Source organism: Carcharhinus amblyrhynchos, chromosome 10 (assembly GCF_965287045.1).
Source record: "Carcharhinus amblyrhynchos chromosome 10, sCarAmb.v2.hapA, whole genome shotgun sequence".
Taxonomy (NCBI): domain Eukaryota; kingdom Metazoa; phylum Chordata; class Chondrichthyes; order Carcharhiniformes; family Carcharhinidae; genus Carcharhinus; species Carcharhinus amblyrhynchos.
The window spans coordinates 89183986-89437322 of record NC_137333.1 but is presented as its reverse complement, the minus strand read 5'-3'; the positions used below and the strand labels follow the sequence as shown (position 1 = coordinate 89437322).

At 42.5% G+C, this 253337-nt stretch overlaps 6 protein-coding genes, 1 long non-coding RNA gene and 1 pseudogene across 11 annotated transcripts; 5 read left to right on the top strand and 3 right to left on the bottom strand.

Annotated features, from left to right (window-relative positions):
* Positions 1-50508: 50508 nt before the first annotated feature.
* tsga10 (testis specific, 10) lies at positions 50509-137008 on the bottom strand. 2 transcript variants are annotated; one of them, XM_080197562.1, is made up of 17 exons: positions 136961-137008; positions 111564-111706; positions 102422-102577; positions 97848-98021; positions 90416-90493; positions 89416-89567; positions 85598-85713; positions 83468-83622; positions 80602-80657; positions 74104-74272; positions 70736-70846; positions 67254-67439; positions 66375-66584; positions 63195-63397; positions 59593-59697; positions 57037-57183; positions 50509-50896 (listed from the first exon to the last, which is right to left on the bottom strand). In XM_080197562.1, the coding sequence occupies exons 2-17, from the start codon at positions 111636-111638 to the stop codon at positions 50872-50874; spliced, it is 2118 nt and encodes a 705-aa protein (XP_080053688.1). In that variant the 5' UTR covers positions 111639-111706; positions 136961-137008; the 3' UTR covers positions 50509-50871. The 2 variants fall into 2 exon arrangements, with proteins under 2 accessions (XP_080053688.1, XP_080053687.1); XM_080197561.1 differs by lacking the exon at positions 136961-137008 and adding an exon at positions 113055-113112 and having other exon boundaries at positions 111564-111784.
* On the top strand, positions 57203-58849 carry LOC145349471 (protein transport protein Sec61 subunit gamma pseudogene; annotated as a pseudogene).
* A 17042-nt stretch (positions 137009-154050) lies between the features above and the next one.
* On the bottom strand, positions 154051-170719 carry LOC145349428 (uncharacterized). Its single transcript, XR_013888075.1, has 3 exons — positions 170582-170719; positions 164146-164467; positions 154051-154522 (listed from the first exon to the last, which is right to left on the bottom strand). It is a non-coding gene; the product is annotated as an uncharacterized LOC145349428 (long non-coding RNA).
* A 6399-nt stretch (positions 170720-177118) lies between these two features.
* lipt1 (lipoyltransferase 1) lies at positions 177119-179569 on the top strand. 2 transcript variants are annotated; one of them, XM_080197559.1, is made up of 2 exons: positions 177119-177183; positions 177310-179569. In XM_080197559.1, exon 2 carries the CDS (start codon positions 177331-177333, stop codon positions 178459-178461), a length of 1131 nt encoding a protein of 376 aa, XP_080053685.1. In that variant the 5' UTR covers positions 177119-177183; positions 177310-177330; the 3' UTR covers positions 178462-179569. The 2 variants fall into 2 exon arrangements, with proteins under 2 accessions (XP_080053685.1, XP_080053686.1); XM_080197560.1 differs by having other exon boundaries at positions 177133-177183; positions 177324-179569.
* A 2636-nt stretch (positions 179570-182205) lies between these two features.
* On the top strand, positions 182206-185304 carry LOC145349159 (BTB/POZ domain-containing protein KCTD21-like). 2 transcript variants are annotated; one of them, XM_080197557.1, is made up of 2 exons: positions 182206-182228; positions 183734-185304. In XM_080197557.1, the coding sequence occupies exon 2, from the start codon at positions 183752-183754 to the stop codon at positions 184481-184483; it is 732 nt and encodes a 243-aa protein (XP_080053683.1). In that variant the 5' UTR covers positions 182206-182228; positions 183734-183751; the 3' UTR covers positions 184484-185304. The 2 variants fall into 2 exon arrangements, with proteins under 2 accessions (XP_080053683.1, XP_080053684.1); XM_080197558.1 differs by lacking the exon at positions 182206-182228 and adding an exon at positions 182654-182716.
* A 2154-nt stretch (positions 185305-187458) lies between these two features.
* Positions 187459-209309, top strand: alg8 (ALG8 alpha-1,3-glucosyltransferase). 2 transcript variants are annotated; one of them, XM_080197555.1, is made up of 13 exons: positions 187459-187562; positions 191076-191154; positions 194098-194291; positions 195190-195299; positions 196028-196095; positions 196272-196398; positions 198249-198352; positions 200426-200546; positions 200941-201080; positions 201332-201471; positions 202361-202458; positions 206095-206167; positions 208026-209309. In XM_080197555.1, the coding sequence occupies exons 1-13, from the start codon at positions 187474-187476 to the stop codon at positions 208258-208260; spliced, it is 1578 nt and encodes a 525-aa protein (XP_080053681.1). In that variant the 5' UTR covers positions 187459-187473; the 3' UTR covers positions 208261-209309. The 2 variants fall into 2 exon arrangements, with proteins under 2 accessions (XP_080053681.1, XP_080053682.1); XM_080197556.1 differs by lacking the exons at positions 198249-198352; positions 200941-201080; positions 201332-201471.
* Positions 209310-212604: 3295 nt separating this feature from the next.
* On the top strand, positions 212605-221786 carry ndufc2 (NADH:ubiquinone oxidoreductase subunit C2). The gene is made up of 3 exons (XM_080197554.1): positions 212605-213039; positions 218870-219013; positions 221584-221786. Exons 1-3 carry the CDS (start codon positions 212901-212903, stop codon positions 221631-221633), a joined length of 333 nt encoding a protein of 110 aa, XP_080053680.1. The 5' UTR covers positions 212605-212900; the 3' UTR covers positions 221634-221786.
* Positions 221787-231784: 9998 nt separating this feature from the next.
* Positions 231785-232838, bottom strand: LOC145349427 (mid1-interacting protein 1-B-like). The gene has a single exon (XM_080197962.1). It carries the CDS (start codon positions 232697-232699, stop codon positions 232289-232291), a length of 411 nt encoding a protein of 136 aa, XP_080054088.1. The 5' UTR covers positions 232700-232838; the 3' UTR covers positions 231785-232288.
* Positions 232839-253337: the final 20499 nt, after the last annotated feature.

Sequence of the window (253337 nt, the reverse complement as noted above, 5' to 3'; positions counted from 1 at the left end):
TCTTTTCCTTTTCCACTATGTACTCTATGAACGGTATGCTTTGTTTGTATAGTACAAAAGAAACAATACTTTCCACTCTGTCCCAAAACATATGAGAATAAGAAATCAAATCAAACCTCCACATCGGACACCTTTTAAAAAATTTTTTAAATTCATTTGTGGGTGGGTGCTGCTGGCTGGCCAGCATTTATTGCCCATCCCTAGTTGCCACTGGGGGGCAGTTGAGAGTCAACCACATTGCTGTGACTCTGGAGTCACAAGTAAGCCAGACCAGATAAGGATGGCAGATTCCCTCCCCTAAAGGGTATTAATGAACCAGATGAGTTTTTTTGGACAATCGACAATGGTTTCATGGTCATCAGTAGATTCTTAATCCCTATTTTTTATACAATTAAAATTCTGCCGTCTACCATGGTGAGTTTCAAACCCAGGTCCTCGGAACATTGGCTGAGTTTCTGGAGTTATAGTCGATAATGCCACTAGGCCATCCCCTCCCCATAGGTTAAGGTCCAGTCGCTCACTCCCTGGACCTTTCCATACTTCCCGATCACAAACAGTTCCCTTTCAGACGAATTTCCGCTTCAACGACAGTTTGTGGCAGCAGTTCCACAATGTAACCACCCACCGTGTCAGGAAATTATTTCCTAGCCTCTTCAATTATTTGCAACGCCTAGTATCAAAGGACAGGCTTCACGCACAGTTGGTGCTGGCAGTAAAACTCTGGGACTGGCACATTTGCCAACTTAGCATTCATTTGCATAGTTCTCAAAAGGTGGAATGAGGCTGGGGCAGAGAATGTGTATGAGCAAGGATCAAAAAGGACACAGCTTCACATGGTGGATTATTGACCAAGAGGCCTAGCTATCACTTGTAGCCCAAGTTCCGAGTCCTGGCTTCCTACTCCGTGATTTGCGTTCTGTCAGCGCTGACTGCAATTATTCCCTCCCTGTGTTTACAAGCCCAAATATAGGGAGGCCTTGAAACCAGGATATGGAGGATATTCAGACGTATATGTTTAATTGCTTCACAAAATGATTGACGCAGAAGCAGGGCATGCGTCCCATTGTCTCTACGCTCCTTGCTACGTTATTCTAAAATTCATCCCATTCTCTCCCTCCCCTATGCCACCCTTTGCTAAAAATGTTAACCCAATTATCCCGGTGGTGAAACATTTCATGGACTCAGACGGAAGTAAGATTCAACAGATTTCTGGCATCTGTAGTAAGTGGTTAACCGGACACGTTAACTTTATTATAAAAGCAAATTACTGCGGATGCTGGAATCTGAAACAAAAACAGAAAATGCTAGAGAATCTCAGCAGGTCTGACAGCATCTGTGGGCAGAGAACAGAGCCAACATTTCGAGTCTGAATGACCCTTCGTCAGAGAATTAACATTATTTCTCTTGTCACAGATGCTGCCTGACCAGCTGAGTATTTCCAGCCTTTTCTGCTGTTTAATTTCACGTTCTCTGAAATGTCTGCGTGAACAGACTTTTTCCAAAATGCATCTCCTCGGCCTCTCGGTAGCCTTTTGAAATTGTTGCTCCCGATCTCCGGCGGAATGTTTCTGAGTTCGCGACTATTAATTAGCAGTGACACAAATTGTGCACGGGTGTTTCAAATTGTCCAAACTGGGTAAAGCTGCATTGTTACAAATCACCCACTAAGGCTGGTCTCAGGACGCACCGTTGGACACAAAAATGTTTGTCGCCACCACAGATGTATCAACTCAATTTTCAAGCTTGCTGATGACACCACTGTATTGGGTTGGACCTCAAACGATGACGAGACAGAGTACAGGAAAGAGATAGAGAATCTGGTGAGCTGGTGCGGCAACAATAATCCCTCCCTCAATGTCAACAAAATGAAGGAAATAGTCATCAACTTCAGGAAACGTAGTGGAGAACATACCCCTGTTTACTTCAATGGAGATGAAGTTGAAAGGGTCAAGAGCTTCAAGTTTCTAGGTGTCCAGATCACTTAACAACCTGTCCTGGTCTCCCCACGCTGACGCTCCATGCCCACCAACCTCTACTTTTCAGGAGGCTAAGGAAATTTGGCATGTCAGCTGCAATTCGCACCAACTTCTACAGATGCACCATCAAAAGCATTCTTTCTTGTTATACCACAGCTTGGTATGGCTCCTGCCCTGTCCAAGATTGCAAAATACTATTAGGGGTCATAGACGAAGCTAAGTCCATCACACAAACCAGCCTCCCATCCATTGGCTCCACCAACACTTCCCACTGCCTCAGAAACACAGCCATCATAATCAAGGACCCCAGACATAATCTCTTCTACCTTCTTCCAGCAGTAAAAAGATGCAAAAGTCTGAGGACACCTACCAACTGACTCAAGAACAGTTTCTTCCATGCCGAAATCAGACTTTTGAATGGACCTACCTCATATTAAGTTGATCTTTCTCTATACCCTAGCTATGACTGTAACACTACATTCTGCACTCTCTCCTTTCCTTCTCTGTGAATGATATGCTTTGTCTGTACAGCACACAAGAAAGAGTACTTTTCACTGTATACTGATACATGTGACAATAACAAATCAAATCAAATTGGCTTAGCCCAGTCAATAAACAACAAAAGGGGTTACTTCCACCTGTGCAACATTTTTACTGCACTGCAACTAATGGAGCAGCACAGTGGTTAGCACGGCTGCCTCACAGCGCCAGGGACCCAGGTTCGATTTCCAGCTTGGATCACTGTCTGCGTGGAGTTTGCAAGTTCTCCTTGTGTCTGTGTCAGTTTCCTCCCACAGTCCGAAAGATGTGCTGGTTAGGTGTATTAGCCATACTAAATTCTCCCCCAGTGTGCCTGAACAGGCATCAGAATGTGACGACTGGAGGATTTTCATTGCAGCGTTAATGTGAGCCTACTTGGGACAATAATAAATGAAAGGGATACAAATCACCTGCTAACAGTGGCCTCAGGGCACACTGCTGGGCACAAAACCGTTTGTCGCTGCCACAGAAGGATCTTGGCTTAACCCAGTCAATGAACAACTAAATGGGTTAATTCTACCTGTACAGTATTTTCACCGCACTCTAACTAATGTCCATATTGATCAGACACAAGTTCACCAAAACACTGTAAACAAGAGCTTCCCTTGACCTTATATCTAATTCTGATGCAAATCAGAAGGAAGCTGTATTATGCACAGGACTCTTACTCATTGCAAAGGTGAAATTAAACCCTTTTGTTGTTTTTTTAACGGGGCTAAGCCTATGTTACTTCTGTGTTAGTGACAGAATAAGAAACCTATTTTTACACCCACGTTAAGAGGCCATTGTTTCCAGGTGATTTATAGAAGAGCAATGTTTACTGAAGTTTCCTGCAGTGAGGTACGATCACGGGGAGTTGGTTAATGATTTTAACCCCAGCAAGCAAAAACAATGAAGCAACACATTTCTTTTCCCTTCCTAATCCAGGCGAGTTATTACAGTGGCTCAAACAAACCATCATTCTGTAGAAATACACTGTGAAGTAATCTTAAGTGCTTTATTTAATTAAATTATGGTGTTGTGATATTTCAGGATCAAGATTTCAGAATGGATTTTGCAACTTCAGGAGAGATTCTCTTAAGTCAGCGACTCAGCTTGTTCAGAGTGTCAACTTTTATCTCTGTTTTCACCCTGGACTTTGAGCTCATGAACCTGCTTGGTGGTGTGAGCCAAGCTTTCATTCACACAATGGCCAGGCTTACCTAGGAATAAACAGACTGGATAAATGTTTTGTGGTAGCTTTACCTCCTCAAGTTTCAGCTTGTTCATTGAATCCTACAGTGCAGGAGGTGGCCATTCAGCCCATTGAATCTGCACAAACCACCCAGGCCCTATGCCCTCAGCCTCATGCATTTACCCTGGCTAGTCCCCCTGACACTAAGGGGCAATTTAACATGACCGATGAACATAACCCGCACGTCTTTGGACTGTGGGAGGAAGCCAGAGCACCCGGAGGAAACCCACGGGGAGAATGGGCAAAGTCCACACAGAAAGTGAGCCAAGCCGCGAATCGAACCCTGGTCCTTGGGGCTGTGAGGCAGCAGTGCTAATCACTGTGCCATCGTGCCACCCCTTGTGTTTTATCAAGTTAAATGATAGGATTTTACATCCACCTAACTGCTTCTAAAGTACTTCACCTCTGGCAATTCATAAAGGTTGGCGCTTTCTTTTTATTTTTATTAAAGATTTTTCATTTTTTTACAAATGATGCGATAAATGCTTAGAGTTTGGTTACAGTACAGCACAACCATTTTCAATAGTTATGTGTAGGAAAAACACCAACACAGTCGGTTCGGATTATTCATTGTACCCAGAGTCTCATATCACACAGATAATGAAAGGATACATCAGAGAATGGGAGGATATCAGGATAAGACAATAAATGGCATAGGAATGCACACCCAAGCTTATAGGATAACAGCAGAGCCACAGAATTTATGGGAAAGCTTACTGGAGTACGTCAGACAATGCAGAACCTAGAACTTTCAGGTAGGGGTCCCATACCTTACTGAATGTATCCAGTTTAGCTCAGAGTAAACAGGTCAGGGAATACTTGGGACATGCTCCATAATAACTTAATGTCAATTCTGAATGGAAGAAGACTGAAGAGGTAGCACGGTGGCACAGTGGTTAGCACTGCTGCCTCGCAGCACTGAGTGACCTGTTGGACTTAAACCTGGTGTTGTCAGACTTCATGCAGCCAGTGACACCCATGTCCCATGAATGAATTTTAAAAATGCATCATGTGACCCATCCCGATGCTTTCCCGATGTCGGAGTCCTGTCTGAATATCATCAGTAACTTGTTATTTGTGGTTAATTTTGTCATTGCGCCTGATAGAAAAAGTGAATCAATGTAATTTGTCCAAGAAAGGCCCAGAGCTCCTAAACTAAGACAGCATTGATACAGCAATTTTCACAATCACTGGGCATTCAGAGTGTTTTACGGCCATTGAAGTACTTTTGAAGTGTAGTCACTGTTGTAAAGACACAGCAGCCGATTAGGACACAGCAAACTCCCACAAATATGACCAAACAACCTGCTTTTGTGCTGTCGATTGTGGAGTGAATATTGGCCAGGACATCAGGGATAACACTCCAATCTTCTCTGAGTAGTGTCATGGGATCTTTTATGTTCACCTAAAGGATGGGGCCTCAGATTAATGTCTCACCTGACAGGCAGCACCTCCAACAGTGCAGCACCCCCACAGAATTGCACTAGAAAGTTAGCCTTAATTGTTGAGATCCATCAAAGACGATACCAGACCAAGCTAGGATCTCAGGCTAACCACACAGACTCCCGTCGACTATGGCAAGGTCTGCAAGACCTAAACAGGCTACAAGATGAAGGCAGGTAAAATCGTCAGCTCCAACGCACCCCTCCTCAATGAGCTCAGTGCAGTCTATGCCTATTTTGAGTAATAATTCAGTGAGAGCACACCCTGCACCCTGGAAGCCTCAGATGAACCTGTATCCGACAGGTTGCCGTCATCAGAGCAGCTTTCCAAAAGTCAACCCATGGAAAGCAACTGGTCCAGATGGGGCACCAAGACGTGCACTCAGATCCTGTGCGGACCAGCTGGCGGGGATATTCGCAGACATCTTCAACCTCTCTTTACAACAACCTGAGGTCCCTAACTACCTCAAGATGACCAGAAAAGCCAGGCAGCGTGCCTTAATGACTACTGTCTAGTGGCCCTGACATCCATCATTATGAAGTACTTCAAAAGATTAGTCATGGCACAAATCAATTCCAGCCTCCCAGATTGCCTGGATCCACAACACTTCATCTACTGCTGCAACAGTTCCATAGCAGATGCCATTTCCCTGGCCCTGCACTCAACCCTGGAACACCTAGAGAACAAGGACATTTATGTCAGAGTCCCATTCATAGACTACAGTTCAGCCTTTTCACACAGGACAGAGTTTTGGAAAATAACTTTGGAAAATTTCTCTCCCTCTATTGGCCGCTCCTCACCTGATGTCACCGACTCATGTTGGGAAATAGTTTAAAAGCCCATGGCGGCACGGTAGCACAGTGGTTAGCACTGCTGCTTCACAGCTCCAGGGTCCTGGGTTCGATTCCCAGCTCGGGTCACTGTCTGTGTGAAGTTTGCACGTTCTCCTCGTGTCTGCGTGGGTTTCCTCCGGGTGCTCGGGTTTCCTCCCACAATCCAAAGATGTGCGGGTTAGGCTAATTGGCCGTGCTAAAATTGCCCCTTAGTGTCCTGAGATGCTTAGGTTGGAGGGATTAGTGGGTAAAATATGTAGGGATATGGGAGTAGGGCCTGGGTGGGATTGTGGTCAGTGCAGACTCGATGGGCTGAAGGGCCTCTTTCTGCACTGTAGGGTTCTATGGTTCAAAGACAGTGGACATGATCTCCATGTAAGAGCCCAGACTGAGAGAGCTGGCAGCCTATTTGAACGCACTGGAGGTGACAGAGTATGTAGCCTCACTGAAGTGGAACATCCTTGTGTATGCGATGTCTGTCTCTTTAAGACAGTACAGCGTAAGAGGGTTGCCTGACTTGAGGGACCAATGGAACTGAGAGTGAGTGATCACATCAGAGGGTGGGGTCCTCTCTCAGGTAGAATCATCTGGCAGCCATGAAGTAAGCATGGGCTCCAGGGCTGCCCAGAGCTGCAAACCTCCTGCACCCGAGTTTCTTTATTAATAAATACCTGGGGTGGGATTTTCCGGCCACACTCGCCCCAAAGCCAGAAAATCCTGCCTGGGGTCAGTGGATCTTTGCATGGTCCGTATCCCACCCGCTACAATTCCCAGAGTGGATGGAACAGGAAAATTCCTCCCCTTGCGTTTCAACAAAGCCTCAAATCTATTGACAACACTACAAAGCCACAACATAACAATCCTTTATTATCAATTAGCAGTTATAAATAGATATTATAAATTGCAGGAAAGGGATGTACCGTGTGGCACTTGCCCTGGATTTGGGGGCTTAGGCTTTCACCTGATAAATCGATGGGTTACAGATGGAGCAGAAAGTTGAATAGTCAAGTTGGCAGATGGTTACAAGGCAAAGTAAATCGTTTCGATTGGAGCAGGATTTAGTAAGGGACAGAGACAGATCAGTGGGCAAAACTATAGCAGATGAAGTTCAAGGTCCCCAGATGTGAGGTTACCCACTTTGAATCTGAGAAAGACAAAGATTTCCAGCGTCCAAAGTATGTTGTTTTCGATTATCTTCTTACTGGTCAGAGATCAGCAACAGTGAACAAGCAAAGTGATGCAAGTGTGATGTGCGCAGATTACTAAAAGCTCAGGCACAGTTACAAAGATTATTTAACATCGGCCGTTATCTCAAAGGGATAGGGGTACAAAAGTGAAAAAATGATGCTTCAATTGAATCATAGAATCCTACAGAAGGAGGCCATTCAGCCCATCGGGTCTGTGCCGACCACCATCCCACCCAGGCCCTATCCCCATAATGCCATGCATTTACCCTTGCTAGTCTCCCTGATACTAAGGGCCAATTCAGCATGGCTAATCCACCTAATGCGCACATCTTTGGTCTGTGGGAGGAAAACAGAGCTCCCGGAGGAAACCTATGCAGACACAGGGAGAATGTGCAAACTCTACATAGACAGTGACCCAAGCCAGGGATTGAACCTGGGTCCCTGACGCTGTGAGGCAGTAGAAATAACCGTTGTACCACCATGGTCTTGGTCCCAATCCATCCGGAGAAATATACCTGACACACAAACCCTGACCCAACTACTTGAGCTCCCCCAGCAACTACCTAACCCCCTTGTCTACAAATCCCCCGCTCCCTGACTGCCCACTTCCCCACCCCAGCATCCAACGCCCCCACTCACACTCCCCACCCCCACGAAAACCACTCAAACCTTTGAGACCTTTAAAAGCTTGCCTGGACATGGGAGCAAGATTGTAGAAAGGCCATAAGATCTAGAAGCAGAATTAGGCCATTTGGCCCATCAAGTCTGCTCCACCATTCGATCATGGCTGATGTGTTTCTCAAGGAGGTGTGGCCTCAGCTACTCTGTGACTGACTGTGCCAAGGGATGGTTACTGAATCCAAGATGGTAAGCTTTCAGAAACAGCTTGTACTTTCTTGAATTAAGAAGAAACTTGTATTTGTCCCTGGCATGCCTCATTCGCTGGCAAGGCCAATATTTATTGACCAATCCAAATTGCCCTTGGGAAGGTGGTAGTGAATTGAGGTGTTGAAATTCAAATCTTTAATATGATGAAGTGATTCAATAGGATGGACATAGAGAGAGACATTCCCTCTGATGAGGAGAGTTCAGAACCAGGAGCCTCTATCTCACATTAAGCCATTTAAGAATAAAAGCAGGAAATATTGATTTGATTTGATTTATTATTGCCACATGTATTAGCATACAAAGTATTGTTTCTTGCACACTATACAGACAGAGCGTACCATTCATAGAGAAAGAAACCAGAGAACGCAGAATGTAGTGTTACAGTCATAGCTGGGGTGCAGTCTGGTTGTGTCACATACCAAGCTGTGATACAACCAGAAAGAATGCTTTCCAAGGTGCATCTGTAAAAGTTGGTGAGAGTCAGAGCTGATGTGCCAAATTTCCTTAGTCTTCTGAGAAAGTAGAGGCATTGGTGGGTTCTCTTAATTATCGTGTCAGCATGGGGGGAACAAGTTGTTGGTGATCTGGACACCTAAAAACTTGAAGCGCTTGACCTTTCTACTTTGTCCCTGAAGACCTTAAGATATAGGGGCAGAATTAGGCCATTTGTCCCATTTCCCTAAAAAGTCAGAAATTCAGGCCCAAAATGAATATTTGTTAAGTTTTTCTTTTAGGTAAGAGCATCAAGGGATATGGAGGCAAATGAAATAAATTCTCCTCACCTCTATTCTGTCGCCAATTATCTTTCTTTAATTCTTTCATGAGATGAGGGTATTACAGACAGGCCCAACACTTATTGTCCCATTCTACTGAATGAGCATTTCAGAGGGCTGTTAAAGGTCAACCATATTGCTTGGGGTTTGGAGTCACCTGTAGGTTAGGTAAAGATGGCAGATTTCCTTCCCTAAAGGACATTAGTGAACCATTAATGGATTTTTGCAACCAAAGATGATAATTGCTATGGTCATCATTACTGATTACTTACCATTACATTAAATTGTCTGTATCTTTAAGACTTGATTACCTGTAAAGACTCGCATTCCAATCATTATTTTATAAATTGAATTTGTGTCTTAATATGCTCCGTTTGTGAATAGAACTCCCACTCACTTGATGAAGGGGCAGCGCTCCGAAAGCTCGTGGATTTTGCTACCAAATAAACCTGTTGGACTTTAACCTGGTGTTGTGAGACTTCTTATACCATCACTGAGGCCAGCTTTCAATTCCAGATTGAGTTCAAATTCCACCATCTACCACAGTGGGATTTGAACTCCAAAGCATTTGCCTGGGTCTCTGAATTCCCCATCGGTGACATTACCACGACACCACTGTGTCCCCCTTAATCTAGGCCCTATGCATATCGACTTTCCTGCTAGTGACCAGGACTATATTTGAGTAGGGAGACACATTAGAAGACTTGGAGACAAGTTTTGGTTGTGGTAACTACAAAGGAGCCTTTCTGCCGTCTGTCACAGGGAAGATTACTGCAGGGATCCTCCTGGACCAGCCTTCCTCAGGGGCCAAGGAATTCCCAGATTCTCTCATCTTTCAGTGTGTAATTCACCTCGGTGGTCTCTCAAGCTAAACGTGAAAGCTTGACATGAAACACAAATTTGTATTGTGGAAAGTATACCAACCAGGAGCAAGGCCGAGATTGTCCCTACAGCAGCTTTCAATCGAAACTCCATAGCATTCCCACAGTGCAAAAAGGTGCCCTTAGGCCCATCAAATCTGCACCAACTCTCTGAACGAGCATCTCATCCAGGGTCTCCCCTCCACTCTATCATTGTAATCCATTCAGCATGGCCAATCCACCAACTGACGCATCTTTGGATATTATGGGACAATTGAGCATGGCCAACCCACCTAACTACACATTTTGGGGTACTATGTGACAATTTAGCATGGCTAATCCACCTAACCTGCACATTTTGGGACACTACATGACAATTTAGCATGGCCAATCCACCTAACCTACACATCTTTGGAGCGTGGGAGGAATCCGGAACACCTGGAGGGAACCCACGCAGACACAGGGAAAACATGAAAACTCCACACAGACGATTACCTAAGGCAAGGTCCCTGGCGCCACTCCTAGCTGCCTCTCACATGATGTGGAGTTTAAATGTCTGAGAGACATAGCTAACTGTTTTTAATTGATAGCACATCCCAATTAATTATAATGTCCAGTGATCCAGCATAATTGGTTTAAAACCGAGAGAAAGCCATGAGAACAATACAACTACATAGCGCATTATTACAGGGTAGATCTTACAAATGAGTACTCTTGGCACAGGGTTGTGTTGACGAGAGCACATAATAGAAATTCATGTATAGAACTCAGTGTACTCTAGATAATTTATTGTTCATAATGGCATGTAATTCAGGCATCTGTGCCTGAATTTCCAATATGCCTGCACATTGCCTGGAGTCTGTGTGGGTGATAGTTCGCAATATTATCAAGCACATGGAATAATCTCGAAACACTCTTGCACGCCTCTGGCAAAATGCTACTCTGGTATTTTGAATTGAACCGATTTTGATCATTCCAATGTTTTACCCAGAGCCAGACTGTGATTACATTGCTGGAAATGAAAATGATAAGAGAGGTATGAGTCCACTGGGAGCAAAATCAACAACGTCAAAGATAATCTCGGATAATAGGCTGGTAAAACGAGGAATTGGCACAGCATACATATCACACAGCATAAATATCACGGCTGAATACTGCCGCCCAAACTACCCCGCTTGCCAAGGGCATGAGGAGTGATAACAGGCATAATATATTATAATTAACTTTAGTAAGGTTCGTACTGCTGATGCTGAAATGAGAAATGAACCCATTTGCAAAGCTTCTACACTGCACTAGTGACAAGTTCCAGCTGCCCATACCTATCGATCATTGCACCTGAGCCAGCACCTTGCTCAGTGCCAGCTTATAGTTATACAGCATCTTTAGTGTAATTAGACGTCCCAAGGCACTTCACAACAACATTAGGAATCATAGAATCCCTACAGTATGGAAGGAGGTTGTTTGCCCACTGAGACTGCACTGACAAAAACTCCACCCTATTCCCGTTACCCCATGTATTTACCCTGCCATCCCCCCCGACATACCTTCTCTACGAACAGTATGCTTTGTCTGTATAGCACACAAGAAACAGTACTGTTCACTGTATGCTAATACATGTGACAATAATAAATCAAATCAAATCAATTGAAATCAAGGATACCCAAGAGGCTGGAATGAGATGAGCATTTGGATGGTTGCGGAAGGAATGAGATGAGCATTTGTGGAATTGAAGGAGATTACAGAGATAAGGAGGAGACAGGCTCCAAAGCAGTTTCAAAACTGGGTGAGAATGTTGAAATCAAGGCATTGTTTGATCAGAGAAAATGCAGATCAGAAAGCACTGGGGTTAGAGGGGAATGGGGCTTGGTGTGAGGTAAGTCTTGGGAAATGGCATTTTGGATAGTCTCAAGTTTACGGAGGGTAGCAGACGGCAGATTAGGTGGGAGTGCTTTGGATTAGATAAGTCGCACAGTAGCACAGTGGTCAACACTGTTGCCTCACAGCGCCAGGAACCCTGGTCTGATTCCCAGCTTGGGTCACTGTCAGTGTGGAGACTCCCTGTGTCTGCGTGGGTTTCCTCCGGGTGCTCCCGTTTCCTCCCATAATCCAAAGTCCAAAGATGTGTGCGTTAGGTGGATTGGCCATGCTGAATTGCCCCTTAGTGTCAGGGGAATAGCTAGAGTAAATGCATGGGGTTATGGGGATAAGGACTGCATGGTCAATGCAGACAAAGTGGGCCGAATGGCCTCCTTCTGCACTGTAGGGTAATATGATCCTATGATTCTATGAAATCAAGAGTTAACAACGGCACAAATGAAGGTTTCAGCAGCAGCTGAGCTGAGACAGGGACAAAATCGGGTAACATCACATAGGTGGAAATAAATGGTTGAGAAAATGTCCAAATCATAGTATCTGTACAGTGCAGAAGAAGGCCAGGAGGCTCATCGAGCCTGCACTGACCACACTCCCACCGAGGCCCTATTCCCGTAACCCCACGTATCTACCCTGCTGATCCCCTGACATTAAGGACCAACTTAGCATGGCCAATCAACCTAACCCACACATCTTTCAGACTGTGGGAGGGAACTGGAGCACCCGGAGGAAACGCTCGCAGGCATGGGGAGAACGTGCAAACTCCACTCCGATGTGACCTGAGGCCGGGTTATGTTTGGAAGCTCACCTTAGAGTCAAATCTGACAGTGAGGTAGCAGACAGACTGGTTTTTAATTTCAGACTATTGCCAGGGAGAGGGATGACCAGTTTGAAGAATAATCTTCAGAGCGATTGGTATTGCAGCCGGTGCTCCACGAGTGCTGAAGCATTATTTTTCAGATTGGAGGGTGTGATTCAGAAAGTGGGGTAGCCCTGGGGCTGCTTTTCTTGATCGAAATGAATGGTCTAGTATCGGGGGCGGAGGGCAGAATTCCAACATTTGCAGATGACATAAAACGTGGAAATATTGTGTGCTGTGAGGAGGACAGTGAGAGACCTGGGCAGCACGGTAGTATAATGGTTAGCACTGCTGCCTCACTGCGCCAGGGACCCGGATACAATGCCCAGCTCGAGTCACTGTGTGGAGTTTGCACTTTCTCCCCGTGTCTCCGGGTGTTTCCTTTGGTTTCCACCCACAGTCTGAAAGATGTGCATCGGCCGTGCTAAATTCTGCCACCGTGTACCCAAGCACAGTGTGTGGACTGTGTGGCAACTGGAGGATTTTCACAATAGCTTCATTGCAGCGATAATGTGAGCCTACTTGTGACTCTAATGAATAAACTTTAGAAATAAAACAAAAGAAGCTGGTGGCATAAGAGTGGACATGTGGCAGGTGGGATTTGATGCAGGGGAGTGTGAGGTGCTACATTCTGGCAGGAAGAACAAGGAGAGGCAATATAAACTACAGGGAATAATTCCGAAGACCTGAGGGTGGGAGGGTATATGTACATCATTCAAGATTTATAAGGGTCAGCAGCTTTTAAACATTCTCCACTAAGCAGCAGCTGCACAAGAAGCTTCACATTTCCATTCCTCCGTGGACTTTCAAGTACAAGATGTCAGTGACTGAGCTGCTTTCATCCCTGTTCCTATCCATGATGCCACATGAATTACATATAGCCTCCTGGGACAGAAAAAAAAAACAGCCACTCAGCCTGCATTTGGTAAATAAATAATAGAAACTTATAAAATACTAACAGGGTTAGACAGGGTAGATTCAGAGAGAATGTTCCCCAGTGTGAGGGAGTCCAGAACTAGGGATCATAGTTTGAGGATAAGAGGTAAATCTATTAGAACTGCAGTGACGAGACATTTCTTCACCCAGAGAGTGGTAAATGTGCGGAATTCACCACCACAGGAAGTATTTGAGACTAAAATGTTGTCTGATTTCAAGAAGAAATTGGATATAGTTCTTGGGGATAAAGGGATCAAGGGATTTGGGGGGTTGGAGGGGGTCAGGATATTGAATTCAATGATCAGCCATGATCAAAATGAATGGCGGAGCAGGCTTGAAGGGCAAATGGCCTACTCCTGCTTCTAGTTTCTATGGTCTGCACCTAGCTACACAGAATTCGTTCAGTCAATGTCAGGTTCCCCTCCCCACCCACAATGAATTTATTTCACCTGAGGCAGATTCAGATTCTAAGGTTGTCATGAAATGGTAGTGTACTAGTAAAATGATTCTTTTTTTGCACAAGTCAAACCAAACTGCCTTGTGTTTTGTAAACCATGTCTGGGCAGCACCTAAGAGAGAGGAAAGAGTAGGGAAACAGGATTTTCTTTGCAAAGAATACAATTAGTAGTCAAGAGTGTTGTGAGCCAGGAAGGATTTTAGATACAGAAGAGGTGTTGAAGAAGCAGCAGCAGGAAAGAGAGAGAGGCAGCCATCTCCAGAGAACGGCTCAGCTGGAGATTAAGTGCTAAAGGCAAGCCAGCTTGGGCAAAAGAAAGTTTTCTTCGCTGAACCAAAGACCACAAAATCCTCGTCACTTAAGCTGTATGGTGTGGTAATCACTGACTAGATTTGAACAATAGGTTTATGGGTGGTTGCTTGGGAAATGGAGGGCAGGATTTTCCAGTTACGCTCACCCCAAGATCAGAAAATCCTGCCCGAGGTCAACGGAGCTTTGCATTAGGCCACTGCCCGCTACAATTCTGTAGCTGGCAGGATGAGAAAATTCCACCCGGAGTTTCAGTAGATTTTGGGATTACAGGCTATGCTTTTGGTCTTTCAGTCTTTGAGGAACTAAGTGCTTACTGTTAATTTGCTGAAGTACAAGGTTACAGTGTTTAATTATCTTCCTTCCACTTCAACAAATACTTTTATTTGTTGGCTTAATGAAAGAGGGGTTTGAGTTCTCACTGTTTATCGCAAACATTTCTCACTAATATCCAAAGAAACCCCTCAGGAAACCAGGGTTTCAGTGTGTGACGCTCTCACACATAACAGCAGCTGGGTTTTGTAACAGGGATAAAAACAGAAAATTATGGAAACACTCAGCTAGTCTGTCAGCCGCATCTGTGCCGAGTGTTTCCAGCACCTACTGCTACTATTTTGCTTCTTTATTTTGATTCTGTGGTTTCGGATGAAAAGTCATCAGCCTAAAACATTAACTCCTTTTCTCTCTCCACAGATGCTGCCCGACCTGCTGAGCATTTCCAGCACTTTCAGTTTTGATTTCAGACTTCCAGCACCCGCAGTATTTCTCACGTCTTACCTGAAGAGCAAGGTGGGGTGGAAGGAAGGTGTCTACGAAAGTAAGCATTCCACCGGAGTCCTGCCAATCGTGGCAATCACAACCAGAACACACGTGTCGAGACAGCGGTGTCAAGGCCATGCGATCCCCAGCATCATTTGCGCAAACATGATTGGTCTCACGAACTTGAGCTTCAGGTGGCTGGACAGGTCACAGGGCACACTCCAGTCTCCCCTTCCCAAAGCTCAATAGGAATATGAAGATAAAAACCCACTTCTGCAGATGCTGGAATCTGAAACAAAGACAGGGAATGCTGGAAAATCTCAGCAGGTCTGACAGCCTCTTGGAGGGACAACAGAGCCAACGTTTGGAGTCAGGATGGCCCCTCGTCAGACTGTGGGACTCGGCGGCCGTTCGTTAACCCCTCACCACCCCCCACCATTCCCACCTGGAACAATTGCAGTGCCAGTAACATGGCGAGACGCGAGTAATCAGGCACGAGGCAGATTTTTCAGCTCTTTCGCGGTCTTACCAGCTCACCCACATAGACATTCAGACATATCGAATATGCCAGCACTGGTAAGTGTTGCCAAAGGACACGCGACTATGACAGGCACTGAGTTAGTGGAAATCTGCTTTCATAAAGGAACATCACCTTGATAAACACTTACTCCTGCAGTGACATCTCTGAAGTTTCGTCCGCCACAAACAGTTGGCGCATACATATTCTCAGGAAGGCCAAGTTATTCTGGTGGAATGTCTTCTACACTCAGTCCACAGTACAGCTCAAATTCCCACCGATTTACTTTGAAAATCCCCTTAGCTGTTCCAATGATGTAGCCAGTCCCAACTGCTGTAAACTCCACACCTATAATGCCTAATGGGTCACCTTCCCCCCGTGGTCAAATGCTGACACAGGGCGAGCCAAATTGTCTCCAGCTAGAAGTGAGCTTGTGCTGCATGCCATTATCTTCTTGGCTTGCTGTTTAATGGCTTTCAACAGCAGCAGTATAATCAGACAAAGTCAGCATGGATTTACAAATCATGCTTGACAATTCTTTGAGGGTGCAGTTTGCAGAGTTGACCAGGGAGAACTGGTGGAAGTGGTTCATTTAGATTCTCGGAAAGCTTTTGACAAGGTCTCACATAGCAGATTACTATGTAAAGTTAAAGCACGTGGGATTGCAGCTGGTGTCTTAAGATGGATAGAAAGCTGGTTAGTAGATAGGAAGCAAAGAGTTAGGATAAGTGGGTCTTTTTCAAATTGGCAGGTAGTGACTAGTGGGGTTCCACAGGGATCTGTGCTAGGACCCAAACTGTTCAAATTACATATTGGTGATTTGGAAGAGAAGAATAAATATATTATCTCCAAATTTTCAGATGATATAAAGTTGGGTGGGAGGGTGAGCTGTGAGAAGGATGCAAAGATGCTTCAACAGGCTGAGTGAGTGGGCATATGCATGGCAGATGCAGTCTAATGTACATGATGGTAAGTTTACACTCTGCAGGCTTGGACAACAATTCCACAAATAAGATTGTAAACTTGTACATATCAACGGCCAGTGCATGAAATGGGCAGTCTGACCTCACGATCCACGCTCATTTCCTGCAATGGGCAGTTTCACAAATTGGGTGTAACACATGCACAAAGATTGGCTCTGGAAAGAAGCCTAATCAGTGGAAGGAGAATGTACTAAAGGAGGTAAAGAGGAATGTACTTTCCAGAGAGCATTCCTGCTCAAATATTTTAACCTTACCATTAGTTTGTGACAGGCAGGAGCTGCTGAAGAATCTGTGACAATTCTCTACGGAGGGTTCCTTCAACATCGATTGCAATGTCCCATTTGCAAGGCAGCTAACACCTAGGCACAGTGGCACAATGGCACAGTGGTTGGCGCTGCTGCCTCACAGTGCCAGGCACCCGGGTTTAGTTCTGGGCTTGGATCTGTGTGGAGTTTGCATGTTCTCCCCATATCTGCATGGGTTTCTTCTGGGTGCTCCGGTTTCCTCCCACAGTTTGAAAGACATGCTGGTTAGGTGCATTGGCCGTACTAAATTCTCCCTCAGTGTACCCAAACAGGTGCCAGAATGTGGAGACTTGGGGATTTTCACAGTAACTTCATTGCAGTGTTATTGTAAGTCTATTTGTGACGCTAATAACTTAAACATTTTAGTCTCCCAGCACAGAATACAACTGAAGTTTGTTCTCATTGGTTTAGAACTGCATTGAATCCAGTGACCGATCAGGGAACAATACAAAACATTTTCATTGTAAATGTTGGGGAAACCCATATTCATGACAAACTGGTGGGTGATCTGTTTTGCTATTTAGATTTGCATCATGTGAGTTTCACACTAAGTCTGCCAGGTCAGTTCATTAAAATTAATTGATTCTGAGCATAAAAAATATGAAATCTGAAATATGGAAGGTTTTGCAAATCTAGAGAAAAGCTTTTTTTCTGTGAATATATTAGTCCCTAAGTTGAAGATGCAAATCCCCAAAACTTAATTTAGGTAATAATGATTCAGAGAGAAACTTGTGTGTTTCTGTGAAAGCCCATTCTTTCACACTCAAGCATCATTGCAACAGGCGCGTGCAACTGTGGACAAGCAAGATTTACAATTACTGAACCCAGTCACATCTCATAATATCCAGAAAGCCTCGCAGCTCAGAATGAACCTTGCAGAGAACTGGCTCACGCTGATGGGCTGTAGCCAAGCAACCTTAATCTTTATTTTTTTTTAACTGCCTGTTTTTCAGAGTTGGGAAGATAAGCTCCCCTCAGAACAACCGCACAATGATCTTGGTCAACAACCAAATACACAGAGCCCTCGTTAAACAGTTTGGTATTGTGCTCCACTTGTCTGAACCAGGGCGGAGTCTTACACTTGTATTTTGGACCTTAACTACAGGTTTTTTTGACTGTTCTTGGTCATTAGCAGAAATCAAGCGATAGGGAAAGCACCATGCCCTTGTATATCCTGCCTGTTTTTTGTTCCCATTGTCCTTTTAACCTGTGCAAAATTTATCCCTGTATGTTACATTTCATTGTATGGTTACAATGCTTTGCAACTACACAAAATGAACCGTTGCCAGTCTCTGACTGGCGGGCAGCTCCTGGGGGCAGGACTTGCATCTCGAAAGTCCTTCATCCCAAGGAAAGATTAATTGGCGTTTAATTCCCCAAATGGGGTGATGCAGGGCTCTCACCAAATCTCCAGCTAGCAGGGAAAACCACCCATTGATTAAATATCAGGCCCTGAAGGAGGCCCTACCCCCCAACACAGGGTCTGGAATCAGCAGATCAATTCTCACAATCTGTGCCTCAGGTGGCTCAGGCTTTCACAGCGGGTCATTGCTGGCATCTGCCACATCCTAGAATAAGACCACCTTCCCTATGGTGCAGGTGGGCACCCACTGCCAGTGGCCATCAAGGTGCGTGTTACAGGAAAGGCCTGTGACCCATGCCTGGGTCCCTTTGATTAGAAATCCTCCCTCTGAAGATCCGGCATGGCGTTCCACCCACCCTGCCTGGTTGGCAGAAAAGCAGGAGCTGGCATCCAATGCCATAATTGAGTTTGAAGAGCCCCGGCAGTGCCCGCTGAATCCATCAATGGATTCCCGACCTATTCTGCCTTTTGGGTATTACCATCTGTTAAAATTCAGCTCCACTGCTCTCTGCAAATATCACAACACAATACCAGTTTGATGCCCCACCATCAAGCTGACAGTCTAACTAATAGCGATGAAGCCATGCCCTGATGCCCGTACTGTTAGAACATAAGAACTAGGAGCAGGAGTAGGCCACCTGACCCCTCGAACCTGCTCCACCATTCAACAAGATCAGGGCTGATCTTTTCTTGGACTCAGCTCCACTTACCCGCCCGCTCACCATAACCCTTAATTCCTTTACTGTTCAAAAATGTATTTATCTTTGCCTTAAAAACATTCAACGAAGTAGCCTCAAGTACTTCACTGGGCAGGGAATTCCACAGATTCACAACACTTTACATGAAGAAGTTCCTCCTCAACTCAGTCCTAAATCTACTCCTCCTTATTTTGAGGCTATGCCCCCTAGTTCTAGTTTCACCCATCAGTGGAAACAATTTCCCTGCTTCTATCTGATCTATTCCCTTTGTAATCTTATATGTTTCTATAAGATCTCCCCTCATTCTTCTGAATTCCAATGCGTATAGCCCCAGTCTACTCAATGTCTCACTGTACTCACTGTTAGTACTGCAGCCATGAGTTCAGATCTGGCAATATATTTATGAGGATTGAAATTGCCAGCACTGATCCTCTCGCTCAGTGGGTTCAAGTCGGAGAATCATGGTTTGCATTCTTCCAAGCTGAACTCAAAACCACCAAGACTCATCACAAGCAGGATGTCAACAACAAACTGTTAACATACATCAGAAAGAATCTAAATTTGGCAACATGAGCATCCCTAATGGCTTTGTTTGTAAATTTCTCTACAGTGCAAAATAGAGCTGAAGAGGATGTGGTCCAAACTATTCAAACTTTCCACGGCATGATGGTGTAGTGGTTATCACTGCTACCTCACAGCACCAGGGACCCCGGTTCGATTCCAGCCTCAGATGACTGTGTGGAGTTTGCACGTTCTCCCTGTGATTACGTGGGTTCTCTCTGGGAGCTCTGGTTTCCTCCCAGAATCCAAAGATGTGTGAGTTAGGTTGTTTGGCCATACTAAATTGCTCCTTAGTGTCAGGGGGATCAGTAAGGTAAATATGTGGAGTCACCGGGATAGGACCTGGGTGAGATTCTTGTTGATACAGACTCGATGGGCTGAATGGCCTCCTTTTGCACTACAGAGATTCCATGACCCTATGAAATCCATGGCCTCTATTATCTAGAAAGACAAGGGCAGCAGATACCTGGGAACACCACCAGCTGGAGGTTCCTTTCCAAGTTATACATCGTCCTGACTTGGAAATCTATCGCCGTTCCCTCACTGTCATTGGATCACAATCCTGGAACTCCCTCCCCAACAGCACGGTGGGGGTATCTACACTTCAGGGACTGCAGCAGCTCAAGAAGGCAGCTCACCACCACCATCTAAAGGGTAATTAGGAATGTACAATAAATGCTGGTCTAGCCATGAAATATCTATCCCATGAAATAGTCTTTAAAAATAAGTCCTGTAATATTCTATAATTCTATTAAGTCGACAGTCACTTTCTATATTTTCGAATATATGTGATTGGGGCGCAGATTAAAGTGGAGTGATATATTTTAAATAAAGCATTTGTTGTAGCTGTAGCATCAAATCTATCTTTAAACTATTGATTTCTACACACAGGGGTATTAGTTTTACTGATTAGTATTGAGTGCTGGATTCAGAGAACAGTGGCTGTTTTAGCTCTGACTGAATTAAATGATAACCTGTTGGATCCTTAAGTCCCACAATCCACTGAGGAATACATCATTTCCTGTTCGAAACAGAAGGTTCAAAACTAATGGCCAAAACAGTCAATCTGCAGGACTGTTAAGGACCTTTATGTAATAACAGCTAAACAAAACACAAATAATCCTTTTGGGAGGCAGTGGCATAGTGGTATTGTAACTAATAATCCAGAGACCCCAGGCAATGCTCTGGGACCTGGGTTCGAATCCCACTATGGCAGAAGGTGAAATTTGAATTCAATTTCACAATCTGCAACTAAAAGTCTAATGATGACCATGAAACTGTTGTTGATTGTCATAAAAACCCATCTGGTTCATTAATGTTCTTTAGGGAAGGAAATCTGCTGTCCTTACCCAGTCTGGCCCACATGTGACTCCAGAGCCACAGCGATGTGGTTGACTCTCAAATGCTCTGAAATGGAGGGCAGTGACGGATGGGCAATAAACGCTGGTCCACAGCCCGTGAATGAATTTTAATAAGAGCGATCCTGTATTAATACATTTATTAGATGGGATAGGTATAGTTGTACCGTACACGTGGAACAGTGTGTGTACTACACCAGATAAAGACTACATTCTCTCAACCATGAAAGTGAGCAATGGTGAAGATTTTATTGAAGACAAAAGCAAAACAGCAGTGAAAATAGCAAACCACGTTCATAAATCAGAATGTATAGTGGTAATTTTCTAATTTATGGGACCATTAGTATCTTCTTTCTCAAATACTATAGCCTTTGTTCACACATAAAATGATCATTAAAGATTCATGACCATTGACTAAGATGCTCTCAGTCTAGCCTATAACATATCACATTGCCTTTCTGCCGCATTGATTGCGAAAAGCCCACAACTCAATTAGGTTTTCCTTGTATTATATTCTTAATATAAAATAGTGCCAATAATTAAATAAAGAAACACAATGAAAAACAGTTGTCGAGTCTCTCAGTATATCCTAGCGTAAATCAACCGCAAACCCCCAAATATTCTTTAGCATTATCAGCGTTTGTTCAGGCTTATTTGTTTGCTTTGTAATATATAACATTAATGGTGTTATCTCCTGTTCTAGCATTTTGATTCCATTGCAAAGCTACCCTTTCCTCAACACTTGAGTGTCTGAACTTGTGCAGAAGGTGAGTGAGTGAGTGAGTGAGTGAGTGAGTGAGTGAGTGAGTGAGTGAGTGAGTGAGTGAGTGAACGATGAAAGCAAAAAGGTCAGAACCATATAGGCAAATAAGACAGAATCTTCATTGTCAAAATTATCATCAATGAAGAAATAATTCATTTTTTTCTGCATCATCCTTACCATTGGGAGGCGCTGGCCTAGTGGTATTGTCGCTAGACTATTAATCCAGAAAGCCACCTAATGTTCTGGGGACCTGGGTTCAAATCACACCATGGCAGGTATCTGGAATTAAGAATCTATTGATGACCATGAAACCATTGTCAGTCTTTGGAAAAAACAGTCTGGTTCACTAATGCACTTTAGGGAAAGGAATCTGCCATCCTTACCTGGTCTGGCCTACATGTGACTCCAGAACTACAACAATGTGGTTGACTCTCAATCCTTAGGCAACTAGAGATGGACGATAAAAGCTGACCAGTCAGCAACACGCAATTCCCATGAATGAATAAAAAATAAATTCTCTGATCTGCGGAGGAAGGGAAACCAGTGGATATGCAACACCCAGAGAGGTTGATAAGCTGGAGATTCAATGGCAGTCTGTCCCTTTAAGATACCACATCTACTGCAGAGTATGCTTGTCTTTCAAGCCAGCCGGGTTCACTGACACTAAGTCAACATCTTTACCATTCGTCGCTGCCATGCTGTTCTGATCTGGGACACATTGCCTGAAAAGGTTCAGTAATTAACTTGAAAAGGGAACTGAGGATTGCTTCTTCCCTGCTGCCATCAGACTTTTGAGTGGGCCTACCTCACACTAAGTTGCTGTTTCCCTACACCCTCACTATGACTGTAACACTACATTCTGCACTCTCTCCTTCCCTTCTCTATGAATAGTAAGCCTTGTCTATATAGCGCACAAGAAACAATACTTTTCACTGTATACTAATACAGATGACAATAATAAATCAAATCAAAATCAAAAGAAATAGCAGGGGAGTGGGAGGATCAATTGGAGAGCTCTTTCCAAAAAGATGGCCCAGGCGTAATGGACCAAATGGTCTCCATCTGTCCCATATTAATCTATGGACAGGATGTTCTGGTCTCATAGACGACAATCCGATGGCAGGTTCCCTGATGGCAGTACGGGCAAGCTGTACAAAATGGCAGACTTCGGCAGGGCTGGATGATCCTGTTGGCAGCCAATGGTGACCCACAGCTCCCATGGGAAAATGGGGGAAGGATCCTGGCCCCTGCTTTTCTGTGGAATGCCTTCCTTGAACTGAAGTGTGCTCAGGTATATCCAAAATGCTTCCTCTAAATGGTCTGTCTTCCCCAGGCATTGTGATCCACTTTCTCCTGGAAGAACATTAACAGCATTCAATGAAAGACGTGCCCCAACTGTTGGCGTAACAGGTAAGACCTATACTAGTACAGGCTTGCCCATATTAGAAGCTGGAGTTGGAAGGGGCTGTAGGCAATAAAGGTTTCTGGCAGATGTTCAAACACAGGTTCCAGGTGAAAGAATTAGAGAGTCATTGACACAAGTGTGCAGCATGAATGATAGTTTATTATTCTGTTCGAGACGTGAGAGCAGTCTGCGCCTGCTGCCAAAATGAAAATAAATAACTACTCCTGAAAATAATGTTAAGTGCTTAAAAATTTGGAGTTAAATACTAGGTCAAGCTAATTGCTTCAAAGTTGGAGATTCATATTGTATTAAGTATACTTTGATAGAATAACCACCCGCAAATTTCCCTCCAAGCCACTCACCACTCTGATTTGGAAATATATCACAGGCGCGGCACAGTGGTTAACACTGCTGCTTTGCAGTGCCAGGGACCAGGATTCAACTCAGGGTTCACACTGTCTGTGTGCACATTCCCCCACGTGTCTTCGTGACTTTCCTCCAGGTGCTCCGATTTCCCCCCACAGAATGTGGGTGTGGGTTAGGTTGATTGGTCATGCTAAATTGACCCTAGTGTCAAGGAATGAACAGAATAAATATGTGGGGTTATGGGGATAGGGCCAGGATGGGGGTGCAGACTGGATGAGCCAAACTGCCTCCTTCTGCACTGTAGGGACTCAGTGATGATTCTATCATATTGCCATTCCTTTGCAGTCGCTGGGTCAAAATCCTAGAATTCTCTCCCTAATGGCACTGTGGTTCAACCCACAGCAGGCAGACTGCAGTGATTCAAGAAGGCAGCTCACCACCACCTTCTCAACAGCAACCAGGGATGGGCAATAAATGCTGGCCAGCCAGCGACGCCCATGTCCCACGAATTAATAATAAAAAAGATTATTGTTTCAAATGACGTATTCCTAGGTCTCTGCCAATATTACTCAGTCTTATGGCATGTATTTTCTTGAGTTCCTGGTTTTATTTGGATAATCAAGCATCCACACCTACATAGTGCTGATAACCTGAAGACTGAGCAACTACATTTAACTGCTGATGGAGTGACATTGGGATATTTTCACCGTGAGTTTAGTATGGTAAGTTTTGAAAGCCAGAATCCTAACTTCTAGTTAGTTTACCTTATGCTACTCCGACACTGAACAAGTGACTGACCTAACATCCCAATGTCACTTTTAGGGATGCATTCTCTCCTTCTGTAATTATATTTCTAGACTCCCTGATACAGACAGCATTTTGTGCATGTCAACAATACTGTGACAGCTTACGGCTCAAAGCAGCCTACAACAACGTGATTATGTTATTAGTTCAATAATCCCGAGGTGTGAGTTCAAATCCTGTCATGGTGGCTGGGAAATTTTAATTTTGTTAATTAAATTTAAAAAATTCTAGAACTTGGGAAAAAAAATAAGGTCAGTAATTTTCACAACCTAACCATTGAGTTAATCTTGAAAACCCATTCTGGTTCACTAATCTCATTCAGGGAAGGAAATCGCCCGTCTTTATCTGGTCTGGCCTACGTGTGACTACAGACCTCTAGCAATGTAGCACACTCTTAACAGTCCAGTGAAGCGGCTCAGAAGGCACTCAATGTCGCAATGGTGCTTTAACACCATCTTGTCAAGGGCAAAAACTGCTAGTGGTGCCAGCGATGCACAGATCCTGTGAGTGACTAAATAAGCTGAAATATGTCTTATCAGGAGCAATAAGCAAGTTACTGTCCGTGCTGCTAGATGGTCCCACTCTCCTGCTCGTAATGTGCAAGCGAAATCTGAAATTGCTATTTGTCTCAGACAATTCCATAGTAAAGTGGAAGTGAGGTACATGTCCCCTTGTCGGCATGTTCTCTTCACCCATTGCCCTGTTAGTATTTAAAAGTTACTTAGAAGTTGAGTTAAGTCACAGACCGGGATTCTCCAGCTGCTCAACTGGTCCAAGTGAGGATGGAGAATTTGGTGGTTGACTAAATCTCCATTCACTGCAGCGGGATCGGAAAATCCCGCTGGCGTGAATGGCTGGAAAATTCTGCTCACAATCTATCTGCAGCTTGACAAATTCTTCCATTGCACCCTCCAAAACCCACAATCCTACCACCTAGATGGACAAGGGCAGCAGCTACATAGGAACACCACTACCTACATGTTTGTTTGCAAGCCATTCACCATCCTGACTTGGAAACGTATCAGCTGTTGCTTCACTGTCACTGGGTCAAAATCCTGGAACACCCTCCCTAACAGCTCTGTGGGTGTAGGATTGCAATGATTCAAGAAGGCAGCTCACCACCGCCTTCTCAAGAGCAATTAGTGTGGGCAATAAATGCTGCCCACATCCCATGAATGAATATAAAACTGAGGATTGCGGTCCACTATCTGTTATCACTTGGTCAGCTGCCAGTGAAATGGCAAATGTGGAATTTTCCTGTGTCATTGTTGTTTGAGCTGTAGTTCGGCTACAGTGCCAGGGACCAGGGTTCAATTCTGGCCTTGGGTCGCTGCCTGTGTGGAGTCTGCACGTTCTCCCCGTGCCTGTGTGGGTTTCCTCTAGGTGCTCTGGTTTCCTCCCACACTCCAAAAGATGTGCTGGTTAGGTGCTTTGGCCATGCTAAATTCTCCCTCAGTGTACCTGAACAGGCACCGGAGTGTGACAACTAGGGGATTTTCACAGTAACTTCATTGTAGTGTTAATCTCAGCCAACTTGTGACTAATGAATAAACCTTTTAATTGTGAAAAATACTCTACACTGGGCAGTTACGTACCTCTTTTCAATTCAAACTGCTCAATTATGACTTTCCACCAAAGGTACTTGGCCAAACAGAAGGAAATGTGTGTTTGGTGTTATTTTTAATCTTGTTTGTGCAGCTGGGACAGTTTCCAGTTATTTGTCGAAAGCATTGCTCAAACCTGGCCACCACGCACTTTGCTTAAATCATTAGCTGTGTGCCTTACACATGAGAATCCTGCACGTAACTCGTTCAGCCTTGTAAACGATATTAACGTCGGAATTGCTAGGCAAGTATCCTTCACTAGTATCCCATCTTTAAGCATGAGTTCCAGTGCTACCAAGTGGTAAACCTTTGATTTAATCAGTGGTTTCTGTGTACATTGTTCTATAATCAGCTGACAGCTCTAACCCTTTGCTCTAGGGAACTGCCTCATGATTGTTCTCCACACTCCCTTCTGGCACCCGAATGTCATCTTTATCGTGTTAGCAACCAGAAACACACAGAATGTTAAGGTGCACTCTGACCAAAGTATTGCACAATTTGATTATGGCTCCTATGATTTATGTCTTACACTTTTGGTTATACAACACAACATTCTTTTGGTTTATTCACTGCTGTTATGCTTGGACATATTTTATATCGAACGGAAGGCTCCTACAACTATCCACCCTTACTTATTTCAAACCCTCAGAGGAATGCCATGTACATATCTTTCCCTCCTGTGCAAGTAACTGGCACAGTGGCTAACACTGCTGCCTTTCAGCGCCAGGAACCCAGTTTCGACTCCCAGCTTGGGTCACTGTCTGTGCAAAGTCTGCACATCCTCCCTGTGTTTGCGTGGGTTTCCTCCGGGTGCTCCAGTTTCCTCCCACAGTCCGAAAGATGTGCTGATTAGGTCCATTGGCCATGCTAAATTCTCTCTCAGTGTACCCGAACAGGCGCCGGAGTGTGGCAACTAGGGGATTTTCACAACAACTTCATTGAAGTGTTCATGTAAGCTGACTTGTGACATAATAAATAAACTTCAAAACTTAAAAAAAATTTTAACTTGACATCTGTCTGCATTACACTTTGTCTGCCATTGTCCTGCACAACTTTATTCTGCACTTTCTGTTTTGTCTCTTTCCCCTTGTCTGCGGTGAGTTTCAGAAATCTCGGGGGTGTGAAAACCTTCGAGTGGCGGTCCCTTCCTTAGGTCCTGAGGCACTGCTCCAATCACTTTGCCTGACCTGACCTGATTTCATTATCTGCTGCCAGTTTGACTAATGGCCTTTTGGGAACTTGGAAACACTCATTTGCAGGGGTTTCCATGGAACATTCGGAATGTAACTTCCTCAAAGGAATTGGTCAGAAAGAATTTTCCCTTCTGAATCCACATCTGGAAAATTCTTTATGGAACTGATATTCTTTATGGAACTGGGAGAATAATACTTCTGTTATTATTCATGTCTATTATATCTTTTTTTAAATTACAAACATCATATTATTTTGATTCCAATCAACTGGTAATTCCCCCGTGTCCAGTGACTCATTCATAATGATAGTTTAATGCTCATAGATTTCCTCCGTGGTTTCTCTTAAGAACACCAAAAACAACAATAAATTGCATCTAAATAACGTGTAACATATCCTTGGGCACTGTAGAGGAGACAATATGGACTGGATTTTTCAACCCAGCTATCAGTCAGTCCATTTTTGTTCATTCAGGGGATGTGGGTGTTGCTGGCATGGTATTTGTTGCCCATCCCTAATTGTCCCTGAACTGAATGGTGTGCTGGGATGTTTGAGGGGGCAGTTTAGTGTCCACCACATTGCTATGGATCTGGACTCATATGTAGGCCAGACCACTCTTTCCTAAAGGACATTAGTGCACCATGTGGGATTTTCAACAAATGATACAATTACCATGGTCACCATCACTGAGATACCCTTCCCTCCCACTCTGGCAGTGTTCCCTCTCGCCCAGTATGGCAGATTTCCCCTTCTCTTCCACCTTGGCAAAGTTCCCTCTCTCCCATCTTGGCAGAGTTCCCCTGCCCTCCCACCCTGGTAAAATTCCATCACTCTCATCCTGGCAGGGTACCCCTTCCCTCCCACCCTGGCAGTGTTCCCTCTCCCATCCTGGCAGAGTTCTCCTTCCCTCCCACCCTGGCAGTGTTCCCTCTCCCATCCTGGCAGGGTACCCCTTCCCTCCCACCCTGGCAGTGTTCCCTCTCCCATCCTGGCAGAGTTCTCCTTCCCTCCCACCCTGGCAGTGTTCCGTCTCTCCGACTCTGGCAGAGTTCTCCTTCTCTCCCACCCTGGCAGTGTTCCCTCTCTCCCACCCTGGCAGAGTTCTCCTTCCCTCCCACCCTGGCAGAGTTCCCTCTTTCCCACCCTGGCAGAGTTCCCTCTCTCCCATCCCTGCAGAGTTCTTGCCTCATCTTCCCCACCTTACCGTCATCATAGCTCCACCTCATTCTGGTTCCATCCTTTAGCATTGCCCCTGGCACAGTTATGCTGCCCAGTGGGCTGTGCCAGGGTGCCAGACAGGCAGTGCCAGGCTGGCAGTGCACTATGGGCACCACCCGGCCCTGCCGCTCCAATTAGGAATGTTGCCCATCCCTAATTGTCCTTGAGGTTTCGATTGTCTTTGATGCTACCGGCGAGGCCATCATGTCTGGTTCCCCTTGGTAGGGACCATACATGATTCGTGCTGGGGAGAAGCTGGACCGGCAAGGTGGGAGAGATAAATGAGCCCACTGGATAGCAACTGGAACTCGTTAATGACATGTAAAACAGGTAATTAATGTTTAATTCGGCTTTGCATCCTTCCTGGTTGAAAAGGCAATTTCGCTGTCAAAATATTGCTGGTACATCGAATCCCTAGAATCCTAGATGGAGGCCATTCAGCCCCTCGAGTCTACATCGAGCACACTCCCATCCAAACCCTATTCTCATAACCCCATACATTCATCCTGCTAATCTACTGACACTAAGAGGAAATTTCACACGGCCAATCAACCTAACCCGCACATCTTTGGACTGTGGGAGGAAACCGGAGCACCCGGAGGAAACCCTCGTAGACACGGGGAAAACATGCAAACTTCACAGTGACCCAAAGCCGGAGTTGAACCTGGGTCCCTAGTGCTGTCAGGCAATTGTACCACCGTGCTGCCCGTACGATCACAGGAGACAAAAATGCCAGGCGTGAACCTGATTTTTCACCTCCTGCCCGAGCTTACCACTTCACCTCGCTGACAATCAGCCAGGATGAGGTGGTAAGGTCACACCCCTAGTGTCTAACTGACTGCACCACTCACTTCCATATCATTGGGTGACTGGCCTGAAATATTACTCCACAGATGTTGATAGACCTGCTGAATTTTTCCAGCGTTTTCTCTTATATCAGATTTTCAGCATTCATAGAAAATCAGAAAGTAGCAGCAGGAGGAGGCCCTTTGGCCCTTTGAGTCTGTTCCACTATTCATTATGATCATGGCTGACCACCCAATTCAATGGCTTGATTCAGGTCATTTGCTCACACTCCAGCCTTGGGGCTTCTTCACTTCTGCTGTTCTTTTGCTGAACTGGGTTCCATCAAGAACTCAGTCTCTATACATCTCAAAATTATTTTTTCCAAATACTCCAGCATAGTTTATCAACATTTTGGTCTAAAACATCATCCAATTAACTAATAAACACATCTTTAATAATATTCATGGATTAGGTTGGTTTTTCTTGAAGGAATTTCTTTTGTAGTTAAATGACCGTGTGGTCAAATTCCCCTCCATTTTCAATTTTGCTGACGACACCACCATAGTGGGTCAGATCTCAAACAATAATGAGACAGAGTACAAGAGTGAGATATAGAGAATTTGGTGAACTGGTGCGGCAACAATAATCCCTCCCTCAATGTCAACAAAATGAAGGAGATTGTCATAGATTTCAGAAAGCATTGTGGAGAACATGTCTACGTCAACGGGGACAAAGTAGAAATGGTCGAAAGCTTCAAGTTTTTAGGTGTCCAGATCACCAACAACTTGTCCTGGTCCCCTCATGTTGACACTATAGTTAGAAAAGCCCACAAACACCTTTACTTTCTCAGAAGACTTCTCACTCTACACCCTAGCTATGACTGTACCACTACATTCTGCACTCTCTCGTTTTCTTCTCTATGAATGGTATTCTTTGTCTGTAGCACGCAAGAAACAATACTTTCACTGTATACTAATACACGAGATAATAATAAATCAAATCAAATCAAACCAAAATAAATGCAACAACAGAATATGAATATTTAATTCGACGTAAAAAGTAGAGCATGGTTATCCAAAGCAACACCCCAGGTGATGTGTGGAACTTTAACACATCAAGCAGAAAAATATGTGCCCTGCATTTCTACAGAGACAATAACAAAATGGCTGGGAGTATCCTTGACGCAGATCTCTCATGAATACAGATAGTTTGAGTTTTGTTGATCGTCACCATATATGTTCATTCGTGGCATCTGACTTGCAACGCAGTTCCTGCTGTGGAAAGGCAATACTTTCTATTTTTAGAAAGAAATTATTCAGAGCACCTCATGGAGCCCACACATTTAGACCAGCAAACATCAGAGAGGGCAGGCTACAGAGATAGCAATATTGAACAGAATCCCACTGGGATACTTTCACTGCACAATATTGTTGTCAGTGGAACCAGTCTCTTTGGAGACTGAGGTCACCTGTATTCTTGAGTTGCTTTTCCAGTTTTCACAGGGTCTCTTAAACAGGAGACCAAAATAAAAAGGACAACTCAATTGTGTTGATACGGGTATAATTCCATAACACTTCTCCAACATTTACTGAATGGAACACATGTCCCAAGGAGACTTTAGCCATAATTCAACATTTGCCACTATGTTCATATTCTCCATTCTGTTGGCAAATCACCACTGCTATTGGCTCCATTGTAATTTATCAATCATTTGTTCATTCACTGTTAAAATATTACTGAATTAAACCATGGTTTAAATGGTAGTCCAGCTCTCCTCCACTATGACACATCTCATGTTTTAGATCCACATACCACATCATATATCAAATATTTTAGCTAATGGTTTGCATTCAGCTCTGACAAACCTTACTTACATCTACAGCAGTTGGGGTAATTCAACCCTCAGACCCGTCACCACAATTTGCAATGAAAAAAAATGTTGGCAAAAGTCAAGCAGTTCAAAATTAGGTAAGCTGTCCCCAGATGCTGTCAGACCTGCTAAGATTTTCCAGCATTTTCTGATTTTGGCCCCACAGGGATCCCCTGTCCCGGTCAAAATGCTGATGTTAAGCGGATAGATAAAGTCGTCTAGAAATTGGTGATGCAAAATGGAAAGTTGTCACTTGAGATTTTGAACGCATGTATGCACAAACTTACTGCAAATAATAAAGCAAACAGTGCATCTGATTCTGCACTTTTTCATGAACACTGACAAGGAAACATTTAAACTATTCACTGCTTCCAAGACCAGTTCTATATATAGGAACAGGAGGCCACAAACAGTTGAATAATAAATACAGCTATTCCGCCACATGTAAATATATTCTGTTCAGTTGCTTCAATTAGTAGCAAAGCTCACAACCGTATCACAGTGGCAACACTAGAAGTGTCAACACAGGTGGCCCAGGTGATTAAGAAGGCATATGGCATGCTTGCCTTCATTGGCTGGGGCATTGAGCACCAAGAGTTGGCAAGTCATGTTGCAGCATACAACGTTGGTTAGGCCACATTTGGAGTATTGCATGCAGTTCTGGTCACCACACTATCAGAAGAACGTGGAAGCTTTGGAGAGAGTACAAAGAAGGTTCGCCACGGTGTTGCCTGGTCTCAAGGGTGTTAGCCATGAGGAGAGATTGAATAAACTAAGATTGTTTTCACTGGAAAGATGAAGGGCTGAGGGTTGCCCTGATAGAGCGCTACAAAATTATGAGAGGCACAGACAAGGTAGATAGTCGGAGGTTTTTTCCCCAGGATGGAAGTGTCAATTACAAGGGGGCACAGGCTCAAGGTGAGAGGGGGAAAGCTTAAGGGAGATGTGTGGAGAAGTTTTTTCCCACAGAGAGTGGTGGGTGCCTGCAATGTGCTGCCAGAGAAGGTGGTGGAAGCAGGCACACTAGCAACATTTAAGAAGCATCTGGATAGGTACAGAAATAGGGAGGGAATAGAGGGATATAGTTTGAGTAAGGCAGAAGATTTTTTTTAGTTTGGTTAGGCCATCATGATCAGCAAGGGCTTTGAGGACTGAAGGACATATTCCTGAGATTTTCTTTGTTCTTTGACTCTGCAGCAAGTACATTCTGCACATGCAAGTGTTGGGTACAAGTCCTCTCCCGTTAGATTCCCTTCCTGCTGATGATGGTTTTGTTGGTGAACACAATCCATGACTTTTCTCCGATAATAAATTTTGAGCATATTTATTTTGTTTAGATATTCTTTTAGAATGAAAAATCTTTTCAGATAAGATTTCATTGTCTCTTTAGAGACCGGAGTCACCTGAATTCTTTAGTTGCTTTTCCAGTTTTCACAGTGCATCTTAAACAGGAAATCAAAAAGGATAAAAGAAGCACATCTTCTGTCCGTCGATACAGGTATAATTCCATGATATCTCTTCAATATGTACTGACCGCAACACATGTTCCCTGGTGTGAAGTTAATATTAAATAACAGTGGGACACAAAGATAAGCCCAACAACTAGAGGCCAGTCAGTTTAACCTAATGATGGGGAAGCTTTCAGAAATGACAGTCTGAGACAAAATTAATAGTCACTTGGGCAACTGTGAGCTAATTATGGAAAGCCAATATGGATTTAATAGGGATAATCATAGAACCCCAACAGGGCAGAAGGAGGTCTTTTGGCCCATTGAGTCTGCACCAACTCTGCACCCACAAGAGAATCTTAACTAACTTGCTGGAATTTCTTTGATGTGGTAATAGAGAGGGTTGATGAGAGTAATGTTATTCATGTGACGTACATGCACTTAAGAACATGAGAACTAGGAGTAGGAGTAGGCCATTTGGCCCCTCGAGCCTGCTTCACCATTCAATGAGATCATGTCTTCCAAAAGACCTTTGATAAAGTGCCGCACAGCAGACTTGCGAGTAAAGTTAGAGATTGTGGAATAAAAGGGACAGTAGTGAGAAGGATAGAACATTGGCGGGTTGACAGGAAGCAGAGAGTAGTGGCTCGATGTTTCTTGGGCTAGAAAATGGTTTGTAGTAGAGTTCCCCAGGAGTTGGTGTTGGGATCCCTGTTATATATTCATGACCTAGACCTTGATGTACAGTGCTCAGCAAATAAAATGCAGATGATACAAAATTTGGAAGTATTGTTACCCATAAAGAGAAGAACTTCAAATGGACATACATGGCTGGTGATAAGTAACAGATGAAATTTAGAATCATAGAGTCCCTACAATGTAGAATGAGACTATTCGGCCTACTGAGTCTGCACCAACAACAATCTCACCCAAGCCTTATCCCCATAACCCCACAAATTTACCCTTGCCAATTCCCCTGGCACTAAGGGTCAATTTGGCATGGTCAATCCACCTAACCCACACATCTTTTGACCATGTGAGGAAACCAGAGCACCTGGAAGAAACCCATGAAGACATGGGGAGAATGGGCAAACTTCACACAGACAGTGACTCAAGTGCTAACCACCGTGCCACCATGCCACAGAGAAGTCCAAAGAGATTCATTTCGGTAGGAAGAACACAGAGAGACAACGGTTGGAATTCTTTGGCTGCTCACACCGGTGGGATTCTCTGGTCCTGCTGTCACCCCTGCCTACAGGTATCGATGGGAATTCCTACTGACAGTGGCGGAACCGGAGAATCCTGTCACTAACAACCAATGCACTGCCTCCCACCAATGGGAAACACACAGCTGGGAGGCTGGAGAATCTCGCTAAATATAAACTAAATAATCCAATTAAAAAAGGGTTGCAGGAGCAAAGGAGCCTGGGTGTATTTATATATAAACTATTGAAGACACCAAGACAGGTTGCAACCACAAGCATTCAAAGCTTTATGAATAGGGGTGTAGAGTATAGGTGCAAAGAAGTTATATTAAATCTGTATAAAACATTGATTCAACCTCCACTGGAGTACTGTGTCGAGTTCAGGGCACTTTACTTTGGGAAGGATGTGAAGACATTAGAGAGGGTGCAGAAAAAATTCACATGAATGAAGTTCCTCATCCTGGGAACCAGTTATGTAGAAAGATTGGAAAAATAGGATTTGTCTCCTTGGAGAAGCTAAGATTTAGAGGAGATTTAATACAGGTATTCAAAATTAGAAAATCGTAATGTGATCAGGTAAAGTCAGATCACAAAGTTGTGGGCAGTATGGTGGCACAGTGGTTAGCACTGCTTCCTCACATTGCCAGGGACCCAGGTTCAATTCCGGCCTTGGGTGACTGTCTGCATGGGTTTCCTCCTGGTGCTCTGGTTTCCTCCCATAATCCAAAGATGTGTGGGTTAAATTGATTGGCCATGCTAAATTTCCCCTCAATCAGGGGATTACGAGGGTAAATAGGTGAGATAACAGGGATGAGACCTGGGTGGGATTGTTTTTGGTGCAGGCTTGATGGGCCAAGTGGAACCTATGAATGTACCAGAATTTCCAAAAGACATTTGATCAGATGTCACATCAAAGATTACTACACAAGATAGAACCTGGTCTAGGGGTAACATATTAGCATGGATAAAGGATTGAGTAGTTAACAAGAAGCAGAGAGTAGGGATAGAGAGAGTAGTCTTTATCAGGTTGTAAATAGTGAAGTGCCACAGGGATCAGTGCTGGGACGTCAACTATTTACAATTTATATCAATGACTTGGATAAAGGGCCCAACCAAATGGTAGCTAAATTTACCAATGACACTGAGATAGGTAGAAAAGTACATCATAGAAAGGAAGTGAAGAATCTGTAAAAGATTATAAACAGGTTAAGTGAGTAAACACAAATTTAGCAGATTGGGTATAAAGTAGAAAAATATGAACTTGTCCAATTTGGCAGGAAGAATAGAGAAACAGTATTCCATTTAACTGGAGAGAGATTGTAGAACTCAGTGGTACAGGGATATTTGGGTGTTCTGGTACATCAACCACAAAAAGTTAGTTTGCAGGAATAGTAAAGTGACTAGGAAGGTGAATGGAATGTTGTTTATTGCAAGCTGAAAGGAATATAAAAGTAGGAAAGTCTTACTGCAGCTGGAGTGGGACCACATCTGGAATATGGTGCACAGTTTTGGTCTCAATTGACAAAAAGCATATTATTGCATTAGCAGTTGAGAGAAGGTTCACTGGATTCATTCCAGGGAACGAGAGCCTAGTTTACGACAAAAGTTGAAACAGGTTGAGTTTATATCCACTGAGTCTAGGAGAATGAGAAGTGATGTTATTGAAACATATTGGACCCAGAGGGGATTTGATAGGTAGATACTAGGAGGATGTTTCCACTTGTGGGAGGGATTAGAACCAGGAGACACAGTTTAAGATTAGGAGAGCTCCCTTTTAAGATGGAGAGGAGAAGAATTTAGTTTCTCTGAAAGGGTTATTAATTTGTAGAATTTTGTTCCCCAGAGAGGTACAGTGACGGCCATTGAATTTATTCAAGGCAGAGTTAAACAGATATTTGAATGACAAGGGTTATGGATTGGCGGAAAGGAAAGTGGAGTTGAGGCCATAACCAGATCAGCCATGATCTTATTGAATGATGGAGTAGTCTCAAGGGGCTGAATAGTCCGCTGATTAGCCCTATGCCGCAATAGAGTCACAGGAGTGGGTGTAGACAGTGTAGATTACGAGAAACTGCTCCCACTGGTGGAAGGATTGGGAACCAGAGGGCACAGATTGAAGGTAATTGATAAAAATGAGCAACTGCAACAGGAGGCAAAACATTTTTAGACAGAGAATGGTTTAAAATCTGAAATTCATGTCCAGGCAGTGTGATGGCAGCAGACTCAACTGAGGATTTCACAAAGGAATTGGATCATTAACTGAAGAGGAAAAATGTACAGGGTGCAGGTGAATTCAGACAGCTGGAACAGACACAATGGGCTGAGTGGCCCCTTTCTGTGCAGTAACCATCCTATGAAAGAAATGCACTGTCCAAAGTCACTTTTACAGTAAACGTCTCCTGTTGCAGCTGCTAATTTTTGCCAATTACCTTCAGTTTGTGCCCTCTAGTTTCCAATCCTCCCACCAATGACAGCAGTCACTTTTACAGTCCAATAGTTTAATGTCTTTTTATAATTAGAGATTAATTTCACTACACTTTGAAAAACAAACTTCACTTTCACCATTAAACCCTGGTGTGGCACACTGCAGGTATAAATTGCAAAGAACAAAAAAAATTACAGCACAGGAACAGGCCCTTTGGCCCTCCAAGCCTGCACTGACCATGCTGCCCGACTTAACGAAAACCTCCTACCCCTCCCTCTATTCCCATCCTATCCATGTATTTGTCAAGGCGCCCCTTTCCCTTGGAAAGCAGCCGGCATAATTAAGGACGCCACGCATCCCAGACATTCTCTCTTCCACAATCTTCCATCAGGAAAAAGATACAAAAGTCTGAGATCACTTACCAGCCGACTTAAGAACAGCTTCTTCCCTGCTGTCATCAGACTTTTGAGTGGACCTACCATATATTAAGCTGATCTTTCTCTTCACCCTATCTGTAACAGTAACACTAAATTCTGCACTCACTCCTTTCCTTCTACCCTATGTACTCTATGAATGGCATGTTTTGTCTGTAAAATGTGCAATAAACAATACTTTTCACGGTATACCAATACATGTCACAATAAATCAAATCGAAGTTGAATATTCTGTCTGACAAAACAGGAAAATGTGACAGTTAATCCACATAATATCAACAGCGCTGTTCCCGCCAGTGTGTTATGCCATGATACAAGCCCTAAGGTACACTCATCCCAATCAACAAACACAGAAGGTTTGCAGGAAACAAAGTTCTCTGATGGAAGCAGAACTTTCGCTGTGAATGAGAATTGTTGGGAAGGGGCTTGAATTCACTTCGTTTTAATTTTCAATCTGATGCTGACTTCAGATCACCAGGATTAAAACAACAATAGACACTTCATGTGAGAGGCTGTTTCCATTCGAGACGAAATATCTGCAAAGTCCCACCTTAAACCCACCAACCCCATCAGAAACAACTCTGCAACTGAGCATGAGACCACAAAACAGCCCGGCTGGCTTTCAAACCCCTTGATGGAAATGTAATTGGAGTCTACAGTCGTAGAGTCCACACGAGAGAGCAGGGCGTACAGTAGTGACATCCCCTAGGATGCATTGATTGCATCCCTCGCAGAGACAGGGATGATTCACTCTTACTGAACGATTGCAAGGAGGTTGGAGTTACCTCCGCAAACTGACATTGAACGAGGAAAATTATAAGGCAAAATAAAGCCAAAACGGTCACCAGACAGCCCCACTCTGGAGAGAAAGATCAGAATTTGCCCCAGTAATCGGCAGAGTTTAATACCAAGCGGTACTCCTGCATGATGCACGCGTGGAATTATTCACCAACCTGGTTATATCAGCAACAAACGGCAGCTGGGGAAAGTTGACGGGGGAGGCTCTCAAACTGGGAGAGGATAAACTCCTGCCAAGTTATTCCGGAGCGTCTTTTACTGTCTCACCTGCGCGGTTGTCGGGGTGTGCGGGAATGTCCATGGGCTGGCTGCTTTGATGCCCTTTCCTGTCTCGCCAGAACGGCCTCTCCAGGTCCCGGGCTGTAAGGCAGAGACGCTCTCTGGCTGCACTGTACACAGTTTTATTCCTGTACTGCACCTGGCATCAAGCGGGGGCGGAGCCAGTCCAGCAGGCAGGACCAGGCATACCAATGTTATCGCCAGCTTGTCTTACCTGTGGGCAGGTGAGTGGACAGGACGGGTGCTGGTGGATGGGGGGTGGGGGTGGCGACGCGGCTGATGGATCCTGAAATTCACTTATTTATACACTATGGAATTTCAAGAATTTCTAAAATGCAAATAAGACCCCCCGCAAAAAAGTACTTTTTTTGCTCATGTATGAGCTTTTTAAAGTTTATTTATTAGTGTCGCGATTAGGTTACATTAACACTGCAATGAAGTTACTGTGAAAATCCCGTAGCCGCCACATTCTGGCTCCTGTTCGGGTACACTGAGGGAGAATTTAGCATGGCCAATGCATCTAACCAGCACATCTGTTGGACTGTGGGAGGAAACTGGAGCCTCCTGGAGGAAACCCACGCAGACATGGGGAGAATGTGCAGACTTTGCACAGACAGCGACCCAAGCTGGGAATTGAACCTTGGCCCCTGGCACTGTGAGGCAGCAGTTGCCAGCCACTGTGCCACCATGCTGCCCTGTGCCCACTGTGCCACCATGTTGCCCTTATTACATTCAAATAGTTACACAATCAAAAACAAAATGAGAATACAGATCCATTTATAAACATAGAAACTAGAAGCAGGAGTAGGCCATTCGGCCCTTCTAGCCTGATCTGCCATTCATTTTAAGCATGGCTTATCATCAAATTCAATATCCTTTACTGCTTTCCCCCCCATAACCCTTTATCCCTTTAGCCCTGACCACATTCAGGGCAGAATTTTCCCAGGACTGGACCTTGCAAAGGTCCACTGACCTCGAGTGGGATTTTCTGGTCTTGGGGTGAGCATGGCCAGAAAATCCTGCCCTCATACCTGATATTAGAAGCTCCCCTAGTGTCAAGGGTAGTAGACTCATCACGAAAGTTGAAGGTGTAAATGTCTGTCACACGGATGCAAAAACAATGTCATTTCCAAGAAGTAACTTGAAATACTTTGAGAACAAAACAAAAAATTGACATAGGAAACACAGATACTAAGACACATTGTAATGTCACGACATATTGACAGTTGAGAAGAGGTCCCAATCAATGCTGACTGTAGGACAGAGGATGGGCAACAAGTGAGATTGGACATAATCATTTAGAGAGAGATATACATGAACTGGAGACCTGGGATAAGGTAGGCATGTTTGATTTGATTTAATTTGATTTATTATTGTCATACGTATTAGTATACAGTGCAAAGCATTGTTTGTTGCACACAATACAGACAAAGCATATTATTCATAGAGAAGGAGAGAGTGTGGAATGTAGTGTTACAGTCATAGCTAGGTGTAAAGAAAGGTCAACTTAATGCGAGGTTGGTCCATTCAAAACTCTGATGGCTGCAGGGAAGAATCTGTTCTTGTGTTGGCTGGTACATGACCTCAGACTTTTGCATCTTTTTCTCAATGGAAGAAGGTGGAAGAGAGAATGTACTAAAGACTATGGATTTTCCTCCTTCCATTCAGGATGTATGGAGGGGAATAGTTTGCCGATGAGGAAAGATGGAAAAAGAGAACCTTATCAAACTATAACAGGGATCTGATAAGCCTGTTTTGCTCTTCCTGATTGGCTGCCACCATTTAGAGTCAGGCAATTTGCTTAAATAAACACCCTGTGAGCTGGAATACGGCAATTAGGGCTTGCTGCCCTTTTCAGAACCCATCACCAGATTGGGTAGAGATATGCTCAGCTTTTCAGAGACCATATAACTTGATTTTACTTACCTTAATGTGGAGTTTTTAAAAGTTTAGTGGGTTGTCATAGAATCCTTACAGAGCAGAAGGAGGCCATATGGCCCATTGAACCTGCACCACCAACAATCCTACAAAGGCCCTCTCCCCATATATTTACCCTGCTAATCCCCCTGACATTAAGGGCAATTTAGCATGGCCAATCAACTTAACCACACATCTTTGAAGTGTGGGAGGAAACCAGAGTACCTGAAGGAAAGCCATGCAGACACAGGGAGAACATGCAAACTCTACACAGACAACAAACTGAGGCTGGAATTGAACCCAGGACCCTGCCGCTGTGAGTTTGACTATAATGAACTTAGAGGCTTCAAAAAGATTGTTCTTAGTGCTTAAGTTTTCTGGTGGATAATTCCAATTCAAAAGCCTTAAACCCATTCATTTTTTTCAACTTGATAGATTTGTTTAAATTAAGTGGGGCCATCAATGACATGGAGCCTTTGATTCTCCATACATAGACCCACATCAGAGCAACCACTTAGACCAAACATTTGGGCTCCCTGACATAGAAAAGACTATTATTCTTTCCTACTGTTTGCTATTCTTAAAGTGGATGGTTCCACTATAACTGTGATCCAACATAAGAATTGTCCACAGTCACAAAACAAAAATATTAACCTACTGTATGAACCCTTGTTTAGTGATCATTCATTAGATTATGAATTAAATATTGACTGTGGGATAGAAATTTGTTGATGTTATTCTACAAGCACTTAAACACTCAAAAGATCCTCTCGATTTATTACTGGAGATATTAATCCATTTAAAATAAATCAGCTTAGCAATTTAAATTCAGTGGATTATTGCCTCTGTTAAATAGGAACACACAGCAAGTTCTATTTATATAGAATGTACATGTATTAGTCTTCCTAAATAACACCAAGCATCATTTCAACTTTTTGTTTTTCATTTTGTTTATGTCACTGCGTAACGGAGAGAAAATGTTGAGACGTGTTGAGCTGTTGAGCTGTGAAAATGTTGAGCTGGAGTACTGTGTGCAGTTTTGGGCGCCGTACTTACGCAAGGATATTTTAGCCTTGGAGGGAGTGCAGAGGAGGTTTACTAGGCTGATACCGGAGTTGAGGGGATTGAGCTATGAGGAGAGGCTGAATAAACTAGGCTTGTACTCGTTAGAGTTTAGAAGAATGAGGGGAGATCTCATTGAGACGTATAAGATGATGAATGGGATGGATAGGATAGAGGTGGAGAGACTCTTCCCGCTCAGAAAGGATAGTAGGACTAGGGGGCATAGCCTCAAGATAAAGGGGGGGCGGTTTAGGACAGAGTTGAGGAGGAACTTCTTCACTCAAAGGGTGGTGAATCTCTGGAATTCTCTGCCCGTTGAAGTGGTGGAGGCTGCCTCGCTAAATATTTTTAAGACGCGAGTTGATGGGTTTTTGATGAGAGAGGGGATTAAGGGTTATGGGGAGAGGGCGGGAATGTGGAACTGAGCCACAACAGATCAGCCATGATCTTATTGAATGGTGGGGCAGGCTCGAAGGGCTAGTTGGCCTACTCCTGCTCCTATTTCTTATGTTCTTATGTTCTTATGTGATCCCAATAGAATAGGTTAGATGTTAGGTCAGCTTACGGTAGATGCTGCTGTATGTTGTGCCACACAGTGATAATATGTGGTTGCCTCACGCAGGGAGTTTCAATTTTGCCTATGGTGTCATTGGGAGATACTTAATTAAGACCAAGTGCTTTTCAATAGGGAAGTCAGAGAAAAAAACATAATTAGCTGACAAATGTTGCTGGAGCGGGACACTATTAGTCCATAGTCTGAATTTATTCCCCATCTATTGCATTAAACGAGATAATGGTAACACTATATAGGAAGGGGAAATACATAAAAATGAAAGAAAAAGGGAAATTTGTACACAGGTTATGCAACTGAATTCATTAAAATGTAAAGTTCAAGTAGTTTGCTTATTACATCTTTCTCTAGTTTCTCTTGGAAGATGACTTGGAATGACTTGGAAGAGAGCGTAGGTGGTGTGATCAGCAAGTTTGCTGATGACACCAAGATGGCAGGGTTGGCGGGTACTGAAGTGGATTGTCAGGTGATACAACAGGATATAGATAGGTTGGTGCATTGGGCAGATGGAATTTAATCCTGACAAATGCGAGGTGATGCATTTTGGAAGGAATAATGTAGAGAGGAGCTATGTGATTAAAGGTAGACAAATTAGGAGTATAGAAACACAGAGGGACCTGGGAGTGCAGGTTCACAAATCCTTGAAGGTTGTGACACAAGTGGAGAATGTTGTCAGGAAGGCTTATGGAATGCTAGCCTTTATAGGAAGAGGTATAGAGTTTAAAAGCTGCCGTCTAATGCTTCAGTTGTATAGAACGTTGGTTAGACCGCATTTGGAGTACTGCGTCCAGTTCTGGTCACCTTACTACCGGAAGGACGTGGAGTCTCTGGAAAGGGTGCAGAGGAGGTTTACCAGGATGTTGCCTGGCATGGAGGGGTTGGGTTACGAGGAAAGGTTGGAGAAACTGGGACTTTTCTCTTTGGAAAGACGGAGATTGAGGGGTGACATGATAGAGGTATATAAGATACTGAAGGGAATAGACAGGGTCAATAGTGAGAGACTGCTCCCTAGATTGGTTACGAATACAAGAGGACATGATTTAAGGGTGAGGAGGGAGAGGTATAATTTGGATATGAGAGGAAGGTTCTTTACGCAGAGAGTAGTGGGGGTATGGAACGCGCTACCGAGTGGGGTGGTGGAGGCGGGAACGTTGGACTCGTTTAAGGTTCAGTTAGATAGGCACATGAGTGAAACGAGGATGGAGGGTTATGGTAGGGGTTATTGAATAAGGGTTAGAACCTCGGGAGACACCGGAAAGGCAGGCTTGTGATTAACGTTTTTGTCTTTTCACTCCGCAGGTGGAGGTCCACCTCGTTGTCAAACGAGGGGCATGCACACGGTGGGTCGTGCGTAGGCTGCTCCTGGAGGTTCCGGGAGTGGCCTAGTACTTCGTGTCGGTGTGTGTGCTTGATCCTGGACCGGTAGACGGGCGCCGCAACAGCTCGGTGACTAGCACTGCTAGCTGTGCAGATACATGGATTTGGGCCTGTGTCTGTGGGAGTTTGTGCATTCTCCCTGTGGTTGCGTGGGTTTCCTCCGGGTGCTCCGGTTTCCTCCCACACCCCAAAGATGTGCTCTTAGGCTGATTGGTTTTACCAAATTGACACTATTCTCCCCTGAATCTGGCTAAGTCAGGGGTTCTATTTGTAGATACGCAGGGTAGAATAGGTGTAGGGTGATGCGGCGGTGCGGGCTTGTTGGGCCGAAGGGTCTGTTTCCCGTGCTGGGTTGTTCTTTGTTCTTTGTTCTCAACTCTGCCCCCTTGAGTTCATTTGTCTGCCATTTTCTTCATCATATTTCCGAGACTGCTGGCCATCCAATTTCTTTTACCGTCTAACAGCACCCGCCCGCCACCCACCGAGCAAGTTGATATTGTAAACAGTTCTCAGGCCTATCGCAGTGTGCTCCTCCATTTCAAAACCATCCTCAAAATATCAATTACCATCAATCCCTGTCCCTGCAAACTATTACCCCACTGCCAACCTCTTTTCCCTCTAAAGTTCTTGACTATGTTCTGAGGAAAGTCATCAACCTGAATAGTTAACACTGTTTCTCTTTCCAGAAACACAGCCTGACCTGCTGTGTAGTTGCCACACTCCAGCACCCCTGTTTGGGTACATTGAGGGAGAATTTAACATGTCCAATGCACCTAACCAGCATGTCTTTCAGACTGTGGTAGAAAACTAGAGCACCAAGAGGAAACCCACACAGACACGGGGAGAACATGGAGACTCTGCACAGTGACCCAAGCCAGAGATCAAACCCAGGTTCCTGGCGCTGTGAGGCAGCAATGCTAACCACGGTGCCACTGTGCATTGTGCTGTTTGCACAACATCCAACCAACATTGGTCTGCAATGTCACACATTGGAAGGGCTGTATCCATAAAACTCAAAACTTGTCACCCAACTGTGGACCCTCGCCACCAATTGCCCTTAGCACAATCCCAGTTTGAAGTTGGTTCTTCGTTACCCCAGTGTCCTCGTTGAGCCCCAAGCTGAGCTTCTGGCTCCATATCACCCCTACCACAAAGACCTACTACTCCTACCTCAGTAACATTATTAATCTCTGCCCTGGGCTCAGTCCATTTGCTGATGAAACTCTTTACCATGACTTTTTCTAAAACCTTGATGCTTGTATCCTAGCCCTTGCTGAGTTTCATTCACCCATAACTGTGTGTTCACTCACCAACATCTGTTCCAAGTCTGGAAATTTAAAATTCTTATCCAGGAGTTCAAATCCATTCATGATCTCACTCCTTCCTGTCACTGTATCCTCCTCCATCATCCCCAAGTACTGCATTCTTCCAACTTTACCCACCCACCCATGTATCTCCCCCTTCCTTCACCCCATTGTGGGCCATGTCTTTAATCAATTCGGCTCTCAGTCTCTCCCTAGACTTCTCTGGTTCCCCAACCTCTCCTTTTTCTCTTAACATCTTTCTGTTGGAATTAGAAAAGAAAATAGCTTCTGCAAAAACACTGGGCAAAAAATTATACACTTCATTATGTTGGGCAGATTAAATTAAGAAAATGTGCTCAAGGGTTACCAAATTAGTAACATGTCAGAGATTTTAATTTTAGAAGTACAAAATACAACTCAACAGTACACAGATAAAGTAGCATCAATTATTTAAGCTTAAGCATGGGTCTAATACTTCTAATAGCATCAAATTTACAGAAATAGATTGTTCTGTTCATGTAAAAATGTAAACTTTTTAAGTTAAAACCAGACCATTGGAACAAACATTGCAGCATTTTCAAATATTATGCTCTGCATACCAAGTGAAAGAAGCATGACACAAAGCCAGGCCATTCTGCCCAAATGCTCTATGTTGGGGGTTTATGCTCCATATCAGCCTCTTTCCAGATAGCAGATATTAACAAATAAAACAACAGGAAGCAAAATACTTCACTTATGAAACTGTAATGGCCAAATTTTATGTAGACAAAAATTGCATGGAAGGAGACAAGAATATTTTTAACTTATGAGCGGCACAGTGGCACTGCTGCTTCACAACGTCAGGGACTTGGGTTTGATTCCAGCCTTTGTTGACTGTGTGGAGTTTGCACGCTCTCCCTGTGTCTGTGTGGGTTTCCATTCACACTCCAAGGATGTGCAGGTTAAGTGGATTGGCCATGCTAAACAAGATGTGTAGGTTAGGGGGATTAGCAGGGTGAATGTGTGAGGTTATGGGGATAGGGTCTGGGTAGGAAGCTCTTTTGAACAGTCTTTATGGAAGTATATCTGCAATCCATACCCGGTCTAGCCTACATGTGATTCTAGAACAACAACACAGTGGTTGACTCTCAACTGCCTCAGGCAACTAGGGATAGGCAATAAACGCTAGCCAGCCAGCAATATCCATGTCCCATGAGTGAATAAAAAAAAACAAAGTTTGTGCAGACTCGATGAACTGAATGGCCTCTTTCTGCATTGTAGGGTTTCTATGATTTCCTATGAACTCTGAACTCATAGTTCCACATCAGCTATGCTTCAACAGTGGAAATAAATAAAGTTCACAATTTGACATATTGAATATATACCCTCTCCTATGGCATTAGCTGAGAATGATGGAGGAAGATCAAAGATTATTCATAGGATCACCAGGCAGGGGAGGAGAGAGCTATTTGCAAAATTATTAAAGGCAAGAGATAAACTGAGCACAAAAACTTTATACTAGAGCATCTATAGAGGATGAGAAAGTAGGATCCTGGACCTGTGTCCTTTGTTTGAACAGAGGGGAGTACGATAGGATGAGAGAGGAATTGGCGAATGTAGATTGGGGGCACAGATTGGGCGGTAGGACTGCTGAGGAACAGTGGAGGATCTTTAAGGAGATCTTTTTTGGTGCTCAGCAGAAATTTATTCCAATGGTAAAGAAGGATCGTAGGAGAAGAGATAAGCAGCCGTGGATAACTAAGGACATAAAGGAGAGTATTAAATTAAAAACTGATGCATTTAGAGTGGCTAAAAGTAGTGGGCGAGTAGAGGATTGGGAGAGGTTTAAAAAACAACAAAGAATGACGAAGAAGTTGATAAAGAAAGGAAGGATAGGCTATGAATCTAAGCTAGCGCTAAATATAAAAAAGGATAGTGAGAATTTTTATAAATATATAAAGAGGAGGAGGCTGGCTAGGGTGAATGTTGGACCCTTAGAGAATGAGAGGGGGGATTTAATGGTGGGGGACGAAGAAATGGCTGAGGCCTTGAATAAGTTTTTTGCTTCGGTCTTCACGGAGGACGACGCGAATAGTTTGCTGGGTATTAAAGATAGAAGGATGGTAGGAGTTGAGGGCCTGAATGAGATCATTGTCACTAGAGAGGTAGTGCTCGACAGACTAGTGGGACTGATGGTGGACAAGTCCCCAGGACCGGATGGAATGCATCCCAGGGTTCTGAAGGAAATGGCGGAGGTGATAGTGGATGCCTTAGTGATTATTTTCCAAACCTCGCTGGATTCCGGGGAAGTACCAGAAGATTGGAAAACAGCTAATGTTACGCCGCTGTTTAAAAAGGGTAGCAGGCAAAAGGCAGGGAATTATAGGCCGGTTAGTTTAACATCTGTTGTAGGAAAAATGCTTGAATCCGTCATCAAAGAAGAAATAGTGAAGCATCTTGAGAAGAATTGTTTGATAGAGCAGAAGCAGCACGGATTCGTTAAGGGGAAGTCGTGTCTGACAAATTTATTGGAATTCTATGAGGATGTGTCTAGTGCGGTGGACGGAGGGGAACCGGGGGATGTGGTGTTTCTCGATTTTCAGAAAGCATTTGATAAGGTGCTGCACAAAAGGTTGTTACAGAAGGTTGGGGGCATGGAGTTGGGGGTAAGGTGTTAGCATGGATAGAGGATTGGCTGTCAAATAGGAGGCAGAGAGTAGGTGTCAATGGGTGCTATTCAGATTGGAGGTTGGTGACTAGTGGAGTGCCCCAGGGATCGGTGCTGGGGCCTCAGCTATTTACCATTTATATAGATGATCTGGAGGAGGGAGCTGAGTGTAAGGTGTCGAAATTTGCTGATGACACAAAGTGGAAAAGCAAATTGTGCGGAGGGTGTAGAAAGTCTGCAGAGGGATCTAGATAGGCTGAGCGAGTGGGCGAGGACCTGGCAGATGGAATACAATGTTGGCAAGTGTGCGGTTATCCACTTTGGCAGGAATAATAGTAGGAAGGACTACTACTTAAAGGGCGAAAAGCTGCAGCATGCTACGGTGCAGGGGGACCTGGGGGTCCTTGTGCATGAGTCGCAAAAACCCAGCCTACAGGTGCAGCAGGTGGTCAGGAAGGCAAATGGGATGCTGGCCTTCATAGCGAGAGGGATTGAATATAAAAGTAGGGAGATCTTGCTGCAACTGTACAGGGCACTGGTGAGGCTGCAGCTGGAGTACTGTGTGCAGTTTTGGTCACCGCACTTGCGCAAGGATATTTTGGCCTTGGAGGGAGTGCAGAGGAGGTTCACTAGGCTGATACCGGAGTTGAGGGGGTTGAGCTATGAAGAGAGGCTGAATAGACTGGGCTTGTACTCGTTGGAGTTTAAAGGATGAGGAGGCATCTTATTGAGACATATAAGATGATGAAGGGGATGGATGAGGTGGAGAGGTTCTTCCCGCTCAGAAGGGACAGCAGGACTAGAGGGCACAGCCTTAAGATAAGGGTAGTTTAGAACGGAGTTGAGGAGGAACTTCTTCACTCAAAGGGTGGTGAATCTCTGGAATTCTCTGCCCGTTGAAGTGGTGGAGGCTACCTCGCTAAATATATTTAAGACGCGGGTAGATAGGCTTTTGGTAGGCAAGGGAATTAAGGGTTATGGGGAGAAAGCTGGAAAGTGGAACTGAGCCACTTCAGATCAGCCATGATCTTATTGAATGGCGGGGCAGGCTCGAGGGGCTAGATGGCCTACTCCTGCTCCTATTTCTTATATTCTTATAGCTACTTGTATTAAGGGTTTAAGGCACAGGAGGATTCAGAATATTATGGTCAGGCTTATAAAAACAAGAAATGTGTGCACAAAAGTGGAAGAATGAGGTTATGTTTTGTTGCCGACTTTTTAAAAAAAATTGAACCAAAGATTTTCTATGCAGTGTCTGGTCCCTGATGTTCATAACTAATTGTTGTCATCAGAGATCCTAATAAATCAAGCAACTTGCACTAATATAACATCCTCAAAAGGAACAGGAAAAGATGCTCCGTAGATACTAAATCAGGCAATGTTGGACAAAACTAAATACTGACGAAAATCTGACAAAAAGTAATCCAGACTCGAAACTTTGGCTCTATTGTCTCTCCACAGATGCTCTTAGAACTGCTAAGATTTTCCAGCATTTTCTGTTTTTGTTTCAGATTCCAGCAACTGCAGTATTTTGCTTTTAAGAACATAAGAACTAGGAGCAGAAGTAGACCATCTGACCCCTCGAGCCTGCTCTGCCATTCAATAGGATCATGGCTGATCTTCTCGTGGACTCAGCTCCACTTACCTGCCCACTCACCATAACCCTTAATTCTTTTACTGTTAAAAAATGTATCTATCTTTGCCTTAAAAACATTTAACAAGGGGGCCTCAACTGCTTCACAGGGCAGGGAATTCCACAGATTCACAACTCTTTGGGTGAAGAAGTTCCACCTCAATTCAGTCCTAAAGGATTAAAGAAGGACTAATGTTTGGTCAAAGTAGCACATTTTAAGGAGGTTCTTAGAAGACTACGAAGATAGGGAATTCCAGAGTTCGGGGCATGCTACAGCTGAATTATGGTGGTCAGTGAGATGGAGGGAGTTGGGGATAGGTAAAATGTCAGAGATGGAGATGCAGGATTATGCAGGTTAGGATATGAACCACACAGCCTTGGATGAACTGAAGTTTATGGAGGATGGGAAGTCAGTCTGGTTGGTAGCAATTCCCCTTTTTGGCCTCCTGCTTAAATTTCTCACCCCACTACACTACTTGACTGGTGTAGCACCGCAGGAAAATCATGCCCAACATTTCAAGTCAACCTTGTGTCAGAGCTGGAACTGTAAAAATAGCAGGTTAGAAGCAAAAACAAAAGCAGAGAACACATTCATGTGAATTACAAGCATTCAAAAGAGGAAAATCAAACCAGTAGCATTAGGGAACATGTCACGTACAAACAACTTCAATTTCGTGGTCATTTTGCCACCTCAAGTCCTGAAATGGTTCGGAGGCTTGCAAGCATCCATTCTTTTTATATCATGACACACCATATGGCCTACCTTCTCTTCTCAAACTGCTCCAAGGTCCTAAAAATGACCTCAAAATGGCTTAAGACTGTAGAAGTGAGTTGCAGTGTCCACAAGTTCAAAGTTAAACTTTTAAAACAACATAATTGCTTTCTTTAAAAAAAAACAAACTTGTAGGTATACATGGAAGCAAGAAAATATTCCAATCAATTGACAATGGCTCAGAGGCGTGAAGGCAAGTCTAGGGAGTATTCTACAGAAAAAGAAATGACCAGATTATAACAAATATTGTGCACATTTTATTTATTGCCTGTAATACCTTGTATCATTCCTGAGAGTCAAGGAATTTTTAAAAATTGCATTAATTTGTCCTGTAGAGTTGGGTCAATTTCTCATTTTCTTAATGTGTGTTGTGAAGTGGAATGCTCCAGCATTTGTGAAAAGTTTCAAAGGCTCCCACTTCAGGGATACTATTTATTGTAAAATAATCCTAATGCGTCTCGTCCTTGCGTTAAGAGACCACCCCAGGCTACTCTACCAATATGAGATTTCTATTTCCCATCACTGCTATTCCTCGGATCACAAGAGTATAAACGACCCAGATTTTTACCATGATGGTGAAGAGTCTGTCATGGCAAAAATCCCTGAAATGGCTGAGTTTTCTAAGTCCTGCCCCCAAACCTGGAATTTCCCATCATCATGGGGACAGGATTGGAATTGGACCGGGATTCCCACATGCAAGAATCACAGAGGCAGCTGGCTACTTAAATCACTGGTGACTTCCAATTTCTGAACCCTGGCTGCGTGAATCCTGGAACATGCACAGCAGACCAGGGTCTGAATGTGGTGGTTTCTTTGGATAGTCAGAATACACTCCTTTGAAAAGGCAAGGTACTCCTTAGGATGATGTCCAGGTACATCTTTGGGAGAGGTAAGATGCCCTTTGGGATTGTCAGAATTAAACATGATTATCCACTTTTTAAGCACAAACTCATTGGAAGTATCAACTCTCCATGAGTTGACATGGAGAGACATGGAGAGTAAGACTGAAGGATGGTTCATAGGGAGCATGAGTTGGTATTAAGCTGCCATAGGGGCTATGAAAGACCATGAGGTGGCACAGGTTGACATGGATGGGGCACAGGGAACGCGTGAGGTGAGGATAAGGGTTGGAGGGGTGTTTAAAAAACATATTTGCGCAGTCGTTGTGCCCAGCCCACTCTACACCTAACCACATCCACATTCGTTCTGAGGTCATTCACCCCGATTCACATTCCAGCCCACCCCTCTGAGCAAAAATCCAAACAGCAGGTGGACATTTTTAAAAGGTCGGGTACATTGAGTTGGAAAATCTCCTGACTCTGGTGGGCACCCAACCCGGGATGAAAATCCCTATCAAATTATTTTTGTGCTGGGACTCCCAAACTCATTTTGATTAGTACACTTACACAGCCAGCACAAACAAAACTTTCATCTGGCTAGTTTGAGCTGGATTATCTGCTTCCACATTGGAAGTGAATAAGTGATGTTCTGGATTTGTGGCATAGCCTTTTCTTGAGCCAACATAACAGTTTTAGGATCTATTATGGAAATGCATTAGCTGTTAGGTTGTGCCCCAATTATTTTTCATTGCAGCCTAAACAGAGCAGTGGTTTAATTATAGAGTCTAAAATATGATCCACAAATCCCACTGCTTGCTTAATGAGCAGACATGGTGAAGAATGTGGCAAATTAGGAATTCCACCATGGATTTTGCTTCAGATTCTGCATTGCTTAAAAACCTGTACTTAATAAATGATTGACAACACAGCATAAACTTCAGGCATGAAAGTGTATTTGTACACTTCAAGGTAAATGAATGCAATTGATTGCAACCCTTCTGAAATTAGCTTATAAAGAGTAGGTTTCTTTCTTCCAGTGCAGTTTATAACAGTGGCTATATAAAACACTGTACAAGTGATTCGTCTTTCAATGGATTTATTGGCAACATTTAACTGCATGTGTTTACGTTCAGTTAATGATACTGGTTTAAAACATTGAGCTACAGCACAAGACATAGAAATGTCTATAGATTATGTGACATTGGATGAAATGCTCATTAAAAGTTGCATCTCTTTGCACTTTAAATTCCCAAGCAGGTAAAGCAAAAGATGTGGGCAAGGTAAAATTCTCTGGCATATAAGATGAAAGTACTTCATTAATGCGTTCAAAGAAAATTGATAAAACAGAATTCACTTGTATTGAAATGAAAGATCTTCCTCTTGAAAGTCTCAAAGATTCATACTCCTTTTCCAAATGACTGTGGAGATAAACCTTCACACAATCAAAACTCTTTCAAAGATGATGCCCTGGATGGAAACAAGAATAAATCCAATTTAAAGTAACTAAGAAGTCATTGCTTTTTCTTTTTTTTAAAACTATGCACATTCCACACAACAAAGTGACAGGCTGATGCAGCCAAAAACCTACTGGGATTCAAGTTCAGCAATAGCTCAACATGTGAACGATAGGAGCACATATTGCAGAAATGGGCAAGGAGTGAACCAGTAGGCTCATATATATTGTAAATAAATCCAAAGATTTCTTCTCAATCACTTAATGAACCACAGGCACAAACAATCTAGAATGAGGGGCTGTGGTCATACCAAGCAGATTTGCAGGATTGGAGATGCATATAGGTCCCATGAGCTAAATCAACCTAAATGACTGCTGGCCCCTTATAATTTCCACAAGTATTAATTGCATTTTGATACCCAATGTCATTTTTGTGCAATATTTATTCTTCATTGCAATATCAAGTTTCTGTCACTGCAATGAGCGTGTTAAAAAAAGTCTGGTCTCTGTAACACCTCACAGTGGTCCTTGTAGCCTGGAATAAATGAATAAAACAGAATAAAAGACGTGTTAATAGCCATTCAAAACAATCAGTTTTTGATCAGGTTTGTTTCAGATGGGCACAAATTCCACACAGTTATTGCAAAAGGAAAATCATTAGAAAAATACATTTTGGGCCTTGAGCGTTTGTTTTTAAATGTTGACACATGTCAGCAAATGAGAAGAGGCTGTTCACATGACAAAGGAACCAGTAATAACTGAAAAAGTGTTGACGCTGAAATAAGTTTGTTGCTTAGTGTTAACATGACACAAAGATAAGTTACTTATAATTAGGTTTTTGATTTTATTCCATTTTACCACCAAGGCTGTGATGAGAATGCAAGTCATCACCACCATCACCTCAACTACTTCTATACATGCGGCGCAGTGGCACAGTGGTTAGCACAACACCAGGAACATGGGTTTGATTCCCAGCTTGGCTCACTGTCTGTGCAGAGTCTGCACATTCTGTCCGTGTCTCTGTGGGTTTCCTCCAGGTGCTCTGGTTTCCTCCCACAGTCTGAAAGACATGCTGGTTAGGTGCATTGGCCATACTAATTTCTCCCTCAGTGTACCCAAACAGGTGGTGTAGTCAGAGCAGCCCACAACTGGGGGCCTCATCAGGTTTCTCAAGATTCAGCAGCCCATAGCTGAGAGGTTCGAGAGCTTGCAGGAGACCCAATGGGACAGCGCTGAGACGCAGCGGGCTATTCCTGCAGTCTTTAAGAACGTGGCCCAGATGCAGAGGGTCATGGCTGAGGGGCTGCAAAACATTACCCAGTCTCAGAGGGCACTTGCTGCTGTCATTGACAGGTGGCCCTCAACTCAGGTGGCCATCACAGAGGGCTCGACCACCATGGCTAGAACGCAGGTGGTCCTCCAGGACTGGCAGTGCCGGGTGATGCCAGAGCTTCTGCAGAAGGCACCGCCATCCCATGGAGTAACCCAGGGGCCACAGGAACCCCGAGGGAGGAAAAATGGCTCATGGCATTCAGGGGCCTTCCACCCAGGAGACGGTGGCTGCAGCTACACCTCCTGACTCTCTGCTTCATGACACTGGGATATCTCAGAGGCAGCGGGTTGAAAAGGGTGTCATGGATACATACTTGATACCTGGAAGCCAGCCAGGGTCCTCAAGGTCCAGGACCTCTATAGGATACTCGCCAAGGGCATAACAGGCCACAGGGCATGGTAGGCAGATAGCCACCACCACCTCCAATGTACATCTTAGGGAGACACCAAGACGTAGTGGTAAGCCACATAAGGTTAAGAAGTTGTAGCGACACTAAGATGGCACAGGTGAAGGGCATCACTAGATAGATAGAATATGTAGGCATTTTAAAGTTTCATGCTCGTGTGTTTTTATATTATCACTCATTTGGAAAACACTTATTGGCAACAATAAATATTATTTCACCCCATTCCTGTGACTAACTTGTCTCTAATTAGCCTCTAACAGGGATGCATTCACCCCGACAGTCGCCAGAGGGACCCTGCACATTGATGTCAGTTGGGGAGGCCCCTCAATGCACTGCTACTGAGAAAATCAAGGCGCTCAAATAATTCACTGGCTACAGCGGGTGGCATGCATTGGCAGCAATTTATAGCATCTGCCATGGTATCCCCAGAACCCACGAGAGATTCCTCCCACCTCACCTGCCCTGGGGCCCTGCACGGGGATTTAGTGCTCCCTTACCCACCACCCAGACATGGGCCCAGATGCCAGCATACATGTGAAGCTCAGGTGGAAGTCAGACTAGCTTATTACAGTGGCGCATAGCAAGTTGTCATCACCCTCCTGTCTGCCACAGAAATTTGCTAACACAGTGTACCCAGACCCACCACTCTGGTGTTACAGTGTTGTAGGAGATTGTAGGAGTCCAGGAAATGAAACCCATGTGTGGCAACACAGGCCTAGTGACCAAAGCATGTGGGGATCACGGCCTCCCTCATCATTCTTGCATGCCTGATCCCTGCTGCCACTAGCCCTCCAGCACCTGGGTGATGTTACTCGTCATCATCCTCCTCCTCCTTCTGCTGGACAAGCTTCTCCTCAGTGACACCCGGCTGGTTAGCCTCCATGTTCTCCTCCTCCTCAAGAAGGCCTCCTCGCTGCTGCGCCAGGTTGTGCAGGGCGCAGCATACCACCACAACGCAGGATGATATCATGGGACTATATTGGAGGGCCCAACCAGAGTGGTCCAGGCACCTGAACTGCACTTTGAGGAGTCCTATGCACCGCTCCACTATTGAACGGGTGGCAACATGGCCACATTATATTGGGTCTCCACATCAGGCTCAGGCCTCTGCACAGGCATCATTAGCCAAGTCTAAAGTGGGTAACCCCATGACCCCGACAAGCTGACCCTGCAGTCTGGGTACCTTCTCAAAGACCTCCAGGGTATCCAAACTCTTCACTATGAAGCCGCCATGCATCCTGCCGGGGTGTCTGGCACAGACATGCATGACGTTCAGCTGATGATCACACACCAATTGCAGATTTATTGAATGGAAGCTCTTTCTGTTCATGAATTTTCCTGGATTCTTCACCAAGGCCCTGAAGGCGACATGGGTGCAGTCCCTATCCCCCTACCTATATGGCATTCCCATGATGGCTGCAAATCCTGCAGCCTGGGATTCCAGCTGGGCCTGGCTCAGGTCAATTGTAATATACTGACTGGCCTGCGCATACAGGGTATTCGTGACTCCTTGACGCATTTGTGGACAGATGGTTGGGAAATGCCACAGAGGTCTCCACTGGCAGTCTGGAAGGAACTGGTGGCATAAACGTTTAAGGCAGCCATCACTTTCACAGTCACTGGGAGTGGGTGCCTCCCCCTTGTGCCCTGACAGGGCAAGCCCTGGCACAGGTGCTGCATTTTCAGAGCTGAAGCTGTCGGCAGCATATGATGCCCATCATTTGCTTGGAGGACACTCGTGCAGAACTGCCAGGGTGTCCACTCTGTCCTTCTCCTGCCCCATCCTCTTGGTGCAAACGGCAGCCACATCCTGCCTCTTACGGTCGTCTCCCTCTTCTCCTGAGAATGGTAATGTCTGGGCCTCCTCTGCAAGCAATTCATCCTCTTGCTCCTCCTCCTCAGCAACCAAAAGAACAGCAAATCAATGGGTTGCATCGCAAAAGCCACCTCGTCAATGTGAAGGGGGTGGCGTTTGGGCAGAGGAGAGACAGATGGAGAGTTAAAAGATCTCTGCTCGCCCCCAGTCCAGCAACACACACTCCCAATTCCCTCCCAAAACAGCCCCCAGCAACACAGTCCCCCATTCACCCACTAACACATACCCAGAACCAGTGCAGTAGTAACCACAGGTAGTGCAGCTTGACAAGTCCTGAGGCTGCAGCACTGCCACTTCAAAGAGTTTTCAGCACATCCCCCACCTGCAAAGGTGCTTGCTGCTGCCTGCATTAGGACCCAGAAATATCCCTAAGACACGAGGTCAGCGCTCAGACCCAGGTCCATGCTGAGTGTCTGAGATTGGACTCCATAATCAACAACAGCTCCCTAACCCCCTACACACTCACAGGCCCTCCTGACCTGAAATGTAACTTGTCTGCTACAAAACAACCCCTGAGCAGCACAGAGCAGTTTGAATGCAGAGACTTACCTCCTCGCGCACCCTCAATGATCAAGCGCCAGAATCTGACATTTACAGAGGGTGCTTTCCAAACCGATCTGGCTGCGACAAATGAGGTGGTAAAGCAGGTGAGCTGGGACGATTGGGAGTGAAGATCGCTAATGACATTATGGTGAATGCAAAAGCATGTAAATTGACATCTTGCCCATTTTGGGTGAACTCCCGATCGCGTCAATTTTTTTCTGTGATAAGACGGGAATGAGCATGAAAACGGGTACCATTCCCACCAGTCACCTTACGTCCGATTTTATGACATTTTCCTGCTGCAAAACATGCGCAATGAGGTCATAAAATTCTACCCATTGTGTTTCCTGCAAGCTTAGCGCCTCCCATAAATCACATGACTGTCAATCAACCTAGTTAAACTGCGTTGTTAAATAAAGTTTGTTTTCATAAAGCTTCCCAGTTTGTCAGTAAAATTGCGTGTGGAGTGAAAGATCATATTCTCGTATTCATGCCAAAATAGCAAACAATTGAGGTCTTTTCTAACTTCATAATATATCTTGGGGTTTCTGATCTCACACCCTAACACGGCAATAAGTCAGGAAAGTAGAGCTGAGGATTATCATCAGATCAGCTATGATCTTGTTGAATAGTGGAGAAAATCCGATGGGCCAAATGGCCTACATCTTATGGTTCTCCCAATATCTGAGTGAGTTTCCTCCCACAGTCCTGAGATGTGCAGGTTAGGTGATTAGCCATGGTAAATGCACGGGGTTATGGGGATAGGGCAGGGAAAGGGGGATAGTTGGTCGGTATGAGATGCTGAGTCAGTGCAGACTTGATGGGCCAGATGGTCTTTTTCTGTACTGTAGGGATCCCATGATTTTATGGTCTGACTCACTGGGGAACGTGTCGGAGCATAATTAAGTTCCAAGCGCAGAATCTGGTGCAGATCCTGCCATTCTGGCCAGCAGGAGAGGTGGCACTAGAATCATCTGCCACTGCAAATAGCCTCTGAACAGGAAAATTCCACCCAGTTACTCTGGTTTTCTCTCCAAAGATGCCACCAGATCTGCTAAGAATTTCCAGCATTTTCATCTATCGTTACAGATTTTCAGCTGTTTTTTGTATTCGTGAAGGTTTTGTACTCAGTTTTACATAATTATGGAAAGGGACCAGAAAATATCAATGGCAGAAACGTTCCACTAATGAGGAAGAAAATTTTGGAAGTGACAATTCCGGGGTAAAGTAGTAACAGATCAATGGGGGGACATTCAACAGAGCGACTGTTCAGGAATAAATTAAGCTTATTCCTTTGGAGGAAGAAGGTAGAGCATCAAAAGCTAACGCACCCTGGATAACAAGTAAACAGATGCTAATATAAACAGCAAAATAGAGACTTATGACAAATGTTAGGAGCAAGTTTCCATTGTTACTCAGGAAGAATACAGAAAGAAATATCCCAATTTCCAACTGACATGACATAATAGCGGTGAAGCAATTTGATGCGCCATTAGGCCTCAGTGTGTGTCCTAATTACTCTATGTCATCACACCTTCTGTGTAAAAACATCATTTTAAAAGTAGCAAAATGGATGCAGTGGCATTTAGAGGACCCTACAGGAGTCCATCTCGGTATCCTGTAGACAGCACAAAAGAGTGCCTGCTTGATTTTTCTTCTTAAACATTATGCACCCAGTAATAGCTGCCAACAACGGGCAAAATCCTGCCTGCAGTATACAAAAAACTTCAACCCAAATCTAACAGTTGTGTACAAGTATAAGGAACCCAAGAGGAGAATGGTTTGGCTAAGTGAACTGATAGCCCACTCATCTCAAAAAGTTACTTTCTTATGAGTCAATGGAATTCTCTCAGCTATTTTACTGATGTCTACGATTACTTGTTGTACATATAACTTGAGTAGATCAAGTAAGAATTGTCTTTGGATTCCTGAGAATTTTTAGCTTAATTAAGTTACACCGTTAAGTTACATCAATGAATGTTTACAGCAAAGATACCTGTTCAGTGATCTGTTTAGGGTACAATCTGGAGACCGACGGCTAGAACGTTCCGGTGAGTGTGAAACTGGACTTAGGGAGGGTTGAGGTGGGGACGTATTACGGTAAGAGGGGCCATGTCGCCGAAGCTCCTGTACAGCACATTCTCTGTAAAAATACATTTGGAATGCTTTTAATTAGCAAACAAAAGCACAAAACTGAATGCTTCAGGTACACTATCATCTCACTTCAGATTTATACAAAAAGCAGTGAAGTTCAACACAAGTCATAATTAACTCACACTTTAATGGGTTATATTCCCGTTACCAAATATATTGGAAGCCACACAGCAATGTTCCATTGTGGAGGTACTGAACTGCTCAAGGTGATAGCCTTAGAACTTAGCACCCCCAGCAGGCTACACATAAAATTACATGCATTACCCAGCACAGAAACAGGTCATTCAGCATAACCAGTCCCTTGCAGGCATTTATACTTCCCTCAAGCCTCCTCCCAGACTTCCTCATCCAGCTATCAGGATAAACCTCTACTCCTTCTTCATGATGTGCTTATATAGCCTCCCTTTAAATGCAGCTAAACTATTATCCACACCTCAACCACTCCTGTACTCGAAAGTTTCATATTCTCAGCACTTACTCCAGATAAATAAGTTTCTTCCATTTGATTTTTTTTGGCAACTAAATAATATTGGTGGCCTCTAATTTTGATCTTCCCCAAGAGAGGAAATCCTTAATCTGCATCTCCACTCTCAAAATCTTTCATAATTTTAAATACCTCTATTAAGTTCCCTCTTGGCCTTCTCTTTTCAAGAGTAAAGAAGATCCAGCTTGTCCATCTTATCCTGATGGGTACCTCACAGTTCCAATATCGTCCTTCTAAATCTTGTTAGCTGCCTCTCTACAGCTGTGGTGACCAGAACTCTATCCATGCATGGTCTAACCAAGGTTCAAGTTATGCTAACTTCCTCTATTTTTAAATTCTATCCTGCTGGCAATAAATTAAAGTACTCTTATTGTGATTTTAAACCTGAAACTCGCACTTTTAGTGTTCTTGTTCTCCCAGATTCCTATGGTCCCTTACCCCAGTTAGATTCTTATTTTCCAAGTATTATACAACCTCTTTATTTTCAATATCAAAAATGTAATACCTCGCACATGGTTATACTGAAATTAATTTGCCAATGATTTTCCCATTCTGCAAGTTTATTAATGCCCCTTAACTTGCTGTAGTCCTCCTCCTCAGTGTTGACTAGCCCCCTGTTCCTTCTCCTGCCTACCAATTTGGTATCATCAGCAGGTTTAGTAATTTGATTCCAAAATCTAAATCACTTTTTGGGGAGCAGTGTTTCCAGCATTGTTCTTGTGAAACCCTGTTGTAAACTTTCTGCCACTCTTGAATAACTGCATTTTACCCCTACCTACTCTTTGCTTTCTGTTTTGCAGTCAGCGAGCTATTAGTTCTGCTACTTGTCCCTTGACTCTGTATGGGCTGACATTATTCATTAGTCTATTAAATGGCATCTTATTAAAGGACTTTTAGAAATCTAGATAAATTACATCTACTGCATTAACCCTCATCTACTCTCTTTGACAGAAAAGAGAACACAGTGGATCAAGTAATGAATTTTGTGGAACCCAGTCATCAGTTTGTAAAGGATTCAATCAGACTTGTGAAAAGACACACAAAGCCTGACAGGAAATAGTTTCAGAAGATTGCCATGACAACAGCAATTGGATTTGCCATTATGGGATTCATCAGTTTCTTTGTAAAGCTCATTCACATCCCCATTAATAACATTATTGTTGGTGGTTAAGACTTCCAACTGACCTCATGCAGTGAGGATAGGGATGAAGATCAAAAGATGAGAAGGAACATTTCTACATTTTATGCTTTATAAAATCAATAACAGGCTCATTTGGAATTATATAAAAAAAACCATCTCCTCTCTCCATTACCTTTTCAAGAACTCATTGATTAAGCAAAGCTTTCCCTTTTGAGAATGAAGCATGGAATCCCATGCTACTTCGCATATGTTTGGTTTCCATATGTTATATTTGCTCCTTTAATAGGGTTTTCATTATTCTTCTTGTTAGGATTTGTGTTGACTGGGGACTAGTTGATAAGAATTTTCCACTTTAGTAATTACTTGCCCTCTGTTTTCCTGTCCATTAAAATTAATAACGGAATGTGGGGTTGGTGAGAGGACAATCAGAAAACGCAACCCTTTGAGGCATACCCTAGCTATATTTAATTAAGTGCTTGATCCACACCACAACCATGTCCTTGTGCTAGTGAGTACATTCAATTATCTCTTAAGTGAAATAAATTGGATGCCCTACATTCTTCTGTACTTTAAAATGCTATATGTACTCTATGCACATACCTACTACATCCAAGCGAGTGCCCATCTATAAGAAACTGTGGCAGCTAGGGAGTGAAATCTGGCTGAACTGAACAACGTAGCGTTGTTTAATGTGCAGGCCAAGTAATTCCAACAGCAGCATAAAGAGATGAGGGAGAAACCATTGTAAGAGTGCAAAAAAAACATACACTTGCCTTTCAAATCGCTCAGTGCCTAACTGACGCTTCGCCATATCTAACTCTGTTTCAAGCATTGATGCCTTGCTCCTCAGCTGGGAAATTTCACGGGATTGAGATGCCCTGCCAAACATAATATTAAATATTATAAGCCACGGGCATGGCTTTCAGAACAAAGCCTGGAATCCTTGAGGATATGTTCATCAGGATATTTACTACCACAGTGTTTACAATTGTACTGTCCAAAGTCAGAACACCTGCTGTAGAAAGAGAAACAGGGAATGAATTACCCAATTGTGAGTAGGCCAGTTTCTTCTTGTTTTCTTGCACTGATAAACCATTCTCTCCATCTACTCAGATATTGGAAAGCACGTTTAATGACTTGATATAATGTGTTATTCAATGAAAACTCAATGTATGTTTATGTGGTCAAGTACAGTCACAATAATTTCAAATGAATCAATACAGCAATTAATTTGCACAGACCTGATTATCAGTGCTCGTAAGATAAATGGTATATACTCTACATGTTTCCCACTTGCTGAACTGATGGCTTGTCCACCTTTAGTGTCACAGAGATGCTGAAGCACTACTCTTTGTCTCAGTAATGTCAAATAGGTAGATGTACAATGGTCCACAAGATAAATATACCACCGAGAATGTCACAGACTCAGTGGAAGGTGTCATGAAAATTTGTCCCCATTTACTTAGGTTGGAGAAGATCAGTTACACTGATGATACCAGCAGCGGGATTTTACAGCTTCGCTCAGGCGATTCTGTGGCGGACGTGGTGGTAGATATCTGGTCTTATGTTATGATCAGCAGCATCTTAATTTTTATTTAATGATTAAACCTTCCCAATGGATCAGAAGACTAAGGCTATGAATATTTTGTGACAAATGGGAGCTATATCTGCATTTACTCATTTCAGAGGATTTAATTTTAGTCCTGATTGGCAAACGCACTGTTAAGCACTTAAACATTTGTTTAAGTTTCCTCTCATGGCATGGTGCAGTACAAAATCCACTGATAATATTTATTTCTGGTGTCTGGTGCATTTCCTGGTTTGCAGAGTAGTAAGGCAGGACAACTGGTGTCAACAAATTTGGGTAGTTGGTTGGGTGAGAAGAAATTAAATCACTGAGGTTCTTATCAATGACTTCTGCTGGAAAATGCATATGCTTGAATGCCCTGGAGGTAGGAGAATTGAGATCATTGTGATGAGTTGAATGACTTACTGCCCAGGTTCCAAGATAAAGACAGCCCACTTGCTAAAGGAGTCGTTCACAAGCAGAGTTGCAATTTCAGAAAAGAACTGAAAAACATTGACAAGCAAAAATATATCCTTACTTTGAAAACTAAAGTGGCCAAGCTTGTATTTAAAAAGGAGTGACAGACAGAATAAAAGATTGATGTATGTAGGTAATGCATTAAAGGTGTTGAAACACCAGTAATGAAATTGAATCTGATGTTTGATTTGTTCAGTTACTGTGAGGTAGCAACCAAAAATAGCATTAAAAAAACTTGAACTGTGGCTAGAAACAGCAATGACCCTGAGCTGAATTTCTAACCCCATACATTTTCCATCACAAAAGCTGTAATTTCCACTTCTGTATCACCCATCATCACTGCAGCCCCAACCCATCTGCTGCTGAAACCCTCATCCTATTCTCAACTATTCAAATGCTCTCTTGGTTGACCTACCATCTTCCACCTCCAAATAAATATCAACTTATCAAAACTTTGATGCCATGATTCTAGCCTACACTAAAGTCTAGTTCACTCATCACTTGCTAGACTTACCACTGTCACCAATCTTGTGCTAAAATCCTTCTTTAATGGTCCTGTGTCCACCACCTCATCTCAATAACCTGTTTGAGCTCCCAAACCCTTCATGATCCCATTCAACATTGACCTCATGTGCATTTTCCACTTCTTTTACCCCTCCACTGGTATTCCTGCTTTCAGCCATCTAGGTCTTAACAAGAATTTCCTCCCCAAACTTCCATGTCTCTCCAACTTTAAGATGCTCCTCAAAACCTGCCTCTTCCACCAACCAGGTATTTAGTCACCCATTGTAATAACTCATTCTTTGGTTTGGTGTCAATTTTGTCCGATTACAATCCAATTAGGTGTCTTGGGACATTTTAAAGGTGCTATTTAAATGCGAAGAGTTTAATTAAAATAAGTGTTGCTGTATTTGAATACATAATAACATCTGCAAGTAACTCATTGCATAAAGTGTTTAGAATATTTGAGAAATCTGATAAGGTGCTATTAAGCATGTTCTTTCTTTCATGACCTTACTTATTTTTCTTAGGAAGAGGTCTCCACAAGATTCCATTAATAGAGAAATTTGGGCATGTTTCATTCAGACAAAATAAATTAAATAGAGATTTTATAGAGGTGCACAGAAAACGTATGTTCTTTGATAAGTTTATGCTCTCTTGTTGCCAACTATCACCAGCGAAACATTCACTTGGTAGTATGGAATTTGAATATTGCTGAGAAGAGAGACATGCTGCCAAAGCTTTTAATCTTGCACTCATCAGGACAAATGCAAGAATATCAAATTTCAAACAATCACAACAATGTAAATTACAGGAGAAAAGGGTGCTGATTGGTTGGCAAAGTGCCTCTGATTGGCTATGGCAATGCCTTAGCAACAAGTCTCTGATTTTAGCTATACCAAAAGCATTAAGACACCAGTATTTTGTTTGTTATTGCTAAATGAGCGATAAGTATTTTGAAAGAAACAGTTAAATTGGAGAAAGCCAAGGATATGGGTCAAGATCAGAGAAAGTCAAGGATACGGGGCTCAGTGACTATCGTTTCAGGGCCTCACAGGCACGATGGGCTAAATAATCATGATTGGCACAGGCTTGGAGTGCTGAAGGCCCTGTTCCTGTGCTCTACTATCCTTTTTTCTAATACCTTGGCTTACCAGATTTTCTCTCCCCTCTCATGTTTCATTATACCTTTCTCATTTTCTTTCATTTTTCTTACATTAGTTTTACTTTATGCCTATTAAATGCATGCTAGGGAAAGGTACCAAAGGAGTTTGCTGGACTGAATTGAATTTTTCTTATCCTTGAGTTTTTTGTGTTTTCAACTTTGTACGTTTTCCTTGATCCCTTCAACCTCTCCATCTATTTTGAAGATTGAAGAAATTGGCACCTAGCCTGCTGACAGCTAACTCAAATTACCAATAAACACTGAGTGGAATTTTCTGGCTACATTCACCCCAAAACCAGGATTTTCCATCTCCCATCCGCTACAATTCCCACGGCAGCAGAACAGGAAAATTCCCTCCCTTGTGATTTTGCCTCCTGATCCCCAAAGATAGTCAACAGAATATTAACCATTTTACCTTTCAAATATTTAGTGCTAAGCTAGCCTGTGCTCTCACACTCCAACCTCAGTGGTACCCAGGCCAACATGTCTGATATTGTCCAGATCGCTTCTTTCACTGAACTAATCATATAGTAGCATGAACTGATTAATAAGTTGAGAAGCATATCAGGGAGATTCATGTTATTAAAAAGGCTTCCAATTCTCAAAAGTTCACCTGTTACGAATGCAGATTATCAGCGTAAAACACATATGAATGCAGTACTTACAGTTTGCTGTCAGCTAAGGAAAGCTTATCTTTAAAGAGCTGAATTTCAGTTTCTTTCTCTTGAGTGACCATTTGGCTTTGGAACTTTTTCTCCCGATTAGATGCCAACAAAGATTCCAGATTTTTTATTGAAGTTCTCTCACTTGAAAGCTGGTTTCTTAAGAGTTCAATTTCAGAACGGGCTGATTCAAGCTCACTCAGGACCTTATAGAAACAAAGTAAAAACCATTGCATTGTTTGAAAAGCAAGATACTATACGCTCAGTGAACAAGGTGGCTATTTTACAATTTTGGCTAAAAGTTGAAATTCTAAATGTTTGAGTTATGGTAGAAAATAGAGTTTACTCTCCATTAAAAATTCTCTCCATTATAGGTTAAACCACCTATTGAAATAGGATAAAAGCACGTTTGATCCATGAGCAGCCTTACTAAAGATGATAGCAGCTAACAAAGTTTCCTTTGTGGATGCTATTTTCAGTACAAGCTTTCTGAAATTAGCCCTTAATGCACTTTGGGCGAGTTTTGTAGGGCTATAGATGTCAGAACTGATAACCAATCTAACACTGAAGTTCACAGATTAACATGTAACAAATCTGAATCTCACTTTAAGAGGTAATTGGTAATTTGAGTTAGCTGTCAGCAGGCAAGGTGCCAATTTCTTCAATCTTCAAAATAGATGGAGAGGTTGAAGGGAGCAAGGAAAACGTACAAAGTGAAAACACAAAAAAACTCAAGGATAAGAAAAATTCAATTCAGTCCAGCAAATTCTTTTGATACCTTTCCCTAGCATGCATTTAATAGGCATAAAGTAAAACTAATGTAAGAAAAATGAAAGAAAATGAGAAAGGTACAATGAAACATGAGAGGGGAGAGAAAATCTGGTAAGCCAAGGTATTAGAAGAAAGGATAGTAGGGCACAGGAACAGGGCCTTCAGCACTCCAAGTCTGTGCCAATCATGATGCCCTAACTAAAATTAAAAAAACCTGCTGCTCTTACTGGGTCAGTATCCCACTATTTCTACCCTATTCATGTACCCATCCAGATGCTTCTTAAATGTTGCTAATGTGCCTGCTTCCACCATCTCCTCCAGCCTTCCAGGCATTCACCATTCTCTGTATGAAAAACCTCCCCACACACATTTCCCTTGTAATTGACACTTCAACCGTGGGAAAAAGCCTCTGACTATCTACCATCCTCTCATAATTTTGTAAATCTCCATCAGGTCTCCCCTCAGCCTCTGTCTTTCCAATGAAAACAATAATTATTAAACACAAAATTGTAATAAAAATGCCTATTTTAACTGTATGGAATTAATGGTTGGTATCACCACTGGAAATCGATCAATATGGCAAAATTTCTGTCCCAGACCAACCCTACCATTTCCTGAACTTCTTTCCTTGATTGGGTCAGCAATGTATGCAAGATGGTCTGTTCTACAAGATGCACAGCATCACTGCCAGGCAGAAAAACACTATCCCCATGCTGTCTGCAATGAGGAGTTATTTCAAAGGCATATAAGCTCCTAAGAGGGAAACAAAATGGTGGCACAGTGGTTAGCACTGCTCCTCACAGCGCCAGGAACCCGAGTTCGATTCCTGGCTTGGGCCACTGGCTGTGTGGAGTTTGCACATTCTCCCTGTGTCTGCATGGGTTTCCTCCAGGTGCTCCTATTTCCTCCCACATTCCAAAGATATGTGGGTTAGGTGGATTGGCCATGCTAAATTTACCCTAGTGTCAGGGGGATTAGTAGGGTAAATATCTGGGGCTATGAGGATAGGGCCTGGGTAGGGTTGTGGTGGATGCAGATTTGATAGGTCGAATGGCCTCCTTCTGCACTGTAGGGATTCTATGATTCTAACGGGAAAAAAAATCCTGAAATACTTTTTCGATGGACTCTGGATGAACGTGTATTTGAAGGCTTTGATGAAGGGAGAGTAGGCTAAAGCAGCAGCAGAAGAAAATTGGCTGGAGCCCCACGCATCACTATTCTTATCAAGACTTACAATTTGTGGAGCAGCTAATATGAGTGGCACTGAGAAGTGAGGGCAAAGGCACAGAACAGGAGTAAAAGAGTGGCTAGTTTTAAGAGCAGGCATTGTCCCATTTCCCTTTGAGCAACACTACTGATTTGCAATTTTTTGAAGGAAAATCCAGGCCAATTTCACAGAGCTAAGTTGATTCATGATATCAGAGTTGCTTTGGAATGTTCCACAGAAACTGGAACTGCTGGGAGACTATGCAGTAAACTTTGATTCTATAATGCCATTGCCTTTTTGCTATCATATATTTGGCCAAACCAAGCTTAAAAAGAGGCAGATTTTTCTATGCAAACTTCAAAATGAACAATTAATTAATGCATGTGAACAGTGGACAACTGGCCTCAATATTAACCTCCCCATGACAGGCAGGAAGGTGAGAGGAGTAAAGTTAAAAAGTGAAATATGTGACCCCCCCCTCCAATCCACGGTGTACTCATTGCTGCCTTTTGTACAGCTGTGGATGTTGGAATATCTAAGTGTCATGCCATGGAGTGGGAGGAGGGGTGGTGTTTAATTGGACAATTAAAATTGGTTCCCACATTTGTTGTTGCTGTGCGTGTTTCCCATGGTTTGGGAAACAGGAGGTGAGCTCTAATGTGTGCCCAGTGTTAGGGTCTCTTTCAGCACTGTTCACAGGCCAGAGGGAGCAGGAGTTTCCACACAGGCTCCTCAAGGAAGCCTCCTAATCATGGCCCTTAATCCCACCAAATACTGGGCAATATCCACAGTAGTCCCCGGCTGTGGACTCCTACTGCGCGTGAACTATCCTACCCGTCAGCCAGTTGGCCGACAGAAAATGGGCCTACAAAATGTTAAGGTCAGTCAGATTTCTGTGATCCAGGCCGGATCTTTGGCTGGTTTAGGCCTCACCCACACCATCCCCACTTCCCTGTAAACACTGAAGCTTTTATTTCTATAAAAGATAAATTTCAGGTTGACAGCAATTAAACTAACTGCATTCCAACAGATTAGTTGGTAAAATGACAACAATACAAATATGTAACCTGCTCCAGATTTTGCAGATAACCTGAGAAAGAACTTTGCATATCAGGCCCATTTCTGACTATTGTTCACGAGCGACACTGACAAAATTAAAGCATCACTAACATAGAAAATAATTCTTATTTTCCCATTCTACGTACTTGTTCCATCTCCTTGTTTTTGTTGGCCACCTGCCGCATCATCATCTCTTTGTTAGAATCCAGCTTCAAACAGAGCTCCTGAGTGGACGTGAGGTCAGTGAGGGCTGTGCTCTTTTCAGTTTGGACCTGTCGAAGTTCATCTTCCAGCTTCATTATCAACTTATTCAGTGAGCAAACCTGGGCTTTATATGCATTCCTGGCAGCCTCTTGCTAGAGAGAGGATCCATTTTAGCATGTTAAAAAAAAATTGGGAAAATTAAACAGTGCACAAAGAAATCTTAGGAAAATATTATTCCTTGGTGAAATTACATAAAAATGCACTCAAAATTAGAAAATAATTAATTCTATTCCTCTATTGAAAACAAACTTAGAACCGTTTTGTTAGTGGACAGTCAAAGAGGCATGGTGACACAATGGTTAGCGCTGCTGCCTCATGGCACTAGGGACCTGGGTTCAATTCCCGGTTTGGGTCACTGTCTGCGTGGGTTTTCTCTGGGTGCTCCAGTTTCCTCCCACAATCTGAAAGACGTGCTGTTTAGGTGCATTGGCCTTGCTAAGAATCTCCCTCGGTGTAACTGAACAGACACCAGAGTGTGGCAACCAGGGGATTTTCACAATAACTTCATTACAGTGTAAGCCTACTTGCGACAATAATAAATAAACTTTAATTACAGCTAATGTTAATTGTAGACTCACATAAGACTGATGAAATTGACCACTTTTACCTTGAGATTTGCGTCTCTTTCTAATAAAGCAGGGGTCCCAAACTATGGCCTGCGGGTCACATATTTGGATCAGAGTTTGGAGACCGCTGTAATAAAGCATCAACTAATGCATCCACTAACAGCAAAGATGGATTGTATGTTTGCCAGTTCTTACCTCCTCAATTTCTTTTTCAAGTGAATTAGCTTTCTCACACATCCTGCGGTTCTCTGCTTTCGCGGTAACAAGCTCCAGCTGAACAGAATTGTATTCTCCTTCTATTTGGCGAGCTTTCAATTCCCAGGTCTCTGTTTGTGCATTACTTCTACGACACTGCTCCATCAGATTAAAATTCTCATTTTCCTAATAAACATATAAAGGTCAATGCACCAAAAATCACAACCATTTTTAAAAGTGTCACATTACCGCTATAGACCTAACAACAATTTTTTCATGATAATATTTAGCAGTCACAGGATAGAGCTTATATAACATGTTATAATCAGTGCTTGCACCTGGAACCAAGAAAGCACCAGTAGATCTCCTTTCTGTATCTGCCCGCCACCACAACATTCACTGGGAGCATGACACCCCCAATGCTGTTTCTAGAAACAAGTCCCTGATTCATGTCTAGTCTGCTCTGCTTACGACCTCTAAAACAGAATGACCTCGGACTCTCAATATATAATCATTGAATCATAGGATCCTTACAAATGCAGGAGGCGGCCATCTGGCCCATCAAGCCTGCATCAACAACAATCCATCCAGGCCCTATTTCCATAACCTCACACATTTACCCTTGACACTAAGGGGCAATTTAATATGGGCAATCCACCTAACCTGCACATCTTTGGCTTGTGGGAGAAAACTGGAGCACCCGGAGGAAATCCATGCAGCCACAAGGAGAACATGCAAACTCCACACAGACAGTCACCCGAGGCCAGAACTGAGACAGTGAGACTACAGTGCAAACCAATGTGCCGTTGTGCTGTCCCATGCTTTCCAAATATGTAGTAGGCATGCAAAACTCTCAAAACATGCATTAGCACACACCACATCATCTACAATACAGCTTGATCAAAGAAGCCAATCAAATTTTGCACAATTGTTGGTAGTAAATTCATCCATTTTGTGAGGTTTTTTTAGAAAGATCATTCTTGTCTACCTTGATGTCTTTTGCCATCGATCTTTCCCATCAGCAACAGACTTTTTAAATTTTGATTTCGTATTACAACTGTCTCTTCCTGATCTTCAGTGGTGTTATTTTGGTCTCAGATTTTATTAGCACCTCTTCATTGGTAGAGTGAATTGTACAAGATATTTTCATTATTCACCTCAAAATCCACAACTCTGCAGCGTCAATTCTTCTTTGCACTGCTTCACTGTTTGTTCAACATTCCCTTCCGTATGTTAAAATAGGTGTGATGTAGCACTCCAGGATTCTAAGCTATGTGTTCATGGTTAACGTTGAGTTGACCATAATCTTTTCATTTTTTGAAATGCATTTTTAACCATTCCAGTCCTTCATGTTATTTCTTGGTTCCAAGTTCCATCTGTTGTTAACATGCTTCCTGGGTAACAAAATGGGGAGGCGATGGCCTGGTGGTTTTATCACTAGACTATTACCCAGCAATTCAGCTAATGTTCTGGGGAACTAGGTTCAAATCCTGCCACGGCAGATATTGGAATTCAATAAAAAATATCTGGAATTAAGAATCTACTGATGATCATGTAATCACTGTTAATTGTCAAAAAAAACCCATCTGGTTCACTAATGCCCTTTAGGGAAGGAAATCTGCCGTCCTTACCTGGTCTGGCCCTACATGTGACTCCAGACCCACAGCAATGTGGTTGACTACATTTGTGACTTTTCATTCTTCACTGTGATTCTGATCTGGTTTTTCTTGGACACGACTGGACAATTTGTTTTCCTACAACTTATGCTCAGCCCTTTCTTCTCACTTTTCACTCACTAGTCTATCAAAATACCTTTGTCGTTTCTCTTCAGAGTCAGTAGCAAGAACAGTATCATTAGTGTTTCTTATAGTACTAAAGTTGCAACCTCCAACTAAAAATCCTGGAAGCTCTTCAATCTCTGCAAGAATATTTTCACCATGCAAATTCAATACACTTTGGGAGAAAACATGCTTCTCTTTTAATTTTCACAAAATCGTTTGAATAGTCCTCAAAGTTTACAGCTGCAGCTTGTTTCCAATAAAGATGTCTTATTATCCTATGATCCCTGCCATCAGGGTCAAGAGACTTTAACATGCTCATTGGCTTTTCATGTTTCACCTGAACAAGTGCCTTATTACAATCAGTAAAACACAAAGAACAACAAATATATTAGATGGAAAACAATAAAGTAAAAAACCCAAATGTAATAGTCACCAAATAAATTAAAAGTTTAGAAGACTTTGGGGAATAGACAAACTGCCTCTCATCATTAATAAAATTTACCACATGGGAGAAATCCCAGACTAAAATAAATCAATATTTATTATGCTCCCTAAAAAGCCCAGAATAATTGAAGGTGAACTCCATTGCACTGATGAGTCTGATGAGTCACATTATTAAGATCCTTCTTCAAGTACTGATGAATGGGGCCAGGAATATGATAAAGCCAGAAATTTCAGCTTTTCAGTGTGGTTTTGTAGAAAATAGAGGAACAAGAAATACTATCTTCATGATACGCATGCTATCAGAAGGATCCAGAGAGAAGTGAAAAAGATGCATACTCCTTATTACTTTCAACAATTCCACCTGTCATAACTTTCAGTGTACAATTACAAGGGCACACTGCTGCTCATGCAAACACACCTCAGCTCCTCTTTATTTAAGATGGGATGTACTAACGTTGGAAGCAGTTCGGAGGTGATTCGGTCGGTTGACTCCTGGTATAAAGTGGTTGATCCTATGAGGAAAGGTTGAGCACAGTGTCCCAATACACTGCTCCAGCTAATTTCAAATGTCGACCAGATTGTAGCCTGTGTACTGGATATGGTCTTCTATCTGCACTCCTCATCAAGAAGCACAGTTACATCTGACACTGATTCTTGAAGTTACTGCTGGAGCTGCTCCTCTTCCTCCTGCTTCAAGTTTTATCCATCCAAATGAATAGCACCCAAGATCAGCACAGAAAACTTTCTGTATAAGATAAGGAAAACTAGTTGCAAAGGAAGTGATTGTGATCTATTAAACCTGCATATGTGGCCCTTTAAATACTGCCCCAGTGGCTCTCAGGCAACAAACCCACAGATTTTACTGGAGAGTCAGGCACTGGATTGTGTCTCCTGCTAGCTTTAGCTAAACTGGTGTTGGGATAGTAACTTTATTGCAGGGTCCCAATTTTACTACATTCACCAAGCTCCCATCTGCTTGTTACAGAAGTACCTGGCCTAATTCCAGCATATGTATGATTTAAATAGTGGCAGGCAGAAGTACCTCAGGAACAGTGTGGTAACCAGCAGAATTTTAACCAAATGCCTTGTTTCTATCGGGTGAGCAGGGTTACAATTTGATATTAACCATAGCACTCAAAGAAATCAAATTCACCCTAAACAGACAGACGTTACATGTAGGATCTGAATGGACATATGCTTACCGAGCAAATTGGCAGAGTTTTTGTTTTACTAATCTGGCTTCTTTATGATACTGACCTTGCCACTAAGCAGATTCTCTACCTTGGATATCTCAGTGATGTAATCCTGGATTTTCATCTTTAAGTCTTTACTTTCCTGAATAGATTCTTCCAGTTTACGGTTCACTGACTATAACAAATAAGATATGCAAAGATTGAAACATAATAAATCTATAAATTGAATAGATAACATGAACATTGTCAGCTACTTGGCTAGAAAATCCCTTTGAAGCTTACAATGTGATTTGTGCACATGGACATCTGAATTTCTTTACTGCTCTCATCATTAAGGAAATATTGTAATTTGTCATATTTGGGTCTAAGTGGATGATTGGTAAGTGACATCAATGTTAAGTTGTACCTTCAGTTGCCTTGGCTTTAAGTTCTGGAATTCCCTCTCTACAACACTCCACCTTTCTACCTCACTATCCTTCTCTAAAACATTCCTTTACGCCAACCTCCTTAAATCAAGCTTTTGGTCATCTGACATAATATCGTCTGTGTGGCTCAGTGACTAAGAAGCACTTTGGGATGTTTTCTTATGGTGAAGGCTCTCAAAGTTGTTGATTCTGAAAATAGGTCTTTTGCTTATGCAAATAAGACACCAACTGTATTCCGTCAAAACCAGGTTTCTCTGCATCAAACAAGTGGTCCTTAAAAAGACTACTTAGCTGAATGGGGAGCCACAAGGAACAGCAATGTTCTTGCTTGCCACCCCACCCAGTCTCCTTTAATGACTTATCAGAAGGGCCACTCTCAGTGATGCAGCAACCTGATCTCTTAGACCTCTTTTGCATCAAGCTGACTGGAGACACACAAAGTGTCTCACTGATTCATAAATACTGAGGCCCAAGGCTCCATATTAGTTATATTTCTTGTTAGAATGTAGGCCAGGTATTGGGCCTGCCAGTTTTTATTTACAGAGACATATGTTACATACATATCATGTACCTCTAATCAAACAACTACAGTTTCAATCTGTTTCCTATACATTAGCACAGGTAAGTCCCAAAATAATGCCCACCACCTGAAACATTGATGATACAATTCACACCCCTGGGTTATCCATTGAGAATTATTCTCTCAGGAATTATGCCCAAAGTGTTTTATTTTCACATGCTGAGCCTGAGCTTGAAGGAGGAAGGAAATCAACAGCTGGGGGCCGTTGTAAGATATGGACATTTTATATATACTTCGATGTGAAAAATAAATGAACAGTTTTTATGAAACACAATGATCATGTACTCAGTTTGTTTTGTTTTTCCAGTTTTCAGCGGTGCTCATACTAATTCCCTCACCAGAGTGGTGTCTAGTATAACTTGCTCCAGAAGGGTGTGGAGGGATGTGTGTGTGTACGTGTCGAAGCCCAAAATGGCACTTGCAGATTCATAAAGCTGAATTTTGCGGCCATAATGTTTTGTAAATGTTTGTAACGCTACATGCTATCTGTTGAACTGTTCCAAAACTTTACCGACCTACCTCTGATTTATTATTTTAATTTTGTTCCCAATTTTACAGTTCACAGCTGGGAATGGGATGCTGGCCTTCATAGCGAGGGGGATTGAATATAAAAGTAGGGAGGTCTTGCTGCAGCTGTATAGGGCATTGGTGAGGCCGCAGCTGGAGTACTGTGTGCAGTTTTGGTCGCCGCACTTACGCAAGGATACTTTGGCCTTGGAGGGAGTGCAGAGGAGGTTTACTAGGCTGATACTGGAGTTGAGGGGGTTGAGCTATGAGGAGAGGCTGAATAAACTAGGCTTGTACTCGTTAGAGTTTAGAAGAATGAGGGGAGATCTCAATGAGACATATAAGATGATGAATGGGATGGATAGGATAGAGGTGGAGAGACTCCTCCCGCTCAGAAAGGACAGTAGGACTAGGGGGCACAGCCTCAAGATAAAGGGGGGGCGGTTTAGAACGGAGTTGAGGAGGAACTTCTTCACTCAAAGGGTGGTGAATCTCTGGAATTCTCTGCCCGTTGAAGTGGTGGAGGCTGCCTCGCTCAATATTTTTAAGACGCGGGTTGATGGGTTTTTGATAAGCGAGGGGATTAAGGGTTATGGGGAGAGGGCGGGAATGTGGAACTGAGCCACGACAGATCAGCCATGATCTTATTGAATGGCGGGGCAGGCTCGAAGGGCTAGATGGCCTACTCCTGCTCCTATTTCTTATTTTCTCATGATTCTCCCAAAAAATTCGAAGTGCCAAATTCATGTAAAAACTGGAGTAAATCCCGCTTTTTTTTTCCCAAGTGAATCACCCACACTTTGTGCACTGCAGAGTGCCTCAGGGAGATTCAGCTGAAAATCAGTGGGTGGGGCCTATTCCTGCTGGAGGCGCTGGCAACATAGCACTGAGTGGACCACTGTACATGTGCCGATCTGGCAGCGCTGAGACCGGTGCATGCGCAGTAGCTCCACACTGCTGGCCTCCTGATTGCTGGCCAGCTTAATCGCTGGTCAGTCCCCGCAACTCTACAATGCTGCCCCCCTCTGACCTCCCCATGCCCTAATTCTGGCCAGCATAGCAACCTCAATTGCTGGCCGTGCAACTCCCCCCCCCCACCCCAACACCCCACTCCTCCCCACCCACCCCCACCCTCCCCCCCAACTCGCCAAACCCTGATTGCTGGCCTCCTGGATATCTCCAAGCCAGCCCATACCCTCTTGGCCCACCTCAATTCCCCTCCCAAATCAGCAGCCCTAACTCTCCCCGTCCGAGTCCCAATGCCTCCAGAAGGCTGACACTCCCCACCACTCTGATGTCACTGTACACACTCCCTCCGTCGCTGATCCCAAATGCAGAGTGGCAGCAGGGCCCCCACCCCATGCCCCACCCCAAATAGATCTCACCCCCTCTGGCCCTGCCCCCTTGGCACAGCCTGATACCTGGTGGGACAGTGTCAAGATGCCCCCTGGACGTTGCTACTGTGCCGCTTGGGCAGTCCCAGCGGACCAGGCTGGCAATGCCCAGGGGATGCGCGCCCCCACCCCCACCACCACCACCACCACCACCACCAACACCCACCTCCTGGGAGGCCTCCCTTCACTCTAGTGGGGTTGGGTCACCAGCTCCCTATTTAGTGGGGAGCTGTTGTAAACCCTGCTGGAGTGAACCACTCCTAACTGGGGGGTGCGGGGGGGGAGGCAAGCAAGCCTGGAGACTTCAGTCCCAGGCCTGCTAATAAGACTGAAATGCAGATTTCAATATTTAAATCAGCTAGAGCAGTGCCAGTGGGCTTGGAAAATCGCCCTCTACAGGTTTAAAGGTAAAAGGCCTTCATTAATTATCCAAACATATTTTTGCACTTCAAGAGAGTAATTTGAATCAGCTTACTGTAACAGAGGAACTACTTTGTCAGAATGAATCAAAATTACTTCCTCTTACCTGATTTTCGTATTTTAATTTTGACAGCTGCTCATGCAAGTGGTTATTTTCACGAACTGCTGTTTCTCGTAATTGGTTTACTTCTGATAGCTCAGAGTTGATAGACTCGCACTGATGCTGCAGACTGGAAATGTCATTTTCTTTATTGTTGATACTCTCATTCAATTGGCTATAGTGTCAGAACACATAAAAAGTTAATTAATTGGCTAATTAGGTAAACAACTTAGCTAACTAGTTCATTCACCTCGTATAAGATAACTTTGTGACAACTTCATCGTAAGCCATTAAGTTTAGTGCTCTTGAAATAGCATGGTCCAAGGAGCAGTCACCAAATCATACACTTCAATTTCTGTCTGACCTGCATGGTGAAACAATGCCACTGCCTGATCAGAACAGTAGATCCATTGGTGTTTATCATAAGTCCTACACAGGACATGTAGAACCCTGACACAACTTCAGCCCCTGGCTGGTGATCAGAGTACTCTAATTATTAACATATATGTGATCCAATATATAAAGGAATGCCCTTTTTGTGGTGTCATTAAAAACATGTAGAAGGACAAAATACAAAGCTAGCAAATTTCCCCCGACTCAATTCTTTTTACTCTATTTTTATTTGTCTGTCAGGAATGCAAGTGATATTGCCTTTCAACAATTAAAGGCTCAGGTTTACATAACACCTTTCATGACCTCAGGACTTCCCAAAGTGCTTTACAGCCAATTATTTTTGAAGGGTAGTCACTCTTTAATATAATTAGCCAATTTTCACACAGCAAGCTCCCATAGACAGCAAATTTCGTCATCCTACACCCAGCCCCCTCCTCCAGATCATCTATATAAATGGTAAATAGCTGAGGCCCCAGCACCGATCCCTGCGGCACCCCACTAGTCACTGGCCTTTATAGCGAGGGGGATAGAATATAAAAGCAGGGAGATCTTGCTGCAGCTGTGCAGGACACTGGTGAGGCCGCAGCTGGAGTACTGTGTGCAGTTTTGGTCGCCGCACTTGCGCAAGGATATTTTGGCCTTGGAGGGAGTGCAGAGGAGGTTCACTAGGCTGATACCAGAGATGAGGGGGTTAGACTCTGAAGAGAGACTAAATAGACTGGGTCTGTACTCGTTGGAGTTTAGAAGGATGAGGGGGGATCTTATAGAGACATATAAGATAATGAAAGGGATGGATAGGGTAGAGGTAGAGAGATTCTTCCCGCTCAGAAAGGACAGCAGGACTAGAAGGCACAGCCTCAAGATAAGGGGAGGGCAGTTTATAACGGAGTTGAGGAGGAACTTCTTCACTCAAAGGGTGGTGAATCTCTGGAATTCTCTGCCCGTTGAAGTGGTGGAGGCTACCTTGCTAAATATATTTAAGACACGGGTAGATAGGTTTTTGACAGACAAGGGAATTAAGGGTTATGGGGAGAAAGCGGGAAAGTGGAACTGATCCACTTCAGATCAGCCATGATCTTATTGAATGGCGGGGCAGGCTTGAGGGGCTAGATGGCCTACTCCTGCTCCTATTTCTTATGTTCTTATAGACAGCAATGTGATAATGACCAGATAAGCTGTTTTTAGGGATGTTGTCTGAAGGATCAATATTGGCCAGGACAATAGAGTTAATTCTCCTGCTCTTTTTTAAGTAACGCCATGTATCTTCTACATCTACCTGAGAGGGCAGTTAAAAGTTTCACCTCTGACACTTCAGTGCAGTTGCACTATCAGCTTCACTCCAAGTCCTGAACTTGAAGCCACAATCTGGGCTGCACTGCTGTCTCACAACACCAGGAACCCGGCTTAAATTCCGGTCTCAGGTGACGCGCACAGTCTGGACGTTCTCCCCATGTCTGTACTTTTGTACTATTTAGGGTCTATATTGCCTTTCTTCTTTTGATAATTCTCTTGCCCATGAGGATGCCCAGTTGGTAGCACCCTCTGGGTGCTCTGGTTTCCTCCCATTGTCCAAAGGACGTGCTGGTTAGGTGCATTGACCATGCTAAATTCTCCCTCAGTGTACCCGCACAGGCGCCAGAGTGTGGCGATTAGGGGATTTTCACAGTAACTTCATTGCAGTGCTAATGTAAGCCTACTTGTGACACTAATAAATAAACTTTAAACTTTAAAAACTTCAAACAGCCTCCTGGCTACCAACTGAGCATCCTCATGGGCAAGAGAATTATCATAAGAAGAAAGGCAATACAGACCCCAAATAGTACAGAAAATCTAGAAAAGGACATAACCTCATCAGGAGAGAGTATAGAATTTGTGGTATGTAGCATACCAAGATTAGATGATCCAATGATTCAATTTGTGAAATAGAAAACTCCGACCTTATCTGCGGCTGGGATTCTCCGGTGGTGCTGCAGTGAACGGTGTTTTGGCTGAGCGCCAAGTTTTCCGTTCCCAATGTCAGTGGAGCGGGAATGACTGAGATTGGAGAATCCAGCCCAAAAACATGCAATATAAACAAACCAGGCACATACAGTTAAAATGTACTTCCAGTTATGTAGGCACGTTTCTGAGCTCACAATGCTTCCAAAGAAGACTTTCTCTATCTGTATTCAACATAAGAAGAACATAAGAAATAGGAGCAGGAGTAGGCCATCTAGCCCCTCAAGCCTGCCCCGCCATTCAATAAGATCATGGCTGATCTGTCGTGTCTCAGTTCCACATTCCCGCCCTCTCCCCATAACCCTTAATCCCCTTGCCTATCAAAAACCTATCAACCCACGTCTTAAAAATATTTAGCGAGGCAGCCTCCACCACTTCAACGGGCAGAGAATTCCAGAGATTCACCACCCTTTGAGTGAAGAAGTTCCTCCTCAACTCTGTTCTAAACCGCTCCCCCCCTTTATCTTGAGGCTGTGCCCCCTAGTCCTACTGTCCTTTCTGAGCGGGAAGAGCCTCTCCACCTCTATCCTATCCATCCCATTCATCATCTTATATGTCTCAATGAGATCTCCCCTCATTCTTCTAAACTCTAACGAGTACAAGCCTAGTTTATTCAGCCTCTCCTCATAGTTCAACCCCCTCAACTCCGGTATCAGCCTAGTAAACCTCCTCTGCACTCCCTCCAAGGCCAAAATATCCTTGCGTAAGTGCGGCGACCAAAACTGCACACAGTACTCCAGCTGCGGCCTCACCAGTGCCCTATACAGCTGCAACTATTCAACCAAACTGTTGTCACTTTGGGAGTTTCGCTTAACAATGCAGTTGTGAAAATATTAGGTGAAGCGAAGAGCCCTGATAATCCAATGTTAGTAGTGTTAGTGCTTGTGGAGAAACCATTTGAACACCCAGGAGTAGCTGAGGATTTACAGTCCATTAGAAATTGTAATGTATTGGTAAAATCATCTCACACCAAAAATAATATTGAGCGCCTTCTCCAACTGAGCGTAGTTTCATTCAGTACTTGATAAGGTATCTGACGTAAAATCCTTTGGTTTTTCCTCCCCTGCTCCAACACTGTATCAAGGCATCACAGGCAAGTTGTAGTGGTAACTCTGGGTTGAAATGTACCAACACTTCAAAATTCTTTAACTGACTGAAGTGTTTTTTTTGCATTCAGGTGTCCATTGCCATGCTTGTTTTATGCACAACATAGTATGTAACAGTTTAAGTGGGGTTACATAAATTTCCCATAGCAATTCATTAGCTCCAGCAATGACCCTAACTGTGTTACATTTGTTAGTCATGGGACCTCCTCTATAATAGCCTCCATCTTGTTGGGTGCCTTGTGTAAATCCTTGCTGTCAATCACATGGCCTAAATATTGTATTGATGTTTGGAAGAAGTCTTTTCCTGACATGCATCTGAAAGCATTTCGAAGTGGATTCTAAGTTATGCAAGCGTTCCTGTCACTGGTACCAGTCATCAATCAGTATATCATCAAGATAACACTGTACCCTCTGCAGACCGCTAAGTATCTGGTCCGTGGAGTGTTGACATAAAGCAGGTGCTAACATTATTTCAAAAGGTAGTCTTTTGTCGTGGAACAGGCCTTTATGTGTGATGATGGTGAGCAGGTGTCAAGGCTCAGCTGTCATATTTATTTGCAGGTAGGTCTGTGATAAATCAATCACACTGAACTGAAATGGGTATTGATCACTCATAGAATCAGATTGATGGTTGTTTTGAAATCTCCATAGATGCATATAATTCAATCCAGCTTCATTGCAGAAACAATTGGGGTTGTCCAGTCACCAGTAGTGTAGATTCTAAGAGTCCTGCATCCACGGGTCTTGTTAGTTGAGCTTCTACCTTTGGATGTAAAGTATAAGGTACTGGTCTTTTCTTGAGACACTTAGGCTGGCTGTTTTGTTACATCTTTAGTGACACTTGTACTCCTTTCATGGACGCCAGTGTATTCTCAAATATGTCACTGAAGATGTTCTGAAGATCCATTCTAGAATCGTCTAACCTGTTTACAGTATTCCAGTTCAACTTTATCTTTTCCAGCAAGAGTGGCCAAAAAGGCTGGAAAATTTCTTTGGACAATATGGAATGACAACTTCACAGTTTGCCCACTTAATTCTGCTTTGACGATGATGTATCTTCTCAGGGGCACTATTTCCTCGGTGTTAGTCCTCAGGATGACATTTACTGGTTTTAATGGTAGGTAATTCAAATTTTGTTCATATGTGGTCTCAGGAATTAGGGAGACAGCAGACCATAGCAACCTCCATTTTTAGATGCTGCCAATTTAATCTTGGAACTACTTAAAACTGATGTGATACAACTTTACCTGAGGTACATTTAGCTTCAATCCCTCAGTAGATTGATGTGCTGTGCCTTCTTACTTTTTTCTTCCACATTGTAAATTCTTTTGGTGGAATTCATTTTGTTCTTTCCTTTTGGTGTGTCCTGTTTCTTTCGTTGGGCATTCCTTTTGGGAAAAGTTGGTGTACTCCCGCACTCTGGTGCTGTGCAGCCAATTTTGCGATAGATTTTGCATTGGCTATCCTTGTTCAGCAATCACCTTGTGAATGGCCCATTTTAGCACAGCAGTGCTATGCCTGTAACTGAAAGCCATGCTCTCTGTGGGCGACAACCAGTTCATGGATCCTCATGCCTGCTCCAAGCTGAAAAGACTCCTTAGCAGAAAGCTCCATAATATAGCTGTTGCAAAGGCTGTTTTATGGCTTAAATTTTGTTCAGTTAACAACCTCTTTTGAATAGCTTCACTCTTCAACCCATAAACCAGTCTCTAGTTTTATCATCATGAGCGTCACTAAATTCACAATACTCCGCAAGGCGCTTTAGGGTCTCACCAAACTGTGCTATATTTTCTCCTTCTAACTGATTAATTTTGTGAAAATTAAGCTGCTCCACTATTATTAATAGTTTGGATGAATATTGGCCCTCCAATATTTTAGTTAATTATTGGTAAGCTTGCTATTGGATTTCTCGGGCTGGACAAAACTTGAGTGAATTCAAAGTTTTATGGTCAGTGATGCTAAGGGACTATAACATCCTCTGAAATTCTGTTGGCTTGGACTTAATAATGAAATCTTTCAACATAAGAATTCAATCTTTGAGTTTCTTCTTCGAATGGGTCTCACTATTACATGAGGTGAGCTCTGAAGCCTGAACTCCTCAGAGTGTTGGTTTCAATTTAAGGATGAACCTTCCTTTTCAATATTCTGCCCAACAACCATATTGGTCCAATGCCAGGTATGATTGCTAACCTACTGTTGCTCTGCCCCAATGTCAACCGTTGAAAGCTTTGCTTTTCTTGTCTTGCTGAAAATAATTTTTGATCCCTTTCCTTGTCGCAAGTTTTCTTTTTATCCTTTTGCAGCATAAAAGGACGTGGAAGCTGTAGTATGTGGGTTAATTGCAAACAACAAGCAGGTTTATTCAAGAGATGTGAACTGACTGTACAAAGGCTTGATCTAGATTCAGCAAAAGCCCACGAAGCAGCCAGTGAACTAATGGGCAAACACGTGACTAGACTCTTAAAGTAACCATGTAACAACGCAACAACAACAACTCACATATATAACAGGTATCAGCGGAAGATCCCTTAGGAAATTTATGTGGTCCTCCCATCGAGTTCTGTCCCCCCCCCACCCCACCCACTTCCCCCCTTAGTCATGGGAGTATTCCTCCAATTAGCTCTGTTTCTCTCCACAGATGCTGCCTGATTTGTTGATTGTTTCTGCATTTTCTGTCCTTATTTCAGATTTACTGTGTCTATAATATGCCGCTTTTGCATGAAATTAGACAAGTTGTTATTTTCACACAAGTAGAATCGTTGGCACACTGGAGATGTCTTATGACTTGGACGTATCCAAAAGCAGTAAGGGAAATTTTTCACAATCCGGATTAACTACTTTGCATTGTTCATCTCTCTAATTCTGAGTTATGTTCTCAGTAAAGAAGACAATGAGGAATGGTACATGAGAACCAAACATTAAATTCAAAGAAGCCAAATGTCCTCCAACTATGATACATATTGTACCCGTATTAAGGAAATATTTCAAATGACTAAAATGTACTTACTCAACAGTTGTCTCCAATTCACTTATGTTTAGTTGATTATCTGCAATGTTCTTTTTCTTGGAAGATAAAGTAAACATATCAATTAAATCCACAATGAAGATTTACAGATGCTTTCACAATAAAAATATTAAAAGGTTCTGTTCACGGATATAACTTTAGTGGAAGAAGCAATGGAAACCCTGGGAAAGTACACATTTATGCTGCTCTTCTGCAGTTTACGTGTCTCTTCTGCCGAAGTCACGATTCACAATCAGGGCAAACTCTTCTAAATGATTGTTATAATCCAAGGATTTTGCAAATGAGATACACTTTCTTTTGTGGAAGAGGATACTTCCAGGAGAATTGGTTTCCTCTAATAACGATTTCTGTTTTATGACTTTGAGTCTCAAGTTATAAGCCCAAAGTGAATTAGTTTAATAGCAGTGCACAATAAACATTCAGAACAATTACACATATCACACAGTTTCACAGAGATCGCCTCATTCATTGAATATGGCTAGATTTTGCACATGCTTTACACTTTGCTCCATCAAATTAGATATGTTCCCAGGTCAGGTTGGTGAGTGACTTGGAGGATAACGTCCAGATGGTGTGTTTCCAGGTATCTGCTGTTTTTGTCTTTCTGGATAGTGATGGTGATGAATTTGCAAGGCACTTCCCTAAGGAACCTTAGTGAGTTCCTGCAATACATCTTGTAGATGATACACATGGCTGCTGCTGTTCGTCAGTTGTGGAGGGATTAAATGTTAGCACAAGGGGTAGAACTCAGGCAGGAGGTTTTGATCTGGATAGTATCAGGCTTTTTGAGTGTTTTTGGAGCAGGCAAGTTAGAGTATTCCATTAAACTCCTAACTTATGCCTTGTAGATGTTGAACACACTTTTGGGGAGTCACGAGGTGACTTACCCAACATAGGATTCCTAGCCCTTGATCTGGTTCTGTTTATATGAATTAGCCATGTAAATGTAGCAATATTTATATTGAGTTATAGAGTTTACAACATGGAAACAGGCCCTTTGGCCCAAATTGTTCATGCCATCCAGTTTTTATCACTGAGTTTTTGTTTGACCCATATCCCTCTATACCCACTTATCTATGAAACTGTCTAAATGCTTTTTAAAAGACAAAATTGTTCCTGCCTCTACTACTACCTTTGGCAGCTCGTTCCAGACACTCACCACCCACTGGGTGCAAAAATTGCCCCTCTGGATACTTTTGTATCTCCCGTTTCACCTTCAACCTATGCCCTCTAGTTTAGACTCCCTTGTCTTTGAGAAAAGATGTTGATGATATCTACCTCATCTATGCCACTCATTATTTTATAGACCTCTATAAGATCACCCCAAAGCTTCTTACACTTCAAGGAAAATGTCCCAGTCTATCCAGTCTCTCCTTATAACTCAAACCACCAACCCCAGGAGCACCCTAGTAAATCTTTTCTGCAGTCCTTCTAGTTTAATAATATCCTTTCTACAATAGGGTGACCAGAACTGTACACAGTATTCCAAATGTGGCCTTGCCAATGTCTTATACAACTCCAACAAGATGTCCCCACTCTTGTATTCACTGTCTGACCAATGAAACCAAGCATGCCGAATGCCTTCTTTACCACTCTTTCCAACTGTGACTCCACTTTCAAGGAGCTATGAACCTGTACCCGAGACCTCTTTGTCCTATAAATCTCCCCAGAGCCACACCATTAACTGAGTAAGTCCTGCCCTGGTTCGCCCTCCCAAAATGAATCACCTTGCACTTATCTAACTTAAACTTCATCTGTCATTCATTAGCCCACTGGCCCAATTGATCAAGATCCTGCTGCAATCCTAGATAACCTTCTTCACTGTCCACTATGCCACCAATCCTGGATTCACCTGCAAACTTACTAACATATCTCTAAATTCTCATCCAAATCATTAATATGATTTACAAATAATGATAAATAATATTTCATAGAATCGTAGAACCCGGCAGTGCAGAAAGAGGCCCTTCGGCCCATCGAGTCTGCACCTAACACAATCCCACCCAGGCCCTACCCCCATATCCCTACATATTATACCCACAAATCCCTCTAACCTACACATCCTGGACACTAAGGGGCAATTTCTTAGCATGGCCAATCAACCTAACTCGCACATCTTTGGACTGTGGGAGGAAACTGGAGTACCCGGAGGAAACCTGCACAGACACGAGGAGAATGTGCAAACTCCACACAGACAGTGACCCAAGCTGGGAATCGAACCCGGGACCCTGGAGCTGTGAAGCAGCAGTGCTAACGTGCCACCCCATATTTCAAATAATATGGCTAGTCCAAGTCAGTGGTAACCTTCCAGATGTTGATATGGAGGATTCGTCAATGTTAATATGCCATTCAATGTCATGGGGCGATGATTAGATTCTTCCTTGTCGGAGGTGATCATTGCCTGGCACTTGAGCTGCGAATGTTACTTGCCACTTGTCAGCACAAGCCTTGGATATTGGCTAAGTCTTGCTGCATATGGACATGGGCTGCTTCAGTGAGAGGAGTTGTGGCAAATGATCCTAAGCATTGTGCAGTCATCAGCAAAGAACGCCATTTCTGATCTTATTGTTGAAGCAGCTGAGGACATTATCCTGAGGAAGTCCCCTAAACTTGGAACAATACAACTCTTAAGATGTTTCACCTCACTTATTAATTAATTACAAGACAATCAAAATAATTAATATAGTTAATAAATCACATTAAACTTGTGGGTTACACTTGCATGACTGACACATTCTTTAAAAGCTGCATCAACTACTCAACATGCTGCCAAATACCTTAAGAAGTTTAAAGGGATCGCTAAATCGCTACGTAGGCACTATTTTGTGGCATTTTTTCAAATGCTTACTTTCTGGTGAAGAGATTCCTCCAGGGATGCAATTGTCTCAGTCTTTTCATCAACAACCTCCTGTAAACTACTCTTTTGTTTCTCGAGTTCATATACATTTGATCGAATTGAACTAATTTCCTCTTGAAGTGAAGAAACTTGTCTGCTCAGATCATCTGTTGAGTTACAAGATTTCAAATTTTAATTAATCAGCGTGTTAAAATTATGTTTCTTTTTTTAAATGACATTGAATATATTACACAAGATGGTAGTGAGATCTGTCTTTATATAACGTACCTAATATTATTATGTTGCATACAGCATGCAGCTCTTGGTCACAATTCTAAGCAGCACTTCTTTAAATTTAAAATGGAAAATCTCTAGGAATGTTTGTGTTTATAAAAGGAAAGCCTCTATCAACACAGCAATAATTTTCCACCATGATTCATTGATGAAACTGTCCATTTTTCATAGTATAGGTATTGCTTGTTCTGATAGCGTAGGGTCTATACCTTAGCATGATTTCTCAATTAGGGATGCTCCTCACATAGCACTGCCTCCATTTTCATTTTAACACAGTGACTAGCATGCTTAGTTTTAAAAAATTTTTTGTTACTTTTGCCACACCCTCACTTACCCCCAAACCCTCTCACTTCCCACCTCTCCAGAACAGATGGAAAACTTCAGCCTAAGCCACCTTCAATCCAAAACTAAAACCATTCCAACCTCAGTCATAGAGCTTCGGTATACAGGTGATACTTGTGTGTGAGCTCACTCAGAAACTGAGCTCCAGGTCATTGCCAACTCCTTCCCTGAAGCATATTTGGAAATGGGCCTTTCACGAAACACCTAGAAAACTAAAGTCTTTACCCAACCAACACCCACAGCAAAACATCTCACCTCATTGATTAAGTCAATGGCAAGATCCTGGAAAATGTGACTCATTGTCATTAAGAAGGTGGTTGTGGACTGCAACGGTTCAAGGAGGCAGCTTCTCATTCTTTCCCAAGGACAATTAGGAATGGATAATAAATCTTGGACTAGCCAGCAATGTCCACACCCCCTGAACGTACCTGGTTTTGAGCAATGCTGTTCATGTGTCCGACATCAAATTTCTGAAGCAACTGCTCTTCATGGAAGTCAGTCACAGCAGAAGGCTCCCAACATCCTGAAAGCATCTTGAAGCAGTCAAAAGGACTGGAAAGCCTGGCTTGTGACCAACCAAAATAGAGAAGGCCCAATCGGAAAGGCCGCGCGGGCTCGAGGGGCTAGATGGCCTACTCCTGCTCCTATTTCTTATGTTCTAACACATCAAGAGGCTTAATGGGAATGTGCAAGGGCAAAGTTGAGGTGTCAAAGGGAGCTTCAAACAAACCATCTACCCAACTCTGAAAACACCACCTGCTCCTGCATTTGGCAGATTCTGCAGATCATGCACTGGTCATGCCAGCCATTTCAGAACACAATCACTGTAACGGAAATTTTTCATTTTCATCATGGAATTTTAATCAGAAATCAAATAAACCATTTAACTTGATTACATTTTCCCACCACCTTCCGTGACATTTTGATTTCACACTATTTGTGCCTTCAATGACTTTCTGTCCTTTATTTTTAGAAGCTGAACAATTCTATGAGTATACTGTAATTAATGTTGGAAAATACAGATTAATCACTCAATCTGACCAGTGAATAACTGACCTTAGAGGCCAGGAAAGTGAAAAGTTTAGACCTCAATCATGTTGTTAACTGATTTTAACCAGAACGTCAGTACAGCCATGTAACTCTAGGTTAAGGAGGGTGGGGAAAACCAACCAACCACCACTGCATTGTGCACATTGTGACAGGCTGGTATCTGATGCTCTGGCAAAGCTGAATTTTTTGACGGCCCGTAATTTCATCACTGGGAGGGAGAATGATCACTTAATCCAGGAAGACATAATTGTCTTCAGAGCTGTAACCTAGCAGAGCTGTGTTGCACAATATAACAGACTGTGCTAGATAGCCCTGATGATCTTTTCTCTTTTTTTGTAAATCTTCATAAGTGACAAATGAAAATAATCTTTCAAGAAAATGAGAAATAGTTAGCTCAAATTTTATACATTCATTGATTTTGCTTTGCTTTAAAAACAAGAAAACAGTTGGCATTACCAATCTTTTCATTCTGCCGAACATTTTTATCCTGTGCAAGCTGTAGGTCAGTGTTTTTTAATGAGAGACGTCGCTGGGTTTCAGCAAGACTATCTTCTGTCTGGTCCATTAACATTCTGTAATGATAAATGTCACAATGTTGCTGTTGGAGGAAGTAGGGCACTGCTCGTTTATTAATTTAAAATACTTTGAGAAGATTCAAACCAAACTAGATTAAACTCCTTTTTTCAAAGAATCACATCAAAATGATGTGAATTTTTCCATTCAAGAATTAATTACTCCTTCCAATTTTAATAATTTACTAACTTCCAATCATATGCTCCCCAAATATGATATATCAACAGCATGATTTCTGGGGTTATAAATTCCAATGTCAAACATACTAAAAGCAAACATTATACAGATCAACTGGAAATGCTACTTCAATGTTTTTAAATTAATTCATGGAAATGTGCCTGCTGCTCTTGTCCTTCTTGGTGGGTTGAGAGTATGAGGTTGGAAGATGCTATAGCATATCTTGTACATGCTCCACAAGGCAGCCATTGCGGGTTGCTGGTAGGGAGTGTGAATGCTAAGCAGTTGATGGAATGGTGTCGAGCTTCTTGAATGTAGTTAGATTATAATCATTCAGGCAAGTGGAGAATATTACATCACAATCCTGATTTGTGCCTCACAGATGCAGGGAAATCAGTGAGCCACTTGCTGCAAAATATGCAGCCTCTAACTTGCTCTTGTAGCCATAGTGCTTACGTAGCTAGTCCAGTCACATTTCTGGGATGTTAATGGTGAGGAATTCAATGCCTTCAAACATCATGCGGAGGTGATTAGATTTTTCCTTTGTTGGACATAAATATTGCTTAGCACTTGTGTAATGCAAATGTGACTTGCCACTTATCAGCCTGAAATGAAATAGTGTTCAGGTCTTTCTGCATGCAAAGACTGCTTTATTATCTGAGACTTTCACCTGATACCTATCAATTCCAATTTTACCACAGCTTCTTCATGCTCTGCTCAGTCAAACTGCATATGAGTCAAAGACATTCACTTTCACCTCTGGAATTCAGCTCTTTTCGGTTTGGAGCCCACATAGTCCAGGTCGAACCCAATCTCAACAGCTTATTAATGAAAGAAGTGCCGACAGAGAGCACTGTCAATGATCACTTCCAAATTTTTCTTATAAGAGGGTAGACTGATTCGACTGGTGGGATTGGATTTGTCCTGCTCTTAGTGAACAGGATATAATTCTGCCCTGAACACTTCTTCCAGCTGAAACAGAACCTAACTTCTTTCAATTTGGTACTGCATTTGTTGATTATAATGTAATTTCCTCTAAATTAGAGAAAGCAAACACTCCTTTAATTTTGTAAGCATGGCTTTGAGTGTTCGATAGTTTGCCTTTTTAATTCCCATATTATCCTGGTTTCTCTGTCCTTGACCTCTGATGGTCGATGGAACTCAAGGAACGGAACTGCATTGTTCAATTACAACATAAAACACTCAATCCTTGATTTCAGTATATTCAGACTGAAACCACCGCTCCCGCTTAGCAGTTGTCAGTTATTTGATTTGATTTATTATTGTCACATGTACTGGGATACAGTGAAATGTATTGTTTCTTGCACGTTATGCAGGCAAAGCATAGAGTACATAGGGAGATGGAAAGAAGAGGGTGCAGAATGTGGTGTTGCAGTTACAGATAGGGTGAAGAGAAGATCAGTTTAATATATGATAGGTCCATTCAAAAGTCTGATGGCAGCAAGGAAGAAGCTGTTCTTGAGTCAGATGGTATGTGTTTTCAGACTTTTGTATCATTTTCCTGACAGAAGGTGGTGGAAGACAGTTTGAGATGCATGGGGTCCTTAATTACACTGGCTGCTTTTCTAAAGCAGTAGGAAGTGCAGATGGAGTCAATGGATGGGAGGCTGGTTTGCATTATGGACTACGTTCACAACCCTGTATAGTTTCTCGCAGTCTTGGTCAGAGCTGAATCCATACCAAGCTGTGAGGCATCCCAATAGGATGCTTTCTATTGTGCATCTGTAAAAGTTGGTAAAACGCGTAGTGAAAAAGCTAGATTTCCTTAGCCTTCTGAGAAAGTACAGGTGTTGGTGGGCTTTGTTAACTATAGCATCAGTGTAGGAGAATCAGGACAGATTGTTGGTGATCTGAACACCTAGAAACCTGAGGCTGTCAACCATTTCCACTTCATCACCATTATGGTTCAGCTCTTTCCATTTATAGCTCCTCAGAACTCATTGTTACTTTATTTGTCCTACTACCTCTCCATTTTGTCCTGCATAGTCATTCCACCCGTTTTGTCTGTTACGGCTCAGGTCAGAAACTCCAAAAAGTCATTTATGAAGCCTGCCTGGATGATACGTTTTGCGACTTGAATTTGGCTAGGGTGAGCATGATAGGTTTAACTTCAAGTATGATTCAAATGACCCACTAGGGAGCTTTTATCAAACAAAGTTTATTTAAGAATATAGTTAACATATATAGTAAGAATATTAGCAATAACTTCTATCAATTACAAACAACACAAGAATAACAACGACAATGTACAACTCTTAGCAAATCCAAAAGCTATCCCAATCAAACCAATCCCACAAACAAGACCCTTCAAACAGGTTTAATACAGCATATTGCTCACGTGATACTGGAATTGAGTCCTTTGGATGAAATCTGCTGTTCTCTGGATAGACCTGGAACAGTTTGTAGTCAGAACAGCTTCCCAAAACACCAGGGACTCCAGGCAAGCCACCAATAGCAGATTCCCCCTTCAGAAAGGCAAGACCTTGTTTTCAGTTAACCAGCAGAACTTCCAAAACCCAGGTAGAGAGAAAGACTTCTTTTCAGCATTATGCCCCTTCAACTAAAGCTCAAACTAAACAGCAGCTCAACTGAACACAAAAGAACTCCTTCACCTGACCTGCCAACCAATTTTTTCCTAACAATTCAGAATCATAAACATTCCAGTAGAAATAAACCCCCCCCACCCCTCTTTAAGCAGCAATAAAAAGACTTTTGCAGACAAACTGGTGCCCAAATGACATCAGCTAAGGCTGTGAGCTGAGAAACACTGAAGCTGTGAGAGCTGCAAAGATCATGATTGATAAAAAAAACTCTTAAAGGTGCACTAAAACATTAAAAGTCATTTAATCACTTCTGCCTTCCACTTTATCATTGGTCTTTGTTATTTCTTTCCCTCTCTTTGCTCCCATTAAACCACCAGCCCTGTCCTCCCCAGTTCCACTTTCCCTGGCTATCTCTGTGCCTTAAGATCTGTGAAATCACTAGCATCAAGTTCTGATGAAAGGTAATCAAACTGTAATATTTACTACTGTGTATGTTCTCCCCTTCAGAGATGCTGCCTGACTTGCTGAGTATTTCAAACATTTTCTGTTTTTATTTTAGATTTCCAGCATCTGCTATTTTTATTTTGATATACGTATCTGCGAAAATTGACATTTGCTGACAAGTAATCAATTATACGGTATTGCATAAGAAAGCATGAAAGAAAATGTTTTCTAGACTCTAATTAATATCAGTTCACTTTCCAATTGATTGTTTCTTGATCAGTGTACAGGGAGGAAAAGAAGAAAAAAATACATATTTAAATTAAATCGTGATCAAACTAAAAACTAAGGAAGAGATTTTGGGTTTTGGTCGTCCCAAAAAGTATTAGGTGAGCAGAGTGTAAAATTGCTCAGCCCCAGGTTATGTGGTTCTGTAAGAAGAACTAAGTTTTAGGAACATCAAGAGTTTAAAATGAAACATGTCATACACAGTAATCTCCAATGAAGACATAATTTCACCTGATCTGGTTATTTTCCGCTCTCTGTCTGCACAGCTCATCTTCAGTATCAGATGACTTTCGAGCCAATATTTTAACTTCTTCCTCCAGAGAGGTTACACTATCTTTTAGACAAGTCAACCTTGATCGATGTTCCAATCTTTCATTTTCCAACTGAAAAGAGGAAAATCAGGTGAGATTGAGTGACAGAGCAAATGTGCTCAATGTAGGTGCAGGAGACAGAACACAAGTGAGTAACCTAATATTACGATAAGGCTATGTGTTTAGTGGTGAAACTTTTTGTTAAAACCCTCACTAACATGCTAGAGCATTCTTGACAAACTCTGGCTTTTCAAACGTTACTTTTTGGAGGCAATCTTACCAAACAAATTCTAAGTTCAGAATGAGTGTCAAAACAGCAAAGTTTCAGATCCACTTTTTTTTGGTGAGACCACCAGTCAAATCTTATGCACTCTGTGCAATAAAAAACATCCATCTGTTTTCTGCCAGAGTGGGCAGGGCCTCAATCGCTTGAAAGCCGACTGAGAGCAGCAGAGATCTGTCACTGCCTCTGCTGTTATCAGCCGGCCTCTGTGATCCAACACCACTGCCATGCTACTATGGAGTTAGTTCAGCAGCTGTTTGCAACCACCCTGCCCAGAATTACCCCCCCTCCCCCCACTGATCATCATTGCAGAGCAGCTTTAGCTCACCCACATCCCCTCCCTCCCCCCCCACCGATCGCCATTGCAGAGCAACAGATATACGGTGCTGGGTAAGATCTCAAGAAGCAAGATGTCTGCACAAACCTGGTTTCTTGGCTCTCGTGTGATCTTAGCAGCTCTCCCCTTCCAGTGACCGGTGGGGTGCAATGGTAAGATCACCCCCTTTATGTTTACACAAACACTAGATTGCATTTGTTGTCATGGTAGAAACATAACTAAAGCACAGTCCAGGACAGGTTTTATATATATTTTAGAAATTACAAATAGAGCATCAAACATTGAAAAAGTCTACATTACTGTGTGCATGGAACCCTTCAAGTCTTCTATTCTTTGCTCCAGATGCGACCTCTCATTAATTGCAGTCTCCTGGGAAATCTAATGCAACATTGAGAGTATTAAATACGGATAAATTAGATCTGATGTTATTTCCTAATCAGTGTCATTCACAACTTCTATGTAACTTCACTATTCCTTTGTTACTTCAAAGTAATTATAACACTGGAATTCTACCACCTGACCTGCCACGGAATCAGAGCGAGTGAGGAGCAGACAACGCAAATACCCATTGACCTCGGGCAGGAATTCTCAGTCTCACTTAAGCAGGGACATAAAATTCCACCGTAATGTCTGAATTTACACCCAGATACTAGCACACTAATATTTAATAAAATCCCATTAACTTATTCTCTTATCAGAGGTGTCCTCCATTTTAGTTTAAGCAGATTAATGTCCCTGCTATAGTATCATTAACCATTCAGCATGTGCTATCCCATGACAATTCCAAAGCAAGAAAAAATTTAATGTTAATAACTAAACATTATAACATGAAAACATTAAGAAGGCAAAAGTGCAGGCTGAAGATACAACATTGCTAGCAATTACCCACAGAGTGTGTCCTAGAGAGATCTGAAAAGCATTTTCTCACAAAGGACATAAATAATCCATTCATATGCCATGAGGATCCCAGGTTACCTACAGCTGCTGTCAAATATACTGCTAATAAAGTAAAGTAAAATATTTGCCTGCATCACGGAGTCAGTAACCTCCAATCCTCCATAGATTTAGCTTTGTAAAGGAATGCCAAAGCATGTCAACCTTGCTCTGTGCTTGTACATCCCCATGTAGCTGAGCCTTGTCTAAACAATATTTATATTTTACATTCACCTATAGTGTGTGTTAAAACACCCCAATGTGCTTTACAGGAGCATTATAAAGCAAAATTAGACACTAAGTTACACACGGATATATTAGGGCTGCAGGTCAAAAGCTTTGTCAAAGAAGTGCATTTCGAGTACTATCTCTGTAAGAGGTTTCCAAATCCTTGTGGAACAGCGTAACTCCTTTGTCTGGAGCATTTCCGCAGGATTGCTATCAGCCAAAACCACAGTGGCAGGTGCCTCTTCAGGCACAGGCAGTTCATTTCTATTTGTTTCCATAGGAGATGTTGGTTGTGCCTGCCACAGGACAACCAGGTACTTCAGTGCTAGGACAGTCAGCAACATTCCCAGATGGTAATACAGCTTCTGATGGCAGTATTGGCTGCTAGGGCAACTCTTGCTCTCTCAAACGGTCTGTGTTTCCAGATGATCCTTCTACATCCACTTGATAAGACAGGGGGATCCAGTTTTGGATACAATGACTCCAAGGAACCAACTCTCCCCACTTCCAAAATTCCTCACATACATACTTCATCCATGAAAATAATCGTGTTGACTTATATGAATCATGGTTTGCTTTCTGGCTGTTTTGGCTGGCCTCTATCCTCCCCAGCAAATTTGGAAACACGAGGCTCAGTCCCTTTCTGAGATGACAGTTCATTAACAATTCTGCTGGCAGTTGTTCCATGAGGAGTGGTCCTGTAGCCCAGAAGGAATCATCGTATTCTGGTCTCCAAAGTCCCTGACATTTTTTTAGGCCAGACTTGAAGGTTTGGATGGTTCATTCAGATAGTCAGTTGCTTGTTGGGCGGTAAGGCACAGTCCTAATGTGCTTCACACCACTGAGGGCAGTGAAGTTCTGAATCTCAGCACTTGACTTCAGGTACTCCATGGGTAGAAAAACATTCGCGTAATTTCTTAATGTGCAATGTCAGAGACTTCACCTCAAACACTTCTATCCACTGTGAATGTGCAGTGATAAGGAGCAAAAGCATTGTGCTCATAATGACAACACAGTTGTTAACACTGTTGCCTCACAGCACCAGGGACCAAGTTTCGATTCTGGCCTTGGGCCAGTGTTTGTGTGGAGTTTGCATGTTCTCCCTGTATCTGCATGGGTTTCCCCCGGGTGCTCCAGTTTTCTCCCACTGTCCAAAGGACATGCTGGTTAGGTGCATTGGCCATGCTAAATTCTCCCTTAGTGTACCCGAACAGGTGCTTGAGTATGGCAATGAGAGGATTTTCACAGTAACTTCATTGCAGTGTTAATGTAAGCCTACTTGTGACACTAATAAATAAACAAACATTAAATAGACCCCACAACATAATCAATATGAATTTGTACCTAGAGCCAAGGGTACAGCAGGCAACCTTTGTTGCAATTGGCATTTTTCACAGCGCTTGAGTAGGCTCTCAATGTTTGCTCAATTGCCAGGCCACCAGGCATAAGTCCTCATGAGCATCTTCATGTTAGATATCCCTGGATGGGCACTGTGTAACTCAGCTAAAAGCAACTCTCCTCCTGGTACAGGGATCACTACTCATGCTCCCTGAGGTAACTTTGGCAACTTAACTCATCTTTTTGTGTAAAATATTGTTTCATCTTTTCAGAAACTGGCTCATCAGCCCAAACCACTAGTATCCTGTGCCTCATGTTGGAAAGCAGTGGACCCTGACTGGTCCAGTGCTCAATCTGTTTTGCCAAGACTGGCAACATGTCTAAGAAACTCAACGCCAGGACAATTTCCTGCAGTACTGGGGAAGGTGGAACAGTCTCTTGCAAAAGTAGGTGGCTAAGTGCATCTGCATTCACTGTATGTGTTCTAGGCCAGTGATTGAAGGTACATTCGTAGGTGGACAGGATTAACACCCAATGCTGAATTCTTGTCTTCTTCTTTAAAAAATCCCAAAACAATAGTAAAGTGCCTACTGTACAAATACTGATGGAATTTCTTGACACCAAACACTCTGGATAATCCTGCTTTCTCAATTTGTGAGTAGTCTTTTTCAGCTTCCAAGAGGATTCTTGAGCCACACCCTATTGGCCTTTCAGATCCCTTGTCCATCTCAACACTGCACCGACATCATATGGAAAGGTGTCACAGGTTAACGCCAATTGCTTGGATGGGTTGAAATGCACGATTAAACTCGATGAATATAATAATTGCTCCAATCTGCTAAAAGTTTCTCTCTGGAATGTCTTCCAAAACCAATGCGGGTGTTTCTTTAGTAGCATATGCAAGTCAACCAATAACGTTGACAAACTTGGTAGAAAACACTCATAGTAATTCTCCATTCCTAAAAATTACTTGAGCTCAGATGTGTTCCTGGTGCCTCCTTTATTGCTCTGACCTTGTCTTCCAAAGGGTGTAATTCTTGTGCAACTATGCGATACCCCAGATAGACTACCTCAGTGGCTTGAAAAACGCATTTCTCCTTCTTGAGGCAAATTCCAACCTCTTGAAATCTCTTCAGCACCACCTTTAAGTTAGTTAGGTGCTTATGTTCTGTCAATCCAGTTGTCAAAACATCATCCAGATAATTTACAACTTGTGGCAGTCCTTGCTATAGATCTTTCATTTTCTCTGGAAATAACACATGCTGATAAAACCAAACAGCAGGCACATATGCAGGAACAAACATTTTTGTGAGTTTATCATAGTATAACTTCAAGAAGCATCATCTGATTCAAGTTGCTGATACGCATGATTCATATCCGCTGTTTTGTATAAGATTGGCCTCCAGCCAGCTTTGCACTCAGGTCTCCAATCTTCAGGATTGGAAACTTACCTAAAATAGCAGCCTGATTAACTGTTAATTTGTAATCTCCACAGATGCAGATGGACTTGTCAAGCTTCATCATGGTGACGACTACGGGTGCTACCCACTCTGCAAATTGAACTAGCTGAATAATACCCCTTTCTTCCGATCTCTTCAATTCCGTAGCTAACCCTTCTCACAAGGCAAATGGAATTGGTCTTGCTCTAACAAAAAAAGGGTTGCCTCTGGATCTACATAGATTTTCATCAGAGGCCCTTTATTTTACCTAATCTATCGCAAAAAATGTTCTCATTCTTCTTCATTAACTCAGGCTGTCCACCTTCATGTATTTGGAAGATCTCCATCCAATTTAACTCGATTACCTTAAGCCAATTGCAGTCCAAAAAACTTGGCCCTTGGCCTGACATTTATTATGAGGAGCTGAATGGACACTGTTGTCAATAGTTCACTGTGTTGTTCAAACCTGTGTGTTTTAAACTCTGTAGCGAATATAAAGACACAAAGTTGACTTGAAATACTTGAACAGTAAATACTTGCAATGCGTAAACCAAATACTCACTATGTTACTTAACTTAAGGTTGCAATTAAAACCTGGCCAGGGTTTTGTTGTCACATGGAATCAGTCCTTTGTCCTCTTCTTGGTGCTGTCACTCCTTATGAACTTGGTCCCCAGTTCTTCACACTGCCTTTCTGAACCAGCTCTTTGTGTTAGCAGAATTAAAACTCCAAACGTTCCTCGGTAACCAGCCAATGAATTGATCAGTAACCCCAATTGCATCGTTTAATTAGGCCAATCAAACAGTGCCATTGGTCACTCCAGACCCCATCATATTTAGGCTTAAGCGCATATTGTTTACATTCCAATGCCCAGATAAAGAACACAGTCTCCAAAAGTCTGTGAAGAACTCCTTGCCAAAGATAAACTGTTAAATCCTATCCTTGTATCCTCTGATAAGTTCCAGGCCACGGGCCACAAGAAATCCCAGCATAATGGAAAAACAACTTTAACCAAAAATCAGGTTTGCTTGATTGAAGATCTTTCAGCATATTAGAAGTTAAATCTCTGCAGGCCATTCAACCACACTACAACAGATACTGTGGTAGTGCCCTTTATCTTGATGGCTTCTGCTGTGGAAGTTATTAGTTTTGCTGCGGTACCCTTCAAACTTAAGGGGTGGACTCCTTCTTGTAAACATTGAAATGTGTGTTCTCCTATCACAATGGCAGAGGCGCCCATATCAACTTCCATCTTTAAGGGCCTACCATTTATCAAAAACATCACATTAATGAGGGCTACCTTGTCCGCTTTCACATTGAACAATGAATGAATATTTAAGCTCTTAGAACTGGACTCTTCCACATTATTCACTTGTGATATATTTAGTAACTCATTACTGGGTGTACGTATGATCATCACCATTTACAGTGATTGCCTTTGTCTTTTTGTCTACCAGATCTTTGTAAATCTCCCCTCCTACCCCATTGGGAAAATTGACTTACTTTTATATTGGTATCTTAACTGACCTTTCCTGTGGCAGGAAACACATTCAGCCTCTTTTATACCTGAAAACTTCATGGGAGTGCTTATTCCCACACTAGTAACACTATTTCAATCCGAGGATTGATTGGCTCTTTTAAATCTTCTCGCTCTATTCATGAATGCATTCACTTCCGTTTTTAAAATTATATCTTCATTTATGGTGCCACTGCTGACTCGCCTTTTTGCACACACCCGAAGCTCCTGTGCACACTTCTCAGTGCTCTTCATCGCCAATGCTTCATTGAAATTTATATCTGCCTCTGCAAAAGCTTCATTTGGATGGCCTCATTATTTACCCCTCTGACTAAATGGTCCTTCAGAATTTCATTAAAAGTGGCTCCAAAGTCGTAATGCTCTGATATTGGTCTTAACTTGGCAATATAAGTTTCAATAGTTTCCCCAGGGGCTCTTCCAGCTGCGTTAAACTTGAATTATTTAATGTTATTAAAAAATTGCAATATTATGGATGATTTTGGGCGATAGTATGGTTTCACCAATTCGGTCATCTCAGTGAATGACTTGGAATTGAGTGTGTTTGGCGATGTGAGGCTGCATATTAAATTGTAGGCCTGGGTCCCACACACGCTCACAGAAGGACTGCCTCTCTCTTCCTATTCTCCTCTTTTCTATAAGCTTGAAAATAGTAGCCTAAACATTCAATGTACTGTACAGTCCTCCACAGAAGCATTAAAAGAACCCAACCATTCAAATAGAGGCACATCAGCAGACAGTCTTCTGCTTCTCAACTTGAGCTGAACTTCATACTTTATACTCACGATCTTGGGACCACTTATTTTCTCCTTCATCCTCATTGTCAATGTAATTAATTCCTGTTCATCAGTTAAGTAAATAACAACTGCAACTTTTATTTACATATAGCCACAACACAGGCTTTCAGCCTCATGGCTGCCAATCAGCTCCCGAGAAGGTTTTGGACCAGAAACCAAAGCTCACCAGGGTGATCGATCCTCCACCCCGAACTCTGATTGGTTTCCCAGGTGATGCTTACTCAGCAGATTGATCCTTAAAGGGACAATCACCACAATCTAAAAAGAGGAAAGGGTAATGGGGAGTTTTACTGGAGGAATTCCAGAGCTCAGGGACAAAGCAGTTGAAGGCATAGCCATTAACAATGAAATAATTAATTCGGCAGATTTGCACTATCAAAGACCAAATTAACATTCACAGAAAGCCCATAGCAGAATTACACACCTCTAAATTTCATTCTGGTTGGCACATTAAGGTAGCAAAACTCAACTTTATTAAAGGCTGTAAAATAATGTAGTATAGGTTGGCCAAGTGTACTGCTTGACAGAAGGTATATGTTACATAATATTTGCAAAATACAAACAGGGTCTGAAAATCCTGACATTATAGTGTGAAAGTATATGCATTGTAAAAGTGACATAATGCAGACCGAATATGATAAATTTCTATACTCTACGGCCCAAAGTTTACAAACCTTGTTGAAAAATTAGTACAAAAGATGTAATTGGTATGTAAATATAAACAAAGGTTGATCATCATGGAAAGCGTGCATTTTAATCAAAACAGTTAGAAATAGGACAATTTCAAAATATGCACCACAGACACAGTGGAGTCATGGGAGCAGATCCATTTCATTTTTGTGGCAGGAATGGAGTATGACATGTACTTTCATGTAGAATAAAACAAAATAAAGTGATGAATGATATGAAAAGCCATGAGACCCCTCATTCCTGTCTCATCCCTGTCTGAACAAAGGGGGAAGGAATCAAACATTAAAGATACAGTCGCAATCAGTAGCAAGCAGATCTCAAGGATAATGGTTGTAAGATGAAATATAATGCTTTTGCTCAGTTTAGGCCGTTTCCCACATTTAAGGCCAGGTAGCATTAACAGACTTAGAGAAACCATTTTCATAATTCCTTACCAAATCCTACATATCTGAGTATTAGATGCACGGTTCTTATGGGTTTTTAGGACCACTGTTATGTAAATTGAATTAATACTTATTTGACATATATGCCAGAACTTTACTGGCATGCTTGTCCTGATTCTGAGGTGGGCGAGGCTCGCAGAAAAGCATTTTCCATTGGCTTTGGATGGGATCCTACAAGCCTCGGGTGGGTGAGATCGTAAAATTCCGGCAATACTGTTTCTAGCTGTCCATGAGCAGTAAAACGGATTATCTAACAATTATCACCTAGCAATGCTAATGTCTTGTTTGGTTGAATAAATGATTTTTGGTTTAAATTGTGCTTTCCCTCACCTTTAATCGTTCACGAAGACTGTCTCGCTCCGTGGTCATTCTCCGCAAATCTGCAACAGCTTCATCACGCTCACATTCTAAACGTCGCAGTATATCCTGTGCTGTTAGGCTGTTTTTTGGAGATCTCGGAGACTTGGCAGCATCCCTGCGTAGTCTAGTGAGCTCCTCCTGGGCCTGGGTTAGTTTATGCAATTAGCATAACAAATATTTTTTAAAAAGCAGCAATTCTTGCAAATTCGTTATATGTCCCGTTCACAGAAATGAAGACTGGAAGTGAACTCATTTTCATCAGCAGTTAGAAAACACAAATATTTGCAAAAGCATACAGAAACTCAGTTACACCTTAAATCACACCACCCTCACAACGAAGGCTTTGCATTTCGCAGCATGAAATCCAAGCCTCTGATCATTCTGGACCTTGTTAAGAATCACATTAGTGTCTTGTTCTCAGCATTTCTATTAAGATGCTACATGCTTCAGCTACAACATGCCCAGGCACCTCCATTGTTTCTTATTTAACCAATAGGTTTGCAAGTTTTGAAACATCACCAAATGATATACTATAGTTTTATTCTAAACAAAAGCCTTGCTTAATTTATTAAATTTAGTTTTATGCTTTAAATCTTATAACATAGTCCATAGTCCTACTCTATTCTATGTTTATTTTATACATCTTACTCTAAACTCGATGTTTATTTTGTACATCAAATAAGCACACCTTATTCACACCTCACTAAATTTCCACATTCACCGAGCCTGAAGTTCCTTAAAACACAAATCAGTGTTGGATGTTCACTCTATTCCCAGTTTCTTACCTGAAACCCCATCTCACCTGACCTTCCGACTCAGGGAGTTCTTGTCAAGGAATGTAGTCCTTTGGGGATGGGGAAAATCACATGCATGGGGTTAATTGGGAGATGGGGTGGAAGTGGCAGAATAGAATAGAGGGAGACGTTTGGGATGTTGGGGGAGTATCCTAAGGGTTGTTGTGGGTTAAATTCTTATTTTTTTTCGAGGTAATTACAAATGTAACAGTCTGAAGTTTACGATTTAAAGCACATTTGCAGATGGCTAGCAGTGCAGGGCAAGTGCCCTGGGGAAATTTGCACTTCTGGGCAATTGCCTTGCAAATTTTATCTGTGAACTTCTGAAGGGGGTTCACCAGTACATCTTTGGGGTAACTCCCCCCAATACAAAGCCCTGGAGCTCGGAAGTTAGGCTTCAAATTCTTTTTCACTCAGTGAACTCTGCACTCAGGTAAAGCTGCTCGATGTTAATACATTAATTCACTTATGTTTTTCTTATCTTGATTACATTTTTAATTCCCTGCATCTTAGTTTAAACTAATACCTTGTGAGAAAGAAAAGAAATACTCACCAATCACTTACCTGCCTTTCCCATGAAGTCATATCTTGATTTCTTCTTTGAATTTTTGATTTGAATGCAGTCCATTCATTTCAAACTAGCTGCTGATATCCAACTCCATGATTCCTGGTCAAGGCCAGCTCTATTATCACCGTTTACATCCCTCTCTCCCTGCTCAACCCCTGCTCCCCCAATCTCCATCTTTCTCTTTGAGCAATGTTTGGGGAGAGTGAGTGGAGATGTGGGAGATGAAGAGAAAAAGATATAACATAAAGAAAGGCAAGACGTTCAAACAAAACCCATGTACCTTGAAAGGAGTTGTTAAGCTCAGAATAGAAAGCCCTGAATTCAGTATAGAGTTGCCAGTTCAGGCTGGGTATGTTTCGCGAAGATTTGATCATGTGACACCCAGCCACATCATATCTGCAATTTATAAATTTTACTGCATCCACCTTATTTAGGTTAGATCCCTTTAGTCAAGTGCAAGTGCCTAAAGGTGGTTCATTTCCCAAATCTTACTTAAACTGACTTGGGGAGAGAGATAGGAAATGGAATAACCAGTTGCTCAAGAAAAGAACATGAAATGAGTGGGTAGATTGACAGCGCACCAAATTGGAAATGGTTGTCACATTTCCACACTCGCCACTTCCCATTCATCTTAGTTAACCTGTTTTAAAAATTGACACTGCATCTCCCTAATATCTCCCTCTGGCACCTTGTAGTCCTGTTTAAAATTCAAATTATTTCTCCCATACCCCTTTTTAGACATTATTTCCTTGATCTCCATATCCGAATGAGAGAGAAACCCTAACTCCCAGCCACAGAGAATTCAACTATCTCACCTTAACATTCAATGACAATACCATTGCTAAATCCTTCACTATCAACATCCTGGGGATACCACGGACCAGAAACTGAACTGGACCAGCCATACGAATAGTGTAGCTACAAAAGCAGGTTAGAGACTGAGAATTCTGCAGTGAATACGTCACCATCTCACTCCCAAAGTTTGTTGACTATCTACAGTGGTAGCAGTGGGCACTATCTACAAGGTGCATGCAGCAACTTATCGGGGCTCCTTTGACAGCACCTTCCAAACCCGTGACCTCAACCACCTAGAAGAACAAGAGCAGAAGATGCATGGGAACATCACCACCAGCAGATTTGCTTCCAAGGCACACACCATCCTGGCTTGGAACTATGTAACTGTTCCTTTACTTTCCCTTGGTCAAAATCCTGGAATTCCCTCCCCAGTAGCACCATGGATATACCTACATAGACTGCAACAGTTCAAGAAAGCAGCTCACCACCATTTTCTCAAAGGGTTTGCATCAAATACTGGCAACAAATAGATTTTAAAAACTTCCCACTAAGAAGACAGCTCCTCAATCTGCACTTAAACTGTAATGTGGGAGAAGGCATGTGGAGGTAACAGATGAGGAAATTGGAATGTGTCCACTGCAGCCAAGTACAATACAAAGGAAATCACTGTGGATACTGATGGTCATAAAGTACAGAAATACTTAGCAGGACTGTAGCATCTCTGGAGACAGAAAGTTAAAATTTAGTTAAAGGGCATCAACCTGAAGTGTTAACTTTGCTTCTGACTCCACAGATTCAACATTTTCTGTTTTTGTTTTATCTCCATCCATAATTTGGAACGTAAGGAAAAATTGACAACCACAATCTAAAGAAACAAAGAACACTAGGGCAACGGTGCCAGGAAGGGGGAAAAAAAAACAAAGCTGCTATTGTTGGAGATGTAATAAAAATCCAGATAAAACAAATCTAGATATATATATCTCGCTGACTTCAAACAGCCAGAATGTGTAAGATGTTGAGTGATATGCTCTGCACAAAATATTGAAAAATGTGCCAGATCTCTCTGCATCAAAATCGTCAAATGGAAGTTTGAATCAATTTGTCTACAAGTGTCATTTAAAATTTAAGACAGTTGTCAGATAAAAGGTTGGAGCTGATATAGATTTTTATAAATGCATGTCAGGCAGATTTTTTTTATCCACATGAAGAACTGCAATTCAAAAGACATAACATTGACAAAACTGGACTAGCTTCATCAGCATTAGCCAGAGTTTTACCGAGAATTAACTGATAATGTCCAGTTTCGGTTATACATGTCTCTTGGACTGTGGTTCCATACAATGATGAGAAAATATCTCTCAGACAGAATATAATTGGACGGGATTTTACGGCCCCGCTCATTCCAAAACCGTAAAATCCCATCCGAGGTCAACGGACCTTTCCATGTTCCGCTTCTCGACCGCTCTGATTCCCGTGGCGGGTGGGCGGGGTGGCAAAATTCCGGCCAATAAGTCACTCTTCCACTAGGGGAAAAACACAGATGGAGCCATTCATAAGCCCACTTATTTTAGTTAGTATAGCAAAAGATCCCAGATGCGGCAACATATATACAGGATTAACAAAAAGTTCTGAATGACCAGAGACACCAACTAATTGGATCAGATTAGTCAACAGGAGCAGGTGTCAAAGGCGTCTTTTGTGAACTGCTTTAAATGTGTTGAATGGTTTGCAGAAAGTAGTGCTCTCTGTTAGAGAAGAGCACAATAGTTGGGAATTTCAGAAACAGGAAGCAGAAAACTGAATTTGAAGAAAACCAAGCAGCTATAAGCAAGAAGAACATTACTGAATTAGTGAGATTCAGTTGAGGGAGGGTATGGAAACCGCTGGTGGCAAAGATTTGGAAGGCACAGAACCAGTTATTCCTTCACTGGATGAATTCAGGAAATGTGAAACTCAACATTCATTATCTGGAACTGAAGATCTTTTTGGACTGGTTACGATGATAGAAATAACCTGCATTGTGAAAAACATGAACATAAAGGAACGATCTACGATGTATCGTCATTTAAAACAAATCAGATGTTCAATTCAACCTGGCTGTTCCTTAATTTTCCGAATGCAGCAAATCATTAACCTCTCTCAGTGCCAGTAGCCTGATTTTTTTCAGCTGGTCTCAGCTGGTTTCATCAATGAAACACTACAGGGTGATCTCTCTGCTTGTGGAAGCAAAGTCAGGAAAGAAGAAATGGGCTTCCAGAGTTACAGAACACATTTGATGCACAGCAGCAAGTTACAAAAGAGTTTGATCAAGTTTGTGTATAAAAATAGACACCAAGATTAAAATATCACACACAAAAGACAATGAATGTAACAATGTTTTTACTTACCTGCTCATACAAAAGTTTGCTTTGGTCTCTTTCTGCAGTTAAAACTTTGACATTTGCTTGAATTTCTGCCATGTGCCTTTCATATTTATTTAACATGGCTTGGAGATCATCACGCTCTTTAATAATGCACATGAGTTCAGACTCATAGCTTCCTCCCTGATTTTGAAAAACGACAAAGTAAACTGATCATCAAGAAGCCAGAAGAGTGCAATACTTCCTGCATGAATGTTAGTTTTCTCTTTCAGAAATCATACCAATCAATAGGTTTTAAATATACAAGTGCTGCCAATAGTCATAGACACCTTCTCAGGCTCTTAAAATGCTTTTGGAGTTACTGTAGATCATGAGAAAGCATTTCCGCCAGTTGGGAGCCCAGGACCAGGGAGCATAATCTATAAATTAAAACCAGACCTTTGAGGAATGAAATTCGGAAACAATTTCACAAAAAGATGGTAGAAGCCTGGAACTCTCTTCCAAAATTGGCACCTGATGCTGGATTGTTAATTTTGAAATTGAAATTGATAGGACTTTTGTTAACCAGAAAGTACAAAGGGATATGGGACCAAGGTAGTTAAGTTGCAGATCAACCATGACCTCAATGGTAGAAGATTGTGACTCTTTTCCACAATTGGCAATTCATGCCATATCACCTGTTAATCTGAGAACTGAAATATAAATACAAGTTTCTTGGTGGCACAGTGGTTAGCTCTGCTGCCTCACAGCACCAGGACCCGTGTTCGATTCCCAGCTTGGGTCACTGTCTGTGTGAAGTTTGCACATTCTCCCTGTGTCTGTGTGGGTTTCCTCTGGGTGTTCTGGTTTCCTCCCGCAGTCCAAAGATGTGCAAGTTAGGTGAACTGGTCATTCCAAATTCTCCCTTCATTGCAGTCTTAATGCAAGACCACTTGTGACTAAGAAGTAATAATATTTTACTGGCAAGTCTCCCATACATTTCTTTCAACAATTCATACGTTTTATTAGAAAAGCCAAGTTATATTAACTAAATCAATATGGATGCATAATCTATTACATTTGGGAATACTGGGATCAGGTCTCAGGGTCTAGTGGTAATTTTGGGAAGGGGAGGACCCAGGATCTTGAACCCAAGAACCAAGAAAACTGCAGGTTAGATTTGGGTTAACACTGGGGCAGCTCCCAGGATATGAGGTTACTGGGTGATCAATTCTGGCTTCTGAGAGCTTTCTTTAAGGGTGAAGTTCATGGATCTGGAAATAGTTCTAGACACTCCTGGGACCGGGCAGTGATCTAGGAATTTCTGGCCAAAAGATGTCCAATTTGATCATTATTTTCTCTGGTTAGCAACTCTGTTGGCATTGTTGATTGCTCTACATTGCACAGAAAGTTTGGTAGTTGAGTTCAGTAAACACGTAGACCATTTTCTTTGAAGAAAGATTTGAGTTTATATAGCACCTTTATTTATATAGTACCCTTTGCAATAACTCAGGGTGTCCTAAAGTGTTTCACAGCTAATCCAATACCTATAATGTGATTTTTGTAACATAAGAAATAATTCCTATACAATAATTGTGCACAGAAAGATCCCTACATAAAGCAACATAATAATGACTAAACAGTCTGTTTCGAATGTGTTGATTGTGGGCTATATGCAGGTCAGGATTTCAGGGAAAACTCCCCTGTTTAGCCCCAAAATGTTGCCATTGGACCCTCACTGTCCACTGGAGAGAGCAGACAGGGCTTCAATTTAATGCTGCATTAAAAAAAATGGCAACTGCATGAACCCCTCTGCAATGCATTGTTGGCATCATCCTAAATTTTTATATTTACATCTCTGGAATGCGCACACACCTTGTTGGTCAGAAACAACCACAAAGGCACACAGTTAAGAGTCTTTGAAGAACCATGCTATTATTAGTAGCACAGTAAGAAGTCTGACAACACCAGGTTTAAGTCCAACCGATTTATTCAATAGTAAACTCGCAACCTTTCGGGGTTTGCCCCTTCGTCAGGTGACTGGAGAGTTCTGGCCTCAGACTGAGCATACAACAGCACAGACAGTTTACAGATTACTGATTAGAATGCAAGTCTTCACAACTAACCTGCTGTTCAAGTCTTAAAGAGGCCAACAATGTGAGTGGAAGGAGCATTAAGCACAGGTTAAAGAGATGTGTATTGTCTCCAGACAGTACAGTAAATGAGGTTTTGCAAGCCCAGGCAAGTCATGGGGGTTACAGATAACACGACATGAACCCAAGATCCCTGTTAAGACCGTCCTCATGTATGCAGAACTTGGCTATCAGTCTCTGCTCAGTGACTCTGTGTGTCGTGCGTCACGAAAGCTGCCTTGGAGAATGCTTACCCGAAGATCAGAGGCCGAATGCCTGTGACCGCTGAAGTGTTCGCCAACAGGAAGGGAACAGTCTTGCCTGGTGATTGTTGAGCGATGTTCACTCATCCGTTGTTGTAGCGTCTGCATGGTCTCCCCAATGTACCATGCTTCGGGACATCCTTTCCTGCAGCGTATTAAGTAGACAACGTTGGCCGAGTTGCAAGAGTATGTACCCTGTACCTGGTGGATGGTATTCTCACATGTGATGATGTCGTCCATGTCGATGACCCGGCATGTCTCGCAGAGGTTGCTGTGGCAGGATTGTGTGGTGTTGTGGTCACCGTTCTCCTGAAGGCTGGGTAGTTTGCTGCAAACAATGGTCTGTTTGAGGTTGTGCGGTTGCCTGAAGGCAAGAAGTAGGGGTGTGGGGATGGCCCTGGCGAGATGTTCGTCTTCATCAATGATATGTTGAAGACTCTGGAGAAGATGTCGTAGCTTCTCCACTCCGGGGAAGTACTGGACGATGAAGGGTACTCTGTCCACCGTGTCCCGTGTTTGTCTTCTGAGGAGGTTGGTGCGGTTTTTTGCTGTGGCGCATCGGAACTGTCGATCGATGAGTCAAGCATCATATCTTGTTCTTATGAGGGCATCTTTCAGCGCCTGGAGGTGTCTGTCATGATCCTCCTCATCTGAGCAGATCCTGTATATACGGAGGACTTGTCCATAGGGGATGGCACGTTAGTTGTAAAGACTCGCATTCTAATCAGTAATCTGTAAACTGTCTGTGCTGTTATATGATCTGTCTGAGCCAGAACTCTCCATTCACCTGATGAAGGGGCAAACCCCAAAAGCTTGCCAGTTTACTATCAAATAAATCGGTTGGACTTAAACCTGGTGTTGTCAGACTTCTTACTGTGTTTACCCCAGTCCAATGCTGGCATCTCCACATCATTATTAGTAGCACCGTGGTTTGCCTCACTCCTCAGTGTACACTGACCTACAACTGGTTCCCAGTCCATCAACACCCTCATTTTTAAATTTTCATCTCCCTATTCAAATATCCTCACTCCCTTCAAGTTCCCATTTCTGTAACCTCTTCCACCTATTTTAACCTCCAAGAATTCTGCACCCCTTCAACTTGGTATACTTGTGCATCTCCTCCTGTCTTTAACCCATATGACTGATGTTGTGTTTTTAAGTATCTATCTAGATTGTAAACACTGAAAATCCCTCCGTAACATGCTCTGACAAAACTTTCTGTCCACGCTCTCTCATTATTATCTGATAATGATGCTTCTACAAAATACCTTGGGATGTTTTCCTATGTTAATGTTGTTTTAAAATGTAAGTTGTGAATAAAAATCATTCAACTTGTCGCACATTTTTGTCATGAATAGTTAAGGGGAGGCAAAAGAGAAAATTACAGCTTCCGTGGAGGATAGAAAAAAAGAGAGTGAGCAGAGGCAGGTGAGAGATAGACCATATTTTCCGACTTGCCACAACAGATCAACAAATAATAAAAATCATCCATCAAAAACTTATCAGTTTCACCATTACAAGTTCTAATGTCTCAAATTGTGCCTAGGATTAGTCTAGTGAATCTTTGTTGCACTTCCTCAATGGGTAGTAATATCCTTTCTTCGGTAAGGAGACCAAAACTACACACAATACTCCAGGACCAGTCTTATCAAAACTCTATAAAAGGTGCAGAAAGACTTCCTTACTCCTGTTCTCAAATCCCCATGCAATAAAGGCTAACATAACATTTGCCTTCTGAATTGCTTGTTGCACCTGCACGTTGGCTTTCAGTGACTTTAAGAACACTCAGGTCTCTTATCTGAAGTCTCTTTGTACCCTTGTCACAACCTTGTCACAAATTTATATTAATGATGTGGATGAGAATAAAGAAGGCACGGTTAGTAAGTTTGCAGGTGACACTAAGATTGGTGGCATACTGGACAGTGAAGAAAGTTATCTCCAATTGCAATGGGATCTTGAGCAATTGGGCCAGTGCGCTGACGAATGGCAGATGTTGTTTAATTTAGACAAATGCAAAGTGATGTATTTTGGTAGATTGAACCAGGACAGTTAATGGTAGGGCGTTGGGAAGAGTTAAGAACAAAGAGATCTAGGGGTACATGTTCATAGCTCCTTGAAAGTGGAGTCACAGGTGGACAGAGTGGTGAAGAGGGCATTCGGCATGATTGGTTTCATCGGTCAGAACATTGAACATAGGAGTTGGAATGTCTTGTTGAAGTTAGAACATAGAATACTACAGCACAAATAGGCCCTTCGGCCCACAAGTTGCACCGATCATATTCCCACCTACCAAGCCTATCTGTAACTCTCAATCCTATTAAATCCCATGTATTCATCCAGGAGTCTCTTAAAAGATCCCAACAAGTTTGCCTCCACCATTACCAACGGCAGCCGATTCCACTCACTCACCACCCTCTGAGTGAAAAACTTACCCCTGACATCTCCTCTGTACCTACTCCCCCTAACACCTTAAAGCTGTGTCCTCTCGTAGCGGCCATTTCAGCCCTGGGAAATAGCCTCCGAGTATCCACCCAACTATACCTCTCAAAATCTTATAAACCTCTAACAGGTCGCCTCTCATCCTTCGTCTCTCCAGGGAGAAAAGATCTAGCTCCCTCAACCTATCCTCATAAGGCATGCCACCCAATCCAGGCAACATCCTTGTAAATCTCCTTTGCACGCTTTCAATGGCTTCCACATCTTTCTTGTAGTGAGGCGACCAGAACTGCGCACAGTACTCCAAGGGGGGGTCTGACAAGGGTCTTATAAAGTTGCAGCATTATCTCCCGACTCCGAAACTCAATCTCTCGATTAATGAAGGCCAGTACACCATACGCCTTCCTGACCACATCCTCCACCTGCGAAGCTGATTTAAGAGTCAAAGTCAAGTCGTACAAGACATTAATAAGGCCACACTCGGAAGACTGTGTGTAATTCTGGTCACCTTATTATAAAAAGGATATGAATAAACTAGAAAGAGTGCAGAAAAGATTTACTTGGATGCTACAGGAACTGATGGATTGAGTTATAAAGAGAGACTGGATAGACTGGGACTTTTTTCTCTGGAGCTTAGGAGGCGAAGGGGTGATCTTATAGAGGTCTATAAAATAATGAGGGGCACAGATCAGCTAGGTAGTCAATATCTTTTCCCAAAAATAGGGGAGTCTAAAACTAGAGGACATAGGTTTGAGTGAGAGGGAAGAGATACAAAAGTGTCCAGAGGGGCAATTTTTTCACACACACAGTGGTGAGTGTTTGGAACAAGCTGCCAGAGATAGTAGCAGAGGCGAGTAAAATTTTGTCTTTTAAAAAACATTTAGATAGTTACATGGGTACAATGGGTATAGATGGATATGGGCCAAATGCAGGCAATTGGGATTAGGTTAGGAGTTTTAAAGAAAAAAAGCAGCATGGACAAGTTGGGCCGAAGGGCCTGTTTCCATCCTGTAAAATCTCTATAACTATAACTGATAATATGGGCAGAACCTTAACATATTTTGTTCAAATGTCAGGCTCAGGTTGAAAACCAGTGTGTAGCTCTCCAAGCCACACAGCCCAGTTTTCACTCCAGATCTTGAAACTCTCAGGAGTTTACACCGTCACTCGGACAGGGCAGAGCCAGAGAGGTTGGCACTGCAAGGCTGCCACTGCCAGAGTGCCAGGGGCTATATTTACCTCTGCACCCCTGGCACAGTCGTCATGACTTGTTTTAATTTTTAAAAACCAGAAGTGATTCTCACCAGCATGACAACATTTAACAACCCTGGAAGCAATGGCGTTAAGCCATTTAATAATGTTAAAAATCACGGTAATGAGGTTCACGTCCATTGATGGGGAGGGGAGGTGAGGAAAATTTGAAACTCAGATCTCACTGACGCAGATCCCATTAGGGTCCTCTGGTGTGATTTTGCAGCCAAAAGGGAAGTTTGTGCCCATGGCAAATGGATGCTGAGAATCAGGGTCAAATTTATAGGTCTCTTCCTTTGATTCAATAGAACCCTTAACTTCTCGTTAGGTTGGATCACTTTTCCTACTGGACTGTAAATTTGTTGCAAATCATGTATATTAATGCTTTAAATTGCAGCCATTGCCTGTCTCTTTATTGATATAATACCCCATTCCACCTCAGCCAACTTGCCCCTCACACCTCCATCCTTTCCTTTGTTTAAAGACCCGATTGTTAGATTGAACTACATCACTTTCAAACCTTATATAAAATTCTATCATATTATGGTTATGCTTTCCAAAAAGCTTATTTATAAAAATGAATTTGCCCTTTCCTGTTGCACAATTTTAGATCTAAAATAGCCCATACCCTATTTGATTCCTCAACATACTGTTCCAGAAAACCATAGCATATACACTACACGAATTCATCCTCCTCAGCACTAGCGCTAAATCAGTTTAACCCAGTCTGTGTGTAGATCAAAGTCCCCTACAGTTACACGGACATCAAATTTCCTGATTTATACCACGCTCTATGTTACTATTAGGTAGCATATGATCAATTCCTACTATGTTACCTGCCCCTTACTGATTCTTCACTCCACCCAAATTGATCCTCTAATCTAAGATTCTTTCTCAGTAATGTACTGATCATATCCTTTATTAACAGCACAGTCCCAACAGCCTTTTCCTTTCTCTTAGCCTTTTTAAATGCTGAATACCCTTGAACTCTCAGTTCTCAGCCCTGATCACCCTGCAGCCACATCTCTGTAAAGACAGTCAGAACGTGCTTATTTACTTCTGTTTGTGACATCAATTCATCTATCTTGTTGCAAATGCTGTATACATTCAGATAACAGTGCATGTAATTCTGAATTATTCTTTCCATCTCTAGCCTAAACTGCTGGAGCACTCTTACCTTACTTGTTCCATCCCTTCCTGACACACCTAGATAACCATTTCCCTTATTGCTATCCTGCTCTCTTACCTTCTCCTCTCTTTTTAATTTCACACATCATCCCTCACTCCCATTATTTAGTTTAAAGTCCTCTTGACTGCCCTAGTTAGACTAACCAGAACAGTGGTCCCCAGAATGTTTCAGGTAAAGACCATTCCACTAGTCCTACTCCTATTTTCCACTATACTGCTGCCAGTGCCCAGAAAGCAAGACCCATTTGTTCCACACCAATTTTTAAGCCATGCATTTAATTATCTAATCTTATTTACATGCGCCAATTTTCTTGTGACTGAGGTGGTAATCAGAGATTATTTATTACCTTTGAAATTCTGCTTTCTGAATTTAGACACTAGCTGCTCATATTTTCCGAACCTCCTTCTTTGTCCTACCTATGTCATTGATACCAATCTGGGTATGAGCACTAATCTTTCTCCTCCCACTGCAAGTTCCTATCCTGTCTACAGCAGATGTCCTTAATCCTGATACCAGGCAAGCAACACAGCCAGCTGGACTCATGTTCGCAACTGTCAACAACAGCATCTATCCCTTTGACTACAAGCACATCAAATTTCCTGATTTATACCATGCCCTACATAACTATTACTATTTGGTGGCATTTATGAGTGCACTTGAACCCAGTTTTCTACCACATGGCTTTTCATTCCCCGTACCTGAATGGCATCCTTTGGCCTGGTGCCATGGTCAGTCCTTTCAACCACCTTGCAAGTCCTTTTCAGCCACAAAGGTATAAAGCACTTTGTATCTTTTGGATAAATACAGGGAGTGAGGCTCCTCCATCACTACATGATGGTTCCCCTTACCTGCCCGATTCTCTGCTACACACCCTGCTTCCCTGACCATTGACCAACTCTGAAGTTCTGCCTAATCTAAGGGAAGTGACATTCTTCCAGAACAAAGCATCCAGGTTACTTTCCCTATCGCTGAAGCTGACTATGCGATTCAGACGCCAACTCAGCAACTGGGAGCCAAAGTTGCTCAAATTGCAGACAAGATTGTCTGAGATTGTAGTGCATTCCCTACATTCCCACATGATGCAATCATGATGTACCACCAATCCTGCCATTTCTGTCCAACCCGTATATGATTCACCATTGGTTAATAACTTACTCAGATAAAATAATGGAAAAGTTTCACTCACCTAGCTTGAAGTCAAGGAATGACCTCAACAACTGCTGAAGTATAATAAAAATGCATCTCTTTGCCCCTCTGCACCAAACTCACATCTGAGCCAAATTTACAACCACACCCATACACTCTATCCACACATCACATTTTGGGGGCAACAACTTTCAGCTGATTGACAAACAGTTGTCATTTCAGGCAGCTCCCTTTTAGCTAGACTATTAAAGTAACATTGATTGAGTCTAAAATCTAAATTTAAATTTTGAAAAGTTTACCAGAACTTACCATCTGAACCAAATTCCCATCTACACAGTCAGTCCACATTTCACTCAGGCATAGTCTCGTCTGTGCACGTCACTCCCTCGCTGCCCTTATAATGTATATCTTTAAGAAAACTTTGGGGTGGCACAGTGGTTAGCACAGCTGCCTCACAGCATCAGGATCCCAGGTTCAATTCCGGCCTTGGGTCACTGTCTGTGTGGAGTTTGCACATTCTCCTCATTTCTGCGTGGAGTTTCCTCCGGGTGTTCCAGTTTCCTCCCACATTCCAAAGAGATGCGGGTTAGGCTGATTGGCCATACTAAATTACTCCTTAGTGTCAGGGGGATTAGCAGGATAAATGCATGCGGTTACAGGTGGGATTGTGGTCAGTACAGACTCCTTGGGCCAAATTGCCTCCTTCCGTACTGTAGGATTTTATGATGCTATGAAACAATCTAGATACAATAACTATATTTTACATGAAGTACCTTCACAGGAGCTGATCGTAGCGGACTACGTCCTCTGGATGAATTGCACTGGCCTGAAGGCTTGTTTCGCAGCATTTTCAATAAGTATTCTACTTCAGTTTTATAGAAATCTCTTTCTTGTGCTATATTCTTCACAAATGTATCTAAAAGAAAAGGAGGTTTATTTTGCTCATACGTGCGCACTTGAGACTGGTTTTCTAATTCTGGAACCAATTCAAGACCTGAAATGAAACAAACAGAAATATTGGTATAATCATCTATTTTGTATTGCAAACTGCTAAAGCCATTATTCTCTTGTTTTTTTTTAAAAAACTCAGTGAAGCAGGGAATTCTGTGTTTTTCCGCCTTAATTTCAGCACACAATATGCCTAGATCAGCAGCAAAAATAGTAAAATTAAAGTGTACGCTAGCAGAGTGACTTTTTATTTCAAATGTCCCACATCAGTCGTTATTTTCATTTTCATCTCTGGTCAATCTTTATGCTACGGAAACTGAATTGAGATCAGTCAAGATAATTTCACACAGACCTTCTACATTGAGATTTTCATTCCATTCACCTTGTTTGGGCTCAAATCTAGATTTCAGTGGGTAGTTGGTTTGGGTGGATAGTGCAGTTGGGTATAGGTGGATAGTCAGGATGGACGGTTGTGGTGCTCAGTTCAATTTCACTAGTTAATCATAGGAGTACAATAAGTATTAACCAACTTAACACTTTCTGGTTATGGAGAAATGCCTGGGGGTTATACAGGTAAGTCACTGCTCTAGACATCAGAAGACTCCACCCAATGAATAAATAAATTTTGAATTATTGGAATGATTACTGACTCAGAAAAATGGAAAATAACAAACATGGGAATAAGATTAGGCCCTTCAGCCCATCATGGCTGCTCCACCATTTCAACCCATGACTGATCATCTACCCCAATACTACCTTCTGTGCTATCCCTACATCCCTTGATGTCATTAGTACCCAGAAGTCAACTAAATTTGGTTTTGCACATGCTCAATGACTGAGCTTCCACAGCCCTTTGGGGTAGAAAATTCCAAAAATTTACCACCCTCTGAGTGAAAAAATTCCTCCTCATCTCGGTTTTAAATGTCCTGCCTCTTATTCGGAGATTGTGTCCCCTGGTTCTTGATTCACCGTCCTGTCACGTCCTGTAAGATCAATGAGATCAACTCTCATTCCTTGAAACTCTCAGGAAAATAGACCAAGTTTCTTCAATCTCTCCTCATAAGGCAATTCTGCCAACCTTGGGAGTAGTCTGGTGAATCTCTGTTGCATTCCCCCTATGGCAAACAGTACACAACATCCCAGATACATTCTCACCAAGGCTCTGTACAATTACAGCTAGACATATTTATTTCTGCACTCAATTCCCCTCGTAATGAAGGCCAACATACGTTTGCCTTCCTTACTGATTGTTGTATCTGAAAGCTAACTTTTAGTCACTCATGAACAAGGATACCCAACACTTCCCAATCTCTCACCATGTAGAAAAATTCTGTCTGCAGGCTTTGATCTCCCCTGAAGCTGTCAGTCAGTTTTCTAAATTCACCATCTATTCCTTATGTAAACAAACTTCCTTTTATAAATCCATGTTTACTCTGCCCAGTTTTGTCATGGGAAACTCTTAAATAAAACAGAAAAGCACACATCATCAAAAGACTTACACCCAAAGAGTTAGCAGCCATTTCACAGAAGTTGCAGGACTTAATGTATCTACAATTTATTTCAAATTAACGCCTTCTCAGAGTAAAATTACTTGCTCACACAAATTGTCATTCTTGCAAACAGGACAAAGGGTGAGATATTCCAGCCTTTTTCGCCCCAAGGCCAGAAAATCCCGCACAAAGTCAACGGACCTTCACACGATCCATATGCCATCCACTACAATTCCCGTGGTGGAAAGGACGTTAAAATTCAGGCCAAATGTCAAAGGGGTCAGCAAACAATCTGACAGTAACGAGACTGCTCAAATGATTTACTACTTATTGCTTGCTAATTGTCTGATTTTCACAAGTAAGTGCATATAGTTATGATGCATTGATAATGTTCAAACATTCAAAGAAAGATGCTACATTGGGTAATAAAGCTTGAAAATCCATCAAAAATCTGATGTTATATTGTTGCTTTCGGGTGATAGCCAATAGATGCCCTGGCGAAGAGTAAAAATTTAGGCATATAATAACTTTATTGCAAAAAAAACCTTTCCTCTTATACTGACCTAGCATTTGACCATATTTTGTGTTACTTAACAATTTATCTTTATTTGTAGCTTTCTTCACCCTTCTCTGCTGAAATCACAAATCCGCATGGAATCAAGGCCACCAAGAATCATTGCTCAACAGATCATTGTCCCAGGACACTAAGTAAGACAAGCTGTCTGACTATGAAGACTCAAAAGTCAAGCCTGATTATGCTGTCATCTGATGACAACCTGCACATTTTTCAAGCATGAGTCGCTGAATTTTAAATCAAGAATGCCAACTTTGGCTAACTTTTATCTTTCTCCAGCCTGGTTGATCTCCCACCCATCATCACAAGGGCAGAAAGTAGCTAATTCAGCACAGTTCAAGCATTAGAACTCAGAAATTCTTGTTGTACACCTCCATACTATCTCAGGATACTCTGATCAAAGTAGAACCTCCATATGTGGAGCAACAATGTGATTTCACACTTCAATAAGCAAATTCTTTTGCAACCCAAAAGTTGAGAATTTTTATATATTTAATCAGTCTTTTCGAATAACAGCCAACCTGTATTAAGGAGCTGCTCAGCTGTATGCGTTTGGCACTTCGGAAAATGAATTAATGACCCATTGCCTTTTTCAGTCTTTGCCTGTAATTCTGCTCTAATTTCCTCAAGTTGTTGTTTTGATTTTGCAGTATCCTGGAGATGGAAAAGAAGCAACTTTTAAAAGGAGGCAATTATTATAAAATACATGCCAACTACTTTAAAAAATGCAAATATTTATCAACCAACATTTGAATTTTTTGCTGATCCCAATCCTAGCCAAAATCCAAACAACTAATCTCAAGCCAAATTGGGTGCAACAAACTTGCAGTCAAATTCAATAACATGAAAATGTGGCTCTGTTCTTTTTGTCTGATATAACATAGCTTTGTCGATAATAAATTTCTTTTCTACATGAAATCAAGTCAAGCTAGAAGAAATCTAGTTTGATTAAAACCCTGAGCAAGCTTAGTTAGATTCTAATATAATGTTATTTACTATTGTAATATCAAGAAAACTAAATCAACTTCAATTTTGAATCTTCAAAATTACATAGCACCACTTACTGATCTGAGTCTTACGATGGCTTGCTCCAACACAACAATGTCCCTCTCTTGCTTTTCAATTTCAATCTATTATAAAGATATTCAATTATTATACTTCAACAATACAGTACCATCTAAAATTGGCCGTAAAATGATCACATTTGTTCGGTGTATTTCAAGTAAGTATGCCTGCATCGTAATGCAGATTACGCATATCAAAAGTTACATACCATGCAATATATACAACAGTCACTTATGATGCACATCACCTGCATTATGAGGTAGACATAGCATTATATAACCTTTCATTACCTTTTAAGGCATGCACAGCCATATAAAAATGAATTTGTTGCAGAGCTCCAACATGGGTATTTGAAGTGATTATATAAGAAATAAATTAGTCCAAGAACTTAAAATTCCTTCTTAGAAGTAATACAACATTACAAAAGTAATGTTAACAATATGTCAGCTGTGGAAGAGTTGGCAGCACTCTTGTATCTGATGTTGTGAGTTCAAGTCCCACTCCAGGATTTGAGCACAAAAACCTAAGATGACACTCCAGTATACTTGAGGGGGTGCTGCTCCACTGAAGGTATTTGGCAGGATTCTCTGGCCTCTCAGCTGCGTGTTCCCCACGGGCAGGAGGTGGTTCATTGTTTGCTAGCAGTGGGATTCTCTGGTCCAGTCGCTGTCAATGGGAATTCCTATTGATGTCACCCCATGCCAGTGGAAAGCTCACAGGCAGGGATGCGCTGCCGGTGGGACCAGAGAATCCTGCTGGCATGAACAGCTGGAGAATTCCAGCCATTATCTTTCAGGTGAGAAATTAAGTACTAGTTCAGAGAAAAACCCTGGATTTATTCTCTGTTCTCAATCAATAATACATACACAAAGATTATTGGATCATTATAACATTTTTGTTATAATGTTTTGTTTGTTTGATTTTTGAGCTTTGTTTTGAGCCTTGCTGTGCATAAGTCAGCTGCTATTTTTCCTATATTACAACACTAAACATATGAATGAGAAAGCAAGGATAGTCCACTCAGCCACTCTTGAGTCTGCTCCACCATTCAATAGGATCATGGCTGATCTGACTTCACATCAAAAACAAACTACTTCATTACCATATTGAACCTTGTAGAAGCCAAGAGCTTTTCAATGTTACAACAGAGAACTTTCTCTACAGTATGAAATGACATGCCAAATCAAAAAACAATTGACCAAAGCAAGAGAAACCAGCAAACTGAAGAGTTACAGACCCAAATTTCCCTCTTCAGTGCAACTACCACAAGTGTTGAACAGAATTGAACCCCAAACAAATTTTTCAGGATCAACTTGATTTAAATATTCCAAATTAGTTCTCAGAAATATTCTCATCTCGGATTGGGAATTCACCATCTGGAAAGCAAATTACATGGTGTGTCAGGATTTAAATGCCTTCAGCAGTTTAAGGAGCTAAATATCAATAGCAGCAAAAAAAAAGTTTTACTCTGACAGGTATCACGACCAGTTCTGAAATGCCTGCAATCCAGTGCAGGGCACAGAAATCCTAAATGTTTCAGAGAAGTGATGCACAAAATAAATGTCTTTGAGAAGGGAAGAACCATTTGGAACATAAGGGAGATAAGAAAGGTGGCTGACCAAGGGAAATTCACAGGTACAATTAAAGAAGTTGGTACTGGTAGAAGGTGCCACCAGTACTCTGAAGTTTAATTATGATGGGAGATTGTACTAAACATTTTTGCCATCTTCCCTTTTACTGATGGGCTTCAAGAACTCACCACCAATGTCCAGAAAGCTACCTTTGCACCCAATCTTGACCCACAAATGCAACTTGGTTCACAACTGACAACAGCCACCTACTAAAAATCTCTTGTGATATGCAATTGCTTGCTCATGCACTTGTCATCATCCCCATTATGGTGTGAATGCTGTCATCTGATTTAAACTACATCTTATTGCAAATAGAGTGTGCTTACTCTTTTCATTCTGCTTAATGACCAGAACATACAAAAATGATGGACCACAGATAGCATCATGCATCCCCATCCTTCTTTGGCCAGTCAACCAATGATCAGAGAAAGCTTTGGAACTCCAAGGAGGCAGAAGGAGAGGCAGAAGGTAAGAGAGCTAAATAAAGTTGGGGCAGGTTCAGCTTTATGTTAGTCATAACATCAGCAGTATTTTACCTTCATTCCCACGATGGAAGATTATACACAGTATAGCAGTGAATTACATTATGAGTCTGTCATGTTACTCTGCCAAATGTCTCCTCCGTTATCCTGTTTCTTTCCATGTGGTATCTAGTAAAGATCTATCTTATCCCTCATTTTCCAGCTCAGCTTGCACTGTGTTAAGCTGTAGAAGGAGAATACATATGGCAATAGGAAAAGTATAAATAAATTGGAGGAACTATGGACGAAAGTGGAGGTTGGACATTCTTGAAAGGAGGATAGGGTTTATTGGTGAACTGAAGTCCTTGCACTCCAGCCCTTGATTGCTGTAGGGGCGATTTGCCCGGCAGGTAACCCGACACCCTGGGTCGTCTGACCTGTCTTCTTAAAGGGGTTACACCCCACATACTTAACACTCCTTCCTCCCTTGTAAATAGCAATCCTCATCCAGAAATAGCAATTAACTATTTACACATTACAGACAGCAATAAACAGTCATTTGACATTAGACATGATCAATCAGTCTGGGGGCTAATGGTTCCACGGAAGGGTTGTTTCCTGGGAGCTGGAACTGGCCTTTGGTCCCTCTCCTGTGATCGTGGCTCTGGTGTTTCTTCCATACATCCATCATCAGTCACTACTACCGGTGCTCTCAACTTATCAGCTGAAGGGGTGTAACTATGCATCCCCGCTCCCTTCCTCAGGAACCTCTGCTGGTTCTGGCCGAACCATCTCCACCTCCCCAGCTGGTGTTTTCACTCCTTGATAATTAGTCTGCATGTCTACGCCAAACCAGCTCATCTTGCCTCTCTGTAGTATTGGACAGTGATCCAGTCTTGGCTAGTATTACTACCAGAACCCACTTCCTCCCTGGCACGTAGTTCCTCACTAGAACTATTTTGTCTTTTTGAAGCGTTCTCAGTTTTGCATGTTCAGCTCGCCAGCTCATCAGTCTCTCCTGACTCCTCTCTACCACTCGCCTGGTCTCTTCCCACTGCAGTAAATTGAACATTGTCCTGTCTTCCCAGCATCAATGTTGCCAGGGGGCATTTTGTCATTGCATGTAGTGTGTTTCAATACACATTTAAAAACTGGTTCACTCTTTGCCTCAATGACCCTTCCCCCTTTGGCACCTCCAAAAAGAATATTTTACCAACTGCACAAACTGCTCTGTTAGATCATTTGTCACCAGATGATACATTGCAGACTTTACATGCTGAATGCCATGCAGTTCCCTGTACTCTCTGAATTCCTGCGACACAAACTGCAGCCAATTGTCACTTACTGCTTCCTCCAGGTAACCAAATCTGGCAAACACATCATCAAGCCTGTCCAGGGTCACCTGTTTGGTTGTTGTTTTCATGTATCTTACCACTTAGAGTATGAGTCCACAGTCACTAGTAACATAGTTTTCCAATGGCCCAGCAAAATTGATACGGACGTGTTCCCACAGCCCTTTTGGCCATACCCAAGGACGTAATGGCTATGCTGGTGATGCTTTCAAAGTTGGGAATGCGCTACACACACTCCTGCTCTCTCTTCTATGCCAGCATCAATGTTCGGCTACCAGATGTAACTCCTGACCACCTCTCTTTCGTCCGTACTACCGCTAGTGCTACTCCAGCACCTATCTTCTCAATGCAGTTGGGTTAACGATCCACATACCCCACAACAAGCAGCCATCCGGTACAGACATTTCCCATTGTTGGTTCAAGTAGGGCCTCAACTCAGGGTCTTTCTTGTGCTAAGTCGCTCCCCTCCAGACAAGGTTTATCACCTGACTTTACTCTGTAATGAAAAATACATTATCTTCACTGTCTCCTCAGAACTCTATGTTTCCTGGCAAAGGCAGTCTCAATCATGCATCTGCATTGGCGTGTAGGCCTGACTGGCAATAACAATCTCATACAAATGTCCTAACAAAATCAATGCCCATCTTTGCAACCTCATGGCTGCCATTGATGGAATACCCAAATAGGGGCCCAGAATTCTTGTGCGTGGTCTGTGGTCCGTTAGTAGGATAAATTTCTGGCCATGCAGGAATTGGTAAACTCTGCCAGTCCAAAAATGATACTCATTATCTCCTTCACTATTTGGACATAATTTCTCTCTGGCTTTGATAGTGATCATGAAAGGTAAGTAATGAGTTGATCTTCTCCATTGTCCATCACATGGGAGAGAGTTGCTCTCACCCCATAGAGTGAGACGTCACACGCCAGCTGAATAGATAACTTTAGGTTAAAGCATATCAAAATTCCAGATTCCTTTAATGCCTCCTTTTCCACTTAGCAGGCCTTCTCACATTCTGGCATCCACTGCCATGTCTGACCTTTCATCAGTAATCGAGGCAGTGGCTTCAGTACCGTCACTAGATCTAGTTCAAATTTAGATCTTATTCCCACAATAATTGATCAGTCCCAGAAAGGACCTCAACTAGGCCACGTACCCTGGCCTGGATGCCTTTATAATAGGTCTCAGTTTCTTCAGAACCTTACGCAACCCCTTACTGTCGATGACACAACACCGATTCCTTGAAAAATTCACATTTGTCACTCCTAATTTGCAAACCATGTTCTTGCAGCCTCCTCAGCATCTCTTCCAATTTATATAAATGTTCCTCACTGGTGGCACCTGTGATTAATATGTCACCGAAGTAGTACACCCCCTGGAGACCACTTAGAATTTGGTCCATTGTCTTGTGGAAATGGCCAGAGCCGAATTCCAAAGGGTAGTCACATGTAGTGGAACAATCCTTTTTAGATGATAATCATTAACAATGGTCTCTCAGGCACCCCCATTTGTAGATACGCTTGGGAAAGAGCCATCTTACTGATTTTTGCTCCCCCAGCCAGGCCACTAAAGAGATCCTCGATGAGGGGTAACAGATACTGTTCCACACATAAGTTTGGATTCACTGTGACCTTAAAGTCTCCACATAGTCTCACAGATCCATTGGTCTTCATGATGAGACCCATGATTCATTCATGGTCATTAATTCCAAAACCTCCAACTCTACCAATCTCCAGTTCAGCCTCTACTTTGGGTTAATTGCATGTGGTACTGTCCAGGCTTTTATGCTCTTGGGGCAAGCTCACTGTTTCAACGGTGTCTTGGCGTTTATTGGTAGGGGGATTGAATTTAGGAGCCGCAGCGTCATGTTGCAATTGTACAAAACTCTGGTGCGGCCACACTTGGAGTATTGTGTGTAGTTCTGGTCCCCACATTATAGGAAGGATGTGGAGGCTTTGGAGAGGGTGCAAAGGAGGTTTACCAGGATGTTGCCTGGTATGGAGGGGAGGTCCTATGAGGAGAGACTGAGGGATTTGAGGTTGTTTTCGTTAGAAAGAAGGCGGCTAAGAGGGGACCTTATTGAAACATATAAGATGATTAGAGGTTTAGATAGGGTGGACAGTGATAGCCCTTTTCCTCGGGTGGAGAAAGCTAGCACGAGGGGGCATAGCTTTAAATTAAGGGGTGGTAGTTATAGGACGGATGTCAGAGGTAGGTTCTTTACCCAGAGGGTGGTGAGGGATTGGAATGCCCTGCCTGCTGCAGTTGTAAATGCGCCTAGTTTGGGGGCGTTTAAGAGATCCGTGGATAGGTTTATGGATGGAAAGGGATTGGTTTAGGTTAGAGGGTCATTGCTTTTTAACTGGTCGGCGCAACATCGTGGGCCGAAGGGCCTGTTCTGCGCTGTAATGTTCTATGTTCTATGTATGTTCACCATCATATCTTTCATTTTCCCCAGGGTTCCATTAAACTCCTCCCGTATCTGCCCAATATCTTATTCAGGCCCGAATGAACTGTTGAGAGTCCGTTTACTACTTCCCAATTTGGTCTCAATTGCTTCATCCAAGCTCCTCCAAACAATGCAGAGTAATTCCCTCTGATGATTTATAAGGAGAGACGGATACACTGGTCCCTCAACTGCACCATGGTGGATACATAACCCTTCAAAGGCACCACCTGATCTGGATATGTTCTCAAGTAATATTTGTGGGTTTCAAGGGAAGATGATTTAGTTTCTCTTTATATATGGACTCTGGAATCAAACACACCGCTATCCCTGTGTCCACCTCCATTCTCACCATCTTCCAGTTTGGGCGTCACCCAAAACCATTCTTTATCACGTGGACTGATAGCACATTCAGTTTAAATGTCATTCTCTCCGTCACTTCTTTTTCATTCATGAATCCTGCCTACTCTTATTGTTTAAACAGGGGCTAATCACCACTTCCTTCTCAGTGTAGGGCCTGGTTGTTTCCATTTCATCCCTTCCTGGGACTCTGACACTCTACAACTGTGGGCAAGTGACCTGTTCTCCTGCCGTTCCAACATTGAGCTCCTCCCATTCAGCCACCAGTCTCTGTGTAGCCTTTATCCCACATTGACAACACTCCTTGAGCTTCAAATAATCTCCTGGGGGATCTACCATCTTGTAAACTGCTGATCTCATGGCCCATTCCTTGGATACTATGATCTCAAAAGCCTTTTTGAAATCTAACTGCCGTTCCATTGACAACCTTCTCCTAATTTCTTCCTGTTGTAACCCACATAACAAGATTGTCCTGAGGCACTTCCTGAAAAAAAAACTCCAAAAATCACAAAATTCTGCCAAGCTTTTGAGAGCCGTGACAAATTTAATAATGTTTTAGTCCTCCAGTTGGTCCCACTTGTAAAACCTGGTGCTGCAATTTGCAATGGTTGTAGCACGAAGTACCCCTTCAATAACTTGCACAACTCCGTGAAAAGTTTATCAGGTGGTTTCTCTGGCTGCAATTTGTTCCTTAGGACTCAGAATGTTTTACTGCCCACTGTGCTCAAGAATACTGGAACAATGAAGGCATCTTCAATTTTGTTTACCGTAACTATGTAAACTGACCATGTCTCAGCCTCCTCTTGGAGCTCTCCAACGGTCCCAAACTTTCCCGCCATTTCGCCTTACGGCAGCAAACTTTCCTGCCTCAGCACGCCTAGGCCCGAAGCCTGTTCCTCCCACACTGACTTCTGCAGATCATGGTCCCTCAATGACTGCAGGATGCATCCCTGGCTCCGCCATCTCTGGCAATCAGCAGCGGCAGTAACGAGCAGTTCCATTGCTACACCCAAGTCCAAGTGCCCGTACTTTCCCCCACCATCTGTTTGATTCTTTCTGCGGACGCCACTGTGGTCCTGGACGCTCCACTACCCCTGCACCCCTCCCCGAAGCAGTGTACTTGAAATAGGTCACACAGAAAGGCAAGCCACAGGAACAATAGGGTTTATTGAAGAACTGTACTCCCTGCACTTAGCCCTCGACTGCTGTTGTAGGAGCGGTTTACCAGAGGGTCATCCCACACCCTGATCTGTCTTCTTAAAAAGCCTGTGCCCCACACACATAACACATATTGATTCAAAACATGAACTCTGCTCTCTCTACAGATGCTGCCAGACCTGCTGAATTGATTCAGCGCTTTCTGTTTGCTTCTGAACTCCATGGAACTCTGTAGCCACAGTGTGAAAATACAATCTCACTTTATCACGGTAACACCAGGCCTCAACGTTTCCTTATTAAGTAGGCCATAGCCTGCCTATGGCGGGCACCCCAGATACTCCCAAAATTCCAATGCTTGAAACAGGAACAGGCGAAGCATCTTGAACTTGCAGGATGTAGAGGGTTCCTATTTTAATATGCTGTTTGTCTGCACTTTTCCTGACAGGTAGTCAGGATTAAAATAAGTTCTGGTTTTGTTTATGAGAGTCTATTGGGAACTTACAGACATTCCAGGCTATTATTATTGACACAGAAACTTGCTTCAAACAATACTTTATATATCTAGACTTATTTATGTTCAAAATTCAATCTATGCAACACGTTTAATTGAAATCTCATCAAGTACTTGCAGCAATGGAGGATAATGTGAATGATCTAAATGGAATGAAATGGTGGTCTGATGGATAAGCAGAATGCTGGGGAAAACTAGATAAAGAAAGGAGTTCAATCTAAGTTAGGAAGAGAGATGTGGATGAGTGAGCAACAATGGTAAGGGTTGGGGTGGGAAGCAACAGAGGCTTACAAATGGATGGGGATTTAGTTCTTGACCAAGAAATCTACATTCTCCCAGAACTTGAGAAGTTAGCATGAAAGGGAAAAGGGGGACTGAAGCCTAATAGCACTTGATGTAGTCAAGCCAGATCTAGCAATGTATGGTAACGCAGGTCTGAACATTTGTGAAGTTCCCAATTTTCCTAGAGGTATCTGGCTCCAAGAAGCATTGTTACTAGAGAGGCGGTGCTCGACAGACTGGAGGGACTGATTGTGGACAACTCCCCAGGACCGGATGGAATGCATCCAAGGGTTCTGAAAGAAATGGCGGAGGTGATAGTGGATGCCTTGGTGGTTACTTTCCAAACGTCGCTGGATTCCGGGGAAGTGCCGGAAGATTGGAAAACGGCTAATGTTACGCCGTTGATTAAAAAGGGTGGCAGGCAAAAGGCAGGGAATTATAGGCCAGTTAGTTTAACGTCTATTGTAGGTAAAATGTTAGAATCCGTCATCAAGGAGGAAATAGCGAGGCATCTTGAGGGGAATTGCTTGATAGAGCAGAGACAGCACGGTTTTGTTAAGGGGAAGTCGTGTCTGACAAATTTATTGGAGTTCTATGAGGGTGTGTCTAGGGCGGTGGATAGAGGAGAGCCGGTGGATGTGGCCTTTCTTGATTTTCAGAAGGCGTTTGACAAGGTACCTCACAAGAGGTTATTGCAGAAGGTAAGGGGGCATGGAGTTGGGGGTAGGGTGTTAGCGTGGATAGAGGATTGGCTGTCTAATAGGAGGCAGAGAGTGGGGGTCAATGGGTGCTATTCGGATTGGCGGTTGGTGACTAGTGAAGTGCCCCAGGGGTCAGTGCTGGGGCCTCAGCTATTTACCATTTATATAGACGATCTGGAGGCAGGAACCGAGTGTATGGCGTCGAAATTTGCTGATGACACCAAAATTGGTGGAACAGCAAATTGCGCGGAGGGTGTGGAGAGTCTGCAGAAGGATCTAGATAGGCTGGGCGAATGGGCCAGGAAATGGCAAATGGAATTTAATGTTGGCAAGTGCGAGGTGGTCCACTTTGGTAGGAATAATGGTAGGAAGGACTATTACTTACGTGGAGAAAAACTGCAGCAGGCAACGGTGCAGGGGACCTCAGGGTCCTTGTGCATGCGTCGCAAAAACCCAGCCTGCAGGTGCAGCAGGTGGTCAGGAAGGCTAAAGGGATGCTGGCCTTCATAGCGAGGGGGATTGAATATAAAAGTAGGGAGGTCTTGCTGCAGCTGTATAGGGCACTGGTGAGGCCGCAGCTGGAGTACTGTGTGCAGTTTTGGTCGCCGTACTTGCGCAAGGATATTTTGGCCTTGGGGGGAGTGCAGAGGAGGTTTGCTAGGCTGATGCCGGAGTTGACGGGGTTGAGCTATGAGGAGAGGCTGAATAAACTAGGCTTGTACTCGTTAGAGTTTAGAAGAATGAGGGGAGATCTCATTGAGACATATAAGATGATGAATGGGATGGATAGGATAGAGGTGGAGAGACTCTTCCCGCTCAGAAAGGACAGTAGAACTAGGAGGGCATAGCCTCAAGATAAAGGGGGGGGCAGTTTAGAACGGAGTTAAGGAGGAACTTCTTCACTCAAAGGATGGTGAATTTCTGGAATTCTCTGCCCGTTGAAGTGGTGGAGGCTGCCTCGCTAAATATTTTTAAGACGCGGGTTGATGGGTTTTTGATAAGCGAGGGGATTAAGGGTTATGGGGAGAGGGCGGGAATGTGGAACTGAGCCACGACAGATCAGCCATGATCTTATTGAATGGCGGGGCAGGCTCGAAGGGCTAGGTGGCCTACTCCTGCTCCTATTTCTTATGTTCTTATTTCTGTTGTAATGATTCTTGGTCAGGCCCTCAAATTGCTGGTAAGATTCTGTTACGGACCAAGGACCAATAATGTCTTGTTTAAAGAAGACAATGTTTGAGATTCAAGATATTTGTTCAATAATAAACCCCCAGGATTCCACAGATTTTAAGCAAAAATACACATCTTATACCCTTTACAACAGATCTTATACACTAATGTGAAGTGCATGTTAATTAACATGCAAACTGTGGGTCAAATCCCCCACTCTGCGCAATAAATACCAATAGCAGCTAAAACAGAGTCCATGGACTTCTCAACAACCCATTCAGACACTGGTAAACACAGTCACCAATCTCAATGAAAATCTCTCCCTCTTTCATGAGGGACTTCAATCTTTACTTTCAAAGAGCTTGATTTGGAACTCTGTCCAAAAGTCACTCCAACTGTGATGGCATCAACAATGACCCACCTGACGGGGTTTCAATCTCATCTTCCAAGATTCCATTCCTGGATTCCTGAGCATAATCTCCAGCACCAACTCAGCAGCACAACTTCACTTTGGCCATGCAGAGCAGAACACTGCTGCTCCACAGGGGTTATGTTTGCCCCAGAGGCCTGCAGTACAGTCACTAACTTTTGGCTGCCTACTTCACTTGAAATCTGTTCCATGCAGCTCTTTTCCAGTATGGAGCTGGTTTCTCTGCTCCTTTTCTAAAAATGATGTGGAATTGGCGGTATTGGACTGGGGTAAACACAGTAAGAAGGCTCACAACGCCAGGTTAAAATCCAACTAGTTTATTTGATAGTAAACCCACAAGTTTTCAGGGTTTGCCCCTTTCTCAGGGGAGAGTTCTGGTCTCAAACAGAGCATATAAAAGGCATACACAGTTTACAGAATTCTGATTAGAATGAACTTGCAACATCTCACTTACAGACCTGTCTGGAGACAATACACATCTCTTTAACCTATGCCTAATGCTATCTCCACTCACATTGTCTGCATCTTTAAGATTTGAATAGCAGGTTAGCTGTAAAGACTTGCGTTCTAATCAGTATTCTGTAAACTGTGTGTGCCTTTTATATGCTGTGTTTGAGACCAGAACTCTCCACTCGCCTGACGAAGGGGCAAACCCCGAAAGCTTGTAGGTTTACTATCAAAAAAACTGGCTGGACTTTAACCTAGTGTTGTGAGACTTCTTACTACTTTTCTAAAAAAAAACAGAACTGGGACTATATCCTGCATATGTCCCTTCTCTGGGTCTCTTCCTTTGGGACTTCTGTCTGCCCTCTGTCTGGGACACTTGCCTTCTATGACATTATTCCTCTGGTCACCTCACTTTGTGTTTTTTTGCTTCAATTTTCTCTCTACACAGCTCACTGGGCCCAAAGAATGTAAAAATATAGATCTGCGCATGTGCAGCCAGCTCTTGGTCCACGTCTATGCATAAACTCTGTAGTCCATCAGGAGTTGAAGTTCTTAATCTCCACACTCAACATTATGGTGAATTTGATTTGCATATCACTTTCCCTTTGGAAGTAACTAAGCTTCACTACAGTGAAGAGTTTTTTTTAAACAAAGCTTTACAATGTTTTCATAAGTGTTTATCATAATGGCTGTAAATTAAGAGAGGGGAATATGCAACAAGATCAGGGATCTTAGTCTAAGGAACGGGGTAAGCCTTTTCGGACTCTGAGAAGGAGAAATCTCTGCATCTAGTGAGTGGTAAGCCTATGGAATTCACTACCACAGTAAAGAAGTTGAGGCCAAAACATTGTATATGTCTTCAAGGAGTTAGATATAGCTCTTGGGCCGTTGGCAATTAAAGGATATAGGAGGAAGGTGGGATCAGGCTATTGAGTTGGATGATCAGCCATAATCATAACGAAGCAGACCTACTCCAGCTCCTATTTTCTATGTTTCCATAAACTTCTAACCAATAGTGTATGCACACAATACAGATGATCTTTTCATTTTGCTGCACAGTTACACAGTCAGAAGGATTTATGTGAACAGTTCTGGTCCTCTAAAGGAAAGATATGCAGAAATCATTGGGAAAGGTACACCCATTCTCATCATCATTCTGTATTAATACATTCCAATTTAGGGAACCTTTTGTAAAAAGGTCCAAATCCATTGCTAACAAAGGAGCTGAACCAGTGTCTCTCTGGGTAAAAATTTTCCTAGGCTCAAGTTTTAGACAAAAATGGAGTGACTTCTCCTTCCAATAGAAACCCCTTTAACCTTTTTTTCAGTTCTATCTATTCCCACTGTAAAATGCAAAGGGACTGTCCAGTTTCACTCCCTAGTGCATCTCTGTGAAAATTTCTGTCACTCTAAGTGATCCTATTACTGCCAGTTTAGCATTCAGCTTCCAACTTTGAGATGCCCTGTCTTATGACAATGAAAGAAATTGTTTTTCTTCATGCCACTTTTCTCCTCGACGCTTATTCGTACTGACTTGTCCATAAAGCTGAACTCCTTTCCATTCCTTTCTTTTGATTTTACCAATGGAAACCTACTGCCCCCTAGCTGCCTATATAATATATAATTTCCATTTGACAGAACTAAACCTTAGGAATCTTTGTTTTTCATTTTCTAACTTCAGGAATCAAAATCACCAGTCTCATATGTTTCATTTAGTCTTTTCTTTAAAGTCCAAAATTTCAACTGAAATGCTTCAGGGACAAGCTCATAAGCATTAAGTTCTGCACTTTTAATTACCTGAATCTGAAGACTGTTTGTCTGAAAGACTAAAATACACAATTACAATTTAAAAACTTTGCAAAATGAGTGTCCGTGTGACCTTAGGCCATCTCAGTTTCGTAGCCGCCTTTTCAAATGACATAACGGGGGAATTTTCCCTTCCCACACACCACAGGAATGCAAAGGTCCATTGACCTTGGGTGGGATTTTCCAGTTTTGGGCACAGCCACAAAATCCTGCCCAAAATCTCTCAACTTTTGTCTTCAGTGAGTTTAGACAAAAGATAATGACTCACAGTTATATCAAAACTCGGAGTGGGATTTAATTCCTCATCGAAACAGTCCATGAAAGAAAATAACGGACTTTACAATTATCGGTTCCTTGATTGGACTCAATATGGTGATTCAATGTGTGGTCTTGTGACAGTGATTCAACACTGTGGCCATTTAGCTTGGCTAGTCTATGGAGCAGTTTCATAAGATATCCATTTGCAATCATGGTCTCCTCAGGATGGTCACATTTTAGACGAGACTCATTATTTCCGCCACAAGCTACAGAGAAAGCGTGAGAGTGCCTGTACTTGAGAACATGGGGTGGCACGACAGCACAATGGTTAACACTGCTGCCTCACAGCGCCAGGGATTTGGATTCGGATTCGATTCCTGGCCTGGTCACTCCAACGTGTGGAGTTTGCAAGTTCTCCCCACGGCTGTGTGGGTTTCCTCTGGGTGCTCCAGTTTCTTCCCACTGTCTGAAAGACATGCTGGTTAGGTGCATTGACCCACAGACGCACTGGAGTGCGGGACTAGGAGAATTTCACAGTAATTTCACTGCAGTGTTAATGTAAGCCTTACTTGTGATAAATGAAATAAACTTTAAACCAACAGCCAGTTTCAGTCTAGCATTGTCCTTTCCACTTCTTTTCTCCTGTAGTTGATTCAGAACAGGTAACTGAACAGGAGTTCCCTTGAAATAGCCTGTTGGTTGGACATTCCAGAGGGATTCAATTAGTTCATGGCTGCAGCAGTTATTGTTTCAGAACAAGTAACTGAATTTTGATGTCTCATCTCGGAAATATTTGCAAAGTCTTAGTGTGGTGTGAATTGTTAGGAAGTCTAGGGAGTGGATTGTGTATCTTCATTCAATATTTGTGGAATGCAAATTTGTGTTCTGATAAAGTTTAGCCTGTGGGCTGTTTCTTTTTTAAAAAATCATTTGTGTAGTGTGCCAGTTTAAAATCCAACCTACGGCAGCAGCACTCAGTGGCAAGGCCCTGCAGAAAAGGAAAGTCATTCAGTTCATCACTCTCACCTCAAACATCCATCACACAGCCACAGGGACCTTTCTGACTCAAGGGACACCACCATTCACTCTCCCACACACATCTGCTTACACTCTCTCCATAAGTCTTCATGCAGGAAAGTTGACTCAAGAGGAAGAGATATCAGGTGGGATGGATGCTATAGCTGAATACCCTCATGAACTTTGAGGAAAGAGCCATTCTGCTGGGCAGGGAGAACACAGTGCTCCTATGCTAATAGTGAGACTCGTGCCAACCAAGTGAGGATTCAGCACTGGGACATCCATCAGGCAGCAATGCTCTGAATCATGTCTACTGTTTCTCAGGCCCCTGTCATGCACCAATGAACTCTCCTTTCTTTATTAGGTGTATCTGGGAAGCAGTTGAAGGAATCCGCCAGCCAAGTCCTTGACTTCATCTTTGAGAGCAGCAGAAGATGAATTCACAAAGCCTAAAGTGGAATAATTGTCAGAGCTCACCCACACCTTCCACCAGCACAAAACACAGATTTGAGACTTAGTTTTAGAGAACCCTCGGTGTCAGATCCACAGCAGAGGATCCTGGGGTGTGGGCACTCAGAACATTGCTGGTGGCCAGAAACCTGCTGAGTTCCAGTCAGAAAACATGCCTGTTGACTTGGTCAAGCCTGTTACTGGAGCTCCAAAGGCAAACTTTGAAATAGCAGGAAGGGATGTTTAGTACAGTCATCAGATTGAAAGGCTGCAAGGAGGAATCCTGTCAGCCTTGTGACAGTGACAACACAGCTAGGACAGTAATCGCTGTGGAGACCTTGGCGTAAGGAAATTGCTGGAAATCAAAAGTGCCAAAGCCAGAAGATGGCAGGTCTTTTCAAGCTCATTCCAGGTGCCCTTCTATCCTGAGTAAGCCAAGGGTCCTTAGGCATCCATAGAGAGGAGGATCAGAGGGTGCATACCCTAACCAGATGACTTCAGGAGAGTCCTGCCCATCTGAATCCCCTCAGTTCCTGGTTCAGCTCCAAAATAAGGAAGGTGGCACTGCCACACAGTAGGACCCTGAAAGGTCTCAGTCCTGGAGGACATTTGCCAAGGTCATCACAGACAGCAGGCTGCCTCCATCACCACTGTGGATGTTAGGGATGCACCAGCAGCAGAGTTAGAAAGGTCCAGAAGCTATAGTTACACAGCATGGGCACAGATGTTAAGCACTTAAACATAACATTTACCTCTATAAATAAGCTCTTACTAATTGCACTCTTTGCATGGCTCCTTGTACTGATGAGCTGTGTTTCTGTAGTCCTGACCTGAAAACTGGATTCCTGCACTAGAAAAAAAAGCAGAGTACTGAGTCCAGGGCTTCCTCCTTATGTTTTACGCAAAGTTTCTAGCATATTAGTCCTTTCACAATGAGTGAAATCAGCCATGCTGGTTTCTCACAGGGAATGAGAAAGTTTCCCACAAGGTAAAGGATGAGCACTCATTCCGCTCATTGTCAATGCGTGCTCTCTGCACTTTTGGGCTATAATTGTCCCCCATCCCATTTGCCTCCAATGACACTGAACCTCACAAAGGATAATGTTAGTTGAGGCTAAACTTTCCCTGCTGCATCACCATAGTATGACCCTAATCATTGACAGCAAGTGAGATGCCATCAGCCAGACATTCACAAAAGCTCTGTAAGGATCTTTGTACTGTCTCCACTGCAAGTTGTCATCATCCTCCTACAATGTTGGAATTATGGTAACTGATGTGTCTCCACAACAGAGGGTGATAAGCTATCAGCCAGACAGGAGAGCATTGTTCACAGAAGGAATGTGAAGATAATAGGATGCCAAGTGAAAATGAGCCCATTCCAAGTTCATCTGGACATTGCCATTGCCTCGCATCTGGCATTCTCTCCCCCAAGGAACTCCACAGCCTCGTCCACTTTAATGTCCTCCTCATGGTGGAAACATACCGCTCCTCCATCTCCTCCTTAGGCAGTTCATCTTCGCCTTGTTGCAGTGCCATGTTCATTTGCAGAGGCAAATGAACATGATGCGTGACATCCTCCTACAATGTGGATTATATTGCAAGGCTCTATCAGGCGCCAGAAACTCATCATCTTCAGCATCTCAGTGATCTGCTCCACCAAAGTGCAAGTTGCAACACGATCTGCATTGTACTCAGCTATAATCTAGCCTCTGCACAAGCATCATAAGCCACATGCTCAATGATTAATCCTTACCTCCAAGGAGCCAAACCTGCAGCTGCTGTGGACCCCGAGACATGTCAAGGATCTAACAGCAGCTTAGAATGTAAGAATTGTGCACACTCCCCTGGGATCGAGCATAGACCTGGAAGGATAAGTTTGCGTGGCCACAGATCAGCTGAACATTCAGTCAGTGGAAGCTCTTGTGGTTCATGCAGTTCATTGCTTGATGCCCCAGAGATCTGAGTGTTAATTGAGTTCTGTCAATGTGTACCTGTGGAAAGGCAGAAATTTGGGCAAAGCCTATCTCTTTTACATCCTGGTTTGCCTGATCCCAGTCAAAATGGATAAAGTTGTGTGCCATTTGAAGATTATGTCTGTTACCTCCTCAAATGCACTTACATGCGGAGGTTTGCAAAATCCCATCAGGTCACCCATGGAGCTCTGGAAGGAGCCACTGCTGTACTTTCATTGACACTGGCAGTGGATGCCCTCCAAATTCCCATAGCACCAAATCCTGCAGAAGGGACTAACCAATTCCCTGAATATGTGTATTCTTCAGCAACACTGCGTCTCAGATATCTGTTAGCAGCTGTCTGTAGACGCTGGGTCTAGTGAGGCATCTCCAAATGACAGTCCTCTGGGATAGATCCTCATCATGTGGAGCAGGCCTGCAACACTTTCTTCATGGTTCTGCTCCTGCTTTCGGCAAGCCAGATGCTTCTGACATCTTCTTCTCTTCTGTTTATAAATGAGAAGACTGACAGTGAGTTCACCAGGCTCACATATGTTGAATGTATGTTTCATACATTCTCTTCAGCAACAGAGAAACCTTGATGGATAGCTTCTGTCTCCCAAGTCCTTGTCCATTCATCGACTAAAGCTCCCTCTCAAAGTGAACTGTCTCATGTCCTGGCCACCACTTTGACGCCCTGTCCATCATTCACATGCTGGTTGGGCAAAACTCCATCTCACCTTTGCCCCACATCCCATGATCAAGTGGCTACAGCTTTGGCCATTCCTGTCTCAGGTGCAGGCATGTCCCAAGCTTTATTCCAGGTCTTGCACTCAACCTTGTCTACGGCAGAGGCACTTGTCAATATGCACCTCAGCACAGAAAAAGGTTAGGAGTCTCTTCACAAGCAGTGTGCCATTGATAACTGTCTAAGGAAATGTGTTTTCTTTGCCAGTTGGCCAATGATGCAGATACACCATGGCAGCAATTTTGGAAATCCGTGCCAAGGGCTAATTGCTGAGCAGCAACCAGTGGCACTCTGAGATAATGCTTGTTGAGTGGGCATAATTGTGCAAGCAGAAGCATGTCAATTGAGTTACAGCTGAACAGTCTCAGTTGCAACAGGGCAATGATTACTGACATGTCTTTTCATTAGCTTTGCTCTCATCAACATCCCACCTACAGAAATTGTCCCCCCCCCACCAGGTTTGAATAGGATAGTCAATTCATGATGACTGCACACCTCACTGCCCCAGGCTTCCCTTCTGTGAGGTCATTCCGAGAAACAAGTGGCCCAGCAGCAGAAGGCAACTTCAGGAATGGTGCTTTCACAGTTTTTTCTCTGGAGTGTAGAAAGCTGAGGGGTAATCTCATAGAGGTCTACAAAATAATGAGGGGCATAAATCTGCTTGATAGTCAATATCTTTTCCCAAAGGTAGGGGAGTCTAAAACTAGAGGGCATAGGTTTAAGGTGAGAGGGAAGAGATACAAAAGTCTCCACAGGGGCAATTTTTTTCCCACACAGAGGTGGCAAGTGTCTGGAAAAGGCTGCCAGAGGTAGTAATAGAGGCAGGCACAATTTTGTGTCTTTTAAAAAGCATTTAGACAGTTATATGGGTAAGATGGGTATAGAGGGATATGGGCAAAATGCAGGCAATTGGGATTGCTTAGGGGTTTAAAAAACAAAGGGTGGCATGGGCAAGTTGGGCCGAAGGACCTGTTTCCATGCTGTAAACCTCTATCATAGTTGACAGCCTTCCCTCTCTGGTCTATCTAAATTGAACAGCCCTTCACCAACCTCCCTCCCAGACTCCTGACCACCGCCCCCCCTCAAATCAACCCCTCTCCCAGTGCCCTCCCACCCCCCTCAATCAACTCCCCAGTATCCCCTAACTAGGCCCCCAGTACCCTTTCACTGTTACCTCAGTACTCTGAGTGGTCCAAGTGTTATCCTGGTTTGCCTAGAGTCAGAGCCTGTGCACCCCCCAAATCAAAGCCAGTACCGCTAAGTCAGAGCTGCTACAATCAATTCAAAGGCTGCTCACCCGAATGAGACCCCTAATATGCAGACCACTCTACAATCGCTGCATTAATCTCTGAATTCCCTTTGCATGGGTATTTGCCAGGTGCATGCTTTTTGAAGCCAGTCATGATTTGCAGTATTCTGATTTCATTTTGCCATGATGGAATATTTTATTTGGGGGGGGGGGGAAGGTGGCAGTGGGAAAAGAGGACGATTCCAGCATATGCATCTGATAATGATATGCAAATGCATTCAAATAAGGTTTCTGACATTGAATGACAGGAAAAAGGGCCTATCGCTGACAGGGGAGGAAACAAATCACGGTAAGCCTTCATGCCAAAGTAAAATGCGACTTTGGCGTTCACGGTATTTTCCGCTCTTGTCACTAACAGGAGTGGAAAATTCTGGTCCACGTCTTCAAAACGTGCATCCTCCTGAAAATAGGGAACAATCATCTGATCAGGACAGCCATAGTTCCACTGGATAACTTTTGACACTATTTCTGCATCAAGCTTTCAGGCTGAGAAAATGGCTAAGAATCCTCTTTACAAGATTGATGATGAGGCCAATCTTATAGCACCTTGAACTATACAAACTCCAATGTCTACATTGGCTGGTGAAGGCTTGCACTGGAGAACCCTTTAGTGAATTTCTCCACTAGCACCTTAGATCGCTCCATCTCAAAAGCGAATTTCAGCTTGAGATGGAGTGAATTAAGGTGTATAAGGAAATCATATCTTAATGACTATCGTCCGGTGGCTCTGATAGCCATCATTATGGAGTGCTTCAAAAGACTAGTCATGGCATGAATCAATTCCAGCCTCCTGGACTGCCTGGATCCCCAACAGTTTGCCTATCGCTGTAACAGATCCATAGCAGATGCCATCTCCTAGCCCTGCACTCAACTGTGGAACACCTAGATAACAAGGACACATATGTCAGACTCCTATTTATTGATTACAGCTCAGCCTTCAACACCATTATTCCTATGAAACTCATCTCCGAACTGTGGCTTGGGCCTCAGTTCCTCCCTCGATGACTGGATCCTGAACTTCCTAACCCACAGATCACAAATCAGTAAGGACAGGCAACACTTCCACAATCATCCTCAACACCAGTTCCCCATAAGGCTGTGTTCTCAGCCCCCACTATATTCCATATATACTTATGACTGTGGCCAAATTCCCCTCCAATTCGATTTTCAAGTTTGCTGATGACACCACAGTAGTGGGTTGGATCTCAGGCAGAGTACAGGAATAAGATAGAAATCTGGTGAACTGGTACGGTGACAATAATCTCTCCTGCAATATCAACAAAATGAAGCAGATTGTCATCAACTTCAGGAAGCGTAGATGTGAATATGCCCCTGCCTACATCAATGGGGACAAGGTAGAAAGGGTCAAGAGCTTCAAGTTTTTAAGATGTCCAGATCATCAACAATCCAGTCCCCCCATACTGACACTATAGTTAAGAAAGCACACCAATGCCTCTACTTTCTCAGAAGACCAAGGAAATTTGGCATGTGAGCTACGACTCTCACCAACTTTTACAGATGCACCTTAGAAAGCATTCTTTCTGGCTGCATCACAGCTTGGTATGACTCCTGCTCTGCCCAACACCGCAAAGAACTACACAAGGTTGTGAATGTAGCTCAATCCATCACACAAACCAGCCTCCCACTCATTGACTACACCTCCTGCTGCCTTGACAAAGCAGCCAGCATAATTAAGGACCCCACATATTCTTTTTCCCACCTTCTTCCGTCAGGAAAAAGACACAATCTGAGGTCACGCACCAACCAACTCAAGAACAGCTTATTCCCTGCTGCTGTCAGGTTTTTGAGTGGACCTACCTCACATTAAGTTGATCTTTTTCTACACCCTAGACATGACTATAACACTACATTCTGTTCTCTCTTGTTTCCTTCTCTACGAATGGTATGCTCTGTATAACACGCAATAAATAATACTTTTCACTGTATGCTGATACATATGATAAGAAATCAAATCCTAACAACTGTGTATTCAAAGATTGCAAAAGTTATCACTTATTAATCAGAAACATGCTCAGTTTAAAAGGCTATTTCAACTTTCAATGCCTCCACTAGGCTATACAAGAAAACAACAACTCTAACCTCCAGCTAGAAGGATCTTTATTGCGTGCCCTTGAGATTTCTTCCTGTAGTTTGTGGATTGCCACCAGTATCATCCACCACTGGTCAAAATCTAAGGCTGATTGTGGGACTATTGAGTGGCAGACACTATTTGCATCATCACTTACTTTGAGGGAACCAAGTAAGAACTTACATATGTTCTAATGATCACATGCAACCTGGGCATTAAAGGAATAAGGTCCCTTTGAACTCTAATGTTACTAACATGGTTGTGAAAAGAGCTGACATGATACGATCAATGAAGCACTGTTTGCTTGGGAACACAAACTCTGAAGGTAAAAAAGTGATGAAATCCTTGAACTCACAACTAATGCCACAGTGACCAGAAATTGGCAATAGTTCCATGCACAGTACTCAGTTGACAACCCTTCCCAGAAGCAGCTTGAAAGTAGCCAATCATATTGAAATTTAAGGCAGCAGTGACCTTTGCCACCACAAGAGTTATCTCTGATCAGGAATTGAGATCTGATTGTGTGAACACACAAAAGAGCAGGAGTAAGCCATTCAGCCTACTCTGCCATTTAATAAGGACGCGGCTGATTTGATAGCAATATGGATTGCAAATTTCAAAACTGCACCCCACAGTGAAGCATAAGAGACAGAGCTCCTCATAGATATGACCAAATGACTATGGTATCATTCATACATCAGCCCTTCTCCAATATATAATCAAATTGTTCACTTTCTGGCTTCCAGAAGACAAAGCATTCCCAGAGTTATTGCTACCGAGGCAACCGGGGCAAGGACCCATGACTTCTGTATCATCGAAAATCCTCCCAACAGGATTTTTAAAAAAAAGCAAACTACAAAATGGAAAAATAAACTAAAACAACAAAAACTTCAATCTACAACTGCACTATCACTTGCTTAATAATAATTTGGCACATCATTAAGAATTCCAATAGTGAAGATTAGAAAGTCAGCTTATCGGTGCAGCTTTTTTGGGATATGGCAACACAATCGCTGATATTGGATTTGAAGGACAAACATCAGAAAATTACATATCTTTAATAAGACTCATGCACTATCAGCATGGGCATTTAGCACAACCCAGTCACAACTTCAGCACCCAAACCCAGGTTTCCAGACGTGTCCTTGTGCCACAATCACAGGAGACAAAAATCTTTTCAGTTACTAATTATTTGAAAATTCATAGCCAAAGTAATAAATAATGAATTGATATATTGTTTTGAAATTAAAATATTTTATAACAAGATTTTGAAATCAAATCTATGGGATAGTAGAATATATTTCTTACCAGGATTATAGATATATCCACTGATAATGGTAGCTAGTTGGGATTCATAGTTATACCATTTCTAGATGAACAAAGGACATTATTTCCAGGCTTTGAATGAAAGCAATAATTATTCTTTCAAAAGTAGCAATTCTTTAAAGCAATTAAAAGGTTCAAAACAAAATACAATAGAAAAAATTCTGTCACATCGTGGATAAATTCTAACCCACCTCAGCTATTTTAATTTCATTACATGCAACAGCGAGTGCTAATTCTTTATCCTTTTCAAGTTTCTCAGATAATCGATCTATCTCATTAAGTTCCTTGGAGAGCTCCTGGTTCTTGTTTGTCAACTTTTTTACTTGGTGGGATACATCTTCTTTACTTTGCAACAACCCATGGATTTGCCTCTCCAAAGTATGATTTGTCTTCTCTAGCTGCTCAATCTGAAAGCAAAATAAAGTTATTTTCTCTTTTTAATTAGAAACATAAAACATAGAAACTAGAAGCAGGATTAGGTCATTCAGCCCTTTGAGCATGCTCCACCATTCACCTTGATCATCAAATCCAATATCCTGATTCCACTTCCCCCCGCTCCCTTCCTCCCATCGCCAAGACATTATAAGGAGCAACAATTCACACTTACATAGTATTTTTGACTGTCATCAAGTGGGCGCTATAGTGTTACAGTGGTTAACATTGCTGCTTCACAGCGCCACGACCCAGGTTCGATTCCCAGCTTGGGTCACTGCCTGTGTGGAGTTTGTACGTTCTCCCCATGTCTGCATGGGTTTCCTCTAGGTGGTCTGGTTTCCTCCCAGTCTGAAAGGCATGCTGGCTAGATGCATTGGCCATGCTAATTTCTCTGTGCACCCAAACAGGCACCGGAGGGTGGTGACGGGGGGATTTTCACAGTACTTTAGTTGCATTGTTAATGTAAGCCTACTTGTGAAACTAATAAAAAATTAACTTTAGTTTACTCCTACCTATCCCAAAAAGGCCAGGATATAGATCATTGAATAGTGCAGCAAATCTTCGTTAGCTCTCTTTCAAAGAGCAATCTAGTTAGTCCCGCTCTCCCATATCCCTATTCTTTTTCTCTTTGAAGAATTAAATTCTCTTTTAAAGGGTACCGTTCAATCTGTTTCCACCATCCTATCAGAAGGCAATTGAAATCCTAAACAGATAAGACTTTTCTCATGTCATCTCTGGTTCTTTTGCAAATCTTATACCTGCGCCCTCTGGTTATTGATTCTTCAGCCAGAGAAAACAAAGTGAATGAAGAGAGAGCATGCAAACCCTTCATGGCTTCAAACATCTCTTCGCCTTTTCTACTTTATGAAGAACACCCTTCTTCAGTATATCATCGCAACTGGAATCCCTCATTCCCAAAATCATTCTAGTATACCTGTGCACCTTTTTCAAATCCTTCACATCTAGCAACTTGTCTAATCCTCTCAGAATTTGGGATGCTTTCAATCTCCTGGGAGTTTCAATTTGCCCCAAATGCTGTTGGCTACTACCTCTTCTGCATTAAGTCACACTCCATCCTCATGTTCCTGATGTCAAAGTCCCATGCAGTGAGCGTTGTTCCTTCAATCTACGTGGCTGAGTGAAGATTGAAATCCCTCACAATTGTAGCATACCTTTTTAGCAGAAAGAGAGACAGAGGAGATACACATACACTCAAATCAGAGTTTGGTCTGTTAGTGTTTAAAGGGACTTCATTTAAGAACATAAGAACATAAGAAATAGGAGCAGGAGTAGGCCATCTAGCCATTCGAGCCTGCCCCGCCATTCAATAAGATCATGGCTGATCTGAAGTGGCTCAGTTCCACTTTCCCGCCTTCTCCCCATAACCCTTAATCCCCTCGCCTATCAAAAGCCTATCTACCCGTGTCTTAAATATATTTAGCGAGGCAGCCTCCACCACTTCAACGGGCAGAGAATTCCAGAGATTCACCACCCTTTGAGTGAAGAAGTTCCTCCTCAACTCCATTCTAAACTGCACCCCCCCCCCCCCCTTATCTTGAGGCTGTGCCCTCTAGTCCTACTGTCCTTTCTGAGCGGGAAGAGCCTCTCCACCTCTATCCTAACCATCCTATTCATCATCTTGTACGTCTCAATGAGATCTCCCCTCATCCTTCTAAACTCTAACGAGTACAAGCCTAGTTTATTCAGCCTCTCCTCATAGCTCAACCCCCTCAACTCCGGTATCAGCCTAGTGAACCTCCTCTGCACTCCCTCCAAGGCCAAAATATCCTTGCCTAAGTGCAGCGACCAAAACTGCAACAGTACTCCAGCTGTGGCCTCACCAGTGCCCTGTACAGTTGCAGCAAGACCTCCCTACTTTTATATTCAATCCCCCTCTCTATAAAGGCCAGCATCCGCGGATCAGCCATGATCTTATTGAATGGCGGGGCAGGCTCGAAGGGCTAGATGGCCTACTCCTGCTCCTATTTCTTATGTTCTTATTAGCCTTCCTGACCACCTGCTGCACCTGCAGGCTGGGTTTTTGTGACTCATGCACAAGGACCCCGAGGTCCCTCTGCACGATAGCGTGCTGCAGCTTTGCCATGTAAGTAGTAGTCCTTCCTGCCATTATTCCTACCAAAGTGGACAACCTCACACTTGCCAACATTAAATTTCATTTGCCAGTTCCTCACCCATTCACCCAGCCTATCTAGATCCCTCTGCAGACTTTCCACAGCCTCCACACAATTTGCCGTTCCACCAATCTTTGTGTCATCAGCAAATTTCAATATCTTGTTGTTCACATTTGTGTTTAAAAGAAAATTAGAGAAGATTTGCCTAAATGGATCACCTGATGATTTAGCTGGAAGTTATGTTCTTCGCTACTTCGATTCCTTTCTTTAATCTCTGCGACTTCACGGGCTACCTCAGATGCAAGGCTGTGATGCAGACGGTCTATACACTTGCCTGCACTTTCCTGTTTAGGGGGAGGAGAGAGAAAAAAAATCAAGTCAGTATAATAACATAATATAATTGGAAACAAGTACTTGCAATAAAGGTTTTCATTTGATCTTGGAAAAATAGACTTTTACAGGATATTAGGGCACTGGAGATCACTTTGCCCTCACCCCCTAAATTACATCAGCAGTGATTGAGAGAATGGCAATAAATATATTGTCAGTGGCAGTGATTGAGAGAAGTGGCAATAAATAATTCTTTTTGAAGTTTGCAGATTATTACAATTTGTAAATTTTATAACTGGCTGCAAATTAATTTAAGAATTAGATTTGTTGACATACGAGTAGGGTAGATGTGAAAGATACCTATTAGCCACGAGAACAGCCTTATCGTTCACAAACTAATTGTTTAGCTGATTTTCACTTGCCCATTACATATTCTAAATATACCAAATGCAATTATTCTGTTCACAATAAAACACAATCAGCTTTCTTGGCTTGATTTTCTAAAATGTTATCATGGCATTGTAATTAACAATATCAGGTAATGGCATATTAATCTATCTCCTTGCATATAATTCAGAGTTTAATATCCTGGCTTGAAACAGTCAGCTTGATGTCCTCCATCAATTTACCCTCATCCCTGGATTATAATATATAGACTGCGCTTATATCGACAGTGACCCATGGATTTGCTTCCTTTAGTCCTGTAGTTGTGTTTCACTTCTGAAAATATGGATATAGAAAGCGATGATAGGCAGAGCTTGCACTCAAGCAAATACATTGGGTTTGAGACAGCCTGCCTCCTGTTTGAAATATAGGGCAAAGAACATCATGGGCTTGGGTCGAAGAGCTAGTTGACACTGACCTTTGGATTTATGCCAGGTGGGCCACAGCAGGAAGAGGCGTCAAGATTAAACTGGACAACAGCTCAAAAAGGGCAGGGAAGAAAATCACGATGCCACCGGCTTAGAGTTTTAATTTCATTATTTTGCATTACTTATAAAATTTTAAAATCTCTGGTTGACAATATCATTTTAACTAGATTTATACCTCAGTTAATATTTTACCATTCCCTTACTTATAAAGGACCTCTCTGTGATACACCTTAATCAGCTTCATCTACGTGGAAGGGAGAGGTCAGTAAAATAACCTCTAAAAACAAAGCTCAGTAATGTCCATCAGCAACTGCCAGACTTAGAGACTTATGTTCTCAATGGAAGCAGGATTGACCTCTTCCAAGTAACTCATGTTATTGTAAAGCATTATAAATTATATAGCTCTTTTAATATGATAAATTTGTCCCAAGGCGCTTACAGAATGTTGTAAACTTGCTGGTGACAGTCTTCCCATATGCCTGTCTAATGGTCAAGGTTGCAGGTTCGAAAGGTGCTATTAAAGGGGCTTTAGTACATTTCTGCAAAGTATCTTGTAGCTGGTACATGCTGCTGTCACTGTATGTTAATGGCTGTGAAGGAAGTGGTTCCTGAAGCTGGTGGATGGGGTTCCAATTAGGCTGTTTTGTCCTTAACAGTGTTGGGTTTTGAGAGTGTTGTTGGAGCAACAGTCAGAGGCAAATGGAGAGTATTAGATCATACTCCAGACTCGTACATTATAGGTGGTAGAGAGGCTTTGAGGAGTCAGGATGGGAGGAACTCCCATCCTGACTCCCAGCCACTGACCTGTTCTCATAGCCAGGATATTTATATGATTGGTCCAGTGCAATATCTAGCCAATGGTAACCCCAAGGAAGTTGATGGTAGAGGATTCAGCAACAGTAATGCAAATGAATGCCAAGGGATGGCAGTTAAATTCTCTCTTATTGGAAATTATATGGCACATTTGTCACACAAATATCACATGCCCACTTATCAACCCAAGCCTGAATATTGTTCAGGTTTTGCTTCAGGATGAGGAACTGTGAATGGTACTGAACATTGCAATCTTCTGACCCTAAGTTGGAGGAAAGATTGTTGATGAAGATGGTTAGGCCTAGGACACCAGGTACTCCTGCAACCATGCCCTAGGGCTGAATGATTGGCCTCCATCAAGAGACTGAATATTTTTAAAGGCAGAGGTAATTAGATTCTTGATAAGCAAAGGGTAAAAGATTTTGGGCATGGAGGGGGAGGGGGGAGTGCATTGGGTAGGCAAAAATGTGGATTTGCGGCAAGAATCAGAAGAGCTATAATCTTATGCATCAATTTTATAATACCATCCTGCCAGTCATGATTTTTATTCTCGCTTGGTGGAGCGGTGGGGAGAAAAGACTTGCAACTGAGTTGATGGTCTCCAAGGAAGCGTTTCCCTTGAAACAACACCTTTCGTATAAAATGAAGTGTGCAGACATTCAATCCAAAATGTCTCCCTCATTTCAAACTTTTAATACTCCTTCCACATCTGCTCACTGATACAAATGCCACTTTCAAAATTTGGAGAGGTTCTTGGCCTTCTAACTGATAAAGTTTGTAGGAGAACTGTAGTTCACCAAGTTAATATAGCTATTTTGCAAGGTGAGATTGTGAACTATTTTATTATATCTTTGCTGATTTCTATTATTTAATAACAATTTATTTATCAGTTAAGCCATTATTTGTGTGTAGAAATATTATGGAGTGCACCAAGGCTCATAATGCCAGCTTGAAGTTTGGCAAGCAGGGAGGGGGTAGAAGGTGTTTGTTTCCTTTTGCTTTTTCTATCTTCTTCAACCTTTAAGATTTGTGGTTACTCTGCGACAAAGAGGGTTGGCTGTTTGGTGAGAGACTGATAGGTGGGTAGGTTTTACCCTTTCTCTATGGTATAAAACAGTGCGTAACTTGGTGATTTTTTTTGAAAATATCATAAGTAACTAAGTTAATTAAGTAATTATTTAAAACACATTAAGGATGGTAGGACAGTTGACGTGTCAAGGCTGCAGCATGTGGGAGCTCCTGAGTAATATTGTGATGGAAGGGAAACACGTCTATAGTAAGTGTTTGCATCTTGGGGAGCTTTGGCTCAGAATTATTGAGCTGGAGGCTGAATTGCAGACACTGTGGGCAGGATGCGAAGCAATGCACTTTAGTAAGGGGAATAAAAGTCACAAAAAGTTAGCGTGCAAGTTCAGCAGATAATATGGAAGGCATTTTGAATGTTAGCCTTTATTTCAAAGGGAATGGATAATAAAAATAAGGAAGCCTTGCTAAAACTATATAAAGCACTAGTTAGACCATACCTGGAATATTGTGAATCGGTTTGGCCCCCTTATCGAAGGAAATATACGCTGGCATTGGAGGCAGTCCTGGCAAGGTTCACTAGGGTTGATTCTGGTATGGAGGGATTCTTTTTATGAGGACCGGTTGAGCTTGCACCTTATTGGAGTTTAGAAAAATGAGAGACTACCTTAAAATATATAGGATTCTCAAGGAGCTTGAGAGGGTAGATGAAGAGGTTGTTTCCCCTTGTGGAAGAGTCTAGACTAGAAGGTATAATCTCAGAGTAAGGGACCACCAATTTAAGACAGGTGAGAAGGAATTTGTCATCTCAGAGGGTAGTGAATCCACTGCGGAGGTTGAATCATTAAGCATTGTTCAAGGCTGAAATTGATTTTTAAATCAGTAATGAACGGTTATGGGGACAAGGCTGGCAAGTGGAGTTGAGGATTATCACCTTAGATCAGTCATGATCTCACTGAGTGGCAGTGCAGACGCGATGAGCCGAATGGTCTCCTTCTGCTCTAATGGTTTACTGTTCACCACCCAATGATTCACACTGCAAAAATCTGGTAGTGTAATGAAATATTGTCCAATCAGCAGAGAATGAATTATACAGAAAGCAACTCTGTCCCTCATCCAACTAGGTTCTAGAATCCTGAAAATATTAATCATTTTCAATAGATCACATGCCAGTATATACTGAAAACCAGACAGATATTAATTTACAGTCTCCAACAATTTCATAAAGTATGGAAAATTCTTGATACAAATGCAGCTGAAAATCATGTACTTTGATTTCTGTTGACAGTATATATCAAAGGAAAAAGACTCTACTTGCAGTTCTAGAGTTACAATCAAGAGGTTATGAGGCAAGTCAAAAGGGGAGATTCCATATCTCATTCCCTCAGTTTTCTTTTGAATACACTATTGTTTAAAATAGTGGGAAAGAAAACTCACTAGAACTAGACTTCCTGCCTCCAGATTTGATTTGTTCTAGCTCACTAAGCAGCAACGGAAGTTAGACCATCCAAATGTCTTATTTACTACCAATCATTGCTACAAACCACACACCTTAGACATGGTTGGGTTACTGCTCACATACAGTTTTAGACACAAATTAAGCATCCCTTATATTTACTTTGCACAAATACACAATTTTGGACAGAGGTATTGTTTTCTTCTGTAGTTTCCCACCATTATCTTTCGTAACATAAGAACATAAGAAATAGGAACAGGAGTAGGCCACCTAGCCCTTCGAGCCTGCCCCACCACTCAATAAGATCATGGCTGATCTGTCGTGGCTCAGTTCCACATTCCCACCCTCTCCCCATAACCCCTAATCCCCTCGCTTATCAAAAACCCATCAACCCGCGTCTTAAAAATACTTAGCGAGGCAGCCTCCACCACTTCAACGGGCAGAGAATTCCAGAGATTCACCACCCTTTGAGTGAAGAAGTTCCTCCTGAACTCCGTTCTAAACTGCACCCCCCCCTTTATCTTGAGGCTGTGCCCCCTAGTCCTACTGTCCTTTCTGAGCGGGAAGAGTCTCTCCACCTCTATCCTATCCATCCCATTCATCATCTCATACGTCTCAATGAGATCTCCCCTCATTCTTCTAAACTCTAACAAGTACAAACCTAGTTTATTCAGCCTCTCCTCATAGCTCAACCCCCTCAACTCCAGTATCAGCCTAGTAAACCCCCTCTGCACTCCCTCCAAGGCCAAAATATCCTTGCGTAAATGCGGCGACCAAAACTGCACACAGTACTCCAGCTGCGGCCTCACCAATGCCCTATACAGCCGCAGCAAGACCTCCCTACTTTTATATTCAATCCCCCTCGCTATGAAGGCCAGCATCCCATTAGCCTTCCTGATCACCTGCTGCACCTGCAGGCTGGGTTTTTGCGACTCATGCACAAGGACTCCGAGGTCCCTCTGCACCGTCGCCTGCTGCAGTTTTTCGCCATGTAAGAAATAGTCCTTCCTACCATTATTCCTACCAAAGTGGACCACCTCGCACTTGCCAACATTAAATTCCATTTGCCATTTCCTGGCCCATTCGCCCAGCCTATCTAGATCCTTCTGCAGACTCTCCACACCCTCCGCCCATGCACTTTCTACAGTTCAGTGGACAATCATTGGCCATGCCAAACTCTACTGCCAGCAGTAGGCAAAGGATCATAGAATTTGGAAGAAAAACATGAAGGCACAGGCCAACAGTACAATTAATAACAGGAACTCTTTGTGGCCACTTTTACATTATGACATTACATCAGTTTGAATTCCAGGACTATGGAAGCCACAAGCTGACTATAATGCAGAACAAAAATGAGAAAATTGATCTACAAATCTGCCACTAAATACAAGTGAGCCAGATTTATCAGTACCAACATCTGGTTGACACTAATGACCATTATTCCATGAGCTGCTGCATGTCCTGTTTAATCAAATTATGCATGCTCTAAATTGAAGTGACAACGTGACAGGAGCTCAATTTAGTCTATTAGTGTCACAACTAGGCTGCAATGAAGTTACCGTGAAAATCTCTTAGTTGCCACACTCCAGCCCCTGCTCGGGTAAATGCTAGGAAGGTACCTCTTCATCTGTTGTCCTCATGAAGCCTTTCATGACCACACAATGATATACAAAGGATAGCAAGCCACCATGCAGTTTCAACATTGGCCCTCAACCCCCACTTTTTAAATAACGTCAACATGTTGTTAGGAAGGCATGAAGAGTCTACCATGAACTATCATGGGTTATTTCAGGGATTTAGCAGAGGAAGAAAATTGCTGAGCAGGATGGCAATCAACAGAAACACACCAGAAGTAGTTGTTCAACATAGAGTGAAAAATTTCCAACATAGAGCATGGACTTCTAGCTAAAACACACAAAGCAATGAAATAAAGCTGGCTGAACCAGCAGGCAGATGACATTCACTTAGTTAGAAAAGGCTCAGTTCATAACAATTGCAGGTAGATATTGGAGTGCTGACTATAGAAAGCTACCTTCACACTTGAAGCAGTTGAGTTACGGAGCAGCCAGTTGTAATTAAGCCTAATCCTGACGGCAGACAAATTCAGGACTCCAGAAGTCAAATTCAGTGTCCCAGACAAGGACACATCCAAAATTAAAGAACAGAACTTCTCCAACACAAAATAATTTTGCTACCTACTCTAGATATCTAATGGCATTCCCATCACTGAACTCCACCCCCTACTATCCTAGAGGTCACAACTGACTGAAACTGAACTGCACCAGCCATCGAAAACTGTGGTTACAAGAATAGGTAAAAGGCTGAGTATTCTGTAGCAATAATGTGAACACATGAATTCGGAGCAGAAGCTCCTCTTGCCTGTTCTGCCATTCTACAAGATCATGGCTGAACTAACTTTAGCCTCAACTTCACATTCTTGCCTCTCCCTGATAACTTTTCACTCCCCTTGCTAATCAAGAATCTATCTACTTCTGCCTTAAAAGTTAATCAAAGGCACTGCCTCAACCATCTTTTGAGGAAGCAAGTTCCAAGTCTCACAACCCTGATGAAAAGAAAACACTTTCTCAATTCGGTCTTAAATGAGTGACCCTTCATTTTGAAACAGTGACCCCTTGTTCTCAATTCTCCCACATGAGGAAACATAATTTCCACATCCACTTTATCAAGTCCCCTTAACATCTAATATGTTTCAATCAAGTTAGCTCTTATTCTTCTAAACTCCAGCAGATACAAGCCTGGCCTGTCCAACCTTTCCTCATAAGACAACCCACCCATTCCAAGTATAAATCTAGTAAGCTTCTCTGACCTGCTTCATATGTATTTACATATTTCCTTAAATAAGGTGACCAATACTGTTCATAGTATTCCAGATGTGGTCACACCAATGCTCTGTATAATTGAAGTATAACCTCGCTACACTTGTATTCAATTCCCCTCAGAATAAATGATAACATTCTATGTGTTGTATGAATTACTTACTGTACCTGCATACTAGCCTTTTGTGATTTAAGCAGAGACACCCTTTGCATCTCAGAGTTCTGTAATCTCTTACCGATGTTTATATTTCATTTATCCTACCAAAATAGACAACAGCACATTTTCTAATGTTTTACCCCATTTGCTAAATCTTTGCCTACTCACCTAACCATATCCTTTGTTGCCTTATGTTCCCTCAGAACTTATTTTCTTATCTACCTGTCATTAGCAACCATACTATAGGTCCCTTCATCTAAATTAGTTATATAAACTGTAGAGTTGAGGCTCCAGCACGACACTTGTCACATCCTGCTAACCAGAAAGTTACCCATTTAAACCCAATGTTTCCTGGCATTAGCCAATTTTCTATCCATCTAATTGCTACCCCTTCACCATAAACTTCTATTTTCTGCAATAATCTTTAATAAGTTACCCTATCAAAGGCCTTGAAAATCTAAGTAGGGTACATCCTACTTTATCTCAATCACTTTAAAATCCCTTTATCCGCAGCACTTGTTTCTTCAAAAAATTGGTTAAAAGTGATTTCTCTTTCACCAAAACCATGTTGACTCTGTCTGATTACCTAGAAATTGTCCAAGAGCCCTGTTATAACATCTTTAATAATAACAGCTAGTATTTTCCCTGTGACAGAAGTTGAGCTATATAAAAAAAAATCTAAGCAATACTTTTGATAAAAGCAAAAGACTGCAGCTGCTGGAATTTGAAACAAAAACAGAAAATGCTGGAAAATCTCAGCAGGTCTAACAACATCTGTGGAGAGAGCCAATAATTTTAAATGTTGGCTCTATTTTCACTCCACAAATGCTGTCAGATCTGAGATTTTCCAACACTGTTCTTGTCTCAGCAATACATTTTTAAAGGTTTAAAACTGCCTCTTTGTTTTTGCATGTATGAAATCTAAGGGTTTTTTTATAAACTCATTTTACATAAAGGAGCTGTTAATTAAATTAGAAATTCGATTAGCCTAAGCATTTAATTGGGTTTTTTTTTAAAGACACTTTCCTTGAATGAGGAAGACGTTTCCTTACCTGGACGATATGGTAAACCATGGAGGAAGCGGTTGCTATAGCAACCAGAGGCTTTTGTGACTGTTTCAATCAAAGTTTGTTCAGATTTACGTGTAAACGGTTTGTCTCATTTTCCGAAACGCGGAGTGGGGTCATTAAGAAGGAGTGCAGTAATAATTATGTTTGAAGTGAAAAAGAAGTGTTTTTTTAAAAGATGATTTCGGGATTAGTGGGTAGCCAAAGGAAACAAAAACGGATTTTACTTTCAAGCCACGTTATTTTGTAAAACAAAATGTTGTGGGTGGCAATGGAGTTGAATTCAGACAGTTCTTTCTATTAAAAAAAGGTAGATTTTACCTTTAACTCAGAGGCTGCCCAACTCCACCGGCGCTCAGGTAACTCTGAAGACATGCTGGTGGGAGACTTGGCTGTGTGTTCTCCAGGGTGAGTTTTGGTGGCGTGACTCTACTTGTGTTTAAATCCTCTTCTGTGTGTGTAACATGCCTGGCCGTTTTCAGGGAAAGATATTAAAAGTCTAACCTGCCACCCCCTAATCCCCCACCCTCGCCCCCCCCCCCTCAAGTTGACACCCAATTTGCTGCTGTCATATCCAGCAGAGGCTGAGAGGTATTGTGACATCAAGGGGGCTGAGGGAGGAGAAAGAGGGGCATTAAAATGAGAAGCCCCAGGACAAGGCCAACAACACATGACATATGAAAACTGAAAATGCTGGAAAATCTCAGCAGGTCTTACAGTATCTGTGGAGAGAGAATAGAACCAACGTTTGGATGACTCTTCCTCAGATTCCAGCATCCGCGGTGTTTGGCTTTTATTATCTACAATCGATTACAAAACAAAAATAAAAGCACCAGCAAACTTCATCACACCAACTGTCCACAGACCGAGCCAGCAAACCTGTTACACAATCCGCATGATAACTTCAAATAAACATCGTCACAAACCTCTTACTTCCCTCACAAGATGCAAGTGGACGGCCGCTCAGGTGAAATCCGACTGGCTCACCTCACAAGGTGCAGCAGCCTAACGCTCCTCCTTCAGGTGAGAGCCGCCTGCCCTGGTGATGGGCAGCCCCGCTGAACGACTTTACCTGCCGGCTCGCGCCTCTCCCCGCCTCCACCCATAGCAACGCGGTTGCTCACAAAGGGGCGGGGCGATGTTCTCCCCTGCCGGGGGGCAGGGGAGAGGACAGGCAGCACGAATCAATCAGTAATTGCTCCCCAGCCGAAAGAACCAATCAACAATTTTTCACGGCCGCCGTTGCTGAGCCGTTCTAAGCCAATCACAATCGACTCATTGAGGAGCGGGATGGTCTAAAAGCCAATCATCAATACTCCCGGCCGTAAGAACCTATCGGAAATAACCTCTGGCCATAAAGACCAATCAGAATTTCCCCGGCCTCCGTTGCTAAGCCGTTCTAGCAAATCACAATTCACTCGCCGAGGAGAGGGCGCGGATGGCTCTGGCATGACAGCCAATCAACCAAATTCCTCGACCCGTAAGAACCAATCCGGAATAGCCTCCGGCCATAAGAACCAATCACAATTTTTCTCAGCCGCCTTTGCCAAGCCTTTCTAACCAATCACAATTCGATTACGGGGCAGGCCTGGTCGTAAAAGCCAATCAGAATTTTCCCCAGCCACCGTCGCTAAGCCATTCTAGCCAATCACAATTCACTCACCTTTCGCAGGCGAGAAGGGGTAAACAGCTTCTGAAGCTTTCTTTTCTTACCCTCCCCAATTCCTAGTCTTCTTGCAAAGTTGATTTTTAATCTCTGGGGCTGATTTAATCGAAATGTTCTCATGCAAAGATCGCAAGGAAACAAAAAAACACGACCGTTAGCTCTGCTCACTGCCGGTTGCCTAGTAACGCCGCGTCCCTGACAACGGGCAAACAGTGTAGGTTAGAGGTCATTCATGGCATCGCTCCCACCCTTTCAGTGTAAGTCGTCTCCTGTTTCTGATTTATGTGACATCCAGTTAATAATATATTTTACTTTATAGATGAAAACTGCCGTTCAATAGTTAGTAATAATGCAATAAAGTATCTCTGCTAAAAAAAAGACTGAGGCATTACTGAATGGAACTAACTGGATTGGACTTTGAAAAACTGGCAGACTTGATGGACTGAATGGCCTCTTTCTATGCTATACTCATATTCAGTTAACAACACATAATAAATTGCATAGGCGCAGGAAATTGAAGGACGTTGAAGGAAATTTGTGCCAATTAGGATATAAGTCGCAATGATTCAGTTTATTTATTCGTGTCATAAGTAGGATTTTTTTTAATCGTTCATGGGATGTTGGGCGTCACCGGCTGGCCCAGTATTTATTGCCAATTCCTGAAGGCATTTAAGTGTCAACCGCATTGCTGTGAATCTGGAGTCACATGTCAGCCAGGCCAGGTATAAGGACGGCAAATTTCCTTCCCTAAAGGACATTAGTGAACTAGATGCGCCGTTATGGCAATCGACAGTGGTTTCATGGTCATCATTAGACTTTTAATTCCAAATTTTTTTATTGAATTCAAATTTCATCATCTGCCATGGTGGGATTCAAACCCTGGTCTCCAGAGAATTACCTTAGGTCTGTGGATTACTAGTCTAGTGACAATACCAGTGTCTTCCCTCGAAACACTGCACTGAAGTTACTGTGAAAATCCCCTAGTAGCCACACTCCCATGCCTGTTTGGGTACACTAAGGGAGAGTTTAGCATGGCACCTAACTAGCACGCCGTTTGGACTGTGGGAGGAAACTGGAGCACCCGGAGGAAACCCATGCAGATACCAAGAAAACATACAAGCTCCACACACAGTTACCCAAGGCTGGAATTGAACCCAGGTCCCTGGCACTCTGAGACAGCAGTGCTAACCAACGTGCCACCATGCCGCCCCAATGTATAAAATCAGCAGCACAAAAGCAGTACTGGGTTGCAATTTTGTTTTCCTTTCATTTAAGGAATGCAGTGTTGCTGGCAATTTATTTATTATCCATCCCCGATAGCTCTGGAGAAAAGCCAAAACTGCCATCCACAAGGTGCAGGTAGATAAACAGGCTGTTGGGGAAGGAATTTCGTGATTTTGACCCAGCAGCCATGAAGGAACAGCAATGTATTCCTAAGTCAGGATAATGCATGACTTGGAGGGGAAGTTGTAAGTAGTGATGTTCCCAGGTACCTGTTGCCATCATCCAGGCAAGCAGGATGCCTTTGACAAGCTCTTGTAACCAAAGTATTTTTGTTATAGAATCATAGACTCATAGAATCATAAAGGTTTTACAGCAAAGAAACCGGCTCTTCGGCCCAACTTGTCCATGCCACCCCTTTATTTAACCCCTAAGCTAGTCCCACTTGCCCGTGTTTGGCCCATAACCCTCTATACCTATCTTACCCATGTAACTGTCGAAACACTTTTTAAAAGACAAAATTGTACACGCCTCCACTACTACCTCTGGCAACTTGTTCCAGACACTCACCACCCTCTGTGTGAAAAAAATTGCCCCCTGGACATTTTCACTCTAATTAAGTTTCTGATTAATGGTGGAAGATTCAACAATATTCCTGTTGTTAAATGCCATGGGAATGATCCCTGACTTGATAATCATGATACATGAGAACATAAGAAATAGGAGCAGGAGTAGACCATTCAGCCCCTTGTGCCTGCTGTGCCATTCAACGGCTAATCTTCTACTTCAATGCCATTTTCCTGCACTATTCCTTTACCCCTAAATGTTTTAAAATGTGGAAATCTATTGTTCTCAGTCTTAAACTTCCACTGTTTAAGATCTCCACAGCCCTCTGGAGCAAAGAATTCCAAAGAATCACCACCTTGAAGAAATTCTTCCTCATTTCAGTGACCTGCCCCTTACCGTTAGTTCTAGACGGTAGAACCAACATCAACCATTGATACATTTTGGAGGATTAAATTCAGGTTTTAATTATACTATAGATAGCAGAACCCTAACATACAGAGGGATCTGGTCATGCAGGTCTACTGTTCCCTGAAAGTGGCAACACAGGTGACCAAGGTGATTAAGAGGGCAAATGGCATACTTGCCTTCATCAGCCAGGCCATTGAGTACAGGAGTTGGGAAATCATGTTGCAGCTGTATAAAACCTTAATTAGGCTGCATTTGGGGTATTGTGTGCAGTTCTGGCCGCCACACTACCAGAAGGATGTGGATGCTTTGGAGAGAGTGCAAAGAAGGTTCACCAGGATGTTGCCTGGTCTCAGGGGTGTTGGCTATGTGGAGAGGTTGAATAAATTGGGATTATTTTCATTGGAAAGACAGAGGGTGATAGAGGTGTACAAAATTACGAAAGGCATAGACAGGGTGTTTAGTCAAAGGCTTTTCTCCAAGGGTAAAAGTGTTATTTACGAGGAGACACAGGTTCAAGGTGAGAGGAGTAAAGTTTAAGGGAGATGTGTAGGGGGAGTTTCTCATGCAGAGGATGGTGGGTACATAAGAACATAAGAACATACCTGGAATGTGCTGCCAGAGGAGGTGGTGGAAGCAATCACATTAGCAACATTTAAGAGGCATCTAGATAAGTACATAAATAGGGAGGAAATAGAGGGATGCAGATCAAGTAAGGACAGAAGGTTTTTTTTCAGTTTAATTAGGGTATCGTGATTGGCACAGGCTTGAAGGGCCAAAGAGTCTGTTCCTGAACCGTACTTTTCTTTGTTCTTAACAAGGCCATAAAGATCACTAATGTAGGAACTGTTCCACCGTATAATAGAGTTAGCTGTTCTATCGTTAGATAGAAGATATGTTATTGAGATGGAGCATAGTGGGAGCAATCAAAACAGAAAATGTTCTTTCTTTACATGTGAATTATTATTATTGAATATATCAATTAGCTGTAAATGATTCTCTCCTTTCTTTCCTTGCAACTTGCAAATATATTGTCACTGTCACATAAAAACCTTCTGGGAAGACAGGGGAGCAAGAGACAAAAACAGAAACTGCTGGAGAATCCCAGCAGGTCTGACAGTATCTGTAGAGAGCCAGGATGGTGAGTGGCTTGGAGGGGAACTTGCAGGTGGTGGTGTTCCCATTTACCTGCTGCCCTTGTCCTTCTAGATGGAAGTGGTCATGGGTTTGGAAGGTGCTGTTTAAGGATGTTTCGTGAATTGCTGCAGTGCATCTTGTAGATAGTACACACAGCTGCTACTGACCCTTCATCAGAGTTCCTTGCTTTTATCTTAGGGCAACAAAAGGGTTTGGGTTGCTGACTTTCAGAATCTGAATATTGTGCTGTAATCTGCTGGTAGGAAGTTGACTTCTTTAGGGTGGTACAAGTGAATATCAACCTTTTCTGTCCCAAATAGAACCTTGCTTTCATTGAGTGCACTATCCAACTAAATACTAAAGAAAATAACAAAGCTACAGCAAATTAGATCATGATATTGTACAATCCTGGAGCTCAAACATCTGTATCACCATTTGGCAGTCGGTGACATTTGAATTATTAAATTTCAATTTTGTCTCAAAACATATATTTGAAGTTTTACTATCCCTTATTGCATGTAATTTTCATCTTTGGTATTCCTGATACAGTTTGGCACACTCAAAAGGCGTTTTAGTATTTCAAACTTGTGGACTCCACATTTCACATATGGACTTATTCTCATAACAATAAGGGGAAAGCTGTGGGAATCATGCATCTGAATTCCTGAAAGCCTTGCATTGGGATCACCAAAGACTGAAGCTTTATGCTACTATATTACTTTTTAATTACTTTTTGTTGTATAATTACCACCCATGTAGAGCAGACACTGCAGCCATTTTTCACCAGTAATGTCCTACAGACAGTGGGAAGGTAAATAACCAGTTAAGCTGTATTAGTAGCATTTGTTGTGCATGGAATATAGGCTATGACACTGGGAGAGCCACCCTCTCTTCAAGTATCGCCATGGGATCATTAACATTCGTCTGAACAGGAGGTTTAAAAACATGAGCGGTCTGGCATGTCCAAAGATGCTTACCACCCTTAGAACCGTACTGGAATGTTAGCCCAATAATGCACTCAAGTGGTAACAAGGGACTTGAAACCACAGTGTTTTGTCTCTGCAGAGGCTGCTCCCAACTGAACCAAGTTGATCTCAGATACACAAAATTAATTTTTTATAGCATTCAAAATTACTTTCACAAAGCAACTTCCAGAAAATATCTTAATATGCAGTATTTTTCTTTTACTTATATAAAATACATTAAACAATTTACACAATTGTATATACATAGCAAATATAATTTCAATCAATATCTATTAGCTCTAAACCATCATTTTCATTCACGTAGGACATAGACTCCACCATCTTCTCTTTAAATACTCTTGAATATTTGGTGTTCGGATTAATATTGCTCAGCTCTGCAGTGGTGCTGACACCTGAATTGCTTTTGATATCCATTTTTAGAGAGTTGTCTTCAGCTAAACCTTCCAGCTCTTCTGCACTTTCTACATCCTCCTCATTTATATCTTCTTTCTTCAAGCCTGAATCAACAGTACAAGATGATTTCCCAGAACACAGCCCCATCAGGTAACCACACAGAAACACAGGCTGTTGCTTCTTTTGGTCAAATGAGTTTCTTTGAAAAGTGGTGTGTTCTTTTCCCACTGAAATCCCACAAGACAATCTACTTTTGCTGTGAAAGAAAATCACTATATATAAGACATGTGTTTTTTACAATCATTAAATTGTATATTATGCATAAAATGAGATCAAAGAACAAATAACAAAGAAAATTACAGCATAGGAACAGACCATTTGGCATTCTAAGCCTGCACCAACCATGCTGCCTGACTGAACTAAAACCCCCAACCTTCCGGGGACCATATCCCTCTATTCCCATCCTATTCATGTATTTGTCAAGGACCTCCTTAAAAGTCACTATCTTACCTGTTTCCACTACCTTCCCCAGAAGCGAATTCCAGGCACTCTCTGTGTAAAAGATTTGCCTCATACATCTCCTTTAAACCTTGCCCCTCACACTTTAAACCTATGCCCCCTAGCAATTGACTCTTCCGCCCTGGGGAAAAGCTTCTGACTATCACTGTCAGCAAAATTGAATCAGATAAATGGTTGAATGGAAGATTTCTCTTACTCTGACTGATAGATGAACACCAAAAGAAAAAATATTTCACACCCATCCAATGAAAAGCTGAGTGCATGAGGCACTGACTAGGACTTGTGACTAAGCCTTGTGAGCAGGCATAAAGCATGAGGGAATGTCAGACTTGAGATTACATTATAGGTTTTATAATGTCATTAACCAATCAGCTCAGCATTGCTACATTTTTTTTTCTGGATAGAAGGTGAAGAGAATATAATTTAAGTATTTAAAATGCATAGATAATACACATATAAGCTAGTTACTTTGAAACTGGCTCAACATGTTAGCATGAAACAAAATAAAGAGCTTGTATATGTATTATATTATATATGTACATATATGCATGTAGTGTATTATAATCTCAAGATCTTCACATTTAATTTTGAAATGTAACTGTTCCTTACATAACAAGGTTGCTCGATGCAAGGAAGATGTCTGACCAGTTAGTTTTGTTTTATAGGAGAATCCCTGTATTTCTTGCTATGGCATTTTTGATATAACTCTGAATTAATAGGCAGGGCAGAAATTTAAGGGGCGGGATTTTGCCATGGGCTTTGGGACTCCTGAGCCCATAGCTGTTGGCAATGAGACTGCAGTTTTCCCAGAGGTGGCTCCAAGCTCAAGGTTCATTAAGGGCCGTGGGTGGACTCCCAGTCAAGAGCTGGCAGCTGGAGAGCCTTGGCTGCCCTACTGGAAGAACAAAAACAGCCTGGGAAACAGGCCCTTCGGCCCAACGAGCCCATGCCGCCATTTTAACATTACGAATCCCCCCTCCACCCATGACCCTTATCTATGCTTATGGCATTCCATATGGGAGAGGTGGGCATGCTGAAGCAGATTGAGGAATGTGATGGTGGCCAATTATGGATGTGCCTACGCAGGCATTCAGATTCATAAAAAAATTATCATTGGGGCTCCTCAGAGCAGAGGCGAAACGCCAGAGGTTGGATCACCTCTGGAGTTGGCCACCATCACACTCCTCAATCTGCCTCGGCATTCCCATCTTTCCCAGTAGGGTAGCCAAGGCTATAAGAGCTGCCAGCTCTTGACTGGAGTCCACCCATGGTCCTTAATGAACCTTGATCTTGGAGGTTGCCAACAGGAGCCACCTCTGGGAAGATTGCATTCTCATTGTCACTGGGCTCGGGAGTCACCTCTGCTGCTGATTTACTCTCTGCATGGGGCATGCAAATTCTGGCTTTGATGGTTTCCAACCTCTGCTACCAGTAAAATGGCAGTGTGACCACTCAAACACCTCTCCTTGGGGCTTTAGTTATGTAAATAGACTCTATACAGAGCGCAGCCAGTCCATTTCCTTGGCAACACTTGGGAAGATTCCCCAGCATCAGAAAAGTATGGCTCCCCCATCTCCCACTCTCTGCCCCACCATCCATGAACCACATTTGGCCTCCAAGGCTGAGCAGTCTTCTCTTTGTGGAACAAGCAACATATTTACTTGCTTGACCTTTTTGTGTCTGGAGGTTTGGAATGGATTGATTTTAGTGCTATTTCTACGTTGGTAGATATATTCGAAATCAGAACACACTGTAACCCCCCCCCCGCCCCCCGCCCCCCGCCCCAGTCTGGAATACTTGGGACCCAGTCAGTTATGGATTTTGGAATTTTCTGAATTGTAGCATGACATTAGGATGCCAATCCACAAGTGTTTGAACTGAAAAACACTACAGGTGGGATTTTCCGTGTAGGCCACTGCGTGTTTCATGGCGGTGGAGGCAGCCCACCATTGGCTGGTGGTGGGGTCTTCTGGTCCTGCTGTTGTCAGTGGGGTTTCCTGTTGAACGCATCCCTCACCACCGGGAAACCCGAGGCGGGGGTGTGCTGTCGGCGTGCCAGAAGATCCCCCCGACGTGAACAGCTGGAAAGCTTTGACTTATGTAAATAATCAACTGAAACATAAAATAATAATAAAACATGATAAAGCAATAATAAAAATTATTTTACTAATCCAAATAATGTATCTTCCATTATTCCACTCCCATTATACTATGTTAAAATGTTGCCAACAACATCAAGGAAACAGGTGATTCCATATACGGCTTTATTTCACCAATAATTGGAAAGGGAGCAGAAGGAACTGGCTGATCATCAGTAGCAAAAGCTGCTAATATGGGTTCTGTGCTTCATTCAGCATGTTGGTTGAAGGAATTGGGCTTGGTGATGTTGATGGTGAGGGTGTGCATAGGATTTTCCAACCCACCATCTTGATTTGTTGCAGCGCCTGAACCATCAAGCGGGGATTTCATGAGTTGCTTGGGTCTGCTCAAAATAATTTCGGACAACTGGTGTTTCCAAGAAATAAATGTCTGGACTGGGGAGGTTACAACGTATAAAGATTAGAAATTTGAGATATATGCAAGTTACAAGGTTGGGTTTCTAAGGATCTTGCATTTGCAGCAATAAACCTCTGATAAAGCAAAGTATGTGTATATCTAGTTATATTCGCAACTGCGAGCTTGTCAGCAGGGTGGCTGCAGAGTGATGCAACCCGAGTTGCCTGGAATTTCTCTGTTGTCCTCTCTTTATTCTTCCATATAGGAGCCCATTGCTCCCCAATTATTGTTGGAAAACAAATGGTCACACCACAACAATTGCCATAATGATTCCTGGGAACAACACAGAAAACAGGAAAACTGGTTGAAAAATGGCCCAACAATGTTTTGAAAATTGTTCAGACACAGCTTTCGAAATATATTTCTCAATGTGTCTCTGCCTTTTGGACACCCATTTTCAATGGGTGAGAACATTCGTCAATACCAGATATAAGTCACATCATGAGGCCTTCATTAAAATTAAGTCCTGATGCAATCCAGAACAAGGATTGCATGTGATACATTTAATGGGCAGAAATTGCCCAAATTTTCTTGTTGGACTTGGCCAATTCATCCATCTATTTATCAAGCAAATTCAATCAGAAAATCTACCCTGCTGTATCGTGATTGAGTAAGGCTCGAATTAGAGAATGCATTGAACCAGACTCTGAATGCAGCGAATTGTCAGAGATCCCTTTACTGAGGAAAGTTTTATCAGGGTCTGGATGGACTGACTGTCTACCAGTTCACATCAATTTCAAGTGGCTAATCACAACTTGGCTCTCACATCCACCACTCGGAACAAATAGTTGCAATACATATATTCAATCCCACACCTTGTTCCACCAACACTTTGTTTTGGCCTCCATGACTGACGATGTTTAACAAGCTACTATTGGAAAGGCATTGTTAATCAGAATGTAATTACTTTTATATTTTACTATTCATATCAACATTTGGTTTGTATAATTAACAAATTTGATTAAAGTAACCCCAAAGGATTTCATATAAATTGCACTTTATAAAATAAATAAATTATTTACAAAATTATGTTTTGTGTTTCATAAATTGAGGATGTGGAGTACTTGAGAAAATTAAATCAGTGCATTTTCAGATAAGGTCACTGGAGTAGACACTCAACAAGCAATGTTCCATTTGAATGGATCCAGCAAAAATTTAAGTCAATTGGATGTTAGTAGTTCAAGGCCATAGAATTGAATATTTGTATTACAGCCATCTGTTCAACCTGGTAGAACTAAGTGCTCAATTTGTGACTAAAATCCCAAAACTGTTATGAACCAGTAAACTCCATAAGGCATTTTGACAATAAACAGCTAAGTACTGAGACCTTAAACACACAGGAGGCGCTGTTAATTTCAGGATTTATGGCAAAAATGGGGCGGCATAGTGGCACAGTGGTTAGCACTGCTGCCTCACAGCACCAGTGACCCAAGTTCAGTTCCCGCTTGGGTCACTGTGTGGAGTTTGCACATTCTCCCTGTGTCTGCATGGGTTTCCTTGGGGTGCTTCGGTTTCCTCCCACAGTCCAAAGATGTGCAGTTCAGTGCATTGGCCATGCTAAATTCTCCTCAGTGTACCTGAACAGGCACCGGAGTGTGGCAACTAGGGGATTTTCACAGTGCGAATTCTACTTGTGACTAATAAATAAACTTTGAAAATGTATTAAAAAGTGCTCAGAATAAAAGTGTGTGATTTACATCTTGAACAACTTTAAATCACATGTATGAAAGAATTTTAAAAGCTCACATATTCAACTGGTTGTGAATACCTATTTCAATATTCATATGTTTTAGAAAGTATCTTTTAGTTTTATGAATTAAAGAGGTAAATGTAAGATGAATAGAAAACTAACCTATGTTTATCTTACAAGGGTCCAGTTGAAAATGAATAAATTTGAACAATGGGTGACCCACCTCTGAATCTCTTAGTGAAACTGGGGAGTCTGGAGAGTGGACACACATATCCATTAGGGAGATAAATTATTCATGTGGGTTACCAAAGCAAAGAGTTGTGTTGAAGGGAAAAAATAATTAGTTACATTTCTGTTTGGAAACATTCCAAAACCTTGTTATAGTGATGAGCTGCGAAGCTCAGTAGGTTCTTTTGTTTAATTTCGCTGCACTTTTCCTCACAAAAGGCTGTTTTCAGTTTTCATTTGGTATAGACTGCAGTTCACTGAGTTGGGAGAGCCAAAGGAAATGTATGTTAGCCAGGTCTGCAATTAAGGAAAGAAAATATTATCTTTATTGTTCACCACATGGAATATGAGCAGGGGGTCAAGCTCAGTTTGGAATTCTTGAGGAGGAGAGAAACTGGAGCATTTGCCTAGTTTGAAACTAAAGCAGGAAATCTACAATGATCCTCACAGAACCTTGAGGCAAAAAGCAGTTCGCAGTTAACTTGGAAGGCTGTGGCAGTTAGGTATCTGCTGGCACCCAAGATCGAGAGCTAAGGAGTACACAGTCATGAGATCTTTAAGGAAAAGCTGACGGGTCACTTAACCAAAAACTAACGGAAGGATCCCCATACACCTTGTACCTTGAAGAAAGTTGACATACTGAAAAGAATTAAAGAAAATTCCAGAGGGCTTTGGCGTACCTTTCAGATTGGTACCAAAATAAATGAATGAACCTTCAAGACTTTTGTAATGTTCAAGATAACACTAAGGGGGTGGGGGAGGGTGTGGGGGCAGGAGCAAAAGTTGAACTGAATTTATAGAATGTCTTCATAAGCTATAATGTTAAGCTCTTGCCCTATTTAATTTTCTTTATATGCAATAACAACATAATCTTGTGGTATCGTCTGTTAGTTAATTACAGGGTATTCAGATTTCTCTTTAAACTTTAACAGTCTCTACCAGGGTTATGACAAATCAAATGTAGTAGAGATGATTCTCTCCATATATTATATTTTCCAATGTAGAGTTTCTGGACCATAATTTGAGATTTATTTCTATTTCTACTTACAAAGATTAAAAATAAATTAACAAATAATTAAAGCGGAGAGCAGACGACCAAATTTTCACAGAATTCTTAAATTATATGTGGCAGATTTTAGAAAGTGTAAAAACATCATAAGGGGAGGCGATGTCTTGGTGGTATTATTGCTAGACTATTAATCCAGAAACTCAGCTAATGTTCTGGGGACCTGGCTTCAAATCCCATCATGGCAAAAATAAAATATGGAATTAAGAATCTACTGATAACCATGAAACCATCATTGATTGTTGGAAAAACCCATCTGGTTCACTAATGTCCTTTAGGGAAGGAAATCTGCCATCCTTACCAGGTGTGGCCTACATGTGACTCCCGACCCACAGCAATGTGGTTGACTCTGAACTGGCCTTCAAGGGCAACTAGGGATGGACAATAAATGCTGGCTAGCCAGAGATGCCCATGTCCCACAAATGAATTAAAAAAAAACATAAATTAGGCTCTTTTGCCCAATATGTTCTTGACAGTGTTTAATTTGACAAGTTTTATTCACTCTGAACTCATTTCCCTACTTGCTTCCTTGATCCTTCAAAAATTCTAAAAACATAGAAAGTAGCCAAAACTTACTGATCCATGTCAGTACTATTTTCCCTGTACTTTCAAAATGCTGGTGAAAAGCAGTCTAGGAGCAGACATTTTGTGTAGACTGCCCTTTCTGATGATATCAGCAGTCTCCATTCATGATGTCACAGAATGAAGAATTAATTTTTTCCAAGGCAAATTAGTTAGAAACAGAAAAACAAATATAGAATTGCATCAATCACTCTCTCTTACCTTTGTACTCTCTCCATTCTATTCATAGATTGCCAATATAGGTCCTTTGCTCAAAAATTATTTCTGAAAAGCGCATTATTTTACATCTTCCAGACCTCAAAACTCTTCCAAAGGTCGATTTTGTAATAATGCCTTATATCTATCTAACCATTATTTCTTCTGTTTTTGCTTAATGTCCATCTCTATCACCTGTGAACCACACTACAACTTTGACTTATGCAATGAGCCCCCAATCTAGGTAGGTTGTTGGTTCCTTAATCCTGATTCTGTCCTTTGGCTTGGCCTCTTATTCAGTGCCACAAGACCACATGGAGCCCTCACACCCTGTTGAACCCTGGGCTCAGCTGCAAACTTCATGGCCGCGATCTTACCACCTTGCCGCATCAGAAATCAGCATGGCGAGCTGGTAAAATAGAATGAGATGCACAGGCCACGATTCTAAGACCTTGTCCTGCCCGACTTTCCGCAAGGTGGTAAGATCAGACTGGAGGCAAAAAGTCTAGTTTGTGCCCATTTTTTTCTCCTTCCCCTGTCTTACAGGCACTGCTTTGCTGATGAAATCGGCTTCGAGCCAAATTGAATTGGCTGAAGACTGACATCTGTGCTCCTGGGGACTTCCAGAAAAGGCAGGGATGAATCATCCACTCGGCATTTCTGCCTGAAGATTGTTACAAATGTTTCAGCCTTACCTTTTACACTGATGTGTTGGGCTCCTCTATCATTCAGGAAGGGGATATTTGTGGAGCCTTCTCCCCCAGTGAATGGTTTAATTGTCCACCACCATTCATGACTGGATCTGATCCACAGATCAGGATTTTACCGGCTTGCTTCGCCCATCAATGTGCAGAGCAAGCCTGTAAAACCGCACAAGAATCAAGAAATCAGGATCATGCCCTATTTCTCAGCCATAGCGATCTTACAAGAGCCGGATTTCCAGTGAAGATAGCCTTTTGCTGGAAATGGGCAAGAGGCTGAATAAATTATTCAAATTCATTCTGATTTAATTTTTATGTGTTTAGTGAACCCGGGGATGAATCGTCTGGGTTCATTTGCCTTTATGGCAAGGAAAACACCTGCTCCCCATAAACGGGGAACAGTTGTGTTGGCCTTGTCAGTGGAACTGGAGGCCAAGGAGGACAAGGGCAAGGGGACTGCCCCTTGGGCAGTGCCACCCTGGCACCTTGGCAATGTTCACTGGGCAGTGCCGGAGGTAGATCCTATGGGGACAGGGGGCAGGGCCTTTGGAGACAGGGTCTAAAGGTTGTAGAGCCAATAGGGGGCAGGGCCTGAAGTGGTGGCTTGATTGAGGCAAGGGGGAACACTGCGTACTCTACATCATGATTGGGTTGTGGGGGGTTAGAGGGGCCCACTGCCGTTCTACATCGCGATTGGATCGGGGGTGGAGGGCGTGGTCAGTCTGGGCAGCAGGGGGCTGGCATTGGCTACATGTCCATTCTGTATATGGCTCGCAATCGGCTGCAGCCCTTTGCGATTGCAGGGCAGGAGTTGAGTTTGTGAGGTTGCCTGCAACAGCAGGGACCTGACAGCTCTCTTTCTGTCTATCAGACCTCTGCTGTTGGAATTGTGCATGAGCAGAATTAGAGGTCCGCCAAGGCGCAATAGCTCTCTTTACAGTCGCTATTTCACATGTGCAGAGACAGAGGTCCACACATGCGCAATAGCTCACTTTGCAGGCTTGCTAGCAAATTATGTTCAGCCTATTGTCTGCACAAGGTAGAAATGGTCTAGACCATTTTTTCAATGTCTAAGTATGCATGATTGGGCATGGAAACTTTCCAAAAACAGATCAAGAACTCTATGCTGGCTAGACAAATAAAATAATTCTCATAATATTCCACCCATAGATTATAGAATTACTTAGTTCTTTCTATTGCTTGTTGCTTATGCTGTTTGGTACAGAAGTAGTCCTGTATTGTAGCTTCATCAGTTTGACACTTCATTTTTGGATATAACTTGTTCTATGCTTGACATGCCCTCCTGTACTCTTCATTGAACCAGGGTTGATTGCCTGACTTGGTGACAATGATAGAATGGAGGATATGCTGAGCCATGAGGTTACAGATTGTGGTTGAGTATAATTCTGCTGCTGCTGATGGCCCAGAGTGCCTCATGAATATCCATTCTTGAGTTGCTGGTCTGTTCCAAGTCTATCCCATTTAGCATGGTGGTAGTGCCAAACAGTACTATACAGGAAGTCTGTTCAAATGGGTGACTTAAAGGGAGCCTTAAATAATCCAGAGGATTCTAACTATAAAGAAAAATGTTGACTACTCACCCATCATAAATTCACATCTTGGAGCCTTCTAGATGGTTATATCTACATTGAACTGCATTTGCCTATTCTTATCATTTTTTTAACATCTGTATGCAAAATATTTATTTACATGAAGACCAAGATGGATTGTAAGACCATACATCTTAATCCAAGAAACATCCAATTTCTCCAACTTCCTGGATTCTACCATTCAGACAACCTTACATCCATGTTTTATTTCACATTTAATTCCCATAACTCCATAACAAATCTCTTATTTGAAATTTTGTTTTGGACACTTCCTGAAAGTCCATAAGCACTGTATTTATTGCATCTCTTTTGTCTATGCTCTTTTTAACTTTGTTGAAAAACTCCATTAAACTAGTCAAGCTTGGCTTTCCTTTTAAAAATCTATGGTGTCCATCGTTGATTAAATTCCTCTGTAGGTATTCATTCTTATACTTATTCATAAGCATGCTAACCATGTTACTATGTTAAAATAATGATACAGGTCAACAAGGTTGATTTATAGTGGTAACCTGTGGATGGGTAAATGGAACATAGGCTATGATTATAAACTGCTAAAAGCCACTTCCAATTGAATGTATAACGTCTTTACAATGTGTGGAATTGACTGCCATCCAAGTGCACTCGAATGTCACAAAACTATTGGGTAAATTATTGACCAGATTATTTATAATTAAATGGAAGTCAGAAACAAAAGATGTTATACACTATTTGTGGTTATTTTTCAATACTTACAACTAGGATGACTGTTAAAGAATTTATAATTCTCCCAGCTTCTTCTGTAAGTTCTTCAGAAATGACACAATTGATAAGTTTACACAATTTTATAAAACCGTAAACATCTACTAAAACAATGAACAATGCTGAAAACTAACATACAGACTTGTGATCTTTTCCCATTTGATCCCCTGTCGTACAGGACCAAATTATATGATGGGTGCCTTTAGCAGTCAGAATCTTACTGGTTCTGTATTACAGCAGGCCATTACAATGAACATCTGGAACATTCCTATTTCATCTCTGTGGCTTTCACGCATCTTGATCAGGGTCTCTTCACCTGTGGCAACAATAGGAAATAATATCTTACAGCGCCAGAACAATTGCATGTACAGTATTCCTGTTTGCTATCTGTTCTTAACTTCTTCATTGTTAGTTATGACAGGATACAATATTTTAATTTGTTACCTTCAAAGAGAGTTAAATAAGTAATGCTAATTCCAAATAAATGGGTTAGACCTTTGAAATAGAAAAACAATCTGCAACGGCTAATGTTACGCCGTTGTTTAAGAAGGGTGCCAGGCAAAAGGCAGGGAATTATAGGCCGGTTAGTTTAACGTCTGTGGTAGGTAAAATGTTAGAATCCGTCATTAAGGAGGAAATTGCGAGGCATCTTGAAGGCAATTGCTTGATAGAGCAGACGCAGCATGGTTTCATTAAAGGGAAGTCGTGTCTGACAAATTTACTGGAGTTCTATGAGGATGTGTCTAGGGCGGTCGATAGAGGAGAGCCGGTGGATGTGGTCTTTCTGGATTTTCAGAAGGCGTTTGACAAAGTACCTCATAAGAGGTTATTGCAGAAGGTCAGGGGACTTGGAGTTGGGGGTAGGGTGTTAGCGTGGATAGAGGATTGGTTGTCAAATAGGAGGCAGAGAGTGGGGGTCAACGGGTGCTATTCGGATTGGCGGATGGTGACTAGTGGAGTGCCCCAGGGGTCGGTGCTGGGGCCTCAGCTTTTTACCATTTATATAGATGATCTGGAGGAGGGAACCGAGTGTAGGGTGTTGAAATTTGCGGATGACACCAAGATTGGGGGAACGGCAAATTGTGCGGAGGGTGTGGAGAGTCTGCAGAAGGATCTAGATAGGCTGGGCGAATGGGCCAGGAAATGGCAAATGGAATTTAATGTTGGCAAGTGTGAGGTGGTCCACTTTGGTAGGAAGAATGGTAGGAAGGACTATTACTTACGGGGCGAAAAACTGCAGCAGGCGACGGTGCAGAGGGACCTCGGGGTCCTTGTGCATGAGTCGCAAAAACCCAGCTTGCAGGTGCAGCAGGTGGTCAGGAAGGCGAATGGGATGCTGGCCTTCATAGCGAAGGGGATTGAATATAAAAGTAGGGAGGTCTTGCTGCAGCTGTATAGGGCATTGGTGAGGCCGCAGCTGGAGTACTGTGTGCAGTTTTGGGTGCCGCACCTGCGCAAAGATATTTTGGCCTTGGAGGGAGTGCAGAGGAGGTTTACTAGGCTGATACCGGAGTTGAGGGGGTTGAACTATGAGGAGAGGCTGAATAAACTAGGCTTGTACTCGTTGGAGTTTAGAAGAATGAGGGGAGATCTCATTGAGACGTATAAGATGATGAATGGGATGGATAGGATAGAGGTGGAGAGACTCTTCCCACTGAAAAAAGACAATAGGACTAGGGGGCACAGCCTCAAGATAAAGGGGGGGCGTTTTAGAACGGAGTTGAGGAGGAACTTCTTCACTCAAAGGGTGGTGAATCTCTGGAATTCTCTACCCATTGAAGTGGTGGAGGCTGCCTGGCTAAATATTTTCAAGAAGCGGGTTGATGGGTTTTTGATAAGAGAGGGGATTAAGGGTTATGGGGAGAGGGCCGGAAAGTGGAACTGAGCCACGACAGATCAGCCATGATCTTATTGAATGGCGGGGCAGGCTCGAAGGGCCAGATGGCCTACTCCTGCTCCTATTTCTTATGTTCTTATGTCATGCTGGGTGCCTTCTCTTTAACACATTAAAGAATAAACTAGTAATAAACTTCCTAATTCATAACTAGGCCTTTAAAATTAATTTTAAGCCTAATCGATTCATCGCCTAATATCAATATTTTAAAGTATTGTTCACTTTTTTATATGCTTATTGACGATTTTCATACATTTTACATAGCAAACAAACACGGATACAGATCTACACAGTTCTTGTTTGTACATTGCAATGCGACCTATGTGGTCTTAATACTAAAATTATGAAAATATACTCATTATTTGCAAAGTGACAAGAATTGTCAAATACTTGGTTTTGGGCTGAAGGTTCTGAGTTTTGCAATAGTGTCTCGACTTTGACATCAAATTTCACAAAATTTAGTGTTTGGGGTAAAATAAAACTATGTATCCTTTGGTTCTTTGCTACAGTACAATTGCTATACTTAATTTATCAAAGTAAAGCTATCAAATTTGAATCAATAAGTTTCTGCGTTTGCTTTTTTTAAAATATTCTTGGAATGTGGACTTTGCTGATGAAGCCAGTACTTATTGCCCATCCTTGAAAGCCCTAGGAGATAGCATGTATAGCAATTTGTTACAACTGAGCGCTAGACCACTCCAAAGGGTAGTGAAGACTCAATCATGTTAGTGCATGATTTTGATTTTACTGAATGCAAGTTCTCACATGGCCATTAAACTCACATTCTCTGGATTATTAGACAAATCCTCTGGATTACGGGTCCAGCAATGTGTGTAAACACAGTGCACAGTGTGTAAACAATGGTGCCATAAGTTACAGAGGAACACCAAACATCCTGATAATATAACCTGGTTGGCATGAAGGGAGGGAGGCACATTATACAATATCAGAAAATGCTGGAAAATCTCAGCAGGTCTGACAGCATCTATGGGGAGAGAACAGAGCCAAAGTTTTGAGTCTAAATGACCCTTCATCAGATCTCTGATGAAGGATCATCTAGACACGAAACACTATCTCTATTCTCTTCCCACAGATGCTGTCAGACCTGCTGAGATTTTCCAGCATTTTCTGTTTGTGTTTCAGATTCCAGCATCCACAATACTTTGCCTTTACATTATACAATATGCCTCTCTTGCACTGCTCATGAGATATAACATGAGACCCAGCATGTATCACAACAGAATGTCAGTTCTTCTTTCTACAATGCTTATTGACCAAGGACTAAGTGGGCAGTGAGCTAGTACGCAGTTCCTTCACCTTTAGGATGTGGATCTAAACTCCTCCCAGATTTATATGTATAAGGATTCTATGTGAATGGGGTTTGAACTGTCTTGATCCAATTCCTGGTCGGTAAGGGCCCATAGCACAAGAGGCATTGCTGCCCATATGGATTATTGCTGTGGGAATTAAAAGAGGCTGTTAAAACACATTGTTGATGCAGAGTAAAGGTGGCTTTACTTTGTAGTCAGTTGGGCTGTACTAATTTTAAGAGTGTCAAATTCCTAGCACTGATATTCTTCACCTTGACAGGCATCCAAAATGAAATCAGATCAGATAGATGATATGGTTGCAATATTGTTCTGAAAGAAGGCTTTGCATAATGCCATCAAACATAAATGAAATGCAATCACCTTCTATCCAGAACCTGAATCTGAAAATAAGATGATAATATTAAAATCATTCCCATCTACATGCTGCCTTATTCTGCCTCCATAAACGCCATAAGTGTCTTCAGGCTTTTTTGCATCACTGCTTTTGGTTGTCATAGCAGCCACCAGCAGGAAGGATGATCCCTGCAGTAAAAATGAAGGATTGGCAATCATACCTAATCACTGCAAGTGTGATAACTCAAAGCTGATTGCTAGAGATAATAATGATCATAACATAGTTTATGCCACAACATCATCATTCTTTATGAGAGGGGCAGCATAGCTCCCATGTCAAGGAGACAGTATCATTGCCAAGCTTAAGTCAAGAAGTTTTTACAATTATTTTCAGGGAAGGATATTTTATGGCAGTTCACTTTCTAACTTAACCTATACTGTGAGAGCCTTGGGGAAGAGATTTGGGAGTCATTGTTCAAGATTCTCTTAAGGTTAAGGTATAGGTTCAGTCGGCAGTTAGGAAGGCAAGTGCAACGTTAGCATTCATATCGAGAGGGCTAGAATACAACAGCAGGGGTGTATTTCAGAGGCTGCATAAGGCTATGGTCAGACCCCACCTGGAGTATTGTGAACAGTTTTGGGCCCCATATCTAAGGATGGATGTGCTGGCCTTGGAAAGGGTCCAGCGGAGGTTCACAAGAATATTCCTGGAATGAAGAGCTTGTTGTATGAGGAATGGATGAGGACTCTGGGTCTGTACTTGTTGGAGTTTAGAAGGATGTGGGGGGGTGGGGCGATCTTATTGAAACTTACAGGACACTGCGAGGCCTGGATGTGGAGAGGATGTTTCCACTAGTAGGAAATACTAGAACCAGAGGGCACAACCTCAACCTAAAGGGATGATCCTTTAAAAAGAGATGAGGAGGAATTTCTTCAGCCAGAGAGTGGTGAATCTGTGGAACTCTTTGCCACAGAAGGCTGTGGAGGCCAGGTCATTGAGTGTCTTTAAGACAGAGATAGATAGGTTCTTGATTAGTAAGGGGATCAGGAGTTATGGAGAAAAGGCAGGAGAATGGGGATGAGAAAAATATCAGCCATAACTGAATGGCAGAGCAGACTCAATGGCCGTGTGGCCTAATTCTGCTCCTATGTCTTACGGTCTTATGGTTTAAGTGTCCATTGCGGTGATGCTGTCACAGGCAAGGTTCAGCTGGTCGTAATTTTGCCTCTGAATTAGAAGGCTGTGAATTCAAGTCCCTTTCTTAAGACAAGCACAAAATTCTAGGCTGATACTCCAGTGCAGCACCATCAAAAGTGCTGCCTTTCTGACGAGACAGTAAACAAAGGCTCTATCCGCTTTTGCAGATAAAAGATCCCTTGGCACTATTTTGCAGAAGAGCGGTGATGTTATTTCTTGGCCAATTGTTATCCCTCAATCAACATTATAAAAACTGATTAACTGGTGATCATCAAACAGAGTTTCTGTTTGCTGGCATGTTCAAATTGGCTGCTGTGTTTCCTACATAATAATAGTGATTACACTTCAAAAATGCTTTATTTGCTTTAAAACACTTTGAGACATCCTGATGTCATGAAAGGTGCATAGAATCATAGAATCTCTACAGTGCAGAAGGAGGCCATTCGCCCATCAAGTCTGCTCCGACCACGATCCCCCACCCAGGCCCTATTCCCCTAACTCCACATATTTACCCTGCTAATTCCCTGACACTAGGGTCAATTTAGCATGGCCAATCAACCTAACCTGCACATCTTGCAATATAAGTTGAAGTCTTTCCTTCTTCTTTCTTATTATGCTATATCCACTGCTGTGGGAAACTTCAGCAGTTCTCATTAAGCTTTGTATAAATTAACTCAGTTCAGTTTTTTTTTCACGTGTACCACTTGTAGAATGCAGAATGTTGGCTTTGTGTTAAATTATTGTCTACTATTTTAAAACACTTCAAAACAATTCAAAGATTTATCACCAATTTATAAAAGCTAGAACACAGAAGAAATGAAATCTCAATGTGCACTACACATTGCCATTATTATTCAAGCTGTTCTTCATCTCCCAGTCTGAGAAAATTAATCTTCCATTCTAACCACATTGATTTGCTGCATGTTTTTCTAATCTGTGTATTTATACATCCCCCACTACATCACTATTATCAGGAAGTCTGCAGAAAACTCCAAACAGTGACTTGCAATTTCCATTTCTGTTACTGGGAAACCTTCTGGTCATGAAAAAAATTAAAGTAACATTCAACAGATGTCATTTTAGAAAATATTGTACAATGCATTTGTTTGAAGAAAGACATTTGGATTGCTATCAGTTTGTGTAGCACACAAAGAGATGGGAACACGGTTAGAGGTCTGACACTGCTAAAATTACTATAAAAGCATGTGAATTGCTAAGAAACACAAATGTTTTGCTAATGCCCATCAGGGAAGAAAATCTGCTTTCTCTTCCTAGTTCAGTTTATCTGTGATTCCAATCCCACAACGTGCTTGAATTGTAATGACCCCCGAACAGGCCTAGAAACCACTCAATTGTTTAAAAAAAAGATACAGGTTAAGTACCATCTTCTTAGGCCAACTAAATTTGGCAATTGATGTGGTTGCGAAAGCATTCCCCACATTCACAGAACATATTTTAAAGATGTTGCCATTTAATCAGTCTACCTTCAAACCTATTTGATTAAACACATAATCTATGCTTTAACCTGAACCTGCACAATCTGTTAAAGACATTTTCAGTTTCCTCATCTGTAGCACAAAACAACCAGTGTTAATTTCAAGCATTGTCAGGGACTTGTCGCCATTCCATTCTTGTACACAATTCTCATAAATTATACAGAACATGCTCACTCACCTTAGGTTGTGAGACACTGAAATTTCATTCCTCCTTTTCAATTGATTTTGACATCAGAGTTTTGTCTTCATCAATTTTAATTCTAATTCAGAGGAAATAACATCTTCCCTGGATGATCTCTCATGTCTGCAAAGGATAATGTCTGCACACTAATGGTAGGACAGTCTGTGTCCCTTAGTAAGGTTTGTTTGGATTCCATGGATACCGTAATAATGTTTCGTGATTAACCTTGCTAAGGGGAAATTCACTTTTAATGTATCTTGGCTGATCCCTGCAACTGAGCATTTAATGGTTTATCATTAACTGAAGGACTCTGTAAAAGGCTGAGGCACATGGCACACACTCAGCCATTGAAATGGATCATTTGTTCTGTGGCTTTCAGCTAACCTCTGTTCTTTCTGGCATATTGCATCAGATGTAAAGTTAAAGACAGTAAACATCGTACATCTGTGAAGTTAAATCAGGCATATTTGGCCAGAAATAATAGCAGCGGATGGTTGGATAGTTACATACGTACAAGTCATGCAGCCATCTGGATCCCCCCCTCTTCATCTAAACCAATCAGTATCAACATCTATTCTCTTTCCCTTCTGTTTATTAAGTTCCCCCTTAATAATTTACATTGTGAAATAATAAGAAAAGAAGCAGTTCCACCATCTGCCAGTGCTTCACAGAAACTGAAATTAAAGCAGAAAATAGTGGAAATACTCTGGTCTGACAGCATCTCTGGAGAGGAACAATTAACACTTCAATTCTGATGAATACTCATTGATATAAAATGTTATCTCTATGTCTCTTTACAGATGCTACCAGACTGCTGAGTATTTGCAGTATTTTCTGTTTTCATTTCTGATTTCCAGAATCTGCAGTATTTTGGCCAGGATTTTACAACCTCTCCCTCCCAGCAAGATATTACAGTCCCACTGGGATGAGAAAGATACCACAAAGGGCCATAAAATCCTGGACTTGTTTTCATATTTGATTTCAACAGAAACTCACCTGGCTCACCTGGGGAATGGCACCTGGACCCTTGCTTTTCCTGATATATATCAATGACCTAGGTCTTTGCATTTGTGGGGACAGTTTTAAAGTTTGCGGATGATACAAAACTTGGAAGTATTGTCAACTGTGAGGAGGACAATATAGAACTTCAAAAGGTCATGGACAAGTTGGTGGAATGGACAGACAGGTAGCAGATGAAGTTCAATTCAGATAAGTGTGAGGTAATGCATTTTAAGAGAGAGAACATGGCAAGACAATATAAATTAAGATGTACCATTCTAAAGTGGATGCAGGAGCAGAGGGACCAGGGTGCATTTGTGCATAGATCATTGAAGGCAGCAAGACAGGTGGAGAGAGTATTTAATAAAGCATATGGTATCCTTGGTTTTATTAATAGGGGCCTAGGATACAAGAGCAAGGAGGTTTTGCTACACTTATACAAGACAGTAGATAGACCTCAGCTGGAATATTGTGTACAGTTCTGGTTACCACACTTTAGGAAGGATGTGAATGTATTGGGGAGAATGCAGAACTACACAAGAATGGTTCTAGGGATGAGAAACTTCAGTAATGAAGATAGATTGAACAAGTTGAGACTATTTTCCTTGGAGCGAAGTTGCCTTAGAGGAAATCTGTATGAGATGTTCAAAATCATGAGAGGGCTGGACAGAGTAGATATGGAGAAACTGATCCTGTTCGTAAATGGATCAAGAACAAACTATTGAAAAACTTGACCTACATGTAGGGCATGGTTTTCCTGCCCCTCTACGCTACTTGACCAGTATAGTGGGGCAGGAAATTTAAGTGGGAGGCTAAAAATCTTAATCCAGCCCACGTTCAGCAGGTCGCGATTCACCCGGGCCATTTTTTTTGATGTAATCAATCTTGTGCTGGGGAACAGCGTGAAGCTGGTGTCTCCTCTGGTTGGTTATTTCATTGTCCTTCACCACCACTCACGACTGGATGGCAGGACTGCTTGGTCCGATCCACTGTTTTTGGAATTACTTTGCCCTGTCAATCCATGCTGATTCCACTGTTTAGCATGTGTGCAATCCTGTGTAGTTGCTTAACCAGATTGGCAAATAATTTTTAGGTATGTCAGTGCTGTCCAGGCCTGCTCTTCTGCACTCCTCAATGAACTAGGATTGAACCCTTGTCTGATGGTAACAGTAGAGCGAAGTATTTGTTGTGCTCTGAGTTTACAGACTGTGGTTAAAAACAATTCTACCACAGCTGGTAGCTCAGGGCACCTCAGGGTTTCCCAGTTTTGAGCCACAAGATCCATTCTGAGTGTATCCCATTTGGTGCTGTCCAACACGGTGGAGGGTTTTCTCTGTGAAGGGGGGACTTTGTCTCCCCAAGGATTGTACAGTGGTCACTTCTATCATTACTGACATTAGTAGATTTATCTGTGACAGGTAGATTGCTGAGCAGAAGGTCAAGTAGGTTTTTCCCTTTCATTAGTTCAGTTATCACTTAGCACAGGCCCAGTCTAGGAGATATGTTTTTCAGGCCAGCATAATGCTTGTCAATCCTTTGTCATTCAAAAGTCTGCCTGAGTCAGCCTTGAGCATATTCAGTTGTCCAATCTGCGCTGCTCCCTGTGGAGAATTGCAATGACCCACTGAAAAAGGACATTTTGCCTTACCTCTTTTAAATGTCTAGAAACAGTGTCTTCTTGTTCATAGATCACAGAATCCCTGCAGTGCAGAAGGAGGCCATTCAGCCCATCAAGTCTGTATGGACTCTCCAACAGGGCATCTTCCCAGTCCCAAACCCCACCCTATTCTCATAACCCCACATATTTACGCCGCTAATCCTCCTAACTTACACATTTGGGATACTAAAGGTCAATTTAGCAAGGCCAATCCATGTAATCTACACATTTTTGGACTGTGGGAGGAAACTGGAGCACCCAGAGGAAAGGCATACAGACATTGGGAGAATGTGCTAACTCCATACAGACAGTCACCAAGGCTGCAATTGAACGCGGGTGAGGCAGTAGTGCTAACCACTGTGCCACCGTGTCATGCTAGATACAATTTTTCGAGGGGTCAGTTTGTCTGTTTGGCAGATAAAGGGTCAGGAGCTCTTGGAGGCAATCTGCAAGCTGGCTAATTATGACTAAAATCTGTAAAGCTGTGTAAATAGCTCAGAAAGCTGAGTATTTTCCCAAAAATGGCTAAACTGTGAACTGGAATATTATTGGTTAGTAAAGGAATTCTGGAAAGCTACGCCATCTGAATTGTCATGATCCAAGGGAGAGAGAGTTTATAGAAGTATGCCTTGTTGATGATAATTATACACGAGACTCAGAGGTGAAAGTTGCTGTCAGATAGGACTGCAGGCCCACTCTGCATGAATAAAGAACTGCATATTGTGGAAATATGTAGGTATGTAGTGCCACATATATGATGTGAGCGCTTGTGGTCATATAAGATGTACATTTGTTATATTGACTGTTTAAAGTGGAATTTACATTTTTATTTCATGTACCCATTACCATTTATGTTTAATTTGTGTTGGTTCTGATCTGTATTAAAGTTAAACCTACAAAAAATGAAATCTTTTTGGCAATTTCTTCATTTGTGGGTCATTGAGTAAGTTTTGTTATTTTGATTTATGGTTCCTCCGGGGCAATTGTAACAATAATCCACTTGTCTGAGAAACTGGTGACACTAAGGTTGAGAAAATGTCTCGTGCTGACAAATATTTGTAACATAAACTTGGGCTCCATTCATTATAAATCCATCCTTATAAAATTCTCCATGTTGGAAGTTCTTCTGTATAGAACCCTGACGCAGAGTTTCCTTGAGGTAGGACTAGGGATGTTTTATTGCAATGGTACAGAGCGTTGGTGAGGCCACACTTGGAGTATTTTGTACAGTTTTGATGTCCTTATCTGAGGAAGACTGTCCTTGCTGTAGAGTGAATGCAACAAAGGTTTACCAGGCTGATTCCTGTGATTACATGTCTGTCATATGAGGAGAGACTAAGTTAGGATTCTATTCATTGGCATTTAGAAGAGTGAAAGGGGATCTCATAGAAACTTATAATTTTCTAACAGGATTAGACAGGGTAGATTCAGAAAGAATGTTGCCAGTGGTGGGGGAGTCCAGAACTAGCGGTTATAGCTTGAGGATGAGGGGTAAATTTTTTAAGACTGAGATTAGGAGAAATTTCTTCACCCAGAGAATGATAAATCTGTGGAACTCACTACCACAGAAAGTAGTTGAGGCCAAAACATTGTGTGATTTCACAAAGAAATTAGATATGGCTCTTGGGGTTAAAGGGATCGAAGGATATTGGGGGAAGGCAGAATCAGGATATTGACTTTGATGATCAGCTATGATCAAAGTGAATGGTGGAACAAGTTTAAACTGAAGCAAAGAGTGCCTGTGAATTAATAGAAAGAGCTGGGTCAGTGATGTCAATAAATGCCATGACCTGGGTATTCTTGCCACCCTGTACAAGTGCTGGGGCCTGTCCTTTTGTTTTCTTCGACTACATGATAAAGTCATTTACCTTTTCAAACTTGGCTTCAGTGACCTAATGGATTCAGTGGTACATAACACATTGGCTTATCTGGCAGGTGTGTTTGTGGCACATTTTTTCTTTTCGTCTTTGAGATCTGGACATTTCTGGCATGGCCGACATATAATTCCTATCTTTGGGGTTATCCTTCAGAAGATGATGGAAGGCCTTGTCCTTGAACTTTTGCAACCTGTGTTTCTATGCAAAATCAAGGATGATATGCTGCTGGCCTGCAGAGTTATCAGAAGCTAAGTGCAATAAGCAACATCCCCTTCTCAATCTATTAATGAGCTCGGTAGGTTAGTCAATTAATGCAGGACTCAATGCTGTACAGGCTATTCTCAGAGATGGACACTGCAATAAGCATCAACTGCTGCTGTAAGATCATCAACAAGGTGAAAGATACTCTTTGGTCTGCCCCGAACCTGCTGGCATTCCAGTGCAAAGAGCTGTCAATGGCCAAGAGTTGCAGACTGGCCAAGGTTCAGGACTATGTGCTGAGGGACACAAAAGCTTGGGGCAACTGTCACAAAGTTTCAATAGGGTAAGGCCACTGCCCAAGGCCCTCCCACCTTAAGAACATAAGAAATAGGAGCAGGAGTAGGCCACCTAGCCCTTCGAGCCTGCACCTTAGTATGCTATAGGACTGGAAACAGTGTAAAACCCTTCAGGCTTTATACACCAGAGAATGGTTGAAATGAAATCTGAAGGTACATTGTAAATATAACTTGTCATGATAAATGAGGCTTCTGAGACAGCACTTTCCAAACCCATGACTAGAAGGACCAGGGCAGCAGATACATGGGTACGCCATTACCTGTAAGTTCCCCTCCAAGCCCTTCACCATCCTGACTTTGAAATAAAATGCCATTCTTTCATTGTCATTAAATCAAAATCCTGGAACTCCATCCCAACAGCATGGTGGGTGTGCCTACACCACTTAGCCTGCAGCAGTTCAAGAAAATAGCTTGCCACCAACTTCTGAAGGCCAATTACAAGTGGTGCAATAAATGCTGGCCTAACCAGTGAAGCCCACATTCTTCGAATGAATTAAAAAACTACCATTGAAAAATAAATTCACTTATGTGGTTCCTTTCGTAATCTCAGAGCCTCCCAAAGTACTTCACAGCCAAAGTGTGTTTTTGAAGTGAAGAGACTGTGGGAGTGCATGAAATATTCGGTAGTCTGTATGCATTTTATCTGATTTACACTGTCTTTCCCAGTGCGACACAGTGACACAGCGGTTAGCACTGTTGCCTCACAGTGCCAAGGACCCAGATTTGACTCTGGGTTTGGGTCACTGTCTGTGAGGAGATTGCACATTCTCCCTGTGTCTCCATGAGTTTCCTCTGGATGCACCGGTTTGCCCCCACAGTCTGAAAGACATGTTGGTTTGGTGCATTGACCAAACAGGCACCGGAATGTGGCGACCAGGGATTTTCACTAATTTCATTGCAGTGTTAATGTAAACCTTATTGTGATACTAATAAACAAACCTTATCCCCCTTTGCTCCCACTGAAATCCACCAGATTGTGGACCATGTCAATGCATGGTGGCACAGTGTTTAACACTGCTGTCTCACAGCATCAGGGACCTGGGTTCAATTCCCGGCTTTAGGCCACTGTCTGTGGGAAGTCTGCAAATTCTCCCCGTGTCTGCGTGGGTTTCCTCCGAGTACTCCAGTTTCCTCCAACAGTCGGAAAGACGTGCTGGTGAGGTGCATTGGTCGTGCTAAATTCTCCCTCAGTGTTACCCAAACAAGTGCTAGAGTGTGAGGACTAGGGGATTTTCACAGTAGCTTCATTGCAGTGTTAATGTAGGCCTACTTGTGACACTAATAAACAAACTTTAAAAACTTCATCTTCTAGGCATGGAAGCGGAACCATCCCAAGATCTGCTTGAAGTGTGCAAGCCCTCTGTCAAAGCAGCAGAAACTTTGTTGAGGGATACTCCGCGTTGTAGGTGGCGCTAACGAGAGAGAAGAGTGAAAATAGCTATCTGGGGTTAGCTAGAAGTTCCTCTCCCATTGCAATGACAGACACTGCCCGAGGATTCAGGGCCGGAGGTAGGGGGTTTACTCACAACAGGAGGATTTGAAAGGAGATGTGTAGATGATATTCAGTTTGCAGGGGAAGGGAGGCTGTTTTCAATGTTATTACTCATTCTATTTGGTTATTTTTATACTTGTTAGTTTGTATTTTGCAGCCACGCGATGCCCTTGCTGAATGTGGGACTGCGGGCAGTGTGGGGAAGTGTGTGCCCGGCTCGCTACAGCAGCCTGCCCGCTTGGGCTGAGTCCCAGGGCGGCAGCGCTCTGCTGCTCAAGTCCCTCTCCACTGATATCTACCAGAACCTGGCTCTGGAGGACTGGCTGCACGACTACCTGCAGTCCCGGCAGCAGCAGGCGCTCCTGCTCTGGAGGAATGGGCCGGCCGTGGTCATCGGCCGGCACCAGAACCCCTGGAGGGAGTGCAATCTGAAACTCATGCGGGAGCGAGGGGTCCGGCTGAGCCGCCGGCGGAGCGGGGGAGGCACCGTGTACCACGACCTGGGCAACCTCAACCTCACCTTCTTCACCTCCAGGAAGGGCTACGACCGGCGGGGCAACCTGGAGCTGCTCATCTCTGCCCTGAGGGGGATCCGACCTCACCTGGACATCTCGGCCACAGACAGGCACGACCTGCTGCTCAACCGGGCTTTCAAGATCTCAGGCACTGCCTCCAAGATTGGCAGGACCTCTGCCTACCACCACTGCACCTTGCTTTGCAACTCAGACAGGGCCCTGTTGTCCTCTGTGCTCCAGTCTCCCCATCAAGGTCTAGAGACCAACGCCACCCCCAGTACACCCGCCCCTGTGAAAAACCTCCACCAAGAGGATCCCACCCTCACCTGTGATGTCCTGATGGATGCCATTGCAGCAGAGTACGCCAAGCGCCACGGACTCCAAAGCCAGATCATGCCCATTGATCCTGGAGACCATCAGTTGCTGCCAGGAATTGGCAAGTTTACCCAGGAGCTTAAAAGTTGGGAGTGGATCTATGGAAGAACGCCTAAGTTCAGCATCAGCCACCTTTTCTCTCTGCACCGTGATTTACCAGGGGGAGACATTAAATTGAACATGAGCGTCAACCATGGCAGGATTGAAAGCTGTAGCATTGAAGTGTTTTCTGACTGGCTACCATCTGCCATGTGCGACCAGTTAGCTTCAGACCTCATTGGCAACAGGTTTTGCCCTACTGAAACAATGGTTTTGGCAAGTGCCCATTTAAGGGTTTGTTCCCAGGACAATGAGCTGCATAACAAGTGGAATGCACTTTGTGAACAAGTTACGGCAATAATGTAATTTTTTAGCCTTTGATTTTCTTTCAAATGTCAACTCAACAAGCAAACTTGAATTTAATACTGCTGAACCTACCAACTGACAGCTTGAATCAAGCAAAAATATATCTGTTTTTTTGTACAACTCTTATACCGAAGATGAGTTTTACTAAAACTTTACTTCCTCGCAATCCATGGTGCTAATTTAGTAAACACTGAAAAACAAGGTCCAGGCAGTATGAAATCGTTATTTTCTTTAGGAAACATTGAAACAAAAGAATGGTCTGTATGGAAGATGAGCTCAAGTAAAAAAAAATGTAATTGTGTCTCTATTGTTGGGAATGTTTGAATTCATCAAGTATCTATGTATAATGTACACAAATATTTATGCATAAAATACTGACAATACAGGGTGCAAAATCTAATGTTGTAATTGAATCCTTATAATATATGAAAAATGGATTGTAGTGGTTCTAGAATATCGCTCACCACTACTTTCTCAAGAGTAATTGAGGAATGGACAATAAATACCAGTGACACTCGCATCCCAAGAAGATACTTTTTTAAAAATTAGCTGGTAAAGGAGTCAATGGGTATTGGAGTGTATAGAGCAGTATTTTAATTTTAAATTAAAACAGAAACTGTTGGCATTCTGCTGACTTGCTACATATTTTTAGGCCTATACTCTCTGGAACTTAGAAGAATGAGGGGATCAAATTGAGATATTCAAGATAATAATAGGTATGGATAAGGTAGACATGGAGTGGATGCTTCCGCTGGTGGGGCATTCTAGGATAAGAGGTCATAGTCTTAGGATAAGAGGTAGCAAATTTAAAGGAGTTGAGGACAAGTTACTTCTCCCAAAGGGTTGTGGATCTATGGAATTCACTACCCCAAAATGCAGTGGATGCTGGGACAGTGAGTAAATTTAAGGAGGAGTTAGACAGATTTTTAATTGGTAATATGTTGAAAGGTTATGGGGAGAAGGCAGGAAAATGGGAATGAGGAGCATTTCAGCCATGATCAAATGGTGGACCTAACCCAATGGGCCGAATGGCCTAATTCTGCTGCGGTATCTTATGAATTTATTTCCTGCATTATCTGTTTCTCTATTAAAGATTTCCAATCAATGATTTGATTTTTTAATTTTTTTTAATATTAGCTTTGGATTGTTTTGGAAATGAATGAATACTGAGAAATTAGATCTGAAAGCTGCTGCACTACAATTTTGACTTGAAATTCGACCAAAAGTGTTTTATAGGAGAGAAGAAAGACAGTGGGTGCTGAGTAGGAGGTCAATTAGGAAAAGCGGTGTTCCTAAGGAAGTTTGGGAAAAATGCAGTTAAAAGATACACATCAGAGACTGGGTTTTCCACTGCAAGAAAGTCACCTAGCTCCCTGAAGCCTGTCCACCATCAACAAGTCAGGAGTATGATGCAATACGGGAGTGGCATGGTGGCACAGTGGTTAGTGCTGCTGCCTCACATCGTCAGGGATCCGAGTTTGATTCCTTACTTGGGTCACTGTCTGTGTGGAGTTTGCACAGTAAGAAGTCTCGCAACACCAGATTAAAGTCCAACAGGTTTATTTGGTAGCAAAATCCACTAGCTTTCGGAGCGCTGCTCCTTCATCAGGTGAGAGTTCTATTCACAAATAGGGCATAAAAAGTCACAAACTCAATTTACAAAATAATGATTGGAATGCGAGTCTTTATGGATAATCAGGTCTTAAAGGTACAGACAATGTGAGTGGAGAGAGAGTTAAGCACAGGTTAAAGAGGTGTGGATTGTCTCCAGGCAGGACAGTTAGTGAGATTTTGTAAGCCCAGGCAAGTTGTTATGGGGATTACAGATGGTGTGACATGAATCCAAGATCTGGGTTGAGGCCGTCCTCGTGTGTGCAGAAGTTGGCTATCAGTCTCTCTCAGTGACTCCGTGCTGTCATGTGTCGTGAAGGCCGCCTTGGAGAATGCTTTACCCAAAGATCAGAGGCCAAATGCCTGTGACCGCTGAAGCATGCCCCATCAGGAAGAGAACACTCTTGCCTGGTGATTGTTGAGCGGTGTTCATTCATACGTTGTCGTAGCGTCTGCATGGTCTCCCCAACGTACCATGCCTCGGGACATCCTTTCCTGCAGTATATCAGGTAGACAATGTGCTGAATGCTGTCTGCACTCACATTGTCTATACCTTTAAGACTTTATTGGACTGTGAGTCTTTACAGGTAATCATTATTTTATAAATTGAGTTTGTGTCTTTTTATGCCCTGTTTGTGAATCGAACTCCCACTCACCCGATGAAGGGGCAGTGCTCCGAAAGCTATTGGATTTTGCTACCAAATAAACCTTTTGGACTTTAACCTGGTGTTGCGAGTCTTCTTGCTGTGTTTTCCCCAGTCCAAAGCTGGCATCCCCACATCATATGTGGAGATTGCACATTCTTCCTGTGTCTGCGTGGGTTTCCTCCCTTAGTTCAAAAATGCGCACATTAGGTGCATTGGCCATGCTAAATTCTCCTTCAGTGTACCCGAGCAGGCGCCGGAGTGTGAAGACTAGGGGATTTTCTCAATAACTTCATTGCAGTGTTACTGTAAGCCTATTTGTGACTAATAAAGAAACTTTAACTTACTTTACTCCAGTTGCTTCCGGGTGCACTCCAATAACATTCAAAACTCAACACCATCCAGATAGAGAAGCCCACTTGATTGACACTCTTGACATCTTCTTAATCATTCACTCCCCCTGCCACCAGCATTCAGTGGGAGCATTGTGTCCTGTATTCAAGATGCACTGCAGCAACTCACTGGGACTCCTGTGGCAGCACACTGCAAACCCGCTATCTTCCCCACAGCCAGGGCAGCATGGACTCACCTCCAAGTTCTCCTGCCACTGACACACCAACTTGACTTGGAAACATCATTTTTTTCTTGCCGCTGAATCAAAATCCCAGAAAGCCCTTCAAACAGCACTGTGGGAATGCCTTCACCACACACACCACAGCAGTTCAAGAAAAGGGTTCCCCACATGGGCAATTAGGAGTAGGAGTTAAGTAAAGTTTATTTATTAGTCACAAATAAGGCTACATTAACACTGCAATGAAGTTGCTGTGAAATTCCCCTAGTCGTTAGACTCTGGCACCTATTCAGGTCAATGCACCAAACCAGCGTGTCTTTCAGACTGTGGGAGGAAACCAGAGCACCCGGAGGAAACCCACATAGACGCGTGGAGAATGTGCAGACTTTGCACAGACAGTGACCCAAGCCTGGAATTGAACTTGGGTCCGTGGTGCTGTGAGGCAGCAGTGCTAACCACTGTGCCACCGTGCTGTTTTTCACCACCCCTAGGGGTGGCACAGGAGGTAAGAAGCACCTAATTCATACCAATTTCTTTCGACATCCAAAGTAAATTGGGACCAATAACTTTAAAAGTGATTTTTATTTTCCCCAAGTGATGCAACAATAATTCACTTTTCCAAGACTTCTTAGTGTGGTGATTGAAAATCGACAAAGTGTTAGTTTTGGAGTATTCTATTTTCTATTTATGAAGAAAAACACTCCTGCCTGGGGAAATGGTTACTCTATGGAATCAAGTTTCCCTGAGGGTGGGGATAGAGGGAGGGGAATACCCCCTGTTTAAAGGCTGACCTTCCAGTATTGCCCATCATCTGTGAATTAGAAAAAATACCTGAACACAGGTTTATTTGCAAATGAAACTATTTGCAGTGTATTCTGGGACTGGGAATAATAAATCCACATATCCCAGAATGCAATGTGCTAAGCAACCTTTTTGAGACGGTAAGAAGCACCTGCAGCACGCATTCCAGCTTCTAATTATTTTCCATCAAACCTGGAAGTAAATTTAGTTAGCTGGGTGATCTTGTTACAATAAGGTAGCTAGGTGATCTCATTACAATAAGGTGGCTGTCATAGGAAATAAACTTTAGAGTAATACTTAAGGAAGACAAAACAAAGTTTTAATAGGTCTGTGGATCCAAACTGTCTTGAAGTGCTTTTGTGGTCTAGGGTGTGACTGTGTTTGTTTCTCTCTAAAGCCATAATGATAAGGGCAGATGTTAAATACGATTATTCTGGAATTTTCATAGATCAACAAAGGGAATTGTTTAAGAATTTTTCAACTACATGGTGTTGAAGGTGCAGTTTATACCTTTTTTAGGCTTTTTGAAGCTCTTAATCAAATCCATTAAAGCACTGTGCTCATATCAATTTCTTTCGACATCCAACGTAAATTGGGACCTGTAACTTCAAAAGTGATCTTTATTTTCGTAAGTGATGTAACAATCACTTTTCCAGCGCTTCTTAGTGTGGTAATTGTCACTTGAAAGTCAACAAAGTGTTAGTTTTGGAGTATTTCCGATTTATGAAGGAAAACACAGCTGCCTGGCGAAATGGTTACTCTGTGGAATCAAGTTTTTTTTAAAGGTAAAGATCTCTCACTATTAGTTCAGTGAGTTTATCCATCTGAATGGTTGAGACATACAGATTAGGAAGGCCTTGGATTTGCTGTTTCATGACAAGTTAACTGATTTCAATTGGAAAAGAAGCACAGATAGTACAATCATCTGGCTCTTGTGCTTCCAAGTTAGGCACGGGAAAATTATTTGGGTTCCTGCTTCTAATCGCTATCTGGAGAATAATGCTACTGACTTTAAATTTAAATGACCCAAATGGGTTACTGCACTACCATTGCATGGGTGGCTAAATCATTGAAGAGTTTCTGCTCATTTTTGTAATTCAACTCCTAATGGAAAGTGTATTGATTGAAGTTTAGGACAAGACTGGACTTATGTGTCATCTCATACTATAAAATTTGGGAATAACTGATTAACTACTGAGGTGAATGATGAGTGAGGACTTCATGAAATTTAGTAATTCTCAAACCTAATGAGAAGGGCACATAGCCCAAGTTTGGAGCAATACTCTTAAGTATTGCTGCAAACTTGGCGTTAAACGGCAGTTTTTCTTTAATACCTCAAAGGGGAACAAAAATAATCCGCTGCTTTAGTTGTAATTGTGCAACTCGACTTCCGAGTATGTAGTTAAGGAAGCTGTAATCTGCAATTAATTATACCATCTTATAATTGGGCACGCTTGATGCTGGTATCATTAAAAGTATCTAATATACCTTCTGAAAAAGAATTATCACAAGTTCTCTATGCATGATTCAAGATTATTGATACCAGAACGGAACAGTCTGGGACCTAGAAACAAAGGTAGATCACTTTTAAGAAGACATCCTTTCTCTTAAACATTCCATATCACACTCTTTATTTTGTTTACAGAAATTAAAGGATCTCACCATGTCAGGACCAATAACGTTGAATGTAGGGGGAAAGTTATACACCACTTCCCTAAAGACTTTAACTCGCTACCCAGAATCGATGCTTGGCTTAATGTTTAATGGAGCTTTGCCCACCAGCCAGGATCAGCAAGGAAATTACTTCATAGACAGAGATGGAAAAATATTTCGATACATCCTGAATTTTCTTCGAACTTCGCATTTGGACCTTCCAGTTGGTTTCCAAGAGCTGGATCTTCTGAACAGAGAGGCTGATTTTTTCCAAATACAACCTCTGCTGGAGGCTCTGCAGACAGTCAAATCCCCGGTTACTGAAATAAAAAAGAACGTAATGCTTAACATCATTCACGACTCACGGTTACATAATGTTGGCACCTACACTGTGAAAATTGTTAATGTTCAAATATTTTCCACATCACTTGCCTTATTGAAACACCTCGATTCCAAATTTTACTATGTTTTCAATGGAGACAACTTATCTGCAGGTACCAATCTGGGAAATCTGAAGTTCATTTCACTGGAATGGGTTGAAAGCGGTGGAACTAGAATGGAAAGACATTATGTAATGCAGAATTGGAAAAGCCTCTATGTTTCACCATCTCATCTGCAAATCAAAAATCTGGAAATGTTTGTTCAGCAAATCATAAAAATAGCAGTTGACGGTGGATTCCTTCTTCATTCCATTCCCTCTGTCTCAGCTGATCCAGTGATTCTATATTTCAGTCAGTACTGAGAATATTGAAAGCCAACTGACGTTGGTTCCCGATCTTGGGTTTAAAAAAAACATGAAAAGCCTCTTTTTTCTTATTTAGGACTGAAATTATTACCAGCTGTGCACTTAATCTCTCAGTCTTATCATGTGCAATGTCACAAATGTTAATTTTTTTTCGTGGTACAGTAGATTATTACAGTTCAGATTAAACAAATGTTGCTAGATTCACTTATAGAGGACACTTATTTTAAAATAAATCAGCCTAAAAATAAATCAGCCTAAATAAGGGTCCAGAGAGGCACTTTTTTCCACAGAGAGGATGTTGAGTTTCTAGAACAAGCTGCCAGAGGTAGTAGGAGAGGCAGGTACAATTTTGTCTTTTAAAAACCGTTTAGACAGTTACACGGGTAAGATGAGTATAGAGGGGTATGCGTCAAGTGCGGGCAATTGGGACTAGCTTAGGTGTTAAAAAAAGGGGTGGCATGGACAAGTTGGGCCGAAGGGCCTGTTTTCATGCTGCAAACCTCTATGATTCTATATACGTTTTTTGAGACTCGGTGAACACTGACACATTTCTTCTAGACAGGATGTCCTGGGTTGTAGATTAATCACTGAATATTTTGTGGCCGTTTTGTGTGGCAGTCACCTCTTGAATCCATGTATACTCTTTTAGTCAATGGTCTATCCAGGCAACTTGATCCCTACGTTCTTTGTATAAAATAAGCCTTTTTATTGTCTGGTGTCATTTTTTTCATGTGTGATTACACCTCTGAAGTATCTTGGGATGTTATCTATGTTAAAGCATATATAATAATCCAATGTTTTGAGTCTACCTTCCACAATGATGGATATTCACTGCTGATTTCTCTTGTTTCACAAAACTAAGATTTATTGATATTTAAATAAAAATGGAGGCAAAACTGGTCCTAAATAGTCATAGTATTACCAATTGAGGTTTGGAAAGAAATACTTGCATTTGATCACCCCATAATGGAAATAAATCAAAACAATTCACATGATATAAATTGAATGCGTGCTCTTATGTAGACATATGTGGCAGCCAGTCTGCACACAGCAAGATTCCACAAATAGCTATTGCCAAAGAAAACTTTGTTGATCAAAAAAAAATAACATTTAGTTACATCTTACTGGATGTATATGCATAACACGGCACTTAAAGATAAAAAAAAGCATGGTAATATAGTGGTTATGGAGTTGACTATCAACACTATCTCTGTAAGTTTAAATTGACTAGATGGTAAACTGTTGCTGCAATTAAGTACAAGCAGTCAGTACTTTGGAGAAACAAGCTCACTGCCTCTCGCCCCAGAATCAAAGCTACCTCCAGACAATTTCGTATATGATTGGTATCCCATAAATATAACTTAACGAGGTTATGTTCGTAGTTTTGGTTATCTGAGTAAAGTTTCTTCCCAAATTAATAAAAATATTCCATTACAACATACCACACAGCTTAGTGGGTAAGTGCACCCACACAGTTGGATACTGAGCCACATCTGTGACAAGTTAGGAAGTAATGGGGGAGCTACAGTTGCTCCAGTGACTATAGTCTGAAGGAATTGGGATAGCAGAGTGTATTAAACTGGTACCAGCTATGACTCAATTGGTAGTACTCTTGGAGCTAGAAGGTTGTGGGTTCAAGTTTTACTCCAGGGCTTGAGCATAGAAAATAAGGCTGACACTAGAGTACTAAGGGAGTGCTGCACTGCCTGAGGTGTAATCTTTCAGATTCAACAGGAAACTGAAGCCCATTCTCCCAGGTGCATAGAAAAGATGCCATGGCACTACCTTGAAGAGAAAGGAAGTTACCCCTGGTTTCCTGGCAAATATTTACCCCTCAGCATCACAAAAATAGATGATCTAGTCATTATCACAATGCTGTTTGTGGGGACTTGGTATGAACAAATTGGTCGCTGTGTTTCCAGCACTACGAAACAGTTGAAAAGTGTGTCATTGGCTGCAAAGAGCTTTGGGAAATCCTGTAGTAGTGAAAGGTGTTATATAAATGCTGTTAAAGCAAAATACTGCAGAAGCTGAAAATCTGAAATAAAAATGAAAATACTGGAATGACTCAGCAGATCTGGCAGCATCTGTGGAGTGAGAAATAAGATTTAATGTATCAAATTTTGATTTGAAGACTCAATGATTTCTGCTGGAAATGTCAGCTGGGGCTTATCTGTATTACCCTCTCTTCAATCCCCACACTATTCATTCATCCATCTCTCAAATGATCATTGACATTCATAAAGAGTGGCCATTTGTTTCAGGTACCAGAGAATTCCTAACATCCTTTCAGCTTCTTGTCAAACTAATTCACCATCCTGCAAATAAGAACTTTGAACCTTGTTTACGTAATTTGGATAACTTGCTTACTTGCCAACAGAAGTTGCTGTCATTGCTATGAGAGACAGAAGCAGGCTTCACACTATCACTCGCAAATCAGTAGTCCTGACCTATTAATTGATTAAGTTTTTAAAGTTTTTTATTAGTGTCACAAGTAGGCTTACATAAACACTGCAGTGAAGTTACCGTGAAAATCCCCTAGTCGCCACACTCCAGCGTCTATATGGCTACACTGAGGGGGAACTTTTAGCATGGTCAATGCACCTAACCAATGTGTTTTTCATACCACGGGAAGAAACCGGAGCACCCAGAGGAAACCCACGCAGACACAAGGAAAACGTACAGACAGTGACCCAAGCCAGGAATTGAACCCTGGTCCCTTCAGTGAGGCAGCAGTGCAAACCGCTGTGCCACCACTGGCCTTTGGAGTACATTTAATAGGACTTTAAAAATAAAAATATTTAAGAAAATAGATGTGGAAATATTTTGTGGATGCCACTTCAGAGGAAGACAAGTAACAGTTTGCCATTAAGTTGTTGAGTGTAAACAAATAGGTGTTCAGATGTTGCAGTGTTGCCTTCACTCAGTGAGCTGCTTTGCTCACACCCCCTGCACTGTGAGTTTGAATAAAGTTGAGTGAAAGAGCAATGGCGGCGCCCAGTGTGAGCGCTTGGAGCTGGTTTGCGCCACTCGCCTTTGGCGTGAGCCTCTTAAAGTGTCTGCTTATCCCGGCTTAGTAAGAGCTGCCCCGGGCACCGGGTTCAATCTTTAAACTCTCTGCTATTTTTTTAAAAATAAAGTATTTTTCGCCGCACGGACGGACGGGTCTTGGGGGGAGAGGAGAGGCCTAGAGATGCAGCTGGGTTAAGGGCTAATACCTTTGTTTTTTTAAAAAAAACGAGGCTTTCATTAAATGTTGTTGAAAACAGAGGAACGCATTTTGAGGGTTATATTTTAAAGTTAAAATTTAAAGTTAAATGTAAGAAGTGTATACGATGACGTGGTTTAATTGCTACCAAATCTGATTATTTTTTCTAGTTCTCTCTATTTCAGCAGCCTGTAGTATAACAACGGTGATTTACCCTAATCCACATTCTTATTTTTACCTATGGATTGTTGTCAGGTACTTAAATTAGGAGGTGAGGTGGGGGGAGAGACATAGAATGAGCGACTCAATCTTCCTCCCCGTGAATACACTTTTTCCATGGACCTTGATTAGGGTTATTCTCTTTCTTCCCTAGCTAAGGGACTATGTAGGTAACATTTTGCCCTTATAGTTAAAGGGCACACAACCTGTCCAATGCATCTTGCCAAGTCAACAAGATCATATCTGGTGCAAAGCCAGCACTGCCAAGAAGTGAGAGAGGGGATGTTGGGTGAGGTGGGGTGTGAAGTAGAACAAAATGAAAGACCTGAAAACTGACAAAATGTTAAAAAAAAAAGGGTGGCACAGTGGTTAGCAGTACTGCCTCATAGTGCCAGGGACCCAGGTTCAATTCTGGTCTTGCGTCACTGTCAGTGTGGAGTTTGCACATTTTCCCCATGTCTACGTGGGTTTCCTCCAACAATCCAAAGATGTGGGGTTGGCCGTGCTAAATTGACTGTAGTGTCAGGGATTAGCAGAGTAAATATATGAGGTTATGGGAATAGGGCCTGAGTGGGATTATAGTCTGTACAGACTTGATAGGCTGAATAGTCTCCTCCTGTACTGTAGGGATTCTATGAAAGTTGCGGGTCGAAAGTGCCCCTTCATTGTTTATATGACTCTGCAATATCTCACAGCAAAGTGCATTTATGCAGTGAGTCATCTTGGTGGAATGAAAGATTGCACCTTTAAACCAAATTGAGTGAATCCCATTCTAAATCAAGAACAAAATAGGTCTATTTATAACTTTATAATTCATATATGGGGATTGCAGTTTTTCAGCTGTGACGACTAATACTAGATTCTCACACGAGGAAACATACGTTCCACATCCACCTTGTCATACCCTTCAGAATCTTAAAGGTTTTGATCAATCACCTCCTCTTCTAAACTCCAATGGATACAAACCTAACTCCAACCTTTCCTCATAAGATAATTTGCTCATTCCTGATATTAGTCAAATAAACCTTCTCTGAATTGTTTCTAATGCATTTACATCTTAGGTAAGGAGACCAGTACTGTGCACAATAGTCCAGATGTGGTCTCTCTACTGAATCTCTCTACTTTTGTAATTAATTCCCTTCAAATGATAATCTATTAGTTTTCCTAATTATTTGCTGTACTTGTATACTAGCCTTTTGTGATTGTACCAGCTAACCCAGATCCCTCTGCATCTCAGACTTTAATCTCTCACCACTTAGATACAAATGTGCACTTTTTTATTCTTCCTGCCAAAATGGACAATTTCGCATTTTCTCACATACTCCAATTTGCATTTCTGTGTACTCAACCTATCTATGTCCTTTTATAGCATCCTTAGTCTTCACAATTTTCCTTCCTACCTATCTTTGTATCAGCAGCAAACTTAGCAACCATACTTCAGACCCTTCACATAATTGATCCCTCGGTTCACCGCTCTTTATATTCTGCCAACCAAAAAAAAAGGCCTCTTTACAGCAAGTTTGGTTCTTGTTACATTGCCAATCTTCAATCCATGCCAATACGTTCCCTCTACACTATGGGATTTTATTTTCCACAATAATCTTTGATGTGGCACTTTATCAAATGCCTTCTGGAAATCTAAGTATAATATAGCCACTGGTTCCCGTTTATCCACAGCAAATGTCACTCCTTCAAAGGACTTCCAATAAATTGGTTAAACATGATCCCCCTTTCTGTCAATTAGAGCCATTATTATTACGCCCAGTCTTTGGGAATTTGGCTGAGCAGCAGGAAACAACCAGATCAGCAAATTTCCTCAATTCTGTGACTTTCAATTGTAGTTAACAGTCACTATGAGGGATCTTACTGAATGTCTTCTGGAAGGCCATATCCATAATATTCATAAGAAGACCCATGTCTACTACTTTAGCCACCTTTTCAAAAATGTCAAGCAGGTTCATAAGGCATGACCTGCCTTTTACAAATCTACTCTGTCTTCCCCTGATCAGCTCAAGATGTTTAAGGTGTTCAGTTACTGAATCTTTAATTTTAGACTCTAAAAAATTCCTGACAACACTTGTTAGGGTGATTGGTTATAATTCCCAAGCTTCCCTCTCTCACCTTTCTTAAATAGCAGAATGATGTGCAATTTTCCCATCTAAAGGAATGGTTCCTGAATCGAGAACTTCAGAACGTTATAGTTAGGATATCTGTAATGTTCTCAGCTACTTCCTTTAAAATCCTGGAATGAAAATCCTTGGGGTTTGCCTGTCTTTAGTGCTAATGTTAATTATGTTTGGGTCTCTGTCCCTGATGCAATTTTAGTTTCCTTGGGATGTCCAGCATATTGTTTTGTTCCTCTACTGTAAATAATGATGCAAATTCAGCACGTTTACCATTTCCTTATATTCATTTATAATATCATCATAAAATTTGAAGGGCCCCACATTGCTCTTAACCACCTTCTTTTCCCTGATGTACTTGTAAAGTTATTTTGTGACTTTGATGTCCCCTGCAAGTTTCTTTCTTATTCTCTTTTTGTAGGTCTTGCCAACTGTTTATCAGCCTTTGCTGATCTTTGAATCTTTTCCAGTTGTCATTGTCTCTGTTATTTTTCCCATATCTGTCTCTTTCCTTTTAATTTTATGTTGTCACTTACTTCTTAAATTGTCCGTGGCAATTAGTTATTTGGTAATTTTGGTAAACTTGTTAATTAGAGTTTGAGCTCCTTAGGGGTTTAAACTGTTCCATATTGTATTAAATCATTTTTGATTTACCACCCACTGATTATCTGTCATGTTCCCCATGAATAATTTTGACCAATTTACTGTGGATTGTCTCTATCTCTTCCCATTGAAGTTACGCTCATGTAAATCTTGAATTTTAGCAGCTGCTTTGCATCTCTCTCTTTCAAATACAGTGTTAAACTCAATCAGACCATGATCACTCTTTGATTATTGTTCACGCAACATTAGACTGTTAGCTATTATATTTTAATGTCTGCAGTTCGTTTAATTGACATGCAAGTGTTCTTCAGCAAAAGTGACCATCAAGCGATAACAACTGATGAGATGTATTCATCATTTTAGTAATCTGGGAAATTTATATCACTGGTCTATTTCCATGAAATGCTGAAATATTATTTGACTGTTTTGTTTGTAGTCATTCAACAGACTTTGAAGTCCATAGAAACTGGCTGGCAATTACTCACAGTTTACCTGTTTCACAGTGGTATTATGAAGTAAGTCTTTATGATTTAAAGGTAGCTTTGCAATATATGAAGGGTGAGGCTGTCCTGTGTGCAATGATAATTTAGTCATTTCTGTCATGTCCTATCAGTCACAATATGGATGAGAAAGGCCATTCAGTCCATTTTATCTGATGCATGCAGAGGATCTACATTTCTGCTCATAATAACATCCAATTGTTTGCTAAATGCTTCCAGACTTTTTCCTTTATCCAAAAACTCTTTCCAAGAACTGAACACTTTTATGTGATAACTGCAATCCCAAATTTGTCTTCTGTTGGTTTAGAGTTGTGTCCTCTTATCTTACTGCCATAGTTTAACTTGATGTAATGTCCTGAATTTCCTGCTTCTTAAACATCAGCAGAAGACAAAGGCAGCAGATACCTGGGAACTCCACTACTTGCAAGGTCCTCTCCAAGTCACTCACCATCTTGACTTGAAAATATATCCAGTTCATTCACCGTCACTGAGTCAAAACCCTGGAACTCCCTCTGGTCAAATTCCAGGAACTTCCTCCCTAACAGCACTGTGGTGTGCCTACACTACAACAACTGCAGTGATTCAAGAAGTCAATTCACCATCACCTTCTCAAGGACAATTAAGGATCAGCAATAAATGCTGGTCTAGCCAGCAATGCCCACATCGCATAAATGAATAAAACAAAATTGCTAATTTAGGTGCACCTTTGAAGACTCCTCCATTTACCAGGATGAAATGTACAAATTACTTAATTATTTCTTTGTGACTCGGTGCTAGGGATCAGTCTTTTCCCTCACTGTGCACCACTTCCTGGGTTTTAGTGCCTGCTTTGTGTCTGAGTAATGAATTTGGACACAGTACTCGACGTGCATTTAGAGCTAAATATTGTACAGTTTCAGCTGTTGATTGAAAAACATTCCAGGCTTTACCCAATGCTTAAATATGGCTGGTTTCTTGATCAAATGTAGCTTTTAGTTGCAGCAGGGTTAGAAGGCACAGCATGTAGCGGTAATTCAGGCCCTTTTTAAAAACCATGCATTCTGTCCCTATTATAATATTAAAATAGAGTATGGTTAAATAGAAAAACTTACAATGGTATTGAAAGCATCAAACTGGAGTTGGGATATAATCATTTAACATACAGTTGACATTAACATAGAAACTGTCATGACACCAGTGGCAGGAGGAAATCATTACACCATAAGCTTACATGCGTGTAAGCAATTCTTATTTTAAACGTAGGGCAGTGTGAGCAGTAAGAATTTAAATATATTAAATTGATAACATAAAATCCAAGTGACATTAAAAATATTAAGAACAAACTAATGTTTTAAAGGATGTCTGAATTGCTTCTGCTCATTCTGGTCCAATTATCTCTTGTCCTTTAACCCTTCTTTAGCACAGTGGCACAGTGGTTAGCATTGTTGCCTTATAGCGCCAAGGACCCAGGTTCAATTCTGGCCTCGGGTGACTGTGGAGTTTGCATGTTCTCCCCATGACTGCGTGGGTTTCCTCCGGGTGCTCTAGTTTCCTCCCACAGTCCAAAGATGTGCAGATTAGGTGAATTGCCCATGTCAAATTGCCCCTTAGTGTTCCAAGATGTGTAGGTTAGATGGATTAGTGTGGTAAATGTGTGGGGTTATGGGGATAGGGCAGGGGAGAGGGCCTGGGTAATATACTTGATCAGAGAGTCACTGCAGACTTGATGGGTTGACTTGCCTCCTGCACCGCAGGGACTCTGTAAGTAGTAGAATTGGTTGACTTCCACTGTGCAATGTTATGGGAAATTGATTGGTAAATAGAAGCAGATCAGGCATTGAAAGTAGATTTTGGCTATTTGGGTAAATGCATCTATTTTTAAGGTAGGGGCCAGATATATTCTTGACTAACAAGGGAGTTAAAGGGTGGGTGGAATGTGAAATTGAGGCCACAATCAGTTCAGCCATGATTGTATTGAATGGTGGAGCAGACTTGAGGGGCCAAATAGCCTACTTCTGTTCCTAATTCGTACATTTGCATGCTGTTCTGTATTCTTGATTGAAAGAAGAAAGTTCGGTAATTTTTTAAAAATTTATTTATTTAGATTTATTATGAACATTCCTGCAGAAAATATAGAGTATTACCATTCACCCATAAATAGTATTTGGCTACTCTGTAAACAGATTGTAGCATAACCTGTCTGCCTTGCCGCCTTGACTATCACCCTGCAAAACCTTTAACAGAAGCCTGGTAACAGCGATTTCTGTTGAACGTGTGATGGGAGGTGGATGGAAATTTGTATAAAGATGAATTTAAGTGGATAAGGGGAAAGAACAAAGAAATGGGAGTCAACACATGGCTGTTTTCAGAGTCACTATATGTATTGTGAGTTAAATCTAAAGCTTTTTCCTGCATCGTAACATTGTTTGATTGTATAAGACCACTTATAGTAATAGCCATTAGCAAAAATAGTCATTTAACGAATATCGTAGAATCCTTTAGTGCAGTAGGAGGCCATTTGGCCCATCAAGTCTGCACTGACCACAATCCCACCCAAGTGGGATAACCCCATAACCCCATGCATTTACCCTAGCTAGTCCCCCTGACACTAAGGGGCAATTTAGCATGGCCAATCCACCTAACCTGCGCATCCTTGGACTGTGTGAGGAAACCGGAGCACCTGTAGGAAACCCACACAGACACGGGCAGAACGTGCAAACTCCACACAGATGGTGACCCAAGCCGGGATTTGAACCCAGATCCCTGCCGCTGTGAAGTTGCAGTGCTAACCACTATGCCACCATGATAATATCTTTGCAAATGCTGCAATTCTCATGATATTTGTTTGAATTGAATCTCATCTCTTAATTGACCCAAAATGTTGAATTATAAATGCAAATAATTAAGTGAAATGTAATTTTTCTCCTCTTTCTCTATTATGCCTAACCATTTTCTTTTCTGTGCCCATGTCACATGTAGGCAACTTCACAGTGGACCTTGGACTATCCGCCATTTTTTGCATGGTTTGAATATCTACTCTCCTTCATTGCACAATATTTCGACAAAGAAATGCTGGATGTCCAAAACCTTAATTATGCCAGTAACGCAACAGTCCTATTTCAGCGACTTTCAGTCATCCTTGTGGATGTAGTATTTATTTATGGAGTAATGGAGTATGTCTGAATATTACTTTTATATTTATTTTAATAATTATCGTATTCTTTATTAATTGTGTAATTATACTATTTGTTTTAAAAAGCTACATTGACACCAAGTCTATCTGTTTGTCCCTGCTAACAGACTTTCTATCTATGGGGTGACACGCTCGCATAGTGGTTAGCTCTCCTGCCTCACAGCGCTGGGGATCCAGGTTCAATTCCCAGCTTGGATCACTGGGTCACTGTCTGTGTGGAGTCTGCACATTTTCCCCATGTTTGTGTGGTTTGCCTCCAGTGCTCCATTTTCCTCCCACACGTCAAAAGACATGCTGGTTAGGTGCATTGGCCATGCTAAGTTTTCCCTCAGCGTACCCAAACAGGTGCTAGAGTGTGGCAACTAGGGGATTTTCACAGTAACTTCATTTCAGTGTTAATGTAAGCCTATTTGTGACACTAATAAATAAACTTTAAATTTTACCTTGTTTCTGATATTTTCAATATTTTAAGGCATTTTATGGATATTTTTAAATTAACTCCAAGTGACCTGTTTAAAATTATTTGATATGCCACCAAAGCAAAATCCTCTGTCTAAGTTCTTTGTACTGTTTTTGCTCTCACAGCCAGAAACTTTCCTTAGTGCCTTCAGTGGCTGGTGACCATTTTTGGAAATACCATGTTTAGAATATACTACTATTGGTGCTCCTGCAGCAGATACAACTACAAAATGTGCAAACGAAAATCCCTCCTTGCTATTTGCTCCATCAATTTTGCTGTCTGTGATTAACTGCAATTAAAAATCACATGATCCCCAAAGTGAAAGATGTGTGTTAAATCGCTATGCTCTCTAATCTCAGGTAGAATAATCTGGAAAATGAACAATCAGAAGAGTATTTCTTTTTGTCCTGTGTTAAAGGTGTTGCAAGTGTGTGAATAGAATAAAAGAATCAAAAGAAATAATCGAAAGACCAGCCTTTATACTTGCCGTGCTGTTACTTTGGAACTTTGGATTGCTGATTGTTGATCGTATCCTTGCATTGTAAAGTACATCTTTTACAACAACTATTGGGTAATAGTTCATAGATTCTAATGCCTTAAGTTATCTTCATTTTCCTCATCCTGATAAAGCATTATTGTTGTTCCTGGCTAGTTGGAGCTGGTGAATATGATGTGCTTTAACTTATATTGATTTATAACACTATTTTATAATAATAGAAGCTGTGGGCACATTTATTGGTGAAATTTATGACCTTAAATCATTGCCACCCTTGGAGGTGATAGTAACAATTAGTTTGCTTCAATAGCACTTGATATGGGGGACTTTATTTAACTGATAGTTTTGATACCTTTATTGCTTAACAAAGTGTACAACTTGCTAACCTAGTTGTGAATATTTTTAGTGGTATCTTGACTGATAGCAGTGCCATTCTTAGGACAATGTTAGGACATTGCAACTTGCCCAGAACCCCACATACTACTGACATACTGCTCAGAAAGCACTTTGGAAATGTAATTTCCACAGGATCAAAGCTCAGAGCGAAATTCACGTTGAGTGACATTGATAGAGGACAGAAGGCAGATTTCTCAGATTTGCATGGTGCATGATGTAGGAAGAACTGCAAAAGAAGCATTGACTTTATTTTAAGAAAGCTTCTCTGTCTGCATGTTTTTCTATCTCTTCCAACTCCCTCACACAAACATACCTTTCACACCTACTTACCTACACAACCTATTATTCCTTAACTCAAACCCAGATATTCACTTTCAGTACAATGGTTTCTTATTTGGTTTGATGCTTCTTTCCATTGCAAGGATGTTTCAGGTAATTTGAGAAATTCAGTCAAATAACTAATAAATAATTGAATGCTATATTCCTCAGTGTTTGCTCATGATAAACATTAATTACAAGAATGTGAACAGACTTAGCATTCATTAATGTTAGAAAATAACACAAAAGACTCAATAATGAAACACCTGAAATGTTTGATTTTATTGCAGGAGAGACATTTGGAAAGTGCATTACTATTCGCAATCCTAATGAACTTTAAGCACATTTTTCTTTACGTGGCTCCTGCCTACGGTATTTACCTACTACGTTCCTACTGCTTCACTGAAAACAAACAAGGTATTGAACTTTTTAAACAATTTGAGATAATAGGGCTTTGTTTAGTCCTTGAGTAGGCTTTCAATTGTGAAATAAAAAGCAAGGAACAATTACAGCGTTGGTACCAAGCTGAGCAGAACAGGGAGAAAAATATAAAAGCAGCAAGGAATGTGGAGTTGAAAATAACACCAAATCAGATGAGTCCTTTTGTGAAATGATCTCAGGGTATTTACAGTTGAGGAAGAGTCCTCTGCAATTCATTCATCCATAATGATCTGCAAATCCCTCTAATATCCAATTGCTGCTTAAAAAGACTCTCAGAAAGCTTTGTGATTTTGGAACTCTCTGTCTCAGAAGGGTGTGGAGGAAGGTTCATCGAATATTTTTAAGGTGGAGGTAGATAGATGATTGTTAGGCATAGGAATCAAAAGTTATCTGGGATTGATGGGAATGTAGAACTTGAAATGGAAGTGGATCAGCTATGATCTTATTGAATGGCAGGGCAGGCTTGAGGAGTCAAATTTTGTATGTTTCTCCAACTACTAGGTGTCCTGTAAAGGCATTATAGTGATTTATAATCGACCTGCTAGGTAACTTCAGAGATCATGATTATTATAAGAGGTTTACAATATCATGGATACTCAATCATCCATGATGAATATTCATTTGCCTAAGTCTTTAATTCCTGCTGAATTTGTATTCCTAAGTTAATTTTTAGCCATTGTGCTTCTTTGTACAAGCTAGGCTTTATTATATTTTACATTTCAGCATTCTGATTTGTTATTGTTTTCCTCATTTTTGTAAAGTTTTGTAAGAACCACTTTTACCTGCTGACCAGTTCAGGAAAATTCCTCCCTCTCTCTCCTCCTCTCTCCCTCAGCTTTGCTTATGACATAGCCAGGTACTGATATCACAATTTCATATTTTTTCCAAATACTTAACTAACTCTGCACGTTACCTCAACTACAGTAAACACTTGCGGTGAATCATTGACAACCATTATAAATTATTGCACAAAAATTTTGATTTGATTTATTATTATCACGTATTAGTATACAATGAAAAGTATTGTTTCTTGCACACTATACAGACAAAGCTTACCATAGATAGAGTACATAGGGGAGATGGAAAGCAAAGGGTGCAGAATATTTTTTCTACTGTATCCTTCATCCTAGTAATTTTGTAATTATTACCTCTTTTTGTGAATTTATTCTCCAATGATACCATTACTAATGAACCTTCAAGACTTCCAAGAATGGTTTTATTACCGTAATTTTTCCTGGCCCTGCTGTTAGGGTTAAGAAAAAGTGAATATGCAGACTTGTTCAGTTAATTTTTTAAAAGTTTTTTTTCCCTCTGTGAAAGATTAATCATGAAGCTTTTTCAATTGTTAATTTAGCTGCCTGATATTCAGTCACAATAACTTATTCAAACTCTGCGTTTATATGAAAGTATTTGTTTAAAAAAAAACAAGTAAAATGGATCGACCGTGATGAGGAATTCCATCACAATGTTTGGAACCACCTGGTTTTTTTCTGAGGAGGTGTGGATGGTGACTGAAGTTTTTGTATTTGAACTGCCTCATGTCATTTAGTTTTGTCATTGCCTGGCTTTGATTTGATTTATTATTGTCACATGTATTATAGAATCATACAAAGCAGAAGAGGCCCATTGAGTCCACACCGACACATTAGAAACATCTGAACTCCCATCTATTCCCATCTGCCAGCACTTGGCCCATAGCCCTTGAATAATATGATATTGGGACATATTGAAAAGTATTGTTCCTTGCTTTAGTTAATTAAACATTTTCTTTTGTGATGTCCTCAAATTATAATTTGTTATTATTGTTCCTTGTGTTTATTTTTAAGATGGATCTATCCAGTGGAGGAGCTTCAGTTGTTCCCGTATTTTTGCCTTGGGATTTATAGTCTGCTCTGTGTTTGCTGTTTCCTTTGGGCCCTTCATAGCCATGGTAAAGATAAATTGGATAAATTGAATTTAAAACACGTTGTCTGTACATTGCATTTAAGATGTTATTTTGATGTTCTCTGATTTCCGTTCAGCACAGTTTCATTTATATAGCGGGCAGTTGTGCAGTTCTGTCACAGAACAAGAAAACTCCAGTGTCAAACTCAATATCCTGTTTGTAATATGCCCCCTGTGAACATTAACCTAAGAGCAAAAAGCATACTTGATAAACTGGGGGATATCTGGAGAAACTCTTAAAGGGCTGCTGAAAATATTGACAAGGATGCAGCCACTTAAAGGTAAATGGTGACGTATGGGGACAAAAGTTATTTTGGCCTTGAAGGCTATATGCTGGGTAAGAAACTGGAAGATAAAAGTCAGGGGAAGATACTAAATGGAGTCATTGGGCAAACAATAGAAGACACAGATTCACCATCATGGATGGATGAAATTGACAAGCTATTGCATAAGTGAATACAAGGAACGTTGCTTGATTTAGCACTCCAGGATACCCACCCTAAAGGCAACAACACATGCCCAGAAAGAGGGCAGGCCCAGCCATATTGAAGGTCGTGTACATTATCTACAAAACTTGGGAATAGAAATGGGAGAAGACACCATACTTCTAACAACCTGATCTGGGGATGCTGGCGTTGAACTGGGGTACGCATGGTAAGAAATCTCACAACACCAGGTTAAAGTCCAACTTTATTTGGTGTCACGAGCTTTAGGAGCGCTGCTTTCATCACGTGAGTGGAGAGTTGGGTTCACAAACAGAGCATAGACTCAATTGCAAGATAATGTTTGGAATGTGAGTCTTTATAGGTAATCAAGTCTTCACAGATAAAGACAGTGTGAGTGGAGAGAAGGATAATCACATGTTAAAGAGACATGAATTGTCTCAAGCCAGGACAGTTAGTAGGATTTTGCAAGCCCAAACCAAATGGTGGGGGTTACACGCAGTGTGACATGAACCCAAGATCCCAGTTGAGGCCATCCTCATGTGTGCGGAACTTGGCGATCAATTTTTTTTGGCGATTCTGTGCTGTTGTGTGTCTTGAAGGCCACCTTGGAGAACACTTACCCGAAGTTCGGAGGCTGAATGCCCTTGACTGCTGAAGTGTTCCCCAACAGGAAGGGTTGCTCCTGCCTGGTGATTGTTGAGTGGAGTCTGTTTGTCTGTTGTTGTAATGTCTGCATGGTCTCCCTAATGTACTATGCCTCGGGACATCTTTTCCTGCAGCATATCAGGTAGACAACATTGGCCAAATCGCATGAGTATGTACCTAGTGGATAGTATACTCACATGTGATAATGGCATCCGTGTCGATGATCCCGAACATCTTGCAGAGGTTGCTGTGGCAGGGTTGTGTGGTGTCATGATCGTTGTTCTCACAAAGGCTGAGTAGCTTGCTGCAAACAATGGTCTGTTTGAGGTTGCGCGGTTGTTTGAAGGCAAATAGTCGGGGTGTGGGAATGGCCTTGGTGAGATGTTTGTTTTCATCGTTGACACGTTGAAGGCTCTGAAGAAGATGTCGTAGCCTCTGCAGTCTGGGGAAGTACTGGACAACGAAGGGTACTCTGGTTGTGTCCTGTGTTTGTCTTCTGAGGAGGTCGGTGTGGTTTTTCGCTGCGGCTCATCAGAACTGTCAATCGATGAGTTGAGCGCCATATCCTGTTGTAACAACCTGGCAGGGTAAGATGACCTAATAGCATCATGAAGAAGACAGATGACTCAAAAACGTTTGCCACAAAGAGTTGCACATTAACCTCTTTCACATTTTTTGATGTTTACTGTTCGTCGATGCCAGGCCCAAAATATCCTCATAGCTCATGTACAGCCATTCTTCCACATGGCATTTTGAGTTCCTGGTCAGTGGTCACCTTTCCTCCCCGTATTGAGCTGAATATCAGCATTTGGTTAGTTTGAAAATAAGTAATAATTTAAAATAAATGTTAAGATTTCACACACCAATAATATACCAGGCCCTTACTTAAAAATATGCCACGGCAGAAAATGTATGTAAGTACAGAATTCGCCAAGCTGTTTATTAATAGATGTTTCTTTCTTTCTCAGGGTCAACTGCCTCAAGTGCTTGCACGACTTTTCCCCTTCAAGCGAGGCCTCTGTCATGCATATTGGGCCCCAAATTTCTGGGCTTTGTACAATGTGGTGGACAAAGTATTATCTGTCATTGGTATGATTTAGTTACATTCATCAAACATTAATATGTAAACATGTCTGATATTTAGTGTGCCAGTCTGTAAGACATTTAACTGTCAATACTGAATGTTAAGAGAAATGAATTCTTTATCTGAACATTGAAAACTAACAAATACTCAGCAAATTAAACTTTTATGGTCCTCATATTTACCAGTTCGAAATTAGTTATCTCGCCAGTTGCTGGTGCTACAAGTTAGTTAAGTCGCCAGTTGCTGGTGCTATTAGTTAAATATCTTGCCAGTTGCTGGTGCTATAAGTTAATTATCTTGCTGTTTGCTGGTGCTATTTCTATAATTATCATATTAAATTATTTTATCAAACAGCTAATGTTCCATGTAACTGAGAGTAATTTTCATTTTCTGTTGCAGTTGTAAAGCTGCAACTACTGGACCCTGCCAAGCTTTCAAAGGCATCGATGACAGGAGGTTTAGTGCAGGAGTTCCAGCACACTATCCTCCCCTCTGTGTCACCATTCACAACATTGGTCTGTACATTGCTCTCAATAATGGTCAGTACCAACACATACTCTCTCATTGAAACATGATTCAGTTGCTATTCTTTGGTGTTTAATATTTGGCATTGGTTGATGCAGAGATAGTAATGTTCACTTGATGCGATGAGTTTCCTAGTTTTGTACAGATGTTTTGTGTTTAAAGCTGAATGCTGGTGTGAGTATTTCATTATGTGCAAAATGGCCAGCAGAGAACATTCAGTGCTTTTTGCTTCAATTATTGACCTCTGTATCTCTCTTGTTTCAAGCCTGCTATTCTCCATCTTTGGCTAAGAGCTCGAGGACCGAGAGGGTTCCTTCAGTGCCTAATCCTTTGTGCATTGGGCTCGTTCATGTTTGGCTGGCATGTGCATGAAAAGGCCATTCTCATCGCAATACTACCTCTGAGGTATCTTAAATTGTTAGCTTCGTGGTGCTGTTCGATACCACTGTAGTACTTTTTGTAATATCAATAATTGGGATGGTGTTACATTGTCAGAAGTAGAAATATTTAGCAAAGGTAATTGTATAGATTTTGATGTGAGCAGCCCATCCTGGATGGAGGGGGTACTGAGTTAGCAAGCGATGTTCCAACTGCAAAACATGCAAGCCACTGGTAATTCTAACACTTCGATTCTATTTTGTATTTTATTGTTGCTGTTTTGACTTGTTAGAACATAGAACATTACAGCGCAGTACAGGCCCTTCGTCCCTCGATGTTGCGCCAACCAGTGGAACCAATCTAATGACCCTCTAACCTAAACTATTCCAATGTTATCCATATACCTATCCACTGACCATTTGAACGCCCTTAAAGTTGGTGAGTCCACAACTGCTGCAGGCAGGGCATTCCACGCCCTTACTACCCTCTGAGTAAAGAACCTACCTCTGACATCTGTCCTATTATTGCCACCCCTTAATTTAAAGCTATGTCCCCTCGTGTTAGCCATCACCATCCGAGGAAAAAGGCTCTCACTATCCACCCTATCTAATCCTCTGATCATCTTGTATGCCTCAATTAGGTCACCTCTTAACCTTCTCTCTAAGAAAATGTTTATCTTGTTTGACTTGTCAAAAGATGTGTGGGCTAGGTGGATTGGCCATGCACTTAGGCAATCCTTTGGATGTATCAAAGCTTTATAAATTTATTTTTTTAAACTTATTTATTCTTGTCTGTTATTTTTAACGTGTCAGAAAATAACTGACTATTATCTTTATCTCATGACATTAAATAAAGCTGGTGGTCCGTTCCAATGAAGCTAGCCTTATATTGTGGTATTTTTCTTTTAAATCCTTAGTCTGTTTGCTGTGGAAAACAGAAAAGATGCTGGAACATATCTCATCTTAGTAACAACAGGGCATCTTTCCCTCTTCCCACTCCTCTTCACAGGGCCAGGTAAAGATCAAATGCTCATTTACATTTTCAAAATTATGTGTTGTATGTGTGTGTGTTGCGCGGTGTTGGAGGGCAGGAATTGGATGCCGTATTGAGTCCGAGTTGCAGAGTTTAGGCAGCGCGGTGCCTCAGTAGTTAGCACTGCTGCCTCACAGCAGGGACCTGAGTTCACTGTCTGAGCAGAGTTTGCACGTTCTCCCCATGTGTGCGTGGATTTCCTCCGGGTTCCTTCCACAGTCTAAAGATGTGTGGGTTAGGTTGATTGGCCATGCTAAATTGACCCCTAGTGTCAGGGAGTCTAGCTAGGGTAAATACATAGGGATAGGGATAGGGCCAGGATGGGATTGTGCTCAGTGCAAACTAGATGGGCTGAATGGCCTCTTTCTGCACTGCAGGATTCTATGATTCTGTGCTGTGGCAGCACACACTTTGATGTGGAGATGCCAGCATTGCACTAGGGTAAGCGCAGTAAGAAGTCTCACAACACCAGGTTAAAGTCCAACAGGTTTATTTGGCAACATTAACTTTTGGAGTCTCAAGCTCCTTCATCAGGTGAATGAGGACCTGTGTTCACAAACAGGGCATATAAAGACACAAACTCAATTTACAAGATGATGGTTGGAATGCGAGTCTTTACAGGTAATCAAGTCTTAAAGGTACAGACATTGTGAACAGAGAAAGGGCCTAGCACAGTTAAAGAGATGTGCACTGTCTCCATCCAGGACAGTTAGCGAGATTTTACAATCCCAGACAAGTTGTGGGGGTTACAGATAGTGTGACATGAACCCAAGATCCCAGTTGAGGCTGTCCTCATGTGATCCCGGTTGAGACCATACTCATCCGCACACAGAAAGCTAGTGCTGCCAAATAAACCTGATGGACTTTAACTTGGTGTTGTGAGACTTCTTACTGAGCATACGCTTTTACAGTCATGTTGTAATTATGAACTATGAATGGTGAAGTCCAATTTCTTTCTTTCCATCACTTGTCTGAGCAGGAAACTTGCCAGTTGCCGTGGATGGATTTGCAGGTTGATACTCAACAGATATGAATGTTAACACATTATGGACATACTGTCAAGTCCTTGAGTGGGTCTTTGATCTGGAGTTACTGATTCAAAGGCAGGGATGCTATCACTGCACCAGAAGTTCTCCGATGTCTTATTATTCTCTTTTGAGTAGAACAATGAAACACATTAATTAAATAGTTAACAGCTTCTTAAAGGGGAGTGTCTCTTTCTATGTGCACAGATCATTATGCAATGAGTTCCACCCATCTGTAGAGACATACCATAAACACTTGGACTAGATTCCCCATCTTTGCTGAGTTAGCTGATTTAAATGGGAATAATAATCAAGGCCTCTTCTAGGCGAAAGGGAAAATTGCTTGGGTTCCATTTCACATTGCTATCCAGTCAATGCTGCTGGAAAATGTGCAAGCATCAATTTTGAGAGAGAACCAGGATTTTGTCAGTGATTTGGATGAGGGAACCAAAAGTAATATTTACAAATTTGTTGGTGACATGAAACATGGTGGGAATGTCAGGGGTGAGGAGCATGTTAAGGTTCAGGTTGAGTTAGAGTTGTTGGGTGAGAAGAAAATACGGTGGATAAAAGTGAAGTTATTCACTTCAGATGGAGAAACAGAATAACAAAATATTGTTTAAATAGTGTTTGATTGGAAAATATTGACATGGAAAGGGACTTGGGTATCCTAGTTCATCAGTCAATGAAAGCAAGCATGCACATATAGCAAGCAGTTAGGAAGAAAAATGGTATGTTGGTCTTCTTTGCAAGTGGAAATGAGTACAGGAGCATGGATGTCTTACTGCAACTGTACCAAGCCTTGGTGAAACCACACCTGAGGTGTTGTGCGCAGTTTTGGACTCCTTACCTGAGAAAGAATATAATTGCCATCGAGGAAGTGCAGTGAAGGTTTACCAGACTGATTCCTGAGATGGCAGGATTGTTGCATAAGGAGAGATTGGGTTGACTGTGGTTGTATTCCCTGGAATTTAGAAGAATGAGAGGTGACCTATTTGAAATGAGTAGAATTCTGACAGGACTGAACAGACTGGATGCTGCGATGTTTTTTCCTCTGACTGAGGGGGTCCAGAACAAGCGATCGTAGCCTCAGGATACAGGGCAGGTTATTTAGGACTGAGATGAGGAGAAACTTCTTCACTCAGAGGGTGGTGAATCTGTGGAATTCTCTACCACAGACAGCTGTGGAGGCCACGTCACTGAATATAATTAAGAAAGAAATAATTTGGTCTCTCAAGTCTAAATGTTACAAAGGATATGGGAGAGTCTGGGAGTAAGGTGTTGAGATAGAGGATTAACTGTGATCATATTGAATAGCGAAGTTTACGTGCAAGGATGAGCTGGCCCCAACATATCAGTGCTTTCAGAGAAAAAAAACACAAAAATACAAATGTACACATTGTCCGCTTCATGTTAGCGTTTATAATGTCATTTGACAATTGTTGGATTTTTCCTTTACACTGCTGTGTTTTCTCCCCTTTCCTAAAGATGCCACGTTATGCATTTGGGATCATGCGATCAAGTTTTAAAATGCTGAGGAATTTAACAGGATAAATACGTAGAAACTGTTTCCTTTGATAAGGGAATCCAAAACAAGGGAGCATTGCCTTAACATTGGAGTGAGGCCGTGTAGGAGTGAAATATACAATCACTTTATCATACAGAGGATAGTGAAAATTCACCTTCAAAACTGCCCCGAAATCTGGCTCATTTGAATCTGTAAAGACTCGGATTGATAGATTTTGGTTGCATAAAGAGTATCAAGAAATTAAATCATAAATTGATGCACGGGATAAGCTTGTGGGATTGAATGGTCTACAACTGTTCCTATCTGTACTCCTGTTAAGCGTTTTGACTCCACGTCTGTCACAATTATGAACTATAATAAGAATCCTAGAATAGATTTCTGGTGGTGCAGTGGTTCGCAATGCTGCCTTACTGTGCCAGGGACCTGGGTTCGATTCTTGGCTCGGGTCACTGTCTGTGTGGAGTCTGTACATTCTCTCCATTTCTGCGTGGGTTTCCTCCAGGTGCTCCGGTTTCCTCCCACAGCCCGAACGACGTGCTGGTTAGGTGCACTGGCCATGCTAAAATCTCCCTCAGTGTACCCGAACAGGTATCGGAGTGTGGTGACTGGGGGATTTTCACAGTGACTTCATTGCAGTGTTAATGTAAGCCTACTTGTGACACTAATGAAAAAACTTTGTTAAAAATTTGATCACTTTGACAGTGACCTGATTCAGCCTTGTATTTTGTTTTCCATATCTCATAAATATGCAACTTAGAATTATTAAGAATGCTTATTTCTTTTCTGCATGTCTAGGAGCCATTTCTAATTCAAAATTGGCCACAAGAGGTTTGTGGTGGGTAGTACTTCTCACACAGAAGATATCATAGGGTATATGAACTAACCCATGCTTTTTGCAGGCATTGAGCTTGAAGGCAGAGGAGTGAGCCTATGATTATCTTTGCTTGTTCCATGCAAGTGTGACTCCTTGCTGGCAGCATAGGATTGGTGAATTTACTCTTGTATGTTGTGCATTGTATTCAGTGCAAAGCTTTTGATTTTGTACTGATCTTTTATCCTTTATAGAGATGCCACTCAAAATCTGCCTCATGCTGATGTTCACTGTGTATAGTTTCTCTGCTCTGCAAGCTTTGTTCAGGTGAGTTGAAACGCGTCCATTCCTCCAAGAAATCCATGTGAAACATTCTGCTATTGCGATAGTGATAGTTTGTGTTAACAATGTTTAAATACTGTAATTACTGTTTAAATGGAATGAGCACCCCAGAGAGATATGAGTTTTGTTGAAATTACTTCCTCAGTTTTGTAAAAGTTTTATTTTTAACCACACGGAACCTTCAAATCAAGTCTCAAATGTCCCTCTCTTTTGGACTGCCATAGCATGACCAGTAAGTAGCATTCCTATGCATCTTGGAACAACCCCACATGAAACAGTAAACAGGGGTTAGAGAATTTATTTAAGACTGAAGATTTCTTCCCTTACAATCTTTTCTTTTTTGTCACTTTGTGGCTGAAGTGAGATATCTTACACCATTAAAAAATACTTGTCAACTCAATCCATTTATTTATTTTCTTGAAATGGTTTCCTTTATTAATGCCGTGCTCTTAGTTTGCCCATACTACACACCATCCCTCAGTGAACTGTACATCGGAACTGCCCCTCATCTTTGTCGCTGCACGTTATTAATCCAGGCACCTCTTTTTCTGCCCCAACAATGGGGGCGGCATGGTGGCACAGTGGTTAGTACTGCTGCCTCTCAGTGCCAGGGATCCAGGTTCACTTCTGGCCCCGGGTCACTGTCTGTGTGGAGTTTGCACATTCTCCCCATGCCTGTGTGGGTTTCTTCTCGGTGCTTTGGTTTCTTCCCGCAATCCAAAGATGTGGTTGATTGGCTGCCCTAAATTGCCCCTTAGAGTCAGGGGGATTAGCAGGGTAAATGAGGGTTATGGGAATAGGGACTGGGTGGGATTGTGGTCGGTATAGACTTAATGGGTCAAATGGCGGCCTCCTGTACTGTAGGGATTCTATGATTCTATAAATGTTTTGAGTATCCCATTCGCCATTTGACATTATTCCCTGATGACACAATTGAGTTTTGGAAACTGGGAAATATCCCAAGTCCCTTCCCAGGAATATTCGCCAACAATGTTTGACACTTAAGCTCCTTAAGGAGCTATTAGGACCGATGGTCAAACTCTGCATCAAACAGAAAATGTTGGAAAAGCTCAGCAGGTCTGGCAGCATCTGTGGAGAGAGAAACCGAGCCAATGTTTCAAGTCCACATGACTACTTCAGAAGAGGCATATGGATTCAAAATGTTGGGTTTGTTTCTCTTTTCACAGATGCTGCCAGACCTGCTGCATTTTTCCAGCATTTTTTGATTTTATTTCAGATTTCCACCATTCGCAGTATTTTATTCTTGTCTTTGTTGGTTTGAAGGGTGGAGAGGCTTAATTGAATTCCACAGCCTAGAGCCTGGACAACTTAGAACAGCCCGTGGTAGGGCAAAGGAACATATTTTATAGCCTGTTCCATTGCTCATGGAGCTTCAAAGAGCTGTTCCACCACAATATTCGAGCAAGTATCACTCTTCATAGAGAACCGGAGTTATTCAAAATGTACAGCCGGCCTGCTAGTATTCATAGCGAAAGAATCTCTTGTCTTTCAACTGCTGATTGCTCTCTGTTGCGTATCTACAGCAGTATCTTTTTATAACTATTCTGGATGGAAACTAATGCAATGGGAGCATGATATGCTATCTGGATCAATAGAGATTTACCCAGAATGTTCTGACGGGGCACAGTAGCTTGGTTTCACACCTTGAATATAGCTAAAGCAATGTGGACACTTACTGGGTCAGCTGAACTTCATCTTCACTAGAAGTATCTTCCTTGTCTTGTTTAAATATTTTCAATTTCAAACATTGAGTTTATTGAATTTTAAAGAAAGTATGTTTGGTGAATCCACTAAAATCTGACTAACCTTGTTACCTATCTAGGAAAGAGGGATCACTTCTAAATCTGCCTGAATCCATCTACCTCAGCGGTCTTATTCCCCTGCAAGTTACCTGTGAGATCGTCTATCCCCTAACTCCCTGGCAGGAGAGATTCCCCTTTGTGCCACTGTTGCTCATCTCTGTATACTGCTCGCTAGGCGTTACGTACTCTTGGATTAAATTGTACGTTTCATTCCTGAGGGAGCCAAGGACTGACAGGAAGATGAAAGCACAATAGTTGATGGACCAAATGTTTTGTTTTATTTGGACATGTGAATATGCTGTTAACTTGAGTTACAATACAGGAATCATGCACATAATACAGGAATCATGGACACAATACAAGAATCGTGAACGCAATACAGGAATCATGGACATATTCCGGTGTTGAGGCTTTAGCAACTGTAATGCAGACCTTACTTTACTGCAAATTTTGAAAGCACTAGAGATATAAGTGGCATATTTCAATGCTGGGTATATTTTCAGTACCCTTAAAAATTGCATGGTATTGTGCCTTTGTTGATGTCCAAGACTCATTTCATTAGCGTGGGAAACTTGTTTCCTGGAGATTAAAGATTTGTTTCTGTCCTGTGAAGTGTGATTTCTTTTTTATGTCATCCTACCCCACAATATGCCATTGATGTTAAATGCTGCTGGTCCACTTCCAGCCCGGGTGACTGTCTGTGTGGAGTTTGCACCTTCTCACTGTGTCTGCATAGATTTCCTCCGAGTGCTCCGGTTTCCTCCCTCAGTCCAAAAATGTGTGCCTTAGATTGGCCATGCTAAATTGACCCTTATGTCAGGGGGATTAGCAGGGTAAATGTGTGGGGTTACGGGGATAGGGTCTGGGTGGGATTGTGGTTGGTGCTAACTTGATGTGCTGAATGCCTCCTTCTGTATTGTAGGGATTCAGTGGATTCTATAAACATGTCTGAAAACAATCTACTGATGTGTCAATAATTCGTTTTATCACAAGGACCAAAATGTTCTGTTCTGGGTGCCAGCTGAAGTGTATGTTTTCATTAACTTCTGTACATTGTGAATTGTAAATGTAACCTGGAAAGGTGTTTATTTTATTAAGACAAAATCTTGCAAGCATGCTTTGAAATGGAATAATGTCAGAGTAACAACAATCAAAAACAACCATTTGTGAAGCACAGAATAGATTTATTTTCTCATTTTGTATAAGAAATAACTAGCAGAAACACTTGATAAACTGGAATTGGATTATGTCAAATCGCAAAATTCATTTACCATCACTTAAATAAAGGATATTGTTTTTCTTGATTGTTTCGAACCTCATTTATTTCAAACCACCTGAAGTAGTGCTGGGGTAACAGGCCCATTGTAGCATTCAGTAATAACGTAAGCCAACAAAATGAAGGAAAGGTAAGATTAGTGATTTTAAATGAAAGCTATGGAACTGAAGAACCCCTGCTGAATTTACATCTTGACCAGTTTAGCTCTGAGCTTGGCTGCATGCCACTCAGGCGTGGAACAGTGATTAGCACTGCTACCTCACAGAGCCAAGGACCCGGGTTCGATTTCCAGCTTGGGTCACTGTCTGTGTGGAGTTTGCACATTCTCCCCGTGTCTGCATGGGTTTCCTTCCGGGTGCTCCGGTTTCCTCCCACAGTCCGTAAATGTATGGGTTAGGTTGATTGGCCATACTAAAATACTCCTTAGTCTTAGGGGGATGTTGGGGGGATTAGTAGGATAAATGTGTGCGGTTGCAGTGTTGGGGCCAGAGTGGGATTGTTGTAGGTGCAGGCCCGATGGGCCGAATGGCCTCCTTCTGCAGTAAGGATTCTATGAATGTGTGTGTCAAGGGTTGAATGTGTTTTCCAAACTAATTTCTCTCTAATTGGCAAATTTGATTTTAAAAAACACAATTTATGGTTAAGAAAAATCTTTGTCCAGCTCTCAACAAAACCGCAGGATGCTGGAAAGCCTTTAATGGCCAATTAAGTTTATTAAAATGTATTCAGTTTTTGGAATGTACTCTTGTTGACACCCACTGGCCAACTATCTTCATTTGTTTCATGAATGATCTCTCCTCCCTCATAAAGTTAAATCAGGGCAATTTGCTGCTAATTATACAGTTTTCAGCTCCATTTACAATTCCTCTAACAATGAATCAGTCAATGCCAGTCCTCAGCAGGACATGAATAATTTCCAAGTTTCAGCTGACAAGTGGCAGTTCCAAATACCATCAGGACAATGCTCCCTGTGGCCCTCAGTGGAATTACCATAGCTCATAAGAACTAGGTGCAGGAATAGGCCATCTGGCCCCTCGAGCCTGCTCTGCCATGTTCCACTTAAAAAAAATTGATAAAATTGTGAAATAGGTAATTATCCTTTTAAACTTGGGGGGAAATGTAATGTTGACAAAGTTCCTTTTAGATAATCACTGTATCCTTCTTTCTGAGCAGATAAAGAATCAAACCAGTTAAAGAAGTAAAAATTAAGACATATTCCATTCTGATTTAATTTATCATTGTCACATGTATTAGCATACAGTGAAAAGTATAGTTTATTGCGCGCTATACAGAGCATACCATTCATAGAGAAGGAAATGTCAGAATGTAGTGTCACAGTTATAGCTAGGGTGTCAAGAAAGATCAACTGAATGTGAGGTGGGTCCATTCAAAAGTCTGATGGCAGCAGGAAAGAAGCTGTTCTTGAGTCAGCTGGTACGTGACCGCAGACTTTTGTATCTTTTCTCCGACAGAAGAAGGTGGAAGAGAGAATGTCCAGGCTGCGTGGGATCCTTAGCTATTTACCATTTATATAGATGATCTGGAGGAGGGAACCGAGTGTAGGGTGTCGAAATTTGGTGATGACACCAAGATTGGGGGATAGGCAAATTGTGCGGAGGGTGTGGAGAGTCTGCAGAAGGATCTAGATAGGCTGGGCGAATGGGCCAGGAAATGGCAAATGGAATTTAATGTTGGCAAGTGTGAGGTGGTCCACTTTGGTAGGAGGAATGGTAGGAAGGACTATTACTTACGTGGCGAAAAACTGCAGCAGGCGACAGTGCAGAGGGACCTCGGGGTCCTTGTGCATGAGTCGCAAAAACCCAGCTTGCAGGTGCAGCAGGTGGTCAGGAAGGCGAATGGGATGCTGGCCTTCATAGCGAGGGGGATTGAATATAAAAGTAGGGAGGTCTTGCTGCAGCTGTATAGGGCATTGGTGAGGCCGCAGCTGGAGTACTGTGTGCAGTTTTGGGCGCTGCACCTGCGCAAGGATATCTTGGCCTTGGAGGGAGTGCAGAGGAGGTTTACTAGGCTGATACCGGAGTTGAGGGGATTGAGCTATGAGGAGAGGCTGAATAAACTAGGCTTGTACTCGCTAGAGTTTAGAAGAATGAGGGGAGATCTCATTGAGACGTATAAGATGTTGAATGGGATGGATAGGATAGAGGTGGAGAGACTCTTCCCGCTCAAAAAAGACAGTAGGACTAGGGGGCACAGCCTCAAGATAAAGGGGAGGCGGTTTAGAACGGTGTTGAGGAGGAACTTCTTCACTCAAAGGGTGGTGAATCTCTGGAATTCTCTGCCTGTTGAAGTGGTGGAGGCTGCCTCGCTAAATATTTTTAAGAAGCGGGTTGATGGGTTCTTGATAAGAGAGGGGATTAAGGGTTATGGGGAGAGGGCGGGAAAGTGGAACTGAGCCACGACAGATCAGCCATGATCTTATTGAATGGCGGGGCAGGCTCGAAGGGCTAGATGGCTTACTCCTGCTCCTATTTCTTATTTCTTAATTATGCTGGCTGCTTTGCTGAGGCAGCGGGAAGTGTGGACAGAGTCAATGGATGGGAGGCTGGTTTGGGTGATGGATTGGGCTACATTCGCGACCTTTGTAGTTTCTTGCAGGCTTGGGCAGAGCAGGAGCCCATACCAAACAGTGATACAACCAGGGATTCTGGGAACTAAATGTACTCTATGGTTTTCTCTATGCCTGTCCTAGGTCTAGTTTTCTGGGTTCTGGAAACCCATGCCTCTTACAAACTAGCGAATTTTCATAGAATCATAGAAATGCTACAGTGCAGAAAGAGGCCATTTGGTCCATCGAGTCTGTACTGACCACAATCCTACCTAAGCCCTACCCCCACCCGAAAGACCACCCCCCCCAGCCCTACCCCCATATCCCTACATATTTACCTGCTAATCCCTGTAACCTACACATCTCAGAATACTAAGGGACAATTTTAGCAGAGCCAATTAACTTAACCTGCACATTTTTGGACTGTGGGAGGAAACCCGAGCACCCGGAGGAAACCCACGCAGACACAAGGAGAACATGCAAACTCCGCACAGACAGTGACCCAAGCCGGGAATCGAACCCAGGTCCCTGGAGCTGTGAAGCAGCAGTGCCTCGCCACAGTAACTTTACTGTAAGCTTACTTGTGACACTAATAAATAAACTGAAACATTTCCCCTTGTGACAGTGGGGTATTCAATGTTGGGGAGTCAGCTGGATCTGCAGCTGAATTCACCCTCACCTGATAGACAAGTACTTACCAGCAGAGACCACTGGATGGTGATCAAAAGCAGGAATCTGGAGTGATTTCCAGTCCTCCCTAACCTCATCTAAATACATCCAGAGGCCAATTATAGCACTCTGATTGCAATCTGCCTTTTACTGGACATCCATCTAGAAATGGGGAAGTTATTGTGCTCACTTGAGACGGGGTTTATGTTTTAAGAGGACTCAGTGTGTTGTTTGTTGGTGTCCTGACCACAGCAGGGGTGAGGGCCGGAACGCTTGTAGTGGGACGCGGGTGTCCGCCCGGAGCTGTTAAAGGGACGGACATTCCGTTCACATTCCTTGCCCTTGGATTGGTGTCCGGCTCGGGGACTTGGTGACCGCTGGCAGATGGGGCTCCTGCCGGACAGGGCCAAGGCGCTGCCGCCGCCGGGGATCGTCAATAGGAACAGCGTGTGGCTGGGCGTCATCGGCTGGGCCACGGCCGTGCTGCAGAACGGCGTGAACCGGCGGCCGCCGCTCAAAGCCGGTGAGTGAGGACCAGGAAAGGCCGAGGCTGCGGGCCGGGCCCAGTAACTTCCTCCACACCGCGGCCTGGGGCTGGGGCTGTTCACTCAGTTACTGCCCCCAGTTTGAAGGTTATTTATTAGTGTCACAAGTAGGCTTACATTAACACTGCGATGAAGTCACTGTGAAAATCCTCCAGTTGCCACACTCTGGCGCCTGTTCGGGTACACTGAGGGAGAATTTAGCATGGCCAATATACTCTAACCAGCACGTCTTTCAGACTGTGGGAGGAAACAGAAGCACCTGGATGAAACCCACGCAGACATGGGGGGAATGTGTAAACTGCGCACAGACAGTGACTCGAGGCTGGAATTGAACCCAGGTCCCTGGTGCTGTGAGACAGCAGTGCTAACCCATTGTGTCACCATAACTCTGCTCCATCATGAACACAGCATTGTTCTCATTGTTGAAGGAGGCCATTTGGCCCATTATCCCTGCACCAACCATCTAAATGAGCATTATGATTTAGTGCCATTTCCCTGCTCCCTGTACCCCCACCTCTTTCTTCCCCCCCCCCCCCCCCCCCCCCGTACCCATCCACATTGTTCTGATTGAAATAATTGTCTTAACATCCTCAAACACCATTGATAGAGGCATAATTATTGGATAGAGGTCCACTTAGTCATAATTTTACAGCACAGAAAAGCCATTTGGCCCAACATGTCAATGTGGATCATCAAGCACCTATCTATTCTAATCTCACTCTCTAGCAGTTGGTGTGTAGATTTGTATGCTAAGTGCTCATCTAAATGCTTCTTAAATTTGTGAAGATTCCTCTACTACCCTTTCAGGCAACGAGTTGCAGATTCCCACCACCCCCTGAGTGAAAATATATTTTCTCAAATCCCCTACTCCTTACTTTAAATGTATGTTCCCTGGTTATTTACTTCTTTATTAAGAGGTATTTTCATGCGCAAATCATTAATGTACACTAGAAACAGCTAGGAACCCAGCACTGATTCCTGCAGTACGCCACTGGACACGTGCTTCCAGTCACAAAAACACCCTTCTGCCTCCTGTCATTTAGCAAATTTTGGATCCAAATTGCCCTGGATCCCATCAGCTCTTCCCTTTTTGACCAGTCTGCTATGCTGCAGGCTTAGTGGGCCGAATGGCCTCCTTCTAAGAACATAAGAAATAGGAGCAGGAGTAGGCCATCTAGCCCCTCGAGCCTGCCCCGCCATTCAATAAGATCATGGCTGATCTGAAGTGGCTCAGTTCCAGTTTCCCGCTTTCTCCCCATAACCCTTAATCCCCTTGCCTACCAAAAACCTATCTACCCGCGTCTTAAATATATTTAGCGAGGTAGCCTCCACCACTTCAACAGGCAGAGAATTCCAGAGATTCACCACCCTTTGAGTGAAGAAGTTCCTCCTCAACTCCGTTCTAAACTGCCCCCCCCCCCGCCCGCCTATCTTGAGGCTGTGCCCTCTAGTCCTGCTGTCTTTTCTGAGCGGGAAGAACCTCTCCACCTCTACCCTGTCCACCCCCTTCATCATCTTATATGTCTCTATAAGATCCCCCCTCATCCTTCTGAACTCCAACAAGTACAAGCCCAGTCTATTCAGCCTCTCTTCATAGTTCAACCCCCTCAATTCCGGTATCAGCCTAGTGAACCTCCCCTGCACTCCCTCCAAGGCCAAAATATCCTTGCGCAAGTGCAGCGACCAAAACTGCACACAGTACTCCAGCTGCAGCCTCACCAGTGCCCTGTACAGTTGCAGCAAAACCTCCCTACTTTTATATTCAATCCCCCTCGCTATGAAGGCCAGCATCCCATTTGCCTTCCTGACCACCTGCTGCACCTGTAGGCTGGATTTTTGCGACTCATGCACAAGGACCCTGAGGTCCCTCTGCACCGTAGCATGCTGCAGCTTTTCGCCCTTTAAATAGTAGTCCCTCCTACTATTATTCTTGTCAAAGTGGATAACCTCACACTTGCCAATATTGTATTCCATCTGCCAGGTCCTCGCCCACTTGTTTAGCCTATCTAGATCCCTCTGCAGACTTTCTACACCCTCCGCACAATTTGCTTTTCCACTTATCTTTGTGTCATCAGCAAATTTCGACACCTTACACTCAGCTCCCTCCTCCAGATCATCTATATAAATGGTAAATAGCTGAGGCCCCTGCACCGATCCCTGCGGCACTCCACTAGTCACCAACTGCCAATCCGAATAGCACCCATTGACACCTACTCTCTGCCTCCTATTTGACAGCCAATCCTCTATCCATGCTAACACCTTACCCCTAACTCCATGCCCCCTAACCTTCTGTAACAACCTTTTGTGCGGCACCTTATCAAACGCCTTCTGAAAATTGAGAAACACCACATCCACCGGTTCCCCTCCGTCCACTGCACTAGACACATCCTCATAGAATTCCAATAAATTCTGCACTGTAAAACTTCTAAATTCTGATTGAAGTACAGTTTGAACTGAAACTAAAACCCCCATGCATGCAAAAACCTTTTGTGTAACATGAGTCTAACTAGAAGTTTACCCATACACAGAAACACTAAATTAAATCCACCTAAATCTATACCTTAGTTCTAATTTTTTTTTTCATTTATGGGACATGGATGTTGCTGGCTGGCCAGCATTTATTGCCCATCTTTAGTTGCCCTTGAGAAGGTGGTGGTGAACTGCCTTCTTGAATCGCTGCAGTCCATGTTCTGTGAGTTGATCCACAATGCTGTTAGGGAGGGAGTTCCAGGATTTTGACCCTGCGACTGTGAAGAAACGGCAATATATTTCCAAGTCAGGATGGTGAGTGGCTTGGAGGGGAACTTGCAGGTGGTGGTGTTCCTATTTATCTGCTACCCTTGTCCTTCTAGATGGAAGTGGTTGTGGGTTTGGAAGGTGTTTTCTAAGGATCTTTGGTAAATTGCTGCAGGGCATTTTGTAGGTAGTACACACTGCTACTACTGAGCGTCAGTGATGGAGGGATTGAATGTTTGTAGATGTGGTGTCAATGAACTGGACTGCTTAGTCCTGGATGGTGTCAAGTTTCTTGATGTTTTTGGAGCTGCACCCATCCAGGCAAATGGCGAGTATTCCATCACACTTGTGCCTTGTAGATGGTGGATAGGATCTGGGGAGTCAGGAGGTGAGTTTCTCGCCACAGTATTCCTAGCCTCTGACCTGCTGTTGTAGCCACTTTGTCTGTGTGGTAAGTCCACCCTGAGGTTCTCCTGTAGAGATATTGTGGAGCTGAGATCACTGATCCACCACAACCATCTTCCTATGTATCAGGTATGACTCCAACCAGCAGAGAGTTTGTCCCCGATACCCATTGATTCCAGTTTTGCTAGGGCTCCTTGATGCCACACTCAGTTGAATACGGCCTTGATGTCAAGGGCTGTCACTCTCACCTCACCTCACCTTTGGAATTCAGCTCTTTTATCCATGTTTGAACAAAGGCTGTAATGAGGTCCGGAGCTAGTGACCCTGGCGAAATCCAAACTGGGCGTCACTGAGCAGGTTATTGCTGAGCAGATGCTGCTCGATAGCACTGTTAATAAACCCTTCCATCACTTTTCTGATGATCGAGAGTAGACTGGGCGCTAATTGGCTGGGTTGGATTTGTTCTGGTTTTTGTGTACAGGATATATCTGGGCAGTTTTCCACCTTGTTGGCTAGATGCCAATTTTGTAACTGTGATATTTAAAAATACAAACATAGATCACTTAAAACCACACTGGACTAGCCATTTCCTTACCGTGACTGCAGAGGCTGGGAATTCTAAGGCGAGTACCTTGCTACCTGACTCTCCAATCCACAATCTACAAGGCCCAAGTCAGCACTGAGATGGAATATCTTTCACTTCCCTGAATGAAAGTGGTTCCAGCAGCACTCAAGAAGCTCACCGTCATCCAAGACAAAGCAGTCCACTTGATCGGCCACTCATTAATCATCTTAAACATTCACACTCTCCACCACTGGTGCACAATCTACACAATGCATTCAAGTAACTCACCAAGGTCCCTTCCAAACCCATGACCTCCACTACCTAGAAGGACAAGGGCACCAAATGAATGACAGCACCATCCCCTTCAAGCTACAAACCATCCTGATTTGGAACTATAGGGGCGATTCTCCCATCCTGCCACACTAATTTTTTTAGCATGGCACATTGGGAGAATTGCGTGAGGGCCAATTCCCACATACGTCCCTGATGCGTGTGCATCTCCGAGTGCCGAATATCCGGTGCGGTCGGGACCACGCTAGAAACAGGCAGGAACTGCAGGTAAATGATTTAAATTTGATTTTTATGTTATTTTGATGTGATTAACGGGCCTGGGAGTGAAGTCTCCAAGCCCGCTGGCATCTCCCACCCCACCTGTACAATTGCACTTTGGTAGGGTCCAGACTAGCTCTCCGCTTTCGGGGAAGTTTCAGGAGACCCCAGTGGAGTGAAGGGGGCAGCATTCAGGGTTCCCCCAGGAGGTCGGGCGATTGAGGGGGGTGGTGCTCCCTGGGCATGGGCACCCTGGCAGTGCCACCCTGTGCCCTGGCACTTTCCAAGGGTTAAAGTCCCTATGCCCAGAGGGCACCTTCGCACCTCCCACTGGACATGGGGTCGAGCCAGCTGGGGTCAGGCCTAGAGGCGATCGGTGGTGGTGGGGGGTCCAGTTGCCACTCTGCATGGGGATTGATCAAGACTGTGGAGAGGCCAGCAATCGGGGCGGTCTGGGAGGTAGTCACCCTGGGGAGTTTGTCTTCCATGGGGTGGGGGTGTCTGCCGGAGGGGGTGGGGGAGGGCGGTGGTGGTGGTCTGCCTCCCATTATTGGGGGGATGTTTCGAGGTTGGTGCAGAAATGTTCTGGGTGCCTCGATCGAGCCATGGAGCGGGGTGGGGCGGGGGGGGGATGCGGGAGCAACACTGCAGGGATCCCAGGATGACCATCGATCAATCTGGCCAGCAAACTGCAGGCTGACAGTTTGGGGCCACTGTGCATGCACAGAGGCCCAGAATTGTCAGATTCCAGTGTGAATAGGCCTGCCCCCCGAGCTTTTAATGATATTCACGATTGTGACCTCTGCATTGCACAGAGTGTGGGAGATTCGAGTCTGAAGTTGCACTGAAAAAGCAATCGTGAATTACATCAGTTTTCCCGTGAATTCAGCACTTAGAAACTTTTTGGGAGAATCGCCCCCATGTCTCCATTCCTCCATTGTTGCTGGGTCAAAATGTTGGAGCTCCCTTCCTAATAGCACAATGGGTGTGCCTGCTCCACATGGGCTGTCCGTGGTTCAAGAACATGGCCCACCACCATCTTTCTGAGGGCAATCGGGGATGGGCAACAAGTGCTTGCAACACCCACGTTCCCTGAAATAATGAATACAAAAGAACTGAGTGTGGCCTTTCAATCCCAGAAAGCAGAAGCAAAACAAGTATATGTCATTCTGAAAAGTACTGAGGGATTCATGACCTTGTTTGCTAAATAACAAAGGCTCATGGTCTTATCAGTTTTTGACATGAGTATTTGGAGTTTAAGGATGGTGCAATGGGCTGACACATAGTGAACGATGGGGTTTATTAAGACTACTTCTCATGAAGTTTGATTAAAGTGTGAATGAAACCTCCCGATGAATGGTTAGAGTTTGCTGGTGAAAGGACACCACGTGGTGCATTCATATCATTGCCACTGTTGTTGCAGACCTATACGAAGAATCCTTTGTCATTTTAGTAGGAATGATTGTCAAATAAAGATAAGTGTTGCTTCTTTTATGTTTTATCACATTGTTCTGTAAAACAGACCAAGATATATTCCCTTGTCCTGCTTGCAGGTGTGCATCGGCAACTTCTTTATGCTACAGTTGGGTGGTTTGTTGGTTATTATCTCACCAAAGTGGAAAATTATAAGACGGCCAAATTTGATCACGAGATGATGGAATATATTAAGCACCACCCAGCTGATTTTCCTGAGAAAGGTATGTAATTCAAAGCATATAAACTTAAAAAAAGCAGAAAATAAACAGGGTGATGAAAGGATGTTTACTGCCTAGGTAGGCTATGAACTACCTCTAATAAAGCTTTCTGTGGTCTGGACATGATTATAATGAAGGAATACAGAGCCTGTTAGAACTGCATGGGGATCCACTCAGCATGGGGATTGGTCGGGACTGCGGAGAGGCCAGTGGTGAGGGTGGCCTAGGGGGGTGGTCAGCCAGGGGAGTCTGCCTTCCATGGGATGGGGATGTTTGCCGGGTATGTCTGCCTCCTGTTTGTGTGTGTGTGTGTGTGTGTGTGTGTGTCTATGTCTATGTATATAGAGTGGTGGGGGGTGGTTTGGCCCAGGAATGCTCTGAGGGCCTCGATCAGACCGGTGTGGGGGGTGGGGGAGTTGGTGGTCATCACAGCGAGGGTTCTGAGATGCCAGTGATCAAGCTGGCCAGCAAACTACAGGCTGACCGTTTCTGACAAGCTTAATATATAATGTTAAGAAATGTATATTTCCAGCAGGGGTTGCTGGTGTTACAGTAAAATGTGTGTGAATACATTCAGGGTAAGTGAGAGGAATCATGTGATCTGTGTTGGAGTCTAACTGATAATTAGTAAGGATCAAAGGAAGCACTAAATTGTCTCACTGAAAGGAAGATGACCTATATTTACATTTGACCACAGTCGCAGCCTTTGCAACATCCACAACATAAATGCCCTCTTAAATTCAGTAAAAAGCCACTATTTGGTGAGTGTACTATCACATAAATTGATTGGACTTAAACCTGGTGTTGTCAGACTTTTTACTGTGTTTACCCCAGTCCAACGCCGGCACATCCACATCATGACTCTTAAATTCACTCGGGGGAAATAAATGCTGTTCTAGCCAGCGATGCCCACATCCCATGAATGAAGAAAAAAATATATATCTGGAGACGTGATCATTGCAAATATGTATGGGATGCTGATATTAGAACCTTATCTGTTCAGATCCATGAATGATGTTTTACAATGAAATATGTTTTTCAGAATATGCTGCACACAGTGATTTTACTCCCGGGAAACTTTAAAATTCATGCAGTGAAGCATATTTTCTGCACATGTCTCACTAATGAAAATTAAGTGAGTGACAGCTTTTCATAGAAGCTCTGCTCCTGAACTCGAATCACCAATGCCATCGCAATAGTGTATGTTCGTGAGTCTCTCAGCCGATCTTGGCTTTGGGTCAGTGCTTGATTGTTGCAACAAATTTCTGGCCTTAATCTGGAGATGTTATAGTGGCCTTTGGTAGCTTCCTTTCCCCTTCAGTCAGCCGAGATGGTTGTAACATATTTTTCTTCATTCATGGGACATGGGTGTTGCTGACTGGCCAGCATTTATTGCCTATCCCTAGTTGCCCTTGAGAAGGTAGTGGTGAGCTGCCTTCTTGAATTGCTGCAGCCCATGTGCTGTGGGTTGACCCACAATGTCACTAGGGAGGGAATTCCAGGATTTTGACCCAGCAACTGCAAAGGAACAGCGATTATATATTTCCAAGTGAGGATGGTGTGTGACTTGCTGCATGCGATGACCTATGTGAAGTGAGTTAACCTTGTTTCAAACCAGTTTCACATGATCAAAATTACCTATTTGATACTCTGCACTGAGAGTTCAGAAGAACAACTGAGTAGGCAGAATACATTCATGACCATTGGAGCACTTTTCACTCTACTCAATCATAACAGGTTATTTCAATATGAACTTGCTATCTGTTCATACTAAACTCCTCATTTCTCATTTAAACAAAACTGTCTACATTGTCCTTATAATAAATGGGCCGACATCTATGGGCTTTAAGTAAAAGCACAGAGAGCAATTCGTGATTCTGTTCATTTGTAAAGAAACCGGTGAAAGTACATCCCAGTCAAAATCCATCTGCCGTTCTCTTTACATCTCGGGTGTGTAATCGAAGTGAGAATGCCAATTGCAGGAATTAGATTAAAACAGATGAATATTTGTTTCATTCCAGCACTTTACAGTCAGTAAAGCAAATAAACCTTCAGTCCAATCAATCTGGGATGGATTTAGACTATGACTTGCAGTGAAGGGAAAGTTAATTAAAAATTCCTGCTGATTCTTATGACACCCTTTCACCCATTACTATAACTGAGAAGTTGGCTTGCTTTATGTTGGTAATGTGTTGAAGCTCTCTGTCAAATAGTAGGCAGAGGAAATGTGTGAAGCAATCATTTTCAGTTAGCTAGTTGGCTGGAGTGAAGTGCATAATAATACCATAGATTCAATTCCTGTATCGCCTGTGGTAGTTCGTTGCCATCTTACCTTACCCCACACGTCTCACGCTGTACAATCAACTGTCTTTTCCCGATAGAGAAAGATGTTTGGCCATTAATGAGCTATGACTAATTACCTCTCTTCCAGGCTAGTGTTCCAACTCCCACTGAGGGATACAATCCCAAGAGCTGCAGTTTGTATTTTGAATCTACTTAGATCATAGCACTATAAAATGATTCCTTCTTTTTAATATTTAAGTACATTGACTTTCATATTTGCTTCTTTTCAGAAAAAAAGACATATTCAGAGATTCTGGAGGATTTTCATCCAATTCGCTAAACTATTTGTCAGTAATTCTGAGCTGACCATGTTGGGTAATTGTTATAATTCACACAACCTGTCTGTCAGCTAATGTACGAAAATATGCTATAATGTACTCATGGTCTCTTTCATTGTAAACTACTTCATAATAAATTATACAAATGAATTATTTATGTTGTTGCTTACATCTGATATTAAAGTGCAGCATATTTTACAGCATTCGGGTGAGTTTTTTCACTAAACAGATGGTCATTGATCTGTGTCCTCAAAGTGATGTGGAAATTTGAGACAGACAGTAAATAAATTATTGCAGTACAGTTTAAATAACTATTGAGCAAAATTGGCTGGAAATGCCTCTTACGTGATATAGTCCATTCCTACAATTGAAGTATAATGCCCTAAAGTGCTTCAGAGGAACGGTATTAGGTCAGATACCCAAATTCTTCATTGAAGAGGTTGGTTTTAAGGAGCGTCCCAAAGGGTTTTGGTGCTTTCAGCAGCCTAGACCCTAATGGTGGAGCATTTAAAACCTGGGATGCTCAAGAGGCCAGAATTGGAGAAGTTTAGTAATCTTTTTTGAGTTGTGGATCTTGTTTCCCTGAGTGAAATGGCAGCTTCACTTATATGGAGAGTCCTCTGGCCAAAGAAATTAACAGGCAATATAAAAGGATGGCTCCTTTGTAGTGTTCGTTACTTAACATTTGGCCCCTTTTAAGGGCCAAATGGACAAATACATGAATATGATGGGAATAGAGGGATATGGTCCCTGAAAGGATAGGGGGTTTTAGTTCAGTCAGGCTGCATGGTCCGTGCAGGCTTGGAGAGCCAAAGGGCTTGTTCCTGTGCTGTAATTTTCTTTGTTTTTTTTTCCATTTTAACATTTTATAAGGATTAAATGCTATATTTTTGTAAAACAGAAGATTCCTGTAATAATCATCAAATGATACTAAATTTTCGAGCACCAAGGGCCAATGAAGTATGCAGTAGGATGAATTAGGGTTTCTTCCTCACTGCTTGATCTCAGTTGAGTGAGATAGTGCAGAACCAAAACAAATGCAAACAGCAAAAAATTGCTCTCGAGGGCAAGTGAAAATCGGATGAGAAATTATAATTTTTACTCCAAGCAACAGAGGAAACACAAAACATGGGTCCACTGTAATGGTGAACATCAAGTCGATTATTTACTGATTTTTGCTTCTGTTAATATTCTAACTTGTGTTAATTGTAGATGCCCAACACGTCTTTTGAATTGAAGCAAAACTCGGCAAAGTTAATCTGGTGTAGAATAGGTGAACAGTAGATCTGTTTGCCAAGTTTGATTTTCTGAATAACCCACCATGGGCTTTGAACCCCAAAACGGCTCAAGGGCTCAGAATCCTGGGGTGAGTAATTCACCTGATTCCCCAAAACCAGTCCAGTATTTACAAGGCACAAGTCAGGAGTGTAATGGAATACTCTTCACTTATCTGGATGGGTGCAGCTCCGACAACACTCAAGAAGCTTCACACCATAGAGGAGAAAGCAGCCCATGTGATTGACGCCCATTCCAAAAAGATTTACTCTCTCCCTCCAATGAATAGTGGCAGCTGTGTGTACCATCTGCAAGATGCATTGCAGAAATTCACTAAGGCTCCGTTGGCTACGCCTTCCAAACCCACAAACAATACCAGCTAGAAAAACAAGGGTAACAGACACCTAGGAACAACTGGAAGTTACCCTCCTAGTCACTCATCATCGTGACTTGGAAATATATTGTCGTTTCTTTGTTGTTACTGAGTCAAAGTCCTGGAACTCTCTCCCTAACAGCACCATGGGTGTACTTACACCACAGGGACTGCAGCGGTTTAGGAAGGCAGCTCACTACCACCTGGTCAAGGGCAATTATGGATGAACAAGATAATGCTGGCCTGGTCCTGGGGTCCCCAAACTACAGCCTGCAGGCCACATCCAGCCCACAGCGGGTGACATCCGGATTGGAGTTTGGGGCCCAGTGACTGGTACACACATCCCATTAAATCAATTAAAAGAAGTCCAATATCCTAATCAGTATACCATAGTCAGAATAAAAAAAATGTTACCTCAAATGCTGGAATCTGAAATAAAAAATGCTGGAAAATCTCAGCAGGTTTGACATCATCTGGGGAGAGACAATAGAACCAATGTTTTGAGTCTGGAAGATGGTTTAAATCAGAGTGGTGCCAAATACTTTCTAAGAAAAGTAAACTACCACATCAGTTTATTCACAGATACTGTTGTTTGATTTGATTTATTATTGTCACATACATCAGTATACATGAAAAGTATTATTCCTTGCACCACACAGACAAAATATACCATACACAGAGAAGGAAAGGAGAAAGTGTAGAATGTAGTGCTACAGTCATAGCTAAGGTATAGCGTGAGATTAACTTAATACGAAATAGGTCCATACAAAAGTCCGATGGTAGCAGGGAAGAAGCTGTTCTTGAGTCGTTGGTATGTGTATCTTTTCTTGATGGAAGAAGGTGGAAGAGAGTATGTCGGGGGTGCGTGGAGTCCTTGATTATACTGGCTGCTCCTCCGAGGCAGTGGGAAGTGTAGATAGAATCAATGAATGGGAGGCTGGTTTGCGTGATGGTCTGGGCTTCTTTCACAAACTTTTGTAGTTTCTTGTGGTCTTGGACAGTGCAGGAGCAATACCAAGCTGGGATATAACCAGAAAGGATGCTTTGTATGGTGCATCTGTAAAAGTTGGCGAGAATCGTAGCAGACGTGCCAAAGTTTGCAGAGTTGAGCACTAATAGCTAGTTGTTGAAGTCGACTCAAATATCAGCAGCCTTGAACTATTTCACAAAAAAAACAAATAGTTTATTCAGTAATTTTAGCTTTCTTTCCAGATCTTGATATTTGAAAGAAAGATAGGCAAATGCTGAGAAGAGCAGTTTTCTTTCTCAGAATTCCGTGTCAGGGATACAATTTACCATGAGACCTTTGCTGACAAAATCAGAATTATTTGAACTTTACATCCAGCAGATGCCTTGAAATGTACTGATGCCTTTAAGAACACAACCTGCAAGAGAAATGGTGAAGAGCAAGTTTAAATAGGCGGATCAAAGACAAGTGGTCACTTGTTCTGACAGAGTGTCAATGCTTGTGTCCTCTTGATCAGGTTATATTGTGCTTGAAGAGCCTGCTGCTCTGTTAATGGATTCTGACACTTGGATTCTCAGAGATACAGAGGGTGCTCAGTCATGAACGATATTGCTTTGACTGGCTTCTTTCATACAGTGCTGAATCAATAAGGCCAATTTTCCAGCGTGTAACTGCAGAAGCTATTTCAAGGATGATATCTTTCTTTCAAAGAATCTTCACAAAGAAAGTCATTAGGAAGAGAAACCTATTAGGAAAGCATTCCCAATTTTAATCACTGGTTGGTCATGATTTGCGATTAAACATTGCAAAAGAAACGAAACTGGGGAATTTTCCCATCTCACCTGCAATGGGAATTGTAGAGAGCGGGAGGGTGGGGTGGCACACCATGCAAAGATCCATTGACTTCGGGTGGGATTCCCCAGTCTAGGGGTGAGTGTGGCTGGAAAATAAATCCTGTAGACCTACAGAAAAAGCGAATTCAAACTTCCAGTGAATGTTAGGAGCGCTGTTCTTTTGAAAGTACCCTGTACTGACTTTAATCAACTTTATTCTTGTTCATTTCACTCAGTTGCTGAACTGAAATGTAATTAATGAGAATGTGTACACTGAGATATGTACAATTCAAATGTTTGGAAATGATTTTATATTCAAGGTCGCTTAATTGGGAGTCATCACACTTCATATTTCTGCTGTTCTGCCTGATGGACATTTCCTGAAGAGTGGGCAGTGTAACAATGATTTAAAGCAAAGTATTGCAGATACTGGGAATCTGAAATAAAAACAGAAAATACTGGATAAATTCAGCAAGTCTAGCAGCAACTGTGAAGAGAGAAACAGAGTTAACATTTCAGATGACTGCAAAGTCATTTGGATTTTAAAAACTAACTGTTTCTCAGTCCACGGATGCTGCCAGACCTGCTGAGTTTATTCAGCATTTTCTGTTTTCATATCAGTGATATGTTTATTTCACTGTGACACGATTTGATTTGATTTATTATTGTGACATGTACTGGGATAGTGAAAATTGTTTCTTGCACACTAAACAGACAAATCATACCATTCATAGGGGAGAAAGAAAGGAGATGGTGCAGAATATAGTGTTACAGTCAGGATGTAGAGAAAGATCAGCTTAATATAAGGTAGGTCCATTCAAAAGTCTGATGGCGGCAGGGAAGAAACTGTTCCTGAGTCAGTTGGTATGTGACCTCAGACTTTTGTATCCTTTTCCTGAAGAACAAGGTGGAAGAGAGAATGTCCGGGGTGTCCTTGATTATGCTAGCTGATTTTCTGAGACAACGGGAAGTGTAGACAGAGTCAATGGATGAGAGGCATCCAGCACCATTCTTAGTTCTCAATTTCTGGAAAATTGGACCTCTTGACTGCTGAATTTTTCACTGGAAACAAAAGCATTTTCTGTTAGAATCATACACCAGAACTCTACCACCTCACCCACCACAAAATCTGAGTGGACGAAGATTTGACAGTGGAAATCTCCATTGCCCTCAGGTGGGAATATCAGGTCTCAGTAGAGCGAGGCTGTGAAATCCTGCCAATAGAATTGATACATTGCAGAAGGAGGCCATTTGGCCCATCAAGCCTGCACTGACAACAATCCCATCCAGGTCCTGTCGCCATATCCTTATGAATTTACCCTGCTAATCCCCCTGAAACTAATGGGCAATTTACCCCAATCCACCTAACCCACACACCATTGGACTGTAGGAGGAAACCACAGCACTCAGAGGAAACACATACACACACGGACAGTGTGAAAACTCCACACAACAGTCACCCAAGGCCTGAATTGAACCCAGGTCCCTCGTACTGTGAGGCAGCATTGCTAACCACTGTGCCACCGTGCCATCCTGTGTTTTTGGGATAAATAGGGTAGTTGAGAGTGGCACAAATACTCAAGACTGGTGCTTACTTGTTTCTTTCATTTACAGCAATGAACACATTACCTGTCCTGAAATCTAATTGTTCTTTGCTGGTGTTACATCCATGCCTTTAGCCAACACTGCACAAGAATAGCCCAGGGTTAGGAGCAAGGTACTTGTTTCCCAATTCTTTTGTAAGAGGGCCTCTGCTCCTCCCAGTGCTCCCAAGACATCAGCAGTCAGGAATTTACAATGTAAGAGGTTATGAAAAATGAGCATTTCCAGGACCGATGGTCTCTGCTTCTTACCATGAATAGTAAAGAGAAGGAATATACTTTCTGCCTAATGAGTGGAATCTGGCCTATAGTTGTTACTTTCCAAAACGAAATAAGAGTTAGAGTAAAGTGGGAGAACTTGGAGGGAGTTGCGTAACATTACCATCAGCTCTATGTCTTTAACTGCAAAGACAACCTGCTGGTTGCTGCCTCAAGTTATCTGAAATCCTAAGAATTGTATGGTGCTTTCAGCAGTGATTTAACTTTTGATGCCGCTAGCTTGAAAGACCAGTTGACATTTACATAGGCTTGCAAAAACTGATGCAATCTACTCATAAATCCAATTGATCCATTATTACGTATCTCAGAGATAAGCAGGTCAAGTGGTGTTCAATATTTGGCACCACATTCTCAGCAATATTGGGCCATAACCTCCTGGCTACCCAGCATTGGATTTGGGGGCTTTCTCATGGAAATCCCATTTGGAAGTTCCCATGTAAGGGTTTACCCCAATTGTCCAGAAGTGCCCACTTCTTATGAATTTTGGGACCATCTGACAAAATGATTTAGGTCGCTAACTTCAGAATGTTCTGACTCTGAAAGAGTAAGAAGGCGATACACCACATCTAACTTCAAAGTAACTATTTTAATCACCCAGACCGAGCCCTACAAGAGAGACCCAACCCCCCCCTCCAATCTGTTACCCAGACACCCACCAAACCAGACAGCCCCTCCCCAACCAGATACCGAGACACCCCGCCAAACCAGACACCATCCAACCAGGCAGCATCCCCCAACCTGATACCCAGGCACCAATCTGACCAGACACACCCCTAACCAGACAGCACCCCCCAACCTGATACCCAGGCACCAGCCTGACCAGACAAGAACTCCCTGACTTCCAACAGATCTGAATCCTCCCCTTCCTAACCTGACACCTCCTCCTAACTCGGTCTGACCCACCCCGAGACCCCCAGCAACCCGACAGACCCCTCCCAAGCCAATAGTCCTCTGAGACCCCATCCAATGTAAGACCTTCCCTGACCTGACAGCCCCCGACCTGACCTACTACCCCACCCAACCTTACACCTCCCCACCCAAGACCCCTCTGACCCACCAACCCCACTGATCTGAAAATCCCCTGATCCCACATCCCCAAGCCTGCCAACCCCCTTCCACCCAACACTTCCCTGAGCCAACACTCTGCTGACATGAGTCCCACCCAATGCTACATCCACAACACCCCGCTGACCCGCAACTCTCCGGCTTGAGATCCCCCCCTCAACCAAAGATCCACCTGATCCCCACATCCCCCACCTGGCACTCCTCAACTTGAGATACTCCTGACCCAATACAACCCTCAATCCAAACCCCTTCAACCTCAGACTCCCATCCAGAGAACACCCGCCAACCCAACATCCTCACAACCCCAAACCCGACATCTCCCCTTCTCACAACCCCAAACCCGACATCTCCCCTTCTAACACACCACTCAACCTGAGACCCTTCCCACCCACCCACACACACACACACACACACACACACACACACACACACACACACACACACACACACACACACACACACACACACACACACTCAACCTGAGACCCTTCCCACACATACACACACACACACACACACCATCTCGACACCCCCCTGACCCAACATCCCCACGTTCCATTCACTTACCTTCTCCCTTGCCACTCCAAGCAGGCCATTATCACCCAACATCACTAAAATATATCCAGTGAAAATCTCCAATTTCACCCATGGCTGGGATTTTCCAGTGCCGTTGCGGTGAATGGAGTTTTGGCTGAGTGCTAGATTCTCCATTCTTGGTGGCAATGGGGCTGGAATGGATGAGATTGGTGAATCCTGTGCATTATCTGGTCCTCTATTTCTGGGAGATTACAGGGTGCAAGTTGGTTGCTGTGGTTCCTATAGTACAATACTGTGAAGCACTTTGTAACCACTGAGATTGTGAAAGGCCCAAATCAATGCAATGCACTTTTATTCTAGGATACAACATTATCTTGGTATCTGGGGAGCCTCTGCAGTTATTCCCTTTAGCTTTTTTGCACTTTTAATATATTCAGTCCAAGAGGTTAAATACTTATCAGCAATAGTTAACACCTATAACTAAAGTTTTAGTTGCAACTCATAGTTTCCAATTCCAATTTTCTTTCCACATCTAGTGGTGCACTAAGGCAGACTTTTGCCTGTTTCCATTGCTAGTAATTCCTGGAACGGGTTACTCACCTGTTGCTGTAGGAACCTAGAGCCTAAGAGGTGCCACTCGACATCAAACATGGCCGACCAGGAATCTCTCCTGTTCTTGCCGCCAACCGTTAGTTACTTGGACAAATTTGCAGCTTGGCACTCAACCTCTTTGACCTCATTACAAACGCACCTTCCTTAGCCATTGAGTCCCAGGGTGGGACACAAACCTGGGGCTTCTGGGTCAGAGGCAGGGATGCTACCCATTGCACCACAAGACCCCACACCACAGGTTACAAAGTTTTAAATTGTCAGTGTTCTGATAACTTTATGTTGTTTTGTCTGAATTATGTATCTTTTAATCTGACCTCTTTGTGCGCATTGCCCAGAAAGACGCTACTTCTGTCATTTCTATATGGAAATAAGAGTGTATGTGCTGCTTTCCCAAATGCACTCACCTTGGAATGATATTTTCCAATCAGATTAACATGCCTAATAGGTATGGGAGTGATAACAAGCCTTTAATGTTTGCAGCTGGGCCCTGTGTTTCCTGCAGTACAACAATGACCACATGTCACAAGTACGGTACTCGGTTTCTCTCTATTTTAATATTACCTTACTGGCTAAGCATTTCTAGTGTTTACTCCTAAAGGACTTTATTACATTAGCTGCAAATCTTTTGGGACATCCTGAATTTGTGAATCATGTTATATAAATCTCTCCTTCTTCATTATCTTCCTGTTGTCCTTCCTCCACGCTTCTTCAAACACTTCTGAGTACCCTGTCTGATCTGTCATTATTTCATTCTCGGCATAAAATCGATATCTCCCTATTATTTCATAAGCAGTAATGTTTATATTAAACTATGTTTATATTAAACTAATGTTTATATTAAACTATCAATGTGAATGGAGTATCTGCTGATTTTGAAAGTGTTTTGTATTACAATTAGGGAAGGGAATCATTTTTTCTCAGCTCAGTTTACCCTTGTGAAGATCCAGCTGTTATGAATTCAGGTTAGCTGTAGATAGCTTTCTATGTTCTGTGTCATATTTTACCTTCCTTAAGAATTGTGCATGTTGTACTGATTCACAGAGTCCTATATTTACATGTACAGTAGCATAATTTACACGTGTAACGGCAGCAACATGTTATGATCTTGTTTTGATATTTGTGCATTTTGGACATTTTATTTCTTCAGGAGATCTGAATTAATACTAAATGAGAAGCCTGGTTCACATCATAAACTGCTTTATTTCACAGTCAGATGGGAATAAAATATAATAGGAATGATCAGGGTCACCGAGTACAACTTGTATTCACATAATCAGACAAAGTGAAGAACATGCAGTGCCCTCACAAGGCTGAATCATAACTTAAAAAGGAGAATCCCACAGCATCAGGTCCTATGACTGAGGGCATTAGCCACTGTGTTGTGTGGTCCCTTGCTTTTACAATTTTTTGTCCAAACCAACAATTATTCCTCAACAAAATGTGACAAATTTGATTTATTATTGTGACACATATTGGGATATAGTGAAAAGTATTGTTTCTTGCACACTATACAGACAAAGCATACCATTCACAGATTATACTGGGGAGAAAGAAAGGAGAGGGTGCAGAATATAGCATTATAATCGTAGCTAGAGTGTAGACGGTGGAAGACTTTAGAATACTGAGGATGTGAAAGGTGTGAATAGAATATCTTTCTTTCTGCTGCATATCTGCCTATCCGGATGCCAGCCTGCATCGATTGTCTTCCTGGGGCTGTTTAGTTTTCTGCTTTTCTACCCCCCACCCTCCACACAAAAAGCCTGTCCCTCTCACAGATACCCAGGAAAGCTAATGAATTGACTACTGTTTGATCTCAATGAGATGCAACTCATAAGCACCTTTCAGTCAGGTGTCACTTTCTGAAAGTCATAAGAAGGAATGAAGGAGGACGGATTTCCATTTATATAGCACCTTTCGCAACTTCAGGGTGCCCTGGCTTTGTTTTGCGGCATTGGCTGAGGGATAAACATTGACCAGGACCCTGCGGAGGACCCCCCTGCTCTTCTTTGAAATATTATTAGATCGTTAGCGTCACACGAGAGGGCAGACATGTCCTCAGAAGATGACAACCTCTATGGTGCAGCCACTGCGTTGGGGAGTCAGCCGAGAAACATCGAAGCAGGAGTGACCCATTTGGCCCTTCGAGCTTGTTCCACCATTCATTATGATCATGGCTGATCAATATCCTGATCCCCTCCCCTTCCCTCCATATCCCTTGATCCCTTTAGCCCCAAGAACTATATCTAATTTCTTCTTGAAATCAGACAATATTTTTGGCCTCAACTACTATCTGGGGGAAGAAATTTCTCATCACCTCAGTCCTAAAAGGTTTACCCCTTATCTTCAAACTAGGATCCCTAGTTCTGGACTCTCTCACCATCAAGGACATTCATTCTGAATCTACCTTGTTAGAATTTTGTAAGTTTCTATGAGATCCCTGCTCACTCCTCATATGAAGGTATTTAGTTCATGGAGTGGGACATAAAACCAGAGCTTACTGAGAGTTCTCCCCACTGAATCTCAGTGGACACAGCGAGAAGACTCATTGCCTTAAACCCAGAATGAGACGGATTACTTTTCCCCCACTCCTTTCTGAGGTAAATCCAGACACTAGAATTACATACTCAATTTTAAAAGTATGCAAGAGAAAAATACACACATTTGAAATAACTTGCACGATCTTATTTGTGCCACAAATGAGAAAATGGATGTGGTTCACATTTACAGGAAATGATTCAAGTTGTAACAGTTGAACAGTCCATTCTGATCACAAGGTTTCTCCATGATGAAGGGTTTCATCAGCAGATTTAAAAGTTTCCAATTACATACAGTTCCACGCATTTAATGTTTCTGTCTCTTGACTGGGAAAATTTGGTCACTTCAACTCTGCTGGATAGACTTGTGGCATGTTCGTGAATACAAAGCCAACGGTGCATTCTTGATCATTACCGCAATAAGTTCTGCACTTGTACGTTTGTAAGGTTCTTGCCGTCTCACACTTCTTGGCTAAGCAGAGCAGTGACCTAACCCCCTACCCCTGCTTTCCACCCAGCCTCTTCATTTCAGTCTACTCGCCCTCGGAAGGGTGTTTATCGTTGCTGACATTGCATGGAAGCTAGGAAGAGACCCCTATCATATCCTCGTACCTGCTGGTCAGCGTGTTGGCTTTTTTGGTCAGTGTATTCAGCACGGTGCAGAGCCCCTTCACATGAATGTAGAAAAGTTGCTCCAAACTTGACTCATCTTCGTTTTCCAGCTCATGGGCACTGTTGATCTTGCGTTTTAAATCTTCAAAGGGCAGCCCACCGCCGCTCTCCACGGTGTTCTTGATGGATTTCAGCAGGGTGTAGCACTCATACAAGCTCTGCGAACTGGCATCTTTCGCTTCACCTGAGACCTCCTGGGGGATGTCTTGAAGGAGGCTGGGAAGCATGACTGTCTGCTCCATGTTCCTCACCGCAGAGGAGTACTTGCTCATGGTGGCGACGAGGAAGTTAGTTTGCTGCTGGGTCATTAGGGACTGCATGGTGTTTGGGTGCTGGGGACAGCTTTCCGCTTGGTGCTGGGCAGAGTCACAGGGGAGAACAGTAACCTTCCCGGCACTTAAGTACCGCTCACAAATGGTGTGATGTTACTTGAGTTCAGCCCGCACATCAGATGGTTTGGAAAAGGTCACACTGGCATAGCAAAGATAGCTCTGTGTTTAACTTGGATGGCGATAGGCAGGAAATCATCCAGTAATACTGGAGCAACTGAGAACAGCCATTGGCTCTGTTAAACCGTGCCTGCTAATCTCATTGACCCCATTCAGTTGCAGCAGCGATTTCCCAATGTCATGAGAGTGGTGTGACTGATTGTTCCTGTGATAGGACCCCAGCCAAAAATCTGAACCAATATAAAGTTGAATATTTAACTGTGTTCTGTAGGTCAGCAATAACCTGGACAAATCTGGTGAGATTCATGCGTGCCCGAGGTCTCTGCGCCACAACTCGCTGCCCTCCAAGTGGCTGTTCTGGAAAAGAGACCCTCACAAGCACCTTTCTGGAATGTGCCTTTCCAAAGAAGATCTGGAGAGGGTGGTTTGTAGAATCATAGAAATCCTACATTGCAGAAGGAGGCCATTCGGCCCATCAAGTCTGCATAGAACATAAGAACATAAGAAATAGGAGCAGGAGTAGGCCATCTAGCCCTTCGAGCCTGCCCCGCCATTCAATAAGATCATGGCTGATCTGTCGTGGCTCAGTTCCACATTCCCGCCCTCTCCCCATAACCCTTAATCCCCTCGCTTATCAAAAACCCATCAACCTGCGTCTTAAAAATATTTAGCGAGGCAGCCTCCACCACTCCAACGGGCAGAGAATTCCAGAGATTCACCACCCTTTGAGTGAAGAAGTTCCTCCCCAACTCCATTCTAAACCGCCCCCCCTTTATCTTGAGGCTGAGCCCCCTAGTCCTACTGTCCTTTCTGAGCGGGAAGAGTCTCTCCACCTCTATCCTATCCATCCCATTCATCATCTTATATGTCTCAATGAGATCTCCCCTCATTCTTCTAAACTCTAACGAGTACAAGCCTAGTTTATTCAGCCTCTCCTCATAGCTCAACCCCCTCAACTCCGGCATCAGTCTAGTAAATCTCCTCTGCACTCCCTCCAAGGCCAAAATATCCTTGCGTAAGTACGGCGCCCAAAACTGCACACAGTACTCCAGCTGCGGCCTCACCAATGCCCTATACAGCTGCAGCAAGACCGCCCTACTTTTATATTCAATCCCCCTCGCTATGAAGGCCAGCATCCCATTAGCCTTCCTGACCACCTGCTGCACCTGCAGGCTGGGTTTTTGCGACTCATGCACAAGGACCCCGAGGTCCCTCTGCACCGTCGCCTGCTGCAGTTTTTCGCCATGTAAGAAATAGTCCTTCCTACCATTATTCCTACCAAAGTGGACCACCTCGCACTTGCCAACATTAAATTCCATTTGCCATTTCCTGGCCCATTCGCCCAGCCTATCTAGATCCTTCTGCAGACTCTCCACACCCTCCGTGCAATTTGCTGTTCCACCAATCTTGGTGTCATCAGCAAATTTCGACACCATACACTCAGTTCCCTCCTCCACTAACAACAACCCCACCAAGACACTAACCCCATAGTCCCATATACTTACAGCGCTAATCCCTCTAGCCTATGCGTCCCGAGATACTAAGGGACATTTTAGCATGGCCAATGCACCTATCCTGCACATCTTTGGACTGTGGGAGGAAACCGGAGCACCTGGAGGAAACCCACGCAGACACAGGGAGAATGTGCAGACTCCGCACAGACAGTGACCCAAGCTGGGAATCGAACCCAGGTCCCTGGAGCTGTGAGGCAGCAATTCTAACCACTGTGCCACCATGCCCTTTGCTGAGGTTCATTCTGAGCTGTTCTGTGATGCAGGACTTTACTCTCCCCAGGCTGTTCCCATGGATGGACTCCAAGGCAATCGTCAACTGTTGCTGAAGGATCATCCATTCAGTAACAGACAGTTCTTGGTCTGCCCGAAACATGTAGATCTTATCCAGTTCAGTCAAGGGAAAAGAAAGGAGCAGGGAAACCTTCTCCAAGCAGGAAAGGGGCTGCAGGGAGCAGACTTTATGTGAAAAAAATGGCCAAAGGTTGGTAATTCCATGGTGTGGGCCCTTTGGGCACAGGTACTTGTTAAAGCAGTAGTATTTTGCTCGGTGCGGCTGAAGATCTGAAGCTGTGCCTCTAATTTGCTGTTTGAGTGTACTCAGGAATCTCAGAAGGTGAGATTGTAACTTTGGGTGGTGGGCTGTTGGTGATGAAGAAGGCTCAAATGAAGCCCTGAAGATCCAAGAAGGCAGTAAAGATTGGTGACTCCACGCTGTGGGCTGCTGGGGCAAAGTTACTCCATATTGAAGTAGTGTCCTGCTCAAAACCACTGAAGATCTGAAATTTGTGCTTGTGAGTTGGTGCTTGAGTGTATAGTTAAGAATTCAGGGGAACAGAATCTCAGTAGGTGAGACTGAAATGCTGTACTGTGGACTATCATTTAAGTGACCTTTAGAGAGAATTCCTAGGTGAGATCTTCAAAGGTGAAGACTGGAATCACTGAGAGAAACAGAGTTTCAGTGAGATTGACTAGCACACAGTTTCAGTTGTATCTGGGTGACTTGTTGAGACTCTGTCTTGGTCACATCTGTCATTTATTGTGTTTTGTGGCGGGTTCAACCACAGTTGGCTTGTTAATTCACATGTAACTCATATTGACCCTGAACATTAGAGTACAAGATAGATATTGTAAATTGTTTTCTCTTTCTAACTTTATATAATAAAGTTTATTTTTGTTTGTTCCAAACCTAAAGAATCTTCTGGCTTTATTCTCTTAGAAAGTGTCTTGAATGTTAAACTTTGTCTATTTTAAACACAACATCTTTGAAGCTAGTGGAGCTTACCAAAAAACAGGAAGTCTGGGTAGGCAAGGATCATAATAAACTTAACCTTGACAAGCTTAGGGTGGCAGTGATTAGCACTGCTGCCTCACAGTGCCAGGAACCCAGGTTCAATCCCGGCTTGGGTCACTGTCTGTGTTGTGTTTGCACATTCTCCCCGTGTCCACATGTGTTTCCTCTGGGTGCTCCGGTTTCCTCCCATAGTCTGAAGATTTGCACGTTAGGTGGGTTGGCCATGCTAAATTGCCCCTTAGTGTCAGGAGGACTAGCTAAGGTAAATGCATGGGGTTATGAAGATAGGGCCTGAGTGGGGTGGGTGTTGAGTGCAGAATCGATGGGCTAAATGGTCTCCTTTTGCATTGTAGGGATTCTAATGATTCTAAAATTCCTCAATTGATTTCCCCCACTTTAACCTTCCCTTTTCCTTCCCCATCCCCCAGCTCTCCCCCAAACCCCACTCCAACCTTTCCTCAATCCGCGCAACATCACCTCTAACCTTCCCCCAACCTGTCTCCAACCTTGCCCCCCATATCCTCCACCCCAACTCTCCCTCCAACCTATCCCCAACCTCCTTTAACTCTCCCCCAAACAATCCCTCCAAGGTGAAGGCAGTGGCTTGGTGGTATTGTCATTGGACTAGTAATCCAGGGACCTAGGGACTGGATCCTGGGGACCCAGGTTTGAATCCCACCATGGCAGATGGTAAAATTTGAATTCAATAAAAATCTGGAATTAAAAGTCGAATGAACACCATGAAACAATTGTCAAGTATTGTAAAATTCCATCTGGTTCACTAATGTCTTTACTTGATCTCACCTATACGTGACTCCAGATGTATTCTTAAATGTCCCCAGGGATGTGTGATAAATGCTGGCCCATCCAATGATGCCTACATCCCATGAACAGAAAGAACCTCTCTCAACTCCACCTCCAATCTCCTTCAATTGCCCCCAACCTTCACAGTAACTTCATTGCAGTGTTAATGTAAGCCGACTTGCAACTGATAAATAAATAAACCCCCTTCAAATATACACCAACCCCCCTCCAATCTTCCCAACCTCCCTCCAACCTATCCCCCCAATCTTTCCCCCCAACCTGCCTCCAGCCTTCCTGCAAACCCCCATCCAGTCGCCATCCAACCCTACTCAGACCCCCCAACAGCCCATCTAATCCCTCCCCAACTCCCCCACCAACCTGGTTCCTATCCCCCTCCACCACCAACCCCAGTAGATTACAATTGGTTGTAAAATTTCATGGAATTAACTGACCATTTGTTGCTGCTGCTTCTCACTTTGTGTAATTATGTGATTTCCCAGTGGGTTTTGTTTGATACCAGAATCGCAAAGTTGTCTAATAGTCAGAAGCAGCAGTGAAATTGACCAGACCTGGACAGACAGGCTTAAAAAATATCAAAATATCCTAAGGGATCCTTTTTTTTTAAAGCTAGTCTTTCAGGTCTGCAGCTCTGGCTGCTCATGTGGACAACCAGAAACTGAAAGACTGAGCACCCCACTTTCCGTCACCCTCCTCCAGACCCTGGGCCATGAGCTTTGGCACTGTCTGCACCCTCTTCTCCTGGGCCCTGCTGCCCCTTATGTGGATCACTCATTGTTCCAAATCTGGTCCGAAGCTATTCTATGCCCCCCATAGCCTGCTTCAATTTACCTTTCCCAGGTGGGTAACATCTAATCCCCAGAACTAGCTTTCACTGTGAGGACTATATTGGAACTTCCTTACCTCTAATCCAGACCAGGTATTTCTCCCAGAATCCATTATATTATCACAAACTCAATCTCTTCAATCTGAGCATAAGCTCACAACTATGTTCTCTTCGACAAACAAAAGTTCAGCATTTTTTCTGCTTCGTGTATTGGACTAACTGCCTTCATCTCCTGTTCTCTCTCACAGGCTCCACCTAACTCAGTTGTGACTGTAGGCTTCGAGGATATCATAAAGAAACTGAAACTTGTTGCCATAAAGTCTTTCTTTTATCTTTGCCCTCTCAAAGTTCATCTCCGTGACAGTGTCAATCACATAGGCCTTGTATCCAGGTAGAAATGCTAACTAACAACTCCATTCTGTCTTGCAATTAAATAGATAGTTTAAGGTATAACCATTTTTAAAACCTGACATTCCTAACACTTCCCTTGGGATCTACCCACAGAAAGCACAGATGTTCTTGCCATTGTCTACAGGTGTGAACATCTTGTACCTTCCTACCTTTTAACCTTTAACAATTAAACCATCCAGAGTTGTTGTCAGGCAGATTATAGAGAAGGTCACGTGACTGCAACCATTCCACCATTTTACCTTAAGTTAAAATGATAGTCTCAAAACATAATAATTTAATGAACCTCATATTTGTAACACTGGGGAACAACACTTGTTACATTCTATCAATCAGAGAATATTCCCTTTTATCCAGATATTCTGTCCTGTACATTCCACAGAATCAAGGACCATAAGGTTACCTCCAAATCCGTTTGCTTCTATTTTTGCTAACACACTCAGCAGAACTTTATCGACTGCCTTCTGGAAGACCATCGCCATACCATCTGTAGATTTTCAAACCATCAGACAGAAAGGCCTGTCCCATTCCACAGAGATGTGTTCAAATTTAAATTGCAGAGGTGGTGTACGGCTCAGCCAACTGTCTATCCCTGTTCGCTCCACGGTCAGGTAGAGCTAGACTGAAGAAGATTGTGATCTAGAATTGTATGAATGCTGTAGGCCTCGGCTGTGTTTAGTGAACAATTTCACATCCACACGGCACAATTACAGGGAGAGTAGGAAGCTTCTCAGTTCAGGATGAATTTTTGAAAGCAGCAACTTTGTCTGAAACGTAAATTATAGGGTGGATTTTTAAATTTTTACAGAAAGTGTAGACTTGAGAAAAATTGTGAGAAGTGATACTTTACAAAACTAGGTGGCACATTGCTATAAATAGATATTTTAAGAGTTAAAATAAATAGAATGACCTTGTGTGGTCAGCATGAAATCCCTTCTTTATCTGTTGGCATGAGTGTGATGATTGGGAAATGATTGCTGTTATTCAAGTTCACTTGCAATCTAATATTGAAACCAGTCAGCATTCACTGCGGTGTCTCAGATCAATATTGAAGCAGGATAGTGATTACTGAGCTGAACTCGATTGCTCATTATCACATTCTGCCGAGCAATTATGGAAACCAGTGGCCCCATTTGTCTCCTCTCCCCATGGTCAAAACGCACAGAGAGCCTGTGTTTGCATCCTATGTTACAAATGGGAGCAAATATTCAGAAATGCTAATGGGCTGAACAGACCTATGTTCGAATATTGCTGAAGGGAGAGACAAAGCTTTGTGTCTTGCACTCATCAGGACAAACACAAGAATGTCAAATTTCATAGGGAGCAATAATTTATACCGCATGAGAAAAAGGGCGCTGATTGGTGGGCAGGTGGACTCTGATTGGTTGAGACACTGCCATTGAGAATGCACCAGGTTATCCCCTTGGCTTTTGTTTCAGTTGAAAAAAGACCAGTCAACTTCGATTGGTCAAGGCATTGCCATTAGGAATGCACCAGGGAATGGTTGTTCCCCAAACTTGTGTTTAATTGAGAAGGCACAATGCTTGGACATATTCCTTCTGTTTGCAAAGACAGGGTCACACGTTATTTATATATATATTACACATCATAAGACAATGAGGCCATTGAATCTGCTCCACCATTCAATGAGATCATGACTGATAATCCTCAACTCCACTTTCCTACCTTATCCCCATAACCCTTGATTCCCTTACTGATTAAAAATCTGCCTATCCCAACCCTTGACAGCCCAGCCTCTACAGCCCTCAGTGGTAAAGAATTCTACAGATATTCCTCCTCATCTCTACCTGAAATGGGTGACCCCTTTACTCTGAGATTATACCCTCTCTTCCTAGACTCTCCAAAAAGGGGAACAATCTGTCAGCATCTGCCCTGTCAAGCCCCCTGAGCTAAGGTAGCCTCTCATCCTTCTAAACTCCAGTGAGTTCAGGCAACCTATTTAACCTCTCCTCATAAGAAAATCCCTCCATACCCAGCATCATCCTAGTGAACCTTATCTGGACTGCCTCCATTGCCAGTATATCTTTCCTTCAATAAGGGGACCAAAACTATTCACAGTATTTCAGGTGTGGTCTAACTAGAGCTTGTATAGTTTTAGCAAGATTTCCCTATTTTTATACTACACACACACACACACACACACACACACACACACACACACACACACACACACACACACACACACACACACACACACTCGCACAGTTAAAAGTAGTGCATGCAGTCACCCCTGCCCGCTTGATAAATCACACCACTGCTCTGCCTATTTCAGGGTTATTACTTTTCAAATCAATAAAATTGAAATATCCACTGACTAAGTGGCTGCACTGATAGGAGACACAAGCTCTCTTTCTCTTTTTCACCAGGCTGATACCGGAGATGAGAGGGTTAGCTTATGAAGAGAGATTGAATAGACTGGGTCTGTACTCATTAGAGTTTAGAAGGCTGAGGGGGGATCATATAGAGACTTACAAGGTAATGAAGGAGATAGATAGGGTAGAGGTAGAGAGATTCTTCCCGCTTAGAAAGGATAGCGGAACTAGAGGGCACAGCCTCGAAATAAGGGGAGGGGGGGTGGGGGCAGTTTAGATCGGAGTTGAGGAGGAACTTCTTCACTCAAAGGGTGATGAATCTCTGGAATTCTCTGCCCATTGAAGTGGTGGAGGCTACCTCACTGAATATATTTAAGTCATGGGTAGATAGGTTTCTGATAGACAAGGGAATTAAGGGTTATGGGGAGAAAGTGGGAAAGTGGAACTGATCCACTTCAGATCAGCCATGATCTTATTGAATGGCGGGGCAGGCTCGAAGGGCTAGATGGCCTACTCCTGCTCCTATTTCTTACGTTCTTATGTTCTTTTTCAGTGAATCTAAATAAAAGTAACAACACCTCCTTATGTTCCTTGCCTTGTTTGGTAATGCTCCAATGAAGCACCTTGAGAGTTTGAGATATGTTAAGAAGGCTGTATAAATACATCTTGCTAATATTGCGTGTAGCTTCGTCTCAAGGACGGCTTGTGTGCAGAACCATTAGCCCCCTCAGGGACTCAGATCTGAAACACTATCCAACCTCACGTCTCTACTGTTAATCACAGCTCACATCCTCCCACAAACCCAGCCACTGGGTAGCTTCTCAGAGAGGTCACCAGCATTTTTCATGGGGAAATCATAGATTTGCATCTGCTGCCAGGTCAAACGAGGTTTGCTCATCTGCAAATAAGTTGCATCGGGGTGTAGCAGGTGGAAATGAGGGCCAAAGTGATCTCACAAGTATCTGTGAAATTGGAAAATGATTTTTCAGCTTTACAAAAGGTGCCTTCATTCTGCCACCAAGTTCCGACTGACCCTTGCTGTGAAGCTAAGCTGCTTAGCTTGGGTGTAACTTAGAAATTGCTATGGTGCTGGTGGGGAGGGGGGGCAGGGCAGGGGGGGTGGGGGCAGTGGGGGGAGGGGGCAGGGATCAGGAAAGCAAGGACAGGTGTTTAGCTCTCAGCCAAGGTTGAGAAGGTTGCCCTTCTCAAGGGCAATTAAGGCTGGGCAATAAATTCTGAGCCAGTGACGCCCATGCCCCATAAATTAATTATAAAAATTTAAAGAAAATCAGCACAAAGGAAGGTGAAGTAAGAACAGACGATGCTGAAACAAAACAGCAGACAAAAGAACAAAGAACAAAGAACAAAGAACAACACAGCACGGGAAACAGGCCCTTCGGCCCAACGAGCCCGCGCTGCCGTCCCACTGTCTCAGTGACCTATTCATGATTTTAGTCTACGCCTAATGTGCCAGGATCAGGGAGGTCCAATTTAGGGACAATTTAGTACCCAATCAATCAGCCTAAAAGCACATCTTTGGGGATGTGGGAGGAAACCGGAGCACCCGGAGGAAACCCACGCAACCACGGGGAGAACGTGCAAACTCCCACAGACACAGGCCCAAATCCATGTGTCCGCACAGCAACAGAGATAGTCTCTGAGCTGTCATGTTGCCCTCGAGATGGTCCAGTTTAAGCACACTAACGACATGAAGCAATAGGCAACTCCCGAAGCAACGTCCAAGAGCAGCCCACTACAACCTGCCGCATGCATGCCCCTTGCTGGACTTAAATGCCTGTGGAGACAAAAAATTCATTATTAAACAGACAAAGACTGTAACATCCCTGAGGCAAAACGTATTCCCAAGCCTACAATGTTTAGTAAGGCCTACTATATCCCCCTATATGTAGCCCGCTCATGTGGCTGTCTAAGTGATTCTTAAACAACCCTAGCGTGCCTGCTTTCACCACCTTACTCGGCAGTGCATTCCACACCCCCACTACCCTTTGCGTGAAAAACTGCCCTCTAATATTTGTCTTATACCTAGCCCCCCTCACCCTAAGCCCGTGACCCCTCGTTCTATCTATTTCTAATAACGGAAAAAGCTTACCACCATTTACTCTATCTATCCCCTTCATAATCTTATAAACCTCTATTAGATCCCCCCTCAGCCGACGTCTCTCAAGGGAAAACAGCCCAAGTTCGTTCAATCTTTCCTCGTAAGACAGCCCTTCCATACCAGGCAGCATCCTGGTAAATCTCCTCTGCACTCTCTCCAGGATCTCTACATCCTTCCGGTAGTACGGCGACCAGAACTGGACGCAGTACTCCAAGTGAGGCCTAACCAACGTTCTATACAACTGCAACATCAGACTCCTACTCTTATATTCTATACCTCTTCCTATGAAGGCTAACATACCATACGCTTTCCTCATCACATTCTGCACCTGCACCGACACCTTCAGGGACCTGTGCACTTGCACCCCCAGGTCTCTCTGACCTGCCAGTTTCTGTCAGAGAAGAAGAATTAATATTAGTAGACACTTTGTCAGAATTGTATGGAAGGAGAATGTGGAAACTGCAACAAAAAATAACAACTTTACGAATGAAAGGCAGCTGGTCTGGTGTGAGATGGGGAGAGGGACGGGTTTACATTGAGGCAATGCATGTATGGGGTATTAAAAACCAAGAAAGTGGGGCGGTGTTGAAGAGGGTGGAGAAAGGTCAAAATGTACAGTCGCCAAACTCAACATTGAGTCCCAAGGACTGCAACATTCCCAATCGGAAGATGCGATGCTGCTCCTCCAGCTTGCCCAGGATTCACTCGAGCATTGCAACAAGCCAAGGGCAGACATGTGGGAATGAGAGCAAGGTGCTGAGTTAAAATGGCACACAACAGGAAGGTTGGGGTCATGCTTGCAGACTGAGTGAAGGTGTCCCACAAAGTGGTCACGCAGTCTGCGTTTAGTCTCCCCAGTGTAGAGGAAATCACCAGCACACCTGCTGGGTTTCTCTAGCATCCCCTGTCCTTGTTTCAGATTCCAGTATCCGCAATATTTTGCTTATTTTACAAAGGAAGATAGTTGTGATGTTTGGGGCGGGGGAGAGGGGCATCCTTTCAGCACCAGAATACTGATTCAGGAGTTCCCGAGGATAGTTTCCTACATCCAACCACCTAAAGCTGTTTCATCAATGACATCCCTTCCTTCAGAAGGTCAGAAGTGGGGATGTTCACTGATGATTGCGCAATGTTCAGTATCATACACAATTCCTCAGATATTGAAGCAAATGGGGCCCATATACAGGAAGATTTGAACAATATTCAGGCATGAACCGACAAGTGGCAAGTAACATTCATGCCACACAAGTGCCAGGCACTGACCTTCCCAACAACTGAGAATCTAACCATCACCCCTTGATAGTCAATGATTTTACCATCAGTGAATCTTGCAATATCAACATCCTGGGGGTTATCGTTGACCAGAGACTGAACCTGACCAGCCATATCAATACTGTGGCTACAAGAGCTGGTCAGAGAATGGGAATTCTGCAGCGACTACCCAAAGCCTATCTATCCATCATCTACAAGGCTGTGTAGGAATAAACTCCTCTTGCCTTCTCAACCTTGGGCGATATCTAACCACCTGCCCCTGGTTTCTTGCCCCTCCCCCTTCCCAGCATCATAATAATTCCTAATTTATGCCAAGTTAAAGACTCGATATCATCCAGGACAAAGCGTTCCACTTGATTGGCATCCCATCCACCATCTTAAACGTTCACTCCCTCCACCACTGACACAGTGGTAGCAATGTGTACCATCTATAAGGTGCAGTGCAACTCACCAAGACTGTACCTTCGAAACCTGCAGCCTCTACCACCTAGAAAGACAAGAGCAGTAGATGCATGGAAACTCCATTAGCTCCAAGCCACACATCATCCTGACTTAGAAATATATGACTTTTCTTTTATTGTCGCTGGATCAAAATTCTGGAACTCCCTTCCTAATGGCACTGTGGATGTACCTACAGTGCATTCACTGCAGTGTTTCAAGATGGTGGCTCATATTCTCAAGGACAATTCGGGATGGGCAGTAAATGCTGGCCAGCCAGCGATGGCCACATCCCATTAGCAATTATTTTTTAAAACTATCTTCTTAATTGCTTGCTGGACCTTCTTGCTAACTTCCCCAGATCTCCCTGAACATCAGCATTTATAAGTTTCACATCTTTAAAAACAATCTGCTTTTCTATTCTTACAACCAGAATGAATAACCTCACACTTCCCCTGAGTGGTCTTATGGTTGTTAGTAATAGACAATTAGTAAGTTTGTAGATGACACCAAGATTGGTGGCATTGTGGACAATGAAGAAGTTTATCTCCGATTGCAACGGGTTCTTGATCAATTGGGTCAGTGGGCTGACGAATGGCAGATGGAGTTTAATTTAGATAAATGCGAGGTGATGCATTTTGGTAGATTGAACCAGGGCAGAACTGACTCAATTAATAATAGGGCACTGGGGAGAGTTACAGACCAAAGAGATCTAAGGGTACAGATTCATAGCTCCTTGAAAGTGGAGTCACAGGTGGACAGAGTGTTAAGAAGGCATTTGGCATGCTTGGTTTCATTCGTCAGAATATTGAATACAGGAGTTGGGGTGTCTTGTTGAAGTTGTACAAGACATTGGTAAGGCCACACTTGGAATACTGTGGATATTCTGGTCACCCTATTACAGAAAAGATATTATTAAGCTAGAAAGAGTGCAGAAAAGATTTACTAGGATGCTACCGGGACTTGATGGATTGAGCTATAAGGAGAGGCTTGATAGACTGGGACTTTTTCCTCTGAAGCATAGAAGGCTGAGGGGGTGATCATATAGAGGTCTATAAAATAATGCTAGGCATAGATCAGCTGGAGTGTCAATATCTTTTCCCAAATGTAGGGAAGTCTGAAAGTAGAGGGCGTAGGTTTAAGCTGAGAGGGCAGAGATACAAAAATGTCCAGAGAGGCAATTTTTTCACACAGAGGGTGATGAGTATCTAGAACAAGCTACCAGAGGTAGTAGTAGAGGTGGGTACAATTTTGTCTTTTAAAAAGCATTTAGACAGTTACCTGGCTAAGATGGATACAGAGGGATATGGGCCAAATGCAGGCAATGGGGACTAGCTTAGGAGTTAAAGAAAAGGCGGCTGAGAAACCTCTATGACTCTATGATAGAGTATGTACCGTATTCAACCAGCTCATGCTTGAAAAACACAAAACAAAACCTCTACTCTTAGATGTGTTTCCATGATTGGGCAGCACTTGATGGAGAATTCTGAGTGCACCAATAGCCACACTAACAACTAAATAAAGGTACTCAGTCAGTCTCGTGACATTTACACTTGACAGAAGTAACATACATTCATACACAGGGAGCCATTCATTGCAAACAAAAGAAATATGATCAAGAATTGCATCTTTTTGGAATTATCTATAGTTCCCTCATGCTTTCTCCATGGCAACACCGCTTCTAATCAGATTTGACTTGCCAACAGTTAGTAGCCTTTTCTCTGCAGTGTAACTTGTGATGATTGTTTGAAAATTGGCATTCTTGTGTTTGTCCCAATAAGTGCAAGTTGAAAAGCTTTGGCAACATGTCTCTCTTTTCATCAAGATTTAATAGTATTTAATGATACTACTCACCATTAAGGTGAGGGATGAAGTCATTGTTTGAACATAGGCTGGTACTGTTTGTTGTGATTAATGATAGCTTGATTCAGAAATTGAGCTCCCTTAATCAGGACAGTGTCAAGTCGTATCCACCCAGGGATGCTGCAAATATCTGCAGAGATACACAAGCCATGATTTGGGAGTCCCCTTGGGTTAGAGTGAGTGCTTTGGTTTGATATCTTGCAATAAATACAGAACATTTCTAAACCTAACTTGTCTGAGCAAGGGAATTCTGCTGAATTTATGTAAGACACTCGTTCAGCCTCAGTTGGAGTATCACATCCAGCTCTGGTTAGTTCAGTAATGATATGAAAACACTGAAGAGAATGCAGAAGATGTGCATAAGAATGGTTCTAGGCATGAGGAACTTCAGTTATAAAGTGTGACGATACTGTGCTTTTAAGAAAAAAATTTTAATCATGTTTCTCTGCAGGATTTTTCTGCAGTCTTTGGTAATTTATCAGCACCATGTTGTCTGTAGCCGATGTCCTTTATTGCCGCTGAGACAGTATAATTGATATCACATTTATTTTTAACCTGGACTAATGCAGTGTTTTGTGGTTGCTGAATGGAGCTTGATTGAGGTTGATTGACAGATCAGGTGATATGATGGGGATAGCTATTTTATCACAGAACATTTCAAGTTTTTAGTTTGTTTCTCAGTTGATGCTAAAAGCTGGTGGAAGAAGGCAAGATCTGTCTGTCTTTCTTTCTTCAGAGGTTTTCTGTAAGGTCCAGGACTGCTTAGCCTCAGGGAATTGATTCAACATTCAAAGAATCAAATCACAGCTGGTGTTAAAAAGCTGAAGATCCAGCTTCATGTGAGCATACTTGCTTTCTGTGCTTAGCCTGGAGAAGGGTATATGTCTGTGAGATGTTGTTTGACTAGGAACAGCAGAGATAGCTAGCTGTTAGGAGTTATAATGTGCCATGTTTAAGTCTTGTAATTAGTAAAAGTTATGCTAATTCTTTTTGTTATATTCTGTGTTCTTAAATAAATTTTGTTTGAGAAAAGCTCCCCAGTGGGTCACTTAAATCATACCTGGAGTAAAGCACCCTTTGCTCACCCAAGCCAAAATCAAATGTAAACTTAGGGACTCGGCAAACTTCACAAAACACTTTGGAGTTTCCAGCTTGAGCCTTAACAAAAGATAGATTGGAGATATTAGGACTGTTACCCTTGAGAAGAGAAGACTGTAAGGAGATGTGATCAAAGTATTCAAAATCATGAGGGATCTGGAGAGAGTATATCATGAGAAACAATCCGCATTGGTGAAAGGATCGAGCACAAAAGGGCTCAAATTTAAAATGATTGGCAAAAGAACCAAAAGCGACATGAGAAAGTATTTATTCACACAGCCAGTTGTTAAGGTCTGGAATGCACTGCCTGAGAGGCTGGTAGAGACAGGTTCAGTCTAGGCATTCAGATAATAGACTGTTATCTGAAAAGGAAGAATGTGCAGGGTCACGGGGAGCATACTGGGGGAATGGAACTAAGTGAATTGCTCATTTGGACAGCTGACAGGGTGGGCTGAATGGCCTCTGCCAGGGTCCGGGTTCAATTCCTGGCTTGGGCCACTGTCTGTGCAGAGTCTGCGTGTTCTCCCCGTGTCTGCGTGGGACTCCTCCAGGTGCTCCGGTCTCCTATCACAGTCTGACAGACGTGCTGGTTAGCTGCATTGGCCATGCTAAATTCTCCCTCAGTGTACCCAAACAGGCACTGGAGTGTGGTGACTAGTGGATTTTTACAGTAACTTCATTGCAGTGTTAATGTAAGCCTACTTGTGACTAATCCCATAAACTAAATTGGGTGTTTTGCATTAAAAAAATCCAGAGACCGGCAACATGCAGTAATATCTCTCTTTGAACAGTCTGATAATTTAATTTTAACGTGTCTGTAAGCTACCTGGGACCTCAGGACTTCCCCAGCTGTTTTGTTGATATTCCATCTCCTTTCAGCACAGTCCTCATGCAATAAGTATTAGTGTTACCTCCAGGACTTTGCTGCATCTGCCAAACACATATGCAATCACTTACGGCCTGATACAATACCATCTGAGATATCTGAACTGCTAGCAGCAGAAGGCTTTAATTTATTGAGTTAGAGACACAGCCATTTTCTTTCCATTGGAAGTAGAATGGTTATATACAAACACTAACAGAGTCTCCTGTTCAGGTCTATTTACACAAGATCCCCTCAGCGTTACAAAAACTATTCCTTTATCTAAAAAAAAGCTTTGGTGATGAAGGAATAATTCGACTGACTAATAATTGGAAATTAATCAAAGAAAATTGGCCAAGTTCCATTACAGATTGACACAGTCTGCCATATCACTGCCCAAAGAATGAAAATGGAAATTATGCACCAAAGTCACATTTTTGAATATTTTAGTTTAGTTCATTTATTAGTGTCACAGGCAGGTTTACATTAACACCGCAGTGAAGTTACTGTGAAAATCCCCGAGTTGCCACACTCTGGTGCCTGTTCAGGTACACCGAGGGAGAATTTAGCATGGCCAATGCACCTAACCAGCATGTCTTCCAGACTCTGGGAGGAAACCGGAGCACCCGGAGGAAATCCACGCAGACATGAGGAGAATGTGCAGACTCCATGCCGACAGTGACCCAAGCCAGGGATCAAACACAGATCCCTGGTGTTGTGAAGCAATAATGTTAACCATTGTGCCACCGTGCTGACCAATGTCTTTCAATTAAAACAGTTTTGACTAACTATATAAAGCTAGTATGTGTATAAGGTTCTTTGAGCATCATTAAAATAATCCAATTACATCTGAAATTTGAGTCGCGTTATTTCAGTAATATTAGGATTATTTCAGCTGAGTGAGATGATTTATTTAATGACTGAGCTGTCAGTGTTCTGATGGCCGTATTGGAGAGCAAGAAGGACTAACAACAATGTTCAGGGATGATTTTAGACCTGCCCACCGAGCTGAGAGAGACCAGGCTCACCCACTGAGTGTCCGCTGTTCATTCCTGTTTGTCCAGGTAGGTGAAGTGAATGCCATTCCAGAAACCAGTGGAATATTTCTGTAAATGTGCGAAACTGTTCCTTCAATCCCCAACGTCGAGGTGATAAAATGTTCTTCATGCTGCTTTGTCAATTGTGAGAGTGTGTGGGTGTGGCAAAGTGGTCAGCACTGCTGCCTCACAGTGCCAGGGACTCGGGTTCAATTCCAGCCTGAGGTGATTGGCTGTGTGGACTTTGCACATTCCCTCGTGTCTACGTGGGCTTTCTCCGGGTGCTCCAGTTTCCTTCCACAGTCTAAAGCTGTGTTGGTCAGGGGGATTGGCCATGTTAAATTGCCCCTTGGTGTCCAAAGATGTGTAGGTTGGGGGGATTAGCGAGGTAATTTTGTGGGGATATGGGGATAGGGCCTGGGTAAGATGCTCTATCAGAGAGTTGGTATAAACTCAATGGGCCAAATGGTCTCTATCTGCACTGTAAGGATTCTATGAACAGGCTGGGGGTGTCTTTACTGATTTATCCTTCAGCTGAACCATTACTCTTTTTCACTGAGATAACTAACTGTTCCTGATGGAATTAACATGAAGTCAACCATATTGTGACAGAAAGCCTTGTTGGCCTCACTGTTAATATTGAAAGCAACTCAGGGACCTGGGTTTGATTCCTGGCTTGGGTCACTGTCTGTGTAGAGTTTGCACATTCTCCTCGTGTCTGCATGGGTTTCCTCCGGGTGCTCTGGTTTCCTCCCACAGTCCAAAGATGTGCGGGTTAGGTTGATTGGCCATGCTAAAATTGCCCCTTAGTGTCCTGGGATGCATAGGTTAGAGGGATTAGCGGGTAAATGTGTGGGGATATGGGGGTAGAACTTGGGTGGGATTGTGGTCAGTGCAGACTCAATGGGCCGAAGGGCCTCTTTCTGCACTGTAGGGTTCTGTGATCTTCTATGATCAAGCAATTAGTCAACTGACCTTTCCTATTTCAGTTCCGAACAAGAGATAATTGATCCATAAACACAAACGAAAAATATAACTCCAAAATTTTTAATTGAAGATAAAATCTTTCATTGTGTTGTGGATACAGCTAAACTAACGTGCAACTTTATATTAATAGCAGATTATGTGATGCAATGTTCAAAGTGGATGCTGTGCATATCAATGAGTATTTTTTGAGAGCAATCCAATTTAAAGTCTAATCTTTGGAACATATTGCCTAACATAGACCAGATGGTAGAGTGTTTCTTGATGGTCCACAGAAATTCCAACTAATTGCCCAATAGCTAACCGTACAGGAAGTGCTACAGTGTCTCTGATTTAAAATCCATTTAGACACGGCAATTCACATGATTAAAATCAAAAGGGGTGAAATGGGATAATTTTCAAAAACAGGTCAGGCTTAAACAAGTATCATAATCCAAGCCAGGGATTATACTGTTCAATTAACTCATGTTCATTCAGCATAATGCAGGTGAACAGCACCTTTGTGTTGCTTGCTAACATACACACTTTCTAATGTAGCCCAAGCTGACTTGTGAGCTCAACATAAAGATAGCCTACACCACCTAAAGGAAATGTGGCATTGCATCTGCAAGAGGTGCTGACAGCCCTTGGAACAGTGCTGTGCACCAAAATAACAATGAAAGAGTTCTGACACAAGGTCAAAGTGGGAAAATGGCATTGAGATGGAGGATCAGCCTTGATCATATTGAATGGCAGTGCAGGCTCAAAGGGCTGAATGGCCTACTACTGCTCCTAATTCCTATGTCATCAGTACCACCATTGTTCAACTAACCTGCCTGGAGCCAATAGGTGCACAAGGCAGAGTTGGTCACTGGAAATATAACAATAAAAAGCTCAAGAAATTGGTGAAATACCAACAGAGACAGATGAATGGTGGCACAGTGGTTAGCACTGCTGCCTCACAGCGCCAGAGACTCAGGTTCGATTCCTGGCTTGGGTCACTGTCTGTGTGGAGTTTGCACATTCTCCTGTGTCTGTGTGGGTTTCCTCCGGGTGCGCCGGTTTCCTCCCACAGTCCAAAAGACATGCTAGTTAGCTGCATTGGCCGTGCTAAATTCTCCCTCAGGTGTGTACCCGAATAAGCGCTGAGGTGTGGCAACTGGGGGATTTTCACAGTAACTTCCTTGCAGTGTTAATGTAAGCCGATCTGTGACACTAACAAAATAAACTTAAACTTTAAATAAACAGAGAATGACTCAGGTGACACCTCAGGACACAGGAAAAGAAGCAAAACAGCAAGAAGGAAGATAAAATAAGATGAAAACAAATGGATAAAGGGAAAAGAAAGGAATGTAAAAATAGCTGAATTAAAGTAAAATAAAATTAAAGCGTTGGAGAACTCCTAAACTCAAAAGCAAGAGGGGGAGAATTAAAGACTGTCCTTTCTTTTCATGAAAGATTTTGTAATTACAGGGAGCACAAGTTTCAATGGATTTAATAGAAGGAGATTCATATAAGTCTGGCTGCTGTCCAGAATGTGAAATATACAGCAAACTAATGACTGAATACTAAATAAACTTACTTGTTTATGCTGTTTATTTTACAGGATGTGACTGGCGTTTCTAAAAATCCCATATATGCTTTCCTAACAGTCTCCTAAACGTGAGCTGCTACCCTCAAAGAAGGTTTGTATGTTGCAGCATTCCCCTTACCAATCCGTTTCTGATGCCTCTTCTCTTTATTCCAGAATGTAATCCCTGCTCTTTTCCCATTGCCTTTCATGTTTTTCTTTAATTTTTTAAAGTATTTCTCTGATACCTGTTTAATTGTTCAGTTTCAGTCAGCACTTGTAGTGAGATGTGATCCAAATTCACAGAACCCTTTTCCTCCTCATGTCCTCCTCTTAATGCTTTTCGCGCGAATGTTAAATTTGCTCCTTCACCTTGCTGATTACTCACGCACAGAAAATAATCTGTCACTATTTAGCTCGCATAATTTTGAACAGTCTTGTTAATTCCCCAAGAGGCTTCTCGGCTGCGGTGAATATGGTGCTTGTGTGAACCTGAACTCTCATCAGACACAGTGGCTGCCAGTCCCATCAAGGCGAACATACGAACAAGGACTGCAGATTCAGAACCCTTTTCACTGTATCCCCACCCAGTGAGCTTGGCACACAGTCTTCCACCTGGCCTATGATGCTGACACAAGGTGTCCTCGCACTTTGCTCATCTGAGTGAGAGAAAAAAAGGAAGCTCCGTGGGCGAAATGGATTTTCCTCCCATGTATTTTTATTTTAATTTACTTAGGGGGTTTGTTGCTCTCATTCCTTTGGGCATTGAAACGTGTAGAGAAGCGTTATGTAGAAACAAAACAAAAATAACTAAATATTGGGTTCAGTGGAAATAGGCCCTGCCCCTTGAAATTTAATGAATTTAATGAAATTTAATGAACATCATTCACGAAAAAAACATGAATTACTCCAGTTTTTATGCAAATTCGACACTTTGGACTTTTGGGGGGAGAATTCCACCCATGATATTTCAAAAGCTCACCCCAATATTTGTTAAAGGTTGTAAGGTTTTCAGGCTCCCCTACCTTCCCAAGCAGTGCATTCCAGATTCCCACCACCCTCAAGTGAAAAGGTTTTTTTCTCAAATTCCCCTCTGAATTCACCTGTCCCTTACCCTAAAACTATGTCCCCTCGTGATTGACCCCACAACCAAGGGGAACAGCTGCTCCCTACTCACCGTGTCCACACCCCTCATAATCTGTCAGGTGACCAGAATTGCATACAGTACTCCAATAGTGTCCTAACCAACGCTCTACATAACTCCAACATTACCTCTTTGCTCTTATGCTCTATACCACGACTGATGAAAGCAAGTGTCCCACATGTCATGTAGATCTGTTGTCAGGTATTGAATGAATTGTACACATCAATAGCCGTTACTGCCACTTCCTGGCAGGAATACTATCCTGCTGGCATTTTGGAAAAGTGTGTTGGAACGCAGATAGGCAAAACCTCCTCACACCCATAACGTGGAACAGCACCTTCGCTGCGGCAGCCATCCCTTCACTATCAATTATCCAGAATGCTCTCAGATAGCACTGTCTCCTGCAGACCGTTTTTGAAAAGGCATCAACAGGTTCTATCACCACATGCAGCCACTTTCTCAAAGGAAAACTATCTTTAAGAAAACAAAACCCAGCGTACAACTATAAACGAAAGAGTTTTCAATCTTTCTGGTTTTGATTTAAAGTGGATCTGTCTTTTATTATTTAAAATGTTGGCCAAATATTTCATTTGTGTGCAAATACTGCAGTGTAATGGTGCGCCCTGTTATTGTAGCCAACCCCCCAGCATCATCTTTGTATTATTGGAGCACATCAGTGTCATGAATAATAAACATGAAAGCTGTAAAATGTGAATATAGAGTGCTGGGCTGAAATATTGCCCACAATGAAACAATTACTTTAAACTATCTTGTTAACAAAAGTAAACCTGGCATTTTTTCAGCATTTATGGATGCTATTGTCTATATTAACAGGAGCTGAGGTGTACAAGTCCTTGGTTACCTAAATATTTTTATAACAAGTAAACCTGCTGACCTCTCTATAAACTGCTGACTACAGTCAGAATCTACTCTTCAGATTGTTTTCCAG

Excerpts from the sequence above, each read along its gene's own strand:
- lipt1 (XM_080197559.1), top strand. The coding sequence starts at position 177,331 with ATGCCCTTGCTGAATGTGGGACTGCGGGCAGTGTGGGGAAGTGTGTGC.
- LOC145349427 (XM_080197962.1), bottom strand. The coding sequence starts at position 232,699 with ATGCAGTCCCTAATGACCCAGCAGCAAACTAACTTCCTCGTCGCCACC.
- alg8 (XM_080197555.1), top strand. The coding sequence starts at position 187,474 with ATGGCGGCGCCCAGTGTGAGCGCTTGGAGCTGGTTTGCGCCACTCGCC. Across the intron at positions 198,353-200,425 it reads TTGGGCCCTTCATAGCCATG|GGTCAACTGCCTCAAGTGCT; the intron begins GTAAAGATAAAT and ends TTTCTTTCTCAG. Across the intron at positions 200,547-200,940 it reads CAAAGTATTATCTGTCATTG|TTGTAAAGCTGCAACTACTG; the intron begins GTATGATTTAGT and ends TTTCTGTTGCAG.
- LOC145349159 (XM_080197557.1), top strand. The coding sequence starts at position 183,752 with ATGTCAGGACCAATAACGTTGAATGTAGGGGGAAAGTTATACACCACT.
- ndufc2 (XM_080197554.1), top strand. The coding sequence starts at position 212,901 with ATGGGGCTCCTGCCGGACAGGGCCAAGGCGCTGCCGCCGCCGGGGATC. Across the intron at positions 213,040-218,869 it reads GCGGCCGCCGCTCAAAGCCG|GTGTGCATCGGCAACTTCTT; the intron begins GTGAGTGAGGAC and ends TCCTGCTTGCAG. Across the intron at positions 219,014-221,583 it reads AGCTGATTTTCCTGAGAAAG|AAAAAAAGACATATTCAGAG; the intron begins GTATGTAATTCA and ends GCTTCTTTTCAG.
- tsga10 (XM_080197562.1), bottom strand. The coding sequence starts at position 111,638 with ATGCTGCGAAACAAGCCTTCAGGCCAGTGCAATTCATCCAGAGGACGT. Across the intron at positions 83,623-85,597 it reads TCGGCAGAATGAAAAGATTG|ATGATCTGAGCAGACAAGTT; the intron begins GTAATGCCAACT and ends GTAACTCAACAG. Across the intron at positions 80,658-83,467 it reads AGGAATCTCTTCACCAGAAA|AAAAAGAACATTGCAGATAA; the intron begins GTAAGCATTTGA and ends TTATCTTCCAAG.